Source organism: Elephas maximus, chromosome 18 (genome assembly GCF_024166365.1).
Source record: "Elephas maximus indicus isolate mEleMax1 chromosome 18, mEleMax1 primary haplotype, whole genome shotgun sequence".
In the NCBI taxonomy this organism is placed as follows: domain Eukaryota; kingdom Metazoa; phylum Chordata; class Mammalia; order Proboscidea; family Elephantidae; genus Elephas; species Elephas maximus.
In genome coordinates this window covers 20685465-20973822 of record NC_064836.1, presented here as the reverse complement: position 1 = coordinate 20973822, position 288358 = coordinate 20685465, and the positions used below count along the sequence as shown (strand labels likewise).

Here is a 288358-nt window from a genome sequence, read left to right as displayed (position 1 = left end):
ATACCCGTGGCATAGCTTCCAGCATCACAGCAACAAGCAAGCCCCCATAGTATGACAAACTGACAGACATGTGAGGGAACGATTGCTGTAGTGTTAATAATATAATGAAAGAAACATATAAGTAAATACATAACTATTGCTGCAGTTTTATGTATTTACTTGTATGTTTCTTTCCTTTTAGTATAAACAACTTCAGGTCTAGTGTTTAGTTGTGAATATTGTTAAGATTCCTCAACAGCATGTTCATCATCTGACACATTTTAAGGTCTTGATAAATGTGGTATTATCTAATAGAGTAACAAAGGCACAAACAGCAAAAGACAAAATAAATAAATAGGACCTCATAAGAATTAAAAGATTTCATTCACCAAAAGACTACCAAAAAAGTGAAAAGACAAGCTATTGACTGGGAGAATATCTTCAGAAATCATATATCCAACAAGAATCTAATAACCAGGAGGAGGCAGGGCCAAGATGGCAGAATAGACAGACGCTTCTGGCGAGCCCTCTTACAGCAAAGACCCGAAAAAACAAGAGAAACGAGTATATTTATGACAAGCTAGGAGCCCTGAACATCAAAGGCAAGGTTAGAAAATGAACCGAGGGGCAGCAGAAGGAAGAGACAGTTCAGAAGCGGAGAGGAGTTACCGGACCTGAACCGCCAGGAGCTCTCAGGTACCATTCCTGGGAGTGGCTGTGGCAGGCTGGTACTAGCTCCAAACAGGGAAACAGCAATGTTATTATGTAAAAGAAGACAACATTAAAACAATATAGAGGGACTAAGAAATGTAGTCATAGATCTTCAATATGGAGAGGAAGACAAAGTGATACAAAGAAATAAAAGGTTTAAATTTAGAAAAATTAGGGTAAATAATAAGGTAACCACAAAGGAGACAAACTATTCGATACATCGAAACAAAATACAAGAAAAAATAGAGACTCAGCAGAAACAAATCAACAACAACAAATATGAGGAAAGGACAATATACAAAAATAATCTACTCAGCACATAAAATTAAGTGGGAAAAAGAAAGTGTCAACAACACACAAAAAAAGATATCAAAATGATAGCACTAAATTCAAACCTATTCATAATTACACTGAATATAAATGGACTAAATGCACCAATAAAGAGATAGAGTGGCAGAACGGATTAAAAAACGTGATCCGTCTATATGCTGCCTACAAGAGACACACCTTAGACTTTAGAGACAAGAACAAACTCAAACTCAAAGCATAAAAAAATATATATCAAGCAAACAACAATAAAAAAGAGCAGGATGGGCAATACAAATTTCTGACAAAAAGACTTTAAAGTTAAATCCATCATAAAGGATAAGGCAGGACACTATGTAATGATTAAAGTGACAATATACCAAGAAGATATAACCATACGACAGGGCTACAAGATACATAAAACAAACTCTGTCAGCATTCAAAAATGAGACAGACAGCTCAACAATAATAGTAGGAGACTTCAACACGCCACTTTCCTTGAAGGACAGAACATCCAGAAAGAAGTGCAATAAAGATGCGGAAGATCTCAATGCCACAATCAACCAAACTGACCTCATAGACATATACAGAACACTCCACCCAACAGCAACGGAGTATACTTTCTTTTCTAGTGAATGTGGAACAGTCTCTAGGATACACCACATATTAGGTCATAAAGCAAGCCTTAGCAGAATCCAAAACAGTGAAATATTACACAGCATCTTCTCTGACCATAAGGCCATAAAAGTGGAAATCAATAACAGAAAAACCAAGGAAAAGAAATCAAACACTTGGAAACTGAAAAATACACTACTCAAAAAAGACTGGATTATAGAAGACATTAAGGATGGAATAAAGAAATTCATAGAATCCAATGAGAATGAAAACACTTCCTATCAGAACCTTTGGAACACAGTGAAAGCACTACTTTGAGGTCAATTTATATCAATAAACGCACACATACAAAAAGAACAAAGGGCCAAAATGAAAGAATTATCCCTACAACTTGAACAAATAGAGAGCAACAAAAGAAACCCTCAAGCACCAGAAGTAAATAAATAAAAAAAATTAGAGCAGAACTAAATGAAATAGAAAACAGAAAAGCAACTGAAAGAATTAGCAAGACCAAAAGTTCGTTCTCTGAAAAAATCAACAAAATTGATAAAGCCAAAATGACAAAAGAAAAACAGAAAAGGAAGCAAATAACAATGAGATGGGCAATATTACAACAGACCCAACTGAAATTAAAAGAATCATATCATATTACTATGAAAAATTGTACCCTAACAAATTTGAAAACCTAGAAGAAATGGATGAATTCCTAGAAACACACTACCTACCTAAATTAACACAAACAGAGGCAGAACAACTAAATAGACCCGTAACGAAAGAAGAGATTGAAAAGGCAATCAAAAACTCCCAACAAAAAAAAAAAGCCCTGGCCCAGATGTCTACACTGCAGAGTTCTACCAAACTTTCAGAGAAGAGGTAACACCCACTACTCCTAAAGGTATTTCAGAGCATAGAAAAGGACAGAATACTCCCAAACTCGTTCTATCAACCAGTAAGTATATCCCTGATACCAAAATCAGGTAAAGACGCCCCCAAAAAAGAAAATTACAGACCTATATTCCACATGAACAGAGATGCAAAAATGCTCAACAAAATTCTAGCCAATAGAATTCAACAACATATCAAAAAAATAATTCACCATGACCAAGTCGGATTCATACCAGGTATGCAGGGATGCTTCAATATTAGAAAAACAATTAATATAATCCATCATAGAAATAAAACAAAGGACAAGAATCATATGATTTTATCAATTGATGCAGAAAAGGCATTTGACAAAGTTCAACACCCATTCATGATAAAAACTCTCAGCAAAATAGGAAGAGAAGGAAAATTCCTCAACACAAAGCCAATAGCTAACATCATCCTAAACAGAGAGAGCCTGAAACCATTCTCCTTGAGACTGGATGCCCTTTATCACCACTCTTATTCAACATTGTGCTGGAGGTCCTAACCAGAGGAATTAGGCTAGATAAAGAAATGAAGTGCATCCATATTGGCAAGGAAGAAGTAAAATTATTTCTATTTGCAGATGACATGATCTTGTACACAGAAAACCCTAAGGAATCCTCAAGAAAACTACTGAAACTAATAGAAGAGTACAGCAGAGTACCGGAATACAAGATAAATATACAAAAGTCAGTTGGATTCCTCTACACCAATATAAAGAACATTGAAGAGGAAATCAACCAATCAACGCCACTTACAGTAGTCCCCATGAAGATTAAAAAAAAAAAAATACCTAGGAATAAATCTTACCAGAGACGTAAAAGACCTACACAAGGAAAACTACAAGACACTACAGCAAGAAATCAAAAGAGACCTACATAACTGGAAAAACATTCCTCGCTCCTGGATAGGAGGACTTACCATTATAAAAATGTCTATTCTATCAAAAGTGATCTATAGATACAACACAATTCCAATCCAAATTCCAACAACATTTTTTATTGAGATGGAGAAACAAATCACCAACTTCATATGGAAGGGAAAGAGGCCCCAGAAAAGTAAAGCATTACTAAAAAAGAAAAACAAAGCGGGAGGCCTTACTCTACCTGTTACTAGAACCTATTGTACTGCCACAGTAGTCAAAACAGCCTGGTACTGGTACAACAACAGATACATACACCAACAGAACAGAATTGAGAATCCTGACATAAATTCATCCACATATGAGCAGTTGATATTTGACAAAGGCTCCAAATCAGTTAAATGGGGAAAATGACAGTGTTTTTAACAAACGGTACTGGTATAACTGGATATCCATTTGCAAAAAAATGAAAGAAGACCCATGCCTCACACCATGCATAAAAATGAACTCAAAGTGGATCAAAGACCTAAATATAAAATCTAAAACGATAAAGATCATAAAAGAAAAAATAGGGACAACTTTAGGAGCCCTAATACATGGCATAAACAGTATACAAAACATTATTAACAATGCAGAAGAAAAACTAGATAACTGGGAGCTCCTTAAAATCAAACATCTATGCTCATCCAAAGACTTCACCAAAGGAGTAAAAAGATTACCTACAGACTGGGAAAAAGTTTTTAGCTATGACATTTCCAATCAGCACCTGATCTCTAAAATCTACATGATACTGCAAAAACTCAACTACAAAAAGACAAATAACCCAATTAAAAAATGGGCAAAAGATATGAATAGACACTTCATTGAAGAAGACATTCAGGTAGCTAACAGATACATGAGGAAATGCTCATGATCATTAGCCATTAGAGAAATGCAAATCAAAACTACAATGAGATTTTATCTCACTCCAACAAGGCTGGCATTAATCCACAAAAACACAAAATAATAAATGTTGGAGAGGCTATGGAGAGATTGGAACACTTATACACTGCTGGTGGGACTGTCAAATGGTACAACCACTTTGGAAATCGATTTGGTGCTTCCTTAAAAAGCTAGAAATAGAACTACCAGACAATCCAGCAATCACACTCCTATATATCCTAGAGAAATAAGAGCCTTTACACAAACAGATATATGCACATCCACGTTCACTGCAGCACTGTTTACAATAGCAAAAAGATGGAAGCAACCAAGGTGCCCATCAACAGATGAATGGATAAATAAATTATGGTACATTGACACAATGGAATACTATGCATCGATAAAGAACAGTGATGAATCTGTGAGACATTTCATAACATGGAGGAACCTGGAAGGCATTATGCTGAGTGAAAAAAAAAAAAACCCACTGCAAAAGGACAAATAGTGTATAAGACCACTATTTAAGAATTCAAAAAATAGTTTAAACAGAGAAGAAAATATTCTTTGATGGTTATGAGGAGGGGAGGGAGGGAGGGTGGGAGGGGGTATTCACTAATTACATAGTAGATAAAAACCACTTTAGGTGAAGGGAAAGACAATACACAATACAGGGGAGGTCAGCACAACTGGACTAAACCAAAAGCAAAGAAGTTTCCTGAATAAACTGAATGATTCAAAGGCCAGCATAGGAGGGGCATGGTTTGGGGACCATGGTTTCAGGGGATATCTAAGTCAATTTGCATAATAATATCTATTAAAAAAACATTCCACATCCCACTTTGGAGAGTGGCGTCTGGGGTCTTAAATGCTAGCAGGCAGCCATCTAAGATGCATCAATTGGTCTCAACCCTCCTGGACCTAAGGAGAATGAAGAACACCAAGGACACAATGTAATTACGAGCCCAAGGGACAGAAAGGGCCACATATACCAGAGACTACATCAGCCTGAGACGAGAAGAATTAGATGGTGCCCGGCTACAACCGATGACTGCCCTGACAGGGAACACAAAAGAGAAACCCTGAGGAGAGCAGTGGGATGCAGACCCCAAATTCTCATAAAAACACCAGACTTAATGGTCTGACTGAGACTAGAAGGACCCTGGTGGTCATGGCCCCCAGACATTCTGTTGGCCCAGGACAGGAACAATTCCCAAAGCCAATTCTTCAGACAGGGATTGGACTGGACAATGGGATGGAGAGGGATGCTGGTGAGGAGTGAGCTTCTTGGGTCAGGTGGACACTTGAGACTATGTTGGCATCTCCTTTCTGGAGGGGTGATGAACGGGTAGAGCGGGTTAGAAGCTGGCGGAATGGACACGAAAAGAGAATGGAGGGAGGGAGCGGGCTAGAGCAATTGGGAGTATGTAGCAAGGTGTATATAAGTTTTTGTGTGAGAGATTGACTTGATTTGTAAACTTTCCCTTAAAGCAGAATATAAAATTAAAAAAAAAATCTCATAACCAGAAGAATCTAATAACCAATGTATACACAAAACTTTGACAACATAACAACAAAAAGACAAATAATCCAGTCATAAAATGGGTAAAGGACTTGAGTAGACATTTCACCAAAGAGGACATTCAAATGGCCACAAATACATGGAAAGATGCTCAGTGTCATTAGACATGAGAAAGATACAAATTAAAATCACAATGAGATACCATGTCACTCCCACTAAAATGGCTAAGATAAAAAACAAAAACAAAAAATCCAGAAAATAACAAATATCGAGAAAGATGTAGGGAAATTTGTATGCTTACCCACTGCTGGCGGGAATGCAAATGGCATAGCCAATGTGGAAAACAGTGTAGTGGTTCCTCAAAAAACTAAAAATGAAAGTACCGTTAAAAAAAAAAAAAAAAAAACATTGCCATCATTTCAATTTCAACTCATAGCAACCCTAAAAAAAACCAAACCAAACCCAGTGCCGACGAGTCCATTCCAACTCATAGCAACCCTATAGGACAGGGTAGAACTACCCCATAGAGTTTCCAAGGAGCGCCTGGTGGATCTGAACTGCTGACCCTTTGGTTAGCAGCCTTAGTACTTAACCACTATGCCACCAGGGTTTCCAATAGCAACCTTATGACCCAGCAATTCCACCCCTAAGTATGTACCCAAGACTTGAAAGCAGAGACTCAAAGAGATCCTTGTACACCAATGTTCACTCCAGCACTATTCACAATAGCCAAAAGGTGGAAACAATCTAAATGTCCATTGACAGATGAATTGATAAACAAAATGTGGTGTATACATACAATGAAATACTACTCAGCCAGGAGGAGAAATAGTCTTGATATATGCTACAGTATGGGTGGAGCTGGAAGACATTATGCTGAGTGACATAAGTCAATCATAAAAGGACAAATATTGTCTGATCTCACTTATATAAAAAGACAAGAGAAGGTGGAGCCAACATGGCCCCATAGTCAGATGTACCATGCCGACCCTCTGCAGCAAACACACAAAAAAATTAGTAAAACAGACACAAACATCATTTCTGGAACTCTAAGCCCTGTTTTTTTTTAAGCCTCAAAGGAAGGGATAAAGAACTAGATCAAACACCAGATGGAAGAAGACAGTGATGGAAAACAGAGAATGAAGAGAGATATGAAGTGGAGGTCCCCTGCCAACTAACACGACATAGCATCACCATCTTGGAACACAGCCAGCAACGATACCAGACAGGGAGTACAGGAAGGCAACTTCATGGAGTTCCCAATAGAAGACAGACCACCCAGTAACCAGAGAAACATGCTTTCCCACCCCCGACCCTTCTGACCCAGTTGCCAACTCCACCCCTTCCTGGCTGGCCACGGGACACCACTCAGAGAGGCACCAGCCCACTATAGCCGCAGGTCTGCCCCACCCTCGCCCACTGGCTGATGCCATGTTTCTTTTCCTTTTTCTTCCTCTACTTTCTCCCTCTCAACTAGCCCTGTGTGCCACCTCTCCCTCTTGTTGCTGGGCCATGCTGCACCACCATGGCTAGAGAGTCACCAGCCCACAGCTGCCCCGGTCCAATCCACCCAGATCTTATGTGCCAGAACCCATGGTGCTGCCATTTGTTTTTTTGTTTTGTTTTGTTTTCTTTTCTTTCTCCCTCCCTCCTAGCCTTGTACGTTACCTGCCCTCTCTTCCAACTGGCCCTCTGGTCTGCCGTGCCCCCACTAGCCAGCCCCCAATGCACTGCCAGTTTATTATTCTTTTGTCTTTCTTCCTTTTTTTACTCTCTACCACCTAGCCCTGTACACCACTACCCCTCTGCTACTGGACCCCACTGCACCACTGTAGCTAGAGAACCACTGGCCCACCCCAGATCTGCCCTACCCCAGCCTGCTAGCCCCACCCTCCTGCCATATTTTTACTCTTTATTTTCTTTCTTTTCTTTTCCACTCCCACCTACCCCATAAGCCACCTGCACTCCTTTCCCACTGGCCCTCGGGACACCCAGCTCACACTCGCCAGTTCCCACCACGCAGCCGATATTTTTAAATTTATTTTTTTTAATTTTTAATTCTTTATTTTTTCCTTCTCTTTATTCGTTTTCTTTCTCTCTCCGCCTAGCTCTATACACCACCTCCCCCCCTTTCCACAGAACCCCACTGCGCCACCGCAGATAGAGAACAACTGGCACACTGGCCCGCCACTGCCCTGGGTCCACCATGCCCCTACCTGCAGCCCAAACCAAACTGCCAATTTTTTTTCTTACTTTTTTTTTGTTCCTCTCACTTACCTCAGTATGTGACCTCCCCTCCCTTTCCACCAGCTCTTGAGTCCACCCTGCCCCCACTGGTTGGCTCCCAACACCACCATTTTATTTATATTTTTCTTTTTTCTTTCTTCCTTTTCCTTCTCCCTCCCACCTTGACTTGTATGTCAACCCCCCTTCCCAATGGCCCCAACTATGATGCCACATCTAGAGAGCCACTGGCCCAATGCTTGCCCGCACCTGCTCCACCCCCACCTACTGGCTCCCACCCTGCCACCATCTTTTTTTCTTCTCTTTCTATTCTTTCCCTTCCTACCTAGCCCTGTAAGCCACCTCCCCTCCTATCTTACTTATCTAGTGCTGCTATAACAGAAATACCACAAGTGGATGACTTTAACAAACAGAAATTTATTCTCTCACTATTTAGGAGGCTAGAAGTCCAAATTCAGGTTACCAGCTCAAGGCTCTGGCTTTCTCTGTCAACTCTGGGAGAAGGTCCTTGTAATCAATCTTCCCCTGGTATAGGAGCTTTTCAGAGCAAGGATTCAGGTTCCAAAGAACAAACTCCACTCTGTTCGTATGCTTCTTTCTTGGTGGTATGAGGTCCCTACCTCTCTGCTTGCTTCTTTCTCCTTTTACCTCTTGTAAGATAAAAGGTGGTACAGCCCACACCCCAGGGAGACTCCTCTTACGTCAGATCAGGGCGTGACCTGAGCAAGGGTGTTGTATCCCACCCTAATTCTCTTTAACATAAACTAATCTTGCCTCATTACCCGTAGGCAGAGATTAGGATTTACAACACATAGGAAAATTACATCAGATCACAGAATGGAGGACAACCATACAATAATGGGAATAATGGCCTAGCAAAGTTGACACATATTTTGAGGAGACGCTATTCAATCCACGACACCTCCCTTCCCACCAGGCCCCAGGTCCACCCTACCCCCACTCGCTGGTCCCTGCTGAACTGCCATTTTTTCCTTTTTTTCTTTCTCACCCCCACCTAGCCCCATATGCCACCCCCCACAATGCTGCTATGGCTATAACAGGCCCACTGGCACACTGGGCCCACACCACCCTGTCCATCCTGCCACTTGACCAGCTGCTGAGTGGTGTGAAGCAAGCCTGTACCACACCCATTCAACACCCCTGCCTATCAGGCGAGGAGCTGTGAATGCTTCCATGCCGCTAGACCAACATCATTAGGCAGACAGCACTTGCCCAGTCTGTACTCAGCCACCACACAAAACCAGTGTACGGCAAAGCAGGACCGCCCTGCCTGCTGCTACCCAGCACCTGGAGAAGGTGGTGAGAATTATTATGCCAACAGATGAGCAAGCAGCAAAGCACACCTGGCCTGCCCACCCTGGCATCAAAACAAAATAAAAAAGCAGGATAAAAGAAGAAAAACATACAATCAGTAAATAGAGAAAACAATATTTTAATGTCTCAGAGATAGCATAAAATATCAAAACATAAAAAAGAAAGAAGGGATGGCTCCAGCAAATGATCAAAATAGAGAATCAGATGACCTTCTGGTATAAGAAAAGGCAGTGAAACTGCCTGCTATGGATTCCAAAAGACTAATATTTAGGGTTCTCCAAGAGATTAGAAAACAGATCAAGGAAAACACAAAAAAAAACAAGGAAAAAACAGACAAAATCATGGAAAATACAAAGCCAAAAATAGAAGAATTCAGGAAAATAATATAAGAACAAAACATCAAAATAAATGAACGATAAGAAATCATACAAAAACAGCTACTAGAAATTCAAAAGATAAATAACAAAGGTTCAGAGAGGGACAACTCAATAAAAAGTCTTGGGAACAAATTTGAAACAATGGAAGACAATCAGTGAGATGGAAGATAAATCCATGTATGCCACCTGGTTTGTGGAAAAATCAAAGAAAACCTAAGAATTATATGGGACACAATCAGGAGCAAAAATTCGTGCATGACTGGAGTTCCAGAACATCCATGACTCACTCATCCATGTTGTGAGATGCTCTGCATATTCATCACTGTTCTTTATCATTGCGTAATACTGTATCGTGTGTATGTACCACAGTTTGTTTATCCATTCATCTGTTGATGGGCAACTAGGTTGTTTCCATCTTTTTGTCATTGTGAACAATGCTGCAATGAAAATGCGTGTGCACAGATCTATTCATGTGAGGGCTCTTATTTCTCCAGGAAATGGGATTGCTGGATCATATGGTATTACGACTTCTAGCTTTTTAAGAAAGCACCATATTGTTTTCCAAAATGGTTGTATCATTTTACATTCCCACCAGCAGTGCGTAAGAGTTCCAATCTCCCCACAGCCTTTCCAACATTTGTTATTTTATGTTTTTTTTTTCTTTTAATTAGTGCCAGTAATGTTGGGGTGAGATGGTATCTCACTTTGGTTTTGATTTGCATTTCTCTTTAATGGCTAGTGATGGTGAGCACTTCCTTGTGTTGTCTGTTAGCTGCTTGAATGTCTTTTTTGGTGAAGTGTCTGTTCATATCCTTTGCCCATTTTTTTTAATTGCATTATTTGTCTTTTTGTTGTAGAGGTGTTGGATTTTCCTGTAGATTTTAGACATTAGACCTTTGTTGAATTTGTCTGTAGGTTCTGCTTTTATTCTTTTGCTGAAGTCTTTTGATGAGCATAAGTGTTTAATTTTTAGAAGATCCCAGTTATCTAGCTTATTTTCTGGTGTTTATGTATTGTTAGTTATGGTGTGTATCCTGTTAATGCCGTGTATTAGGGCCTCTAGAGTTGACCCTATTTTTTATGATCTTACAGTTTTTGGTTTTATATTTAGGTTTTTGATCCATTTTGAATTAGTTTTTTGTGTATGGCTTGAGGTATGGGTCCTGTTTCATTTTTTTGCAGATGGACATCCAGTTTTGTGAGCACCATTTGTTAAAAAGACTGGCTTTTCTCCATTTGATGGACTCTGGGCCTTCGTCAAAGATCAGGTGACCATAGGTGGATGGATTTACAACTGGGTTCTTGATTCTGTTCCACTGGTCAACATGTCTGTTGTACCAGTACCAGGCTGTTTTGACTACCGTAGCTGCATAGTAGGTTCTGAGGTCAGGTAGCGAGTCCTCCTACTTTATTCTTCTTCTTCAATCGTGCTTTACTTATCTGGAGCCTTTTCCCTTTCTATATAAAGTTAATGATTAGTTTTTCCATCTCCTTAAAGAATGCTTTTGGTATTTGGATCAGGATTGCACTGTATTTGTAGATTGCTTTGGGTGGAATTGATATTTTCACAATGGTGAGTCTACCTATTCATGAGCATGGTATGTATTTCCATTTACCCATTACTGAACATTTTGATGAAAGATTCTATAGAAGAATTCTGATCAAAAGGGGAAAAACACAGAATAGAATTTCAAATTCTCATGGAATCCAGACTTCCTGGAGCCATGATGGTTGGATGAACCCCTGAAACAACTGCCCTGCGATAATCTTTAAACCTTAAATCAAAAATATCTCCTGTAAGTCTTCTTAAAACCAAACATTAGTTTAGCTTAAGTTGTAAAATAATGTCTGCCTTGAGCATTATGTTCTTTTAAGAACTATCTATATGGGATTAAATTGACAACATCAATTTGAAAGATTAGATAGGAACATTAGCGGGCAGTGAGTTTATGTTAACGGAGGAAGAACAACTCAGAAAAGGTGAGAATGGCTGCAAAACTCTATGTCACCAAAGAATGTAATCTATGTAATCTATGTCACCAAATTGTACATGTAGAAACTGTTGAGTTGGTGTATGTTTTGCTCTGTATATTCTCAACAACAACAAAATAAATAAAATTTTTAAAAATGTGGTTGAAATTCAATTTATCACTGGAGGAGAGAGAAGAAAAGATGTTATTTAAAATAAATAAACAATTGATGTTATTATATTCGGGATCTTACATTTAAATACTGTGTGGCTATGTGTGTGTGTGTTATCTAAGAAATTCACTTCTAACTAAAGGAATTGTTGAAACTTATATGAAATTTAGAGATAATTTTGACCTGGGCTTGGTAAACCATGGCTGGTGGGTCAAATGCAGTCATCTGCCTAATTCTGTAAAGTTTTTTTGAAATGCAGCCACATATTGTCTATGGTTGCTTTTATCCTGCAACTGCAGAGCTGAATAGTTGTGGAAGAGACCACATGACCCACAAAGTCTAAAATATTTACTATCTGGCCCTTCACAAAAAAAGTTTGTCAAACCTTAATCTCGACGACCACTCTCATTTTATACACAAGGAAAGCTAGGCTACGCAGAGAAAATGACTCGCCCAGGCTCATTAATTGTACAGGTGAGACTATATGCTAGGTTTTCACTGTCATGTTTCTCATTTTGACTACCCCACCCTTTCTTCCCAGTAATAACAAAGGCTCCTTTGACGATATTACTCAGAGGAAGTTAGGAAACATTCCCCTGTGTTCTTCTGCTTTGTTAAGGAAATATTTGTGAGCTTCCTATTAGAACTCACAGCTATTCCTGTTTTCCCATTGTGTGGAAAAAATCCAAATCTCAATTCTCTGACATCAAACTGTAAGGATCAAATGTAATCCAAATCTATTATCAATTGTTTCCCTCTGTTCTGACACCAGCTGCATATGCAGCATTTCTTCCTCTGACCCTAACCACCTGGATCTCACAAGTTAAAGAACACAGTCCTCCAGACTGCCATGTCTGCCCAAGACCTCAGACTCCAGCTGCAAGCCTGGGAGTCCCCATGACACCCTCACTTCTGACCCACTGGCTACAAATTCAGAGTTTTCCCACTACCCTGTCAGGATGCCACCCATAACTCAGGGGTCTTCAGCCCTCATCACCTCTAGTTCATGTTAAGGAGGAAAGGATAAAAAAAACAAAAAACACAATAACAAAACTAGTTGCCATTGAGTGGACTCTGACTCATGGCAACCCCATTTATATCAAAGCAGAACTGTGCTCTTGCAGTGCAACAGGTTCCTCTTTATATATGGCCTTTCTGGCCCTGGGGTTGTAGTCCTGCCAAGATGCTCTACTAGGCCACAATCTTGTAAAGGGGTTGGACAGTTAACTGTGCAAATAAGGTGACTGTGGCCTACTAAGGATTGGTCAGTTTATGGTCTTGGTGGGAGGTGCAGGCTTATAGAAGAGCAAATCACACAGAGGTTCAGGGGGACCTTACCATTATCAAGAACACCCAGGAGCCAAGCGCATACATTGGACCTAGGGTCCCTGTGCTGAGAACCTCAGACCCAGGAGAGAGAAAGACCTGCAACACTGAAGATAGCAAGAGATGGCAAGAGATAGTGAGAAATGGTGGGAATCAGGAGGCTACTGCAAGACGGCCACGGTGGGGTTTGCTGACCCACAGAGCGAAAGAGTGCAGTGCCTTTGGAAAGTAGGCCTGCTGGTGGAATGGGGTGCCCCTGGACAAGTGTTGGCAAAGCTAAAGAGCTTTAACACTTGCTTGAGCAGGGCAGAGGCCTGGCCAAGTGCGGCACAGTGGCAGAGGCCCAGGTGCAGTCAGCCTGAGAGCAGGGGAGAGAAGGAAATGAGAGCTGTCTTGGTTGGATGCTGTCCTGACGGACGAACTGTATCCTGTATCCTGTTATTTTCAAGTCAATCCCGATCCTGAGTTGTAGCCTGTTGTTTCCCTAATAAACCATATAATTGTGAGTTTGGTCTGTGAGTTCTGTGTGGCCATTGCAATGAATTATTGAACACAGCGGAGAAGTAGACAGTGCCATAGAGGGATGGCTGGTGTCAGCATTGGTAAAAAGGTTGGAGAGTGGAGGTATGTCTGACCTCTGCCTCAAAGGAATCAGCTTTGGGCTGAGCTTGATTCTCCTCCCCTCTCCTGAAGTTAGAGAACTTCAGACACTACTACATTTCAACTCCATAAGGTCTTTTTTTTTTTTTTTAATGTGGTGAAAATATACGAAACATACACCATCTCAAAAATTTCTACATGTAAATTCAGTAACATTGATTACATTCTTCAAGTAGTGCAACCATTCTCTATCCTTTTCCAAATAATTCCACCACCATTAACATAACCTCAATGTTCCCTAAGCAAAAATGGCTCATTTCCCCCTTCCTCCCACCCCTGGTAACCTAATAATCTTTAATTTCTATTAAAAAAAAAAATTTTTTTTTTTTTACATTTGTTCATTTCATATAAGTGAGGTCATATAATATTTGACCTTTCACAACCGATTTATTTTACTCAGCATGATGTTTTCAAAGTTCATCCATGTTGTGGCATCTATCAGGACTTCATTTCTCTTTATGGCTGAGGAGTATTCCATTGTATGTATATACCATATTTGGTTTATCCACTCCTCTGTTTCCACCTTTTGAGTACTGCGAAAAGTGAGGCAATGAAAACTGGTGTACAAGCTTCTGTTCACATTTTTGCATCACTTCTTCTGAGTATACACCTAGTGGACTGCTGGGTCATATGGTAGTTCTATGTTCAACTCTTTGAGGAACTGTCAAACTGTTTTCCACAGTGGGTGAACCATTTTACATTCCCACCAGCAGTGGCTAAGGGTTGTACTTTCTCCACAACCTCACCAACACCTGTTGTTTTCCTTTTTTTTAAATCCTTGCCGTTCTAATAGGGGTGAGGTGGTATCTCACTGTGGTTTTAATTTGCATTTCCCTAATGGTTAATGGTGGTGCAGTGGTTAAAAGTTCAGGCTGCTAACCAAAAGGTTGGCAGTTCAAGCCCACCAGCTGCTCCTTGGAAACCCTGTGAGGCATTCTACTCCATCCTATAGGGTCACTGTGAGTCAGAATCGACTTGGTGGCGATAGGTAATGGTTAATGGAGCCATGGTTGCATAGTGGTTAAAGCAATCGACTGCTAAACCGAAAGGTCAGCAATTCAAAAACACCAGTGGCTCCACGAGAGAAAGATGTAGCAGTCTGGTTCGGTGGAAACACTATGGGGTCGCTAGGACTCAAAGGCAGTGGACTTGGTTTCGGTTTAATGGTTAATGATGCTGAGTATCTTTTCCTGTGCTTGTTGGCCATTTGAATATCCTTTTTGGTGAAATGTCTGTTCAAATCCTCTGCCCATTTTTTGATTGGGTTGTTAGTCTTTTCATCATTAAGTTGAAGAAGTTTTATATGTATATTTTGGATATTAGACCCTTAGTGTATATGCATCTATAGGGTTTTCAATGGCTGATTTTTTGGAAGTAGATCACCAGGACTTTCTTTCGAGGCACCTTTGGGTGGACTGGAAATCTCCAACACTATGGCTCAAAGCCAAGCACCTTAATCAACTGCACCACCCAGGGATTCAGAGCAAAGGATAGAGCTGCAAAAATCTAGGTCTCTGTGAGAGGATCAGAGAAAATCACATGGATCTCCATCTAACTGCTAAGGATACCTGCCTGAGTACTAGGGAGAAAGGGCTGCAATAAGGAAAGAATTAAAACTGAAGGAGTTGTTCCACTAGAATGGTGGGCATGGAGAGTATAAGACTGCAAAAGGGATCTGTGGCCCTCATACTGGTAGCTTTGGCACCAATGAGCGGTGGTGTCTATGGTTGTTTCCTGGTAGTTTCAATGGCATAAGTGATCTCCGTCATAGAACTCAGCACAGTAAGCTGGGGCAGGAGTGGAGATAAAGGATGGATGCTAGTGATAACCCAGAGAAGTAGTCTATGTACGCACATGAAATGCTCCTTGGGGTCCCCTAGAGCCATCTGGGGAAGAACATGAGAGGCTGGAGAGTTTGTAGAAGCAAATGGGGCTGAACCAGAGAAATACTGTTTTGTTACGTAACTGCAATCTCATGATTATTATGTACAATGCCAGGCTGGTTCAGCAGGCAGAAATAACATTTGTAGTGTTAATCCTCTCACTGCCTCTGCCAGTTTTAGTGTCATAGGGGCGAGTCAGAGCCTCTCTCCTCTGCCGTGGACAGTAATGCCTCCACAGCTCTATTGCTGAGTTTATTAACCCTGGTGCAATGGGGCAGGGATGTATATTCCAAGTCATTCAAAAAGCAGTTCCCTGCACTGTCAGATACCACTTGCTTATATAGTCAATGTAGATGATGGTACAGGCTCAGCCAACCTGAATTGGAGTAGGATCTGGAGAAACTGCTTTTGGCTTGTGAGAGAAAAAGCAAAAGAAAACAAACACTTGCTTAACAACTGTGATTCCCATCCAAAACAGAAAATGCTCTACAGGAGGTGACTTGGTTGACTTACTAATTACTAATGATTAAGACCCAGGCTTGGTAAGGTTAGATGTTAACTGGAGAAGATTGAGAGGTAACAAATGACTCTCGTTCAGCAGAAATGCAAAGGAATTTTGTCAAACAGAAAATATAACCCAAAGGGGTGTGATATTACTGCCATGTAAGACATTGATAAGTTTTGTCTAACTTTGCAAACTTATTTCCACATTTTTCATTCAATACTGATATAAACTATACATAAAGTTTCACATATAAAAAAAAATGTGCATTATATAAAGTCTCTTGTAGTCTCCTTTGATTTGACTTTGTCATCCCCCTGACTCCTGCATTAATAAGTAAATCTTTGACTACACATTTGTATGAAAGTTGTCCCTTCCTCCAAAAATCACTGTTTATAATTATCCATCTTTTTCTCTATGCAACATACAGAATTGGACTTATCTGGCTTTCATTTCTCTCCTGACAGATTAGACAAAGTTTCTCTGTTTTAAAAAATTAAAGTTACTTTCATTTCTATTTCAAAGCCAAGTCACTTCAGCAAGTTGCCTGGTGACCTTTTGGGGCCAGCATTGTGCTGGTTACCCTATGAATTACAGAGGAAAGGCCACAGCCCATCCTTAATCATCTTACAAACCACTGTGGGGAAATAAACCACATGCGTATTTTATAACAGTCACCTGCTTTGAGACATTGCTGTGCTATGTTCAGACTAGTTAACTACCTTGAGCTTAGAGGTTAATTTGATTTTATTCTAGGATCTACAAAAAAAATCTAGCAAGAAAGATGACTGTTGCTGTAATAAGTTTTGGCCTCTTTTGGCTCTCACCCAAACTAATCGGCCTGGGAAATTGATTTCCCCTTCAGCCAGCATCTTGTTCAGCATTTCTGCTCATCACGCTTTTGGCACTGCTTCCTCAGAGGACCGCCCATCGTTTTTAAAACATCTCTTGCCCTTCTGACAGAGCAGCAGACAAATGCTGAGGACGCAGAATGGAAAGTCAGAAAATATACCTGATTCACAGACTCATTCCTTCCTTCTTGTTCCCTTGGCTTCTCACATCAGAATCATCAGGCAGTCTGGCAGTGAATTAGGAGGAGTGAGCGTGTGTGTGTGTGTGTGTGTGTGTGTATTTTGGAGCCGAGAAGACACTTAGAGTAAAAGGGAGAAGATTCTTGGGAGGATTTTGACGGGAGAAAGGTTCTAAGCAGGGAGTCCTCTAACCTCTCTGAATTCTTACATGTCAACCTTTGAGGGATATTTTGGAGAATGACGCTGATTTTACTGTCTCTTCAAGGTCAGAAGCAAAGACCAGAGTGTTCAGTGTCAATACAAAGGGGAAGTTGAAAAGCAGAGGCTTTATTCCTCATGTGTTTACCTGGGTAAGAGGCTAAGTGTTGGGGGTGGCGTGGGGAGGACAGGGAGACAAGATCTCAGTGCACAAGTTCTGTTAAACTATAAATGTAACCTAGCTGGGGTATCCTAGGACCCTCAGATCAAGGTAAGATTGGTCTGAACTATCTGGGTTATGGAAGAGCTACAGCCCTCTCCTAAATTTCTGTGAATTATTAGGGGAACTGTATTATCTTACTCAGCTCTGACTTTCCGCCCCTGCTGAGCTCTTGTTCTCTGCCCTGTATCTTGTGGCTGTTCCTTTATTTTCACCATGGCTTTAACCCAAACATGAAAGAACTTGGTCCCCTTTCCTTGCTTTTTCACAAAATAACCATTCACACGTGGAGATGAAAGAGATTAATGTGCAGCAACACTGTGGTGGTTAAATTTGTGTGTCCACTTGGTTGGGCCATAATTCTCAGTGGTTTTGCAGTAATGTAATGATGCACTTTGGCAGTTATGTAATGATGTTATCTGGCAGTTGTGTAATGACGTAGTCATCCTCCATGATGTGATGAGTCAATCAATTGTAAGGGGTTTCCTCAGGGGTATGGCCTGCATCCGATATATATATGAACATTCTGGCAAAGCTCACTGGCTTGCTCCGGATCCTGCATCTGGCTTGTCATCACTTGAACTACAGTTCTTGGGACTTGAACTAGCAGCCTGCCATCTTACATGCTGATCTTGGGTTCATCAGCTCCTGTAGTTATATGAGCCGGGAGAAGCCTCCAGCCTGACACCTGACCTAGGGACTTGGGTCTTGCCAGCCCCTCAACCGTGTTAGCCATTTCCTTGAGAAATCTCTCTCTCTCGCTGTATATATATATATGTACATAGTTCACTGGTCTTGCTTCTCTTAAGAGTGAGCTATAGTAGGAGAGAGCCATCCAACAGGGGCTGTGGCCTCCTTACAGAAAGTAGCCACTGCCTTACCCCAGGCATCCTTCCCCACTGACAGAACCTAAGTGATAGTCTGAGAAGCCCATTGACATAGTCCACATAAATTAGAATCCTGGGGCACAGGGCAAGGTGAAGAGGAGGCAGAGTGCACAAACCCAACACTATTATTCTGCAGACCAGTTTAGCCTTCCCTGTTTTGTTCCCTCCTAACAGCCCTGGGCCTGGGCCTATCTTCTAGCACCAGGCTTTCAAATGGATCCTGGCTGAAAGCAGAGAGTACCAGAAAGATGTTTATCTGTGTTTTATTGACTATGCAAAGGCATTCGACTGTGAATTATAACAAATTATGGATAACATTGCAAAGAATGGGAAATCCAGAACACTTAATTGTGTTCATGCAGAACCTGTACACAGACCAAGAAGCAGTTGTTCAGATAGAACAAGAGTATAGCGTGTGTTTAACATTAAAAAAGTGCACCCGGGTCATTTCCTGTCTTAGGCTGGGTTCTCTAGAAAAGTGAAACCAGTGAAGCATCTGTGTGTGTGTGTGTGTGTGTGTGTATGTGTGTGTATAAAATACATAAACAAACCCACTGCCATTGGGTCGATTCCAACTCATAGCAACCCTGTAGGACAGGAAGAGCTGCCACATAGGGCTTCTAAGGAGCGACTGGTGGATTCGAACTGCCGACCTTTTGGTTAGCAGCCAAACTCTTAACCACTATGCCACCAGGGTTTCCTATATATATATATATACAGAGAGCCACAGAGAGAGAAAGACAGAGACAGAGGAGAGAGAGATTTATATCAAAGAAATAGCTCACACAGTTGTAGAGGCTGGGAAGTCCCAAGCCTGTAGGTCAGGCATCAGGCTGGAGGCTTCTCCTGACTCACACAGCTGCAGGGGCTGATGAACCCAAGATTAGCAGGTCAAACAGCAGGCTGCTGGCTCATGTTCTGCGGAGGCTGATGAATCCAAGATTGGTAGGTAAGATGGCAGGCCCAGGAAGTGGAGTTCAGATGATGATGAGCCAAATGCAGGATCCAGAACAGAACAAAAGCCAGCGAGCTTTGCCAGAAAGTCTATATATATTCTGGGTGCAGGGTATACCCCCAAGGAAACTCCCTCTCAACTGACTGGCTACTCATAGTGGATCTTATCATGGAGGAGATTATATCAGGTCTCATCATACAGGTGATTACATCATTACATAACTGTCAGGCTACATCATAACTGCCAAACCACTGAGAATCATGGCCCAGCGAAGTTGACACACAACCTTAACCATCACATATCTATCTGTTCAATGTACTTATTCAATCTGTATGCTGAGCAAAAAATACAAGGAGCTGGACTATATGAAGTGTCACGATTGCAGGAAGGCTCATTAACAACCTGAGATAGGCAGATGACACAATCTTGTTTGTTGAAAGTGAAGAGGACTTGAAGCACTTACTGACGAAGATCAGGCTATAGCCTTCAGTATGAATTACACCTCAACATAAAGAAAACAAAAATCCTCGCAACTAGACCAATAAGCACCATCATGATAAACAGAGAAAAGATTGAGGTTGTCAAGAATTTCATTTTACTTGGATCCACAATCATCACCCATGGAAACAGCAGTCAAGAAACCAAATGATGTACTGCATTGGGCAAATCTGCTGCAAAAGACCTCTTTCAAATGTTAAAAAGCAGAGATGTCACTCTGAGGACCAAGATGCACCTGACCAAGCCATGGTGTTTTCAATCACCTCATATACATGTGAAAGCTAACAAAGAATAAGGAAGACTGAAAAAGAATTGATGCCTTCGAATTATGGTGCTGGCAAATAATATTGAATTAGTGAACAAATCTGTTGTGGAAGTACAGCCAGAATGCGCCACAGAAGCAAGGATGGTGAGACCTCATCTCACGTACTTTGGACATGTTATCAGGAGATACCAGTCCCTGGAGAAGGATAACATGCTTGGTGAGGGAGAGGGTCAGAGAAAAAGAGGCACTGACACAGTGTCTGCAACAATGGGCTCAAACATAGGAATGATTGTGAGGAGGTACAGGACCAGGCAACATTTTGTTTTGTTATACATAGGGTCGCTCTGAGTGGGAAACGACTTGACAATACCTAACAACAACAAGAGCCCTGACCTAGGGCCTACCTTCTAGGGCCAGGTTTTTCACACTCAACGGTCTAATAAGGTAGTTTCTTAAAGACTTACTAAGTTTCTTAAAAACCTACTAAGAGGTTTCGGTAGTAATTTTTTTTTTAACTTGCTACACTTTCTTTGCAGTAAAATATTTGTATCTCTTTGCCCAGATGCTCCATAGACCTTCTCCTGGAGTAGTTGGAGAAGGAAAAGGAAAACATCAAGATGCTTTTCCAGGTTGTTCACAGGAGGGTGAGGGGCAAACAGGACTGTGGGGTGACACCCTTGCCTTGCAGCCCAGTTATAGGAAGAAAGTGTATGTTGGTATTAGATTCTCAACTTCCCCTTCTATTAACCACACCTACTGTAGTTGCTGTATCTGCTCCTCCCTGATGTGGTTTCCCACCAGCTGCTCTGCAGGAGAAAGGTGTGACAGTCTGCTTCCATAAAGATTATAGCCTTGGAAACCCCATGGGCAGTTCTACTCTGTCCTATAGGGTAGCTATGAGTTGGAATATGCTCTAGTACAAAGAGGATGTTTCCTCATTGTGTCGTGCCTCCTTCTCAGGAGGTGTGGCCACCTTTCTCAGGAGGTGTGGTCTACTTTCTCAGTAGGCATAGCCTTTTTCCAACAGATTGGTGAATCCATATTTGGACTGAGGTCTGGGCAGAATGGGTGTATGACTGCCCATTCTGGAATGTCTGTTACCTTTCCCCTCAAACACATGCCTAATGCTTCCTTGTTCTTATCAGAAGGTTGAGATAAGGCTACTTAGGTCCCACTGGGGTTTTGCTTCCCAACTCTGTCCCATAGTTGAGTCATGGGAAGACTAATATTTTGATTCATGTGTACATATTTCTCCATAATACAGGGTATAAGTAATAACACATTTCATTTTATTTTTTAAAACAGATTTATTTCTTTCTATGGCTGAGAAATATTCATTTTGTTTATCCATTCATTCATCTGTTGTTGGACATTTGGGTTGTTTCCACCTTATATGAAATACCTAAACAAATGTACAGAGAATAAAGTTTAACAGTGGTTACCGGAAACAGGAGGGAGGGGGAAAAGGGATGCTCATTTTTAGGAAGCAGTGAGTTTCTGTTTATAGTGATAGAGTATTTTGCAACAGATATTGGTGATGGTTGTACAACATGACTGATGTAATTGGTGTCTCTGAATTGTACACACGAAAGATGTTGGATTGGCAAATGTTGTATTATCTATATTTTAACAAAAAATAAAAACAAACAGATTTAATCAGCTCTGAGCCTCAGCTCTCCTAGTTGACTGAAAACTCAATCTCAGTCACAGTTCGGGCTCTCCCTTCCAAAGACATGCGAAGTCCTGACTTTAGAACAGAGTCTAGAGTGTTTAGGGAAGGTTTTCTGATCTGGTCTTCAGTTACTCTGGGCTCTGTTGACCTGCTCATCTTCCAAACCTGTGTTTGGAAAGGGGAGCAGTTCCTTTGCTTTTGTAGCATGCAATACTTTTCCTGGTCTAGATAAGCCCTCAAACCTCTTCCCCTTTGGTTGCTTCTGTCTCCTCTCCTCCGACCTTGGCCTCAGTGTCTTTCACATAAAGGACTAGCTAACAGAGTTCTCTTAGCCTCCCTGGAAAATGCTGCCTGTCCACTCTATAACCCCAGGGCTCCCAAGGCAGGAAAACATAAATGCCTTGCTAATGAACTTCCTGGTGGAAATGAAGGAACATCTATAGCAATAAAAACAAACTATAAATTAGTGTCTTGGAAAGTAACCCTGCTTCGTTTGATGGAAAAAAGGAAACCACCACAGCCTCTTCACTCTCAAAGCCAGATTCTGTCATGGTAGAGCTGGAATTCTTTTACGGAAGACGCAAGAAGTGATAAATAACAGGTTTGTTTTAAGGGCTGGTACAAGATGATGTACGTAAAGCTCCCAGGAGAGTTCCTGGCTCATAGCAAGCATTTCATAAATATTATTTCACTTACCTCTCCCCTGGCCCCCTGATGTCTTTTAGCCTGGGAAGGACTGTTCCTGAGAAGAGGACCAGAGAGGCAGGAGGTCTGGGGACACCAACGGGCACAGCAGGGGATGTTCTCAGTGAGGAAGTTAGCCACAAGCAAGGCCTGGGAGGCTAGGAAAGTGCCCAGTTTCCTCTGTGAGGAAAACTGTGTCTAGAATGAAGGTTTAGACAAGCAACCAAAATTCTAAGTGAATGTGGCCAAGCTCTTCTCTGCAGAAAAGATGTTGTCAGAACTTGGTGACAGAACGCCAGCAGGCCATTTGGCTTGGGCTTCATATATACAATTTTGGTTAAATATTCAAACAAGTTTATTAATAAAGTTATTATAACTTTGGATTTAAAAGTATTAATCAAAAATATTATCTGCAGGTATAAATATGTCATAGAGCCTCTTGGAGATTTTCCATTTGTTAGAACATAAATGTATACTACTCTACAAAAATTGTTTCCTAAAATAAACATGCTATTTATGGAATCATTTTTTTAAGATGTTAACTTTTAAACAATTAAACCATACCACAATTTTTCTAACTGTCTTTGAATTTCTTCATTTCTTATATGTTGGAGCTCTTGGGGTGGGGGGGAGGGGGGAGAAGAAGGAGCCTGGGTCTCTGTCCAGCTCTGGGTGCTACAAAGCACAGGACCAGCAGGAGCCCAGAGGTAGGAGCCTGAGGGGAGGTAAAGAGCCTCATCCCTTTACTTGTTTACATTATAGCTCGACTGTTGTTTATAACTCATAAAAATTTCAAACTTTCTCTTTCCTAAGAGCTGGATTTTGCCTAGTGAAATTCCCACAGCTATTTTCTGAAGTGTTGTCTCTCAGTTTCTTTCACTTGCCGAGTATGAGCCTTATCAGCAACAATAATCCAAAATAACAGCAGAGATAGGTATTATTATTAAGATCCCCATTTTACAGATGTGGCAACTAAGGTACAGAGATGTTAAGGAATTTTTTTTTTATATACAGCTAGAAAGTGGCAAAGCAAAGATTTAAGCCCAGGGAGCTTGGCTTCCGTGCTCACGATTTTGACCACTGTTATGCTCCTTCTTTGCATATGTGTATGTTTCAAGAAAACATATCTTCTTGACTTTTATTTGGACTGATATTGAGTTTGCTTTCTATGGACAAAGCTTACTGCACCTAGGATAAGCAGGAAAGCCAAGGAGTAAAAATATGCCTTAAATAATCCTATAATATACAAGATACATGAAGCTTTTCAAAAGCATAGATTCCCCCTTTAGAGTGCCATACAACCCACAAGGATGGCATACAAAACAACTCAATTACTGTTTGTTTACAACAACTCCCACCCCACAGAAAGAAAATATTATGAGCTTCCTTAGTCCTTCTTTTAAAAGTTCAACAGTCAGGAGATATCTGCTTTAATATAACAACAACAAAGTCATAATTCGTTTGCTGCTGTTGAGTCAACTAGACTCATAGCAACCCTATGCATAACAGAATATTGTTGCCTGGTCCTACTCCATCCTTACAATAGTAGGTATCTTTGAGCCCACGGTTGTATCCACTGTGTCAATCCATTTCATTGTTGACCCTCTACTTTACCAAGGATGACATCCTTCTTCAGGGATTGGTCCCTCCTGATGACGTGTCCAAAGTAAGTGATACTACCTGGGTACAAATTCTGGCTGTGCTAGAGACTAAGTTACTTCATATCTCTAAGCCTCAGATTCCTTCTTTGTAGAATGGGAAAAATGATGGTGCTGACCTCAAATGGACATGTGAGAATTAAATGATTTAATACATGTGGAGTGCTTAGAAGAGTTTCTGGCATGTAATAAAAAAAAAAGCATGTAATAAGTGTTCCCCAAAAAATGTTAGCCTGTATTATAATATGCCAGGCATGTGAAAAGCAGATTAGTAACAAAATCACCTTCTTACCAGGCAGCGTTTCGTTCTGTTGTGCATAGGGTCGCTATGAGTCGGAACTGACTCAACGGCACCTAACAAAAACAACATGCAAAAATATATATTTGTGTATAAACTGTTGGCTATTATCATCATTCATACCGAAGGAAAAGAAATTTAGAGGAACTATACTTTTTTTTTTTTTTTTTTATACCAAGATGTTAGTAATAGTTATCACTGAATAGGTAGATTGAGATGTTTGTTTTTCACTGTTTTATGTGTCTTTGCTGAATGAGCATGGGTTGTTTTTAAATTAAAACACTAAAAAGAGCAGAATAACTTGTCAGGGAAAAAAATAAATGAAGAAACTAAGGATGATTAGCCTGGAGAAGTCTCATAGCGAACATGACACATATCTTCAAATAGCTGAAGGTTAACAAGTGGGAGAGAAAGACTTGTACTCTGTAGCTTCAGAAACAGAATGGGCGGAAATTTCACAAACTAATAATCAAAGCTGATTAGAAAAGCAACAGTATCTCGTCCTTGAAGGCATTCAAACAGTGGCTGAAAGACTCCCTCTCAGAGATGATTTACAGGTGATTCTTGAATCAAGTGGCAAATTGGGTTACAAGACCTTTAAGTTCCTACCTCTAAGTTCCTAACTCTTCAAAGTGTTAAAAAGCAAAGATGTCACTCTCTTGGAAGAAGTACAACCAGAATGTTCCTTAGAAGGGAGGATGGCGAGACTTTGACTCATGTACTTTGGACATGTTAGCAGGAGGGACCAGTCCCTGGAGAAGAACATCATGCTCAGTAAAGTAGAGGGTCAGCGAAAAAGAAGAAGACCCTCAACGAGATGGATTAACATAGGAACTATCGTGAGGATGGTACAGGACTGGGCAGTGTTTCATTCCGTTGTCACTATAAGTCGGAACAGAATCGAAAGCACCTAACATCACTTAAGAGCTGCTAATAATAAGCACTGACCTCAGTGGCTTAAACACGCTGGGATTTATTTTTCTACATAGAGGAGTGCAAGGTAGTCAGGTTGGCAGTGGTGTGGCAGCTCCACAAAGGGGTCAGAGGACTGGGCTCCTGTCTTTCTGCTCTACCACCGTCAGGGTAGAGCTTCCATTCTCAGGAGCTTCCACCATCACGTCTGTGTTCCAGGCAGGGAAAAGGGAAAAACAAGAGGCAAAGGAAGTATTACTCTCAGTTTTAAAGAGCTCTCCTACAAGTCCTGCTCAGTGATCCACGTTGGCCACACCTCAGTGCTAGGGGAGTCGAGAAGTGCAGCCTTTTGCTCGGCACTTTGTCATCCAGCAGGAGTCCCTGGGTGGTGAAATAGCTAAGTGCTGGGCTGCTAACTGAAAGGCTGGCAGTTCAAAACCCACCCAAAGGCACCTGAGAAGAAAGGCCTGGTGATCTGCTTCTGAAAAACCAGCCACCGAAAACCCTATGGAGTACAGTTCTACTCTGCAATATATTGGGTTGCCATGAATCAGGATCAACTCAACAGCAACTGGTTTGGTTTTTTGTTTTTTGTCACCCAATAAAATCCAGAGTTTTGTTACTAGGGAAGCAGTGGCCATTGGGCACACAACTAGCAGTCTCATCTACCTTCTCTCATTGTGCATCTGAGGACAAGGACAGCAAGGATTATTCCTTATTTTATAAAGCTGTGCAAACTGCAAGTGGCTGGGGGACCTGCTCAGAGCCACACAGTGTGTCAGTGGTGATACTGGTCCAGCACCTAGCTCAGGGCTCACTGAGAACACAAAAGGCAGAAAGCCATGAACATCTGTGGGCAAAGCCCAGCCATGAGCCCAGGACCATCTCTCCTCGGGGAGTCAGACAGGCAGATGAGAGGCCACAAGATGTCAGCTAGGACTGCAGCTGCAGGACACTGGGGCAGATGCCTTGGCGACGGTACTCCGAGCCGTTCCCTGGGCTGGCAAAAGGTAGATAGCTTTCACCTTGACTCAGCTGGGAGAACAGATGGGCAGCAATTCAGTGTGGCTTTCCAATCAGCCAAACAGCAGACACTGCCTGCCTTCCCGCCCAGTGTCAGCGAGGCTACAGCTCCCACCTGACCACAGCCAGCTGCAGAGGTCTAGCCAAGGGCAGCCTGGAAATGTACCATCTCGCCTCTCACTGTGAGAAGCCGTCAGGAGGACAAGCAAGTGGAAGTGTTTCTCCCAGCAGTAAGGGTGACACTTGGGTTGAGCTGTCTACCCTTAAGCCTTGCCCAGGGGTGGGTTCAGATTTCTCTGTGTAGGGCCACGCCCTGTGGCTGTCACACCTCAGTCCTGGACTCCTTTTGACTATAAGAATCTGTGGAGGTAAGCAGCTCAGTTGCTTGATCAAGGCCTGGTGCTTTGTTCTTTCCTGGGCACTCACCTCCCACAAGAATGATGGCAATGTGCCCAGAGGTTTAAGGGGAGCCCAGGATTTGCTGGGAGAGAAGTAGAAGGTCACCGTGGAGAACACTTCCGGAATACATGCAATGCAAAGAGGCAAATCCTTTCCATATCTGAAGGAAGGAAAGTCCTCACAGAAGGGAAACTAGAAACAGAATGAACTTGAGAGGACAGGACAGCTTTAGGAACAGGACGTAAAAGGCACAGAATTTTATCACAACTCCAGTTAGAGCATACGGAGCAGGAGGAAGAAACACGAGTTTTTAGGAAATGAACTTCTTCCTGTTCAGCTGCACATGGTGGGACTCCTTTGGGCAGGGGTGACTGGCCCACAGGAAAGGAGGGTGTCTCCCGACCTTCCACCTTCCAAAGACTCTATCAAATTTCGATTATCTTCTGTATCTACTCCCCATTCCCGACTTCATTATTAAAAGCTGACAGACATTTGTTTAGAATTCTATTTAGTCCAGCTTCCAGGAAAAAAAAAATGAGAAGTCTGGGGTAGAAATTTGGAACAGACTGGAAATCATTGCTATACTCCTTTAAAGGGGTGGAAGGGAGGGGGTAGGAATGGGGAGAACTTGAGTTTACTGCCATCACCCCTGCAAGGCAGTCTATGCATTTCCATCCACTCTTCTACCAGGAGGTCTCTGCCACCTCACAGCCACCTGCAGCCTCGTAGTGATTATAAACAACTTCCAACTCCTGCTCCCTTGCCCCAGGCCCTCTGTGATCTGGAAACCCTAGACTCCTCAAATCTAAAGCCTGGTGGCCTGAAGCTCTGGTCCTGTGGCCTGAGGAAGGCTGGGCAGAAGGCAGCTGGCAGGCTCTGGCACCACCTGCCTTGCCCTCTCCCCCCACAGCAGCCTGGCTCCTGGCACAACCAGGGCAAGAGCCTTCATGAGCACTTCTCCCCTCTCTGAGGTGTGAGGAGTCAGCAGGGACACACTCTCCACCCCCGCCGGGGCCATCTGCACTCAATTATAAGCCCTTTGGAAGCCAGCAGAGGGCTGTTAACTGCCGCTGGTTCTCTATGATTAGCTTGCTCTTGTTGTTTGAATATTGCATATGATGGTGCAGCCAGCTGTGGGAAGCATTCTCAATGCAAGACTTTTTCCCCTCAAAAAGAAAGACCCTAAGCTAGTTGTTGTTACTATTGGGAAGAAGAAAAGCAATTGAAAAGTCTTATTTCTGGGTAAGTTCCCTTCTCCACCTTATGATTCCACCTCTTCCCAGGACTGGGACCATTCCTTTGTTTAACTCCTGCAGTCACACAGAAGCTTGCTCGCTGAAATGGGCCTTGCTAAGAAATATCAAGAGAGTATGCCATTCCAGCTCAAGTGTGACCTTTATGCCATTCCAGTTCAAGTGTGACCTAGTCTCTCTCCCTTACTTTGTATGTGTGAGAGACTGGATGTTAACAAGGTATCCTTTTAATGAAACCATTCCAGAGACTCAATTCTGTAATTAACTCAGGAGCCAGGACCAAGCGCCCAGGCTTACCTTCTTTCCCAGATGCTGAGCCAAGAACAAAAGCAATGCTACATTGGTCACGCTTGAAATCCCCAGCATTCTCTATGCCTGGGCTGGGCTGTAGGCCAGCATTAAAATCACTAGGGCACTTACTAAAATGCAGATTCCTGGGGCTACCTCATGGAGGGGAGGACTTCAAATCCAGGCTCTTACAAGAGTGGAGATCCAGAGAAGCTGGAGATTGTGGAGTCTTGTGAATAGTGATAATCAAAGCCAGGAGATTAGCTACAATTCAAAGGGAAAAGCATATGGAATTTGAAGATGGGGGTAATCACAGCCCTTTCTTCCTCATCTCTCTGAACTAGACAAATAAACTCATTTCTTTTCTCATAATATACAGACTGTATGGTAAACAGCAGCACAAATATGGCAATACCACAGGGCAAAACTGTGGATATAAAAAGTTCTTTGCAGCATGAGTTCAGCTGGTTTATGCCAATCACCTCACTTCTCTGGGATTTAGGAACCCATCTACAAAATGAAATGAATGGTTCTATTTACCATGACAAGGAAAGAGAGAAATAAAAATATCTATTTAAATATTTAGCAGGAAGATTACCCAAAAATGATTTCAGTTTTTTTTGATAAGCAATTTTAAGTGGGTCCAAGTATTATGGGTTGTTACACTGAGGATAATGGAGCCAGCTTTGTCAGTGCCTAAGAAGCAGGTTACAAGTATGGAAAAGGAGAAAAATAGAAGTCTGTGGTGTTGGACTGGATTTGGAGGTATTGGTATGAATGCATAGTTTTCAATATAAACCAAATCCATTGCTGTCAAGTCGATTCCAACTCAAAGCGACACTATAAGACAGAGTAGGACTTCCCCATAGAGTTTCCAAGGAGCAGCTGGTGGATTTGAACTGCTGACCTTTGGTCAGCAGCCAAGTTCTTAACCACTACGCCACCAGGATATAGAATTTGGATGTTAATGTGTGTACATTTAGATGTATATGTGTGTGTATACCTGTACACACTGCACATATTCCCAAGCTCTGAAGACTGGGACCTAGGACCACAATAGTAATGAGCATACCTAGCATGCAAATCGTGGCTTTTAAAATAATTTCTCACTAAAAGAAATCAAAGCTGGGGTATGGAAAGTACAAATGAGCCTGAAATGTCTTGTGTCAGAAACTAATGCTCAACATATAATGGGGACATGTCAAAAGGACACAGGACACTGAGTTTAAGTTAAAGGTGATGGAATGATTTGGAAAAGGACAGCAAGAATCGTTGCACAACCTGAAGAATGTACTCAATGTTGCTGAACGGTACATGTAGAAATTGCTTAGTTGGTGTATGTTTTGTTATGTGTATTTTCACCATACACCAAAAAAAAAAAAAAAAAGACACAGGAGCCAGCTCGAAGGTGTTCCCACTGACCATATCCATGACCATTTAAGCATCTGAATAAATCATGATAGTCACAGGTTTTTTTTTCACTGAAACAATGCGTTTTATTATTTTTTTCTTTTATTGTGCATTAGGTGAAAATTCACTGAGAAATTAGATTCCCATTCCAAAGTTTGTCCATGGAATGTGTCATGGCCTTGGCTTCATTTCCACAATGTGTCGGCACTCTCCCCATTCTCACCCTGGGTTCCCCGTTTCCTTTCATCCTGATTTTCTACCCCTTCCTTCTCATCTGTGTTTTTGGACATATATTTCTCTTTTGATCTCGTATAACTGATTGTTCTAAGGAGCAGGTTCCTCTCTGTTCTTATTGTTTATTTTATGGGATTGCCCATTGTTTGGCTGGAAGGTGGTTTCTGGGAATGCTTTCAGTTCCAGGTGAGAGTTGTGTCTTAGGGCCATAGTCTCAGGGGTTCCTCCAGTCTCTGTCAGAACTTGGGAATCTGATATTTTGTTCTACATTTTTCTCCCATCCTGTCTGGGACCCTCTGTTGTGATCCCTGTCAGAGCAGTTGGTAGTAGTACCCAGGCACCATCTAGTTCTGGTCTCAGGGTCACGTAGGCTGTGGTTCTTGTGATCCATTAGTCCTCTGAACTCATTGCTCCCTTGAGTCTTTTTTTTCCCCCGTTTTCATTGTGCTTTAAGTGAAAGATCACAGTTCAAGCTAGTTTCTCACACCAAAATTTATACGCACATTATTACGTGACCCTAGTTGCTCTCCCTATAATGTGACAGCACACTCCTCCATTCCACCTTGGATTTCCTGCATACACTTAACTAGCTCTTGCCCCTTTCTGCCCTCTCATCTTGGCTCCGGACAGGAGCTGCCCATTTAGTCTCATGTATTTACTTGAGCTAAGAAGCACATTACTCACGAGTATCATTTTACATCTTATAGTCCAGTCTAATCTATGTCTGAAGAGTTGGCTTCCGGAATGGTTTTAGTTGTGGGCTAACAGAGCCTGGAAGCCATGACCTCTAGGGTCTCTCCAGTCTCAGTCATACCATTAAGTCTGATTTTTTAACGAGAATTTGAGTTCTTTACCCCACTTTTCTCCTGCTCCATCAGGGACTTTCTGTTGTGTTCCCTTTCAGAGCAGTCATTGGTGGTAGCTGGGCACCATCTAGTTCTTCTGGTCTCAGGCTGATGGAGTCTCTGGTTTATGTGGCCCTTTCTGTCTCTTGGACTCGTATTTTCCTCATGTCTTTGGTGTTCTTCATTCTCCTTTGATCCAGGTGTGTTGGGATGAATTGATGCATCTTAGGTGGTTCCTTGCTAGCTTTTAAGACCCTAGATGCCACTCAACCACAGTGGGATGCAGAATGCTTTCTTAATCAACTTTGTTATGCCAGTTGACCTAGATGTCCCCTGAAACTATGGTCCCCAGGCCCGGCCCTCCCCGGCGCTACTCTGTCCCTCAAAGTGTTTGGCAGGGTTCAGGAAACTCCTTAGCTTTTGTTTTAGTCCAGTTGTGCTGACTTCCCCTTATTGTGTGCTGTCCTTCCCTTCACGTAAGATAATTCTTGTCTATTATCTAGTTGGTGAATACCCTCTTCCCTCGCTTCCCACGCATAACCATCAAAGAATGTTGTCTCCTGTGTTTAAACCTTTTCTTGAGTTCTTGTAATAGTGGTATCATACAATATTTGCCCTTTCGCAACTAATTTCATTCAGCATAATGCCTTCCCGATTCATCCATGTTATGTTTCATGGATTCATCATTGGTCTTTATTGTTGCGTAGTATTCCATTGTGTGAATATACCAAAATTTCTTCATCCATTTGTCCGTTGATTAGCACCTAGGTTTCCATCTTTTTGGTCTTGTGAACAGTCCTGCAATGAACATGGGTTTGCATATATCTATTCATGTGAGGGCTCTTATTTTTCTAGGATATATTCCAAGGAGTGGGATTCCTGGGTCATATGGTAGTTCTATTTCTAGCTTTTAAAGGAAACACCAAATCAATTTCCAAGGTGGTTGTACCATTTTACATTCCCACCAGCAGTGTATAAGTGTTCCAGTCTCTCCACAACCTCTCCAACATTTATTATTTTGTGTTTTTGGATGAATGCTAGCCTTGTTGGGGTGAGATGGTATCTCATTGTAGTTTTTATTTGCGTTTCTCTAATGGCTAATGTCATGGATTGAATTGTGTCCCCCCTAAAAAATATGTGTCAACTTGGTTAGGCCATGATTCTCAGTATTGTGTGGTTGTCCTCCATTTTGTGATTGTAATTTTATGTTAATAGGATTAGGGTGGGGTTGTAACACCACCTTTACTCAGGTCACCTCCCTGATCCAGTGTAAAGGGAGTTTTCCTGGGGTGAGGCCCTGGGGTGTGGAAGAAAGCAGAGAGTTGGGGACCTCATACCACCAAGGAAGCATCAGCAGGAGCAGAGTGCATCCTTTGGGCCTGGAGTCCCTGCATCTGAGAAGCTTCTCAACCATGGGAAGATTGAGAACAAGGACCTTCTTCCAGAGCCAACAGAGAGAGAAAGCCTTCCCCTGGAGCCGAAGCCCTGATTTTGGACTTGTAACCTACTAGACTGTGAGAAAATAAATTTCTCTTTGTTAAAGCCATGCACTTGTGGTATTTCTGTTACGGCAGCACTAGATGACTAAGACAGCCAATGATCATGAGCATTTCCTGATGAATCTGTTAGCGGCCTGAATATCTTCTTTGGTGAAGTATCTCTTCATATCCTTTGCCCATTTTTTAATTGGGTTATTTGTCTTTTTGTTGTTGAGATTTTGCAGTATCTTGTAGACTTTAGAGATTAGATACTTATCTGATTTGCGGTAGCAAAAAACTTTTTCCCAGTCTGTAGGTTGTCTCTTTACTCTTTTGATGAGCGTAAGCGTTTGATTTTTAGGAGCTCCCAGTTATCTCATATCTTTCCTGGTGTTTGTGCCTTGTTAGTTATGGTTTGTATTCTGTTTCTGCCATCTATTAGGGCTCCTAGTGTTGTCCCTATTTTTTTTTCCATGATCTTTATTGTTTTAGATTTTATTTTTAGGTCTCCGATCCATTTTGAGTTAGATTTTGTGCATGGTGTGAAGTATGGGTCTTGCTTCCTTCTTTGCAGATGAATATCCAGTTATGCCAGCACCATTTGTTAGCGACTGTCTTTTCCTTAATGGACCTTGGGCCTTTGTCAAATATCAGCTGCTTCTACGTGGATGAATTTATGTCTGGGTTCTCAATTTTGTTTCACTGGTCTATGTATCTGTTGTTGTACCACTACCAAGTTATTTTGACTACCAAGATGATATAATAGGTTTTAAATCAGGTAGTATGAGGTCTCCCATTTTCTTCTTCTTCGGGAACGCTTTACTTATCCGGACCTCTTCCCTTTCCATATGAAGTTGTAATTTGTTTTTCCATCTCATTAAAAAATGCCATTGGAGTTTGGATTGGAATGGCATTGCATCTGTAGATCACTTTGGGTAGAATTAACATTTTAACAATGTTGATTCTTCCTATCCATGAGCAAGGTATCTTTTCCCACTTACATAGGTCTCTTTTGGTTTCTTGCAATAGTGTCTTATAGTTTTCTTTGTATAGTCCTTTTACGTCCCTGGTTAGATTTTTTTTTTTTTTTACTTTTAAAAATACTTATAGTGCTTTAAGTGAAAATTTACAAATCAATTCAGTCTCTCATACAAAAACTTTTATATACCTTGCTATATACCCCTAGTTGTTCTCATCCTAATGAGACAACACACTCCTTCCCTCCAATCTCTAGTTCCGTGTCCATTCAGCCAGCTTCTACCCTCTCTGCCCTCTCATCTCCCCTCCAGACAGGAGCTGCCCACATAGCCTCATGTGTCTACTTAACACAAGAAGCTCACACCTCACCAGTATCATTTTCTATCCCATAGTCCAGTCCAATCCCTGACTGAAGAGTTGGCTTTGGGAATGGTTCCTGTCTTGGGCTAACAGAAGGTCTGAGGACCATGACCTCTGGGGTCTTTCTAGTCTCAGTCACACCATTGTCTGGTCTTTTTAGGAGAATTTCAGGTCTGCATCCCACTGCTCTCCTACTCCCCCAGGGGTTCTCTGTTGTGTTCCCTCTCAGGGCAGTCCTAAGTTGTAGCTGGGCGCCATCTAGTTCTTTTGATCTCAGGCTGATGTAGTCTCTGGTTTATGTGCCCCTTTCTGTCTCTTGGGCTCATAATTACCTTGTGTCTTTGGTGTTCTTCATTCTTACTTGCTCCAGGTGGGTTGAGACCAACTGATGCATCTTAGATGGCCCCATGCTAGTGTTTAAGACCCCAGATGCAACTTCCCAAAGTGGGATGCAGGATGTTTTCTTAACAGATTTTTTTTTACCCAGTTGACCTAAATGTACCCTGAAACCATGGTCCCCAAACCCCCGTGCCTGCTACACTGGCCTTCCATGCATTCAGTTTATTCAGGACACTTCTTTACTTTTGGTTTAGGCCAGTTGTGCTGACCTCTCCTGTATTGCGTGTTGTCTTTCTCTTCAACTAAAATAGTTCTTGCCTACCATCTAATTAGTGAAAACCCCCTTCCTCCCTCCCTCCCCATTCTCGTAACCATCAAGGAATATTTTCTTCTCTGTTTAAACTATTTCTCGAGTTCTTATAATAGTGGTCTCATAAATATTTGTCATTTTGCAACTAATTTCACTCAGTATAATGCCTTCCAGATTCCTCCATGTTATGAAATGTTTCATGGATCATCATTGTTCTTTATCAATGCATAATATTCCATTGTGTGAATATACCATAATTTTTTTATCCATTCATCCGTTGATGGGCATCTTGGTTGCTTCCATCTTTTTGCTACTGTAAACAGTGCTGCAATGAACATGGGTCTGCATACATCTGTTCATGTAAAAGCTCTTATTTCTCTAGGATATATTCCAAGGAGTGGGATTGCTGGATCGTATGGTAGTTCTAGTTCTAGCTTTTTAAGGAAGCACCAAATCGATTTTCGAAGTGGTTTTACCATTTCACATTCCCACCAGCAGTGTGTAAGTGTTCAAGTTTCTCCACAACCTGTCCAACATTTACTATTTTGTGTTTTTTGGATTAATGCCAACCTTGTTGGAGATGGAATCTCATTGTAGTTTTGATTTGCATTTCTCTAACGGCTAACATCATGAGCATTTCCTCATGTATCTGATAGCTACCTAAATATCTTCTTTAGTGAAATGTCTGTTCATATCATTGGCCCATTTTTAAATTAGGTTATTTGCCTTTTTGTAGTTGGGGTTTTGCAGTACCATGTAGACTTTAGAGATCAGGCACTGATCTGAAAAGTCACAGTTAAAAACTTCTTCCCAGTCTGTAGGTAATCTTTTTACTCTTTTGGTGAAGTCTTTGGACGAGTACAGGTGTTTGATTTTTAGAAGCTCCCAGTTATCTAGTTTCTCTTCTGAATTGTTAGTAATGTTTTGTATACTGATTATGTCATGTATTAGGGCTCCTAGCGTTGTCCCTATTTTTTCTTCTGTGATCTTTATTTAGATTTCATATTTAGGTTTTGATCCATTTTGAGTCAGTTTTTGTGCATGGTGTGAGGTATCGGTCTTGTTTCATTTTTTTGGAGATGGATATCCAGTTATGCCAGCATCATTTGTTAAACAGACTGTCTTTTCCCCATTTAACTGACTTTGGGACTTTGTCAAATATCAGCTGCTTATATGTGGAGGGATTTATGTCTGGATTCTCATTTCTGTTCCACTGACCTATGTATGTGTTGTTGTACCAGTTACAGGCTGTATTTACCGTGGCGGTATAATGGGGTCTAAAATCAGGAAGAATAAGGCTTCGCACATTGTTCTTCTTTTTCATTACTGCTTTCCTGATCCAGGGCCTCTTTCCCTTCCATATGAAGTTGGTGAATTGTTTCTCCATCTCATTAAAAATGTCACTGGAATTTGGATTGGAATTGCATTGTATCTACAGATTGTTTTTGGTAAAATAAACATTTTTACAATGTTAAATCTTCCTATCCATGAGCAAGGTATGTTTTTCCATTTATGTAGGTCTCTTTTGGTTTCTTGCAGGAGTGTCTCATACTTTTGTCTCTATAGGTCTTTAACGTCTCTGGTAAGATTTATTCCTAAGGACTTTATCTTCTTGGGATCTATTGTCAATGGTACTGATTTGGAGATTTCCTTTTCGATGTTCTTTTTGTTGGTATAGAGGAATCCAACTGATTTTTATATGTTTGTTTTGTATCCTGATACTCTGCTGAACTCTTCTATTACTTTCAGTAGTTTTCTTGAAAATTCTTTAGGGTTTTCTGTGTATAAGATCATGTCATCTGCAAATAGAGATACTTTTACTTCTTCCTTGTCAATCTGGATGCCCTTTATTTCTTTATCGAGCCTAATTGGCCTGGCTAGGACCTCCGGCACAATGTTGAATAAGAGTGGTGATAAAGGGCATCCTTGTCTGGTTCCCGATCTCAAGGGGAATGCTTTCAGACTCTCTCCATTTAGGATGATGTTGGCTATTGACTTTGTATAAATGCCTTTATTATGGTGAGGAATTTTCCTTCTATTCCTATTTTGCTGAGTTATTGTCAGGAAGGGGGGTTGAACTTTGTCAAACGCCTTTTCTGCATAAATTGATAAGATCATGTTGTTCTTGTCTGTTTTATTTATATGATGGATTACATTGTTTTTCTAATTTTGAACCATCCCTGCATACCTGGTATAAATCCCACTTGATCATAGCGAATTATTTTTTTGATATGTTGTTGAACTCTATTGGCTAGAATTTTGTTGAGGATTTTTACATCTAAGTTCATGAGGGATATAGCTGTGTAATTTTGTGTGTGTGTGTGTGGTGCCTTTACCTGTTTTTGGTATCAGAGTTATGCTGGCCTCATAGAATGCATTTGGGAGTATTCTTTTCTATGCTCTGAAATACCTTTAGTAGTAGTGGTGTTAACTCTTCTCTGAAAGTTTGGTAGTCCAGTGAAGCTGTCCAGTCCAAGGCTTTTCTTGTTGGGAATTTTTTAATTACCTTGTCAATCTCTTCTTTTGTTATGGGTTTATTTAGTTGTTCTACCTCTGTTTGTGTTAGTTGAGGTAGTTAGTGTGTTTCTAGAAATTCATCCATTTCTTCTAGGTTTTCAAATTTGTTAGAGTGCAGTTTTTTGTAGTAATCAGATATGATTCTTTTAATTTCAGTTGGGTCTGTTGTGATACTGCCCATCTCATTCTTTATTTGGGTTATTTGCTTCCTCTCCTTTTTCTTCTGTCAGATGGCCAGTGGTTTATCAATTTTGTTGATTTTTTCAAAGAACCAGCTTTTGGTCTTGTAACTCTTCTGGTTGTTTTTCTCTTCTCTATTTCATTTAATTCTGCTCAATTTTTTATTACTTGCTTTCTTCTGGTGCCTGAGGGTTTCTTTTGTTGCTCTCTTTCTATTTATTCAAGATGTGGGGATAATTCTTTGATTTTAGCGCTTTCTTCTTTGAATGTGTGCATTTTTTTATATAAATTGACCTCTGAGCACTGCTTTAGCTGTGTTCCAAAGGTTCTGATAGGTAGGGTTTTCATTCTCATTGGATTCTATGAATTTCTTTACTCCATCTTTAATGTCTTTTATAACCCAGTCATTTTTGAGCAGGGTATTGTTCAGTTTCCAGGTGTTTGATTTCTTTTCCCTGCTTTTTCTGTTATTGATTTCTACTTTTACGTCCTTATGGTCAGAGAAGACGCTTTGTAATATTTCGATGTTTTGGATTCTGCTAAGGCTTGCTTTATGACCTAATATGTGGTCTATTCTAGAGAATGTTCCATGTGCACTAGAAAAGAAAGTATACTTGGTTGCTGTTGGGTGGAGTGTTCTGTAAATGTCTATGAGGTCAAGTTGGTTAATTGTGGCATTTAGATCTTCCGTGTCTTTACTGAGCTTCTTTCTGGATGTTCTGTCCTTCACTGAAAGTGGTGTGTTGAAGTCTCCTACTATTATCGTGGAGCTGTGTATCCCACTTTTCCATGCTGGTAGACTTTGTTTGATGTATCTTGCAGCCCTATCATGGGTGCATAAATTTTTAATGTTTATATCCTTCTGGTATATTGTTCCCTTAATCAAAATATAGTGTCCTTCCTTATCCTTTGTGGTGGATTTTAAAATCTATTTTTTCTGATATTATTATTGCCACTCCTGCTCTTTTTTGATTGCTGTTTGCTTGATTTTTTTCCCCATCCTTTGAGTTTTAGTTTGTGTCTCTAAGTCTAAGGCGTGTCTCTTATAGGCAGCATATAGACGGATCGTGTTTTTTTAATCCATTCTGTCACTCTCTGTCTCATTATTGGTGCATTTAGTCCATTTACATTCAGCATACTTACGGATAGGTATGAGGTTAGTGCTATCATTTTGTTGCCTTTTTTGTGTGGTGTTAACAGTTCCTTTTTCCCACTTAATTTTTTGTGTTCAGTAGTTTATATAGTCCTTTCCTCTTATCCGTTGTTGTTCTGAGTCTCTTTTTTTTCTTGTATTTCATTTTGATGAGTAGGATTGTTAGTCTCCTTTGTGGTTTCCTAAATATTCACCCCTATTTTTCTAAGTTTAAACCTAACTTTTATTTCTTTATATTGCCTTGTCTTCCTCTCCATATGAAAGATCTATGACTACATTTCTTAGTCTCTCTTTATTGTCTTAATGTTGTGTTCTTTTACATAATGACATCGCTGTTTTGAGTGTTTTGTTTTTTTTTTATCTTTAGTTTTGTGATTTCCCTTTCTGGGCTGATATCTGGTTGCTCTGTCCTGTGTTCTAGTCTTGGGTTAATATCTGACATTATTGATTTTCTAACCAGAGAACACTCTTTAGTATTTCTTGTAGTTTTGGTTTGGTTTTCACGAATTCCCTAAATGTCTGTTTATCTAGAAATATCCTAATTTCGCCTTCATATTTTAGAGACGGTTTTGCTGGATATATGATTCTTGGCTGGCAATTTTTTTTCTTCAATGCTTTATATAAGTCATCCCACTGCCTTCTATAGTGCATGGTTTCTGCTGAGTAGTCCAAGCTTATTCTTATTGACTCTCCTTTGTAGGTGACTTTTTGTTTATCCCTAAACCAAAAACAAAACAAAACCAAACCCAGTGCCGTCGAGTCGATTCCAACTCATATCATAGCAACCCAATAGGACAGAGTAGAACTGCCCCATAGAGTTTCCAAGGAGCGCCTGGCGGATCTGAACTGCCGACCCTTTGATTTGCAGCCATAGCACTTAACCACTACACCACCAGGGTTTCCCCTTGTTTATCCCTAGCCATTATTAAAATTCTTTATCTTTGGCTTTTGGCAAGTTTGATTATAATATATCCTGGTGACTTTCTTTTAAGATCTACCTTATGTGGAGTTCGATAAGCATCTTGGATAGATATCTTCTCATCTTTTACAATACCAGGGAAGATTTCTGCCAACAAATCTTCAACAATTTCTTCTGTATTATCTGTTATCCCTCCCTGTTTCTGGAACTCCAATCATTTGTAGGTTATTTCTCTTCATAGAGTCCCTGATGATTCTTAGGGTTTCTTCACTTTTTTTAATTCTTTTATCTGATTTTTCTTCAAATATATTGGTGCCAGGTGTATTATTTTCAATCTCACTAATTCTGCCTTCCAGTTCCTCAATTCTGCTCCTCTGATTTTCCATTGAGGTGTCTAATTCTGTAATTTTATTGTTAAACTTCTGAATTTGTGATTGCTGTCTCTCTATGGATTCTTGCATTTTATTAAATTTTTCATTATGTTCTTGAATAACCTTTTTAATTTCTTCAACTGCTTTATGTGTGTGTTCCTTGGCTTGTTCTGTGTATTGCCTGATCTCCTTCCTGATGTCTTGAAGTATTCTGTATATTAATCTTGTTCAAGCAATCATGGTCTGCTTCTTTATGTGATTTGATATTGACTGTTTTCTCTGAGCCATCTATAATTTATTGTATTAGTATATTTTGTTTGCTTACTGTATCCTAGCTTCTTGCTTTGTTTTGTTTCAATATGCTCAAATAGGTTGCTTGAGTGAGCTAGCCTGAAGCTCTAACATCCTGTCACCAGATGGCTAGAGCTATTATCAGGTATATCAGCCTAGGAGTCCATTCACTTTTCTTGGTTGTAAGGACTGGGAGATACTAGTTATCCTTGGACCCCTGTCATGGGTGCCTGGGTGACATGGGTGGAGCCACCAGTCCATAGGCCCCTGATGTGGATAGGTGTGACCCTGTTTAATATGCAAAGTGGTGTCAAACATTAAACACACCCCTCTCCACCACACAGCTGAAACAGTTGCAGTCTGCAAACAAGGGCCTATTCTGAAATAGGCCCACACAGGTCCATGCAGTGGGGGAAGTTATTCAATGTCCATGGACCGTTTGTGCCTGGACAGGAGCCACTTCTGTCCTGAGCTCCCCAGGTTAGTGGGGCTGGCAGATTACCTTTTCCCCCAATTGTGAATTTATTTCTTCTCCAAGGCTGGGAGAATGGCTCAGGACACTCAGCAGGCTGTATCTCAGGCTCAGGGAAATCGACAGCCACTGAAGCTGGGTTGGGAGCTGGGGGTGTGGTAAAATATACGCAAGTATTTAGCTTTTGCCGAGAGTACCGTTCTTCTTTGGTTCTGAAGGTGTGAGTAGGCTGTGCGGCTGTCTCTCTCTGAGGAAACTGCGGCTGGAATGCTACTGTCATTTATGGTTTTTGCTTAGTCAGAGCTTAGTCTTATTAACTCTCCTTTGTAGATAACTTTTCATTTATTCCTGGTTGCTCTTAAAATTCTCTATCTTTGGTTTTGGCAAGTTTGATTACGTAGTAGTTACTTTCTTTTGGGATCTGTGTGGGATTCAATGAGCATCTTGTATAGATATCTTCTCATCTTTCACGATATCAGGGAAGTTTTCTGCCAACAAATCTTCAACAATTCTGTCTGTATTTTGTGTTATCATCCCCCACCTCCATTCTGGTACTCCAAGTATGCGTAGGTTATTCCTCTTGATAGAGTCCCACATAATTCTTAGTATTTCTTCATTTTTTTAAAAAATTCATTTAACTGATTTTTCCTCAAATTAGTTGCTGTCAAGTGCTTTATCTTCAATCTCACTAATTCTAACATTTAATGCCTCAGTTTTGCTCCTCTGACTTTCTATTGCATTGTGTAATTCTGTAATTTTATTGTTAATCTTCTGGATTTCTGTTTGCTGTCTATGAATTCTTGCAGCCTGGCAAGTTTTCTACTATTCTCTTCTATAGTCTTAATTTCCTGTTGCTTTGTCTGTGTGTTCCTTGGCTTGTTCTGTATTTTGCCTGATCTCCTTTCTGATGTCTTGAAGAGTTCTGTAATCTTTTGTATTCTACCTCTGGTAATTCCAAGAAATTCTCTTGCTCTGGAAGAGTCCTTGATTCTTTGTTTTGGGAACTTGCTGAAGCCATCATAATCTGCCCCTTCATGTGGTTTGATATTGACTGTTGTCTATGAGCTAGCAATAAGTTATATTTGTTTGTCCATTGTGTCCTAATTTGGTTTTGGTATGCCCAAATAGGTTGCTCATGTGAGCTAGTTTGATTATTGTTGCCTTTGAAGCTCTCATGTCCTGTCACCAGATGGTTAGATCTGCTACTAGGTATGTGATCCCAGGTGTCCGTTTACTTTTCTTATACAGATTCAGCTCAGGTGTCCAGGAAGTCAGTCACCAAGTGTGTGATGCAGGCTCTCATCCACAGTCTTAGACCGGCAGGGGTGATTGGCATAGGCACAAGTATCTGGCTGCAGTTGGGGGTCAAGCTCTGGGCAGGGCAGGGGGCTGACAGCTGCCCCTAAGTGTCTGGGAGGAAAGCATGTCCCTGTTTCCAAGAGCGCATAGTAGGTGGGTTTCATAGCCGGACTATGGGCACCCTATGCTCTTAGCTGTAAGGATTGGGAGGACCCACTAATTCTTGGACCCCTGTCATGCATGCTAGGTTGCATGGATGGAGCCACCAGTCCCCAGATGTGGGTAGGTGAGGACCCTGCTTAATGGGCAGTGTGGTGTCAAATGTCATGAACCTGCCACTCCACCATATAGCTGATACAGTTGAAACTGGGCTTCAGATATATATCCTGTTGTACTATGCTAATGAGGGCATACGCTGTTGAAATGGGCCCACACAAGTCTATGCAGTGGTGAAAGGCATTGAAAGTCCATGGACCCCTAAAGCCTGTGCCTAAGCAAAGGAGCTGTGCCTGCCCTGAGTTCCCAGCTTAGGGGAGCTGGCAGATTATTTTTCCTGTTTGTTAACTTTTTCCCTCCCCGAGGCTGGGAGAATGGCTCAGGGTGCATGTCAGGTCTTACTCCTGGCCCAGGGGACACAGCAATCTCTGAAGCCAGCCCAGTACCCGGTGCAGAGTGGGTAGGAGGCAGGTAAATGGGAGAAAGGTTTTACCCAAACTGGTGTTTTTTTGATCCGCACGGTAGGTTAGATGCATGTACTTATCTTTTGATGACTAAGGACTGCTTTTCACTGGTTCTGGAGGTTTGAGTCAGCTTTCCACCACTTCGTCTCTCCCGATGTGGAGAATGCATCCTGAGTGCCATTGCGTGCCTCACCGCACACAGCCAACCTGGCCTGCAGGGTGCCAGTTCCTGCTGTGTCAGGTCTGGCAACTCCTTGCTGCTTCTGAACCATCTCTCCCTCCCCTGCTGCTCAGTCCAATTCCTCAACTTTGCCTTTGATGTTCAGGGCTCCCAGATTGTCATAATCAATTCACTCGTTTTTTTTCTGGGTCTTTGTTGTAAGAGGGACCACAGGAAGCATCTGACTACTCTGCCACCTTGGCCCCACCCCTCAAGTCTTTTTTTTTTTTTTCTCTCCTTTGCTCCAGACTGGATGAGACCAATAGTTGTATCTTAGATGGCTGCTCATAAGCTTTTAAGACCCCAGACATTACTCACCAAAGCAGGACGTACAACGTCTTTATGAACTATGTTGTGCTAAATGATATACATGCCCCTCGAGTCTATGGTCCTTTGCCTTCAAGCCTGGGCACTTCATTCCATTAAGATGTTTAGTTATCTCTAAGAAGTTTCCCTGACTGTGACTCTGTGTCCTCCATTGTCTACATTAATATATAAGGAGTACTTACAGTCATATATTTAGAGATTCCCACCACCACTGCTGTATCTGCCAGTGGGTGTGCTCCCTTACACCTTCCCACGTCTCTTGGCGTATCTATGTATTCATTCATAAATTATTTGTTGGTACTATTGTTGGATTGTCTACGCTACAGTAGTTACCATAGCTGTCCTTTATTTCTATGTTCCTCAGTGTCCTCTCTTAACTTGGTCATGTTGTGCTGACTTCTCCCATATTGTGTATTACCTTTCCCTTCACCAATATTAACATGTATCTACTATTTGGTAGTTTTCCCTCCCTCCCTCCCCCTCCCATTCCTGGAAACCATCAAAGAATTTTTTCCTTCTGTGTGTAAACCTCTTGTTACTTGATAATGGGGTCTCATACAGTATTAGTCCTTCTGTGGCTGACTTATTTCATTCAGCATAATGTCCTCCAAATTCAACCATGTTGTGAGATGTTTAGTGGATTCGTCATTATTCTTTATCGTTGTGTAGTATTCCATCGTGCGTATGTCCAAACCGAAACCAAACCCAGTGCCGTCGGGTCAATTCCAACTCATAGTGACCCTAAAAGATAGAGTAGAACCACACCATAGAGTTCCCAAGGAGCACCTGGCAGATTCAAACTGCTGATCCTTTGGTTAGCAGCTGTAGCACTTAACCACTACACCACCAGGGTTTCCCTGTGCATGTATACCACATGGTTTAATTCATTCATCTGTTGATGGTCACTCAGATCGTTTTCACCTTTTTGCTATTGTGAATAATGCTGCCATGAACATGGGTGTGCAAATGTCTATTAGTGTCACGACTCATTTCTTTAGGGTATATACCTAGGAGTGGAATCATTGGATCATATGGTATTTCTACTTCTAGCTTTTTGAGGAAGCACTACATCATTTTCCATAGTGGTTGTACCATTTCACATTCCCACTAGAAGTGTGTAAGAGTTCCAATCTCCCCACAACCTCACTATAATTTGTTATTCTGTTTTTTTATTTGTGCCAGTAATTTCAGTGTAAGATGGTACCTCACTGTACTTTTGATTTGCATCTCTCTAACTGCTAATGGGAAACCCTGGTGCCATAGTGGTTAAGAGGTATGGCTGCTAACCAAAAGGTCAGCGGCTGGGATCCAACAGGCACTCCTTGGAAACCCTATGGGGCAGTTGTACTCTGTCCTGTAGGGTCTCTATGAGTCAAAATCGACTCAATAGCTATGGATCAATGGGTTTGACTGGTAATGGTTACAAGCATTTCTTCATATGTTTGTTAGCAGCCTAAATATCTTCTTTGGTATTCATTTCCTTTGCCCACTTTTCAACTGCATTGTCTTTTTTCTGTTGTTGTTTAAGTGTTGACGTTTTCTATAAATTTTAGAGATTAGGCCCTTCTCAGATAGGTTGTAGCCAAAATTTTTTTCCTAATCTGTAGGTTCTCTGATAGTCATGGATTATAACCCATTAAATTAAAAAGGAGACTATGAATTCATACTGACATAAATTAATAAATGAAAGCACAGAGAATAACTTTATAGTGGAGAAGCCTGGCATATACCTTAAGCAACTGCTCAAAACTACCATCAGTAATGGGACAAATTGAAAGCCTGTGCCACCTGATGAGATGCACCGAGAAGGACACAGGATCACTTCTGTGACGTTCCTGCCCAAGATGCATAATCTGAATCTAATCACAAGGAAACATCATCTTACAAAATAACTGGCCTTTAATCTTCACAGTGACCTGGTCTTAAAAGCAAATGAAAACTGAAGTGCTGTTCCACAATACAAGAGACTAAGAGACATGACAACAGGAGCAATACATAATTCTGAACCACTTCCTTTTGTTACATGGACGTTTGGCAGAATTGGGTTGGAGTCCAAAGATCACATGGTAATAAGCTGGCGATGGCAATTTCCTGACTTTGATGGTTTATTGTGGTTATGTAGGAGAATATCCCTGTTTATAGAAAATACACGCTAAAGGACTTGAGGGTGATAGGCCCATCAGGTCAGCAGTTCTCAAATGGTTCAGGAAGAAGAAAGGTCTTTGTTCCTGTATTTGTAATTTTTTCCATATGTGTGAGAATGTTTCAAAATAAAAATGTTTTTAAAGTGCTACATTTAAAACAACTTCCTCTTCACTGTTATCTGTTATATGATTCAAAAAATGGCTGTAGTAATGTTGGAAACTGTTGAAGATGGACGTACAGTGTCTGAACAAAATTATTTCTTCAAATGTTAGGGCAGAAACTAAAATGTGATTATAAGTGTGTTTTAAACTAAATTAAAACATTTTCTACTACTATCACATTGCTATCATAATTATTATCACTAATCAGTGAGTGAATGTATTTTTAAAGGTTGTATTAAAATATTCAAGGTTTTTTTAAAAAAAAGCTTGGCTGCTGAAAAAACAATTTTGCAAAACCTGCTGTGATCCAAAATTAAGATGATATTCAGCAGCAAGAAGTATTCCAGTTTCTCATAACCAGTCTCATAACCAATGATGTGTACGCCCTATTTTAAGAAAGTGTCAGAGATGTCAAATCATAATTAAAAATTTATGGCTCACAAAAAGATTCACAAATAGAAGTTTCTTCTGTTAACTTCTTAGGGTTCTTCTAGCCCCTTCTTGACCTTGAAAAATGTGATTGACCAAAATGTGGTTTACATTGAACTTTTCAGGAACACATGACCTGAGAAGAAAGAAGTATCAGGTAACACTGAGGTTGCCAGATGCCCTTTTCTTGTGTCAATCCCTGTCTTATATTAGTAATCAGAACCGGGTCCAAATGGCACAGAATCAAGCATTATGTATCATGCCAAATGCTGTTTCCAATCCAATAACATCTCATTTTTCTCCAGTAATAAAGAGGTGGATGCTCTTCTTGGACTGCAGCATCTGTGCGGCCCGCTCCACACCGACAACGGCAGCTAGTCTCTGGGCATCGTACTTGGAGTAGAGAACAGTGCAGGTCCACGTGGCTTCCTCTCCTCTATTGGTGGCTTTCAGCATGTTACAGATTTCACTATAGAAGTGGGGATATGTTGGCAGTTCATAGAAAATCAGGTTCCTAATGCCTTTTATTGTATACCTGTTGGATTGGGAGAGAGGAAGAGATATATCCACTTGAGAAATGATTCTGTGGAAAAGCTACCTAAGAGTTCTATGGGGGCTGAGTTCACGCTGGCTGCTTCATGCTAATGGAAGAAAATGATAGCACAAATAACAGATAAGCCAAAGGATATTCTAAGAAGCCCTGGTGGTGCAACAGTTTAGTGCTCAGCTGAAAGGTTGGTGGTTCAAGCACTCCCAGCAGCTCCATAGGAAAAAGACCTGACGATTTTCTTCCTTAAGGATTACAGCCAAGAAAACCCTATGGGGCAGTTCTACTCTGTCCCACGGGGTTGCTTTGAGTCAAAAATCAACAGAACAGCACCCAACAGCAACATTCTACCTTCAGCCTGAAGGGCTGATTTTTGTGTCAACTTATTTGTTTTCCTAAATGTTCGGCTTAAGATGATGAGATACATTTGCATTTCTTGAGCTTACCCCGGGTAGGCTGAGGTGTGATATGGAAGAACAGTAGACGTAAACTGTAAATGCATTCCTACTAGTCTTTTCTTGTCACTATGGACATGTTAACTCCACAACAGATGTCCCAAGTTCATCCATTTACAAAATCCTGCCTGCGGACCCATTCAGCACTACAGGAAAGCAATTAGTTTCAACGGCTTCTGCATTTCCACCTCTTTCTAGCTACACAGTGCTGCCGATGGTGGGAAAGGGGTGCAGACCCTAGGGCCTCGCCATACGGGTGGGGTTGAGGTCAAGTGTACCCTATGGTACTCCGTAACAAGATTTCTACATCCACGAGGCTCTGACTTTTCCTGTTAGACTATCTCATACACTGCCAATGTTAGATCCCTTGGGGATTCTATTCTGTTCACAGAGGACAAGCTTGTCTTATCTTTCTATCTCACAGCTCATCTGGATTTCTCTACAGACCCTCTTCTCCTAAACTATAATAACTGCAATCCATTACTTGGTTCATCTTTCAACATCACCTCTCCATAAGCAGGAATTCTAATTAACTTGAATAAACTATTTGACTTCATAATTTATCAAAACAAACTAAAAAAATAACCCCATTAGGAGATCTGCTTCTGCTTAGTATGTAGAAAATTCAAGAGATTATCATTCCCATGCTAACAACAAGAAAAAACAGATAACTACAAAAGCACTCCTTTTCTTGAGCCCAAAGAACTGATGTCATGAGCAAACCAGTAAACTGAACTCAGTGCTGATGTGTGTTTAAAAACTTGTTCTCGGGAGCCAAGATGGCGGACTAGGCAGACGCTACCTCGGATCCCTCTTACAACAAAGACATGGAAAAACAAGTGAATCGATCACATACATAACAATCTACGAACCCTGAACAACAAACACAGATTTAGAGACGGAGAACGAACTAATACGGGGAAGCAGCGATTGTTTCCAGAGCCTGGAGCCAGCGTACCAGTCAGGTACGGCACAAGCACAGAGACCTGCTCCACCCTCCTGAACTAACCCCGGGAGGGGGACCAGCCGGTTCCACGGGCGGCGTGGGACGCAGCCGGTAGGAGAAGTCCCCGGGAGGCAGTGACTGGTCTTGGAGCAGAAAGAGCAGCATCCGAGCTGGGGAACCGTCCCGCAGGGATTTGGACTGGACGCAGGTACGCCATAAACACGGAGAGTTGCTCCACCCCCCTGAACTAACCCCGGGAAGGGGACCAGCCGGGTCCCGCAGGCGGCGTGGGACGCAGCCGGTAGGAGAAGTCCCCGGGAGGCAGCAACTGGTATTGGAGCGGGGAGAACAGCGTCCCAGCCGGGACACTCGGTCACGGCACAAGCACAGGGACCTGCTCCACCCATCTGAACTAACCCCGGGAGGAGGCTCAACTGGTTCTCGGGGCGGCACGGCCACGCAGCTGGAGGGACGAGAAGTCCCCGGGAGGCAGCGACTGATTTTGGAGACGAGAGTGTACCGTCCCAGTAGGGGAGCCTTGACGCTGGGCGTGGGGCTGGAAGCGGAGGATCTGACCGTGACTCCAGCGGGCCAGATCCCCCGGGGGCAATCTCCACACAGCCAGCACACATAGGCGACGCGCCCGCGGGAATCTCAGATATAATAGTCATTCCAAGCAAGACAAGCAACTCTGGCTATATTCTGAGGTGCTACACTCCTATCTCTCTGTTCCCTCCCCCACCCTCCCCAGGTGGCTTCATTAACATCTGAATAGCCTGAGCCAGAGGGAGAACTCTGATAGGGATCTGACTGCATTTTTTTTTAGCGGATTTTTCTGGAAAAACTAGTTTCCCAGTGATGGCTCGGAGACAACAATCCATATCAAACCACTTAAAGAAGCGGACCGTGACAGCTTCTCCAACCCCCCAAACAAAAGAATCAAAACCTTTCCCAAATGAAGATACAATCTTGGAATTATCAGATACAGAATATAAAAAACTAATTTACAGAATGCTTAATGATATCACAAATGAAATTAGGATAACTGCAGAAAAAGCCAAGGAACACACTGATAAAACTGTTGAAGAACTCAAAAAGATTATTCAAGAACATACTGGAAAAATTAATAAGTTGCAAGAATCCATAGAGAGACAACATGTAGAAATCCAAAAGATTAACAATAAAATAACAGAATTAGACAACGCACTAGGAAGTCAGAGGAGCAGACTCGAGCAATTAGAATGCAGGCTGGGACATCTGGAGGACCAGGGAATCAACACCAACATAGCTGAAAAAAAATCGGATAAAAGAATTAAAAAAAATGAAGAAACCCTAAGAATCAAATGGGACTCTATCAAGAAGGATAACCTGCGGGTGATTGGAGTCCCAGAACAGGGAGGGGGGACAGAAAACACAGAGAAAATAGTTGAAGAACTCCTGACACAAAACTTCCCTGACATCATGAAAGACGAAAGGATAGCTATCCAAGATGCTCATCGAACCCCATTTAAGATTGATACAAAAAGAAAAACACCAAGACATATTATCATCAAACTCACCAAAACCAAAGATAAACAGAAAATTTTAAAAGCAGCCAGGGAGAAAAGAAAGGTTTCCTTCAAGGGAGAATCAATAAGAATATGTTCTGACTACTCAGCAGAAACCATGCAGGCAAGAAGGGAATGGGACGACATATACAGAGCACTGAAGGAGAAAAACTGCCAGCCAAGGATCATATATCCAGCAAAACTCTCTCTGAAATACGAAGGCGAAATTAAGATATTTACAGACAAACACAAGTTTAGAGAATATGCAAAAACCAAACCAAAGCTACAAGAAATACTAAAGGATATTGTTTGGTCAGAGAACCAATAATATCAGATATCAGCACAACACAAGGTCACAAAACAGAACGTCCTGATATCAACTCAAATAGGGAAATCACAAAAACAAACAAATTAAGATTAATTAAAAAAAATAAATAAAAATACACATAACAGGGAATCATGGAAGTCAATAGGTAAAAGATCACAATAATCAAAAAGAGGGACTAAATACAGGAGGCATTGAACTGCCATATGGAGAGTGATACAAGGCGATATAGAACAATACAAGTTAGGTTTTTACTTAGAAAAATAGGGGTAAATAATAAGGTAACCACAAAAAGGTATAACAACTCTATAACTCAAGATAAAAACCAAGAAAAACGTAACGACTCAACTAACATAAAGTCAAGCACTATGAAAATGAGGATCTCACAATTTACTAAGAAAAAGTCTCAGCACAAAAAAGTATGTGGAAAAATGAAATTGTCAACAACACACATAAAAAGGCATCAAAATGACAGCACTAAAAACTTATTTATCTATAATTACCCTGAATGTAAATGGACTAAATGCAACAATAAAGAGACAGAGAGTCTCGGACTGGATAAAGATACACGATCCATCTATATGCTGCCTACAAGAGACACACCTTAGACTTAGAGACACAAACAAACTAAAACTCAAAGGATGGAAAAAAGTATATCAAGCAAACAATAAGCAAAAAAGAAGAGGAGTAGCAATATTAATTTCTGACAAAATAGACTTTAGACTTAAATCCACCACAAAGGATAAAGAAGGACACTATATAATGATAAAAGGGACAATTGATCAGGAAGACATAACCATATTAAATATTTACGCACCCAATGACAGGGCTGCAAGATACATAAATCAAATTTTAACAGAATTGAAAAGCAAGATAGATACCTCCACAATTATAGTAGGAGACTTCAACACACCACTTTCGGAGAAGGATAGGACATCCAGTAAGAAGCTCAACAGAGACACGGAAGATCTAATTACAACAATCAACCAACTTGACCTCATTGACTTATACAGAACTCTCCACCCAACTGCTGCAAAATATACTTTTTTTTCTAGCGCACATGGAACATTCTCTAGAATAGACCACATATTAGGTCATAAAACAAACCTTTGCAGAGTCCAAAACATCGAAATATTACAAAGCATCTTCTCAGACCACAAGGCAATAAAACTAGAGATCAATAACAGAAAAACTAGGGAAAAGAAATCAAATACTTGGAAAATGAACAATACCCTCCTGAAAAAAGACTGGGTTATAGAAGACATCAAGGAGGGAATAAGGAAATTCATAGAATGCAACGAGAATGAAAATACTTCCTATCAAAACCTCTGGGACACAGCAAAAGCAGTGCTCAGAGGCCAATTTATATCAATAAATGCACACATACAAAAAGAAGAAAGAGCCAAAATCAGAGAACTGTCCCGACAACTTGAACAAATAGAAACTGAGCAAGAAAAGAATCCATCAGGCACCAGAAGAAAACAAATAATAAAAATTAGAGCTGAACTAAATGAATTAGAGAACAGAAAAACAATTGAAAGAATTAACAAAGCCAAAAGCTGGTTCTTTGAAAAAATTAACAAAATTGATAAACCATTGGCTAGACTGACTAAAGAAATACAGGAAAGGAAACAAATAACCCGAATAAGAAATGAGAAGGACCACATCACAACAGAACCAAATGAAATTAAAAGAATCATTTCAGATTATTATGAAAAATTGTACTCTAACAAATTTGAAAACCTAGAAGAAATGGATGAATTCCTGGAAAAACACTACCTACCTAAACTAACACATTCAGAAGTAGAACAACTAAATAGACCCATAACAAAAAAAGAGATTGAAACGGTAATCAAAAAACTCCCAACAAAAAAAAAGCCCTGGCCCGGACGGCTTCACTGCAGAGTTCTACCAAACTTTCAGAGAAGAGTTAACACCACTACTACTAAAGGTATTCCAAAGCATAGAAAATGACGGAATACTACCCAACTCATTCTATGAAGCCACCATCTCCCTGATACCAAAACCAGGTAAAGACATTACAAAAAAAGAAAATTATAGACCTATATCCCTCATGAACATTGATGCAAAAATCCTCAACAAAATTCTAGCCAATAGAATCCAACAACACATCAAAAAAATAATTCACCCTGATCAAGTGGGATTTATACCAGGTATGCAAGGCTGGTTTAATATCAGAAAAACCATTAATGTAATCCATCACATAAATAAAACAAAAGACAAAAACCACATGATCTTATCAATTGATGCAGAAAAGGCATTTGACAAAGTCCAACACCCATTCATGATAAAAACTCTTACCAAAATAGGAATTGAAGGAAAATTCCTCAACATAATAAAGGGCATCTATGCAAAGCCAACAGCCAATATCACTCTAAATGGAGAGAACCTGAAAGCATTTCCCTTGAGAACGGGAACCAGACAAGGATGCCCTTTATCACTGCTCTTATTCAACATCGTGTTGGGAGTCTTAGCCAGGGCAATTAGGCTAGACAAAGAAATAAAAGGTATCCGGATTGGCAAGGAAGAAGTAAAGTTATCACTATTTGCAGATGACATGATCTTATACACAGAAAACCCTAAGGAATCCTCCAGAAAACTACTGAAACTAATAGAAGAGTTTGGCAGAGTCTCAGGTTATAAAATAAACATACAAAAATCACTTGGATTCCTCTACATCAACAAAAAGAACACCGAAGAGGAAATAACCAAATCAATACCATTCACAGTAGCCCCCAAGAAGATAAGATACTTAGGAATAAATCTTACCAAAGATGTAAAAGACCTATACAAAGAAAACTACAAAGCTCTACTACAAGAAATTCAAAAGGACATACTTAAGTGGAAAAACATACCTTGCTCATGGATAGGAAGACTTAACATAGTAAAAATGTCTATTCTACCAAAAGCCATCTATACATTTAACTCACTTCCGATCCAAATTCCAATGTCATATTTTAAGGGGATAGAGAAACAAATCACCAATTTCATATGGAAGGGAAAGAAGCCCTGGATAAGCAAAGCACTACTGAAAAAGAAGAAAGTGGGAGGCCTCACCTTACCTGACTTCAGAACCTATTATACAGCCACAGTAGTCAAAACAGCCTGGTACTGGTACAACAGGCACATAGACCAATGGAACAGAATTGAGAACCCAGACATAGATCCATCCACGTATGAGTAGCTGATATTTGACAAAGGACCAGTGTCAATTAACTGGGGAAAAGATAACCTTTTTAACAAATGGTGCTGGCATAACTGGATATCCATTTGCAAAAAAATGAAACAGGACCCATATCTCACACCATGCACAAAAACTAACTCCAAGTGGATCAAAGACCTAAACATAAAGACTAAAATGATAAAGATCATGGAAGAAAAAATTGGGACAACCCTAGGAGCCCTAATACAAGTTATAAACAGAATACAAAACAATACCAAAAATGATGAAGAGAAACCCGATAACTGGGAGCTCCTAAAAATCAAACACCTATGCTCATCTAAAGACTTCACCAAAAGAGTAAAAAGACCACCTACAGATTGGGAAAGAATTTTCAGCTATGACATCTCCGACCAGCGCCTGATCTCTAAAATCTACATGATTCTGTCAAAACTCAACCACAAAAAGACAAACAACCCAATCAAGAAGTGGGCAAAGGATATGAACACACATTTAACTAAAGAAGATATTCAGGCAGCCAACAGATACATGAGAAAATGCTCTCGATCATTAGCCATTAGAGAAATGCAAATTAAAACTACGATGAGATTCCATCTCACACCAGCAAGGCTGGCATTAATCCAAAAAACACAAAATAATAAATGTTGGAGAGGCTGCGGAGAGACTGGAACTCTCATACACTGCTGGTGGGAATGTAAAATGGTACAATCACTTTGGAAATCTATCTGGCGTTATCTTAAACAGTTAGAAATAGAACTACCATACAACCCAGAAATCCCACTCCTAGGAATATACCCTAGAGATACAAGAGCCTTCATACAAACAGATATAAGCACACCCATATTTATTGCAGCTCTGTTTACAATAGCAAAAAGTTGGAAGCAACCAAGATGTCCATCAACGGATGAATGGGTAAATAAATTGTGGTATATTCACACAATGGAATACTACGCATCGATAAAGAACAGTGACGAATCTCTGAAACATTTCATAACATGGAGGAACCTGGAAGGCATTATGCTGAGCGAAATGAGTCCGAGGCAAAAGGACAAATATTGTATAAGACCACTATTATAAGATCTTGAGAAATAGTAAACCTGAGAAGAACACATACTTTTGTGGTTACGAGGGGGGGAGGGAGGGAGGGTGGGAGAGGGTTTTTTATAGATTAATCAGTAGATAAGAACTGCTTTAGGTGAAGGGAAAGACAACACTCAATACATGGAAGGTCAGCTCAATTGGACTGGACCAAAAGCAAAGAAGTTTCCGGGATAAAATGAATGCTTCAAAGGTCAGCGGAGCAAGCGCGGGGGTCTGGGGAACATGGTTTGCGGGGACTTCTAAGTCAATTGGCAAAATAATTCTTTTATGAAATCATTCTGCATCCCACTTTGAAATGTGGTGTCTGGAGTCTTAAATGCTAACAAGCGGCCATCTAAGATGCAGCAATTGGTCTCAACCCACCTGGAGCAAAGGAAAATGAAGAACACCAAGGCCACACGACAACTAAGAGCCCAAGAGACAGAAAGGGCCACATGAACCAGAGACCTACATCATCCGGAGACCAGAAGAACTAGGTGGTGCCCGGCCACAATGGATGACTGCCCTGACAGGGAGCACAGCAGAGGACCCCTGAGGGAGCAGGAGATCAGTGGGATGCAGACCCCAAATTCTCATAAAAAGACCAAACTTAATGGTCTGATTGAGACTAGAGGAATCCCGGCGGCCATGCTCCCCAGACCTTCTGTTGACACAGGACAGGAACCATCCCCGAAGACAACTCATCAGACATGAAAGGGACTGGTCAGCGGGTGGGAGAGAGATGCTGATGAAGAGTGAGCTAATTATATCAGGTGGACACTTGAGATTGTGTTGGCAACTCTTGTCTGGAGGGGGGATGGGAGGATAGAGAGAGAGGGAAGCAGGCAAAATTGTCAAGAAAGGAGAGACTGAAAGGGCTGACTCAAGAGGGGGAGAGTAAGTGGGAGTAGGGAGTGAGATGTATGTAAACTTATATGTGACAGACTGATTGGATTTGTAAACGTTCACTTGAAGTTTAATAAAAGTTATTAAAAAAAAAACAAAAAAAAAACTTGTTCTCGGCAGGAAAGAAGGGCTGCGGATTTGAAGCATTTGCCAATTTCTGTGGTGTAAATACTCCTACCATGGCCAGTGTCAAGCTACCAATGTGGTCCTGCTGAGCAACAGGGTTGGGAAGAGACACACAACCCATTTTGTATGCCAATGTGAGCCAGCTTCAGCCTACAGCTGGCTGAATTCCAGAGGGTTGCAAGCCTCTGCTACATCACATTTAGCAGAGCATGGAAGGAAGTAGGTAGGTACCCAAAAAGTGGGCAGGAAGCAGAGAGCTACACGTTTAACAAATTCTTAAAGGGCAAGTGTGGGCTAGCATGACAGCTGAGAATCCCTGGGAGCCCTGGACAGTCTGCAGTTCACATTTACTCACAAGCTCTTTTCCAGGGGCCTCCACCGGCAGCTGTGGAGAAGATGGAGGAAAGACAGAAGTCCCGAGCGAGCCCTCCTCGGTAGTACAGAGGCATGAATCCCCCCTACTTCCCTAACCATCTCTTAGATAAAGCGAAACCTGAGGCCACAGACAGAGCGGCAGAAATGCCCATCCCCCTGATTCCTGGCAAAGGTAAACTGCTAGTGGGAGGGGGTGAGCAGAAGCAAAAGCCACCTACCCCTAAGGGAGAACAGTAAACCCCTCACCCCTCACGCCATGAGACTTGTACCCAGTCAAAAACAAGAGCCGTCCGCCCCTGGGAAAGGGGCAGTAAACCCTCAGCCAAAGATCCTTCACTGATATGAGCAGAGATCTGCCAATGCTGGGCGAGGGGCAGGAGATGCTTTCACACCAAGACCCCCACAGATACAAGGTTGAGTTTGGCTGCCAGGGAGGAGGTGAGGGGGAAGAAACCCTGAAAAAGCCCCACCTCCGAAGCCCAGAATGAACAGGGCCTGCCTAAACTGGACCGAAAGGGCAGCCCCCAATCTCCACCTCAAGCCTAGTAAGGAGTAACAAGCAAGAGCAGCCTGGTGCTGGGGGAGGGACAAGAGTGTGGAGACCCTCCTATAAGGCACAGGTGTACAGGGCTTGCTGAGAGCTGAGAAGAAATCAGCACCTAGGCCACACACTAAACCCACCGTCTGCTAGGGGACTTTGGAGTCTGTGATGTACAGAAGGTAACTACAGTGACAAAATGCAAACTGAACCCAACACCTGACTCGACTGACTCACCCTCTACACTAGTGACCCGACAGAAGAGGGGGTATACCCATTTCTGGGCTTTCCCTCAGCCTCTGCATTCCTCTGCATTCCCAAAGTTATGAAAAACACAGTTGAGAAAGAAAAAGGACATTAAAACAATAAAGTATTCTTGACCACCACGTTACTGGCAAGAATGTGACCTGGGAGGTTTTGCAAAAATGGGTCCTTCTCATACAGTGCCAACGGAGCGTGAATTATTATGCGTATTTTTTGGAAAAAGATACAGGGAAGGTGAGAAGGAACAAATAAGTGGCGATATATATTGTATTTTTGGTTGTGTACAGCCTTTGAGCTAAAAAGTTTTCCTCTCAAAATTTATCCTAAGGAAATAATTAGGCAACTGTGCCATCAAAATACATGTACAAGGATGTTCTTGGCTGTTATGGATTGAATTATGTCCCCAAAAAATGTGTGTCAACTTGGCTAGGCCATGATTCCCAGTATTGTGTGGGATTCCCAGTATTTCATCATCTGCTCCGATTTTCCTATGTGTTATAAATTCTATAACGTTAATGAGGTGGGAATAACCAAAAAAAAAACAACACACCTGTTGCCATTGAGTCGATTTCGACTCATAGCAACCCTATAGGACAGAGCAGAACTGCCCCATAGGGTTTCCAAGGAGCGCCTCGTGGATTTGAACTGCTGACCTTTTGGTTAGCAGCCATAGTTCTTAACCACTACGCCACCAGGGTTTCCATTACAGGCAGTTATATTAATGAGGTAGGACTCAATCTACCAGTCAATTTCTTTTGAGATATAAAAGGGAGAAGCAGCAGAAAGATAGGGGGACCTCATACCACCAAGAAAGCAGCACTGGGAGCAGAGCACATCCTTTGTACCCAGGGTTCCTGAGCTGAGAAGCTCCTAGACCAAGGGAAGATAGATGACAAGGACCTTCCCCCAGAACCAACAGAGAAATAACGCCTTCCCCCAGAGGTTACACCCTGAATTTGGACTTCTAGCATCCCAAACTGTGAAAGAATACATTTCTCTTTGTTAAAGCCATCACTTGCGGTATTTCTATTATAGCAGCACTAGATGACTAAGACATTGGCATTACACCTACTCCATACTTACTCTCTCATTATTCGACATTTCACATTCACAACAGCAAAAAATCTACTATCCAATTACTCTGCGCATTAACAACATGCGTCTGGCAGTAATGAATGCCAAGGTGTGCAGCAAGAGTTAACACTGGCCGTGAGGGTTAAGGTTATGTGTCAACTTGGCTGGGCCATGCTTCTCAGTGGTTTGATATACACTGCCACTTATTTGTAACGATGTAATCTGGTAGTTGTGTAAAGCTTTCATTACGCATCATGTCAATTTTCGCACAACGACCTGGTGTTTGGAACCTAACCATGTCAATAAGGGAGGAGTGGGTGTGCTGTATGTAGTACCAGAAAATAAGAAAAAATCTATATTAAAAGGAAACTTGGTTAATTATATAGCCATACAATGTAATACTATGTAATTATTAAAAAGGATGATTTACACCCACAGATTAGCTCAGATTACTTCTTAAATTATGAGAAAAAATACCTTTATAGTGGAGAGATCGAGCAGAGCCACCCTGACCAGAGAACATATTTTGCAACACCAAAACTGGGACAACCCAAGAGGGAAAAAAGGCCACATAAACCAAAGACTCCATCAGCCTGAGACCAGAGAACTAGATGGCGCCTAGCTAACACTAATGACTGCCCTGACAGGGAATTTAGCAAGAGTCCCTGATGGAGCAGGAGAAAAGTGGGGTGTGAAACTTAAATTCTAGCAAAAGGACCAGACTTTATGGTCTGATTGAGCCTGGAGGGACCCCAGAAGACATGGCCCCAGACTGTCTGCTAGCCCAAAACTAAAACCATTCCCGAAGCCAACACTTCAGACAAAGGTAAGACTGGGCTATAAGACTCTATAAAGTGATACTTGTAAAGAGTGTGCTTCTTAGCTCAAGTAGGTACATGAGACTAACTGGGCAGCTCATTCTGAGGTGATATGAGAAGGCAGAGGGGGACAGGAGCTGCCTGAATGGACGTGGGAAATACGAGATGGAAAGGAGGAGTGTGCTGTCACATTACACAGAGAACTAGGGTCACATAACTATGTGTGTATAAGTTTTTCTATGAGACACTAACTGGAACTGTAAACTTTCACTTAAAGCACAATAAAAAAACAAAAAACAAAAAAACTGGGACAAACTGGCATTAGGTGCCTCTTGATAACACACAATGGGAAGTACACAATATCCTCTATGTATAATTTTTACCCCTCCAAGAAGCATAATCTAAATCAGTGGTTTCCAAACTTTGTTGCACATTGGAATGGCCCTCCTCCCTTTTTAAATATCTATGCCTGGCCCCCATCCCCAGACGTTTTAACTGGCATGAGGGTGCAACCTGAGCATCTCGATTTTTGAAAGCTCCCCAAAGTGATTCTAATGCAAAACACAATTTGGGAACCACCGATCTAAATAATAAGGGAACCATGAGACAAACCCAGACTGTAGGACATCCTCCAGGAAACTAGGCTGGACTCTTCAAAAGATGTCAAGGTCACAAAAAAAGAAAAAAGGCAAAGGGATCATTCTTGATCAGGGTTTCTCCATCTCAGCACCACTGATGTTTTGACTATTTGATATTTGATATTGACATCCGTGATAGAAGTATACATATTAAATTAAAAATACATTTTGGGCCAGGTACTTCTTTATTGTGGGGAGTTGTCCCCTCAACCCACTAGATGCCAGTAAAATCTCCTCTGCAGCTGTGACAACAAAAATGTCCAGATATTATTGCCAAATGTCCCTTGGGGAGCAAAATTGCCCCTGGTTGAATACTACTAAGACAGACTAAGGAAACAAAAGAAATACTTTAACCAAATGCAATGTATGATCCATAAATGAACCCTGGATTAAGGGGGCAAACAACTATAATGGTCATTTTGACAACTAAGTCATTGAATAATTAGGAAAATCTGAACATGAACCATTATGTTGTTGTTGTGTGCCACTGAGTCAATTCTGATGTGACAGAGTAGAACTGCCCCACAGGGTCTTCTAGGCTCTGATCTCTACCGGAGCAGATCACCAGGTGTTTCTCTCATGGAGCCGCTGAATAGGTTTGAACCACCAACCTTTCCATTAGCAGTCAAGCATTTAACCATGGTGCTACTAGGGCTCCTTATGTACATATATTAGACGATATTACTGAAGCAATGTCAAATGGTGTGGGAACGGTTCTGAAGAGCTAGGAGGTACATGCTGAAATATTTAGGGGTTAAATGTCAGGAAGTCTGCAACCAACTTTCAAATGACTCAGGAAGGAAAAAAAAGGTCTGAGGTAGAGGGAGAGAAGAAAAAGAGATAACATGAGTGTGTGCAAATGTAGCAAAATGCTATTCTAAGGGGAAGAAACTACAGATGTTCACTATTACAGTCTCACAACTTTCTTTTGGTATGAAATCTTTCTAAATAAAAATTTGGGAAGGGTGAGATAAAAGTGTACATATCAAATTAAAAATACATCTGTGTTATACAAATATGTACACGAAAATATTAACGTTTGAATTTTTTTCCAATGAGCAAATAAAATGTTTTAAGATCAAAGGAAAAAGTTTCTATATGTACAGTGTGATCCAAATTTTGGTATTCTAGAAAAATGCCTGTAAATTTGTGTGTGTGCATGTGTATGTGTGTGCCTGTATTTTTCAGGTAAGAAAACTAGAAAGAAATACACCAAAATGAGTATTTATATCAGGGCAGTGGTGTTATAGGTGATTCCTTTCTTTTTTTGACCCAAGTTTCCAAATTCTCTGATAACAGTATAATACTTCTATAGTCAGGAAAAGCAAGAGAAAACAATTCGTGTTATTTTTCAAAAAATACAAAAGTCTCTCAGCCCCAATTTTCCCACAATAGAGATGACAAATTTCCTGGAAATTGGAAAGGTGACCAAAGTCTGTCCAGATGAGGCAGTTGGTGCTGGTTCTCCACATCTCGAGCACGCCTTCCCCTGTACCCTTCTCCTGCCTTCCTCCCTTCTCCAGTATTTGCCTCCCTTCTTCAGTAACTCATTTAAATGTGGCCCAGAACCCCTAACAATATGGCCTGTAACCCCTAAAAATAAATTTAGACCCTCACAGGGCCTAAAACTAAGGACATTCCATATGTCTATTTTGCCTGGCAACTGGATAAATGAGGCAACCACAACTGAAGTGAAAGGCTGACTTCTCAGTATGGCCTATAATGACCAGGTCTACTATTTATAGAACTGGGATTCTCATATGGGGGCAGGGGGCACTCAGAAACACTGAGGCAGCCTTTCTAAACGTCATCAATTCCCCCTCCAGACACAGAATGACATATGACCCAGCAATACCCCTCCTAGGTATATACCCAAGAGACCTGGAAGCAGCAATGCAAACAGACACACGTACACCAATGGTTACTGCAGCACTATTCACAACAGCCAAAAGTGGAAACAAGCTAAGTGTCCATCAGCAGATGAATGGATAAACAAAACGTGGTACATACATACAATGGAATACCACAACATGGATGAACCTTAAAAACCTTATGCTCAGTGAAACAGGTCAATCACAAAAGGACAAGTATCATATGACCTCACTTATATAAACTAACAAGAATAGGCAAATGTATAAAGACTGGAGGTTAGTAGTGGTTACCTGGGGTGGGAGGGAGGGAAGAGGGGGAGTTTTTGTTTCATGAGTGTTTGTTTATGGTTACAGGAAATCTGGCCACGGTTATGAGTGGTGGTTGCACAGCATGGTTAATTGATGTCACTAAATTGTGCATCTGAAAAACGGTGAATAGGCAAATGTTGTGCTATATATATTTTTACAATAATTAAAAAAAAAAAAACAATACCCCTGTCCAGAGTCTCTGACTTGCTGCTGTGGAAGCTCCTGAAAGACAGGTATGTGCAGGGATAGAGCCATGAAACATCCTTTGGAGGAAAATCATGATCAAACACCCATCCAACTCTAAGATTCTACTGTTTTCATCTCCCCCAAAGAAGACAAATTTTTAGGTTGAAAATTTTTGCTAGCTCATAAATAAGTCCTAATTTTTCTAACCCTGCCTGCTGCCATAGAGAATATAAAAAACAGAATTTCAGAGCTAGGGTAGTACAGTTTAAAATACATGTTCTTTCCCCAATGTCAAATTAAAAAACAAATCATAAAGGCACTGCAGACCAAAGCACCCATCCTCACTTTGGTGATCTCTCAAGCAAAAAATTCTATAGTTCGAAACCCTGTGGTAATTAGCTGCTACACAACTCCGAAGCACGTCATTTCCACTCATCTTCAACACAGGAAACACCCGTTAACCTGGTCTAGGGCATAAAGCACACAGCACGTGCTGAGATTTGCCTCTATAGTGACTCTGGGTGCAAATAATTTTTGTAAAAATAAATGAAGAGTGTAAGATGGAGGACTGTTCTGCCTACTGAAGAGGAAGGGTCCTTTTGATGCCATGCCTTTCCCTTGAAAAGCTGCTGAGATATTTGAGAGCAGTCCTCATCCCACCTTAACGCACACCTGCTACAGACAATCACACAGGGAAGTTTCCCAATCTATCCACTTCACTTAAAAGGCTTGCTTTCATTTGTCAAATGGATAGAAAATTAAGTGCTCTTAAGGCCTGGTGAGTGTTTAACTCCCCTAAAATGCCACTTTCTAACGTGAATGAAAACAACAAGTTACTGGAACAAAGCAAATAATGATGCCAACCAGCAGGCACGCATTAACATTCTTTGGCTTAGCAGTCTTGTCTGGGTAGCCAAGAATGGAGCCTGAGGAAGTAGGAATATCGTCAATTCTCAACTCTCCATTCACAGATGAGCTAACTAGTCAGCAGAATGCCTAAAAAGGTCGTGCCACGCCAGCTCTGCTGTGCCCTCCCCATCATGGTAAGAACGTGTCTGGAGAAGGTCGTTCTGGTGTCAGCATAAACCAAAAGGCAATGCGATGCCAAGGTGTGCCATCTACAATGTGCCGACGCCTGGGACATTTCCAGCTTATCTCTCTGGGATTCTCAGAGAAAATGTTCCCCCTTGTCAGCAGTATATATGATTGGGAGTCAATAAGACAGCGAAGTCGGAATTTAAATTCACTGGACATTATTAACATGGAAAGAAGAAGTGATAGGATGCAATACTCCTCTCTCTACAGCTAAGGGCTTAAAAAAAGGCTTTTCCATTTGGCAGAAGAAAACATTTAGCAACACGATAAAATACCTGGGACCGGGGGCTACGAAAGGCTGCAACTAACCCAAACAGTAACTGAGGGCTCAAAATTACTAACACTCCAACTAAAATGAAGAAAATAAATTTAAAAAGGACGAATTTGATTTATTTTCTCAAAGTCACATGGTGGTGAAAGCTAAGCAAACACTGAAACCCTCTAAGCCCTTCACTTTTTGCCTCCTGCAAATGTCAAGGGACCCCTCAATCCTGGTCCTCCTTGTTGAGGAAACCACACATGTGCACGTTCTTAGAACACACTGCAACTTTCTCAGCATAGGCACTGTGCCCAGCTGCCATCTCCCCAGACCACACAGCCGAGGGTATTTTTGTCTGTGTGTATATGACTGGCCCCTCCCTTTTCTGCATTCATCGAGTTGTCCCACTCCAAAGATGTTCAAGTCAGTCATGTCTTTCTGTAATATGAGGCATGCAACCACAGCTACATGAAGTACTGCAAGGGCAGACCCAGATCTAGACACGGGGTATACTGTACTCACTCCCATTTCCATATCCTTTCCCAACAATGCGCATTTTGAGAGGAAACTAATCAATGAACTTACCAACCAAGAAGCGTCTGTCCAGCCCCCAAATTCTTAGGCTTCTTTGCCTGAGTGTTAGAGAAAGGACCTTATACCACCCTAAAGCCTACCATAGCTGAGAAGCAGGCCGTGATTTATATTTTCCCTCCAGAGAGGATGCTCTCAACTTGGCACCACTTTACCTTTTGTAGAAATGGAAACGTTCTGTGAGGAGTAGAAACTGCTTCTCTCCTTGAAGGAAGAACTGTCTGGCCCTGGAGATACCAGACTTCTTAGTGTACTCGCAGATGTGGGTGAAGTTCAGCTCTTCCTTCTTGAAGTAATTTCGAAGACGCACAAAGTCAAAGTAGGAGGGGACATAGATGAGTGTGTGAGACATGACCGCGTCACGATACTGAGGCAAAATCTTGTTCACAAAAAAGCTAAACCTGATATTGAAAGGAAAATGACAAAGTCAATGGTCTAGAGTTGAGTTTACAGTGTCGCGAAGAACCATATGACCCTAGAAAAGTCACAATCTCCCTCAACATCACCAAAGAGGACAATACAACTTAACTCATCTCAAAAACATAATTTAAGGATAAAGTTGATGAACATATTAAAAAAGGGATGTTACCATCATTCACTGTAAAAATAGATGTAATGCCATTATACCCCAGAAAATTATTCTAGAAGTATATAGTCACACCAGTCTGTCAGTCAGTCAACAAATAGTTACTGGACACCCACCATACACTAAGCACCATTCCGCTAACAGGGAGACTCCTAACTAAGCACAATAGAGAGAAAGGCAAAAATATATACAGAATTAGCGAAACAGTCCCGGCCTCTGAAAGGCTTATAATTAAGTTGCTGACACAGGACACTTTGTAGCATTGAACAATGTCACACAATCTAAAAATGCCACAGGCTACAGGGAAGGAGCCTTGATTTATAGTTCTGACCCTGCCGCTACCTAGCCAGGCCAAGTCACCATTTCTGTCAGATGGTGTGACTGGTTCAATTATCTCATCTAATTTGGTAAATGATCATTAATAAAATTAATATGGAATCCAATTCTAAATTTGTCTGCCAAAGTCAAATGCCTCTCCTTGGCCCTCTGATACCTAATGGGGCTGGGGAGGGATGGGTTACCTGACGTCAATCGCTGAAGCTAGGTTTTCTGCTTCCATTCTCTGGAAGACATGTGGGAGCTGCACCAGGACATGGCTGATGGAACCTGTCATGGGGACATTTCTCACAGCCACCTGCCAGGAGCCAATGAGAGCATGAGGTGAGCCATCCCTCAACAATGCTTCATGGAGAGTCCAGAGGAAATGAGGAGAGAACACACCTGGCCTTGCAAATTGATGCAGTGCTTGTTGAACAGTGAGTTGATCTGGGCATCCTGCACAGCCCCAAACAGCAATGTCTGGCGATAGTACTTGGACCAATTATTGAGGCTCCACATCCGCACTCGGGAAAAGTCCACCCCATGTGAGTCCAAGGGCAGTAGGTTCATGTGATTCATCAAGTGCTTTGAGCAGAAATAACACTACCGTTAATATATATTTAGTACTTACGGGCCAAGCGCAGCTTAACATTTTACAAGTCTATCATCTCATTTAACTCCATGGACCGTGTCCTATCATCTCCCAAATTACAAGAAAACTGGGCCCCAGACAGGTGAGGAACCCAGCAGGCAAGGAACCTCTACCCGTAGTCAGCTGACTACCTCCAACAAGAACAGCCCCAACAAATACTGGCTGCCTACTGGACCTTAAAAAAAAAAAAGGATTAAAACAGTACCTACAGGAATATTCCTTTAATAGAAACTTCTGAAGTGCCGCCATCATCTCTGTACAGGTCCCTCAGCCCCAAACTTGGACACAAAGGGAAACCATATGGAAAAGAGAGCTACTGTCCTTCAATGAGCTGGTTCTCAAAATACCAGGAGTACTCTCAGAACCATTAAACCTGCGTTTTTCTCAAATTAAGCAATAATGACTCTACTATCAACATGCTTTTTCCATTTTAGTTATATTTTCACCCTGTAAAAAAATACTAAATGGTAATGAGTTCTAGAAGTGTATTACCTACTTTATAAATAGATATTCCCCTTTATTTGCCCCAAACTAGCAAGGTTTAAGTCCTGGGTGGTAGAGGAGGTGAGTTTTCATAAACCTTTCAAAAGAAACCCTGTAGTTCTATAGTAAGGACTGTTCCAAAACACAGGTTTTCAGTCCTAATACTGTCAGCACTGCAGAGTATGTGGATAGGAAGAAAACACTACAGCTGAACTGCAACAGGGTGATAAAGACTCCTCTGTTTCTCTGGAAAACAAGGGCACACATTAAGAAATCTTAACCACTGTTTGCCCCTCTCCACTGACAACCGAAGAAAGGAGCTGGGCATAAAGTGTATGAGGAATTAAAACAGGTAAAGACATTTCTAGCCAGGGGAATTTTAAACTAAGTAACCAAACAACCAACTACACTAACATGGACTAACAGCACAAAGAGACCTTTGAGGGAAGAAATCATTTCTAGAGATCTGAAAATACTGACTAGATTTTCATCTCTCTGTATAGTTTAATTATTGACCAATCTGTGAGCAGAAGGTACCAAAGGCTTTTTTCAAACTGTTTCCAAAAAGAATTTTAATCCAGACTTAAATAAGCCCCTATAACTTAAAGCACTACGCTTCTTGTCACCCTAAATGTAAATCTTGTCCCTCTAAATGGGAATGGCCAGCATTACCAGGACATGCTCCCAGTTCTGCATCAGGTAAATGTCAGCTTGATCAATGATGAGAAGCTCAATAGAAGATAAAAAGTCAAAATCTCTCTTCTTCTCTCCTTCTGCACCAATAATAGTCCTCAAACCCAGAGGGGAGGCAATAAGAATGTCTGAGGAATAAAAGGGGGCATAGAGCCGGATGCTTCTCTGAAGTATTGCAACTCCTGCACAAAACAGCCAAGCACATAGAGGTTCATTAGTCACTACCAAACCATGACCTCCCACTCTCTCAAAGCATTCCCCTTCTCTTCTGTATCTTCCGCATCTCTCTCTTTCTCTGTAGCCTCCCCAGACTGACCCCACCCAGCTCCTTTCCCTTTCCACTCCTCCCAGATCCCCTTCCAGAATCTGACTATGTGCTACCAACTACAGATGTGCTGAGACATTTCTGTTACAAATGTGCATGTGCCTTTTTTATATGGTCTCAGAGACTCTCTCCGCCCTGTCAGCCATGGCAAACCTCTCTCCTCTGGCAGCCAAGATACTGCAAATGCACACCAGTTCTCTTTAGGAGGTTTAGTCGGTGACCTGAGAGAACTAATTACAGCTGTGTAAGCCTTACACCTGGGGTCCTGATAAGGAAGAATTACCTATCCTGAAGTGGTCATCGATGTTGCCGACAAACACAGCTTCGTAATCCTCAGGCCTCTTCAGGTTGGGGGGTCTCTCCTCAGGATCTGATCCATACTCTCCCTTAAACCTCTTTTTGTTGCTCACAATTATTTTTTTCTTGCTGTCACCCTCTAGGAGGCTGATGAAGAGCTGTACCACCCGTAAGGCAGCTTCCCGGAAAGGTACCACTACCAGCACCTGTGGAGGGAGCAACACACAGCTTTGGTGGAGGCAAGGGAAGGAGCCACCACGATGTGAACCTACTTGAGGAGGGGAGTGAAGAAGCCCTGTGTGCAACAATGGTCTATCTTTCTTGACGTGTAAGCTGCCTGTGGCCAGGGCTACATCTACGTCACAGGGACAGGGCCTGGCTCAGCACTGGAAGCTGAGCACCTCTCATGCACATACCATGTCTTGTGGGCTTCAGTTCCACGTCTCCATGAGAGGCATGTCTCAAGCAGAACTTGGGAACTACTTTTTAGGACAAGCCAGTGTTTTTAACAGATGTGTCCACTAGCAAAAACTCAAAGACATGAACACATAAGCTCCTTGAGGAATGTTACTTCTTTCTGTCTCCCACAGAACTTAACACAGTAATTTACCCATAAGACCCACTGAAGAAATATATGCTGAATAAAGAGGTGAATAAATAAATCAATTAGAACAGGTAGAGAAGAAATAAAGCTGGTAAATAAGGAAAGTGACAAATCCACCACTGCTTTTCTAATATGTTCCTAGTTTATTTTTCAGAAATGATAAAGCATTTCTGAAATAAGACCGTAATTTAATTGGAAAAACAGGACTCAGTCTTCTAAGCATTTCCAAAAATACTTAAAGTTACCACTGTAGGGAACAAAAACAGGAAATGCTTGCTAAATGGTTGATTTCTAAACACTCTTTTGTAAACAATACAATTAATGGAAACAAGTTCAGTAAAATCACGCAATTTGACAAATTATAAATATGCTTCATGGTTACTTTGCCTCCTATTCTTCTTCGCAATTCTAAATGAAAACAGATAACTTTATAATCCTGCTGTTCAATGCCCTGAGGTGGCTGCCCAGAAAAGCAACCAGCACAGCCAAAGTAAAGTAATGCTTAAGCTTGGGACACAAAAGGATGGGCCAGAATTCAAGACAGCCAAGTTACTGTCATAGCTGTGACACCTCCCTCTCACAAATTTGCAGTTAGATACATCGTCAGAACCAATCCATGGACCTGATACCACCTGGCCCATCTAATGCACCCACTCATAAGCTCATTCATTTTTCTAGTCATTCATTAAAACACCTGAGTATCTGCTACATACCAGGCACCTACAGGCAGTATCTTGCAGCCTCCTCCTTGAGGGTAAGGCTTTCCTGCTGCCACTCACCTTGGGTCTTGTAAGCCCCTGGTCCCTGAAGTCATCATCATCGCCCACCCCAAGTTTCTGGCTTCGGCGTCTGCTATTGTTGCCAAGTACCCGGGCATTGGCTTTGAGGACATGATTTATGGCATGTAGGCAATACACGTGACGGATCTCTTCACCATTCTTCAAGGCAGTCCTTTCGGAGTAGAAGAGGTCCTGGTAAGAATTCATAATTAAGAAGAGTTCCTTCTGGAGCGGAGTGAAGGGGCTACTTGATTTTTTGGGGCCAGATAAGAACTGGATGTTAGTCTTGGTCCAGGTGGATTCCAGAGGCTTCTGGAGATGAAGCGATTTTACGTCAATGTCCTTTGGTGGCTTAAATGTTTCCAACTTCTGAAACTTGGATGAGAAAACAAGCTGGCCCAGGGTGGGCCACTAGGGGAGAAAGAGATCAAGACCTAAGTTAGAAATGAATACTAATACTTTACATTCACATAATACTTTATAATTTACCAAGATTTGCATGATACACAGATCATCTTACTTAATCCTCACAATAATCCTGCAAGGTAGATACTGCAATGCTTATGCTACAGCTTAGGAAACTGAGGTTCGGAGAGGTTATACGATCCAAGGTTTACACAAGAGGGAAGAGAGATGCGGGCTAGAGCCCACGGTTTCTGACTTCAAAGATGAGCTCTTTACTTGTATCAGGTGGACACTTGAGACTGTGTTGGCATCTCCTGTCTAGAGGGGAGATGGGAGGGTAGAGAGGGTTAGAAACTGACAAAATGGTCACGAAAGGAGAGACTGGAAGGAGAGAGCGGGCTGACAGGGGGAGAGTAAATGGGAGTATGTAGTAGGATGTATATAAGTTTATATGTGAGAGACTGACTTGATTTGTAAACTTTCACTTAAAGCACAAGAAAAATTACTTAAAAAAAAAAAAAAAAGATGAGCTCTTTCCATTTTATCAGTATTTCCCAAACTTTTATGGAATGTGTTCTGGGAAGAGTCAAATTCATTCTAGGAAAAAAGGAGCTTTATGGTTAAACAACTTTGCTAGGCACCCCAAGACCTAACCTCTCTCAGGGTAATTCACAGTGTACATCAGCATACTAGGCTTTCTGACAAGTCCTATGACAGAACTGTTTCATTCTGCTTAACCTAGAGTTTTCCAAATTTATTTGGGCATGGGAACAATTTTCTTTTTTTTTTGAGACACAACTATTAGAACCCTAAGGAATACTACTTTGTGGAATACTAGTTTGGGAATTTTTGTATTGTAGCAAAGCTGCTGATCTAAAAAAAAGGATGACCTCACCAACAAAAAGGAAAGCACTACTGAAACACACAAGTTGGATGAATCTCCAGGGAATTATGCTGAGTGAAAAAAGCCAATTTCAAAAGGTTACTTACTGTATGATTCCATTCATATTACATTTTTGAAATGACAAAATTATAGAAATGGAGGCCAGATAGTGGTTGCCAGGGGTGAGGAACAGGAGGGTGGGAGGGGAGGAAGAGAAGTGGGCAGAGCTATAAAAGGGCAACAGGATGGTTATCTTAGGGTGCTGGGAGTGTTCTGTATCTTGACTGTGGTGGCAGATCCAGGACATCTATACATGTGACAGAACTGTACAGAACTGAATACACACACACAGATACATACAGTTAAAGAGAAGTAAAACTGGGGAAACCTGAGTAAGACAGACTGTACCACTGACAACTTCTAGCTGGACACTACAAAAATGTTTGGTGAGATGCTACTACTGAGGAAAACTAGATGAAGGGTACAAGGGGTGTCTCTGTTATTTCTTACAATTGCATGTGAATCTAAGTATTATCTCAAGAAAAACTGTAATTAAAAAGGAGGACGACCAGCTCTCACGAACAGTATCATTGGTAGGAAAAAACAAGGCAGCAAAAACTGTCCCATATCTGAATAATTTAATTGTGAGACTATCTCAGATATTTTAAACAAATGAACAACAGTGGTAGCTACAGTTTTCCTGAGCACTTACTACGTATCTGTCAGTAACCTAAATTATTTTGAGGTAGGTATTATTGCCCCCTTTAATAGATAAGGACAGTGAAGATCTGAGAGGTCGATTAACTTGTCCTAGGTCATGTGAAGGCCCGCTGCAGATATCAGTCTAAACCTTGGTGTGCTGTCTCCAACGCCACTTGCACCCACCCCCCTACGTTACCAGGCTCCCACACTCCAGCTTCACAGGGCCGTTTCTAGCTACACCTGTGCCCCACTAGGCCCTCCCAGCCCTCCTATGTCCCGCCCCGCTATCAAGCCACCTACCACCCATGGATGTCACATATTTGGGAGACCACTAAAATCTAAGACCACTGTTTTACTTAGAGCTCTTCTCCACTTGTGACTGGGATGACAATGCAGTACTTACTTTTAGTTGGTGGGTAGTTTTGGGATTTGTGGCAACAGCCTGAACTTCTTTTTCTCTCAGTTCTCTGTTCACATGTTGTAGAAAGGGATCTAAAGCAGAATAAAGAGTGTCAGCACAGAGAACAAATGGTAGGAGATATTTGCTCTTCCTTAGTAAATGACCTGCTCTTCTTCATGATGCTGACTCATCCTTTTTCCTATTTACTTTCGCCCTCTCTAGCCTAGTCCAGGAAGGGCCCCTGGTGGCGCAGTGGTTAAGTGCTCACTGCAAACTGAAAGGTCAGTGTTTTGAACCCACCAGCCACTCCGCAAGAGAAAGATGTGGCAGTCTGCTTCCGTAAAGATTATAGCCAAGAAAACCCTATGGGGCAACCTTTGAGTTGGAATCAACTAGATGGCAATGGGTTTGGTTTTGGGGTTTTATCCCAGAACACAGCATAAAATCTTCTCACAAGTTCATCTTCCTAAAGCATTTCTCTAATCACATTACTTCCCAACTCAAAAATCTTTGAAGAAAATCTAAACTGCTCAGCCTGAACTTCAGGGCACTACAGGATACCCTTCTAAACTGTTTTTCAGTGTAATTCCTGAACTACAACCAAAAAACAAACCCAGGTGAAGAATGGCACTGGGATCAACGAAGGCAGGGAGGACACAGAACAAGACCAATCTGGCTTGTCCACTTGGGCACAGGCTGAGAAACTGGACCTGAGGGAGCAGAGGCCTGCCAAAGCCTGCCATAAGCAGGCCTTGTCCAAGTGACTGTCTTTTGGACATAGGCACAGCCACGAGGCTGCGGGAGACAGGAAAGACAGGGTGGAGCTTTTTGGCTTTTGGGGTTCTCCCTGGTAATAAGAACCAATCAGCTTAACTACTCCTGGGTCACACAAAAAACGAAGGGAGAGAGAAAAATGGGAAGTATCCACCTAACTACTCCCTCCCTACCCCAATCACGGAGACGTGAGCCCTGGGGAGCGGGCCTGCCTCACTGCCACTCTTCAGCTGTTTGTCCTCCTAGAAACACCTCACGACAGACCTTCCAGAAGTCTCTTCCCCCGCCAGCTCTAGACAGAGCTGCTGAAATATCAGCTGTTACTGCTGCTCATTTGAATACCAGGAGATTTAACTTGTTTTAGATTTAATTGGACTAAGCACCTGGTGAATTCGGACAACACATGCTGGGCTCTGACCTTGTAACACTTTCAGAGAACAGTTGCCTCCACTTTCCTCTTTGAGAAAATTGGTTTCCAGGCTGAACAGTGATTCATGTTTTGCATCTGTGAACTCCTCAGGGGATCCTTCTTGTGACTTGACAGGTGGCCCTTCCCCATCTTTTTCTTGAGAGTCAGTATATAAGGCCATATCTGCAATTTTGAGAAACATTTGTAAAACTGTTCACTCATAAACGTAATTATATTTCTGTTGACAAAATCAAATTCCTTAGCCTACGGCAACACTGATATTCACTGGGTAGATGGAAGTTTTTGCTATTACTGTTTAATTTTTAAGAAAATTCAGGTGCAGACAAAAAGATTTCAAAATTAAGCCTGATCCTTTGACCTAGTTCCAATTCTAGCACCTTACTCTAGGATAACATCTAGACAGAGCACACCAAGATGCACACGTAATGATGTTCAGCACAGCACTGATTATGACGAGAAACAGCTGAGGAAAACAAAATGTTTACCAATGGGCTACTGTTATGGACTGAACTGTGCCCCACAAAAAAAATGTGTCAACTTGGCTAGTCCATGATTACCAGTATTGTGTTAACCGTCCACCATTTTGTCATCTGATATGATTTTCCTATGTGTTATAAACCCTACCTCTATGATGTTAACGAGGCGGGATTGGTGGCAGTTGTGTTAATGAGGCAGGACTCAATCTACAAGATTAGGTTGTGTCTTAAGTCAATTTCTTTCAAGATATAAAAGAAAGAAACGAGTAGAGAGGCATGGGTACCTCATACCATCAAGAAAGTAGTGCCAGGAAAAGAACACGTCCTTTGGACCCAGAGTCCCTATGCAGAGAAGCGCCTAATCCAGGAGAAGATTGATGACAAGGACCTTCCACCAGAGCTGACAGAAAAAGAAAGCCCTCCCCTGGAGCTGATGCCCTGAATTTCAACTTTTACCCTACTAGACTGTGAGTATAAATTTGTTTCTTGAAGCCATTCACTTGTGGTATTTCTGTTACAGCAGCACTAGATAACTAAGAATTCGGTACTGAGAGAGTGGGGTGCTGCTCTAACAGATACCTAAATGTGGAAGTGGTTTTGAAACTGTGAATGAGGCTGGAAGAGTAAAAAGCCTAGATAGCCTTGAAGAGACTGCTGGTGGAATTATGGACATCAAAGACAGTTCTGGTGAAGACTCCAAGGGAAAGGAGGAGAGCTTAGACTGGAGATGGTGCAGATGGCGAGAAGCAGCAGCAGAACCAGGGGGCCAACAAGACAGACAGCGCTGGAGCCAACCCATACAGCAAGACAGCTGAGTGCCTTCATGTAGGGGGTTTCCTAGAGGAACGGGGTGCCTCCAAGCACTCATTGGTAAAGCGAGGCTTGCTGACCCAGGACCCATGGAGCAAGAGAGCTAAGTGCCTTCCAGCTGAAGTTTACTGGCAGAGTCGGGTGCCTCCAGGCACTTATCCGTGGAGCTAAAGAGCACTGGAACACTTGCCCCAGCAGGGCAGACACAAACTGTGAGGCCTAAGAGGCCAAGAAGTCGAAGAACCAGGAAACAGATGCTGAAGAGACAAGGAACACAGGAAGCAGAGCTGCCTCAGTCTCAAAGAGTAGGGCTACGACCTCTGGGGCCTCAAAGGGTGGAGTCACCACTCAGAGGGACTAGGAGAATGGGGTCATCCAAATTTGAGGGGGCAGGGTTGCCCAGCAGGCCTAGAAGGCAGAGCTGAAGCTAGGGCTGAGGGGCCTCCACTCAGAATCTGGAGAGTGTGGACAACATCTGGAGTCTGGAGGACAGGGCAATTGTCTAAATGGTCTCAGAGAACAGAGGATTATTTTCAAGCCTTGAGAGCTAATGTAATGTGTTCTGCTGACCTTCTTGGTGCCTGTTATCCCTTCTTTTCCTCCAATTTCTCCTATTTGTAATGAAAATGTCTCTCTTGTACCTGTTCTGCCATTGTAATCTGGAAGCAAATAACTGGTATTCTAGATTTCACTGATGAAGAAGAATTTTTAGATTTTGGACTTAGAGTTGATTTAAGAGTTTTGCTATGATGTGATGGGGTGACTGTGTTTTACATGTGCCAAGGCCATGAATTTGGGGGGGGAGGGTCAAAGAATGGAATGTCATGAATTGAATTGTGCCCCCTCCCCTGCATAAGAATGTGTGTTAACTCGGCCAGTCCATGATTACCAGTATTGTGTGACTGTCCGCCATTTTGTTAGCTGATGTGATTTTCCCATGTGTTATAAATCCTACCTCTATGATGTTAATGAAGTGGAAAAGGCAGCACTTACGTTAATAAGGCAAGACTCAAATTTATAAGACTACGTTGTGTCTTAAGTCAATCTCTTTTGAGATGTAACGGAAATGAGCAGAGAGGCATGGGGACCTCATAGGATCAAGAAAGTAGTGCCAGGAGAAGAGTGCGTCATCTGGACCCTGGAACCTTGTACTGAGACGCTCCTAGTACAGAGGAAGATTGATGACAAAGACCTTCCTCCACAGCCAGCAGAGAGAAAGCCTTCCCCTGGAGCCGACACCTTGAATTTGGACTTCTAGCCTACTAGACTATAAGAGAATAAACATGTTTGTTGAAGCCATCCTCTTGTGGTGTTTCTGTTATAGCAGCACTAGCTAACTAAGACAGGTGTTAATGAAATAAATTACTACATGTCATTTACAATAGAATCCTACATACTTCAAAAGCTAATTTGAATCCACAGTAACAGGCATGGAAAAAAGATCCATGGTACATTATTAAAGAAAAAAAGCAAGTTACAGAAATGTACAGAGACTACTACACACATACACACACATGTATGTACATACTTAAACTCACAAATACATCAGGAAAAAAGTCTAAAAGATTATATAGCACGTTAAAGGTGTTCATCCCTGGGTAGTGGGGATATAGGTTAACAATAGTACCATCTTAAATTTTTACAGTAAATATACATTATTTTAATTAAAAGAAAACTATTCTTTTTTTTTATAATTCCAAAAAAGCAAAGAAAAATAGAAAACAAAGAACAACAACAAAAAACAAAATCTCTCTGAGGAATGAATTTTTATCCCAGTAAAACAGATCAGTTAAAATATTAAGAGAGGTTCAAGACACCATGAGTATAGGAAAACAAACATCAAAAACTACAAAGCTCTAAGGAAAATAAGCATTATGATAGTGAGATGTAAAAAGTCACCTACACACGTTCAGACAATGGAATACGACTCCAGCAATGAAAAGGAATGAACTACTAATACACGCGACAACACGGATGGTTCACAGAAACACGATCAGCAAGAAAAGACAGATGCAAAAGGGTACATACTATATGATTCCACTTATGTGAAATTCTGAGACAGGCAAAACTATAAAAATCTATAGCAACAGTAAGACCAGTGATCGCCTGATGCCAGAGCAGGAAACTGACTGCAAAGGGAAAAGAAGGAGCTTTTCAGAAGTCATGGAAATGTTCTATATCTTGATTTTAGTGGCATTAACATAGATGTAAGGAGCCCTGGTGGTGCCATGGTTAAGCGCTCAGCTGCTAACTGAAAGGTTGGCAGTTTAAACCTACCAGCCGTTCTGCAGGAGAAAAAACCTGGCGACCCGCTCCCATAAAGATTACAGCATAGGAAACCCTATGGGGCATTCTACTCTATCCTATAGGGTCACTATGAGTCAGAATCGACTCGACAGCACACGACAACATGGATGTATACATTTGTCAAAACTCTTAAAACGGGTTTTCTTTATATTCTTTCAGCTTTAAATCCTTGAGCCTTCCCTAATTTACCCTGGTAGCATGTGACCGCTGTATCTCTTCAATACCTCACATGTAGCTGTTACAGGCAAATCAGCTGCTTGAAAATTTTTCCATATTTTATATACAAAACAGTACCCTCATCAATAAATGGAGAATGTCACAAACACAGAACAGTGTTCCCCTTGCTCTATATCAGAGGGACTTTAGGATCATTGAAGTCACTGAAATCGTAAGCAAAAACGTTTGGCATTTTTCTAAATCAAAGTGTTTCCCACAGATTCTCAAAGACATCAATGAATCCAACAAAGTTAGGAATCTTGGCTATATATTCACGTGCTCTCACCCAACTCATACAGTACCAAGCACAGGACCCAGGGGAGCATTCTGTCTGTGGTCCCAGCAAAGACGTGAGCCCACACCAAAGACACCTACTTTCCTGCATTTCAGCGGACTCCGCTGCCATCTCTTCTTCCACACTGACATCACCATCACCATCTTCACCACTCATTTCTGGCTCTTCATCTATAATTTCATCCTCTTCCTCCTCATCCTCCTCCTCTTCCTCAGAAACATCCTTTAATGTAGTGAGTAGTTTATGGTACCCAGAAAGTTGTTCTGGTTCACTCTCTGCTTCGCTTTCAGAATCTAAAGTATCTGAACTTTCTGACTAAAAAGAAAATGGAAATTTTAAAAACAAAAACTATATTGTTCCCATTGTTACCTTATGTCTATCACCAGGCCAATTGTGTAAAGGTTCAGACTTTTTAAACTAAAAATTAGTTTTTCTGCAAATACCATGCAATCCTATCTATCCAACCAAGCCTTGCATGAAATTTATTTAAAATAGCTCATCTAGCTATGATCCTAGAAGCTCTTCGTCTTTTCTTAATGGTTAATGCCCCATGTGGGAAGAACAACAACTTTTTAAGACAGAACTTTAGATTATAATGACATTTAACCTATGTCCCAGACACAGGACAAAATTCACATTTAAAGAGGCAACAAGAGAAATTACAATACAATGAAAGAATGTAGTTTCTTTGAGCGTGCTATAATAAGACAGAACCTGTGTTCATTTTGCACTCTATCTGTGGCTCCTTTTATGTCAAGCAAACAAGAACTTGCCCTTAGTACTGGGACAGTTTCAAACCCTGGCCTCTGTATTAGTTATCACAATGGCATTTTTATTGGCACCTGCATTAAAAACTAAGCAATATTACTAAGATAACAGCTTACATCTAAAATTGAAAAGAGTGACAGCATGGTCAAGCTTTATCATCAAAAATACTCTTAAAAGTAACAACCCAGAACCCACTGTTACATAGATGGTATAAAGTATTACCAGTTGACAGATCTGTGGTTTTGCTTCCTTTCTTGAAACCCTGGAAAAAAACAAATAATGGTAAACTCTAATAACTGCCATGTGGCTATCAGGAAAAAGTCTAATGACAACTTTAAGTGAAAAAGGCAGAACATACCATTATAAATAAAATATAATTATAGTCACGTAAAAACTACATATGCACTTGGACAGGGACTGTAGGAATATGACTGATGGATAACTGACAAATGTAACGTTTAAGGGGGTCAGACACACACTAGAATCACATTAACTTGCTCTCATCTAAAAGAATGATAAAACTTAACAAATAAAGACTTTGGGTTCCCCTTTTTTCCAGTAGGAAATCCTGGTGGCGAAGTGGTTAAGCGCTACAGCTACTGTTCGAATCCACCAGGCGCTCCTTGGGAAACTCTATGGGGCAGTTCTACTCTGTCCAGTCGGAATCGACTCGACGTCAACGGGTGTTTTCCAGTCAACCTCTTAATGAGAATGTCCCACCATCAAAATGGTGGGATGCGCACATCCTAACCGCAGAGTCCGGACAATTAGAGAGGAACCCACAACTACCAAATGCACAGCCTGCACCAGATACATCCGTTTTCTTATTGTAATTGGACAGATCAAAATGATGTCGAAGATCCCAACAAATTCTTCGAATAACAAAAACAACCTTAAAAGATCTCTCACCATACAAAACTCAGTTGACACAACAGCGCCTGTCATCTAGCATGAAGTTACCAGTTCAACAATAGGTAGTGACACTCGTGAAGAGCCCCATCTCCCGGCGGGGTGCCGCCAGAATCCTCCTCAGCCGAGCACCCGCCGGGAAGCGTGAGAAGAGGCGGGAGCAGACGTCACCATCACTTGGGAAACCCGCGAACCAAAAACCGAAATACTCCAGGCCGACGCCGGCAGTTCTGGCCTCAGCCCCGCCCCTCCATACCTGTCATAGAAGGGATGCTCCTCGCCGAAATCCCGAAGATGCTTCTTCTGCTTTTTAGTTAGGGTGCTGAGCAGCTGGCTCTGGCTCCGGCTCCCGCGTTTCCCCATGCTAAAGATTCGCCCACCTCGAGAAGTTCAGCTCCTCACCAGGAAGTTGTTCCGGCAGCTGATCCATGTGGGTTCGTCGACGGTGCTTTACGGCGGAAGCAGCGTGCCGTAAAGCAGCTCCGCTTTACGTCAGGCGTTAGAACTTCCTGGTCCGGATTATGCCCCCTGCCGAGGCTTCTGGGAAGGACCTGCGCACGCGCACATTTTCTTCTGAGCGCCGGAATTTTGGCTGTCAGTGTTTCCGGCTTCCCGGGGATGCTGGCTGAGTGGCGGATGCTTCGTGCTTCTGTATTGATTGCAGGAATCGGTATGCGTAATGTGTGGTAACGGATATAATTGAGTGCGGTGACTTTCTATGATACAATAATAAAAAGTGAAAAAAAAAAAAGGTATTTAAATGTGCCTGGTACATCTCACTTCATCCTCTCAGCGGTACACAAACAGGCGCTGTTATAAGCCTTATATTGCAGGCGAGGAAACCAAAACCAAGCGCAATGCAGTCGAGTCGATTCCGACTCATAGCGACCCTACAGGACAGAATAGAACTGCCCCATAGAGTTTCCAAGAAGCGCCTGGCGGATTCAAACTGCCAGCCCTTTGGTTAACAGCTGTAGCACTTCACCACCACACCACCAGGGTTTCCAGGTGAGGAAACATGTTTACAAAAGGCTACGTGCGAGCAAGGGAGGAATTGAAAGCCCAGGTGCCACCACAGGCTTTTACCCACTAGGCTGTGCTACCCTCCGGTGCTCCCTGTGTGGCGTAAACAGTTAATCGCTGAGCTAAAATGTTGGCGGATAGAACCTACCCAGAGGCGCCTGGGAAGACAGCCCGGTCGTCTGTAGAGCACAGTTCTGCTCTGACACACAGGTTCCCCATGAGTCAGAAGTGATTCAGCGGCAACTGACAACAACACAAGGCTGAGATTTCTGACCCCATCCCACCCTTGCATTCTCCGAAAGTACTGGAAGAGATCCTGGAAACAAATCTGGCCCCACGTTCCACATTTTACAAGAGCAGAAACACATTCAGAGAAGTAAAGTGACTCCTAAAATCACTCTGAGAGTCGATGTTAGAGAAGATAGTAGAACTCCAGTGTCTCAAAACTGAACTCAGGCAAAGGAGATGAGGAAACCTTTTAGGGTGAGGGAACTATACTATATCTCAATCCTGGTGGTATTTATTACACGTTGTAACCAAAATTCATCAAAGTGTACACTTAAAATTGATGAATTTTATGTACATAAATAACCTAAATAAACAAAAACGAGTAAAAAGCAAAATTACAAAACTGCACTTGGTACCCAGGATGTGCAGACTGGTGCAGGCTTGTTGAGACCACACGATAAACATAATGAGAAACTTTTTTCCTAGTAATAACTTCTAATGTCATGTTCTATTAAAAAACAAAGTGCTAAATCATAGACCAGGAGTCCTTAGATGGTGCAAATGGTTAAGTACTGGACTCCTAGCCCAAAGGTTGGTGGTTTAAACTCACCCCAAGGCACCTAGGAAGACAGGCCTGGTGATCTGCTTCTGAAAGGTCACAGCCTTGAAAATCCTATGGAACAATTCTACTTTGCACACGTGGGGTCACCGTGAAGCGGAATGGAATTGATGGCAACTAACAACAACAAATCATAGGCCACAAAATTGATCCAAATATTTAAGGTAAAACAGTAGGCTCTGCTGTTGGGGTGCTTCTGTGGAAAAATTTCAGCTTTGCCCAATACCGTGGTACACCTGTGGGAAGCTATAATGAAATGATTAGCATCCTATGCTTGTTGGTTCTAGTGGCCGTTACTTCTAATTAGACAATAGGCAGCTAGGCTCTGGAAAAGAACACATCAAGAAAATATGCAAACAGGGCAGGTGGTGCCAGCACCTGGCCCAGCCAAAAAAAAGGCCCATAAATAAACATATCTGTCTTCTGTCTAATTTTGAAATAAAAGATAGTCACTTATGTCAACAAAAGGTTATTTGCACAATGTCATCATTTATATTAAGGCGCTAACCACAGTATAACTGACCATAACAATGAAGAGCCATGCTTTTTCCCTCTTCCCACCCTATCCCAAGGGCCTCAGGTTCCCTCCCCAGAGGCAACCAATTTCTTGATGTTCTTCCAGAGATTTTCTATAAAAAGCTATGATCTTGAGTACTCGAAGTGACTCCTTCCTCTCTCTCAGTTTCCACATCCTTTTAGTTTGTGTGCAGGTCTAGGCAAATATTCACCCTATCACCCAAGCAGTCTCCTCATGGGCCCATGGAGGTGTGGAAGAGAAAATGCTCTACTCCTGAAAATATTTCTGTTGGCTTCTCATTAAATAAAAGGGGAGCCTTTATGAAATCTTACCCCAAGAAACCAGAATTTAAACACTTTTTTCATGCCTAAAGTGAAAATTCTTTTAGTAAAACCTACACAAAGAAGATGTACGCACCAATGAGAAAAGACCCCAGTCAAACTGAAATGAAGGCGAATTTTCTTCTTCCCTTTCTTCTTCCCATCTTTAGCCCTCCTTTTCCCTCTCCAAAGTCTTCTCCTACCTCAGGCACTTGGTATTTTCAGGAGTAAAAGCAGTTCAGGAAATAATATGGTATAATGAACTCCCATGTACCCATTACTCAGCTTCAAAAGTTATCAACTCATAGCCATTTTGTTTCAAATATATGCCCACCCACTACCCTTGCCCCCACGCTGCATTATTTTGAAGCAAATCATAGACATTATTTCTATAAATGGTGTATATTTGTAAAAGATAAAGGTTCTTTTTTTAACATATCCACAATATTATTTCTCTTAAAAATATAATAATAGCTTATATCCTGTCAGTGTTCAAATTTCTGATTGTTTAATAAATGTTATTTATTTATTTTTTAACTCTTTGTTGTTTTAACGTGTTCCTCTGTTCTCTGTGTTTCCCATGAATTGGTAGTCGGGTTTACAAGTTTGGTCAGATTGGCAAGACAGTGTTATAGGTGATATTATATATTCTTCCATCAGGAGGCATATAGTGTTCTTTTTTCAATGTTGGCAGTTACTGATGCTCAATATCTGAATCCATTAATTCACTTCATTGTTATTAAGTGCTGTCAAGTCATAGTGACCCCATGTACAACAGAACAAAACACTGTGCAGCCCTCACAATTGTTACACTTGAGCCCATTGTTACAGCCACTGTGTCAATCCATCTCATTGAGGGTCTTCCTCTTTTTCACTGAGCCTCTACTTTACCAGGCATGATGTCCTTCTCCAGGGACTGGTCGCTCCAGATAATATGTCCAAAGTATGTGAGATGAAATCTTGCTATCCTTGCTTCTAAGGAGCATTCTGGCTGTACTTCTTTCAAGACAGATTTGTTCATTCTTCTGGCAGTCCATGGTATATTCAGTATTCTTCGCCGACACCATAATTCAAAGGTATCAATTCTTCTTCCGTCTTCTTTATTCATTGTCCAGCTTTCATGTGCATATGAGGCAATTGAAAATACCATGGCTTGGATCAGGTGCACCTTGGTTCTTAAAGTGACTTCCTTGCCTTTTAAGACTTTAAAGAGATCTTTTGCAGCAGATATGCCCAGTACAATGCATCGTTTGATTTCTTGATTGCTGCTTCCATGGGTATTAATCCAAGTAAAAAGAAATCCTTGACAACTTCAGTATTTTCTCCATTTATCATGATGTTGCTTATTGGTCCAGTTGTGAGGACTTTTGATTTCTTTACATTAAGGTGTAATCCATAGTGAAGGCTGTGGTCTTTGATCTTCATCAATAAGTGCTTCAAGTCCTCTTCACTTTCAGCAAGCAAGGTTGTGTCATCTGCATAATGCAGGCTCTTAATGAGTCTCCCTCTAATCCTGATGCCAGGTTCTTCATATAGTCTGGCTTCTCAGATTATTTGCTCAGCATACAGATTGAATAATTATGGTGAAAGGATTCAACCCTGGTGCACACTGTGGCTGATTTCAAACCATGCAGTATCCTTGTTCTGTTTGAACAACTGTGTCTTGATTGATATACAGGTTCCGCATGTGCACAACTAAGTGTTCTGGAATTCCCCATTCTTTGTAATGTTATCTGTAATTTGTTATGATCCACACAGTCAAATGCCTTTGCATAGTCAATAAAACACAGGTAAACATCTTTCTGATATTCTCTGCTTTCAGCCAGGATCCATCTGACATCATCAGTAATATCCCTCATTCCACGTCCTCTTCTGAATCCAGCTTGAACTTCTGGCAGTTCCTTGTCTATGTACTGCTGCGACCGCTTTTGAATGATTTTCAGCAAAATTTTACTTGTGCGTGATATTAATGATATTTTTCAATAATTTTGCATTCTGCTGGATCACTTTTCTTTGGAATGAGCACAAATATGGAACTCTTCCAGTCCGTTTGCCAGATAGCTGTCTTCCAAATTTCCTGGCTTAGATGAGTGAGCACCTCTAGCGCTGCATCCATTTGTTGAAACGTCTCAATTGGTATTCCATCAATTCTTGGAGCCTTGTTTCTCACCAATGCCTTCAGTGCAGCTTAGACTTCTTCCTCCAGTACCATTGGTTCTTGATCATATGCTACCTCCTGAAATGGTTGAATATCAACCAATTCTTTGGTACAGTGACTCTGTGTATTCCTTCCATCTTCTTTTGATGTTTAGTGTATTGTTTAATATTTTCCCAGAAGACTCCTTCAGTATTGCAACTTGAGGCTTGAATTTTCTCCTCCATTCTTTCAGCTTGAGAAATGCTGATCGTGTTCTTCCCTTTTGGTTTTCTAAGTCTTTGCAGTTTTCGTTGTAACACTTTACTTTGTCTTCTAAGCCACCCTTTGAAATCTTCTGTTCAGCTCTTCTACTTCATCATTTCTTCCTTTCACTTTAGCTACTCTACTTTCAAGAGAGTTCGGAGTCTCTTCTGACATCCATTTTGGTCTCTTCTCTCTTTTATTGACCTCTTGTTTGTTTTTTACGTATGATGCCTTGATGTCATTCCACAACTTGTCTGATCTTCAATCCCTGGTGTTTAATGCATCAAATCTATTCTTGAGATGGTCTCTAAATTCAGGTGGAATATACTCAAGGTCATACCTTGGCTCTCATGGACTTGTTCTAATTTTCTTTAGCGTCAATTTGAACTTGCATCTGAGTAATTGATGGCCTGTTACGGTCGGCACCTGTTCTTGTTCTGACTGAGGATATGGAGTTTTTCCATCATTTCTTTCCACGGTTGTAGTCAACTTGATTCCTGTGTATTCCATCTGACAAGGTCCATGTGTATAGTGACTGTTTATGTTGTTGAAAGAAGGTATTTGCAATGAAGAAGTTGTTGGTCCTGCAGAATTTGTCATGCAATCTCTGGTGTCATTTCTATCACCAAAACCATATTTTCCAACTACCAATCCTTCTTTTTTGTTTCCAATTTTCACATTTCAATCACCAGTAATTATCAATGCATCTTGATTGCATGTTTGATCAATTTCAGACTGCAGAAGTTGGTAAAAATCTTCAGTTTCCTCATCTTTGGCATTAGTGGTTGGTGCATAAATTTGAATAATAATCATATTAACTGGTACTTCAGGATAGGTCTTGAAATGTTGTGTCTGATGACAAATGCAACGCCATTACTCTTCAGTTTGTCATTCCCAGCATAGTATACCACATGATTCTCTGATTCAGAATGGCCAATAGCAGTCAATTTCAGCTCACTAATGCCTAAGATATTGATGTTTATGCATTCCATTTCATATTTTATAATTTCCAATTTTCCTAGATTCATACTTCGTACATTCCATGTTCATATTATTAATGGATGTTTGCAGGTGTTTTGTCTCATTTTGAGTTGTGCCACATCAGCAAATGAAGGTCCCAAAAGCTTGACCCCATTCACATCATTAAGGTCTACTCTACTTTGAGGAGTTGTATTTTGAGTGCCTTATAACTTGAGGGGCTCATCTTCCCGCACTGTATCAATATTCCACTGCTATTCATAAGGTTTTCACTGGATAATTTTTTCAGCAGTAGACTGCCAGGTCCTTCTTCCTAGTCTGTCTTAGTCTGGAAGCCCAGCTAAAACCTGTCCACCATGGGTATTTGAAATACCAGTGGCATAGCTTCCAGTATCACAGCAACACGCAAGCCCCAGCAGTACGACAAACTGACAGACATGTGGGGATTAATTTACTAGGTTGCAATATGGTGATATTCTAATTCTATCATTTCTTCTTCACTTACTTGCTGGACTACTACTATGAATACAAGTTTTTCCCTAAAATTTGGTTAAAAAAAAAATTTGGTTACGCCACAATAAATACTTGATTCCTTCCTATCAATTTCCAGTATTCAACATAAGACTTTGCTCCATTAGACCTTCTAATGATTACAAATCAAGTTTTTGCTTTTTTAAAGTATTGTTTATGAACTCATAGAGTTATATAAATTTGATGTATTTTAATATCTTGCAGATATTGTGGTATATCTTGTTTGAAAGGGCTTATTTGCTATATAGCTGTATATATTTGAAAAGACAAATAAACCACTTTCTAAAGCAAACTACATAAAGTAATCACGGGTTTATCCAAGATTATCAACATAGCCAGGGGAGCACAGCTTGAGGGTACCTATCATATTCTGGGGATGTTTGAGACTTGAAACTTATGTGATGACTTATCTGATTAATCGATACAGTAGCACATGAGTTCAAAAAATATTGAAAGCAAGCAATGAATAGTCCAAAGATATGAATCTCTAATGGTGAAAGCTCAGACACCTTCTGGTTTGGGAAGCTTCTGGGGAGGGTGTGTGTGTGTGTGTGTGTGTGTGTGTGTGTGTAGGGAAGTGGGGGTTGGGTTCTTCCTGGAGGCCTTTAAATCAAAGTTTTCTATGTACAAGACCAGCTCATCTGCCACATGTATGCACAGGTGTCTCTGTATATACCCAAAGCAATCCAGCCTCTCCCTGAGAGTGCTGGCAGAAATCAATACTTCACTACCTTTATGATGAAATGAGTTCATTCATTCATTAAAAATAATAATAATAATAATGGACACTTAGCATGCACCAGGAACTCTGCTAGCAGCTGAGACCAGGAGGAAGAATAAAATCCATTCCCAGTGTCCTCAAGGACTTCACAGTCTTCTCAGGGGATAGATAAGTACACAATTACAGTATACTCTGATAACTGCTGCATGCTGAGAAAGCAGCGAGGACAGGTCTATGGCAGGGAGTGTCCTGCTCTCAGGCTGAAATTGGGCATCTGTCTGTCAGTCACATTCACTGAACGTTAACGTTAAAATTGATCTAGATTCTAGATCTTAGGCTGTATGAGTTGTTACTGCTGTCCTGATGACCAGCTTGTGTGTTCAAGACAGGATATGAGGGTTATAGGACAATAGGAAATTAGAAAGAGCTGTGTAGTCATCAGATTCCACAGCATTTAATGTGTATGGAGCAGTTAGCTTTCTCCGTGGAGCAGATTGTAGAAAAGGAGATAGTGTGTGAGAAAAGAAAAGTCATGGAATGCAATATAATACCCTCTGCATAACATAGAAAAGTAAAGTCATTATATGTGGTTCTTGCCTTTTCTGTTTATCTGTACTCAGAAGAAGTACCCATTGTCAAACTCAGAGCTTGGCATATAAAAAAAAAAAAAATGACCTTTAATTAATATGTGTAGTTCCTGGGTGGTGCAGTTAGTTAAGTGCTTGACTACTAACCAAAAGGTTGACAGTTCAAAGAGGCACTTCGGAAGAAAGACCTAGTGATCTGATTCTGAAAGGTCACAGCCTTGAAAACCCTATGGAGCCCTTCTACTCTGCACGCATGGGATCTCCATGAATCAGAATCTATTCGATGGCAACTGGAACAAAAATAAGTATGTTTCCTCAGATTTATCAGGGATTGATTTACATTAGGTCTAGCCTAAACTGAGGTATTTTATCAGAGTATATTTATCTGGTTGAGAACAGCCTAAAATGCTGAGTTAGAGGGGATAAAGGTTTATTTCCCTCCCTCTAGTGGAATATTTTTATAACTACACTCGCCCCCCCCCCTTCTTTTTTGCATTTTCTGGCAATGGCTCAGCATGCATGCATTCACTCATTTGTCAAACATTTATTAAGCAGTTATTATGTTCCAGACATGATGCTAAGCATTGAGGATTAAAAAAGTTCAAATATCAGTCTTTTCCCTCAAAAATCTCATAGTCTAGTTGGGAAGACAAAGCAATAAAGAATTGTCATGGGCTGAAAGCTACATTAAAAAAACCCAGTGCTGTTGAGTCAATTCTGACTCATAGCATTAGAAGGATGTATAAAGTGTTAGAGGAGCCCAGGGGATAAAGAAATTCATTCTGCTATGGGGTGGGGAGAGGGTCATGGAGAACTGCACAGAGGATAGGGCTTCCCAGGTAGACATGTAGGAAAGACTGTTCTAGGCAGAGAGAATAGCATGAGCAAAACCATAGAGATGCATTTGGAGCTGCAAGTGATCCTTGTTGTTAAGTGGAGGGGCAGGAGAGTAGGGATTGAAGAAGCAGGCAGGTGAGGAGCCTGTCCATGAAAGGCCTTATATGCTTTGCTGTGGAGTTTACGCCCAGTCCCATAGAAGGTGAGGAGTCATTATAGGACTTGAAGCACAAAGACTGGGTGATCAGATTTGCACTTCAGAGAAATCACAATGATGTCCAGTGTGGGTGACACGGAAGACTGTTGGATCTTCCTTTCTGATGCCTTCCCTAAGCTGTTAGTTTGCTGCTTATGCTGCTTGCAAGTCTTTGGAGTCTTTTTCATTCTTTTACCAAATGCTCACTCCCATTTCTCAGCATTTCTTAAAACCAGTATCTCAAGTCTCTCCTGATATAATCATAATAAATTGAGGCTGCCCTGAATTCAATTTATCAACAAACATTGATGAAATCCATGTCGTCCATGCTAGTCACTGTGTAGGATAGGGTTATAAGGTAATGGGAACACATGGTGAAATCTAAGGGTCCTGCTCCCCAGAGCTTTTAACTTATGTTCTCCCTTTATCTCTTTAACTTCAGAGACCTTGCATCCTTCTGCCTAACAAGCATTGGAATAATTCATTTCAATTCAGTGTAACTCATATGCCCTACGTGAGCTCATCTAGTTGAACCCAAAAGAAAGTAGAGAAGTTTCGATCTAATCCTTGTCATGTGAGACAAGATTTAAAAATGACTAAGAAGTTTTGGTTTAAGCAGATCTAAGTATAGAAAATATACCTATGGGACAGGATGAAGAGCCCCAAAATAGACCCACACGTATGTGGTCACCCGATTTGTGACATATACAGTGGAGAAGGGATAGTCTTTTCAATAAATGGTACTGGGTCAGTTAAGTATCAGTATGGGAAAAAATTAACCTTGACTCCATCTCACATTTCATAAAATGGATTATAGACTGAAATATGAAACTTAAATCAGTAAGACTTCTAGAAGAAAACATAGGAGAATATCTTCATGATCTTGAGATAGGCAAAGATTTCTTAAGTAGTACATAAAAAGCACTGAGATAAAAGAAAACATTGATAAATTGGGCTCCCTTAGAATTAACCTCTGTTTCATCAAAAACTATTAAGAGAACAAAAAGCAAACCACAGAATGAGAGAAGATATTTGCAATCTTGTAACTGACAAAAGACTTACTGAGAATATGTAAAGAACTTCTACAAATCAGTAAGAACAAGACAACTCACAGAAAGGTATTTCATAAAGTTCTCCAAAGTCCAATACACCCAAACCAAACCCATAGCCGTTAGTTGATTCTGACTCACAGAGACCCTATAGGACAGGGTAGAACTGCCCCATTGGGTTTCCAAGGCTGTGAATCTTTATAGAAGCAGACTGCCATTATCTTTCTTCTGTGGAGCAGCTGGTGGGTTCAAACCGCTGACCTCTTGGTTAACCACTATACCACCAAGGGCTCCTTCGTGTCCAATAAGCATATGTAAAAGTGCTCAACAGCATTGCTCATTAGGGAAATGCAATTTAAAACCTCAACTAGATACTGGCTAACACAAGAATGGATAACTTCAAACCACTAGTGTTCCAGTTACTATGGCTATATAATAAATTACCCCCAAATCTACTAGCATTAAACAACCATTCCATTTATTATGTTCAGGATTTTGAACAGAGAAGTGGGCATGACTTGTCTTTGCTCCACAATACCTGGGGCCTTAGCTAAAAGACTCAAAGGCTGGGAGCTAGAATCACCTGAAGACTCATTCACTCAAGTCTGGCAGTTGATGCTAGCTGTCAGCTCAGACATTAGTGGGACTTCAGCTAGAACACCTACACATGGTCTCTGCATTTGGCCTGGACTTCCTCATTACATGGTGGCAAAGTTCCAGGGATGAGTGTCCCCAGATATAAAGAGCCAGGTGGAAGCTGTATTGCTTTTTGTGACCTAACCTTGCAAGACGCAGAGCATTACTTCTGCTGCATTCTCTCAGCTTAAGTGGCTACAAAGACCCACCCAAATTCAAGAATTAGGGAAATAGTACACTGATGTTCATTGCAGCACTATTCACAATAGCCAAAAAGTGAAAACAACCTCAATGCCCATCAACAGATGAATGGATAAACAAAATGTGGTACATACATATAATGGAATACTACTCAGCCAGTGGGAGAAATGATGTCTTGATACATGCTACAACATGGTTGGAGCTGGAGAATATGCTGAGTGAAATGGGTCAATTACAAAAGGATAAATATTGTATGACCTCACTTATATAAAAAGACAAGGCAAATGCATACAGAACAAAGTTTATTAGTGGTTACCACCCATGGAATGGGGGGGGAGGGGAAGGGCTAATGGTTGTCTTAGTTATCTAGTGCTGCTATACCAGAAGTACCACAAGTGGATGTTTTCAACAAACAGAAGTTTATTCTCTCACAGTCCAGTAGGCTAGAAGTCCAAATTCAGGGCATCAGCTCCAGGGGAAGGCTTTCTCTCTGCTGGCTCTGGAGGAAGGTCCTTGTCATTAATATTCCCCTGGTTTAGGAGCTTCTCATGTGCAGGGACCCTGAGTCCAAAGGACATGCTCTGCCCTGGGCACTGCTTTCTTGCTGGTATGAGGTCCCCTACTCTTTGCTGGCTTCCCTTTCCTTTTATCTCTTGTAAGATAAAAGCTGATGCAGGCCATATTCCAGGGAGCCTCCCTTTACATTGGATCAGGGATGTGACCTGAGTAAGGGTGTTACATCGTACTGTAATCCTCTTCAACATAATCTAATCTTGCCTCATTAATCACAGGCAGAGATTAGGATTTACAACACATAGAAAAATTACATCAATTACAAAATGGAGGACAACCACACAATACTGGAAATCATGGACTAACCAAATTGACACATACTTTTGGGGAACACAATTCAATCCGTGACAATGGTGATGGAAAAATTGCGTTGATTAACAGTAAGTTTGCACTGCCGAGTATTATAATTGCTGTCAATAAGTTGTACACATGTAAAAAGATGAATTGACAAAAGTTGTATGATAGGTATAATTACAACAACAACAAAAGAGTAGCTTTTTGAGGCTGCTTAGATACGACCAAAATCCTCATGGGATTTGGTTTCTTGGTTTGGAGGTTTAGGGATATGATTTCATGGGACTTCCCAGTTAAGTGGCCTACTACCTTGTTTAGTGTTTCTATTCTACCTCCTAGGTTGTTCTGTAGTGCCTGGGGTCTTAAAAGCTGACAAGTGGCCATCCAACGCACAATAATTGGTCTCTATATGCCTGGAACAACAGAGGAAGAAGGAGAGTCAAGAATAGAAGGAGGAAATAGAATGTGTGGCTACTTGCCTCCATGAGCAACTGCCTTCTTTGCCATGAGACCAGAACTGGATGGTGCCTGGCTACCATTACTGAACCTTTCAATCAAAAATTCTGTAGAAGAGTCCTGATCAAAAGTGGGAAAATGCAGAACAGAATTTCAAATTCTCATAAACTCTAGACTTTATGGAGCCATGGAGGATGGATAAACCCCTGAAACATTGCCCTGTCATAATCTTTAAACCCTAAACTAAAAATATCCCCTGAAGTCTTCTTAAAACCAAACGATAGTTTAGCTTAACTAGTAAAAAATGTCTACCCTGAGCATTAGCTTTTTAAGAACTATGTATATGAGATCAAATTGACAACAGCAACTTGAAAGATTAGATAGGAACCTTACAGGCAATGAATTTATGTTAATGGAGGAGGAACAACTCAGAAAAGGAGGGTGAGAATGTAATTAATGTCACTAAATGGTACATGGAGGAACTTTTGATGTATCCTTTGTTGTGTATATTTTCAACAATAACAACAACAAAGAAGAATAAGGGAAATAGAATCCACTTCTTGATGGGGAGTGCAAGATTCTGGAAGACCATGAGGGAATGGAAATATTGCTGTTGCTATTTTTTGAAGATACAGTTTTCTACAGCTGATAATGCCAAATGTTGGTGAGAATCAACTGGACCTCTCAAACATCATTTGTAGGAGTGTAAATTGGCACGACAACTTTGGTAAACAAATAGCTAAGCATACATACACCTATGACCGAGCAATTCTATTCCTTGGTACATACCCGAGTACATTTGTACACCAAACACACATACAAGAATGCTTTCAACAGCTTCATTCATAATAGCCCCAAACTGGAAACCAACCCTATGTCAGTTAATAGAAGAATGGATAATAAATTGTGGTATATTCATACAGTGAAACATCCATATAAAGAATAAACCACTACATGAACAACATCAATAAATCTCTCAGTCACAGTTTTAAGTGAAAGAAGTCAGGCCCCAAAAAGTATATATTGTGTGATTCTGTTTACATAATATTCAAGAACAAGGCCAATTTATGGTGATATAAGTCAAAATAGTGGTTACCTCTGGGTGGAGGTGGAGGAGTAGGAAAGAGCCTTCTGACTTGCCGGAGATGTTTTATATCTTGATCAGAGTGATGGTTATATGAGTATATGTAGGTAAAAGTTCATTGTTTTATGCACTTATGTTATGCCTCAATTAAAAAAGATTTTCAAAGACTCCTCCCAAAACATCACGGAGGACAATACATGCAAAATAGTGGGTTATTTTTTTTCCTTGGGAGCATGAAACATTTTTCAGCAGGAAAATAGCCTAATTAAGGGCTGCTTGTTGCTTGATTAAGAAGTCAACAAAATGAAGGAGATTCATGCTTAGGCTCTGCAGTGTGAGATTCTAAGAAGAGTAAGTATAAAACCTAGAATTACCAGCTCACCCTCTTCATGAAGTGGGAGCAGCAGAGTGACAGGAGCTCTGGCCTGGAAGTTCTCCCTGTGGATTCTGGTCCTGACACTGTTATGAACTGGCCATGTGGCTTCAGGCATGATGCTTTTCTTAACTGGGTCCCAGTTACTTTCTCAGTAAAAGATTGGGAACAGGATGACTCCTAAGACCCTTGTGAGTTCTAGCTTCCTGTGATTCTTTAACAGTTCCAGCCACAAAGAATGGCAGCCTCCACAAGCAGTAAAGTACAGAATAAAGAGTGGCATTTATGTACATTCTAGTTGCAAAGGTTATTAATCTTTAAAAAAATAATCTCACGTATCAAAAGGCTAGATTCAGCAGCAGCAGCAGCCTCTTCCACTATAAAGACTGGCCAGTCTCTGGCAAAGCCATTAGCCCACATCAAGGGGCATCTATTACACTCATTCTGGCTGGAGTGGTCCAACGATCTTGATGTCCCATATCAGCCTCCCCCGTGCCAGTCTCCCTTGAAAAGCGCAAATAAATAAACTCTTATAAATAATAACAAAAAAAAAAGGTGGGGGGGAGGATTTTATTTGATCAATGAAGGTGAAAGAGATGAGCAAAGTTTTATACAGATTGGAAAACCACAAATACCTTACAGGATCCCATCAGCCCTTGACATGATAATGATTGGCAGCTCTGTACAGCCAGTCACTTCGCACCCTGGGCAACTTTCTACAGAAGGCAGTTGTGCTGCAATATGAAAAAGCAGGTAATTTCACATCAGAGAATCTAGGTCTGAGTCCTGCCTCTGCCTCTTTTTTAGTTGTGTGACCATGGACATATCACTTGCCTGAATCTATGCCTTAGTATTCTCATCTATAAAATTGGGATCAAAACATCTACAGACTTGCTGGGAGAAATCACGGATATAACATTTCCCAGCCCCCTTTATTTCTTGACTTTTGTTTCTTTATTTTGTGTTAAAGGCTCCTTCTGATCTCACTCAGTTTACTATTAGCAATCACAAATCCAATAGAAAGGAAATGAGCAGACAAATAAAGAACATATGTTTGGGTATTTTGTAAACTGTAAAGTGATTTGGATATTAGTATTACTGTCATTCAGCTTAGAGAGCCCAGGGCCTGGATTTCAGGCTTACTACAGAACCAGATGTATTTACAAAAACAACAATAGCAACAAAAAAAGAGTGGCTGCTGAGCCTCCTTAGGTACAACCAAAATCCTCATGGGATTTGGTTTCTTGGTTTGGAGGTTTAGGGTCTTGGTTTCATGGGACATCCCAGTTAATTGGCCTACTAACTTGTTTAGTGCTTCTGTTCTACCTCCTAGTTTGTTGTGTAGTGCCTGGACTATAAGATATAAAATGATACTTGTGAAAAGTGTGCTTCTAGATCAAGTAGATACATGAAGCTAAATGGACAGCTCCTGTCCAGAGGAGAGATGAGAAGGCAGAAAGGGACAGGAGCAGGTTGAGTGGACACAGGAAATACAGGGTGGAAAAGAAGAGTGTGCTGTCACATTATAGGGAGAGCAACTAGGGCCACATAACAATGTATGTATAAATTTTTGTAGGAGAAACTAACTTGAACTGTAAACTTTGGCTTAAAACACACACACACACACACACACACACACAAAGACATCTAAAGAGTAAAAAGAGAACCTAGAGACTGGGAAATTTTTTTTCAGAAAGCCGTATCAGTTAAGGGTGTAATCTACAAAATTTTAGAAAACTTCAACAACTCCACAACAAAAAGACAAACAACCCAGTTATAAAACGGGCAAAAGACATGAATAGAACCTTCACCAAAGGAGACATCCAAGCAGCCAAAAAACACATGAAAAGAGGCTTACAGTCATTAGCCACTAGAGAGATGCAAATCAAAACTACAGTGAGATACTACCTCACTCCTACTAAAATGGCACTGATTGGAAAAACAGAAACAACAAATGTTGGTGAGGACGTGGGAAGATTGGAACTGTTATCTATTGCTGGTGGGACTGTAAAATGGTACAGTGATTATAGAAGTTGGTTGGGTGCTCCCTCAAAAAACTGGGAATAGAACTACTTTACAATCCAGCAATCCCACTCCTAGGAATATGCCCTAGACACCTAAAACTACAGACATTACCAGATATACGCACCCCTTTCAGAGACCTGGTGGTGCAGACCTGGTTAAAAGCTTGGCTGCCAACCAAAATGTCAGCAGTTCAAATCCACCAGCCGCTCCTTGGAAACTCTATGGTGCAGTTCTGCTGTGTCCTTTAGGGTCGCTATTAGTCGGAATCGACTCGATGGCAATAGGTTTATGTTCATTGCAGCTTTTTTTCACAATAGCCAAACAATTTGAAGTGCCCATCAATGGAGGAATGGATAAGCAAATAGGGGCACATACACACAAAGGAATACTACACAACCATGAAGAACAACGTTGAGTCTGCAAAACATAACATGAAAGGACCTGGAGGACATAACAGTAAGTGAAATAAATCAAGCATATAAGGACAAATATTGTATTACCCATCTTTCATAAGAAGACAAGAACAGGTACATATAGACAGACCAATATTCATTGGTGGTTACCAGGGGAAGGAGGGGGAAGGGATAAGTATACTTTAGAACTTAGAGACTTGTTACTTTTGGTAATTGGAAATGCGGCTCTGAGTGTAGAAGTAGTGAGCACAGCGCAACCATAGTAAAGATGAGTGTTTGAGCACAAATAAAAGGGTATACACAGTTAAAGAGAACGCTGACAAACTGTGATAAATTTAACTAATATCAATGAACAAGTTATCTGGAAATTTGTAAAAAAAATCATTGGGGGATATACAATTTTGCAACAACAGTAATAACAACTAAAAATATGTGGTTACATAGATGTATTTGTATGCATAAATATGTATAGGAAGGCATATATGAATAACTGTAGGCATACATATATACATATTTATGTGTGCTGCCTATATTTTGTAGTATAAAATACAGCACACGGGGCAAACACCTCATGGGATTGGTCTACTGGGTCTGAGGGCTTATGACCTGAGTCTCATGGGGCAACTCAGTTATTGGTATAATATGGTCCATAAAGACATCTTAGTTTGATGAATAGCATCTGGGATCTTAAAAGCTTGTGAGTGGCCATCTAAGATACAACCACTGGTTTCTCTACTCGTCTGGAGCTAAAGAGAAAGAAGGAAACTGAAGACTCAAAGAAAAAACTAGTCTATAGAACCAATAGTCTACAAGAACAATGATATCACCTACCTTGAGACCAGAAAACCTACGTGGTGTCCAGCTATCACTACCAACCATTCCGACCAGGTACCCAGTAGAGGGTCCTGGAGAGAATGGGAGAAAAATATAGGACAAACCTCAAATCCCTAACAAAAAGCCCAGACTTTCTGGACCAGTAGAGAGTAGATGAACGCCCTAGACTATCACCCTGAGAAACTCTTTAAACTTGGAACTCAAACCACTCCCAGAGTCACCATTCAGTCAAATGACAGTTTGGCCCATAAAAGAAATAATATCACCCGTGAGTACTGGGCTCCTCAGAACAATCTTCTAGGTGAAGCCAAATGGGTAACATTTACCCTAGACCAAAGATGAGAAGACTAGGGCGACAGGAAAGCTGGATTAATGGAAACAGAATAACCAAAATGGAAATAAGGAGAATGCTGATATATTGTGAAGGATGTAACCAATGTCACTGGGCAGTATGCGTAGAAATTGTTTCCTCTGTAAATTTTTGTCAAAAACACAATATTTAAAAAAAAAAAAAAATCAGCAAGGTAACCAAGAAGCAGCCAATGGGAGAAGAGGAAACCTGGTATAACGTCCCACTTACTGACCGATTCTTCTTAGGAAAGGCAGGGTTACAACGAGGGTAAGACCGAGAGTGTTGGAATTAGATAGCTCTGGATTCAAATCTCAGTCACCCATTAACTACTAAATAATTTTTACACTTCTTTTATGCCACTAGATCCAGTACGGAAACTGGAGGGGATTTGTTTACTGAGTAATTGATTGGGTACCACTGCACCGTGAGTATATACTGTCTTGAGTACCAAGGAAATGTAAATGAATAAAACAAAGTCCCTGGCTCAAAGAGGGGACCAGGCACGGGAACTGATGATTTTCCACAACATGACAAATTCTTTAAGGAACGTCTGAGCCCCCACTGGGAGAACACAGATGGGGAGTGGTCAGTCCAGCCTGGGGTGGTCTGATTGAAATGTGATGTATTGTTTTCTTACTAACCTTTTACATGCCATCTTGTCCAAGAAAATCATGGCTTTTAAATACCATCAATCAATCAGTGTGATAATTTATGAGAATTGTTTTCTTTTGGTGAAAAGAAGGGGAAAAAATTCCTCAGGGTATAGATTATAGTTCTACTTTTTTAGAAAAATGAAATTGAGAGTTACCATCTTGAATAAAATTGGGCGTATAATCACTTACTAGCTAAATCAACAGCAGCTGCTGATAGTCCTGCCACTGTTACGGAATCACTTCTCAGTGTGGCCCTGCCATCCCAGCTGTAACTACCGAGCCTGTCACATCTGTGCAGTAGGCGACAGTCATCTTCACCTTTTTCTGTGGGCAATAATTTCCTTCCATTGAAGGGGGCAGCTTTCCTTTTTCAGATAGTAAAGCCCCGACAGCATCAGCCTTTTTCACATTTACTTTAACAAGCTTACATTTCTCACTATGAACAGGATTTCCCATCATCTATTGTATCGACTCGACTGCACTTTTTTTTTTTTTTTTATTGTGCATCTTATATCTCCTGTTTTCTTCTCCATGTGTTCATTCTGGCTAGAAATGAATATTTTAGAAGTGAAATTTGTAGCTAGAAATCTCTTTTCGTGACTTTATTATAAATCCTTGCATTGAAAATTCCACAAAGGCAGAGTGCAGAGGTGTGTATCATTCAGCGTTGAGCACAGGGCCTTCTACACTCAGTCTGCAAACTTACACAGCTTCTCTAGCTCTGTCTGAAGACATGACTAGGGATTTTGGAGCCAGACGAATGCCTGGATAGCTGTGTCTTCCAATCCTAACGTAGCTCCAACTGTAGTTCCTTTGATGGTGGGGGTGGATGTTGGTGAATACATTGGGATTGACAGGCTTTAGTGTAAAGATGAGGGGAGAAAGGTGAGGGCTGAGTGTCCTCAGCTGGGATCCGAGGAGGAATTTTTTTCAATCACACAGAAATATACCCTGAAATCGGTGTTTGTGCTTTAGGGGAGAGGAAAAAAAAAAATTATGTATTTATGATTACAAAAGAGGAGAAAACACTAGCCTTGTCTCTTAGAAAAGGGAGTGAAGGTTTATTCTGTAAGTAGTAGGGTATATTCTTTGAGGAATAATGATTGTATCCACCTGTCCCTGTGCTTCAGACTTTAAAAGGGTTGCGTTTCTTTTAATATTAGAATACCAATGATGCTAAACTTCTACAGGATTGCATTAGCAGGAAGTCCAGTCTTTTCCCTGGTTTGGCTAAGTTTCTCATGGATGTTGACACAGCCCAAAGGGTCAGTCCTGGTTATTCTCATCTTGATCAGTCATTGCTGGAATCTGTGCTTTGAGGGGCAAGAGCAGACACCCTCCCCCACCTCTTCTTTTTCCCTCGCCTCCCTACCCACTGCCCCCCCCCCACACTTGTTACACTCAGCCTCAGGCATGCCATGCCAGACTAGCTCCCAATGGCACAGTTCACCACGCATAGCTAAGTTGGAACAGGGTTTCAGCATTAGCCTCATGCTCTTCCCAGAGTGAGCTCTCCCCTCTGATGGGCTCTAGGCACTGGATTAGTAGGCCAGATTCTCCCCTCTCTTATGGTGAAGCTCATCATAGTGGCCTCGCTTGCAATTGTCTGTCATTGACACTGGGGTGTCAGAGCACCTGTAGTTCATCTGGCTTGTCTGGAATTTCTGAACCTCAAAGAGACTAGGCCAATAATGCTCAATATGGGCTATTATTATTGTTGAGTACCACCCATGGCTGTTTAAGGACTAGTTCCTAAAAATTAAACTGGATGAAACAGGGAGGGTGGGGAAGAGTTGGTTCTGCTACTTCTAGTTGGAATGTGTGTGTATACGTATGTATGTATGTATGCATGTGCATATGTGCATGTATGCAAATGTGTGTATGTATGCGTGTGTGTACGTGCACGTGTTCGTGTGTGTGTCCGTATGTATGTAAGCATGTGCATACGTGCATGTGGGCGAGTGTGTGTGTGTGTGTGTGTGTGTTGTGGAGAGAGGAGAAGGTTTTGAAGATGAGCCCCTGAGAGCATATTCATTTGAAGTCCAGGACTCTTCTTTCTTGTGATTTCCTAAGAGAATCTAGGGCAGGATAAACATAAAGTTATTAAAGATAGATTCTGGGTGATAGGGAAAGGCTTATAACCTCTTGCTAATTTGCCAACATCAGAATCAGAGTCTATAGTCTAAAATTCTTGAACTTTTGGCCAGTTTGGGTCAAGGCCTTGCACTACCAGCAGTAACCACATAGAACCTTTCTGTAAGTTTTGACAATCTTGAAACAGGCCAGATACAAATCATACAATATGCATGCCAGGAAACCGGAGCTGTCATCTGTGATCCCTGAGAATCCAGAAAGAGATAGAGTTACTTCTTAGGCCCATCACAAATAGAAAAATTTGGCATAGCCCAGTTAGTTAATACTGAGCCTCTCCTCTATGCCGGACCTGTAGGGAATGAAATGCTGTAGTTCTCCCTGTAAAGGACTTTATCACTTACTTGGGGAAAGAAGAAAGATGTGCTTCTAGAAATAATTAAGACAACAGACTCTGTACAGGGCCTCTGGGCATGACCTTTATCTTCCCTGGGTCGCATTGTGTGACCAGCTGCGTTAGGAGAGAAATGCTTACATGTTCTCCAGCATGGCCACTCTGCACAGCCATAGCCTGATTCTTGGAATCAAGGAAGAGTTTGACTCCTAGTGGGCAGGGCATTCTGGTTGAGAGGTAAAACTACAGCAGGAGGCATCCCTTCTGGCTAGGTCCAGAGCTAGGATAGAAATGGTAGCTCTAGGCTTTACCATTCACCCAATGTTTTCAACCCCGGAACATAGACACAGACACGTCCCAGGAGAGAGCGGGTCCTGGAATGCTGGGTGCCTTGCCTTGGTGAAAAATCATCTGAAAAGAAAAAAAAAAACAAGTCCAAGTCAGGGTGGGTGGGACAGTGAATGGGGCTGGTGGGAAGATTACGCTATTTTTGGGTCAGAAGAGGTTGCCCATCTTCTGGGAGAGCAAAGTAGGTATTTCTTACAGGAAGTGAAGTCCCCTAGTTTCCTACAGGGCTATGAGAAAAATTGTTTTAATTATGTTAATTACAATAACAGAGCTCTTCACTCCTCAGGAGAGCTTTTCATCTTCAAAGGGGCTCCAGAATGGGGCATTAACAGTTAACATGAAAGTCTCTAGAGTTTGAGAACTGGAGGTGGAGAGGCTTAGCTGTGTGGGCTGGGGCCCCCAGCAGAGGCCTGGAAAGCCAGTGCCCAAGGATTCCTCTTCAGGTAGGCAGCAGGTCCAGATAGGGATATTGTCCAGAAACTGGCCCGCAGCTCGCTGAAGTCTGAGAGGGATGGAGCATCAGCCTCAGCCTGGTTCCCCCAGCGCTGGCTCCCTATGTTAGGCTTGCCAGATAAAATACAGGACACTCAGCTAAATTTGAATTTCACATAATCAACAAATACACTTTTAAAAAATCACCATTTATCTGAAATTCAAATTTAACTATGTGTCCTGTTTTTTTGTTTGCCAACTCTGGCACCGGTACCCCATGCACCACTCCCACACACATACACAAGGACAGCCCGAGGCACTGCTTGTACCCTGACAGACTCCCATCAGAAAGGTCAGCGAGTCAGGCGTGCTCACCCAGGGCACCATGGAACAAGTACTAACCAGACCTGCCCAGGCCCAGCCTCTTTCCCACCTTCATCTGAGCATGTGAGAAACTCCTTCCTCAATTCAGCCCTCTAGCCCCAGGAACTCAAGGGTTGGGCAGCGAAGCAGATATTCCAGCCTTCCGGGCTCCTTTGCCCTGGAGTTTTGGGATAAAGACCTCAGGAACAGCATCTAAAGCTTCCCAACCACCTTTCCGTCTCATTTTTCCTTATGTTTACTCCACCACCCTGTAGCTTAAGGAAGAAACCTGTGGCCACCCGCTTTCATCTCCCTGCACGGCAGGAGTGGAAATTCCTCTATGACAAAAACCAGAGACAAGTGGTCACTGAGCTGAGAGCAGCTTCCTGCCCAGGCAGTGGAATCTGGGCTGCCAGGACGGGTCTGGGCCTGAACTAGAGATGCCTCCAGTTTCCAGGGCTGGGTGGGGAAAGGAAGACAAGCTGGTACTTGCCACAGCACAGATTAGTAACTGGGTGGTTGTAATGCCTGCTCTGAACCAGAGTGAAACTCTTGGGGCCTCCAGATATTGCCACTTAGAGAGGTTCCCAGGCCCCTGAAGCTCCAGACTTGCCCTGGGCTCAGTCAGGGTCAAGGGCAGAGCTTGCTTTCTTCACACCCCTAGTACAGATAGATGGTCACACATATGCAAAACCTGGGACTGTTACTTCAGGCCAGTGGGCAAGACTAACATTCCAAAGTGCAATCCCTGGGTTCCCTTTGTGATCTAATGGGAAAAGCATGGAGACAGACGGGTCAGGTTTGGTCAACTTCCTACTCACCATTTACCAGCTGTGTGACTGTGGATAAAATTCTCTTAAAAATTAAGAAAAAATCCCCTGATGTACTTGGAAGTAAAGCCACTGAAGGAAAATGGTAGTGTTCAGGATGAACCTGGCTGATTGGCCAGCAATGCTGAGCTGAGGATTCCTGTACAGGTGGTCAGGGCACACGGCCTTGGCTGTTCCTTCAGAGTGCAAGAATTCAGGGTTCTGAAAGATTCTGAAAAGGCTGATATTGTAAATGACCCTTAGAATTGTATTGGAGAACGTCAACAACAACAAAATTTTCCCCTGTGAATTGTAGTAGTTGGTAAAGCATGTCAATATTCTCTTCCCTCCTTTTCCTTTCTTAATAAATGAAAAGTGTATCAATGTTTGGATGAAGCATGACCCATTCAGCTCATGGGCATCATTCAAATCATTACCTGCCAGTTAACCTGTTGAACTGGGCCCTGGCGGCGTAGCAGTTAAGCATTTGGCTACCAACAGAAAGGTTGGCAGTTCAAATTCACTAGCCGCTCCTTGGAAACCCTGTGGGGCAGCTCTACTCTGGCCTATAGGGTCACTGTGAGTTGGCATCAACTCGACAGCAATGGGTTTTAGGATTTTTTAACCTGTTGAACAATGGAGGTATTTATTAAGCCTTTACTGACTGACTGACTAACCATTTGTCAGACTAGAAGAAGCGGTGAAGAAAGAGAAGAAAAAAGGGTAGGAGGGAAGAAGAAAGGGAAGGAAGAAGGAAGGACTGATTTTATTTCAACTGAGTAGACTGTAGTAGAAATCCTGACTCTTATTTCAGAAGCTTCCAATGCTGGCATTATATGTCCTCAAATTGCCCTTCACTGGCTCCACTGATTTCCCATCTTCCTCTATTTTCATTCATGCAGCAGCTCTGCTCAGCTCTGCCGATGTTTTACAGACAGTGAACTAGAGCAAAAAGACCTTTGACACTACCTGGCTACCCCTCAAGGGATTTAACCACCTAGACACCTGGCCAGCTTAGGCCTGATGGGGTCCTTCTTCAAAAGGCCGAGGATAAACTGCTACTGCTACCAGCTCAGCGTTAGGCAGATGTCACTTTGCTGTGGAGGGACAGGTGGCGTGTGGGCTACCCATCTCTGATTTTTAGGCTTGAATAAGATAAGAGGAAAAAAAAAATGTCCCAGATAGTGGGATCAGAAATTTCCCAGGGGATTTAAAACCAGGTAGAGCCACACACAGGATGTTGGTAATGTGGGGAGAACCCTGGAATAGGGGTTGGTGTATGAGTTTGATGATGAGCTGTTTCTACTCTTATTCCATCTCTCTTGCAAGTCATTTTGTCTGTCTTGACAGTCCAGAGATTTAGATTTGAACCAGAACTTGGCTATTTCTCATGTGACCTTGGGTTATCATCTCCTATGAGCCCCAGTTTCCTGAAGTGTAAAATAGGGATATGATTAACCCATACATTTGCATTTAGCAAATATGCATTGAACACCTGCCGTGTGCTTGGACTTGTGCCAAGCACTGAGAACACAGTGGTGAATGAGACAAAGCCCCTGCCCTCCTGGGCCTTCCACTCCAGGAGTGAAGCCCCCAAATGGCAGCTGCTGTGGAGTGTTTTATATGGCTCATGTAATTAAGATGTTTTATTTGTTGCAAGCATATAAAAAACTAGTAGTCTTTACATAGAAATCTAGATTTCCCAGTGGCAGAATTAGGCCTATATTCTTGCATAGGGTTTAGTGGCTGCTCTCTTTAAATATGAAGCATGCTCTCCCAGTAGCCACCAAAAAAACCAAACCCATTGCTGTCAAGTGAATTCAAACTCATAGCAACCCTATAGAACAGAGTAGAACTGCCCATATGGTTTCCAAGAAGCGGCTGGTGGATTTGAACTATGGACCTTTCGGTTAGCAGCCAACCTTTTAACCGCTGTGCCACCAGGGCTCCCCAGTAGCCACAGTCCTCATCATTTCCAGACACTCTTATTTTGCTCCATCTTAAATAGTATTGTTTGTTTGTTTGTTTTATTACCTAAAACCTTTCAGTGCTCCCTCATTGTAAATAGGAGAAAGTCCCACTCTTTGATATGGCACTCAAGATCTTCCAGATCTGTTTCCTGTAAATCCATCCCCCACAAACACTACGCTTCAGCAAATTGCAATTTCCTGACTGTCCCATGTGGTACCTCTGAACATTGGAATGCTATCCTCTTTGTCTGGAATGCTTTTTGCTTCCATTTTCCTACCCAGAAACCTGAAACAGACCTTTAAGGATCATCTTAAACACCATCCTCTCTCCTTGTGAAGATCTCCTTGTGGAAATACCCAGAGGTACCTGGTTTGAAGACCCTCAGAGATACAAATGGCCCACTTGAGACCAAAGGGCCATCATTTGTTCTACTTCTTATGTTTGGGCCAAGGAGCCTTCCAATTGGTGACAATTTGTAAAAAGTCTCAGCCTTCCTAATCAATGGGGACAAAAACATGAACATTAAATGAAATAATGTCTGTAAATTAAATTAGATAATGCATTAAAAAATCTGGAACAGTTATTTGATGCTTAATCAACAGTAACTGGTATTCCAATTGTTACTAATATTCCAAGGGGAGGCACCTTCATCAAGGACTGTAGATTGGCAGGTGCCAAGTATACTCAGGGATGAGGAGTCTAGTGTGGTTGAAGGGTTGCAGAATAGTAAGAGATATTGTTGGAAAAGTAGACCAGGGCCAGAAAGGGGCCTTCCAACTGTTCATCCGTCTCTGTCCTTTTCTCCTGTCTGTCTATCTTAAGCACAGTGACTAGAGTGATCCTGTAAAAACAAGTCACCTCATGTCACTCCTCTGCTGTAAAGCCTCCAGTGCTCCCCATCTCTCTGAGTAAAAGCTGAAGTCTTTGCCTTGTAGACCTCACGTCCCAGTACTCTCCCCTTACTCATTCCTCACTCGTCTCCAGCCATACTGACCTCCATGCTGGTCTTTTAACATGCAAGCATGCTCCTGCCTCAGTGTCTTTTCACTTTCCACCCCCTCTTTCTGGAGTGATCTTCCTTCTCATATCCATGGCTCTCTCCATCACTTGTTTAGATCTCTAGTAAAATGTCATCTTATCCCTGGTTGGTCTATCTAAAAATTTATCTCACCCCATCCCCCTTTCCTAACCTCCTGTTACCTTATTGCTCTCCTTAGAACTTACCACCAACTAACATACTATGTATTTTACCTGTTTATCCTGTTTATTGTCTGTCTCCCCCACCGAAATGTTACCACCATGAGAGCCAGAGTTTTTGTCTGTCTTGTTCACTGCTATATCCCCAGCATCTAGAAAGAGCCTAGCACACAGTAGACACAATAAATATTTGTTCAATGAGTGAATAAAGTCTTCTTGATTCAATAGACATTGAGAAACCGCTGAATGTTTTCAAGCAAGAGAGTGACTGGATCAGAGGTCACAGAGGCCTGTAGGATAGATTGGAGTGGGCTGGAAGCTGTTTGGAGGTGGTCACAATTGTAGAAGGTAGACACAGTTGAAAGTTTAAGCAGAGAGCTTCAGTAGAAATAGAATGAGAATGAGACAATAAGAGGCAGTAAGTTTCATGAGGGCAGGAATTTTGTCTCGCGTGTAGTTGTCGTTAGCTGCCGTGGAGTCTTCCCAACTCATGGTGAGTCCACACACAATGGAAAGAAATGCTGTCTGGTCCTGCACCATCCCCGTGATTGGTTTCAGATTGGACCATTGTGATCCACAGGGCTTTCATTGGCTTAATTTTGGAAATAGATTGCCAGACCTTCCTAGTCCTTCTTAGCCTGGAAGCTCTGCTGAGCTTAGTCTTAGCTCGGCAAAGCTCAGCATCCTAGCAACACGCAAGCTTCTGCTGACAGATGAGTGGTGGCTGCGCATGAGAGCACTGGCTGAGAGTCAAACCCTGTCTCCTGCATGGAAGGTGAGAATTCTACCACTGAACCACCACTGCCCCTATTTGGAGTATAGCAGAAGATCAATAAATAGTTATTGAATGGTGAATGAATGAGTGAAGGAATGATGCTTGTGTCTCATGTAGTATGGTTCAGAGCTCTAGTCTGGATCTGCCTTAGAGAAAACTTGGAACTCTTTTGCTTGTGACTCTGGGGTTCTCCCGGCCATGCATATACACTCGGCCCTGGGGTTGACTCGCGGGCCTTCCTACTATTCTAACCAATAGAAATGAGATCCTTTATATTCTTCTTGACGCAAGAATACATATATCACTGAATTCTGCAGGATTTTATTAAGTGAATACCAGGTGGCCAGTCTTGTGCCAGATTTTTGGCTAAAGATGGGAGGGGGTGTGCAGCAGAGGAGGGAACTAACGTTTGCTGAGACTCATGCTGGCAATCTGCTTCTGGAAGGTCTCAACCTTGAAAACCCCGTGGAGCCCCTCTACTGTGCACACATGGGGTTTCCATGAGTTGGAGTTGACTTGATGGCGGTAGCAACATGCTTATTTTATTTATTCCTTTTAACCCTCTTGTCCATCCTTTGAAATAGGCATTACCCTCATTTATGAGATGAGTAAACTGAGCCTCTGATAGCTGGGACATGACAGAAGGGAAATCTGAAGCATGTTCTGACTCATTCCAAAGCACAGGTTGTTTTTTCAAGGACATCAGTGCTGCCTGTAAAATATCATCATAGATCTAGGGATTGCTAGAAGTCGAAGGCAATTGTAGAATTTGTTCAGCTCCTTCAGATGAAGAGGTCAAGCTCTTCTGTCACTGAATGCCAGGGAAAGGTCAGACACCCAGGTGTCCCGGCTCCCGAGTGCTCCTCTTTCTTAAAAAAAATAAAAGGAATGACATTATTTTTGGTAAATAGTATGCATATTTGCTTTAAAATTCAAATAGCATTGAAAGCTTTGTAACTAAAATGACAGCCCTTGTACCTTTCCCTCGTTCTCTATTTTTGTTGAAATAATACATTGTCTCCCAATATTTTTGTTGAAATTGCTCATCAATTCTTATTCCCTTTTCCATTCTTTTTGTCCTCTCTTAACTGTGTCAGTTAATTTTTATTTTTTTAATTCCTGCATTGTCATTGTATTGGAGTGGCCTAAGGAGGGAGAGGAGATACACGCATTTGGCCAATCAGTGATATTTAACAAAAGTCTAGTTTCTTACCAGAGTCCCTGTGTGGTTGGAGACTGAAGGGTTGCTGGTATGAGTCCACCCAGAGGCATCTTGGAAGAAAAGCCTACTGATCTACTTTTGAAAAATCAGCCATGGAAAAGCCTGTGGAGCACAGTTCTACTCTGACACACATGATATCATCATGAGTTGGAGTCGACTCGATGGCAGCTGGTAACTGGTAGTTTCTTATCATACTGCCCCCAAACAGTGGCATCGCTAGGGTTGGTGTCACCTAGTGTAGTAACTCCTGATGTTGCCCCCCCCATGGACCTCCTCCCATACTAGACCATACAGAATCCTTAGTAATGTTTTTATACTAATGTTACTCGTAAATAGTAATTTCCATTGTGTATCACTCCTTCTTTTCCTTTACTATTTCATTCTCAAAAAAAGTTACTGATATACATTCACAGATACTAATTATCACAATATTGTAGCTAAAACACCAGAAAATTTGACAAAATCAGCAACCGTAAAAACACCAGCAGCAACGAAAACAACAGCGCGTGCTTGTAGTATGTGTGAATAAAACCGGGTGATTAGAAGCGTCATTGTAACTGGGTGATAATGACAGCTCTGACAGGAGTGCATTAGAAGGTTCAAAAAGTAAATCAGCATAGAGTTTTAGCCTTGTATACTGACACACGTAAGCTGGGCTTATGAAGAATGTTTTTGTTGTTATAACTAACTACAGGGATATTTTGGTGTCACCTGTCGGACAGTGTCACCTGGTGCCGTCCACAGCACCCCCCCTCCCCCGCAGTCCCTAGTGATGCTACTGCCCCCAGAAGATTTTGTATCCCCAGATAACTGATTTTTCTGAAGTCGACAAATTGTCCAGAGCTCGTTTAACTTGCACAGAACCAGCACTGGGCCAGGAGCTCCTGGGTGGCAAGAATTCCTGCCTGGCCTGTGTTCTGCAGCCCTGAAAGACTTCACTGAGGCCAGGAGAGAATGATTTACAAGAGGAAACAATGAGCAGATAGCGACAGTGTTGATTTCACTCACCCACAAAGCACTTTACCAATTTCAGAGAGCTTTCAGATCCGCTGTCTCATCTCCAAGGTGTATATAACTATGAGGTCGTTTGGTGCTGATCATGAAGCTAAGCTCAGGATGCTGCTCTGTCCCAGCAGGGCAGAGTGTTTCACATCCAGACTATAAACCCTCACATTCATGGTGGTTGTAGTTTCTTGTTCGGCCCTTTTGTCTACAGAGCCAAGGGAAGCTTCTATTGCCAGAGAGAGATGGGAGCAGGGAAAGGGGAGGGAGAATGAAGGCGGGGGGCACACTTCCAAGTGACTGACTGGGCCTTGTGTTTCTTGCCTCCTCCCATGTAGATCTAAGTTTGGGTTAAAGAAATCTGCTTCTTTGAGAACACTTACCAATGCTCAGCTTGGTTCAATGATAAAGACTGAAAAACAAGTAACTTGGAGCACTTTAGTGGGGAATTCTCCTAGCATTCCTAACTAAAGTCTATTCCACGCCTATGTTGGAAAGTGAGATTCACTTACGTATTTCTTTCTGTGGCCAGCCTGCTGCAGCTTCCCATCATCTCAATGATTCCAGGATTTGGAGCAGTTCTGGGATTTCAAGGAATGTGAACTGTGGAGGATAAGAGTACGGGGAGAGGGGACATTAGGAGGGCAACAACCAATGTTTGTGAGGCTCATCTGTAACCTCAGTGCCCTGAAACACTTGGATGGAGCTAAAGATAAACCAGGGCTGAGAAAGACAGCAAGAGGGACTAAAGGTAGACCTGATGGGTCCCAGAATGCCTTCCAGAAGACTGATGTCTGAGCCCCTTTAAGAATGCACAAAATTGGATTGCTTTGCTTGATGACCCACCCCCCCTTCACCAACCCCACTGATGTCCAGTCTAGCCTTAGAGATTATTTGCTAACATTGACTCCAGTAATACTAAGCCCTCCATTATATTGAACCTTTGGGGAAGTGCCCAGTTGCCACACCTCTGCTCTGCCCAGAGGAGAATGGGATTTGGGTCACATGGCTTTACTGTCACATATTTGGTATTGTGGAGGTGGTGGTGAAAGAGATCCCGCCCCACCAAGTAAGAGCTGACTGGGAGTGACTGGGAGTAGGAGAGGAGAATTCCCCGATTCCCTCTGGCTGTGAATCAGGGCCCCTGGGCTAAACTGTACACCCCACTGCCTGAAACTCAGACTCACAGATGAGTCGCAATGCCCCACCCGAGCAGATCCAAGTCACAGCTCTCTGAGAACACAGAAGAGTTGACTCCTCCAGAGCCCTTGGAGGCTGTCATCTCCTCACAAGATGTTCTAATTCTTCAGACCAAGCAGATGACGTGTGTCTCCAACAGAGAAGACTTTAGGTTGCCAATTGCCTGGGCTCATCACTTGAAGAACCAAGAAGTCCCTCCTGATTTCTACCTTAATTACTCCTGCTTTGTCCTCTTTGATTGGGTCACCAGCGGAGTGACATGAGAGTAGGGACTTTGTTTTGTTCACAGTGCCTAGATCCAGGGTGACTTTTTTTTTTTTTTTAATATTTAGCAACTAGAACACCACCGTTCAGAATAGACTCTGGGGGAGGTGCTGAGCAGGGTCTTGGGCTAAGCGTTGACTGTCTAGTTGCTGGATGGATGGTGGGAAAGCAGGGTGTTGAGTAGGGGGGACCTGAAACACTAGCTATTCACTGTCACAAAATTTACAACATGTTAAGTGCTGGCAGAACTGTACTGGTGCACACCAGCTCACCCTCGGTCCTGCTTAGAACAGTACCCAGCCCTCAGGGATGGATGGTTGAATGGGAGCTTGCAGCTTCAGCGTGTGTTGGTGAAACTGAAGAAGCTCCTTAGTGCTCCCCAGCCCTCCATGAGTGCCCCTCAAACTAGCTCTTCTGGCTTGCCAGCAGGTTCTTGACTTGCCATCTCCTTTGCTTATTATTCACCTTCAACCAGCCCATCCAGACTTATCTGTCTTACCTCCCTTAAAGAAGAGCCTTAAGAAATAACCTCAGCCATGGGACTCTAAGCTGGTGTGAAAGTGAGAATCTGTGTGTGGACCCATACTTGTGCCATGGGGCTTTTGGCCCCACCTCAAATGACTTGTTCCCGATGGTCTTCCCCCATCCCTTGTGCCCACCTGCAGTTGTCTGTTTGTCTGGTCTAGGAGCCTAGCCACATGGCAGGGGCTGCTGGTCCAGTGAGCTCATCAGCAGTAAAAAGCTGTCTGTATTGATGAGATAGCCTTTCCCCAGCATGAAGGGAAGAAGGACCACAAGGCAGTGGTTGAATCAGAAGCTGGCTGAGTCAGGCCTCAGGGCCTTGCTGCCTGCCCAGACCTGAGCTGACTATGCCCCAAAGCTGGGCTGTGTCTAGGAATGAAGTCCACATTCTTACTAATTTAACTCCTCCATGGTCTCTCACTCATTACTCTAAACATCAAAACCTAAGGGCCCTACTTATGCTGTCTCACTGATGACAGCTCAGTGGGTGGAGGATTGTCTCATTTACTGAGTGAGACACAGTTCATGTAAGGATGTGCTCTATATGGACAATGGGGTTCACTGCAGTGAGGAAGGCTAGGGAATTCATCAAGTACCTGTTAGGGCATATACAGGCCTTGTATTTCATGTAATAACAAGAGATACTATCTTATTCTGTGGTTTATCCTTAAACCAAACAAACAAACAAACAAACCGAACCCGTTGCTGTCGAGTCAATTCTGACTCACAGCGATCCTACGGGACAGAGTAGGACTGCTCCGTTGGGTTGCCAATAAGCAGCTGGTGGATTCGAAGTGTTGACGTTTTGGTTAGCAGCTGACCTTAACCACTGCATCACCAGGACTCCATTACCCCGATAATAACTGCATGGGCTTATATATAGGACTTCTACCACCCATCTGCCTGAGTGTTGCCATGATGCTGGAAGCTGTGCCACGGGTATTTCAAATAGCATTAGGGTTAACCATGGTGGACAAGTTTCAGTGGAACTTCCAAACAAAGACAGACTAAGGCCTGGCTATCTACTTCAGAAAATTAGCCAACGAAAACCCTATGGATTACAACAGAATATTGTCCGATATAGTGCTGGAAGATGAGCCCCCTAGGTTGGAAGGCACTGCACAATGGCCACAACTGTGGACTCAAACATACCAATGATCGTGAAGATGGTGCAGGACCGGGTAATGTTTTGCTATGTTGTGCATATAGGTTGCCATGAGTTGGAGCCAACTTGACAGCTTCTAACAATCCCCACAACCACCTTATGAAGTAGGTACTATTATTAACCTACAGATAAGGAAATAAAGATCCAGAGAGCTTCAGAAACTTTCCCAATTCTATAGTAATTGAAGGAGCTGGATTTTGAATTCCAGTAGTTGGCTCCAGAGGCCATGCTTTTAATTATTACACTATATTGATTAGAAACCAACCAACCAACCCATTGCCATTGAGTCGATTCTGATCCATAGTGACCCTACAGGACAGGGTAGAACTGCCCCATAGGGTTTCCAAGGAGTGAAAAAGAAAAAAAAAAAAGGCAGGGGTTATTATTCTCACTGACTAGGTGAGAAAACTGAAACCAAGAAGTTATAGAACATATCCATAAGAGTAAGAGGCAGAATTCCTGTCATGGAAGCCATACCATTTCCTTCAGCCTGGGCCAATTGTCCTGAGCCCTTACTCATATTCCAATCCACTTACAAGTTCAGGCCCACAGGTAGTAAAAACAAACGAACAAAAAAACAACTAAACCAAACCTGTTGCCACTGAGTCATCCTGACTCACAGCGACTTTGTAGGACAGAGTAGAACTGCCCTATAGAGTTTCCAAGGAGCTGCTGGTGGATTCAACTGCTGACCTTTTGGTTAGCAGCCAAACTCTTAACCACTGAACCACTAGGGCTCCTCACAGGTAGTAAGGTCAGCCCAAAATCTCAAAACATTTATATGTGCTTGGTTAAGAGCTACCGCTCCTAACCAAAAGGTCGGCAGTTTGAACCCACCAGCCGCTCTTTGGGAACCATATGGGGCAGTTATACTCAGTCCTATAGGGTTACTACGAGTGGGAATGGACTGGACAGCAACGGGTTTTTTTTTTTCTTTTTTAGTTTTTGTCTCCATACCTCAGGGTAATTATGGGGCGTGAAGGAGGGGGAGGTCCCCTCTCCTTTTAGATCTTACCTCCCAGGCCCTTCCAGTTCCCATGATCACCAGCCCTGAGGCTTAAGGGCTAGACCCAAGTCTGGGACATTTCTTAGCTGGGGTTAGAAGTGCTGGACTGGGGTGGGTAAAGAGCCGGGCCGGGCTGTGCCGCCCAGGAAGGCAGAGTATCGTCTTCCTCGGAACCCGCCAACCCCGGCCGCCAGAGGGTGTGGCCACACCTGGGAGGCGGGGCCGGATGGCGGAGGGGCTGCGGCGTCTTAGGGCGAAGGCGCTGACGTGAGTTCGGCGCACCTGGGCCGGGCAGGTAAGGGCTGGTGCGCACCTGGGAGTGGATCCCGCAGTTCCTGCCTGCGCAGAGCCGGCGCCCCCTGCCCTAGCCGTCGAGGAACGCCGTGGCGAGGGGTGATCTTAGCTGGGATTTGATTCGGAGGGAAGTCCGCTTCTGATAGCAGGATTGAGGAAAGGTGAGGACGCCAACTTCTGCAGACTAGTTAGAGGGAGGGGGGAACACGCCCGCGGGTGGGGAGGGGTCCGCTCCAGTGTTTGTGGGGTGGGGTAGCTTGCTTGGGGACTCCTCCTGTTTGGGGACACCCGCTAGGGCTGGGTGCCTCTCGCTCCGGTATCCAGGTAGCTTTGGGCGATCGTAGCCCTGGAACGCTCGGACCCTCCCGGCCCCATACTTGTGCTCACTTCTTTCCTTCCTCGCAGACATTAAGTGTGCTGCTCTCGACCTTCAGATCCCCACCTCACTATGGTGTAGAGTAAAAGCCTCCTTCGGTCTCACCAGCTTGCTTGGCTGCTGGCTCCTGTGTCCAGAGAGGGTACTTCCCACTTCTGCTTGGTCCTGGTGGGCGTTTTGGGAAGTTGGGAGTGGGGGCTACCGGGAGCTTTGGCCAGTTTGTTTTCCTTCTCTGAGTTTGTTTAGCGCAGTCAGGCCCCTCGCCCTGGGCCTGGGAAACACCCATGGATTTCTAAGCCAAGCTAGGTGCCGGGAGGGTGGTGCCTGGGCGTGGTTCCTCTGGGGGTGAGGCCCTCTTTGCCTCAAGGGGCTGGAGGGTGGGTGTGGAGAAAGTCCCCCAGGTCTGACTGAAAAGGAGCCCTGGGGTGCCGCTCTGTACAGCGAGCCTGCTTTATGATACAGGGGTCACCCATGTCGCAACCGTGTTCTCTTGGCGGGTGTCAAGAGTGGCAGCCAGGGAAGGGAGAGGAAGAGGTGCATGAGTAGGGACTGGTGAAGGCTGCTGCTGACCCAGGAGATTAGTTTAGGGTTAGCACCCAGTACCCTGGGACTCCCTGTCACTGTTCCCCCCACCTTCCATCCAGCAGGGAGGAAGAGTGTGGGAATATGGCTAAACCGAAAAAACCCAGTGGTGTCGAGTCGATACTGAGTCATAGCGACCCTATAGGACAGAGTAGAACTGCCCCATAGAGTTTCCAAGAAGCGCCTGGTGGATTCAAACTGCCGACCCATTGGTTAGCAGCCATAGCACTTAACCACTATGCCACCAGGGTTTCCAGGAATATGGCTAGGGGCCCAGAATTTACCCTAACAAGAAGTAAATGGAAGGAAGGCTGGGGGATTTGGAGGGGTAGCATTTCAGTTCCGTTCAGGAGGAAGGGAAAAAAAAGGACTATGGCTAAGGACCGTCTGCAAGAAATGCAGGTGTGTCTTATTCCGACAAAACCATGAACTTTGGGGCAGTGGTGCCTCTGGAAACTAGTCTGGGCAGGGGCTGGAGGTGGGGGTGTTTATGGAGAACCTGCTCCTTGGAATGAGGGTGTGGGGAGAAGACAGCGAGTTCCCTGGGAACTGCTCCATGCCCAGTATGAGGAGAGCAGCTGAGTTGGCACCTTTGTCTGTTGCCTGGTTAAATATTTGTTGGAGACACAGGCCTTGAATTTTGCTGTGATGGCAGCCAGAGGTACCAGGCTGAGTTTGCTAGGCTAAGGTTTTTCTGTGAGCATTGGGATTTGGGTGGTGAGGGTGTTTTGAAAGTAGTTGTGTTTGAGGGTGGGTGTCAGGCAGTCTATCCCTAATCACTTTCTTTGCCCTCCATGCCTTTGGGATCTTTGTTGGTGTTTTGGTCCTCTTAGTGTGAGGATCCAGTAGAAGAAGGAAGGGCCTTGCAGAGCAAGGTATAGGATTCAGTACTGAGCACTTTGGTAGAGGGCACTCTGACTTGGGAGTGTTAGATCCAGGTCACAGATAAAGCATTTAACTGTTCTGTGTCCCGGTTAACCTAGCTGCAAAATGGGGCTAATAATATCACTTCCAGGATTGTGAGGATGAAATTAAATGCTTTAAGTAAAAGTCCATTTAAAAACTATAAAGCAAAAAAAAAAAAAAAAAAAAATTAAACCTATGCAGCTGTTGTTAGGTGCTGAGTGGGTTCTGACTCATAGAGACCCTAAAGGATTATTGTTACCATGTTCTGATCAGCTCAAGGCCATCATCTTGTATACCTTCCAGTGGCCAAGAAATGTCTTATCTTCCTGTGGTTTAAAAATGCTTATAGAATTAAAAAAAATATTAAGTTGGAACATGCTCAGTGTAGGGAAATGTGAATCATATTGAAAGCATATAGGAGAGTATAGAAAAAATTACTCAAAATCCTGCCACCGGGTAACCATTATGAACATCTTGTTGAGTTGGTGTATTTCTTTCCCTTTTTAAAATTTTGTATGATGTGCTATAAAATGGAGATACTGCTGTACAGCCAATGTTGTATGGGGCATTTTCCCCATTAACTTCCTTTTGTAAACACTTCCCCAAATTCAATAAAAATCCTTTAGAAACACCATTGTTAACAGTTGCTTAATGTTGCAGCCTGTGGATGTGCCATAATTAACTATTCCTCTCTGGATCATTTTGGTTGCTTCCAATTTTTCCCTTTGTGGCTGTTTTTAGAGTCTAGGTTACTGGTGGCAGGTGGGGGAAGTCCTGGCTGACTTTCAAAAGGTAGAGAGGGTTGGCAGTGAGGAAGGTGGGGCATGGAGGAGCAGGCTGGGGTGCCTTCCCTTGGGGCTGGGAGGCAGGTTACTCAGATGCAGTGCCATCTTGGGAGAACACTGAGAACCAGGGCTCTAGATCTTAATCACTGATCTCTATGGGTGGCTGCTTCTCCCTCCCCATCATTCTGTACAGCCCCTTGTCTTAGTCTGAGGTTGCCTGAATTTTTTCTTAATGGGCTGTGGGTCACACAGGATAAGCCCTTTTCTTCATTGTCTATGATCAGTCAATCCACATATGGATTTCATATGTCTGACAGGCTCAGAATCAGGGCTTGCTAATATTGCAACAGAGGAATTTTTCAAAAGCCCCTCACCAGGATGACCAGTTCACTGCCCACTTCCCTATTCTCTTGGTCCTTCCCTTACCCTGTCCCCCTGTAGTTGTATCTCCAGTAGGGCTAAGACTGGGGAGGAGGAGGGGGTAGAACTTGCCCTTGGGAGTATATGCATTTCTTCCTTTGTATAGGGTGTCAGTGCCCTCTGTGGTTTGATGGTTTGACTTGCCTCCCCACAAAACAACCTAAATCAAAGCCAGGAACATGGGGGAGGGAGGACTTGAACACTATCCGCCACCCTTCCCTGCCCACAGTGAGCTGTGCCCCCCGTGGGGAGGTTTCAGTTGCAGGACCTGGTAATTGGGTCAGAAAGCTCAGGTGAGAGCAGGTCCTTCCTTGCTCTTAAAGAGCCAGAGGCTGAGTTGGGTTTGGGTTTTTCCCATTGGAATCTGGCTAGGTGGAGAGGTGGTGTTAGGGGCCACCCTCTCAGCTAAGCTCTTCCAAGTGGGCACCTTCAGCTCACTTAGCTGGTTTGGTTTCTGAACAATGATCCAGGAGGGGACCTTTCTGAGCATGAAGGTGAATTATTTATCTTCCTCAGGCCATTGGGTGGCTTTAGCAGCTCCAGTGTGAATATCTTCGGGAAGGAGCCTCTGATGAAAACATCGAGCTTCTAGGGTTTAGTACTAAGATGGTTGGCACACAGTAGCTGATACACAAATGTTTGTTGTGTAAATGAATGTTATTTTTCCAAGCACCCCTTTCTCACATCAAATAAAAACAAAACAAAAACACCAAAAACTCCCAACATAATGGCCCAGGCAAACAATTGTTGTTGTTGTGTGCCGTCACCTCTTCCAACTCATAGCGACCCTATAGGACAGAGTAAAAATGCCACATAGGGTTTATTAGGCTGTAATCTTTAGGGAAGCAGGTTACCAGGTCTTTTCTCCCTAGGAGCAGCTAGTGGATTTGAACTGCTGACCTTTGGGTTACCAGGTGAGTTGCTTAACCATTGCACCACCAAGGCTCCTTGTAACAATTTTCTGGTGAGTTACTTAACCAGCTGAGTTACTTAACCATTGCACCACCAGGGCTCCTTGTAACAGTTTTCTGGTGACTGGTTTTTCCTTTAGGCACCCAGTATGGGCAGGCTTTGTTTTCTGCTGTGAGTGCCAGCAGCCATATGTTATCTGCTATGCTTGTCTGTTTTTATGAGACTCAGTTGCAGACTTTACCCAGGCCGGGCTCCTGCAACCAATCCGTTCGCTCCAGGCGAGGAGGTTGTCTTAGCTGCACAGGGCTTGTTTTTTGACTGTTTCTAGTACTCTGGGGTTAGGAACTTTGGTATTTGATTATCTTAGGGCTTCTGAGCTTTACAGGCTCACTTGCAGGGAAGTGGTCTTAGAGCCTTTGTCTCCAAAGTTCCCGCACCTTCTACCAACCACTGAATTGCCTCGTGGATAACCAGCTGAGATCCCTCTTTCTAGGTGCAGAATCTTTGGGTGGCCAGGAGAAAGGGAAGACGACCCGAGGCCCCGCTCTTCAGCTCCCTGCTCTTTCACTGCCTGCTTGTCCATGTAAGTGGTACTTTGGAACCCAGTACCCGCTCCTTACTTCTCTCTCATGCAATGAGTGTCATTTTTTATTAAAATATTCCCATTCACCTTTAGTTATCTTGTTTAACAGGAGAAGGTACTTCAGCTTCTTGCCCGTATACTTGCTGTTTCCATAACGTTTCCTTCCCTGTCCTGAGAGGAGCTAGAGAAAAGCAATCTCCCTTCTCTTCTGAAGCCCTTGGTGCTTCAGGAAGGTCTGTGTGCCAGCAGGGTGACATCACCTTTTTATTTTTCTGCTTCAGGATTTCAAAGAAGAAATGTGATCTGCTTCCATGATAAGTCTGATTTGGCTGGAGCATGAAGTATAAATGGCTTTGGAATAAGAATCAAAAGAATCTTTTAGCCTCTTTTCTTTCCTAACTGGCATAGTCTGTTCCCATATTTAGTTTCTTTGCTGTAATCTAATGAAACTGTAGCTCTATGGTATGGGAACAGTGCCTGGGAAAAGTTCCCAGTAGCTGGCCTAATTCTCCTGGCCTCCCCATTTTTTCCCCACCCCCAGATCATGGCCCTCCACCCCCGTAGAGTCCGGCTGAAGCCCTGGCTGGTGGCCCAGGTGGACAGTGGCCTCTACCCTGGGCTCATCTGGCTGCACAGGGATGCCAAACGCTTCCAGATTCCCTGGAAACATGCCACCCGGCATAGTCCCCAACAGGAGGAAGAAAATACCATTTTCAAGGTAAAGAACTTCTATCATCCAATCTGAATTTTTTTCCAGTTCTCTCAGACCTTTCTGTTTTTGCTTGTTTGTTTCATTTAATTTTGATTTTTCTTTTGTCACAGGGAATACACTTGACCCAAAACTGTTATGAAATGGAGAGAATGTTTATGATGGGGTGCCCAACCTTAGTGGCATACTAATTCCTCTTATCAGGAGATGTCTGTAATGTTTGAAACACTATTCTTTCCCACTGGCCGAAGGTAGCCAGCTCATGTCCCAAAGGATCTGAGGCAGGGTCGGCTAAACTCCTATAAGTGGTGATGTGGTTATTCCAAAAGCTACCAAGGGTGAGGAATCAAGGACTCCCATTCATTCACTCAGGGCCCTTGCTATAAAGAGAGGCGTTTGGTCCTGGGAACAGCTCTTGAGACCAGGGCTAAACTGTCAACTGTTAGCAGCCTTCTAACATAGCTTGTAGCGTGGGTGTAGAGGGCCCTCAGGAAGGTTTTTTGTTTTGTTTTGGATGTTAAAATATTTTACCTAGACCTAGAACCTCTGATAAAAATTAAAGATGATTTGGTGAAAAGTTTTTAGTCTGTAAATGTTTTCTTCATTAGAAAGTAGCTTTGATCTGCTAGTCACTTTATTGAACTGAAAAAAAAAATTAATCACGTGACATTTTACCAAGTTTAAGGAAAACCCAAGCTTAAGACAGAAGTAAGTGGGAAGGTGGTTGGTGGGAAAGGTGGTTCGTGTGGTCTGCAACTCTGGAGGCCACGCCTCTGCTCCAGACCAGCTTCTCTTTGCTGGTCAATTTTCCATCTTGAGTAGGTTTAGTTCCTGTGCCCCAAGACATGGAGACGTGGGTTTGTTTTTTTCTTCTGTGATTTACAAGTTGGATGTCAGAAGTGAAATTCAGTCCCTGCCTTGGGCCTCTCAAGTTTGATACCCCAGGATGTTGTTGAGGCCAATCAACAAAGGGCAGAAGGGGTGGGCTCGGGGCTCAGAGGTGAGACATCCTAGAGATGTTTCCACCCAATTCAGTCATGTCAGGCATAGAAAAGAGGAAACTGGCCTGAGGATACTTAGCAGAAAGTACAGGAGCTCTCTTAGCTTAGCTATTAAATAATGAGGTAAAAGTGGTAAGGAAAACATCTATAAACCATATTCAATTATTGGAGTTAGCATTGAGAAGGTGGTAGGCCTCCCAGTGTACCCTTACCCACTGGCCCAGCTGGCCTCCCTTTGGGGTCTTGGTCTGGAGCTGGGTTTGCTGTTAAAATCTCATGGGGGAAGAGGCTTGTTCCTGAAAGCTCCACTCATGAGAGGAAAGTCTGGCTAAGGGGAGGCTGCTTTGTCATATTTACATCTGTCTATCTGATTGCAGAAGGGTGATGGGGAGGGCCTGGGGAAGCCAGGAGAAGAGTGTGGGTACTTTAACAGATCCTGAATTCTGATGGGCCTTTGGTTGGACACGCAGTGGACACTAACATTAAATGGTCCCCTGCTATGTAACCTACATCTACTATCTCATTTAATTCTCATAATAACCTTGTATGGGAGCTATTACCTTCATGTTGTACATGCAGAAGCTGTGTCTCCAAGGGGGCTAAGTAACTTGCCAAAATCACACAGCTAGTAAGTGGTGGAGCCAAGGTTTGAATCTAGGCTTACCTGCCCTGATTATCACACTGTCCCTACTGACTAGGAATTAGAAGACTTGGCTTTAAATTCTACTACCATCAACTGCATGTGTGATCTTGAGCCAGTCATATAACCTCTCTGGGCATCAGCTTCCCTGTCATTAAAATGGGGATGAAACCAGTCTTGCCCCTCACAGGATTATTGTGAGAATTAAGTAAAATAATGTTGGGAAGGGAATTTGTAAAGTACTATAAAAATACAAGGATTATTTCCATTTTAGGTAGAGAAATAAAGGCCTGCTCAGTGACCAGGGTCTCCCAGAAGCAACGGTCAAAAGGGGTTTGGACAGAGTAATGTTTATTACTCGCAGTGAGTGTCATCTGTTACATCATAGGCCCTCTTTTCTTGACTCTAAAGTTCAACCATCAAGGGCACTACGTACCACTAGATCAACCGTAGGTCCTCAGTGCTATCTGAGTAGATTCTGGGGAATGGCAGTAGTGAGCAGGAAGGCTGGGGCTGTGGTTCTGGGTTAGTCTGGCTGCTCTCCATGGAGGGGCAGGGCATTAGGGAGCCACAGAAATCTGTAGACCTGTGCCAAAGTCTGCACGGCCTGAGTTGGCTGGGCGGGGACAGAGGACAGACAAAGGGAAAGGAAAATGCAGGGAGGCAGCAGCCAGGTACCCAGGTAACTGGATATGTGCCTCTCAGAACCTAGGGAGTGGGGAAGTTGAAATCCCCTGAGGGAGGTCAGATGGAATGGAGCAGCAATCAGGCCCCCAGTGCCTGCTAAGCCTCCTAAGACAGCCCAACTTTGTCAAATCACATCCCATACCACAAAACAAATGGAAGGGGCCAAGTCTGAGAAGTGGGTAAGAGGAAATGAATCTGAACTGACAAAGGAGGGATTTAGATTAACTATTGGAAGAGACTTCCTCATGATTGTGAAGCTCTTCCGTGAGTGACTGAGGGGGATTCAGAGGTCTTAACAAAGGGAGCAGAAAGTGTCCTCGATTTAGGCTTGGAAGGACTCTGTGGTCAGGAGCGGAGGCAAGAGCTGGGACTGGACAAGGTGATAAGCCCTGCCAGCTGGAAAAAGTTGGTATGTGTACTTTCTGTCTTGAGTTCTCTGCTAATGATATCACTCTTTTCCACATCAGAACACATGTTCCACTTGTGAAGAAAGCTTGTTGTTAGGTTGTTAGGTGCTGTCAAGTCGATTTTTGACTCATAGTGACCCCGAGTGACAGAGTAGAACTGCCCTATAAGGTTTACTAGGCTGTAGTCTTTATGGGAACAGATCACCAGGTCTTTCTTGCACGGAGCCAGTGGGTGGAGCCGCTGGGTAGGTTTGAACTGCCAATCTTTTGGTTAGCAGCTGAGTGCTTAACTATTGATCCACCAGGGCTCCTAAAGAAAGCTTAAAAAAAAAAAAAAAACCCAAACCAAACCCATTGCCATAGAGTCTATTCCAACTCATAGCAACCCTATAGGACAGAGTAGAACTGCCCCATAGGTTTCCAAGGAACGGCTGCTGGATTCAAACTGCCAGCCTTTTGGTTAGCAGCCAAACACTTAATCACTGCGCCACCAGAGCTCCAAAAGCGACGTCCTTTCCTGGCCCATATGAGGATCGAACCCACAACGTTGGTGTTATTAACACCATGCTCTAAAGAAAGCTTAGAGATCTGGAAATATGTTAGCAATGGGAGACAGAGGAGATCTTGTCAGCAGAAACATAGATGCCTGTTAGACCTGGAAGTAGGGTTCTGTTTCTACTCCCTGCATTGTTCCTGAGGACTGTGGTCTGTGGTCTGAGCAGCTCAGCCTTTTCTCCTCTTCGTTGGAGAGACTGCTTTGTTGTCTTGTCTGGGGAAAGCACTATGAGTTCCCATATTTGAAAACCAGAGAGGAGCTGGGGTGATTTTAGCCAACACCAGCAGCCACAGGTGTGGCTGGCAGCATAGTGTTTCCGATAAAGTGCAGAGTTTGAAGAAATAGGGAAAAGTAGGGGATGTGGGTTTATTAGGACTTGAGATCCTCAGCCAGTGGGCAAGCTGAACCCCAGGGTTCCTGTCCTCCTAAAGACTATTATTCCTAAAGCACCTGGTTTCTACAACCCTTTATTTATACATCATATAGAAGACTGAAGAAAGGAGACCAGCAAGACCAAACTGTTCCTATTATCTGCCACTCTCCTTTGCCCTATTTCTTACTGTAAAAGTAATTCAAGTAAAACTCAAATAAGCCCCCCCAAATTACCTGAAATTCTGCTATCCCAAGTTACCATTAGCATTTTGGTACATATCCTTCCAGAATTTTCTTTTCAACCCTTCATTACAACATTGTAGTCTGACAGGTACTGGCTAAAAGATTGTTTGCTCATGGCTTAATGTCCCTTAGGCCCTGCCTTGCCTGGTCCTAAGGGCACTGTTTCTGCATTATGGGATTGGGATGGTGGGGCAGACAGGAAAGGGGAGTGTGTGTGTGAGAATGTGAATGGGAGAGAGTGAGCACACGCTTCCCTGTGGTTCTGGGCAGCAGTAAGCACTCACTGCAGTTTCGCTTTCCTCAGGCCTGGGCAGTGGAGACGGGAAAGTACCAGGAAGGGGTGGATGATCCTGACCCAGCTAAATGGAAGGCCCAGCTTCGCTGTGCTCTCAACAAGAGCAGAGAATTCACCCTGATGTACGATGGCACCAAGGAGGTGCCTATGAACCCAGTGAAGATCTATCAAGTGTGTGACATCCCCCAGCCCCAGGGCTCAATCATTAACCCAGGTGAGGTCCCAGCTGCTGGGGAGAATGAGGGCAGTATGCCAGATCCTAGGGTGAACTCTTAAAGAGATTACAGCCTGGCTAACCCAGTCTGAGACTGGCAAAGCAGGAAAGCCTTTCTAGACGAAGGACCAGAGAACAAAAGATGTAAACTCAGCAAAATCTTGTTTCTTAGGGGAAGGGTTTATTAGCTTAAGTCATTAGAAAGTAGAGATAGCGTAGGGTTCTACTGTATAAAAAGCCTCTCTTGGGACTCAGCACTGAGTTAAGGAGGCCGGATAGTTTAGAAGGAGAGATTAAGACTTGGAAGGTTTGAGTTCTAAATCAGACTCTTATCGCTTGACTACTTATGTGGTAGATGCTGAATCAAGTCACTTGACCTCTTGAGCCTCAGTTTTTGCAACTGTAAAATGTGGGCTCTCATTTTTCCTACCAACTTCAAAGGCTATTGTAAAAATCTATTGACGTGACATATAAAAGCTATTAAGTTTTTTTGTAAATGTTGAATGTGAAATCATTTAATTTATAGGATACTTTCGCTAAGAGAATATGACCTGATTCTCCTATGTATTCAATGTCCAACAAGTACCAGCTGAGAGCCAGGTAATATAGAACTGCCTTCCAGTGAATCCAGTGAGGCCCCTGAAATGAGAACTTGTTCCTTGCACTAAGCTTACAAGGGTGAGAGGCTGGTGACTTTAAGTCCTTAAATGGGATGCTAATGTGTAGGAAGAGGGTTAGAGAGGAATGAAGAGATTTCTAGAAGGGAATAGGGTCTGCAGCTCCTGGATAGGAGAGAGGAAGAAAGCTTACATTAGGGCTCTGTAGGATGAGTTGGAACCAGCAGTTAATACACCCTTGGTTCACCCACTCTTTTTACTAGGGCATTGAGGGCGCACACGGAACTTGAGGAGCCTCTGTGCTGAGTCCCTGGCTTGTGGCGTGGGTCAGCTGCAGGGATGGCAGTGCAGCCTCAGCTGCTCACCTCTAGGCTTGTGTCTTTGTTTCTGGGGTAGGATCCACAGGGTCTGCTCCCTGGGATGAGAAGGATAATGATGTAGATGAAGAGGAGGAGGAAGATGAGCTAGATCAGTCACAGCATCATGTTCCTATCCAGGACACCTTCCCCTTCCTGAACATCAATGGTGAGTGTGGGTGGCGGGTGGCACAGAGGAGTGAGGAGGATGTAAGGAGCTTTTACCTTGAAACTCCTGACCCCTCAGGCATCACTGCACTGGGAGCAATGACCAGGCCGTGTGGCCAGAATGCTGGTCTGTTAGCAAGCAGGAGTCATAAACAAGGGAACTCCAGTGGCTCAGCTCTCCAGTAGGGTGGGTACTAGGCATAGAGAAAATCTTCTGAATCTTCTATGATAATATGAGGAAATAAATAATTTAAAATCATTCTCAATCCCAATTATAAATATATCAGCTGTTTTAAATTTTGGCTTATTTCCTTCCAGCCAAGCACAGACATTATTTTCATGAATTGTAGGTAATTTTTTTCATTATTTCCCTTGGTTTAAATTCTGGGTCCACTCTACTTAGGCTGAATCTTAGGAAACTACAGCTGCAAATTCTAGGCTCTGACAGAACTTACCTGCAGGAGACTTTTCTCTTCTTTTGAGAACTTTTTGAATTCAGCTTCCCAAGAAAAATGAGTTGAGAAGTTGGAAGACTACTATGTGACAGAACAGGGGCCGAATCTCCCATTGTACATTCTGAGGATTCTAGAACATAAGTTGACTTGTTCTTCTATAGCTCCTTCACCTCAACTGTCCATTGAAATGCTCTTAGTCAAATGACATGTATTCAGTTGAGCAGCTTTTTTTCTGCCTTTCTACTACTATCTGCCTGCTATGTGTCAAATGAGATACTTGTGCCACCTAGAAAACCTGTTATATCAAGATGATTTCTTTAGGATTTTAGAGTCCTCTATTTTAGATGATGCCCCAGCTTTAAGAATCAGGAAGTGACTCTTGCTGTCTATCCATTTGTCCTTCTTCACTTATCCTGCCATTTATGTCTTTGCAATCAAGTGGTGAGTAAAGAAAACTTTCTTGGAGGTCTTTCAGGTCAGTATTGCCACATGCTACATCCCCACTTGGTGAAATTTTAAGAGTTAGGCCTGTGGAAATCTGGAATTTTTTCCCAAATCCTTGACTGACTCATTCTTTTATTCTTACCTCCTGAAAGGATGCAATCTATGTCCAGGATCCTGATTTCCTATTTATGTTCATATATTATAAAAGTTGTTGTTCTGTGTCCTGTTATGGACTGTCTTGAATTCTTTTTGGAAAGGTATGAGACATGTATTAAAAACAAAAAAATAAAATGGGTACATAGATTTACTAGACTTATACATAAAGGGTCAAAGAAACATTAACCTCTGTGATTTCAGAGCTGTTGGGGCAGAGGAAGAAGAATTGTTGAAGATAGATATCTGAGAGGTGAGGCTAGGGGCAGGAATCTGTGGGCTTTGGAGGGAACCAACTGATAACGGCAGGGAAATAGAATGGATTTTTCATTATCTTAAAAGCGTTAATTAGATTATTTTGAATAAATAATACTTTCACATGGTTTAAAATTCATACTTGTACAAAAAGGTAATTTAGTTCAAAAGGATTCCTTTCCCCCAGCCTCTCAGTTCCTTCCCTGAAGGAGACACACCTTTCTAGGTTGTTGAGTATCCTTCTAGAAATATTTTATGCATGTAAAAATATTTATTCTTAATAGAATTTTTATACATTAACATTTACTCTAAGCTAATCATCTAATTCATTTGAATTTGTTTTATGGGAGACAGTCAGCTTCTATTTGACAGCTGGAGCCACATTTTCCAACAGGAACCCCTCGATCATGCCCATTCTAATTTAGCCCCCAGAGATAACACACTTGTCTATCTTCTCATCTTCAGTAAACACAGGTTTTTAGAGCTATGTGTTTATGGGAGAACTAATATGATTAGGAAGGAAGCAGGAGTAAAAAAAGACCAAAAACCAAAACCCAGTGCCGCCGAGTCGATTCCAACTCATATAGGACAGAATAGAAGTGCCCCACAGAGTTTCCAAGGAGCGCCTGGTGGATTCCAACTGCTGACCCTTTGGTTAGCAGCCGTAGCACTTAGCCAGGGGAAGCAGGAGTAGGGCAGCCTTATTTCTTATGATGCTAGCTGTGAGAACTGTTGATGGGCTAGGAAATAACCATTGCATCATGGACTAGTGTTTGACTTGTTTGCTGACCTTGTTAGTTCTTAGAGCCTTAAGCCAGGCGATGTGCATATGTTGTGCCGCTACTTACTCACCCACATCCTTCTGTTCTAGGCTCTCCCATGGCACCAGCCAGCGTGGGCAACTGCAGTGTAGGCAATTGCAGTGTGGGCAACTGCAGCCCTGAAGCAGTGTGGCCCAAAAGTGAACCTCTGGAAATGGAAGTACCCCAGACACCTATCCAGCCCTTCTATAGCTCTCCAGAGCTGTGGATCAGCTCTCTCCCAAGTAAGTGAGCCCTGATCTATCTTGCTGGGTCTTCAGCTCCTATCATTGTCCCTTTTCTGCTTGCCTTCTGCCTCCATTTCTTTGTCATGTATAGAATAGCTGCCTGTGCCTAGCTCCTGGTTGGCTGATGAGTTATTAGAGGAGGACTAAAGAAACATGAGCTCACACCTACTTGCCCCTGGTGATGCTCTGGTTGGTTGTAGCTCCAGGTTACTCATCTCCTAGGTGGGCAGGAGCCTGGGTTTATCAATCTGGCTAGGAGATTTGGAGATAAGACCAGTTATGGTATAGAGAAGTTAATGGTCATGGATTTGGTTAAGGAGGCTCTGGATCTGAGGAACTTTGGGACCCAGAGATAAAAGTCTCTTTCTAAATTGGGCACAAGTTTATCTCAATGAAGAATCAGTCTCATTGCCCCAGTCTCCCTTTCACAGTACACTAGGTTGGGATGTGAGTACTAGAAACTGAAATTTTGTCCAAAAGGCTAAGTAGCTTTGATAAGACCTGTAGGGTTCAACAGAGACTTGTTGAGTGAAGATTTACTTTGGTGTGAACTCTGTCCTTTTATTGTATATTGTTTGACCAGATCCACAGTGTGTGCTCCAGTGTGTATTTTCAGAAAGATGGTTTTCTATTTCTTCTTGTTCCTCTGATTTCTTTAAACAATGAGCCATAAATGAGACACAAACAAGGTATCTTACTTTTGAGTTCCTTTCAATGTTCACTAATGTGAAAACTCAGCCAGTATGAAGCAGGGAGACCAGGACCATCACTTTGCTCGGTGAAACTCCAGCCCTAGGGTGTGACAAATGAATAGAGATAATACAGATGGACCTTGAACTGTTTGCTTCAAGGCAGCCTGTTGAGTGACTATCGCAGGGATATTCTGATGTCTCCTTTTATTGCAGGAAGAATAGCTATGGCAGTGCCCTTCCTGAAAGCTGGTTGAAAGGTAGCTCGGTTTGATGGACTTGCATGAGTCTTAGGGGTGAACAGGCAGAGCAGTAGAGCAGGACTCTCATGGTCCTCTCTTATCTTGCAGTGACTGACCTGGACATCAAATTTCAGTACCGTGGGAAGGAGTACGGGCAGACCATGACTGTGAGCAACCCCCAGGGCTGCCGGCTTTTCTACGGGGACCTGGGTCCCATGCCTGACCAGGAGGAGCTCTTTGGTCCTGTCAGCCTAGAGCAGGTCAAGTTCCCAGGTCCGGAACATATCACCAATGAGAAGCAGAAGCTTTTCACCAGCAAGCTGCTGGATGTCATGGACAGAGGACTGATCCTGGAGGTCAGCGGTCATGCCATTTATGCAATCAGGCTGTGCCAGTGCAAAGTGTACTGGTCTGGGCCATGTGCCCCATCGCTTGTCGCCCCCAACTTGATTGAGAGACAAAAGAAGGTCAAGTTATTTTGCCTGGAAACATTCCTTAGTGGTGAGTCTCTTTTCATCAGGTTGATGGTGAGAATTGCTTCCTGGGAGGACGTCTTCCTCCTTCCATCCCTCCTTCCCTCCCCATCGTTCCTCTTCTTTTCTCCTCCCTTTCCTGGTTCTGCAAAGATCTTAGTTTAAAAAAAAAAAATCATTCTGAAGGAAGAGAACCTTGATTCTGAAAAATGAAGGTGACTCAGGCAATGAAGAAGAGAGTTCCACTGCAAAGCTAGGTACTTAGAAACTATTTTTAGGTTGGTTTTGGCTCCTTTTGAACCTTGGTGGCACAGTGGTTAAGAACTTGGCTGCTAACCAAAAGACCAGCAGTTCGAATCCACCAGCCACTCCTTGGAAACCCTATGGGGGTAGTTCTACTCTGTCCTATATAAGGTTGCCATGAGTCAGAATCAACTCAACAGCAACGGGTTGGGTTGGCTCCCTCAGTGGCAGAAGAGGGAGACAACCTTGTCATTACCCCTCAAATGTTACCAGCTTTTCCTAAACTTTGGAAGTTGACTCTGTTATATTCAGCAAATCATATACTCTTTTTTTTGGGGGGGGGGGAATAACTGAGTAGTGAATTCAAGCAGACAGTTTTAGAAAATGCACAAGATGTGAATTTTCCAATATGGTTTGAACTCCAAGTGGGTTTAGTTCAATACTGTCCAATGGAAGGAACCCTCTGTGACTAATGTGACTATGGAACTATTCAATTTTAGTTAATTTAAATAGCCACTTGTGGCTACCATATTGAATAGCATAAAAGATGGCATTGGAATGACCCAGTACACCAACTTGCTCTTCCACCTTCTGCAGATCTTATTGCCCATCAGAAAGGACAGATAGAGAAGCAGCCACCATTTGAGATCTACTTATGCTTTGGGGAAGAATGGCCAGATGGGAAGCCTCTGGAAAGGAAGCTCATCTTGGTTCAGGTGAGGAGATAAGGATGTGCCAACAAATCTTCTCCTTTTTGGCAATGCTTTAGCCCCTAGGTCTGGGGTTGAGCCCTGGATGGTGGTAGCAGACTTTGGCTTTGTACAGTAAGGCCAAACAGGAGAATGCAGGGTAGTCAAAATAAGGGCTATGAACCAGTTCAGTTATGGCCAACGGAAACAAGGCAAGGCTTTGAACCAGTTCTAAGTGGTCCAAGGGAAACAAGGGCAGTGGTCCACGTTGCATAGCAACCAAATCTCTTGCCATCTTTGAGCGGGGCACAGCTGCCTATTTCCTACTCAAAAGCCGATGTGCAAGAGATTTGGTTGCTACGCAACGTGGACTGTTGCCCTTATTTCCTTCAGCCATGACTGAACTGCTTTGAACTGATCTGAAGCCTTGCTTTGTTTCCATTGGTTATGACTGAACTGTTCAAAACCAGTTTGAAGCTCTGATCAAAATGGGTGACTAATTTAGTGAAGAATGTATCTTTCATCCTCTTACTGATATTTGAGTCTTCCTGAGACCTAACAGGGCATGACCCTTTCCAGCTTTTCTTGGAAAAGTCCTTCTCTCCATTTTTTTTTTTTTTAATAGAGAGAGAATATATATAACAAAATATTTGTAATTAATTACATTCGCCATGTTCTGCAACCATCACCACTAACCATTTTCAGATGTTTTTCATCCCCCTGGTGGAGTGGTTAAAACAGCTGACTGCTAACCAAAAGGTTGGCAGTTCAAACCACCAGTGGCTCTGTGGGAGAAAGTTGTGGCAGTCTGCTTCCATAGAGATTTACAGGAACTCTATGGGGTTGCTATGAGTTGGAATCAACTCGATGGCAGTAGATTTAAGCAGAAACTAGGTAGCCCTGGTGGTGCAATGGTTAAGTGCTTGCTGCTAACCAAAAGGCTGGTGGCTCAAACTCACCCAGTGGCTCACAGAAGAAAGGGCTGGTGATCTGCTCCTATAAAGATCTGTTACAGCCAAGAAACGCTATGGAGCAATTCTATTCTGTCACATGGGGTCACCATGAGTCAGAATTGACTTGACAGCACCTAACAACAACAAAATAGAAACTCAGTACCCCTTAAGTATAGCTCCCCATTTCCCCTTCCCCCCAACCCCTGTTAAGAAAAGCCTTTGGTGTGCTTTTAGGAATGTAACCTTACTCTGGGGAGTGGCAGAAAGGCCACTTGGGCTCGCCCGCCAGGATTGTGTGATGAGGCAGGCGATAGATTAAGTTTGGTTGAAAGTCAAATCTTGCTATTTAGGCAGTCATCTATTTAGGCATGTGATGTGATGGTACACCTAGGCTCTTTACCTTATTCAGACCAACTTACTAGACTGAACCTTGGCAGGGTGGTCCAGAGAGATGAAGGTGTCTCCTGTGGACATTAGAGTGGGGGGCTTCTCTAAAGCCTCATTGGTCCTTACTTTCATCTTGGGTCCGTCCTGTTGCTTAAAACTACCTTTTTCTCAGCAGATACCTGTGTGTTCTGTGTCCTGGGCAGGTTATTCCGGTGGTGGCTCGGATGATCTACGAGATGTTTTCTGGTGATTTCACACGATCCTTTGATAGTGGCAGTGTCCGCCTGCAGATCTCAACTCCAGACATCAAAGATAACATCGTCGCTCAGTTAAAGCAGCTGTACCGCATCCTGCAAACCCAGGAAAGCTGGCAGCCCATGCAGCCCACCCCTAGCATGCAACTGCCCACTGCCCTGCCAGCCCAGTAATTGTGAACACCATCTTTTTTCTTCTCTTTTTTAAAATATTGTATATATGGGTATTTTTATTATTCAGATTTAACCAGCTTTTAAATCTTTCTTCTCTCCAACACTGTTAGTAGTCTATGAGTCTTTCCAAATATGCCTAGCTTTTAAGATTGATTTAATTTATGGAAAAATCACCCTTCAGACTCTTTCTTTTTTAAACCTCCCAGTGGTAGTATAATGTAGTAGAAGGAGATCTGGCCTGGGAGTTGGACACCAGGGTTTTAGCTGCAGCTTTGCTTCCAATAGTGTGACCTTGAACAAGTCACTTAAACTTTGGGCTTCAGATTCATCACTTGTAAAGTGCAGGGGTTGGAATCATGCCTGAAATTGCACTCAGTTTTAAAACTCTGATTAGATGACTTCATTCAACTTGTACAAGGCAAAACTGCCTGGAGCAGAACCTTTCTGCACTGTTCTTGTACCACATACTTTTTTTCCTGCCTTCATTAAAGTTCCCTCAAGCACTGATTTGTCCATGATCGAGCTCTGTTTGACCTGTTCTGCTAGTATAGTAAGCTGGCTCCCCGATGGGGGGAGTGAGAGGGAGGGGAGCTGGCTGGTTGCTTAGGAACCAAGCTTGACATCTAAATAGAATTGGGTGCCAAAGTCTGAAAGTCACCCAGCTTGTGGAGTAACAGCTCATAAATCGAGCCTCTAAAGGGAAGCTGTTGACATAGAAAGCCTAGGGATTCTGTGGAAGAATGGACTGTTGACTGTTTACCTCACCACCTCTCCAATACCATTGTCTGCGGCAGATGAGAGCATGTAACACAGGTGGTGGCCTTTAGAGGAAGGAGCTCTGTTTTTCTTATTTTCTTCTCTGAGGAAGAGCTGTAGTGAGCTAGGCATCTGGGATAAGCTCCTGTGACTACAAAAGGGACAGTTCCTCCCTGTTTAGAGGCTTTTATAGAGTCTTACTGTCACTTGGATTTTTTGCAGTTGGAAAAGATGGGATGTTGGGTGTGTTAAGGCCAGGCCTAAGAAGGGCTGGGCAGTGCTCTCCTGGAAAAGGCTCACCTAGCACAAACCTGCTTTTCCCCCTTCCTAGTGGAGGTAGCCGGGTGTGAATAACTAAAGTGAAGAGTGGTATAGAACATTGCAGCTACGTCTACCACAGACCGGTCTCATCTAGTAACTTTTTCTCAGTCTCTGACCATTTTACAGAGCCTTGGTGGTACGGTGGTTAAGACCTCAGCTGCTAACCAAAAGGTCAGCGGTTCAAATCCACCAGCTGCTCCTTGGAAACCCCAGGGGCAGTTCTACTCTGGGCTATAGGGTTGCTGTGACTTGGAATCAACTCGATGGCAACAGGTTTTTTTTTTGACCACTTTGCCTCTTTTTTTTTTTTTGGAGAGGTAATTATACATAATTTAAACTCCAAGACCAAAACGGAAAACAAGATGCTAATCTCTGAGTGCAGGCCCCATTCCTCTTGAATGCCTGTGTGTGCCAGGCCTTAATAAGGAGGCCCATGTCTGGTTTGCTGCCCTTAAATCAAGCCACGGAATGGCTGAAGACTTAGACTAGCTTTCAAACATTAAATGCTCAAGCTCATCAAAGGTGGCAGTAGGACTTATTTATTTAGAATGCTTAAGCCTTGGTTTTAAGGTCTCTAAGGGACCTAGTGGGATCTACTGTTACCATGACCAAGACAAATCTGTGTAAAGGTCAGGTGCCCAGCTTGGAACAAAAGTTGGGCTTCTGGAGACCAGGGAGCAAAAAAGGCATAGGAACTTTACATTTTTTGGTCATTTGGTTTAGTAGGTGAAATGAAGGATTTGGTCTTGAAGTTAGGCTGCCTCTGTCTGTATCTGGGTAACTCAAAGTTAAAAAGAACCCGCAGTAGGTAACTTGGGAAGGCAGGTATTGGATTTATGTGGGTCTCTTTCCTTTCCTGGGACAGCCAGGCTGTTCATCTAGATGGGAGTCCACATCATGTTAGCTGATAAAGGGTGTAGAAAATAGAGTGTTCTGAAGTGCCAAGAAGGACCAAACTTTCAATATATGACTGTAGTGGAAAGTTTAAGAAAGTGTCAGAGGGTTGGGTGAATGATTTTATGTGGTTTTAACTAGATAACCCAGTTTTCTTGTTTGGGACCCGTTATGAAACTTTGGGCAATTGCATGCAAGACTCTCCATTCATCTCCCTTGGTGCTCTTTCTCAGGTCCTAATGGATAGATACCAGGTTTCCGTTCTCTCTTGGGGACTTAGTCTTTTTTCTCCTTGCCTTCCCCTTGCTTAAGATTGGGGAGTAAGATGGTGTCCTCAGCTTTTTTCCCTGTCCACCCCACCAAACTAGATTATATCCCCTGTTGTATGTTCCCATTGCCCCCTATACAGTTGTTCCCCCTTCAAAATAATCATTTCCCTTGTAATTGTTCAGTGTCTGTCACCTGCTTGACGACAAACTTGCTGAAGATAGCAATTGTTTGTCTTGTACTTTGCTGCCATCATCTTGCATAGTGCCTGGTACACAGTATGTTCTCAGGTATTTGTTGCTGGAATAAATTAATAAACTGAAATAAGTCTTTCATTTTAGGGTTCTTTTTTTTTTTTTTTGCTAACTACCATGGGAATGGAAACCCTGGTGGCGTAGTGGTTAAGTGCTACGCTGCTAACCAAAGGGTCGGCAGTTCTAATTCTCTAGGCACTCCTTGGAAACTCTATGGGGCAGTTCTACTCTGTCTTATAGGGTCGCTATGAGTTGGAATCGACTCGATGGCACTGGGTTTGGTTTCGTTTTTTGGTTACCGTGGGAATATAATAAATACAGGGAATGAAAAAAATTTCAACATTAGGGGACTACTTTCTAGTCTTAGCTACCTCTGAGCTTAGAACCAAAGTTAGCCTGGGAGCCTCTCTAGGCTGGCCCCATCTTTAGTTCAGTTACCTCTTTCTACAACCTAAAGATACCATTAAGTTAAAGCCACAGGTGCATGCTCTTTTCAACTGGGAATTTCGCAGGGGTAAAACCTCAGCATAGGTGCACGCAGTTCCTAAGCTTCTGCCCTGTCCATGTATAAATTTGGGCTATCTTCTCAGGAATTTTCTCAAGAAACTCTTTCCCTTGGTAGTGAGAGATCGCTGGTGGTTAAGACATGTAACAATGTAAGTGAAATAACACACTTGGATTTTCTTCTTAACGTCCTGATTGAAAACGTCTGCATTCCTGCTTCTCCTTTCTCCTCATGAGAAGCAGCAAACTGAGTTTCTAGAATTTAAGCTCCGTTGAGGGTGGGGCTTTCGGGTTTTACACACTGCAGTACCTTCACCACCTTGTAGGATTTGTTCAGCGTGAATGTTCGCACCCTTCCTAGAGATTACGACTTTGGCCAGGACCGCAATTGTCCGCATTTCCTCTCCTCGGAACTCAGTCTCTCAAATTTAGGATTTAGGCAGGTCAAAGTTAAAACAAGCTTCGCAGCAGTCTCACATTTGGGATTCTTGCGCAGAACTACAACCTACAACTTTCTGGGTAAAATAATACTCAGCAAACCATGCCCATTGTTTTGAGATGTTTCGTTTGGGAGGAAAAATGTATTTCCCTAGATCCAAATCAAAGGGGGCTTATTAAGCACCGGCTTCCCACTCAAGTGGGACACCAGACGTAACACATACGTAGGGCATAGCGCGAGGAGCCCTGGTGGCGCAGTGGTGAAAGCTCTCGGCGGCTAACCCAGAAGGTCGGCGGGAATCGCCAGCCACTCTGCGGAGAAAAATGTGGCAGCAGCCTTCCCTGAAGTTTACAGCCTCAGCAACCCTATGGGGCCGTACTACTCTGTCCTACAGGGTCGCTGTAAGTCGGAATCGACTGAGGCAGTGAGTTTACCCCACAGAGCAAAGCCAAGCAGGGCAACGATCGGATTCGCCAGGCACCGCCTTTCACTCCCTTTGGCCCCTCCCATTCCTCCTCAGAGGGCGGGGCCGGGTTCTGTCTGGCCGGAAAGGGCCGGGCCTAGGTGACACGCACTTCCGGCGCCCTGCGAGGGGGGGCCTCTCCAGACGTCTAGATGACGTCATTGAGGAGGCGGGGCGCAGGGCCCTGAGAGGCCGGGCATGCGCACCAGCCCATCTTCGCTGGCCGGGAGCAAAGCGGGCGGCGGGGCGGAACCGGGCTCGCTGCTTTCCCGGCGACGCGCGGCAAACCGGAAGGAGTTTCTGAGCCAGCGAACGTCCTGTGCAAGTGGAAGAAGAGCGTGAGAGAGACCTCTGCGTCCTTTACCACGTAGTCACGACACTGTGCTAATGAAGGAAGGGTGTGGGGATTGGAGTGAGCCCGTCGTCCGAGGGTCCCAGGGTTTCGGCCAGAGGGCGAAGGTGGGGCCAGTACAAGTTAAAATACAACCCTAAAACACTTACACGAGGTCAGGGTGCCATTTTATGGGTGCGAACTGAGGCCTAGAAGGAGAAAGTCTGTTTAACATGGTCCCTTGGCAAGGCTAACTTACCTGGAGGAGACGAAGGAGGTGAATTAAAACGATCTGTAGTCTGAAGTGCTACTATTAGACCTGAGAAAGGGGCAACACTTAGGAAGTATGACCCAGCAAGTAAGGTGTCAGAAAGACCTCCCTGCCCTAAAATCGTCTTTAAAGGCCTCCTGCAATTCTAACAGATAGTATTTTAATTTTATATCTTACAGTGAGGTGATTATTAGTCCACATTCTAGCCTACATTAGTATCATCAGATGGCTATTCTTACAGCTTTTCTTGGAGGGAAAAGAAGGGCAAGTTGGCACCGGAAAGAGTGCATTTGGAACTTAGAACCCTGTCCTAGAAGGGTAGTTCTTGGTCAAATGCTGAGAATTTTGCCAGAAACTGCCCTGCTTATTCTTTGCCCCACTTCCTTTCCCTTCCTGGCTCCCAAACTTTTTATGAATCAGAACATAATTTACAACAGGTAAAATTTAGAATAGAAGCCAGAGAATATAAATCCTGCCACGAGGCCAGAGAGACGTAAGAATTTGGGAAACAAAGTCACAAAAATCAGGCAGCATTGGTTGGCAGGTTGCCTGTGTGTCATTGGTCTGTGTTAATAATTCTTTGTTAATGCTGTGTTTCTAGGCCCTTCTGCAAGTGTGTGGAGCTGAGAGATGCAGCCCAGGGGAGGGAACCATGAATAGCTAAGGAGGCTGTTCTTCATCTGGCTGTCAGATCCCATGTCAACGCCGAACCCTCAGCTGCTGGTGGCGGCTGCTCAGCAGACCCTGGGCATGGGAAAGAGACGGGGCCCACCCCCAGCCACCTGCCTTCACCTAGCTGGAGAGGTGCTGGCTGTGGCTCGGGGACTAAAACCAGCTCTGCTCTATGACTGTAATGGTGCAGGGGCCTCGAAGATCCAGAGCTATCTGGAGGAGCTGCAGAGGCTGGGCTTTCTGAACCTGGGACTTCACATCCTTGAGATTGGGGAAAACAGCTTGATTATCAGTCCTGAGCATGTATGCCGGCACTTGGAGGAGGTGCTGCTTGGTACCATAGCCTTTGTGGATGTTTCCAGCTCCCAACCTCACCCTTCTGTCTGCTCCCTGGACCAGCTTCAGAACTTGAAGGGCCTCTTGGCTGAGATCATCATGCATTTGCAGGGGCTGCAGAGGAACCTGTCCATGGCAGTCTCCCGCAGCACGCTCCATTCTACGGGCTGGAATTTCTGTACTGTGTTTGGGATCCTCCTGGGCTATCCTGTCCCCTATACCTTTCACCTGAACCAGGGAGATGACAACTGCTTAGCCCTGACTCCACTACGGGTTTTCACTGCCCGAATCTCATGGCTGCCGGGTCAACCCCCAATCCTGCTCTATTCCTTTAGTGTCCCAGAGAGCTTGTGCCCAGCCCTGAGGGACATTTTGAACACCTGGGAGGAAGACCTCAGAACCCGTTGTAGGACTCAGAATGACTTTGCCAACCTCAGTATCTCCTCTGAGATAGTCACACTGCTGGCTGTGGCCCTCTAATTACAACTCTCTTCCTGTATAGAAGGTACTCAGAGAATGTTGATCTTCTGGGCAGGGATCATCTCAAATGCCAATTTCAATCCATTGGCAGTGGCTGTCTTGAGAACATTAGGGAAGGGTTTCGAGGTTGTATCTGGGTTAGGGGAAAAGAATGCTGTACTCAGTTGGCCACATCTGCCACGGGCATGGGAATAGGTAGTAGTGATGATTGTAGCATTGGTACTACATGTTAGCCATTTCTTTATTAGGGAATCCTCTTGACATGGCTGTCTGTTTATTGGGTAGGATATAAAAGGAAAGAGATGGTAGGAAAGAGGAGGGGTGGGTGGAGAACAGGTAGTATACCTTGTGTGGTAGCCTTGTAAGTGTACCTGTCCTACATGGGTAGAGTCTGCTCAGCAAATAGAAGGACTGGACTCCTGCTAATCAAAAGGTCTGCAGTTTGAATCCCGCAGTTGCCCCTTGGAAACCCTATGGGGCAGTTCTGCTCTGTCCTGGATGGTCACTGTGAGTTGGAATGGCCTCAACGGCAATGGGTTTGGTTTTTTAGTTTGGATCCACTGGAATTGGACTGGGAAGGGTAGAGCAGGATGCTTATGTGTCCTTGTTGTACTTGTGATATGATCTGTCATTGAGGAATAAACCAGGAGTTCTGAGGAAAAGAGACTGGTCAAATGACATTTATTTATTTTATTGTAGGTTCAAAAAATAATAAAAATTCAAATTGCAGCTTCAGTTGGGGGGAGAAACCCAAACTGTAAAATATCCAAACCTTCTAAATTTTCCATTGAGTTGCTTGCTTCTGATTCTCACCCAAGGCAGCTGTCACAGGCCATTTAAGATCATCAGGCTATCCTTGTTGGCCAAGAACACTGCCAGCGCTATAGCAATCACCACCATCAGCATCGGGAGCCATTGGCCACGTTGCCTCTGTGTGGAAGGAGGGAGAAACAGGAGAACTGAGACCATGAATTGGTTAGAGAGGACAGTGGCAAAAATAATCTTCCTTTTCCCATTCTAGCCCTTGGTTTGATGCAGGAAAAAAGATTTTTACTTCACTGACTCTCTCAATCTCTGTCACCTGTCTTGGACTCAGACTACTTTACTGGTGGTTACTGGCTCATAATCCAGGGTCACTGGCTCAGGAAATAGATTCAGCAGGGACCAGATACTAAAATGTTGCTGTGAGTGGACAAGGGTGGAAAATAGCTCAGCAAAATTATATTCTCTGTTCATATTTCTCAGGGCCTTGCTCACCTGTCCTTACCACCACACTCATAACGGGCTAAAAGAATACCATTCTGTACCTTAGCTATAGTTTCTTTTCCCCTGGGCTGAAGAATTCCATGGAAACTGGCCTTGGATGCATAGCCAGTATTTCTTTCCATGCTTGCCGTGGTTGATACTATGATTGTAGTATAAGCAAGCTGAATGGGACAGGCTGGTCAGATGTTGGTATAGTTCAAAAAAATTGATCTGCAAGACTTGGCTAAAGGAGGAATCATCCCATCATCATCTTGGACTGTATGGGAGGATAGACTCTCTTACTCTGGGAGGTGGCTGCTGGCTCCGGTTCAGCTCTTCTCGGCAGTGCTGCAGCTTCCGCAGGCATGAGAGGTACTCGTCACTGAGGTTGTCCAACTCTGAATGCAGTTCTCTGCACTGAGAAGGAGAACATCACCAAGGTCATCACCACTTCTGTCTGGCACAGAGCCCAGGTAGGGGAGACAGACCTGTGTAAGTTACCCCTTCACTCATTTGAAATTTTTACCACCCATTCTCCCCAGCCTTTCTCTGATATTTTCAGTTTGTCAGAAACCTGTTCGTTTAAGTGATTAATTATAATGCTGCTATACATGTAAGTGCTTTTATGTGAGAGTGCTTTGTAATGGGGACACCAGAAACTGAAGTTCTTGAAGCACAAAAGACCTATAAGTGATCATAGTACAAGTGTCCTTCCTGGGAGCTAGTTGCATGTGTGTAGGTATGTTTGTGAGTATGTAGGTGGGAAGAAGTTTATTATTTAAAAGATACCATATAAAGTTTGAAGATACCCACTTAAATGTGGGACAAAGTTGGAAGAGCTTATATATTTATTGAATGTGTTTGAGTTTAGATAGACTTTCCAAAGGGAAACTGTTTCTTTGATAAAACCTGCCTTGAATAGGGGTTGTTAACAAAATATGGAGGGGAAAAGGTTGACAAGCCGATTCCAAAGCAAAGACATTTTATACATGCAAATTAAGACCTGTGAGCGTCCAGACACAATTTAAACTTGAACTCTGAAATCCATGCTCTCTGGCTTTCTCTCAGGGAGTAGGTACTAAGCCATCACTGGATTTCCCTGCCATTTCTGGATGAGCCCTTCTACCCGAGGGCGCCGTCCTCTCACCTCCTTTTCCTTGGCCTGGAGCTGCAAAGTCTTCTTTTGCAGCTGGTCTCTGAGATCCCAGTCTCTGTCCTCCCCTGTACCCTCAGGCTCCACTTCATTATAGGAGGGCTTTGAACTCCACACAGGAAAAGCCTGATCTAAAAAAGCAGCCAGAGTCTCAGTGAAGCCTGTGCCTCTGAGGAAGGGCCCAGTCACTGAGTGAGAACTAGGAGGTGGGGGAGGGGACAGGGAGAGCCTACATGAAAGGTAAAGAGAAACTTTTAAAGAACCCTCACTGGTACCCAGCTCAGCCTGGATAACCAAAAAACCAAACCCAGTACCATCGAGTCAAGTCCAACTCATAGTGACCCTATAGGACAGAGTACAAATGCCCCATAGAGGTTCGAAGGAGCGCCTGGCGGATTAAAACTGCCAACCCTTTGGTTATCAGCCGTAGCACTTAACCACTACACTACCGGGGTTTCCAAGCCTGGATAGAGAACTGGAATTTGAGCCCCTTGAGGGCAAGGCTACCATCTTTTGTGTCCCTAGTCCTGTTCAATGCCAGGTACTTTTAGGGAATGTCTGTTAATTGCATCTTTGGTTATATTTCACATGCTGTAGTCAGGTAAGTTTGCAGGATGCCTCGTTATAATCTCTTTGCCCTTCTGCCCTCATTTCAAAGTCATGAGACTGGCAGATCACTTCCCAAAATCTATCTTCATGTGGCTAAAGATGGTGTCTCAGTCACCTTGCAGTTTTAGTACGGTGAAAAGATGCTAGGGGTCAGAAATTCTGGACTGTTGTTTTAGCTCTATTCTTAATCTGTATGACTATAGACCTGTATTTTCTTAGCCATACGATGTGGGCATGATAATTGCTGCCTTATCTATTCTATTACACCGGTGATTGTGAGGAGGAAACATGTCAGCAGAAGGCCATGTGTGGCAGAAAGGTGAGGAGCTGCTGCGCCCCGCGCGTGTGCACAGTGGTTTTTCTCAGGAAGCCAAGTCAGCAGACTCTTTAGGGCCGACAGTCAGGCGGCTGTTGGGGTTGGGGAGTTGGATGTAATTTGGAGAGTGAAGTGTAAAAATTGACATGAAATCCTGGATTCAGAAACAATTTATTGAAATATTCAACAGAGACATATGTTTTCAGAGAGCAGAAATCCTTTTTTTTTTTTTTTTACAGTTTATATACCTCCCAGGATAGAAAAACTATCTAGTTAAAGTGTTCTCAGCCCTTAAACGATTAGTTCTTAAAAAGCTCCTCTACATTTCTGACCTAATAGACTCCCAGAACTGGATGGGACTCCAAGAGGTCATGTCGTCCACCTCCCCTGCTTCTAGGCAGGCAAGGAAAGAGCACCATCTTAGAATTTGTGTTTGTAAAGTTGCTGACCTTTCTTTGTCAAAAGTTTGTCCTGTTCTTGAAGCTGTAAGGACTGATTCTGAAGCAGACCTGTTGGAAAACATAAGAAACTTGTCTGTACTAGTATATTTACCACAGAGAATGTCTTTTCATAACTTTGCTCAGAACCTTTATTATGAACGATGTTCCCATTCTTATATTTCTTCCTACCACGTCTTTACCATCGAGTCTGCTTAAATGTTACCTTGGAAGAGAGATTTTCCCAGATGACTCTTTATAGTCAGTGGCAACTATTCTTTCTTTAGTCTCCTTTAAGTTTTCTCCATAGCAATTAATGACACCCTGATGTATTTATTTGTCCATAGAAACTCTACACTCTACTGTAGAGCTTACTGAGAATAAGGGAAGGACCTGTGTTAGTTTTGTTCATTGCTGTATCCTCAGTGCTTACATCTAGAATGCCTGGCATTTTGTAGGGGCTCAGTAAATAGGTATTGAATGGATAAAGGTGTAGTTCTGAAGTGACTTCCTGTCTGTTCAGCTCCTGCTCTGTAGGAGCACCTCTTCTACAGAATGGGGCTCATTTTTCCTTTCCATTGTGGTTAGGTTGCCTTGCTCATTTAAAATTCATTGTTGTTTGCATGAAGTTTCTCTGGGGGTGTCATAGGCATTAAAGGTTCTCCTGCTTTTCAGAAATTGCTTTTCTTCTGAAAAGTTTCTTTTCTCTCTGTAATATGTAGTTTTGAAGTGAACCAAGGCAAGTGTAGTGTGAGCTTATTTTCTGAACCACTCCTGGAGACGAAGGTCTACGTGATATTGTTGCTATTGTTAGCTGCCGTTGAGTCGGCCCCTGACTCATGGCTACCCCATGCACAACGGGATAAAATGCTGCTTGGTCCTGTGCTGTCCCCGTGATCGGTTGCAGATCAGACCATTGTGATCCATAGGTTTACACTGGCTGATATTTGGAAGTACGGTGCAAAGCCTTTCCTCCTAGACTCCATCTTAGTCTGGAAGCTCCACTGAAACCTGTTCAGCATGATAGCCAAAATGCAAGCTGGTGGTGGTTGTGATGAGGTGTACTGGCCAGGAATTGAACCTGAGTCTTCTGCATGGAAGGTGAGAATTGTATCACTGAACCGCCAGTGCCTCGCGTGCTGTATGTATATGTATGTAACAAATTGGGATATTTAAAATAAGAACTGCCCTAGAGAACCCAACACTCTAGTAGGCTTGTGGTCTTTTTAAAATTTGCAATTTTGGGGAAGAACAAGTGCTTGTGGAAGGTGAAGTAGAAAAGAAAAAAAAAAAAAACAAAAACAGAGGCTATTACATAACTTTTGAAGAGCTGTGTAATGATCTCATTTTACAAGAAGAGTGTCTGAAAATCCACAGAGGTAGAGAATAGGCCAAAGATTGGGCCTCCAGTCCCTCCCTTGGGCCCTTCTGTGGGGCAGGAGCCCCAGGAACCTCAAGAAGCCACCTATGTTATTTATTTACAGAACCTGAAAAAACTCACTTTGCATCTCCTGTACTCTGGCCAGCAGGGTGAGTTTCTCCTCCTCTGACCTCTTTAGTTGATCTGAAAATGACATAATGCAAACGAAAATAGGAGAATCGAAGACTTAGTTAATTCAGCACCTGAGGTGCTGTCTTGTCTGTGACCTTTGACATGTATCAAATGAAAGCTGATTTACCTTCTGCTTGCCTCAGTTCTGAAGAGAGAAACCAGAACCCAGGTATTTTGGAGTTCATGTACATCAGCAGTGTTGGGTTGAATTAAGTGTTGTGTTTACACACTCTCTTGTCCTTGTAGCTGACACAGAGGCTGTGACTGGGAGACCTCCACCCTGTTACGCCTTGTGCTTCAACTGACCTTTCCCTTTCACGTTAGGAATGTGGCTTTGACACATGTAATCAATTTGGGAACAGCTGTGATCTGGCCCAGAGGAGCGGGCTGGAAAATAGAGCTGATTCTACAGGATTTTCTAGTGTAGTGAAATTAATTTTCAAACTGGAATGATTAAAACACTTCTGTCTTTCCTTCAAGGTAAAATGAAGTCACAGAGCCAACCGAGCAAACCAATGAAAGGCCTTTCTTTCCACCCAGATTCCTTTCTCTGAGCTCCCATGCTCCTGACGCCTCCAGGGAGGATACCTTGTAGGTCCTGGGTATTTGAGCTGCAAAGGTCTCTGTCCCCCTGCAGACGTTCAATCTTGGCCTGCAGCTCTTGGTGCTCATTCTCCAGAAGTTGCAGGGCATGGCTCATCTGTACGTCTCTGCTGTTTGCTCCCTGTAAGGAGGGGAAGCCCATACAAAAGCAGATTAGGGCTGGGGATGGAGGTTGGATGTAGGTCCCATAGAAAAGGATAAAAATCATAGAACCTTAGAGTTAGGAGAATTATTAGGGAAATGGAAAAATAATGAAGCTTTTGAGTGTCTGTATTTTCTCCTTTGCTCTGTTCTTCAATGCCTTGGGCTTTTGATATTCACAAGGGACGCATCCCCTGACACCTTGGTAAATCCCCAAATTAAGGAATATTGTATCATCATTTTTCTAGATATCTTCACTTTCTCTTCTGTTACTGGCACTATCAATTTTTTTTTTTTGGTAGGGCCATTTTTCACAAAGAATTAAAATTAAAACAGAAAACTTCATAAGAGTAGCCTTGTAGGTGATGGGAAGAAGAGACCAACAAAGTTAGGCTGAGATATAGATGCAGAGTGGCCAGCAAGGTTCACTCATTTGATAAGTCTCACTCCTCCTGTCACTTATCAAATGGGCTATCCAGATCCTGGATCTGAAGCACAACTTCTAAGGTAGATCGAAATTCCGAACTATATTAGTAAAATGTATGAAAAATAATTGCTAATATTTATCGAGTGCTTATATGTGCTGGGGCCCTGGTGATGCACTGATTAAATGTTTGGCTGCTAACCAAAAGGTTGGCAGTTCGAATCCACCAGCCGCTCCTTGGATACCTTGTGGGGCAGTCCTGCTCTATCCTGTAGGGTCACTATGTGTCAGAATTGACGGCAATGGTTTTGGTTTTTATACATGCTAGGTAATGTGCTAAATGCTTTACAAGGATTACCTCGTTTAATCCTCACAACAGCCTGATTATATAGGTGCTATTATCCTCATTTTGGTATAGTGGTTAAGTACCCTGGTTGCTAACCAAAAGGTCAGCAGTTTGAATCCACCAGGTGCTCCTTGAAAACTCCATGGGGCAGTTCTACCCTGTCCTATAGGGTTGCTATGAGTCGGAATCGACCCGATGGCAATGGGTTTGGTTTTTTGGTTAATATCCTCATTTTAGAGATGAGGAAATTGAGGCTTTGGTGGTTAGTTAACTTCTCCAAGGTAGTGCAGATTGGAAAGGTCAAACCCTTGGGAATACCAGATTCAGAATGTCAAAACCTTTGAGAATGCCAGGGGTCTAGTGTAATCACTTAGAAATCACATTGGCAGGATGTGTCAGTCAATACTGGCCTATAAATAAGTTAATGACATTTGTTCAGTGCCAGTAGTGGGTAAGCCTGAATTGGATGCTGTACTGAAGTGGCATGGGCAGAGTGGGTTGGGTATAACATTAGTAGGCTGGTGCATATTCCACCCCAGTCCTCTGCACTTGAATGATGTCATTCCAATGAACACTTAGTTCATTTGCATGAGCAGTGCAGACATCCTTGCTAAAGACAAAATTAAATCTCAGAGCCAAAGCAGTGAGTCTGGTGCAAAGTGGGCAGTGAGTGAGGAATTGAAAGCTAGATGTTCTCAGCTGCTTCTGAGGCCCCCAAGCCGTCTGCAGTTTTGCTTATCACTCCCCGGAGCCTACCTCCTTTCCCCACCCCCAGTTCTTGGTACCTGCAGTTTGGACTGAAGCACATGGAGCTGGCTCTCCAGCTCTTTATGCTGGGTCCCCAGGGTCCTCCAGTCCTCCTTCAGAGTCTCATACTGGGTCTTCCACTCTTCACACTTCTGCTCTGCCAGGGCCAGGGACCGCTGAGGGAGATCAGAGTGGAGGGGGGGTGCCTTGTGGATTCCAAGGAGTGGTGCAGCTGCCTCCATTGCTCCCCAGAGCTGTCCCCAGGGTCCTCAGCCCCAAGGACTCTGCAGAATCCCCATACCTGCGTGCTTTGCAGTTGCTGTTCTGCACTCATTTTTTCCTCCAGCACTTTCTGCAGTAACTCCTTGGCCTTCTGCTCATAGCTGTTTTTCTGGTCTTCCATCTCCAGTAGCACCTTTTTCATTCCCCAGGGGGAGTATTTCTGTAAATTTGATGCAATTCAATAAATATACATTGAGATTTTATGTGCCAGACACTGAGCTGGAGTACAGAAATGAAAAGAGTGGTCCCTGTCCCTAGGGCAGAGGTGCCAGTAATCAGGTGGACCTTTAGGTTCAGGCTAGAGCTGGGCAGGGCTCTATTTGAAAGGAGTGGGGGGAGGAAAACAGTGCCCTAGGCATGTTGGACACTGTCCCCTAGACCTTCCACAGGCACTTGAAATCCAGCATTCCAAACAGAAATCATCTACCTACACCTGCTCCTTTCACCTGGGCTTCCTATCCCAGTGACTGACAATTACCCATCCAGTCTTTCATGTTTAACCAGAGAGTCATCCTTGATTTCCTTCTCCCTTTCTCCCAGTAATCAGTTCGTCACTGGGACTTGACAAGTCAACTTCCTTAACAGCTCATAGCTGTCTCATCTCTATCCCTGCTGCTACCTCTTTAGTTCAGGTCCTAATAATACCAATTATATGGATTAATGTAATAGTCTGACCACCTCCAAGCCTTCCTTTCAACTTGACCATTCTGTAGCTAGAAAGTTCTTTCTAAAATGCAGATCTGATCATGTCACTCCCTGCTTAAATCTTTCAGTGGATTCTCAGTGTCCTAAGGATTAAGTCCAAACTCCTTGGCATGACTCTTAAAATTGCAGACTTCATTCCACACTTCTTCCATTCAAGATGAACTGATTGTGTATCTCCCAAGCACCATGCTTTTTGGCTTCCGCTTTTGCACATGCTTCTTCTGCTTACAGCATCATTACCTACCCTTTTTACCCGGTTAGCTCCTATTCATGCTCAGGATTCAGCCCAAGTGTCCATCAGTTCTGATAAATGTTGACTAACAACTGCTTACTCCTTAACTCCTTATGGATTAGGTAGCTGTTTTAGTCATCTAGTGCTGCTGTAACAGAAATACCACAAGTGGATGGCTTTAATAAAGAGAAATTCTCTCAAAGTCTGGTAGGCTAGAAATCTGAATTTAGGGTGCCAGCTCCAGGGGAAGACTTTCTCTCTGTTGGCTCTGGGGGAAGGTCCTTGTCATCAGTCTTCCCCTGGTCGACAAGCATCTCAGTGCAGGGACCCTGGGTCCAAAGGATGCACTATTCTCTGGGCTCTTGTTTCTTGGGGGTATGAGGTCCCCCATCTCTCTGCTCGCTTCTCTCTCTTACATCTCAAAAGAGACTGACTTAAGATACAACTTAATCTTGTAGATTGAGTCCTGCCTTCTTAACATAACTGCCTGTAATCCTGCCTCATTAACATCATAGAGGTAGGATTTACCATACATAGGAAAATCACATCAGATGACAAAATGGAAAAGCACACAATATTGGGAATCACGGACTAGCAAAGTTGACACACATTTTGGGGGGACACAATTCAATCCATGACAGTAGCCTTCCTCAGTGTTTGATTAGTATCCTTTTTATACTTCTATTTTTCCAACTTTGTTAACTCATCTGCCTCCCTTGTTATTGTTAGTTGCTGTTGAGTCGATTCCAACTCATGGTGACCCCATGGGTTAAGAGTACAACTGCTCTTGGTTGTGATATTAACAGAAATAGATGACCAGGCCTTTTCTTAGAGGGGTGGTGCTGAGTGGGTTCAAAGTGCCAAGCTTAAGGTTGCAGTCGAGTGTAAACTGTTTGTGCCACTTGGGGACTTTACTTTTATCTAGGACCTAGCCTCAGCTGGTGGTGGTGTTTTTAGGTGCTGTTGAGTTATTCCAACTCATAGATCCCCTATATGACAGAGTAGAACTGCCGCCGTAGGGTTTCCTAGGCTAAAATAATCTCTACAGGAGCAGATTACCAGGCCTTTTCTCCTGTGGAGCTGCTGGTGGATTCAAACCACCAACTTTTCAGTTAGCAGTCTAGCACTTAACCATTGTTCCACCAGGGCTCCTTACTGGATTGTAGAATCTTTCAGGGCAGGGAGCATCTTTTTTATCTTTGTAGATTCAGGGCTTTGAGAAATCCCTACTAACTTAATATAGTTGCATAAGAAAGACAGACACAAGAGCAGCCTTGCACTCACTCAGGGTCTTGCCTGTCCTTCTTCCCCACGCCTTTCATGTTTATGCCCTGTGATTTTGGGGAACCCAGACAGCTTTTACTGTCAATTTTGGTTTACCCACTGGGTAACCTGTAGTCCAGTTAATCCAAATTTAGGGATCAGCATGAAATAATTTCCATTTAGCTTTGGAATCATCTGAAAATATGAATTTAAAAGTAAATGAGTCTTATGTTCTCAGAAGTTTCATTAGAAACCAGATCCAGGAGTTATTGATTGGGTTCATACCTGAGGATGCCCTAGTTACTGGACTTAACCATGCTGGTCATTGCCAGCGTTATCCCCCATTGAAAATGAATAGACTGGGGTTTTGGATTGTATGTTGGCTTCTTCTAAGCCTGGATGGCATTACTTAGTTCACAAGAGCCTGACAAATCAGGTCATGCTGAAAAAAAAAATAAACGTTGTGGACTTTATATACTCTGTACACCTGTAAAATCCCAACTGTGTGGCCACGTCCACCTTATCTAACTCCAAATGGGAGCAGTCTGCCAGCTCCATCCCACTCTCTTATTTGACATCTCCCCACCTGTCAGGAATCCATCAGTTCTCAAGTGTGAAAACTGGTTTCTTCCTTCTTATCTCTTGTAATATAAGATCAGATCAATCAAGATCAATCAAGGGATAACTGAAGCTGGATAAAAATGTCACAGAAATGGTGAGAATTAACAGTCTTTTCACTTTCTCCCAGGGGTTGCTACTAGATAAAAGTTGTCACCAGAATGAAAATAATTTTGCAAGACTTCAGTATAGCATCTAACTCATCTGTTCAAAGATTGGAGCCTGTGAAATCTTTCTGGGTGGTGTGAATCCTTAGCAAGGACATCTACCTGCAGTTCCAAGTATTCTCAAGGTTCTGCCAGAGCTAACAGTGTTGGTGCTGGGAATTTTTCTCATAGTTCAAAGGGAAGGACACTGGGAGAAAGAGAGGAGGATGGAGATAGTGATATGGTGAATTGGGGACCAATGGCAGAGCCAGAACTGGGTCAGTAGGATGGGTGTGTTAATCTCTCTATCTGATGACATTTCTAGAAAAAGACTGAGATTCCGGCATTCTTCTCCTTTAATTCTAGGATCCTGGACTGGAGGTATCTCAGAGTACTTACCTGGGTACAGGTGTGCAGCTGGTTTTCTAAAGATCTCAGTTTGCCCTTCAGCTTGTCTTCATTGAGCTGCCCCTGGAGTGGATGGGATGAGTTCATGAGTTTGGGCTAAAGTACAGTCTGCAAAGAGTGTTGTTCTGTATTACCAGCCTATTGCCTAGCACATAGTAGGTGCTCAAACAGTGTTCCTAGAATGGAATTCTTCCCAGAGATAGGGAGGAGGAAAAATGACGAGGATGTTTTCCCTTCTGTGCAATAGGAAAAGGGAAAATCAGACTGGCCCCCCAAAGTACTCTTTGTACCTTGAAGTTCTCTATCAATGACTCAGGATATCATAGCAGGAGCCCACTGGAAGGAACATTTCTAAATGGTCCAGTCCCTCCCCCTCTCCCGCTCTCCCCTGTCTAGGCACTTCTGTACTCCCCACCTCCTGTCTGACGCTGTGAGATCATAGACCTTTCCCTCTAACGAAAAACCAAACCAAACCCATTGGCATCGAGTCGATTCTGACTCATGGTGACCCTATAAGTCAGAGTAGAACTGCCCCACATGGTTTCCAAGGAGCAGCTGGTGGATTCAAACTGCAAACCTTTTGGTTAGCAACCATAGCTGTTAACTACTGCACCACCAGGGCTCATTCCCTCTAAAGTGTGGGCTAATGTGGCTAAAGGGTCTCCTCTTCCACCGTGAATATGCAATCCCTGTCTTAACCCCCCTCCACCCCAATATGCACACATACTGGACTTAAGATGAGAAATGTTTTAAGAAAACAAGAAATGGAGGGAGAAATATTTGCAGGGAGAGTCAGTAAGAGAACTTCCAGAAAGCCGGGTTTATTCATAAGCCAGGTCGGTCTAATGACAATGTGGACATTCCAAGAGGGATGCTAGTCCTAAGGGTGACGGTAGAGAAAGGCAGGAAGAAAGGGCCGTTATCTATTTCTCAGATTTTCAGTATTTCAGCTAAGTAGCTAACAGCTTTCTTCCTGCTCCTTAGCTCTTCCCTTCACCTGTGGACTTGTCCCTTTTTCCAGCCCTGAGTTTTATCTAAGGGCTGTATGTGTGTGGGGAGGGAAGGGAGTATCACCAATGGCAGCTAGTTTCCCGGAGAAAGTCCATGGGCCTCTTTAGCAGTAACTGGCTTCCATACGGAAACCCAGGTGGTGTAGTGGTTAAGAGCCATGGCTCCTAACCAAAGGGTTGGCAGTTTGAATCCACCAGGCGCTCCTTGGAAATTCTATGGGGCTGTCCTACCCTGTCCTTAAAGGTCGCTATGGGTCGGAATCGACTGGACAGCAACAGGTTTGGTTTGGCTTCCATACTCTTCTCTGGCTTTTCCAAATGGGCCCTGTGGGACACTTGTGAGGTATTGACATTCTACTCCCCCTCAGGCGTGAGACTCTGTAGCCCTTCTTAGCCAAAAGGCCTGGATGTTTCCATTCATCATCATGTTTCCAGTCTATAACTGCCTGGGGGCAGAGGAGGGAAACTTCTGAGGTCCCCCTCTCTGAGTTTCAGCGTGCCTGGTGCAGGCAGGAAGTGGTATCTCATAGCTCCTGTTTTGATCTTGTTTGGCTAATTCTTCTAACCTTGGGAGCCAGGGGGTGCCCCCACCCTTTTTGCTTCCTGTGTTACTCAGCTGGGCCTTGCAAAAGCAAAAAGGCTTTGCCAAACAATTTTTTTTAAGTGTCTCCAGCTATTAATGTTTTTCCTAATGTCTCGTGAGCTCTGAGAGGGATCTGGCATCTGCAGTAACCTCAGGGCTCTGGGGCAGATAAAGATGGACAGATTTCCACTGTTCAGAGATTTGGAGTGACTGGTAAAGTGGCTGCATTCCCGCCCAGAGTGGCCTGTTAACTGTGAATCCACAGGTCCTATTAACCCCTTTTCCCTGGGTTCAGCTCCCCTTCGTGCAGCTCCATGTATTTTTCTTTTCCTGAACTCTTCCCATGCAGGATGCAATTAAACCCACCCAGTTTAAGGCTTACCTTGCTGTGTTTTGGGAAGAAAACAGACAGACTGGTCCAAGACAATATTCTTGTTTCCCCAGTCTCCTATGTACGGTTCCCTCTCTGGGAGTTTTTCTTCCCAGGTTGTAGCTCCTCTAATCCAGTATTTTCCCTCTTCCAACTGTTTTTGTATTTTTGCCCAACCCCAGATTACTTTTCCATTTATGTTGCAATAGAAGACAATTCAGGATAGCCACTTCAGTGAAGATGAAGGGCCACCCCAGTCTGGGACTTGAGGAAATCTCTTCTCCACATCTCTGCCTTCCAGATTCCCCAAGGCAAGCAGGAAAGTTGCAGCCAATCTGTTGCAAATGGGGCATGTAGTGTGAGCCCTAGTCCTCCCCACACTGAAGCCTAGTGTTAGAGCAGGTGGGAAGAAGGGCTTTTACAGGCCCGGCACTGACCTTATAGGCAATTGCACCCAGGAGCCCAGGGCTTAGAGAACACAGTAGGCTTGGGGGGGGGGGGGAGGGGGGTGCGGTGAAGCTGAGGCTATACACACCTGGTGCTGATCTGAGGGCTTCAGCTCCTGCTTCTGCTTGGTTTTCCCCTGCCTCTGATCTGTTCTCCAGAAACACTACTACCACACCGCAGAAGCACCAACCCACAGCTCATCTATCTGCCCTAGCAGAGGTTGCTGAGGGCCTGCAGCCAATCCCCCGCTGTCATCTGGAGGTGTACATTCCACTTTGCAGATCTTAGAATGCAAGCGTGCCCTGCTGCCTTTTTTGTATTGCCCAGTGTTGAGAATCTTGCTTTTTCTTCTGCCTGTGCTGTTCCTGCTCCAAAGGCTGGACCCAGCTTAGGAGTCTCAGCAGTGCCCCAGGGCCGCTTACATCCAAGAGGCCCAGAGTCAGCTTGGGGAGTGGAGGCGCTGGAGGGAGCTGTTCCTGATGCTCAGTTTCTCATAGAGAGCTTGTGGTGAGCAGCTCTGCATGTGAGGCCAGAGGTGCAGATCATGGAGGCCAGGTAGAAACAATCAAGGCTGAACTGGGCTGAATGTCAGAACCCTAGTTCTGGCCACATTCTTCAGAGTATTTTTCCCAAATACCACAGACTGGGGCTGTCTTTTTTGTTTAAGTTGAGGCTTTCAGGTAGGAAGATGAATTGTCTTGCTTTAGGGGAAGCAAGAGCTGTCAGCTGAAAAGTCTGAGACTATTTTTCTTAAAAACAGGAAACTAGGGTTGGTGGGGAGGAGGAAGAAGAGAAGGGTGAGTGAGTATTGGAAGGGGTGGGAAGAAGGGAGGGAGAAAACCACAGCCAGAGGAACTTCTGTTTGCCTATTAGGGTGTGGGGTGAAACCAGCCCCCTCAGAGCCTACCTGGGAAATATCTCTTAATACTCCCTGTTCCCACCAAGCTAGCTCTAATTCAGGTTCTCTTTCCTCGGATTATTATAAGAACTTCTACAACCTCTATACCCACCTGGAGCCAGGTGTTCATTATGGCCAGAGAACCTTACAAAACTTCTGATCATCTGCTTTCAATACAATTTCATAGACGTTGACTGAGCTCCTTCTAAAGATGGACCAGGTACTAGTAGGTGAAGGACTTCAGATCCGAATAAGCCATGGTTCCCTTGCTACCCTGCTTATTGCCTATAGCAGTGTTTTTCACACTGGGAGAAGCATCATGCTCATGGATCTGTGAGATTGTATATATATAAATATATAGTAGATATGTTTTTCCTTTACAAAGGCGGGGGGGGGGAACCCTGGTGGTGTAGTGGTTAAGTGCTATGGCTGCTAACCTAAAGTGTCGGCAGTTCTAATCCGCCAGGCGCTCCTTGGAAACTCTATGGGGCAGTTCTACTCTGTCCTATAGGGTTGCTATGAGTCAGAATCGACTCGACGGCAGTGGGTTTGGTTTTGGTTTTTTTACAAAGGTGTCCATACATTGTAGAAGTTTGAGATACTGTGTTAAACAGAAAAAGTTTAAGTTGCATAATTCTAGAGGCTGTCTGAAGCCCTTTCTGGTCTTGTCTTCACATGATCCTTTATTTCAGCCTCACTCTGCCGCGCCTGATGCTTTATCGTACTTAGACCTGTAATCGCTCTGAGTCCTTCACCTTACATGCTTTTCCTTGATGCTCTTTCTTCCCATTTCCACTCCTACTTCTCTACTGGTATACTCGTAGCCATCTTTGAGGATCCAACTAAAATGGCCTCTTTCTTTTGGAGCCTTCCCTATTCCACCCCAGGCCAAATAATTGTTCCCTCCTCTTTTTCCCTGTAGCTGTTTTATACATGGCTGTTACAGTTTTGGAAACCCTGGTGGTGTGGTGGTTAAGAGCTATGGCTGCTAACTGAAAGGTTGGCAGTTCGAATCCACCAGGCATTCCTTGGGAACCCTGTGGGGCAGTTGCACTCTGTCCTATAGGGTTCCAATGAGTCGAAATCAACTTGATGGCAGTGGGTTTGGTTTTGGTTTGGGTTATACTATTTTTATTTTATTATTTATTACATGTCTCCCCCTTCGTGGCTAGATTGTGACCTCATGAGAGCAAAGATTCTACTTTTTTTCCCTATAGCACAGGGCCAAGCAGATAGTTGAAACATTAAATGCCTGTCACGTAAATGAGTGAGACTGTCCCTACAGATTCCCTGGGGGTGCACACAGTTAACGCACTCACCTACTAACTGAAAGGTTGGAGGTTCCAGTCCACTCAGAAGTTCCTCAGAAGAAAGGTCTGGTGAAGAAAGGTCAGCCATTGAAAGCTATGGAGCACAGTTCTCCTCTGACCCCCACGTGGCCACCATGCATTGGAATCAACTCCATACTCATTGCAGTCGAGTCGATTCCGACTCATAGCGACCCTGTAGGACAGAGTAGAACTGCCCCGTAGGGTTTCCAAGGCTGTAATCTTTACAGAAGTAGACTGTTGCTTCTTTCTTGTGAGGAACCGCTGGTGGGTTTGAACCTCTGCCGTTTCGGTTCCAGCGGAATGTTAACTGTTGAGCTACGAGGGCTCCTTATCAATGACAACTGATTTTATTTATTTATTTATTTTTTTGGTTTATCTCATTTTAGTTCAGCACTGGAAACCACCTGGCATACACAGCTGTCTTCTCTGGGCTCCTACTCTACTGCTAAAATGACTTCCTTTCCCATCAAGGGGCCTGCCATAGACCTTGAGGGGCTGAGCTTAGGATACTGAAATGACTTCCTTATCAATCAAGGGCCTGCCATAGACACTAAATCCAGTTACAGTGACTGACTGCAGTGAGGAAGTGGGATGAGCTTAGGAAGTCATTTTAAAAACATCGCTGCTAACTTCTCAGCTCTCCCACTTCCTCCTGTTACATCTATCTAAGCACAGGCTATCTGTGCGGTAGGATGAGATGTTCATGGAGGCCTGTGAAGCTGTGCTTTCTCTCCTTGCAGCTGGTGCTTTATGCTTTAATGGCTTCAAGCTGCGTGTAGCTTCCTGAGCATGAAGGGCAGGGGTGCTCAAACTCCAAAATCAAGAAATCTGCAAGGTCCTGCCTTTTCCAACTACGTATCTGCGTGAGACTGGATTATCTTCATATATTCAATGAAAACAATTTATTGCAGCAAATTGAACACAGATCCAAATGAGACACTGTCTACTTTTAAGCCAGACATTAAAAAGATTTGCAAAATGTTAAACAGTGCCATTCCTCTCATCTTTTTTATTTTGGTTTTAGAAATATAGTTTGTTTTTTTTTTAAATAAAAATATGTAATTTATGTTAACATGCAGTGGGGTTTATTATTATAATTTTAAAACTAATATTTTAAAACTTAAGTCTTAATTCTTAATACGGTAAATTCTAATACGATAAATTATTTGGGGTTTTCAGTAATTTTCTTAAGCATATAAAGGGGTCTTGAGTTAAAAAAGTTGGACAACCACTGCACTAGACTATCTTATGCCCTTGGACCTTTGCCTGGGCTGTATCTCCTGTTTAGAATACTGTCCCTGCTTCCATGTCTGCTTGGCAAATGCTTATGTAACTATAAATATTTCTCTGGCTCTTTTCTTCCTCAGAGAAGAGCCTGCTTGTAATCTATGATATTTTGAAAATATAGCTTTCATTTCCCATATCTAATGTATCGTTTAGGCATCTGTCTCCCTTACAAAGCTATAAGCTCTTTAAAAGCAGGAACCCTGTCTAATTCATCTCATTATTTCTAGTGCTAACCCAGTGCTTCGCATGGAGAACATGATCAATGAGTATTTGTTGAGTGACTGGACTAAAATCGGGAGGCCTGAATTTTAGTTCCATTTCTTCCACTAACTAGCTGTGTGACTTTGGGCAAGTCACTTGACTTCTCTGAGACTCAGTTTCCTCTTCTGCAAAATAAGAGGATCGGATTAGTTGATCTCTAAGGTCTCTTCCCACTTTGACATTCATGTCTGGGCTAAGTAATTAATGGGTATGTGCTGGCTTGGAGTTAATATTGTTGTGAATCCCATATATAAATAGCTGACATTTTACCATGTTCAGTAATACTAACTGTTTGGGATCTTCCTTCTTTTCTTCTAACAAATTAAAAAATGGGAATTCTTGCTGCTTTTGCTTCCCGGTCTTCCTTGGGTGTGTGGTAGCATGGCCCTCAGGTGACGACCCTGGATTTAACCTACCTCTTTTTTTTACTCCTATATATTCCACCAGGCGCTCCTTGGAAACTCTGTGGGGCAGTTCTACTCTGTCTATAGGGTCGCTATGAATCGGAATCGACTCGACGGCAGTGGATTTGGTTTGGTTTTTCTCCTGTATATTTACGGTGACCTGCTTGAACTCTAGGTCTCAGCACCATCCCCCCACCTCCTGCCTCTCCCCAGCTCACTCTGCAGTAGTGACAAAACTTCTCTTGCTGAGATGCTGTGGAAAGACAATGAGATGGATATACACAGAAGTGCATTAGCTTTGCTCAAACAAAGATTTTATCCCCTTACCTTCCACGAGCTGTCAGAGGCCCGAATCAGGTGGGAAAGTAGGTCTTGGAGAATCACCATTTTCTGTTTTAGGACCAATTCCCGTTGTAGGGCCTCCTAGGGGGCAAAGTGCAAGAGGATGAGGTTAACTTGGAGAAGGAAAGGGGAGGTGGGTGGATGAGCTGGTGGGTAAATTCACAGGTCACTTACTTTGAGGTACTCAGAAAGCTGGATGATTTCCTGGAGAGAAAGAAAAAGGGTATTTAAAAAGACACTAGGTACCCTGGAACTCTGGAATATGGAACCAAAGCCAGAGTTGGTTGTATAGGGGAAAGATCTGCCTTGGCTGTGGCAGGATCCCTCTAAGCCCTTATGTCTATGCTCAGTACCCTTTGCCCTCCAGAAAGAAGATACTCCTCCATCCCAGCTTGTGTTTATCATGGAATTCTAGAATGTCAGAACCTGGCAGAGCTTAAATACCATCTTATTCAACCCCTTTAAGGATTTTCTTACCTTATCCAGAACTGCAACTCCGCAGCTGGGAAGAAAAGAAAAGAATGACAATGGACCAAAGAAGCAAGCCTGTTAGGATGCAGTAGGTTGATTCCTTCTCTGACCGAGTCTGAAGAGACGGTAGGTGGGGAAGGGCTTTCTCTTTCTTAATTAAGGTGGGCATGGAAACTCATGGTGTTCCCTCTCCACACTCTGAGTGGGGGTGTTCAATAACGGCTTAGAAACTGAATAAGAGAATAATGGTTAGGGTGTATAGGAGTTTGAGTCAGGAAGTGACCCATGAAAGGCACTCACTTGGTTTGCTGACTGGCATCATTCTTGATTGTTGGCTGTGCTTCTTCTGCCTTTGTCTGAGTGCCTGAGAGATGGAAGATAAGCTGATTCAGATTCCATTCCTGGAGACAGTGGGGGCAGTGGGGTTGGGGGTTGGGCTCTTAGCTGCCAGTGACTGAGACTGCCATGGCAGGAGTCTCTGCAGGTCCTGTTGAATGAGGAGGCTCTGTTCTTACCACGGTGGTGTTTGGGTGGCTTCTTAATGGAAGAGTTGTGTGATGGAAGGTCCCCAGCCTGTGAGGAGAAGTGATCAGCCAGATCCCTCTGAACACCTGAGGGAGGACGATGCTGGATTGGAATGATCTCATAGCTGGTCCCTCCTGCCTGGAAAGCAAGCAGGGGGATGCTGAAAACCACTGACCAGAGACTCTTAGAAGAAGATTTTCCAGCTGATTGCTCCAAGATGAACCAGTAATCTTACTTCAGGCTCAGAAAACCAAAGTGCCACACTCCACTTGTCAGAGCCACAGAGTTGTCCCTGCTCTTGCCCTCCTTCCAATCCTGGCCAGCAGAAATGGTCCTCTGTAGGCTAGGGAAACAGGGAGCTGGACTCGTCTCCACTTATTCTCTCTAGAATCCCTGAGCTACCTTGTTTGGTCTCAGCCACTTACACAACCAGCATGGTGAGGTGGAAAGAGAACTGGTCTGGGTGTTGAGTGAGGGGACCTGGGTTCAAATCCTCAATGATCAGCTGCGTGACCTGTTCTAGGTCTCGGTCTCCTATCTGTGTAATGAGGAGTTTGGAATTGATGATCCCTAAAGTCCCTCCAAGGAGCCATGGTGGCACAGTGGCTAAGCACTTAGCTGCTAACAGAAATGTTGGTGGTTTGAACCCACCAGCCGCTCCACGGGAGACAGATATGGCAGTCTGCTTCTGTAAAGATTTACAGCCTTGGAAACGCTATGGGGCAGTTTTACACTGTCCTATAGGGCCACTATGAGTCGGAATCGACTTGATGGCAATGGGTTCAGGTCCCTTCCATATTCTACAATGGGTGTCCTTCTTATTAGTAATAGCAGGAAATTGCTAAGGTTTTGTGTGAAGAGAAGGAAGAGCAGGGAGTTGTAGGGAGAGGTGTAGAAGTTCTTTTCACAATTTGGTCTGCTCTTTTTATATTTGGTTCTTACAAACTCAAAATTTTGATGTCTATAAGCATAACACTAAAAGTCTCCGAAATGCCTATGGTATTCCATCATGTGGACTGACTCAATCACAATAAAACTTTAAATAATTACAGGCTAGAGGTGGAGTTCCTTAGTTAATTGTATTTGCTGTTCTTTTTTTTCCTCAAACACCAAAAAGCACGTCTTTGGTTTTCTCTTAAAATTGGAACCCACAGTGCCCTAGGATCATTTCTTCTGCACAGCACTTCCTGTTGCGGCAACAGATCCACTAATTAAACCCTGACTGAAGACCTACTCTGGAAATGGCTCAATGCCAGACACCTCCAGGGACAACAGCAGGCCCATCCCTGCTGTCAACGTGCATATGACATGAGTGGGAAGACACAGACCATTTGCTGGCTGAGGGCATCTTGACATACCCAGCTTTTTGGCCAAGGCTGCTCCTTCCCAGGCCAGACTAATGGGCCTCTAAGGGTTACACACTCTTAGAAGATTTATAACCTCACAAGGGCCACAGAGAACAGAGGTGGCCTGGCTTCCTGGAGCAGAAAGGCTTTAACCAAGTAAATTTAGTAAAATTGGAATGGCCCAAGAGAAAGAATTATGGGTGGGTGCAACAACTTCACAGAGGAGTGGAGAAGGGAAATGATGTATTTGTGTGTGTGTGCTGGGAGAGAGGGGCATCAAGGGAATTGGCCTGGGTACCTGGTCTTATAATAGCATTCAATAAATACCTGTTGAATTATGGATGAATGAATGGTGTAAGATAGCTGTAAAAGGTAGAGATTTCCCAAATACCTATGGAATTGTTTTAGAAAGTATGTTTCTGTCCTAAAAGACAAATCCATAACAAAATAAACAAACACAAAACAAGTTCTAGATGAATAAATGGAGGTTTTACTGATGACCCAGGAAGAGGAACTCACCTTTTAGTGATCTTGAGCCCCATCCTTTGCAGCCCCCCGTCCCCCCACCGCCAGGACAGTGTGTCCCTTGACACAGCCCACCTACTGCCTGCGGTAAGAGCTCCTGTTGGCCCAGGATGAGGGTGTGTTGAGGTTACTTGCCTGGCCTGTCCTGGAAGTACCTTGTCCCCTATCCTGGGAACTCTGTGTCTTGCCCTTCTCCTCCACGTTCAAGTTTCTTCTCTTGAAGAACTGCTGTTGTCGAGCTCTCTTGAGCTGTTCTCTTTGCTGGGCCCTCAGCGTCTTCCCCACCTGGCGGCAAGTGGTCACGTTACGGCGGCAGCGGCGGCTCTCTCGGGTCTCCTGGTGGCGCTCACACTTGGCTTCATAGCTCTCAGTCCACCGGGCCAAGGCAGGGGAGGGCCTGGGGCCTGGGCTCATCATGGTGACCTCCTGAGCACCTGTTGTGCTTGGCTTCCAGGTCCTGGAATAGCTGCCTGAATCTGCCAAATGGTGAGAGGGAGGAGAAGGGGAGGGGTCAGAGATGGGCAGAAAAACTACTATCTCCCTGGACAAGGTGGGCAGAAATAGTACAGCGTTCCATACATGTTGGCTGAAAACTGAGGAGGGGATGGTGTCACACTGGGCGTCAGGACTCCCGGACTCAGGCTCTACGCTAATCCTGCTTTTATCTAGCCTGTGTCTCCCACTCTGTGAAGTGGGAATGATCTCTCTGGCCAGTGCTTCCTAGACTGAACATGTCATCATGTCTCCAAGTCAGGGAAACGTTAGTAATGATGAAAATCATAATGTGCTTACAGCCTTTTGGGTGGCGGCAGGTGGGGGCGTTTAATGGCCATGCATACTCTAAGGGACTTCTAGAGAACCAGTTAAATTGGCTCCTCTCTCACAGTCTAGAAGGAAAGTCAGCATCTTTAATGTTCTTGGCCTCAGTTGTTACTAAAATAGGTGAGTGACTTTGCTCAAGGCCTGGAGAGATAATCAGATTCCACCCTCAGGATGTGGCCAGTGTGTGACCAGCACCCACTGCTCTTGTCCTGACTCTTGGTGACTAGCTTGTGAGCCTAGTCCCGGGCATGTTTTGGGTCCTCCATCATGAAGTTCTGAAATCCGTGCATTCACACCCCACTCCCAGGACCTGGCTCGGACTTTCAGCTCCAGACAGGTCAGTATTGGCTGAGTATCTGCTGCATGTCCAGTGCTGCCAGGACCCATTTCAGAGCTTCTGGCTCGTTAACTCTCCCAACTGAGGCTTCTGGGTTTTTTTTTTGTAGGAGCGATTACCTCCCTGTTAGAGCTAAGGCTGGTGCCAAGACTGCTTTCCTTAGCCCACTAATCTCCCTGGACCCAAGTGTAGAGAGCCCCATCAAAACCAGTAACCACATGAATTATACCTCAACAAAGATATTATAAATAAAAGCAAAACAAAAACAACTCGAAGTAACCAAAGGTCTCCAGGGACCCAGGCTCAGTGTAGAAGACTTGAGAACCTTTTGCGGGGTCTCACCTTTTGCCGTTCACATAACACCCAAACCCTTCTCTCTCCTTCCTTCTCTTCCTACTCGCCACACGTACCTTCTGCAAATGTGCATAATTAGTAGTACATTCTGGTGGCTTTGCTGAGTTGGGGTGTACCTGGATGAGCTGTACCCTGAACACTGGCAACTCTGTCCTCCCTCTTTTGGTCCCTGGAGTCAGACCAGCTACTGATGAAGGAAGTGGATCTCCCCTCACAGCCACCGCTTCTCTTCTTCCCGAAACTTCACTACCACCACCCTGGGAACCTTAATTCCTGGGCAGGCCAGGGAAGGGAATCTCAGCTTCACCAGATACAAGGAATTTTCGAGATGGGCCCTCATGTTTATTTATAGGCCAAACAGACTGGACAGGTAGCAGCCTCTCTGCCCCTTTATTGAAACTTTGCTGCTCATCCCAGCTCAGTCCGGAATTCTCTGCAGGATTCTTGTTCTCTCTCTCTGATCATGCTCCTCATTTCACAGAGTCATGAGTGCGAAATTCTCACTGCCTGAGAGGAGTTAGGTGGCCAAGCCCTGGATGCTCTCAAATGCCTGACCCTCCAGAGTTTGAGGGGCACAATGAATTGTGAAGTTTTTTTTTTTTTTTTTTTAAATGTTTGTCCTCTGTGTATTATCCCTGAACAGCAATCCCCTTTGTTCAGACTTGTTACCCCTATTCTGTGGGAGTCTCTTGACTTTCTACCAGTCACTTCTTTCTATAAAAACTTAGTAAAATATCTGAGTGGCCCATCTGTACTAAGGTATGGAGGAGAGTCAGGAATATTTGCATGTCAGCTCTCTGTGCGAACTTATACTCGTGGTGTCCCTAAGCCATATCACCGCAACCATTCTGCCCTGGCTCTGAAGTCAGACTGTGTGGATTCATTTTCTGGCTCTGTCACCTTCTACCTACACTTTTTTGGACAAGCAGCTAAACCTCCCTCGGCCTCAACTTCCTCATTTATAAAATGGGGCTAGAATCTACCTGGTAGGGTTGTGAGGATTAAATGAGAAAATGTATATGAAGCACCTGGCACATAGTACACAGAAAATGTTAGCCTTATATGAGGTGTTTTAATTATTACCCCTGCCATTCTTTTTTTTTATTCTGATCTTGGGTGTTCTTGAAGGCTCGTTGGTGAAAGACAAAGACCCCAAGCTAACCTAGCCCTCTTCCAGGACCAAGAATGCCTCATTCTCTAATTCTCTGAACCTTCTCTTTCTCTGAAGGAAATTGAGAGGATGCCCCAGCTTGAAATCAAATGTCCTTCTCCAGTTTATCTGGCCTTTGGGTTTGGGCCACCAGGAGAAAGGGCTCCTCTGTCGTCTTGGTACAACCACAGTCTCAGGCCAGACAGGAAGAACAGGTGGGGGTGAAGAATTGGGGTCCAGCCTGCCTGAATCCCACCCATCAAATGTGAAGTTCTGGTTCCCCTCCCTGTTTGGCCCCAGGTTACTCTCAGGCTTTTTAGTGGAGGCGAATCCCCTTATTCAGAATCCTCCCACCTCCCTGTCGCAAGAGGGAAGGGCTGGTGGGGGTGGAGACAGGGGTGGGGTGGGTGGGGGAGGGCGGGGAGCTGAGATGGGTCTGTCTGGGTTCTCTACCTAGTCTGGGTACATTGGTGCACCGAACAAATGACAGAGGGGTAGATACCGGAACTCATCGTCCAAGAGGGGAGTCACAGTAGAAGTGGCTCCTTAGAGCAGACCTCCCAGGTCCCCAGACCCCTACATCCGGTGTGGCACAGACAAGTAGAACCATACCCATCTTTCCGACTTGTCTAAACCTTTCTGACTTGCTTAAAAACAAGAAGCCATGTGGGATGCCTGATTGACAAGGATGGGCTGTAGAAGAAAAAGGAACTGGTCCCTGTGGGGTTCAAAGAAAGGTCACTGGGCTGCTGCCCAGGCTTGCTGGCATCTCTGGGTGCCCCTTGGTAGCATGACAGGGCCCAATTGGAACTTGGAGGAAGAGGTGGTGCTGGGTGGGTGAGGCTCCCTCTCTGCCACAGAGAAAAAAATTCGGAGCGACTGCACCTCACTCGAGAGGGGCTTCCTGGATGTGTGTGCAGCAGACAGCAGATGGCTTCCTGCATAGGTCTGGCCTTGCTTACCCAGAGCTCTCAGTGTGAGCTGAGGAGAGAAGGGCCAACATCTAAGCTGCTTCATGTTGTGGGCATCCCCTAAGTCTTTTGATTGCTTCTAATCTAGGAGGGATGGATACTGTACCCCTGTGCTGTGGCTAATGCCTTTGAAAATCAACACAGGGCCCTTTCTTGGTTACTGAAATCGATGACTCTTTTAAACTATGCCACCCACTTCTGTGTCTCCCTCTTCCGCCCTGGGCAGCCTGGATGACAGAATATCTTCTGTCTTCTGTCCCCCCCCCCCAGAGTTGGAGGCCTCAAACCTAGATGCAAAAGCATCCTTCTTATCAGTTACCTCTGGGTACCAGGCTCCAGCCCCAACAGCTCAGGAAAGCATGCCAGCTCCTGGGCAGATCTTGGCTCTGGTCTCAGATGGGGTAAGACAGCAGCTGAGTGAAGTGCAAGCTCTCAGTCCGTGGCCCTGGGCCCCATCGGCATTTCCCTTCTTGGTAATGTCTTTCTTTTTCTACAGCAGCCTTGCTGAAACAGGAAACAGACAAAGCCACAGTACTCATAAACCCCAGTTCCTCTCTCTTGCTCTCTGGCACGATTTGAGTGGGCCCCAGAACTCTTCAGTCCTCCAGGGCTGGGCTCAGGAGCTCCTCCCATCAGTGGGCACCCCAGCCACCCTTTCTCTTGCTACTGTATTGGCTGGAGCTACTCCACTCACAAGTCAAGCTCCCATTCCAGGATGAGACAAGGATGGACTTCTGGATCAGATTCAAACCCTGTAGTTTCTTTAAGGGGAAAAAAGCCATTTGGGTGGTGGGACCTAGAAGAGGTGCTCCCAGTGTGGGCCTTCATGTGTATCAGGTAATTCTCTGTATAAGGCTTTTCTCCCTCTTTCAGTCATCTCTCCCCAACCCTGGTGTTGTAGAGTTTCCACTCTTCTAAAGTACCTGCTGTCTTCCTCAGAATTTTGAAATGAGTTCAACTGTGGGTTTGCTTCTTTTTGAAGCAATGAGGAGGGAGTGAAAAGGTGGTGAGTGGGTAACTGAAGAATGAAGGGAGGAATGGTGGGCAGAATCTTTTTCTTTTTTAGGCCACTTAAATTAATAGAAATTTATTCTCTCACAGTCCTGGAGACCAGAAGTTCAAAACCATGTTATCAGCAGGGCCATGTTCCCTCTGAAGGCTCTAGGGGAGAAAATCTTTCCTTGCCTCTTCCAGTTTCTGGTGGTTCCTGGCAATTTTTGGTGTTCCTTGGTGTCTTAGTTTTCTAGTGCTGCTGTAACAGAAACATCACAAGTGGGTGCTTTAACAAAAAAGAAGTTTATTCTCTCACAGTTTGGGAGGCTAGAAGTCCGAATTCAGGGTGCCAGCTCCAGGGGAAGGCTTTTTCTCTCTGTCAGCTCTGGGGGAAGGTCTTTGTCCTCAATCTTTCCCCATTATAGGAGCTTCTCAGTGCAGGAACTGTGGGTTCAAAGGACTCACTCCCCTCCTGGTTTTTCATTCTTGGTAGTATGAGGTCCCCCTGTCTCTCTGCTCACTTCTCTTTTTTATGTCTCAGAAGAGATTGACTCAAGCTACAACCTAATCCTGTAGTTTGAGTCCTGCCCCATTAACATAACTGCCTCTAATCCTGCCTCATATACATCAGGTAGGATTTACAACACAAAGGAAAATCACATTAGATGACAAAATGGTGGACAGTCACACAATATTGGGTGTCTTAGTTATCTAGTGCTGCCATAACAGAAATACCATAAGTGGATGGCTTTAACAAAGAGAGTTTATTCTCTCACAGCCTAGGAGACTAGAAGTCCGAATTCAGAGCATTTGTTCCAGGAGAAGGCTTTCTCTGTCAGCTCTGGAGGAAGGTCCTTATCATCAATCGTCCCCTGGTCGAGGAGCTTCTCAGGTGCAGGGACCCTGGGTCCAAAGGACACACTCTGCTCCCAGTGCTGCTTTCTACGGTGGTCCCCATGTCTCCCTGCTCGCTTCTCTCTTTCGTATCTCAAAAGAGATTGGCTTAAGACACTAACCTTGTAGATATCATCAACATAACTGCTACTAATCCATCTCATTACATCATAGTGATAGGATTTACAACACATAGGGAAATCACATCAGATGATGAAATGGACAGTCATACAATACTGGGAACCATGACCTAAGTTGACAGATATTTTGGGGGGACACAATTCAATCCGTGACACTGGGAATCATGGCCTAGCCAAGTTGACACACATTTTTTGGGAATACAATTTAATTCATAACACTTGGCTTGTAAATGCATAACTCTAGTCTCTGCTTCTATGTTCACATGACCATCTTTCCTAATGTCTGTGTCTCTTTTCCATTGTATATTTAAAAAAATTTTATTGTGATGAAAATACATGTAACAAAACATACACCAACTCAGTTTCTACATGTACAATTTAGTGACATTGATTACATTATTCAAGTCGTGCAATCATTCTCTATGTTTTCCAAAATCATTCCATCACCATTAACATAAACTCAATGCCCCTAAGCAAAAATTTCCTCCTTCTCCTTCACTCCCACCCCTGGTAAGTACTAATAATCTTTGGTCTCTATATATTTGCTTATTTCATATAAGTGAGATCATACAGTATTTGTCCTTTCGTGACAGACTTATTTCGTTCAGCATGATGTTTTCAAGGTTCACCCATGTGGTGGCATGCATCAGGACTTCATTTCTCTTTATGGCTGAGTAGTATTGCATTGTGTGTATATAGCACATTTTGTTTTTCTTTTGTCTTTTGAGGGACATTTCGGTTGTTTCCACCTTTTGGCTATTGTGAAAAGTGCTGCAGTGAACATTGGTGTACAGGCTTCTGTTTGTGTTCCTGCCTTCACTTCTTCCGTGTTTACACCTAGGATTGGGATTGCTGGATCATATGGTAGATCTATGTTCAGCTTTTTGAGGAACTGCCAAATAGTTTTCCAAAGCGGCTGCACCATTTTATATACCCACCAGCAGTGGATAAGAGTTCTACTTTCTCTGCAATCTTACCAATACCTATTGTTTCCTGTTTTTTTTCTTTTCTTTTCTTTTTTATCATTGCCATTCTAATAAGGGTGAGATGATATCACGTTGTGATTTTGATTTGCATCTCTTTAATGGTTAATGCCACCACACGTCTGTCAGTTTGTCTTACTGTGGTGGCTTGTGTGTTGCTGTGATCCTGGAAGCTTTGCCACCAGTATTTCAAATGCCAGCAGAGCCACCCTTGGTGGACAGGTTTCAGCTGAGCTTTCAGACTAAGAGTAGGAAGAAGGACCATGCGGTTTACTTTTGAAAAAACTGGCCGGTGAAAACCTTATGAATAGCAGCAGAACATTGTCTGATATAGTGCTGGAAGATGAGCCCCTCAGGTTGAAAGGCAGTAGTAGAGGGTCTGCAAAAAAGAGGAAGACCCTCAACAAGATGGGTTGACACCGTGGCTGCAACAATGGGCTCAAACATGTCAGAATAGCACAGGACCAGGCAGTGTTTGGTTCTGTTGTACATGGCATCACTATGAGTTTGGAACTGACTCAACAGCGTCTAACAACAACAATTAATGATGTTGAGCATCTTTTCTTGTGCTTGTTTGACTGTCCTCTTTGGTGAACTGTTCAAGTCCTTTGTCCAAGTTGTATTAGGTTTATTTTTCTGTTAAGCTGGCAGAATTTTGTAAAACATTCTTTCTCCCAGTCAGATGGACTGCTTGGAGAAAAACTAAAAGCAACTTATCTGCGTGCATTAAAAAGAAACCATTACAAATTTTATATTCAGGAAATTCCCAAGAAATTCAGCATAAAATATTGGAGAAGGACCTGAGCTGGGACAAGTTAGCTGAGTAGCTTTGTAACCTTGTGCAGTTCACCTTGTTTAAATGATCCATTTAGTTTGGTGGTCGGATGATTTATATGGCTCCTGTGAACCCTGGTGGCATAGTGGTTAAGAGCTATGGCTGCTAACCAAAAGGTTAGCAGTTTGAATCTACCAGGTTCTCTTTGGAAACCCTATGGGGCAGCTCTACTCTGTCCTATAGGGTTGGTATGAGTCGGAGTCCACTCAACAGCAATGGTTTTTTTGGGTTGTGAACTCTAAGGTTTGATACATGTGAGGTGTGACTTGTAAAGGAATGAGACTATTAAATAGCTGCAATAAGATAAAATCTATTAACATACATATGTGGGGTTGTCACAATCTTCTTTTCCTATTTCTTCCACCATTCTTTGAGGAGAAAAAAGACAAGGGATACAGGGAAAGCACAGGGGGTGGATTATTGAGAGAAAAGCACTAGAACAGAAGACAACATTCCCTCAGGATTATGTGTTTGGAGCATGACATATGGGGATGAGAATGAGTAAAGGACAGATGGTGGAATGAGAGAGAGAATTTTGTTGGCATAAACAAGTGAGAGAGCTCTGGGAGCCTAGGGCAGTAGAGCATAAGAGAGCATAGGAGATTGTGATAGGAGTTACTGTAGACCAACTATTTGGAATTCATTAGAAATAAAAAACAAATGTGTACAAAAATCAAAAGCTCTTTTAGGGCTATGCAACACTCAGTGGCATACTATACCATACTATACCTACTTTACCTGGGGTTTGGAGAGACTAGTAATGTACTCAAGGTCACACAGCAAGTGTTGGACCCAGGTTTGCTTGACATGAGAGCCTGTGCTCTTAACACTGTGCTCTAAGAACAATACAATTAATAAGATTGTCTTATCTATTCGTCAAGGAAGAACCAGAGAGAAAGAGGGTCAGAGAACGAACTCTGGACTTAGAGAATATATCTTATTTTCAAATATTGACCATATCGATCTAAACCAAACCTGAATACACTAACAAAAAAAAAATGTATTATAGCTGGATTCTCTGACCAAAGTGTAATAAAATTAGACATAAATAACATAAATAGGAAGAAATGAATACTTCAACAGCCTGGAAAAAAATTCTCCCTGTTTACTCTTGAAATGGTGTTGTTAGGTGCCATCGAGTTGGTTCTGACTCATAGCGACCCTATGTACAACAGAACCAAACGCTGCCGGGTCCTGCCCCATCCTAATAATCATTGTTATGCTTGAGCCTATTGTTCCAGGTACTGGGTCAGTCCATCTCATTGAGGGTCTCCCTCTTTTTCAATGACCCTCTGAATGAGAGTCATTGAAAGAATGATGTCCTTCTCCAGGGACTGGTCCCTCCTGATAACATGTCCAAAGTACATGAGACGAAGTTTCCCCATCCTTGATTCTGAGGAGCATTCTGGCTGTACTTCTTCTAAGACAGATTTGTTTTTCAGGCAGTCCACGGTATATTCAGTATTCTTCACCAGCACCGTAATTCATAGGCATGAATTCATCTTCAGTCTTCTTTATTCATTGTCCAGCTTTCATGTGCATTTGAGGCAATTGAAAACACCCTGGCTTGAGTCAGGCGCACCTTAGTTCTTATAGTGACATCTTTGCTTTTTAATACTTTGAAGAGGTCTTTTGCAGCAGATTTGCCCAATGCAATGCATTGTTTGCTTTCTTGATTGCTGCTTTCATGGCTGTAGATTGTGGGTCCAGGTAAAATGAAATCCTTGACAACTTTAGTCTTTTCTCCGCTTATCGTGATGTTGTATATCGGTCCAGTTGTGAAGATTTTTTTTTCTTTATGGTATAATCCATACTGAAGGCTGTGGTCTTTTGTGTGTGTGTGCTTTAGGTGAAGGTTTATAGAGCAAATTAGTTTCTCATTAAACAATTAATACACATGTTGTTTTGTGACATGGCTTGCCAGCCTTGTGACATGTCAACATTCTCCTCTTCTCGACCTTGGGTTCCCCATTTCCATTCGTCCAGCTTTCCTGTTCCCTCCTGCCTTCTTGTCCTTGCTCCTGGGCTGATGTGCCCATTTAGTCTCATATACATGGTTGAACTACGTGTATGTTTTTTATGATGAGCCTGTCTAATCTTTGGCTGAAGGGTGAACTTCAGGAGTGACTTCAGTACACAGTTAAAAGGGCATCTGGGGGGCCATACTCTGGGGCTTCTCCAGTCTCTGTCAGACCAGTAAGTCTGGTCTTTTTTGTGAGTTAGAATTTTGTTCTACATTTATCTCCAGCTCTGTCTGGGATCCTCTGTTGTGATCCCTGTCAGAGCAGTTGGTGGTGGTAGCCAGGCACCATCTGGTTGTGCTGGACTCAGTCTGGTGGGGGCTGTGGTAGTTGTGTTCCGTTAGTCTTTTGGACTAATCTTTCCCTTGTATCTTTGGTTTTCTTTCTTTTACCTTGCTCCAGATGGGGTGAAACTAGTGGAGTATCTTAGATAACTGCTCACAAGCTTTTAAGACCCCAAACGCTACTCACCAAAGTAGGATGTAGAGCATTTTCTTTATAAACTAAGTTATGCCAATTGAGCTAGATGTCCCGAGACCATTGTCCCAGCCCAGTAGTTCGGTTCCTCCGGGAGCTAGGACGTGTCTAGGAAGCTTCCATGACTTTGCCTTGGTAGGGTTGTGCTGACTTCCCCTTGATCTTCATCAGGAAGTGCTTCAAGTCCTCTTCACTTTCATCAAGCAAGGTTGTGTCATCTGCATATCGCAGGTTATTAATGAGTCTTCCTCCAATCCTGATGCTGTGTTCTTCTTCATATGGTTCAGCTTCTTAGGTTATTTGCTCAGCATACATATTGAATAAGTATGGTAGAAGGATACAACCCTGACGCACACCTTTCCTGATTTTAAACCACACAGTATCCCCTTGTTCTGTATAATAAAATTAGAAATAAATATCAGAAGTAGGAAGAATACATACTTCAACCTCTTGGAAGAAAAATTCTCCCTGTTTACTCTTGAAATGTAGAAGGAACAAACTCTGTAATTGTAGATGCCTTGAAAGCAATGCTAATGAGAACACTAAAGAACAAAATCTATGCGGTATGGCCAAGGCCTAAGACAAGGAAAATTCATAGCCTTAAACATGCTCGTTACTTAAATTAAAAAAAAAAAAAATTTTTTTTTAATAGGGAAGATTTAATTAACTATTTATTTATCTTCAAACACACCTAAAAAAAGTCAGAAAAAAAAAAACGCAAGAAAAAGAGGTTTAAAAAAAAAGGTAAAAGAAGAAAACATAATAAGTTAGAATTCAGAGTGGAATTGTTAAATAAACTCAAGAGTTGGTTCTTGTGTGTGGGAGGGGAGAGAGGAGTAGAAATACCAATAGAAAACAAAATCAATGAAATAAACTACCAGCTAGCCTTGTTGTTGTTGTTAGGTGCAGCTGAGTCTATTCTGACGCATAGCGACCCTGTAGGGCATAGTAGAACTGCCCCATAGGGTTTCCAAGGAGCGGCTGGTGGATTTGAACTGCTGACCTTTTGGTTAGCAGCCGAGCTCTTAACCACTGCACCACCAGGGCTCTAACCAGCTAGCCTAATCAATTAAAAAAGAGAGGAAGTATGCCTATAAAAACTTAAGAATGATGCCTGGAAAATAACCACAATATAGTGGGAATTCAAATAATTTTAGAGGGCTATTTATTTATTTTTATTTATATAGCTATGCTAATGATTTTGAAAATCTGGATAAAATGAATTTTAAAAACTGTAATATACCCAATTAGTCTCAAGTAGAAATATAAAATCATATCCTCAGCCCTTCCTCTAATATGGGTTGGTTAAGAGGAGTGTTTAGATTAGGCCTTCTTGATGGGTTCAGTTGACAGTTACTGACCAGGACTCTGAGCTTCTCCGCAAAGTTTCCAGGTCCACTGGGGACTGTGGTTCCCTTGGTTGATGATTATATTCTGGAACTTCTGGACAGTGTCCATGAGAGATACTGAGCTCTGTGTGGGCTCCCATGAGGTTTGACTATAGAGTAAGCAACACTTCGGCCTATGGTCCTGTTCCTCTATCCTCCATAGCATCACACATGCATGTGTGGGATTATCAGATTTTATTATACGGTTGCAGTAACTAAAGGGAATCACAAATGTGAAGAAAAAAAATTTCACATAGTATGCTAAATATGACTTTTCCCATACTCCAAGAGACAGCAATAAGAAGTTAAACTTTTTTTGGAGTTCCCTCATGAGTGCTAAGAGGAACCCTGGTTGAACCCTGGTTAGCACTTGGCTGCTAACTGAAAGGTTGGACGTTTGAACCCACTCAGTGGCTCCTTGGGAGGCCCAGTGATCTGCTCCCAGAAAGATTATATCCTAGGAAACCCTGTCACATGGGGTCACTATGAGTCAAAAATGGACTCGATGGCACCTGACAACAACATGGGCGCTGCTGGTTCTAATCTTGTTGTCCTTTCCCTTCTAACGGATGACTCCCTTCTCATCTTTTGTGAAGTGGCAACTTTGCCCGTAAGAGCTGTTTTTTCCTTAGAATCCTCTCCCCCAACCCCACCAACATTTTCTCAGCAATGCCTTCCCCAAGTCTGAGTCATTCATTCTAGAATCAGCTGCAGACATTCTTAACAGGTGGTCTCTTCTGGCCTTGGCAGCCCACCACTTTTATAAGAAAGCAGAAAAGGTGATGGTAAGGGAAGGTTGCAACTCCAACTCCTGCAGAACAGCTTAGGGTGGGCTTAAGTATGAGGATTTGTCTGTTCTTCTTTAAGGGGACTTGCAGCCTCTCCTCTGTGCAATCAGATGCCCACACAAGATCCCAAGGACAAGTATTCATTCTCAAATTCATCAAGAGGAAGACAAATATTTCTTTAATGCCTACATTTGCAAGGTTGCCTTGCTACGGTGGAGTTACAGCTTCATGTTTGTGGCAGAACAGAGTTCTCAGCCCTCTTCATCTCTTTGGGTCCTTTCTGCCATCATTTTTACTAGAGGAACTTTTAGCATAATAAAACCTCAAAGTTATGCTGTGAGAAACCATTAATATTAGCAAGAGATCTGAATATTATATAGATGCTAAAAATCTGAAAGCCCTAACAATAAGAGTGGATCCAGTTTTTGGGTTCCAGCATTAATCAAGGGACGAGCATCTTTTTGTCATAGGCTTGTGAGAAGTATGGTCTCACTAGCTTCGACTTTGAAGGGCCCTGGCAGGGTGCCGCCGCAGCCTGGGGTGGGGGAAGAGGTGTGTGTGTTAGAAAACATAAAAAAGGAAAGAGCAAGGGAGACCAGGCAAAGGATCAAAGGACAAACCACATGTTAATCTTCAGAGCAGTCTTAGTTTCTCTCCTTTATCCTTCATTTCAGATTGTGTCTCCTCTCTTCTGCCAGAATATGAAATAAGGCTTATCCCGGAGTCAAGTGTTCTAATGACTTGTTCTTGAACTATGCAATAGCCCTTTCTAAACTTTAAAAATTACTGCTTTTTAGGGCTCAATTAAAGCACCACCCTCCTGTTCTTGGTGTGTGTGTGTGTGAGAGAGAGAGACAGTTGTCCAATAAACAAGACTGAAAACTACTGTATTTTTTACGCAAATAACGCCTGTGCATTTTGCCAACTGCAAAACCCCCGCCCCACCCTACATCATTTTTGAAAGCCTGCTAGGCCGCACGTTCTGTGTGTGGTGCGTGTTTTACAGCTGCTAACCAAGAGGTCGGCAGTTGGAATCCGCCAGGCGCTCCTTGGAAACTCTATGGGGCAGTTCTACTCTGTCCTATAGGGTCGCTATGAGTTGGAATCGACTCGATGGCAGTGGGTTTGGTTTTGGTTTTTTATTTGTGACAAATAGGGTAGTCTATAACTAAAAAAACACATTATTAATAAATAGTATACTTAAGTAAATTACTGAGTTGCCAAAATTATCATTTAACAACTTAAAGTTTAGAAGTTTCTGTGCACGTGTGCTTCCACGCGTTCTACTTCATTTGCATATTTTCCCACGACAGCCTAGGCGGTTAGAACCATCAGTGTCCCAAATCCTGACCCTCCTGAAAGAATTCCGAGAGCCTCAGCAATAGTTCCTATACTCACTAACAATCTAATTTCAGAGATATCTTCTCTATAATAATGTTAGCTTATTTAAAAGTGATATCCTCTTTCTGAAACTGACGATTTTCTTTCCGAGGCCTTGGTTAAACTGTCATTCTTGCCACAGCCTTGGTTAAATTATCCTTTTTTTTTTTTTTCCCCCACAAATGGCCTCACATTGCAAGCTGAAATAGCCTCCAGATCCTTTTCTATATATTTTATGCATTTCTACAGATACCTTTCCAACCTATTTCTTACTCAGCACAAAATATTATCCGTAACAGGATATTTAAATATATAATGCATTAAGACTGGCAAAAACTGATCTCCCCAGAAGATGGACATACTAGATCTCTCTCAGCCTCCTCAGCAGAGAGCAGTTTAGGGGCTTACTTTGAAGACTAATAATGAATGCAGATTGACAGAAGAATGGGTTGAAAAACATTCAGATTTTTTTTTTTTATTTTATAAAAAAAGAATTAAAAATTTTTAAAATAGAAAAATGAACGCTTTAATCCTACCTGCAATTTGGAACATGTGCCTTTATGACTAATAAGGTCATATGATCATATGAAATGGACCCTCACTGTCATCTGCAGTTGTATGAAAATGGAGTAGTAGTTTTAGTGAATTTTATCTGATACAGCATATTTTTAGGCAAATAACATGTACACTATATGTATTTCAGCCAACCATCCAACCCCTTAATCCTACCACCCAAACACAAATTAATTTCACATTCTCTTCTAGTTTTTGTTTGTATGTATGTATCTTCTTAAAAAACAACATGTTTTAAGGCATAGTGAACCTACAATGATACATTTGTTTTTCCATTTAATGCTGTATTACATCCTGATACTATTTTTAATACTATTTTCCACATTGCTACACTTTTTTGCTTTCTAATGTTGTCGTGATTTTTCATAATGTTAGTGTACCACAATCTAATTAAAAAAAAAAAAAACCCATTGCTGTCAAGTAGATTGTGATTCATAGTGACCCTATAGGACAGAGTAGAACTGCCACACAGGATTTCCAAGGAGTGCCTAGTGGATTTGAACTGCCAGCCTTTTTGGTTACCAGCTATAGCTTTTAACCACTACACCACCAGGGTTTCCACAATTCGTCATTATTGAACAGAGCCCTGGTGGCGTAGCAATTAACAGCTATGGCTGCTAACCAAAAGGTCGGCAGTTTGAATATACCAGCTGCTTCTTGGAAACCCTATGGGGCGGTTCTACACTGTCCTATAAGGTTGCTATGGGTCTGAACTGACTCAGTGGCAACAGGTTTGGCTTTATTATTGAACAGTTAGCTATGCTACCTAACTTTGCTCAGGATAATTATTGTTGTTAGGTGCCGTTGAGTTGGTTCCAACTCATGGCTCCCCCATGTACAACAGAACGAAACACTACCTGGTCCTATGCCATCCTCACAATCGTTGCTATGTTTGAGCCCATTGTTGCAGCCACTGTATCTGTCCATCTTGTTATTTCATGGATAATTATTAACCATGAGTAAATATGGTTTAAGAAAAATACTTTAAAAAATGAATAAGTTATAATTATTTTCTATAAAGAAGATAATTCAGACCTATGATAACTTTTATGATAACTTTTACTTTGTAACAAGATTATCTTATATATCGTGATTTTCACTTACTCTCCAGGCTGTTGCTCACCCTATAGCTTACTGCACTAGGACAGTGGCTCAGCAGGTACACTTGAAAATTGAACTGCCTGGGTTTGAAGCCTGGTTTACCACTTACTGCCTATTTTCTTTTCTGTAAGATGGCTATAGTGATAACACCTACCTTAGAATTATTGTAAGGATTACATGATATAACACTTGTAACCACACCACCACCACTCGTTCCCAACTCATGGCAACCCCACGTGTGTCAGAACAGAACTCTGCTCCATAGGGTTTTTAATGGCTGATTTTTCAGAAGTAGATCTCCAGGGCTTTCTTCCAAGGCACCTCTGAGTGAACTCAAACCTCCAATCATTTTGTTTGCAGCCAAGTGTATTAACGGTTTACACCACTCAAGGACTAAGTCGGAATTGACTTGATGGCAACTGATTTAACACTTATAAAGTACTCACAGAATTTTAGCTGTCATTAGTATTATAGCAATACCTGCAGTTTGAAGCGTCTGTCCCTGGGACTTATTAATGGTCATATGAAATGGACCTTCACTTCAGCCTGCATTTTTATGAAAATGGAGGAATAGTTTTAGTGAGTTAGTGCATTTTATCTGCTATATCGTATTTTTATGCAGATAATGCGTGCGTTATGTGTATTTTTGCCAATCACGCAACCCCTCCCCCTGTTGTGTTATTTTTGCAAGTGCATCATGCCTCACATTGTATGTGTGGATGCATTATTTATGTGGGTACATTATTTGGAAAAAAAATGGCAATTTTTTTAAGTATCTCCATTGGAGGGAAAAAAAACAGTTTAATTAATCACATCTGTAGAATGATGGCAAAAGTTAAGACATGTAAGTTTTGAAACTCACCCAACTCAACTCAACTGACCAAGATCCTTAGTATATGCCACGTTACTCTATTTGGAAGAAAAAATATTTGAAGTCACTTTCAGTATCTCCCAAAGTGTCTTGGAGGCCATTTAACTTCTATTTTAAGTCAAACCAAAACAAATGTATCCTGGGATGAATAAGGAGAATCAGAATAGCCCTGCCTCGTAGGGTTGTTTTGAGAATTAAATGGGTTGATATTCATACAATAGAATAGTGCCTGGACACAGTAAGTACTATGGAACCTAACCTACACCAGTTGCGTTGAGTCAGCTCTGACTCATGATGACCTCATGTAGGTCAGAGTAGAACCATGTTCTATAGGGTTTTCAGTGACTGATTTTTTTGAAATAGATTGCCAGGCCTTTCTTTTGAGGTGCTTCTGGGTCGACTTGAACCTCCAATCTTTTAGTTAGCAGTTGAGTGCTTTAACCATTTGCACCAACCAGGGACTCCAAGTATTATGGCAATATTTCTTAAATAAAAATAAAACAAAATAAACAAGCAAAAAAGCAAGTCCTCCCATTTTGGTAAAACTGTTTACTTTTCGCATGATTTCATTGATAATTTTATTCATGTGGAAACTATCTGGAGGACATTAATTATTTTTATATGGGGATTTTGTCCTTTCTAATTTTTAACCTTTGCAGATAATGCTGTAAATGAGCATCTTCATGCGTGCAGTTATTTTTTTCTTCTTTTAAAATATTTACTTTAGGATAAAGTTCCAGGAGCATTTTCTTTGGGATAAAGAGCTTGATCAAAGCAAATGAGCAATTTAGTTCTGAACAAGAAGGTTTTTCAGGAGCGGGCAGGACGGAATAGAGCTAGGGTTCAAGGTATTGCTGGAGCTGGCCAGCTTGGACAGCTGTCAGGTGGTAACAGCTCTCCCAGTATCTTAAGGGCTTAGTGCTGCTAGGTGTTAGCAGGGAGGCAAAAACAGGGTGGTGTAGTGCAAAGAACAGTGGGTTGGAATCCGTGGAAATTACCTTTAGATTCATCTGTGTTTCTCCCTTGAAATGCAAAGTAGTCCCACTTGGATCTGCCTTTCCTCTAATGTCTTTTCCAGTATCAGGTCTATAAGTCTTTTATCTCTCAACCATTAAATACCTTATTTGTGCCAAGAACAATGTGAGGTACTAAGGATGTATCAGTGAGTAAAACACAGTCAGTACTTTTACATAGTAAGATACAGACACAAGACAGTTTTAATGCAGCACGGTAAATTCAAGTGATGGAGACAAATACAGAAAGTTACATGCGCATGGGAGGACATCCATCCCAGCCTGGGGGCGGGGGGGCCCTGGGGAAAGGAAGAACATTTTCCTGGAGGAGGTAATGGTTGAGCAGAGTCTTAAAGGATGAGCAGGAGGTAACCAGGCAATGAGGAGAGAGAGGAGCATTCTGGGCAGAGAAGAAGGCAAGAACCAAGGATGGTTGGAACAGCATTGTGCCTTTCCAGGAATTACCAGTGGTTGGGTGCCCCTGGAGAATCATAAACAGGACAGGTGGCCTGAGATGTTGCTGGCGAGGTCCTTTTACATCACTTTAAGGGGTATGGATTTTCCATTGACTCAAGAATAGCTTTGGGTAGGTGCCAGCCTCCACTCACAGCCAAGAATCTGCCTTGAGCAAGGTCATGGAAGCTCCAAAGACAAATCCAAACTCCCTGAGGGACCGAATTACTGGGCTGAGGGCTGTGGGGACCATGGTCTGGGGGACATCTAGCTCAATTGGCATAACATAGTTTATAAAGAAAATGTTCTACATTCTACTTTGGTGAGTAGCGTCTGGGGTCTTAAAAGCTTGTGAGCGCCCATCTAAGATACTCCACTGGTGTCACCCCGACTGGAGCAAGGGAGAATGAAGAAAACCAAAGACACAAGGGAAAGATTGGTCCAAAGAACTAATAGACCACGACTACTACAGCCTCTACCAGACTGAGTCTGGCACAACTAGATGGTGCCTGGCTACCAACACCGACTGCTCTGATATGGATCACAAAAGAGGGTTTCAGACAGAGCTAGAGAAAAATGTAGAACAAAATTCAAACTCACAAGAATAGACCAGAGTTATGGGCCTGACAGATACTGGAGAAACCATGAGAGTATGGCTCCCAAATGCTCAGTAATGAAGTTGATCCTGAGTTTTATCCTTCAGCCAAAGATTAGACAGGCCCATAAAATGAGGCTAAAGGGACACACCAGCCCAGGGCAAGGACTAGAAGTCAGGAGGGGGCAGGAAAGCTGGTAATAGGGAACCCAAGGTGAAGAAGGAAAGAGTGTTGATGTGTCTTGGGGTTGGTAACCAATGTCACAAAATAATATGTATGCTAATTGTTTAATGAGAAGCTACTTTGTTCTGTAAACCTTCATCTAAAAAAAAAAATTTTTTTTTTTAAAGTACAATGAAAAAAAAAAGAATGAAATGGAGGTTGTAGATTGGATGATAATATTAGATTTGTGTTAATTTCCTGTTATTGTTGTGTTAGAAGAGAGGCCTCATTTTTAGGCAATACATACTAAAGTGTTATGGAGTAATGGGCCTTTGTGTTATCAATTTACTGTGGAGTAATTAAGAAATATTACCAGTTGGTGAAATTGGATAAAAAATGTATACAGGAAATATTTGTACAATTTTTATAATTGTCATGAAAATATGATATCTCTTCAAAATAGAAAGTTAAAAAAGAATTAAAAAAAAAACAGAATTTGTCTTGATATCCCCAACCCTGAGGCATGTTTCTGAGAGTGACCAGTACCTGTGGCTGTTGAACAGATGGAGTCCTCCACCATTAAAAGCCAGTGGGATCCCTGGCTGCGAGGGCCAGGCAGAGATACCAGATGTCTGTGTCCACCCCCCTCCTCCTCTGCATCTGTTCATCAGCCCTAAGTGCTGAGTCACTATAGGCAAGCTGGTAAGAAGGTGTTTGTTGGAAGCCCTTGAGTAGAATCTTGGTGCCAATCAGAGGAGAGAAATTGTGGTGAAATGCCTTCAGCCACTGAGTAGCAAAAAAGAAGGCCAATGAAATGGAAGTTTGGTTTTTTTTTTTTTCCAAAAGGGCTGTTTATTACTTACCACACATATGGCACTTCCTGCTGATGATTATCATCATCGTTTTATAGATGAGGAAGCTGAGGCAGGGGAAGGACTTGCCCACAAGCACACAACAGTAAGGGTCAGAGCAGGATTTGAATACAGCAGTTTGGGTCCAAGGAACATTTGTACTACAAAGCTTTGATATATGGTTTTGACTCATATAATAACAAGTTCCTTAATATTCATTGTAATGCCACTTCACCTGTACCCAGACAACATTTCAATTAGATGATCTTAGAAAATCTACAAACTATCAAGTTGATGTTGTTCACTCATACATTCTCCTGTAAGAGAAAGGAAAGGAAACCACAGCATCTGTCTTTGGTCACCTCTGAAGGTACAAGCTCAAAGAGCAAAGTAAGATCTTGTGCTTTACGGGAAGCCTGAAGACTTTTTTTTTTTTTTTAATTAGTAATGGATCAGGCTTGGCTGGAACCTTCTGCTCATTTGGTAACCCGGTGCTGATGTGTCCAACAGAAGATGAGAAGAAAGAGAGACACAGAGGGAAGACACCACCTGAAGACTGAAGCAGAGATTGGAGTGATGCATCTACAAGCTGTGAATGCCCGGAAAAGACAAGGAAGGCTCTTGCCCCAGAGCATCCGGAGAGAGCATGGCCCTGCCGTTGTTGTTAGGTGCCATCGAGTTGGTTCTGACTCATAGTGACCCCATGTATGACAGAACCAAACACTGCCCGGTCCTGTGCCATCCTCACAATCATTGTTATGCTTGAGCCCATTGTTGTAGCCACTGTGTTAGTCCATCTCGAGGGTCTTCCTTTTTTTCGATGACCCTCTATCTTACCAAGCATGATGTATCTTCTCCAGGGACTGGTCCCTCCTGATAACATGTCCAAAGTATGTGAGACGAAGTCTTGCTGTCCTTGTTTCCAAGGAGCGCTCTGGCTGTGCTTCTTCCAAGAGAGAATTGTTCATTCTTCTGGCAGTCGGTGGTATATTCAATATTCTTTGCTAACACCATAATTCAAAAGCATCAATTCTTCGAACTTCCTTATTCATTGTCCAGCTGTCGCATGCATATGAGGGGACTGAAAATACCATGGCTTGGGTCAGGTGTACCTTAGTCATCAAAGTGACATTTTTGCTTTTCAACACTTTAAAGACCTCTTTTGCAGCAGGTTTGCCTAATGCAGTATGCCTTTGATTTCTTTCCTTGTTTTTTATTTATTTCTTATAATTTATTGTGTATTAGGTGAAAGCTTACAGCACAAATTAGTTTCTCATTCAAAAACTTATACACAAACTGTTTTGTGACATTGGTTGCAGTCCCCGCAATATGTCAGCACTCTTCATTTCCCTTTCTACCCTAGGTTCTCTGTGTCCATTTGTCCAGTTTTCCTGTCTCTTCCTGCCTTCCTTCTAGTCTTTGCTTTTGGGCAGGTGTTGCCCATTTGCTCTTGCATACTTGACTAAGCTAAGAAGCATGTTCCTCACGTGTGTTATTTTTATTTTATTTTTCTAATTTTCTAAAAATTATTGTATTTGAGAGGAAGTTATGCAGAACAAACAAGCTTCTCATTAAATAGTTAGTGTACATATTGTTTTACAACATTTGTTGACAACCCCATGACATGTCAGCACTCTCCTTTCTCGACCTTGGGTTCCCTATTACCAGCTTTCCTGTCCCCTCCTGCCTTCTAGTCCTTGCCCCTGGGCTGGTATGCCCCTTTAGTCTCATTTTGTTTTATGGGTCAGTCTAATCTTTGGATGAATGGTGAACCTCAGGAGTGAATTCATTACTGAGCTAAAATGGTGTCCGGGGGCCATACTCTTGGGGTTTCTGCAGTCTCTGTCAGGCCAGTAAGTCTGGTCTTTTTTGTGAGTTAGAATTTTGTTCTACATTTTTCTCTAGCTCTGTCCAGGACCCTCTATTGTGATCCCTATCAGAGCAGTCAGTGGTGGTAGCTGGGCACCAGCTGGTTGTACTGGACTTAGTCTGGTGGAGGCTGTGGTAGTTGTGGTCCATTATTCCTTTGGACTAATCTTTCCCTTGTGTGTTTAGCTTTCTTTATTCTCTCTTGCTTGTGAAAGGGTGAGACCAGTGGAGTATCTTAGATGACTGCTAACAAGCTTTTAAGACCCCAGATGCTACTCACCAAAGTAGAATGTAGAACATTTTCTTTACAAACTATGTTATGCCAATTGAGCTAGATGTTCCCCAAGACCATGGTCACCAGCCCTCAGCCCAGTATATTATTTGTTTTATAGGCCTGTCTAATTTTTGTTCGAAAGGTGGACTTTGGAAGTGGCTTCAGTTTTGAGTTAGCAGGATGTCTGGGGGCCATAGTCTCAGGGGTTCCTCCAGTCTCTATGAGACCAGTAAGTGTGGTCTTTTTTTGTGACTTAGATTTTTGTTCTACATTTTTCTCCTCCTCTGTCCAGAAACCTCTATTGTGATCCCTGTCAGAGCTGTCAGTGGTGGTAGTCAGGCACCATCTAGTTCTGGTCTCATGCTGGTGAGGCTGTGGTTCATATGGTCCATTAGTCCTTTGGACTAATATTTTCCTTGTGCCTTGGGATTTCTTCTTTCTCCTTTCCTCTGAATGTGATGGGACTGATAGATATATTTTAGATGCCTGCTCCCAAGCTTTTAAGACCTTAGACGCTACTCACCACAGTAGGATGTGGAATATTTTCTTTATGAACTATGTTATGCCAGTTGACCTAGATGTCCCAAGAGACCATGGTCCCCAGCCCTCAGCCCCAGTAATTCGGTCGAAGTGTTTAGATATGCCTAGGCAGCTTCTATGACTCTGCCTTCATCAAGTTGTGCTGACTTCCCCTAACTACACCAAAGTTAACACTTGTCTACTCTCTAGATTGAGATTTCTCCCCCTCCCTACCCCTCCGTTTCCTCATAAACATCTGTCTTGATTGTCTAGTCCTGCTGTAACAGAAATACCACAAGTGAATGGCTTTAACAAACAGAAGTTTATTCTCTCACAGTCGAGGATGCTATAAATCCAAATTCAATGTACTAGCTCCAGGGAAAGGTTTTCTCTTTCTGTCAGCCTTGGAAGAAGGCCCTTGTCATCAATCCTCCCCTGGTCTAGGAGTTTCTCAACGTAGGGATCCTGGGTCCAAAGGACGTACTTTGCTCCTGGCACTACTTTCCTGGTGGTATGAGGTCCCCCTGTCTCTCTGCTTGCTTCTCTCTTTTATGTCTCAAAAGAGATTGACTGAAGCTACAACCTAATCTTGTAGATTGAGTCCTGCCTCATTAACTTAACTGTTTCTAATCCTGCCTTGTTAACATCATAGAGGTAGGATTTACAACACAGAAAAATCACATCAGATGACAAAATTGTGGAAAATCACGGAATACTGGGAATCATGGACTAGCTAAGCTGACACACATTTTTGGGGGATACAACTGAATCCGTAACACCATCAAATATATGTATATACATATACATATATTTTTCTGTGTGTGAACCTTTTCTTGGTTTTTTATAATAGTAGTCTCATACAATATTTATCCTTTTGTGATTGACTTATTTTTACAGGGCTATGTGGGAGGGAGAAAGAAAAGAAAGAAAAAAAGGCAAAAAAAAAATGATGGGAGGGAGAAAGAAGAGAAAGAAAAAAAGGCAAAAAAAAATAATGATGGCACAGTGGGAGCTGGTGGGTGGGTGCATGGCAAACCTGGTGGCAGCAAGCCAGTGGTTCTCTAGCCGAGCAATGTGGCATGGCCCAAATGTAAGGGGTGGAAGTGGCATATGGGGCTAGATGGGAGGGAGAAAGAAAAGGAAGAAGGGGGTAAAAAACGAAATAAAAAATGACAGGGCTGGTGCCGACATGTGGGGTGGGGCAGATCTGGACTGGCTATGGGCCAGCAGCTCTATAGCTGTGCAGCACGGCATGGTCTGACTGGAAGGGGTAGCAATGCCATACAAGGCTAGGTGGGAGGAAGAAAGAAAAGGAAGAAAGTGAAAAAAAAAAAAGCCACAGTGGGAGCCAGTGGGTGGGGGTGGGGCAGACTCTGGGCAGTGGCGGGCCTGTGGCTCTCTAGCCAAGCAGTGCAGCGTGGCCCATCGGGAAGAGGTGGAGGTGGAGTATCGGGTGGAAGGGTGAGTGGTGGGAAAGCATGTTTCTCTGGTTACTGGGTGCTCTGTCTCCTGTTGAGAGCTCTGTGAAGTTACCTTCTCATACTCCTGGTCTAGGGTCATTGCTGTCTGTGTTCCAGTATGGTGACTGTGTCGTGTTAGTTGGTAGGACACCTCCACTCCATATTTCTCCTTGTTCTCTGTTTTCTGTCAGTTTCTTCTTCCATTTGGAGTTTGTTCTAGTTCTTTATCTCTTCATTTGATGCTAAGGGTTCTAGGACTGATGTTTGTATCAGTTTTACTTATTTTCTCAGGTCTTTGCTGCAGAGGGATGGCATGGTGAGTCTGTCTACAGTGCCATGTTGGCCCTGCCTCAAAGGAAAAATTTCGTTAGAACGCCCTTGCTCTTTGGTGGGGGATGAGATGGGGTGGGGATGAAGCAAGTAGCTTTTGTGTCCACTTTGTTCTTTGGAGTTCAGGGTGCAACAGGGTTGGTCAAGGACAGTAAGAGGGAGTCCCCTGAAGCATACCACCCCAATAGTCCCATGTCAGCTAATCACTGGGCACAGAGGGATGCACCAAATATCTCTGCTATTTTCTTGTGTCCTTTAGGCCTCAGCCATCAGGGTTGTGGCAAGTCTTTTTGGTCAGTTCCAAGCTGCCTCCTGTTGAGGTCATGAAATATACAAATGTGTCTTCCTTTTGGCACCTGTTTTCTTATCCTCCTTGCCAGAAATCTCTATTTCCAAAGCATCCTCAACTCAGCAGGTTCAGCTGACCTTTTTTTTTTTTTTCTTTCAAATCCATTTCCCCCCTCTTCTTTCTACCTGTGGTTATTGACTTTTGTTCTAGGTCTGTGTCCTCTCCCTGTGAACTGTGGATCTGTGCATACTTAATTCTGCTTCACTTGGCCTTTTTGCTTGTGGCCATTGGGGCTTTACATTCCCTTTTACCTTTTAAAAACGTCTCTTTTTCCCATCTGCCTTTTCATATTTTGCCTTGTTCCCTTATCCCACCACCATTTTATTTAAAACTAGAGAACTTGGATAGTTTGGGAATTGCTGAAACAGAGAAGATCTAGCATGTTAGGTTTTCCTTGGTGTCCTCCATGAGATGGTGACCCTCTCGGGTAGATGGAGATTGGGGATGCTGAGTGGTTGACATTGGGGCTGAGTTGCTGCAGAATTTGTGAAACATCGTGTGCATCTGTACCAGAGTGGCCAATATGTCTTCCTTTTCCCTTAATTTTGCAAGTTAGTTTTCTTTGCTTAGCTTCCTTGAGGAATCAAAGGGTGCTTTTGGGACATGATTAGTATATGTGACCCAGTGCTCTGGGCTGGGAAGAAATGAAGAAGAAGGGGGCGGGGGGCGTTCTTGGCAAATTACCTGGACAACAGAGGCAGATGGGTTCTACCTTACAGTGCCCTGAGAGGAGAATGGGAGTTTATTGTGAGACTAGGGAAGATTTGCTCCCCCCACCAAAAAAAAGACTGGTTAAAAGCATAACATATACTGACTCAGCTTTAGAACCATGGTCTCCAAAGGGGACGTGCAGAACTATCTACTGGGGTGTGGGGAGAAAATATTAGTATTTCTATCTATACTTGTCTTTTTAGAATTTCTGTTTTTATGTTAAGTTTTATGTTAGTAAATATTACATGCATGTAATATAGAAATGTTGTTGTTAGGTGCTGTTGAGTTGGTTCCGACTCATAGTGATCCTATAGGACAAAGTAGAACTTCCCCACAGGGTTTCCAAGGAGCAGCTGGTAAGTTTGAACTGCTGACCTTTTGATTAGTAGCCATAGCTCCTAACCACTGTGCCACCAGGGGTCCAATATAGAAATAGTAACTATATATTTATTGGAAGTACATGTACTTGATCCTTTTTAAGTGATGATGTGTGTGTGAGGTATGCGATCAAAAGTTTTGGTGACCACTGTTCTAGAGAAGCTTTGATCCAGTTCTTGATCAAATGCCAAAGAACTGTTTTCTGGGGGTGGCTCTGAGATGTGGACACAGAGCAGTCCAGCTAAGGTCAAAGGCCAAATGTGTATGGAGAAGAGTAGCATAGAAGCTCTGAAAAGAGCCTTGATGACAAGGTGGGATATAACTGTCCTTAAGAGGTAGCTTTCTAGGAACAGCAGATGGGATGACTATTCCCTGTGCCAGTGTGAATAATTTTGTCTGATATCCAGGGTCTGTCATTACAGTCTTTACTGAGGAGAGGGAATGACAGTTTCTCACAGGGAAATCTGAAGAGGTGGGATACTTAGGGCGTCCACCAGTATAGGTGGAGCTGTGACCAATTAGGGCCTTGCAGATGGTCAGTGGGAATGGATTCTGTCACTGTGGAGAGTCTTTACAAGAAGCAGGGTGTAGAGGAGATCTGAGTTCTTGGGTTCTTGGCTTAGGAGCCTAATATCTTAAGAATTGTGCTCTTCTCTTCTGACAGAGGGTGCCCGCTTTTGTGGTGATTTATGTTGCTGAGAAACACTAGTATTTGCCTTCACAAAACTCCAGTTTTGTTTGGGATGGCATGTGCCCAGCTAAAAACCTCATTTCTCAACCTCTCTTGAAGTAGGGGTGGAGGTCTGACCCTGGCCAATGAGATTTAAGCTGAACCCCTGGGTGGGACTTCTCAGTTTGTTTTTTATCAGGGGTCAGATTTCAGCTGGCATGAATCTTTTGCCCTTTACCCTTCTTTTCTTTTCCTGAAACAGAGTGATGCTGGAGGTGAAGCAGCTGTCTCCTGACCACAAGGCAACAAGAAGGATCTATAAAAAACCAACTGCCATTGAGTCTGTCTGAGTCATGGTGACTCCATGTGTGTCAGAGTAGAATTGTGCTCTGTTGGGTTTTCGATGGCTGATTTTTTGGAAAGTAGATTGCCAGGCCTTTCTTCTGAGTTGCCTCTGGGTGGAATCAAACTTCCGACCTTTAGTTAGCACCTGAGCAGATACTGTTTCTATCACCTAGGGAGGATGGATAGGGGAGTGGAAAGACAGAAGGAGCCTGGGTCCCTGAAGTCACTGGTCTTCCCTTCCCAGACTTTGTTACATGAGGAAAATAAATCTTTGCTTGATACAGTGCCTGTAAATTGGGGTTTCTGTTACTCCCAGATGAGGGCAGCCCTCATAAACATGAAGGTCATGACTGCATGGCTGGTGCCCTTGGCGAAGAGTGTAATTATCCTCATGTCTTTGGGAGTCTTTTCCTCCTCTCCTTCCCTGCTAATGGTAGAAGCAGGTTGTTCTGTCTCTCAGTTAGTCATCATGGCCATGCTTGTTGACAAAAAAAATAAATAAATAAATAAAAATTGCTTAACTCATTTTATCAGTGTTTGACTTCAAGTATTTTTTCTCATTAAAAAAATTTATTTATTGTGCTTTAGGTGAAAGTTCACAGCTCCAGTTAGTTTCTCATACAAAAATTTATACACATATTGTATGTGACCCTAGTTGCAATCCCTATAATGTGACAGTACACTCCGCCTTTCCACCACTGTATTCCCATGTCCATGCAACCAGCTTCTGTCTCTACCTTCTTACCCTGCCTCTGGACAGAAGCTGCCCATTTAGTCTCGTGTATCTACTTGAACTAAGAAGCATACTCTTCAAGAGTATCATTTAATGTCTTATAGTCCATTCTAATCTTTGTCTGAAGTGTTGGCTTTGGGAATGGTTTTAGTCCAGGGGTCATGTCTTCTGGGGTTCCTCTAATCTCAATCAGACCATTAAGTCTGGTGTTTTTAAGTGAGTTTGAGTTCTGCACCACACATTTCTCCTGCTCCATCAGGGACTCTCTGTTGTGTTTCCTGTCAGGGTGGTCATTGGTGGTAGGTGGGCACCATCTAGTTCTTCTGGTCTCAGACTGATGGAGTCTCTGGTTTATGTGGCTGTTTTGTCTCTTGTGCTCATAATTACCTTGTGTCTTTGCTGTTCTTCATTCTTCTTTGCTTCAGTTGGGTTGGGACCAATTGATGCATCTTAGATGGCTGCTCGCAAGCTTTTAAGACCCATGATGCCACTCGCCAAAGTAGGATGCAGAACATTTTCTTAATAAACTTTGTTATGCCACTTGACCTAAATGACCTCCGAAACCGTGGTCCCCAGACTGCAGCCCCTGCTACTCTGTCCCTCGAAGGGTTTGGCTATGTTTCAGGACTTCTTAGCTTTTGGTTTAATCCAGTTGTGCTGACTTGCCCTGTATTGTGAGTTCCTCTTCCCTTCACCTAAGGTAATTCTTGTCTGCTATCTAATTAGTGGTGCTAGTCATAAGGTTTTCACTGGCTAATGCTTTTCAGAAGTAGATTGCCGATGGTACTGAAGGAAGAAGTCCAAGCTGCTCTGAAAGGATTGGCAAAAAACAAGGCTTCAGGAATTGATGGAATATCAACTGAGATGTTTCAACAAATAGATGCAGCGCTGGAGGTGCTCACTCGTCTATGCCAAGAAATATGGAAGACAGCTTCCTGGCCAACTGACTGGAAGAGATCCATATTTATGCCTATTCCTAAGAAAGGTGATCCAACTGAATGTGGAAATTATAGAACAATATCATTAATATCACACGTAAGCAAAATTTTGCTGAAGATCATTCAAAAGTGGCTGCAGCAGGGAATCGACAGGGAACTGCCAGAAATTCAGGCCGGTTTCAGAAGAGGACGTGGAACCAGGGATATCATTGCTGATGTCAGATGGATCCTGGCTGAAAGCAGAGAATACCAGAAGGATGTTTACCTGTGTTTTATTGACTATGCAAAGGCATTCGACTGTGTGGATCATAACAAACTATGGATAACACTGCAAAGAATGGCAATTCCAGAACATTTAGTTGTGCCCTTGAGGAGCCTTTACGTAGATCAAGAGGAAGTTGTTCGGACAGAATAAGGGGATACTGATCGGTTGAAAGTCAGGAAAGGTGTGCGCCAGGGTTGTATTCTTTCACCATAACTATTTTATCTGTATGCTGAACAAATAATTCGAGAAGCTGGACTATATGAAGAAGAACAGGGCATCAAGATTGGAGGAAGACTCATTAACAGCCTGCATTATGCAGATGACACAACCTTGCTTGCTGCAAGTGAAGAGGACTTGAAGCACTTACTAATGAAGATCAAAGACCACAGCCTTCAGTATGGATTACACCTCAACATAAAACAAAAATCCTCACAACTGGGCCAATGAGCAGCATCATGATAAACAGAGAAAAGATTGAAGTTGTCAAGGATTTCATGTTACTTTGGACCCACAATCAACAGCCATGGAAGCAGCAGTCAAGAAATCAAAAGACACATTGCACTGGGCAAATCTGCTGCAAAGGACCTCTTCAAAGTGTTGAAGAGCAAAGATGTCACCCTGAAGGCTAAGGTGCGCCTGACCCAGGCCATGGTATTTTCAATCACATCATATGCATGTGAAAGCTGGACAATGAATAAAGAAGACCAAAGAAGAGTTGACGCCTTTGAATTGTGGTGTTGACGAAGAATATTGAATATACCATGGACTGCCAAAAGAATGAACAAATCTGTCTTGGAAGAAGTGCAGCCAGAACGCTCCTTAGAGGCAAGGATGGCGAGACTGCGTCTTACCTACTTTGGACATGTCATCAGGAGGGATCAGTCCCTGGAGAAGGACATCATGCTTGGCAGAGTACCGGGTCAGCGGAAAAGAGGAAGACCCTCAACGAGGTGGATTTACACAGTGGCTGCAACAATGAGCTCAAGCATAACAACGATTGTAAGGATGGCGCAGGACCGGGCAGTGTTTCGCTTTGTTGTGCATAGGGTCGCTATGAGTCGGAACCGACTTGACAACACCTAACAACAACAACAACATCTAATTAGTGAGTACCTCTCCTCCCCTCTCCCCACCCTTATAACCATCAAAGAATGTTTTTGTCTGTGTTTAAACCTCTTCTTGAGTTCCTATAGTGGTCTCATGCAATATTTGTCCTTTTGCGACTAATTTTACTCAGCGTAATGCCTTCCAGATACATCAGTGTTGTGAGGTGTTTCAAGAATTGCTCATTGTTCTTTATTGTTGTGTTGTATTCCATTGTGTGTATGTACCATAATTTGTTTATCTGTTTGTCTGTTGATGAGTACCTAGGTTGTTTCCATCTTTTTGCTATTGCAAACAGTGCTGCAGTGAACATCGGTGTGCATATATCTATTTGTGTGATGGCTGTTATTTCTCTAGGATATATTCCAAGGAATGGAGTTGCTGGATCGTATGATAATTCGATTTCTGGATTTTTAAGGAAGCACCAAATCGATTTCCAAAGAGATTGTACCATTTTACATTAGCACTACAACCTCTCCAACATTTATTACTTTGTGTGTTTTTTGGATTAATGCTAGCCTTGCTGGGACTTCAATTATTTCTGAGGAGGAGAGAGGCAGTGAGTGTGCCCTTTAAAAAGAATTAATTCTGCCAGGAATATGGCAAGTGAAAGTCACATGGTGTGCTGGAGGTGTCTGTATAGGTGCAAGGGCTCACAGTGCATATCTCTAATTCATATTCAGTGATGTCACGTTGGTAGCTTGAAATTGACTATGATGAGGGTGTTTGCATTATACCATTTGCCATCCAGTTGGTTCCAAGTCATGAAGACCCCATGTGTATCAAAGTAGAACTATGCTCTCCACAGGGTTTTTAATGGTTGATTTTTCTGAAGTAGAACAGTAGGATTTTCTTCTGAGGCTTCCCTGCGCAGACTTGAACTTCCAACCCTTTGGTTAACAACTGAGTGCTTAAACATTTTCAGCACCCAAGTAGTCCAATTACATTATATAAACAGACGAATGCTGCAAATCAGGATGTTCTCCTCCCCCTACTCTCAAAGAGCTTGTTTTTCAGCATTTACCAGCACACTGCTGGAAAAGACCAAAGATTTAGTTTAATTTTTGTTGTTAAGTGTTGTCAAGTTGATTCCGACTCATAGTGACCCTATATGCAACAGAACAAAACACTGTCTGGTCCTACACCAGCCCCACAATTGTTGCTATGCTTGAGCCCATCGTTGCAGCCACTGCGTCCATTTCATTGAGGGTCTTCCTTTCTTTTGCTGACCCTCTAATTTACCAAGCATGATGTCCTTCTCCAGGGACTGATCCCTCCTGATAATACATCCAAACTACTTGAGATGAAGCCTCACAAGTCTCTATTCTAAGGAGTATTTTGGCTGTACTTCTTCCAAGACACATTTGTTCATTCTCTGGCAGTTCATGGTGTAGTCAATATTCTTTGCCAACACCGTAATTCAAAGGTATCAATTCTTCTTCAATATTCCTTGTTCATTGTCCAGCTTTCACATGCATATGAGGTGATTGAAAATACCATGGCTTGGGTCAGGTGCACCTTAGTCCTCACAGTGACATCTTTGCTTTTCAACATTTTAAGGAGGTCTTTTGCAGCAGATTTGCCCAATGGAATACATCATTTGGTTTCTTTACTGCTGCTTCCATGGACGTTGATTGGGGATCCAAGTGAAAGGAAATCCTTGAAAATGTCATTGTTTTCTCTGTTTATCAGGATATTGCTTATTGGTCCTGTTGTGAGGGTTTTCGTTTTCTTTATGCTGAGATGTAACCCATACTGAAGGCTGTCTTCTTTGATCCTCATCAGTAAGTGCTTCAAGCCCTCTTAGCTTTCAGCAAGCCAGGTTTTGTCATCTGTTTATCGCAGGTTGTTCACTAGTCTTCCACCAATCCTGATGCCACATATTTCTTCATATAGTCCAGCTTCTTGGATTATTTGCTCAGCATACAATTGAATATGTATGGTGAAAGGATACAATTCTGATGCACGCCTTTCTTGATTTTAAAACCATGTAGTATTCCCTTGCTCTGTTTGAACTCGGTTGTACCATTTTACCTTTCCACCAGCAGTGTATAAGTGTTCCAGTCTCACTACAACTTCCCCAACATTTATTATTTTGTGTTTTTTGGGCCAATGCCAGCCTTGTCAGGATGAGATGGTATCTCATGGTAGTTTTGATTTGCATTTTTCTAATGGCTAGTGATCGTGAGCATTTCCTGATGTATCTGTTAGTGGCCAGAATATCTTCTTCGGTGAAGTGTCAGTTCATATCCTTTGCCCATTTTTTAATTGGGTTATTTATCTTTCTGTCGCTGAGATTTTACAGTATCTTATAGATTTTAGAGATTAGACCCTGACTGGATATGCTATAGCCAAAATTTTTTTCCCACTCTGTAGGTTGTCTTTTTACTTTTTTGATGAAGTCTTTGGATGAGCATAAGTGTTTGATTTTTAGGAGCTCCAAGTTACCTAGTTTCCCTTCTGGTGTTTATGCATTGTTAGTTATGGTTTGTATTCTGTTTATGCCATGTATTAGGGCTCCTAGTGTCCCTATTTTTTCTTCCATGATCTTTATCATTTTAGATTTTATATTTAGGTCTGTAAATGAACTGTTCCAGTCCTGCTTGGTGCAGCCATAGAGACACGAAACAGGTGAAAGTGAAAGAAGAAGCTTTATTTGGTCGGCCAAGCAAAGGAGCCCACTGGAATTTGCATTGCCAAGATGGCTCCCAGAATAACAGCCCAAGGGGCTTACATGGGTGAAGTAAATCCAGTCTGTGGTCTTCAGGAATGCCTTGAGATGGAGACAGCTTGCTGATTGGTCTGGCCTGAAAAGGCATTCCTGGGGCAGTCTAGCCTTTCTACACTTGCTCAGTCTAAAATGGGGGGGTGGGGGGGTGGTCTCTCAAACCGGGTCTTGGGCTTGGACCCCAGTCTTTGGCAGCTAAAGTTTGGTTTCATCTGGTGGGAGAAGAGTTTTGGGGTCATCCAGAGGATGGAGTCAATGGCTCTGCATAAGTTAGGTGGGCCAGATCTAGTTCCTGCCAGTTTTAGCTGGTCCTGTGACCTCAGTCTCTTGTTTTCCTCAACTTGACCAGAAACAGGATGCATACCTAAATAAGGAGATAGCTTAAGATAGGGAGTTAGGTCCTATATCACAGAAGATGGCAGGTACTAGACCTTTGCCTATTCAAGATGGTGGGCAGGCTGCCAGTCTCAGGTCTATGATCCATTTTGAGTTAGTTTTTGAACATGGCGTAAGGTATGGCTCTTCTTTGATTTTTTTGCAGATGGATATCCAGTTTTGCCAGTACCATTTGTTAAAGAGACTGTCTTTTCCCCATTTAACAGACTTTGAGCCTTTGTCAAATATTAGCTGCTCATAGGTGGATGAATTTATGTCTGGATTCTCAATTCTGTTCCATTGGTCTGTGTATCTGTTGTCGTACCAGTACCAGGCTGTTTTGACTACCATGTTGGTATGATAGGTTCTAAAATCAGGTAGGGTGAGGCCTCCCACTTTGTTCTTCTTCAGTAATGCTTTACTTATCCAGGGCCTCTTCCCTTTCCATATGAAGTTGGTGATTTGTTTCTCCATCTCATTAAAAAATATCATTGGAAATTAAATTGGGATTATATTGTATCCGTAGATCGATTTGGGTAGTGTCATGGTTGAATTATGTACCCCCCAAAATGTGCATATCAATTTGGCTGGGCCATGATTCCCAGTATTGTGTGATTTTCTTGTATGTTGTAAATCCTGCCTCTATGATGTTAATGAGGGGGGATGGGCTGCAGCTGTGTTAGTGAACCAGGATTCAATCTACAAGATTGGATTGTGTCTTGAGGCAATCTCTTTTGAGATATAGAAGAGAGAAGTGAGCAGAGAGACGGGGGACCTCATACACCAAGAAAGCAGCACTGGGAGCAGAGTGAGTCCTTTGGACCTGAGGTTCCTTCGCAGAGAAGCTTCTAGACCAGGGGACCATTGATGACAAGGACCTTTCTCCAGAGCCGACAGAGAAAAGCATTCCCCTGGAGCTGGCACCCAGAATTTGGACTTGTAGCCTACTAGACTGTGAGAGAATAAATTTCTCTTTGTTAAAGCCATCCACTTGTGGTATTTCTGTTTTATCAGCACTAGATGACTAAGACAGGTAGAATAGACATTTTCACAATGTTGAGTCTTCCTATCCATGAGCAAGGTATGTTTTTCCACTTATGTAGGTCTCTTTTGGTTTCTTGCAGTTGTGTCTTGTAGTTTTTTTTGTGTGTAGGTCTTTTATGTCTCTGGTTAGATTTAATCCTACATATTTTATTTTCTTGGGGATTATTTTAAATGGTATTGATTTGGTGATTTCCTTTTTTGAAGTTCTCTTTGTTAGTGTAAAGGAATATAACTGATTTTTGTAAGTTTACCTTATAATCTGGTACTTCGCTGAAATCTTCTACTAGTTTCAGTAGTTTTCTTGTGGATTCTTTGGGTTTTTCTGTGTATAATATCGTGAATAGGGGATACTTCTTCCTTACCAATTTGGATGCCCTTTCTTTCTTTTTCTTGCCTTATTGCTCTGGCTAGGACCCCCAGCACAATGTTGAATAAGAGTGGTGATAAAGGGCATCCTTGTCTGGTTCCCATTCTCAATGGGAATGCTTTCAAACTCTCTCCATTTAGGACGATGTTGGCTGTTGGCTTTGTATAAATGCCCTTTATTATGTTGAGGAATTTCTCTTCTATTCTTATTTTGCTGAGAGTTTTTAATCATGAATGGGGTTGGACTTTGTCAAATGTATTTTCTGCATCAATTGATAAGATCATGTGGTTCTTTTGTTTTATTTGTGTGATGGATTACATTGATTGTTTAAAAAAAAATTTTTTTTTTTTTTTAAACCATCCCTGAATACCTGGTGTGAATCCCACTTGGTCATGGTGAATTATTTTTTTTGATATGTTGTTGAATTCTATTGGCTAGAATTTTGTTGAGGATTTTTGCTTGTATGCTTATGAGAGATATTGGTCTATAATTTTCCTTTTATTGTGGTGTCTTTACTTGGTTTTGGTATCAGGGTTATGCTTGCTTCATAAATGAATTTGGGAGTATTCCATCCTTTTCTATGCTCTGAAATACCTTTAGTAGTACTGGTGTTAACTCTTCCCTGAAAAGTTCAGTAGAATTCTCCCATGAAGCCATCAGGGCTAGGGTTTTTTTTTTTTTGGTAGGAATTTTTCGATTATCTCCTCAATCCCTTCTTTTGCTATAGGTTTGTTTAGTTGTTCTACCTTGGTTTGTGTTAGTTTATATAGGTGGTGTGTTTCTAGAAATTTGTCCGTTTCTTCTAAGTTTTCAAATTTGTTAGAGTACAATTTTTTCATAGTGTTCTGTTATGATTCTTTTAATTTCAGTTCGGTCTGTTGTGATCTTACCCATCTCATTTCTTATTTGCGTTATTTGCTTCCTCTTCTGTTTTTCGTTTGTCTGTTTTCCAGTGGGTTATTGATTTTGTTGATCTTTTCAAAGAACCAGCTTTTGGTCCTGTTAACTCTTTCAATTGTTTTTCTATTCTCTGTTTCATTTGTTCTGCTCTAATTTTTATTATTTGCTGTCTTCTGGTGCCCAAGTGTAACCAAATGAGGGTTCTTGTCCTTTCCTATTAAAAACAAAATTTTTTTTTTTTTTTTTAATAGCGGATCGAAATAAGATAGACGCCATACCACAAGTTGCAAAGAAAACAGAAAGTGGAAATTTATTGTCTGTGCAGACAAGGAGCAACACAGGGTCTAGTAACCATAAGGCCATATGCTCCCTGTCTGAGGGGGTTGGGGAGCTTTTTATTTCCAATGGCATCTGGGGGTTGGATTTGGTGCTCAAAACTGTCAGCCATTAGCCCTCCCATGTCCACATTTGGAGGTTCAGGTGTTGAATCCTGTCAGTGATGTTCAGGTCCAAGGACAGACTGAGGACACAGCTCTTCAGGTCCTACGCATGCGCCAAAATCTTAGCTCATACATGCGCAGGATTCTGGCACCAAATTCAAACTGGTTATGGCCACAGTGTGGCTAGGTCAAACCGCAGTTAGAAGCTGCGGCTTGGCGGGCTGCGAGGATGGGCGAGGAACCGGCAGAGTCGGGGGAAGTCTTGGCAGAGGCTTCACAAGGGCTTCTTTTGCTCCTCTCTTTCTATTTGTTCAAGTTACAGGGTTAATGTTTTGATTTTGGCCCTTTCTTCTTTTTGGATATGTGCACTTATTGCTATAAATTTCCCCTGACCGCTGTTTTTGCTGTATCCCAAAGGTTCTGGTAGGATATGTTTTCATGCTCATTAGATTCTATGAATTTCTTTATTCTGTCCTTGATTTCTTCTATAATGCAGTAGTTTTTGAGCAACGTGTTGTTCAGTTTCCATGTATTTGATTTTTTTCCCTTGCTTTTTCTGTTATTGATTTCTACTTTTATGGCTTTATTTTCAGAGAAGATGCTTTGTAATATTTTGATGTTTTGGATTCTGTTAAGGCTTGCTTTGTGGCCTAAAATGTGGTCTATTCTGGAGAACGTTCCATGTGCGTTGGAAAAGAAAGTATACTTGGTCACTGTTTTGAGTGGAGTGTTCTATATATGTCTATGAGATTGAGTTGGCTGATTGTGGTATTTAGATCTTCCGTGTCTTTATTGAGCTTCTTTCTAGATGTTCTGTCATTCACCGACAGTGGTATGTTGAAGTCTCCTACTCCTATTGTGGAGATGTCTGTTTCTCTTTTCAGTGTTGTTAGAGTTTGTTTTGTGTATTTTAGAGCCCAGTCATTGGATATGTAAATATTTATTATGGTTATGTCCTCCTGGTGTATTGACCCTTTAGTCATTATATAGTGCCTTTCCTTATGCTTTGTGGTGGATTTTGCTTTAAAGTCTACTTTGTCAGAGATTAGTAGTGCCACTCCTGGCTCTTTTTTGATTGTTGTTTGTTTGAGTTTTTTTTTTCCATCCTTTGAGTTTTAGTTTGTTTATGTCTTTGAGTCTAAGTTGTGTCTCCTATAGGCAGCATATAGGCGGATCGTGTTTTTTAATCTATTCTGCCACTCTGTCTCTTTGTTGGTGCATTTAGTCCATTTACTTTCTGTGTAATTATTGATAGGTATGAGTTTAGTGCTGTCATTTTAATGTATTTGTGTGTGTGAGTGTTGTTGACAGTTTCTTTGTTCCACTTAATTTTCTGGGCTGAGTCATTTTTCTTTATGTATTTTCTTTTCATCTTTTTCATTGTTGTTGATTTTGTATTTGCTGAATCTTTATGTTTTTCTTCTTTTTTATTTTGATGTGTAGGATTATTAGTTTCCTTTGTGATTATCTTAAAGTTTACCTTTATTTTTCTAAGTTTAAACCAATCTTTTATCTTGATATCGCCTTAACTTCCTCTCCATATGAAAGTTCTATGACTACACCATTTAGTCTCTCTTTTTTGTTTTAATATTGTCATCTTTTACATATTGATGTCTCCATTTCCCTATTTTCAGTGTTTTAGCTTTGACTTATTTTTGCGACTTCCCTATCTGGGTTGATATCTGGTTATCCTGTCCTGTGTTCTAGTCTCGGGTTGTTATCTGATATTATTGATTGTCTAACTGGAGGACTCCCTTTAGTATATCTTGTAATTTTGGTTTGGTTTTTACAGATTCCCTTAATTGCTGTTTATCTGGAAATGCCCGAATTTCACCATCATATTTGAGAGACAGTTTTGTTGGATATGTAATTCTTGGCTGGCAATTTTTTTTCCTTCAAGGCTTTATGTATGTCATCCCATTGCCTTCTTGCCTGCATCATTTCTACTGAGTAGTCCAAGCTTAGTCTTATTGACTTTCCTTTGTAGGTGACTTTTCGTTTATCCCTAGCTGCTCTTAAAATTCTGTGTCTCTGGTTTTGGCAAGTTTGATTATAATATGTCTTGGTGACTTTCTTTTGGGATCTACCCTGTGTGGGGTTCAATGAGCTTCTTAAATAGATATCTTCTCATCTTTCACAATATCAGGGAAGTTTTCTGCCAATAAATCTTCAACAATGCTCTCTGTATTTTCTGTTATCCCCCTGCCCCCGCATTCTAGTGCTCCAATCACTCATAGGTTATTCCTCTTGATAGAGTCTCTCATAATTCTTAGGTTTTCTTCATTTTTTAAAATTCTTTTATCTAATTTTTCCTCAAATAAATTAATGGCAAGTGCTTTACCTTCATTCTCACTAATTCTGACTTCCATTGCCTCAATTCTGCTCCTGTGACTTTCTTTTGAGTTGTCTAATTCTGAAATTTCACTGTTAATCTTTTGGATTTCTATTTTGCTGTCTTGCTATGGATTTTTGCAGCCTGTTAAATTTGTCATTTCACTCTTGTATAACCTTGCTAAATTCTCTGTTGCTTTGTCTGTGTGTTCCTTGGCTTGGTCTGCATTTTGTCTGATCTCCTTCCTGATCTCTTGAAGAGTTCTGTATATTAATTTTTTGAATTGTACCTCAGGTGTTTCCAAGATATTCTCTTCCTCCAGGAGGTCTCCTGGATCTTTGTTTTGGTTGCTTGCTGAAGCCATCATGGTCTGCCTCTTTATGTGGTTTGATATTGACTGTTGTCTTTGAGCCATCAATGTTATTATATTTATTTGTTTGCTTACTGTGTCCTAGCTTCTTGTTTTGTTTTGATGTGTCAGAATAGGCTGGTCACGTGAGCTACTTTGATTATTGGCATCTTTGAAGCTCTCACATCCTGTCACCAGGTCATTAGAGCTGCTACTAGATATGTGAGCCCAGGAGTCCATTCACTTTTCTTGTGTGGATTCAGCTCTGGTGTTCAGGTCGTCAGTCACTGAGTATGTGGTGCAGGCTCCCATCTATAGTCCTAGATGGCCAGGGATACATAGGAGTTAGTGGAGCAGGCATCGGTATCTGGCTGCAGTAGGGGGTTATGTGCTAAGCAAGGTAGGATGCTGATGGATGCCTCTCACAGCCTGGGAGGAAGGTGTGTCCCTGTTCTGTAGATCATGTAGGCAGGTAGTTTTGCAGCCAGACTTTGGGTACCCAATGCTGTTGGCTGTAAAGACTTGGAGGCACCACTTATTCTTGGACCCCTGTCGTGAGTGGCTAGGTAGAATGGGTGGAGCCACCAGTCCTCTGGCTCCTCATGTGGGTAGGTGAGAACCCTGCTTAATGGGCAGGGGGGTGTTAAATGTCATGAGTCTTCCACGTCCCCCTTAGTTTGTTGCCGTTGAAAATAGGCTTCAGGTATATACCCTGTTGTGCTATGCTAATGAGGGCCTATGCTGTTGAAATGGGCCCACACAGGTCTAGGCAAGGGTGAAAGGCATTCGAAGTCCATGGACTCCTTATGCCTGTACCGTGGCAAAGGAGTAGTGCCTGCCTTGAGGTCCCAGTTTAGGGGAGCTGGCAGATTATTTTTTCCTATTTGTTATTTGTTCCTGCTCCAAAGCCAGGAGACTGGCTCAGGTGTGAGCCAGGGGTCCCACTTCCAGCTCAGGGGGTGTGGCAATTGCTGAAACTGGACCAGAATTGGAGCAGAGTGGGGTGGGGGGGTTGCAGGTGAAGAGGAGAAAGGCACTTCTCGGAGGAGGAAGGGTTATTTTGTTCCCGTGTGCTAGGTTAGATGCTTGCACTTAACTTTTCCTGATCCAGCATTGCTTCCCCCTAGCTCCAGAGGCCTGTGCAGACTCTCTGCTGCTTGGTTTCTCCCAATGTGTAAAACACTTCCTGAGTGCTACTTTTTGCCTCAGCCTGCCTGCTGTAGCCGATCCAGCCTGCAGCGTCCTGGCCAGGTCCGGTCTGGGAAATCCTCGCTACTTCTGAACTGTTTCTCCCTCCCTCTGCCACTCACTCAGACTCTTCAACTTTGTCTTTGATGTTCAGGGCTCCTACATTGTCATATATAATCGATTCACTTGTTTTTTTGGGTTTTTGTTGTCAGAGGGACTACAGAAAGCATCTAACTATTTCTGGCGTCTTGGCCCCATCTCTCTGTTGTTCTGTCAAATCTTTTCTTGAGATGTTCTCTAAATTCAGATGGAATATACTGAAGGTTGTATTTTGGGTCCCATGGATTTGTTTTAATTCTCTTCAGCTTCAACTTGTACTTGCATATGAGCAATTGGTGATCTGTTCCTTAGTCACTCCTGGCCTTGTTCTGACAGATGATATTGAGCTTTTCCATTGTCTATTTCTACAGATATAGTCGATTTGATTCCTGTGTATTCCATCCAATGAGGTCCATGTGTATAATTGCTGTTTATGTTGTTGAAAAACGGTATTTGCGATGAAGATGTCGTTGGTCTTACAAAATTCTAACATGTGATCTCTGGTGTCATTTCTATCACCAAGGCCATATTTTTCAACTACTAATCCTTCTTATTTGTTTCCAGCTTTCGCATTCCAATCACCAGGAATTATCAATGCATCTTGATTGCATGTTTGATCTATTTCAGACTGCAGAAGTTGGTAAAAATCTTGAAGTTCCTCATCTTTGGCCTTAGTGTTTGGTGCATAAATTTGGATAATAGTTGTATTACCTAGTCTTCCTTGCAGGTGCATAGCTATTATCCTATCACTGATAGCATTGTACTTAAGAATAGATCTCAAAAATGTTCTTTTTGATGATGAATGCTAAGCCATTCCTCTTCAATTTGTCATTGCTGGCATAGTAGACTGTATCATTGTCTGATTCATAATGGCCAATACCAGTCCATTTCAGCTTAGTAATGCCTACGATACTGACCTTTATGCATTTCGTTTTTGGAAACTTCCAATTTTCCTAGATTCATACTTCATAACATTTCACATTCCAGTTATTAATGGATGTTTGAGCTGTTTCTTCTCATTTTGAGCCATGCCACATCAACAAATGAAGGTCCCAAAAGCTTGACTCTATCCACGTCATTAAGGTCTACTCTATTTTAAGGAGGCAGCTTTTCCCCAGTTGTCTTTTGAGTGCCTTCCAACCTAAGGGGCTCCTCTTCTGGCACTGTTCCAGACATTGTTCCACTGCTATTCATAAGGTTTTCATTGGCCAATTTTTTCAGAAATAGTTTGCCAGGCCCTTCTTCTTAAAAAAAAAAGTTTTTTTTTTTTTTTTTCCTTAGTCTGTGTTAACCTGGAAGCTCAACTGAAACCAAGGGTGACCCTGCTGGTATTTGAAATATCGGTGGCATAGCTTCCAACATCACAGGAACATGCAAACTACCACAGTACAACAAACTGACAGATACATGGTGGATATATTATTGTTGTTATTTGCCGTCAGGTTGATTCTGACTCCTGGTGATCTCATGTGTGCCAGAGTAGAACAGTGGTCAATAGGGTTTTCAAGGTTGTGATCTTTCAGAAGCAAATAGCGAGGCCTGTCTTCCGAGGCACCTCTGGGTGGGTTTGAACCACCACCAATCTTTTGGCTAGTAATCAAGCCCCAACCATTTGTGTGCCCCCCAGGGATGTTATAACACACACACACATATTTTTTAACATAAATGAGATTATATTACACATATTTTTCAGCAACTTGTTTTATTCACTTAAGAGTATGTCTTAGCCATGCTTCCATGTGAGTATATATAACCCTATCTCATCCCTTGTAATTATAATATACTAATTTCATCACACTGATGTCCTATAATTTATTAACCTTTCTCCTGTGGATAAACATTAAGGTTGTTTCTTAATTTTTTGGTTCCTACAAATGTAGTATTTGCTGGAATTTTTATTTTTCTAGAAATTATTACAATAATTTCTTTGTGAGAAGAGACTATTTTTGTTAAAAAAAAATAGTGCTGGATAGTCTCAAGCTAGAGTCAGTATCAGCTTTGCATGATGACTGAGGGAGAAAAAGGAGGATGGGGGCTGAATACTCTGAGGGTCAGGGTCAGATATGAGGTGGAGCCAGGAAAGAGACACGAAAGCTTTGAAGGTGACATGGCCAAGGGGGAGCTTTTGAGTTAATGATGCACACTGAATGGACGGGGACACACTCTTCCTTCTCTCCTCCGAAATGTTGAGAAACTGCTGAATTGCTCACTAATACTTCAGTGAGGGTGGAATTACTTTTGGAATCCACAAAGAGATGCAGAAGTTTTGTGTCAAGGCCGGTGAGAAAGGAGCAGTGAACGTCTGGATTCCACATACAATGTTAAAATGGACATCCTTGTACGTTACTTTTGAGTTCACGATAGAGTGAGCTAGGAAGGCAAGATTCTTTTAAAAGGAAGTCGTCCACGGACAACAGCCATTTGTATTGCTGGCACTGCTGAAGCTGGGGCGTGGCTCTTGCTGCAAGAACCTCTGCCACTCACTACTGCCACTGTCACCTGATGGATTCAGTACAGTCTCTGTTTTTACAACACTAGCTCCTGATGAGGTCTGGCATGACTATGCAGGAGAAGTAGAATGGAAACGTAACTATCTGGCTTCTGTATAGACTTATAGTGGGAGTGGTCGCTGTGACTTTTTCTCCAATCAAGACTCATAAGATGGGGTCTACTCCTATCATAAAGAGGGAATTGGATATTGGGCAACCACACAAAACCAAACCAAACCATCAAAACCAAAATAAGACATAAAATTTGCTACAAAATTTACTCATGTTGCTACATGTATTAAGATTTATTTATTTCAAGTGTTATGTTGTATTTCATCATATGGCAGAAACATGGTTTATGTATTCTTTCCTTTACTGAGGCACAGCTAGGTTATTTCTACCTGAATGTTATAGACAGTGCCACAGTTACCATGTTTAGGTATATTCTGGTAATATCTAAGGTAGATAGTTATTGGTGAAGTTGTTGGATTGCAGGTTATGAATATCTTCCCCCCCTTTTTTTTTTATTAAGCTAAATTATTATCTGGGGCTGGCACTATTGGTTAGCCAGAAGTCCTCCTTTCATTCCTTCCTTGTCAGCAGAACTCCAATTTTGTTTGGATATCAGACAGCTATGTGTTTCTCATGGGGCTGTGTCCCTACCAAAATCAAGGGGGTAAGTCTTAAGCGTTCCAAACTAATTATGGTATTCCCAGTACCTTTGCCAACTGATTATCATGGTCATATGATGCAAATCTATACCAGATGAATGGAGTGTGAAGGGAATTCTGTTGGGGGTTTCCAGGAAAGTTATTTCCCCCCCCGATTCATTCATTCTTTCAGCAAAAATATATTTGATGTCTATTTTATGGTAAGTATTGTTCTAGGCTCTCTTGGAGTTATATTCTAATTGGTGGGGAGAGGAATACAGAGGCAATAAACAAACAAAAAAGTACAATATAACAGGTGCTAATAACTGCTGTCCCCTGTGTGTGTGTCAGTTTGTTGTACTGTGGGGGCTTGCATGTTGCTGTGATACTGGAACCTATGCCACCAGTATTCAAATACCAGCAGACTCACCCATGGCAGACAGGTTTCAGCTGAGCTTCCAGATGGAGACAGAGTAGGAAGGAGCACCCAGAAATCTACTTCTGAAAAGAATTAGCCAATGAAAACCTTATGAATTGCAGTAGAACACTGATATAGTGCCAGAAGATGAGCCCTTCAGGTCGGAAGGCACTCAAAAGACTACTGGGGAAGAGCTGCCTCCTCAAAGTAGAGTCAACCTTAATGACATGGATGGAGTAAAGCTTTCAGGACCTTCATTTGCTGATGTGTCGTGGCTCAAAATGAGAAGAAACAGCTGCAAACATCCATTAATAATTGGAACGTGGAATGTGGAATGTACGAAGTAGGAGCCTAGGAAAATTGGCAGTTGTCAAAAATGAAATGGAACACATAAACATTGATATCTTAGGCATTAGTGAGCTGAGATGGACTGGTATTGGCCATTTTGAATCAGACAATCATATGGTCTATTATGCTATGAATGATAAATTGAAGAGAAATGGAGTTGCCCCCATCATCAAAAAGAACATTTCAAGATCTATCCTGAAGTACAACACTGTCAGTAATAGGATAATATTCATTCGTCTACAAGGAAGACCAGTTAATACGACTATTATTCAAATTTATGCACCAAACACTAAGGCCAAAGATGAGGAACTTGAAGATTTTTACCAGCTTCTGCAGTATGAAATTGATTGAACATGCAATCAGGATGCATTGATAATTACTGGTGATTGGAATGCAAAAGTTGGAAACAAAAACGAAGGATTGGTAGTTGGAAAGTATAGCTTTGGTGATAGAAACGATGCTGGAGATCGCGTGATAGAATTTTGCAAGAGCAATGGCATCTTCATTGCAGATACGTTTTTCACCAACATAAGCGGCAACTATACATGCGGACCTCACTAGATGGAATACACAGGAATCAAATCGACTACATCTGTGGAAAGAGACGATGGAAAAGCTCAATATCATCTGTCAGAACAAGGCCAGGGGCTGACTGTGGACCGACCATCAATTGCTCATATGCAAATTCAAGTTGAAACTGAAGAAAATTAGAACAAATCCACAAGAGCCAAAGTAAGACCTTGATTATATCCCGTCTGAATTTAGAGACCTTCTCAAGAAGAGATTTGATGTGTTGAACACTAATGACTGAAGACCGGACACATTGTGGAAAGACATCATATGTGAAGAAAGCAAAGACAAAATGGATGTCAGACGAGACTCTTAAACTCACTCTTGAATGTAAAGTAGCTAAAGCGGAAGGAAGAAATGATGAAGTAAAAGAGTTAAACAGAAGATTTCAAAGGGCATCTCGAGAAGACCAAGTAAAGTATTTATAATGACATGTGCAAAGACTTGGAGATAGAAAACCAAAAGGCAAGAACATGCTTGGCATTTCTCAAGCTGAAAGAACTGAAGGAAAAATTCAATCCTCAACTTGCAATACTGAAGAATCTTACGGGAAAAATATTAAATGACACAGGAAGCATCAAAAGAAGATGGAAAGAATACACAGAATCACTATACCAAAATGAATCAGTCAACCTTCAGCCATTTCAGGAGGTAGCATATGAGCAGGAACCGATGGTACTGAAGGAAGAAGCCCAAGCTGCACTGAAGGTGCTGGTGAAAAACAAGGCTCCAGGAACTGACGGAATACCAATTGAGATGTTTCAACAAATGGATACAGCGCTAGAAGTAGTCACTCGTCTATGATAAGAAATTTGAAAGACAGCTACCTGGCCATCTGACTGGAAGAGATCTATATTTATGCCTATTTCCAAGACAAGGATTCCACTGAATGCGGAAATTATTGAACAATATTAATATCACACGCAAGTAAAATTTTGCTGAAGATCATTCAAAAGCAGCAGCAAGCTGGATTCAAAAGAAGACGTGGAACAAGGGATATCATTGCTGATGTCAGATGTATCCTGGCTGAAAGCAGAGAATACCAGAAAGATGTTTACCTGTGTTTTATTGACTATACAAAGGGATTCAACTCTGTGGATCATAACAAATTATGGATAACATTGTGAAGGATGGGAATTTCAGAACACTTAATCGTGCTCATGAGGAACCTCATGAGGATCAAGAGGCAGTTGTTCGAACAGAACAAGGGGATACTGTGTGGTTTAAAGTCATGAAAAGTGTGTGTCAGGGTTGTACCCTTTCACCATACCTATTCAATCTGTATGCTGTGCAAATAATCCAAGAACCTGGACTATATGAAGAAGAATGGGGCATCAGGATTGCAGGAATACTTATTAACATCTTGTGATATACAGATGACACAGCCTTACTTGCTGAAAGCAAAGAGGACTTAAATCACTTACTGATGAACATCAAAGACCACAGCCTTCAGTATGGATTACACCTCAACATAAAACAAAAATCCTCACAACTGGATCAATAAGCAACATCATGATAAACAGAGAAAAGATTGAATTTGTCAAGAATTTCATTTTGCTTGGATTCACAATTAACACCCATGGAAGCAGCAGTCAAGAAATCAAAAGATGCACTGCATTGGGCAAATCTGCTCTAAAAGACCTCTTTAAAGTGTTGAAAAGCAAAGATGTCACCTTGAAGACTAGGGTGCGCCTCACCCAAACCATGGTGTTTTCAATTGCCTCATATGCGTGTGAAAGCTGGACAATGAATAAGGAAGACCAAAGAATAATTGACGCCTTTGAATTGTGGTGTTGGAGAAGAGTATTCAATATACCATGGACTGCCAAAAGAACTAACAAATCTGTCTTGGAAGAAGTACAACCAGAATGCTCCTTAGAAGCAAGGATGGGGAGACTACATCTCACATACTTTGGACATGTTATCAGGAGGGATCAGTCCCTGGGGAAAGACATCATGGCTTGGTAAAGTAGAGGGTCAGTGAAAAAGAGGAAGACCCTCAATGAGATGGATTGACACAGTGGCACCAATGATGGGCTTAAGCATAACAACAATTATGAGGATGGTGCAGGACTGGGCAGTGTTTCCTTCTGCTGTACACAGGGTTGCTATGAGTCAGAACCAACTCGACGACACCTAACAACAACAACAACTGCTATGAAGAAAAACAAATTATAGGAAGAGGGATAAGGAGCCTAAGAGCTGAGGTTACTGTTCTACATCAGATGTTGGGGGAAGGTCTCTTTGAGAAGGTGGCATTTGAATGGATACATAAATAGGGAGTTATCTGGGGAAAGAACATTCTGGCTAGAATAGCAAGGACAAAGGCTCTGAGGTCCAAGTGTCCTTGGAATGCTAGAAACAGCAAAAGGATCAGTGTGGCTGGAATGATATAATCAGATGTACATTTTAAAAGATGACTCTGGTTGCTGTGAGAAGAATGGACTGTAGGAGCCAAGAGTGGTAGCAGGCAGACCAGTTACGGGGGCCACTATAATAATGTAAAAATAAGAACCTTTTCTGCCTAAGGATATTACAATTTATATGTAACAACTAGAACCACAGCAGCCATTTTATGACCAGACGGTGAGCTAGCCCAAGAGGAAAGATGAAAAGAACCTGGACCTTATGACATAAATTAACCAACATGGAACCACCCATATCGAGACCTCTTATTTGGAAAAAAGAAGTTTACCTTAATGCTTAAATTATTTTGAATTGGTGTATCCATTGGCATCTAAACAAACTCTCCAAAGTGATTTTACCAATGTGCACTCCACCAGCAAAGTATGACTCTTCCTTGAACGTAGCCAACACTTTTTCTTATCAGTATTTCATTCCCACTCACAGGTGTAATATTGTATTTCATTGTTTTAAGTTGCATTTTCCTGATTACTAGTGAGGTTTAACATGTGAAAGATTTTGAAATGTCCCCTTTCCCCTAGCTCCCACCCCTCAAAGAAAGAAAATGACTGGGTGTTCTGTGTGGTGGAACTTCTGGGTTTCCTCAGCTCGTCATTGTCTTTGAGCTGTTTTATAACTCTTTAAGTTAAAAAATACTTGTAGTAATGCAAATGATTGTTGTCAACAGAAATGAAAATTGTGTCGTGGAGATGCAGTTGATTACTGCTGTGCAGATATTGAACAGCTTTACATTTATTAAGCAATATTCTTGATTACCTATACACCCTCTCCTCTTGAAGACTAATAGTCATGTGATGCTGTTTGCTGAAACTTTGAGCATTTAAAATGGCTTTGTAACATTTATCTTCCTGGGCAAGAGTTCCCTGGAATAGTAAAGTCATGGTGACAAAGAGAATGGAATTGTAATGTCATGTTAGTGAAGACAGTAAGGCATGTGGGTGCAGATAGTTTGGTTTTCAGGCCTGATTTCTGAGATCTTCCCTTTCGGATTACGGAGAAAGCTCATTTAGCAAGAAGTTTAACCCCTCCCCATCCAAATTCTAATTTAATTTTAATATTGTCTCAATCCTTCAGTAAAGGAATTACTGCATCCCATCTCCTCACACAATGTCTGTGGAAAAAAAAAAAAAAAGGGAGCCTCAATTCTACAGGAAAGTTTGGGATGTTGATCTGATTGATCAGAAACTGAGACCACATTTAATATGTATATGTATGTGTTATTACGCTATCTAGTCAGAAACCAGACTTCAGATTTTTGCTCTATTTGGTCAGGTCTTTCTTGCTCCCTCGTACTGAACATTTCTTGGAAAGGACCTCTTTCTAAGAAAAGTCCAGCCATATTCATACTCTCAGATACAGCTCTGTGTCCATGTGGCTGGCTGGCTCAATGGACTCAAATCTGTTCTGCCGCCCAGGCATTCAGATTCATAGGAGGAAAAAGGAGAAGTTTCCCTTATGCTTCCAGGCCCATGTCTCGTGTCCTAGCATCAGTTACCATGGAGGCCCTACATTGGAGAGTGCCGGGTTCATGCTGAATATGCTCCATCTCTCACTCCAGAACATCCTCCATGCTTTTCATTCTGTTCTGTGCATTGGGAAGCTGATCTCTATGGTCTCTATCCGTCTCCTCCCTTGCCTCTCTGTTCCGCTAATGGGAAGCAGCACCATGAGATCTGAGGGAGGGAAGAGAATGAGGGCGAGGTATTTATTCTCCTAGCTCCCTCCTTGATGGTCCTTGGTGTGCTAGTTGAATCACTTAACTGCGTGCCACAGCTCCTGTCACGTGGCCCTCTCCAAACAGTTCTTTCCATCTCTGAGCCCTGGAAACAGTTCACTCCTTTTGTTCCAATGGGCATAGGCTTGGAAACAGCTCTACTTGCTCTGAGACTGCAGTTCCTCTTGTGATTTCCTTATACCTTGCCCACACTTTTGTAAAGAGTCCCTTTTTATTAAACTCTACTAAAATTATCCAATTTGAGCATGCCATCCATACCTGTTGGGGCCCTGATCAATGCAGGGCTTTGCTGAGTTGTTAATATAGCTGATATTTTGTTTGACATTTTGTTGTTGTCAAGTGATGCCTGTCAAGAGTTTGATAAATATTTGCAGAATGAATGAGTGACTGAATGCTTGAGTGGCAAGATTTAAACTGCAGCCCCTCTTCTCCAAACTTCCAGTGTACAGCTGAGCATTCACATATAAGTAGAAATGCTTGATGTACTCTCAGCCCAGTGACTGGCATAGGCTCTGGGGCTCCAGTATCCAGGGACCTCCACTTCCATGGCCTTGCCCTAGTGACTCATGCCCAGGGATCCTCCTTCCAAGAGGAGCAAGATCGGTGAATGCAAAGAACATCTGAAATATACAGAAAAGGTAAGGATATCGTGTCCACCAAATGAAAAGTTAAATGATTTTTTTTCAACTGAGGAACAGATTCTGTGGTTCAGACCACAAATTACAAAATGCATATTGAAAGATGTCACTTGGGTTTTAAAGAAACCATATTGAATGAATTCAAGTAATAGCTACCAGTTATGAATTTTTAAAGTTTATGTGACCTTTATTATAATTAATTTTGTATTAATCATCATAATATTATTATACATAAGAGGTAAATTTGATATAACTACCTTATAATTATACCTGTGGTTACTATCAGTTTCACAACTACAGGCTGCAGTGGTTCTTGACATTTATTATAATTAAATTTCTACTGTGCAACTGTTAGAGGAACCCCTTCAAATTATGAGATGTGAACTGTGATTTGCAAATCTCTAGGAATGCTCTATTTATCCTGCTGGAATATGGCTTCACAGATGGAGCCCAGATAAATATCTGGCAGAAAAGTTCCAGGCTCCCCCACAGTGCCTAGTTGTTTATAAATTTGTCCATATTATAACTCCTTAAGGAGAGAAATTCCATGAACTTCCTCCCTGGATTTCCCAGCAAGAAAGCAAGCCAGGGTGAATTGTTATAATATACTTCCTCTTGGCGCAGGGCTCCCGCTTTGATGATCTCCAGGGCACATTCATCCTTTGGAGCTGGGTTGCCATCAACTATTCCAGAAATTGCCTTCATGGCTGTTTCTGTAGAATGAGAAGGGAAGAGTGGGGTTATCAAAAACTAGTATGGTCTACATGATGGAAGACCAGTGGTTTAGCTGCTGGGGACTGTTTGCCAGTGCTTGTTCAGCACTACTGGGAACACATACAGCCTGGGAATGTTTAGGCCTGTGGGACAAAGAGAGGCTGTAGTATTAACACGGTCCTGCCTTCCCAGATGAAGATTTTTCAGGGTAGTTAGAAGTGGTCAGTTGGGAGATTTGAATCATGCTGTCTTTGGTGTTTTGGCTGGGAGGGAATGTAGGGGGCCAGAATGAGGGCAGAAGTCATTATGAGCCAGTAGCTAATGGGAAGAATCAGTGGGCAAAAACAGAGTGCTATATGATAATGGGAAACCCTGGTGGCATAGTGGTTAAGTGCTACGGCTGCTAACCAAAAGGCCAGCAGTTCAAATCCACCAGTCGCTCCTTGGAAACTCTATGGGGCAGTTCTACTCTGCCCTTTTGGGTCGCTATGAGTTGGAATCAACTCGACAGCAGCGGGTTTTGTTTTTGGATATACTTATAAAAGGAAGAGATGGACAAGAATCCAGGCTTTTAGTCCCTTGCCAACACTAGTCCCTTCGTTTAGAAGGTAATTCTATTGTTACCTTCTCTTTCTGTCCAAGTTTTCAGGTTCTCTCTTTGTTGCCATCTCTTTCTTGTCTCTCTCTCTCTTTTTTTTTAACTACTACTCAGTTACTGTTTAAATGAAGTTTTCTTATATTTCCTGCTGAATGTTTTAGGTGGACTTGTATTTGGACTTAAAGAAAAGTTGCAAAGATTGTACAAAATGTTCCCTTATATCCTTTACCCTGCTTCCCCTAACCTTAACATCATACATAACCCTTGTGTAATTATCAAGAACAGTTACAATAACTAAACTACAGACCTTATTTTTTCACTGATGCCCCCTGTCTGCCCCAGAATCCTACCCAAGATTGCATTTAGTTATTTCTCCTTTGTCTCCTCCAGTGTGTGACAATTTTCTTAGTCTTCCCTTGTCTCTTGTAGCATTGACACTTTTGAAGAGTACTGATCAATTGTTTTGTACCATGTCCCTCAATTTGGGGGTGTCCAGTGTTCTGTCATGATTGGAGTGAGATTATGCATTTTTTGGCAAGAACACACAAAAATGTTGCTATACCAACTCTTCAGACAGGGATTGTACTGGGCTATGGGATAGAAATGATACTGGTGAAGAGTGGGCTTCTTGGATCAAGTAGGCATGTGAGACTATGTGGGCAGCTCCTGTCTAGAGGGGAGATGAGAGGGCAGAGGGAGTCAGAAGCTGGCTGAATGGACACGAAAAGAGAGAGTGGAGAGAAGGAGTGTGCTGTCTCACTAGGGGGAGAGCAACTAGGAGTACATAAAAAAAAAAAAAAAAAACATAGTAAGGTGTATATAAATTTTTATATGAGAGAGTGACTTGTAAACTTTCACTTAAAGCACAATAAAAATTAAAAAAAATGTTGCTATGTCCTTCTTAGTGCACCATATCAAGGATTTCATAATATTGATATGTCTATTACTGGTGGTGTTATCTAAAAAACACAAACTTGTATTTGGTAAGTCTCATATAGGAAAGTAATGGCCATTGAGTGTCCATAAGGACTTTAGGTGTTCAAAGTGGGGTTAGGTGATGAGTGTGGTGTCACCTAGGATACTTGATGGTCAGAATGGAAAGGAGGTCAAAGAGTGGTCAGGAAGTTCCACTAGTGACAGAAGCCCTTCATTAAATGAGAGGACTACTGCTTTCTCTTTCTCTTGCATGTTTTCAGTGCATTACCCATGAGTCAGAGTTCAGCACTGTTTTTTCCCACAATGGTAAGACAGGCAATTCATTTGCTGGTTTATTTACTCCAATGTCTTGACCTTACCTGTGTTTATGAGGCCAAGGACACAGAGAGTGATTGACACATTGACTTTGGTCACTGAATATTCTGTCCTGATGGAGGAGAAGAACCCATCCAGAGCAAACTTGCTTGCAGAATAGGGAGCAATCAGTGGATTAGCTATTTTCCCTAAATGATAGATTAAAGAAATGGGTTAGTAAGGTGACCCACTTCAGCTTCTGACAGAGCTGATCTTTGCTCTATCTGTAGCAGGTTTTGTGACTTCTGTGGAATCTTCTTGCCCCTTTGAGTCTTAGTTTCTATTCCCTACGGTGATTCTCCTGCTGTGTTGAATTGCTGAAAGAAACATCATCAAGGTGTTGAAGAAACTCCCCTTGCAGAGACTGGGGTGGGCTGTAGTGCAAACTTCATGGAAGAAGGATTAGTTACATTTTTAGTAAGGATGTAAATAAGCTAGGCAACAAAAGAACCATGTAATTGCAGAACTGCCAGTCCTTCCACTTCTGACCCAAGTGAGCTAGGGATCTATGGATTTGACAAGAGTCTTCTGCCAACTCAGTGATCTGTCACTGATAATGGAAAGGGTATGTTTTACCTTCTGCACAAAGAGGTTGTAAACTCCTGTCTTTGTGAAATCTTTATCCTACTTTTCTACCCAAAGCACTTTTCTTACTATACTGGGTTGAATAGTATTCCCCCAAAATTCATGTGCACCTAGAACCTCAGAATGTGATTTTATTTGGAAATAGGGTCTTTTCAGATGTAATTAGTAAGTTAGAATGAGCATATATTGGATTATGGTGAGCCCTAAATGCAATGACAGGGTCCTTATAGGAAGGCCATGTGAACACATAGAGACACACAATAGGAAAAATGCCATGTGAATACGGAGTCAGATTGGAGTAATGCTGCTACAAGACAAGGAACACCAAGGGCTACCAGCAACCACCAGAATCTGGGAAGAGACAAGGGAGGATTCTTTCCTAGGCACCTTAAGAGGGAACATGGCCCTGCTGACACGTTGATTTCAGACATGTAGCCTCTGGAACTTTGAGAGAATAAATTTCTGTTGTTTAAGCCACCCAGTTTGTGGTACCTTGATATGGAAGACCTGGGAAACTAATACATGTACTTTTATCAGCCTGGTTAATTCTTACTCCTGTTTTTCAGAGAACATATAGGCATATGCCTAAGAAGATAGCCTATTCTTTATACCCTTTCCAAGAGGAAGGAGCAGAAGTGGATGGAGACCTTAGACCCTTTGCTGAGCATTGTTAAAATAGCTGCCTTAAAATCCTGGTCCTCTAATTCCAAAATCTGGGTCACTTCAGGATTGGTTTCCACTTCAAATTGATCACCTTTCCTCCTGAGTATGGGCCAAATTTCCTAGTCTTTGCATGTCAAATAACTTTAGATCGTATCTTAGATATTGCAGATGATACATCGTAGAGTCCTTGGATTCTGTCATATTCCTCCAAAGAGTGTTGATTTTGTTTTGTTTTGTTTTAGTGAGTACCATATTGCTATAAAAAAAAAAAAAAAATTTTTTTTTTTTTATATTGCTATACAAATAATGCACCCTTCTGTGTTTGTTTGCCAGCTGTGCCCTCCCCCTGTGAGGCACCCTCACAAGCAGTGCCATGCCAATCCTCTTCCACATGTTGCTGTAAAAAAATTAGCATAGTGTGCTTACAAAAATACCTCACAGAGGGAGGGTTTGGCTGGTTAATGCAGAAATTGCATGTTATTTGTGTAAAAATATAGTAATTGGCTGAAACTCTGTGTCTCTTGCAGTAGGTACCAACTGAAATCTCTGTTCAGTTACTTGAATTTCAACTGGGCTGCTTGATGTCTGCACTGCCTATGCATAATTAAGGGGTCAACTAGAGATTTGGCAGTTTATATTTAAAAATTAGTGTTCTCTCCTTTTGACACTCTCCTTTCTAGGATGTCTGCCTTTACTCCTCTGCTGCTACAGTAGCCCAGAACTCTCCATTTTGGTTCTTTAAGCCAGTAAGAGTACAGGTTTCTATCCAAGATATGGCACTTGGGCAAAAAGTTAAAAATTGAGAAACTCACCTATTATCACTTCCTCCTTCCAAGTGTCAACACCCTCCAATTTCTGTCTGCTTTTGGTTACTCTCCAGTGCTTTCAAAAGTTGTTTGGTCTATTTTATGCAAAGTTTATAGTTGTTATCTGAGGAATGTTGGTCTGTAAGATACAACTGTGTCACTACTAGGACTGGAACGTCTATAATTTTTAAAATATTATGAGGTTGAATGCCACATCAGTAAAGAGGTCATGGCTAATTCAATAAAATGCTGGGAAAATTATTGGTTTATTAATTGGAAAAAATAAGTTAGTTCATTATTTTATATCATATATATCATATATATATGTATGTTTGTAGCCCTGGTGGTGCAGTGGTTAAGCGTTAAGCACCAATCAAAAGGTTGGCAGTTCAGCTCCACCAGCCACTCCTTGAAAGCCCCGTGGGTCAGCTCTACTCCATCCTATAGGGTCACTATGAGTCAGAATCGACTAAATGGCGATGGGTTTGGTATGTGTATTTATATGTATATGAAAAATTGTGGCAGACAATATTGTCTACCCACTTTCCCTTCTTTAATAATAGAGGCTGATTTTGTTCAGGACCAAAATGTGATTAGATAAAAATACTCATCTCCCCAAGATTCCCTTGCTTCTATGGGTGGGCATGTGAACTAGTTCTTGGCAATGAGAAGTTTAACAGGTGGGGTTTCCAGGAAAGATATTATTTCCTGATAAATAGATGGGGTTAAGTAGCATGCAACTTTTCCATTTTGCCGTTTTCTTTTCTTCCTAAATGGAATTAATATGTGATGCCTATAATTGCAGCAGTTATCTTGTGAGCTTGAAGGAAAACTTACATATTAAGGGTAGAGGAACAGAAATGTGGAATAAGCTTAGATTCTTGAGGGTGTCATAAGTCCACCAAATCTGCCCTGAACTTTCTGTTACTGGAGAAAAAGAAATCCCTATGTGTGTTAAGCCACTATAAAAAAAAATAAGACCTGGAGTATATCCCACCTGAATTTAGAGACCATCTCAAGAACAGATTTGACGTATTGAACACTAGTGACTGAAGGCCAGATGAGTTGTGGAGTGACATCAAGGACATCATCCATGAAGAAAGCAAGAGGTCACTGAAAAGACAGGAAAGAAAGAAAAGACCAAGACGGATGTCAGAGGAAACTCTGAAACTTGCTCTTGAGTGTCGAGCAGCTAAAGCAAAAGGAAGAATTGATGAAATAAAAGAACTGAACAGAAGATTTCAAAGGGCCTCTTGAGAAGACAAAATAAAGTATTATAATGACATGTGCAAAGAGCTGGAGATGGAAAACCAAAAGGGAAGAACATGCTCAGCGTTTCTCAAGCTGAAAGAACTAAAGAAAAAATTCAAGCCTCGAGTTGCAATAGTGAAGGATTCCATGGGGGAAAATATTAAACGACGTAGGAAGCATCAAAAGAAGATGGAAGGAATACACAGAGTCATTATACCGAAAAGAATTAGTTGATATTCAACCATTTCAAGAGGTGGCATATGATCAGGAACTGATGGTACTGAAGGAAGAAGTCCAAGCTGCTCTGAAGGGATTGGTGAAAAACAAGGCTCCAGGGATTGATGGAATATCAATTGAGATCTTTCAGCAAACAGATGCAGCACTGGAGGTGCTCACTCGTCTATGCCAAGAAATATGGAAGACAGCTTCCTGGCCAATTGACTGGAAGAGACCCATATTTGTGCCTATTCCCAAGAAAGGTGATCCAACCGAATGCGGAAATTATAGAACAATATCATTAATATCACACGCAAACAAAATTTTGCTGAAGATCATTCAAAAGTGGCTGTAGCAGTATATCGACAGGGAACTGCCAGAAATTCAGGCCAGTTTCAGAAGAGGACATGGAACCAGGGATATCATTGCTGATATCAGATGGATCCTGGCTGAAAGCAGAGAATACCAGAAGGATGTTTACCTGTGTTTTATTGACTATGCAAAGGCATTCGACTGTGTGGATCGTAACAAACTATGGATAACATTGCGAAGAATGGGAATTCCAGAAAACTTAGTTGTGCTCTTGCAGAGCCTTTACATAGATCAAGAGGAAGTTGTTCAGACAGAACAAGGGGATACTGTGTGGTTTAAAGTCAGGAAAGGTGTACGTCAGGGTTGTATTCTTTCACCATACCTATTTAATCTGTATGCTGAACAGATAATAAGAGAAGCTGGACTATATGAAGAAGAATGGGGCATCAGGATTGGAGGAAGACTCATTAACAACCTGCATTATGCAGATGACACAACCTTGTATGCTGAAGGTGAAGAAGAGGACTTGAAGCACTTACTAATGAAGATCAAAGATCACAGTCTTCAGAATGGACTGCACCTTAACATAAAGAAAACAAAAATCCTCACAACTGGACTAATGAGCAACATTGTGATAAACGGAGAAAAGATTGAAGTTGTCAAGGATTTCATTTTACTTGGATCCACAGTCAATAGCCATGGAAGCAGCCGTCAAGAAATCAAAAGGTGCATTGCATTGGGCAAATCTGCTGCAAAGGACCTCTTCAAAGTTTGAAGAGCAAAGATGTCACCTTGAAGACTAAGGCAGACCTGACCCAGGCCATGGCATTTTCAATCACGTCATATGCATGTGAAAGCTGGACAGTGAATAAAGAAGACCGAAGAAGAGTTGATGCTTTTGAATTGTGGTGTTGGCAAAGAATATTGAATATACCATGGACTGCGAAAAGAATGAACAAATTTGTCTTGGAAGAAGTGCAGCCAGAAAGCTCCTTAGAGGCAAGAATGGCGAGACTGCGTCTTACATACTTTGGACATGTTGTCAGGAGGGATCAGTCCCTGGAGAAGGACATCATGCTTGGCAGAGTACCGGGTCAGCAGAAAAGAGGAAGACCCTCAACGAGGTGGATTGCCATAGTGGGTGCAACAGTGAGCTCAAGCATAAGAACGATTGTAAGGATGGCACAGGACAGGGCAGTGTTTCATTCTGTTGTGCATAGGGTCACTATGAGTCAGAACTGACTCGATGGTACCTAACAACAACAACAACAACGAGGAAACCATTTGCAGCATATCAGTCAGACACAATCTTACTAGCCTCAATTCTTATACAGAGTGCTTACAAATAATAATAAAAAAAATACAAACACTCTAGGGAACTTTTTTTTCTTTTACTTTTTGGTTGGCTCAGCATCTCTTTAGGGAACTACTCCAACTCCATTCTCAATCATGAGTTTTAGGTTGGGATAACTCCACAACCAAGTTTCAGGGATAAATGTGTGATACACAATGGTCATTCAGAGCATCTTATAACACTAGGAATACTGAGTAGTCTGGGGATGGGCCAATGATCCAAGCAGGGCTGCAGTACACATTCTTAGTTGCCTAAACAACATTTATTTCCTTTTCTTCCTTTGCAACAGAACCCCAGTTTAATGAATGTTTCCACCTATTGCAAAGAGTACTGGTTATCTCTCAATATATCTTCTGCCCTTCTTCCTTAGTAGTAAACCAGGTGTCACTGAGTCAACTCCAACTCATGGTGACCAAATGTGTGTCACAGTAGAACTGTTCTCCATAGGGTTTTCAGTTGCTGATTTTTTGGAGATGATTGCCAGGACTTTCTTTCTACCATAGAGAAGAACGTCTGATTTTTAGGTGGGCTAATAGTTTCCTGGAACAAAATCCATGTTTTTTTTTTTTTTTTCAGTCAGATGTTGCTAAATGATTACATTCTCTCCAATAGGAAGTTAGAAGAAGTATACCATGTGACTTCTGGGACATGTCCTTAAAGAGAGAGATCAGGCTCTCCCTTCCCTCTCTTCCCTCCTTTTTGGTGCCTGGAAGTGGGTGTGGTGGCCGTAGCTTGGGAGCTATCTTTAACCATGATGTAGAAGCCACATGTTGAATATGGGAGAACAATGAGATAGAAAGAGGAAATCTGGGTCCCTGACGAACTACTAGCTGCCATACTAGCCCTTCACTACCTACCTTCAGCCTTGGTTTACCTGAGAGAAAAATATGCTTCTAATTGTTTAAGCCACTGTAATTTGTGTTTTCTCTAAACAAAACAAAACAAAAAAAAAATTTTTTTTTTTTCTATCCCAGAGCTGACTCCAATTCTTACTGATAGTCCTTCTCATGTCTAAGCAGCCCAGGTGCCAAAGGAAAGCTGACATCACTTTTACGGGTGGGCTTGTGTAATCTATTTAATCTCATCCTACTTGTACATGATTGATACAGGAATGGGCATGTGGCCCATTTTGGACCAATGAGACCTGAGGAGAATTTTGTCATGGTGTCTTGGAAAATTCTTTGTTCTTCTGAGAGAGTTTCCAAACATAGCAACCCTCCTTCTCATCCACTGGACATTTTGTGCATGGATATGGGGACAGGATCAGCTATCTCATTGTCAACCTGAGGGTGAAGCCACATATGGAAGAGAGCAGAGCAAAGAGATTCACGGGAACATTGAACTTGAGCCAAGTCAACAGTGAAACCAGTCCTACATCTGGGCTTCCAGTTATGTCAATAATTTTCTTTATTGTTTAAGCCAAAAATAAATCCAAATTATTTAAAAGAATAGCACAGTGGTTACAAGTATGAACTCTAGAGACAGATAACCTGGGTGTGAATCCCAAGTATACCATTTCTTAGCTGTAATATATGTCTAATAATATTATTAAGTGGAAATAGTCCATGTAATATACTTAGCACAAAATCTGACATATAGAAAGTATTCAGTAAATGCTATTATTATTGCTACTAATAATTGTAGTATTAATATTAGTAATAGTATTTTAAATTAGTGAGAAAAGTATAAGCTATTCAATTAACCATGTTGGGAGAAATAGCTGACTCCTTGGAGAAAAGAAGAATACCATTCTGATAAATGAAATTAGATTAGAACAGAGACTCATGCTCACACTGCCAGCTGCTTCCCTACCCACCTGAAGAGAGGTGGTAAGTGCTCCCGTGCTGCCAAGCTGGTGACAAGTGGAGCATGCCTGTCCCACCCGCCCAGATATACCAGAACAAAATAAAACAAAAAATCAGGATGGAGCAAACAAACATACAGTCAACCAATCAATCAATAAAACAACACCTTAATGCCTCAGAGACAAGAGACAATATCAAATTATATAAAGAAGCAGGAAAAGATGGGTCAAGTAACTGACTAAAAGGGGTAGAAAACCTTCCTGAGAAAGAAATAGCAATGGAACTATCTGATAAGGAATTCTAAAGACTTACATATAGGAAGCTCAAAGAGATAAAGGAAAACACAGACGAAACCAAGGAAAATACAATACAAGAACAAAATGACAAAATAAATAGAAACCATACAAAACACCAACTAGAAATCAAGAAGATTAACAATAAAATATCAGAAATAGATAACTCAATGGAAGGACATAAAAGTAGAATAAATAAATGGAAAAAGGAATCAGCAAAATAGAGGACAAATCCCTTGATACTAATTTGTTTGAGGAACCATCAGAAAAAAGAATGAAGAAAGCCTAAAAACAAACAAAAAAATTAAAAAAAAATTTACTGGCAGAAAACTTTCCTAATATCATGCAAGATAAAGTTTCTAAGAGGGAGACTCAACAAACCCCATACAAGATACAACAAACCCCATCCCAAGAGAAATTAACCAAGACATATCATAATCAAACTTTCCAAAACCAAAGGCAAAGAAAGAATGCTGAGAGCAGCGTGGGAAAAATGAAATGTCACTTCCAAAGGGGAACCAATAAGACTAAGCTCTGATTTCTCAGCAGAAACCATGCAGGCAAGAAGGCAATGAGATGATATATGTAAAATCCTGAAAGAAAAGAATTGCCAACTAAGAATCATATATACAGCAAAACTTTCTCTCAAATATGATGATGAGACTAAGACATTGGCAGATAAAGATAAATTAATGGAATATGTGAAAAACCAGATCAACCTCACAAAAAATATTAAAGGAAGTCCTTCGGATGAAGAACCAACAATATCAGACAACAACCTAAGATTGAAACACTGACAGCATCACCCAGATACCAACCCAGATAAAGTATCTTCAAAAGTAAAGTTACAAAACTGAAAATGGAACCAGAGACGTCAATTTGTAAATGATGACAACTTTAAAACAAAAAGAAGGAATGAACGATGTAGTTATAGAACTTACATATGGAGAGGAAGTCAAGGCAGTATCAAGAAATAACAGATTGTTTTAAACTTAGGAAGATAAAGGTAGATTTCAGAGTAACCACAAAAAAATTAATACATCTACTCACCAAAATAAAAAAGAAAATCATAAAGACTCAGTGTCATGGATTGAATTATGTCCCCCCAAAAATGTGTGTATCAACTTGGTTAGGCCATGCTTCCTAGTATTGAGTGGTTGTCCTCCACTTTGTGATTGTAATTTTATGTTACTAGGATTAGGGTGGGATTGTACCACCACCCTCACTCAGGTCACCTCCCTGATCCTAGGTAAGGGGAGTTTCCCTGGGAAGTGGCTGTACCACCTTTTATCTCTCAAGGGATAAAAGGGCAGCAAGCAGAGAGTTGGGGACCTCATACAACAAAGAAAGCAGCACGAGGAGCAGAGTGCATCCTTTGAACATGGAGTCCCTGCGCCTGAGAAACTCCTCGACCAGGGGAAGATCGAGGACAAGGAACTTCCTCCAGAGCCAACAGAGAGAGGAAGACTTCCCCTAGAAGCTGACACCCTGAATTTGGACTTGTAGCCTACTTGACTGTGAGAGAATAAACTTCTCTTCGTTAAAGCCATCTACCCATGGTATTTCTGTTATAGCAGTACCAGATGACCAAGACACTCAGTAAACACAAAATCAACAACAATGAAGGAAATGAAAAGAAAATCCATAAATAAAAAGAACTCAGCACAGAAAATTAGAGGAAAAAACTGTCAATGCCACAAAAAAAAGTGTAACAAAATGACAGCAGTAAATTCATACCTTTCGATAATCACAATGAATGTAAATGGTTTAAATGCACCAATCAAGAGACAGAGAGTGGCAAAATGGATTAAAAAAAAAAAAGCATGACCCATCAATATGTTGCCTACAAGAGACACACCTTAGACACAAAGATATAAATAGGTAAAAATCAAAGGATGGAAAATATATATCAAGCAAACAGTTACCAAAAGAGAGTAGGAGTGGCAACACTAATTTCTGATAAAATAGACTTTAAGGCAAGATCCATCATAAGAGACGAGGAATGGCACTATATAATGATTAAAGGGTCAATTCACCAAGAGGACATAACCATAATAAATATTTATGCACCCAATGATAGAGCTCCAAAATATGTAAAACAAACTCTATAAGTTTTGAAAAAAGAAACAGACAGTTCCATAATAATAGTAGACAGCTTCAACACACACTTTTGATGAAGGACAGAACAACAAAAAAGAAACTGAACAAAGATATAGAAGATCTTAAATAACACAATCAACTAATTTGACCTCATAGACATGCACAGAACACTCTACACAACAGCAGCACAGTACACATTCTTCTCCAATGCACACGGATCATTCTCCAAAACAGTCAACATTTTATGCCACAAAGCAAGATCCAGTAATTTCAAGAACATCAGAATAATACAAAGCATCTTCTCTGATCACAATGCTATAAAACTAGAAATCAGTAACAGGAAGACCAAAGGGGGAAAAAAAATCAAATACAGGGAAACTGAATAACACCTTGCTTAAAAGCCAAGTGGTAAAACCACTGGATAATAGAAGATATTAAAAATGAAATAAAAAAATTCCTAGAATCAAATGAGAATGAAAACACAACATACCCAAACCTTTGGGATACAGCAACAGCAGTGCACAGAGGAGGATTTATAGCAATACATGTACACATTGTCTTAGTTATCTAGAGCTGCTATAACAGAAATACCACAAGGAGATGGCTTAAACAAACAGATGTTTATTCTCTCACATTCTAGTATTCTAGAAGCCCAAATTCAGGGTGCCAGCTCCAGGGGAAGGCTTTCTGTCTTTGTCAACTCTGGAGGAAGGTCCTTGTCATCAATCTTCCCGTGGTCAAGGAGCTTCTCTGCACAGGAACCTTGGGTCCAAAGGACACGCTCTGCTCCTAGCATTACTTTCTTGGTAGCATAAGGTTCCCATATCTCTCTGCTCGCTTCTCTCTTTTACATCTCAAAAGAGATTGGCTCAATACACTATCCAATCTTGTAGATTGAGTCCTACCCCATTAACATAACTGCTGCTGATTCCATCTCATCAACTTCATAGAGACAGGATTTACAACATATGGGAAAATCCTTTCAGATGACAAAATGGTGGACAATCACACAATACTGGGAATCATGGCTCAGCCAGATTGACATACATATTTTTGGGGGACACAATTCAACCCATGACATTTCATCCTGTGGTCCCCCAAAATTCATGTCCTTGCCACATGTAAAACACATTCACCACATCATATCATAGCAAAAGTCTTATATCAACTCCAAGTCCAAAATCCAGAAATCCTTCCTCATCTGTGAAATCTAGAATGCAAGTTATTTGCTTCCATAGTACAATGGTTAAACAGGCACAAGCTAGACATTTCCATTGCAAATGGAAGAAACTGAAGGGAAAGAAGGGATTACAGGCACCAAGCAAGTCAGCAGAACACATTACATTAGCCCTCAAGGCTTTGAAAATAATCCTCTGTTCTCTGAGACCATTTATAAAATGGCCCTGCCCTCTAGTCTCTAGGTATGGGCCACACTCTCCAGATTCTGAGCAGAGACCCCTGGGTCTTTGGCTTCAGTTCTGCCTTCCAGGCACACAGGAGGGGCAACTCCGCTCCCTTGGCTTTAGGTGCACCATTCTCCTAATCCATATGAGTGGTGATTCCACCTGTAGAAACTCCAGAGGCCATGGGTCCACCCTTTGAGACTCCAGAGGTCCTGGCCATACTCTTTGAGGGTGAGGCAGCTCTGCTTCCTGTGTTTCTTTTCATTTTCTCTTTCCTAGTTCCTTGGCCTCTTGGCCCCTTGGGACTCACTGTCTGTGTCTGCCCTGCTGGGACAACTGTTCCAAAGCTTTGTAGTTACACCAGTAGCTGCCTGGAGGCACTCCACTCTGCCAGGATCCTTCCTGCACACAGGCACTCAGCTCTCTCACTCCATGGGTTGGCTCCAGTGCTGTCTTGCGCTGGTCTCCTGGCTCTGCCACTGCCGTTTCTCTGCTGCTTCTGGTCTTCTGCCCCTGCCAGTTATGTGCTGCTTTTCACCGTCTGTGCCGTCTCCAGTGTAACAGCACTCTTCACTTCCTTCTGATTCCTCACCAGAATTATGTTTGATGTCCATAGTTCCAGCAACAGTCTCTTCAAGGCAATCTTAAAACTCTTTCAGCCTCTATCCATTTACAGTTTCAAAACCACTTCCATATTGTAGGTATCTGCTACAGCAGCATCCCACTCCTGGTACCAAATTCTGTCTTAGTTATATAGTGCTGCTATAACAGAAATACCACAAGGAGATGGCTTTAACAAACAGATATTTATTCTCTCATAGTCTAGTAGGCTAGAAGTCCAAATTCAGGGCACCGCTCCAGGGGAAGGCTTTCTCTCTTTGTTGACTCTGGAGGAAGCCCCTTGTCATCAATCTTCCTGTGGCTTAGGAGCTTCTCTGCATAGGAACATTAGGTCCAAAGGATGCACTCTGCTCCCTGCATTGCCTCCTTCATAGTATGAGGTCCCCATGTTTTTCTTCTGGCTTCTGGCTTTTATATCTCAAAAGAGATTGACTCAAGATACAATCCAATCTTGTAAATTGAGTCCTGCCTCATTAACATAACTGCTGCTAATCCCATCTCATCAACATCATAGACATACATTTACAACATGTAGGAAAATCACATCAGATGACAAAATGGTGGACAATCACACAATACTGGGAATCATACCCAGCCAAATTGACACACATATTTTTGGGAGACACAGTTCAATCCATGACACACATCAAAAAGGAAGAAAGGGCCAAAATTAATAGCTTAACCATACAACTTGAACAAATAGAAAAAGAGCAGAAGAAAGAAGCCAACAGTCACCAAAAGAAAGGAAATAATAAATATTAGAGCAAAAATAGTTGGTTCTTCGAAAGGATCAATAAAATAGACAAACCACTGTCTAAATTGACAAACAAAAAGAATGAGAAAAGCAAATCATCAAAATAAGAAATGAGATGGGTGACATTACAACAGAACAAACAGAAATAAAAAGGATCATAACAGAATATAACGAAAAATTATACTCCAACAAATTTGAAAACCTAGAAAGGAGGATAAATTTCTAGAAACACACTACCTACCTAAACTAACACAAACTGAGGTAGAAAATTTGAACAGATGCAAAACAAAAGAAGAAATTGAAGCGGTGATAACCGCCCCCCGCCCCCCATCCCCCCAAAAAAGCCGAAGCCCAGACAGCTTCACTGGAGAATTCTACCAAACATTCAGGGAAGAGCCGACCAATTCTCTCAAACTATTCCAGAGCAAAGAAAAGGAAGGTATACTATTGAATTCATTCTGTGAAGCCAGCATAACCCTGATACCAAAGCCAGGCAAAGACAGCCTGAAAAAGAAAACTACAGACCAATATCCCTCATAAATACAGATGCAAAAATTCTCAGCAAAATTCTAGCCAATGGAATTCAACAACATATCAAAAAAATAATACATGATGAGCAAGTGGGGTTCATACCCATCTGTCAGTTTGTCATACTGTGGTGGCTTGTGTGTTGCTCCAATGCTGGAAGCTATGCCACCAGTATTTAAAGTACTGGCAGGGTCACCCATGGTGAACAAGTTTCAGCAGAGCTTCCGCAATAAGATAGACTAGGAAAAAGGACCTATTGGTCTAAGTCTGAAAAAAATGGACAGTGAAAACCTTATGAATAGCAGCAGAACATTGATTTCATTTTACTTGGATCTACAATCAACATCGATGAAAGCAGCATTCAAGAAATCAAATGATGTATTAGGCAAATCTATTGCAAAAAAAAAAAAAAAAACGAGGTCTATTGCAAAAGACCTCTTTAAAGTGTTAAAAAGCAAAGATGTCACTTTGAGGGCTGAGGTGCACCTGACCCAAGCAGTGATATTTTCAATCGCGTCATATGCATGTGAAAGCTGGGCAATGAATAAGGAAGAGTGAAGAAGAATTGATGCCTTTGAATTATGATGTTGGCCAAGAATAGTAAATATTGAATGGACTACCAGAAGAATGAACAAATCTGCCACAGAAGATGTACAGCCAGAATGCTCCTTAGAAGTGAGGATGGTGAGACTTCATCTCATGTACTTTGGACATATTATCAGGAGGGACCAGTCCCTGGAGAAGGATATCATGCTTGGAAAAGAACAGTGAAAAAGAGAAGGACCCTCACACCTCACCCAACAGCAAGTATACATTCTTTTCAAGGTACATGGAACATACTCCAGAATAGACCACATTTTAGAACACAAAGCAACCCTCAATAAAATCCAAAACATCAAAATAATACAAAGCATTCTCTCATCACGCCATAGAAGTATACATCAATAACAGAAAGAGCAAGGAAAAAAATCAAACACATGAAAACTGAATAACACCTTGCTAAAAAACAACTGGATTATAGAAGAAGTCAAAGAGGGAATTAAAAAAATTCCAAGAATGAAAACGTATCATACTAAAACCTTAAAAAACAAAAAACCTGTTGCCGTTGAGTTGATTCTGATTCATAGAGATTCTAAAGGACGGAGTAGAACTTCCTCATAGGGTTTCCAAGGAGCATCTGGTGGATTTGAACTGCTGACCTTTTGGTTATCAGTCAGAGGTTTTAACCACTATACCACCAGGGTTTCTACCAAAACCTTTGGGACACAGCAAAGGCAGTGCTCAGAGGTCAAATTATATCAATAAATGCAAGCATCAAAAAAAGAATGGCCAAAATCACAACATTAGCCCTACAACTTGAACGATTAGAAAGAGAACAGCAAAAGAAGCCCGCAGGGACCAAAAGAAAGGAAATAATAAAGATTGGAGCAGAAATAAATAGAGAACAGAAAACAATAGAGTCAACAAGACCAAAAGCTAGTTCTTTGAAAGGACCAAGAAAATTGACAAACCTTTGGCCTAACTGACAAAAGAAAAACAGGAGAGGGAGCAAATAACACAAATAAGAAATGAGATGGGGGATATTACAACAGACGCAACTGAAATAAAAAGGATCATAAGAGACTACTATGAAAAATTATACTCCAACAAATTTGAGAATTTAGAGGAAATGGACAAATTTCTGGAAACACCCCATACCCATTGCCAATGAGTCAATTCCGACTCATAGTGACCCTATAGGTCAGGGTAGAACTGCCCCATATGGTTTCCAAGGAGTACCTGTTGGATCTGAACTGATGATCTTTTTGTTAGCAGCTATAGCTCTTAACCACTATGCCACCAGGGTTTCCTCTGGAAACACAGTACTTCCTAAACTAATACAAGCTGAGATAGAAAATCTGAACAGACCCATAACAGGAAAAGAGATTGAAAAGGTAATTAAAAAACTCCCAACAAAATAAAGCCCTGGCCTGGAGGGCTTCACTCAAAGAATTCTATCAAACATTCAGAGAAGCACTCACACCAATACTACTCAAACTATTTCAGAGCACAGAAAAGGAAGGAATACTCTCGAATTCATTCTATGAAGCCAGCATAACCCTGATACCAAAGCCAGGCAAAGGCACCACAAAAAAGAAAATCATAGACCAATATTTCTCATGAACATAGATGCAAAAATTCTCAATAAAATTCTAGCCAATAAAATTATTGAAGGATGGTTGAACATTAGAAAGTCATTAATGTAATCCACCACATAAATAAAACAAACAATAAAAATCACATGCCCATCTCAGTTGATACCGAAAAGGCATTTGGTAAAGTCTACTACCCATTCCCGATACAAACTCTCAATAAAATGGGAACAGAAAGAAACTTCCTCAACATAATAAAGGGAGTCTATAAAAAACCAACAGCCAACATCATTCTTAACAGAGAAAGGCTGAAAGTATTCCCCCTGAGAATGGAAACAAGACAAGGATGTCTTTTATCACCACTCCTATTTAACATTGTGCTAGAAGTCCTGTTAGAGCAATAAGTCAAGAAAAAAAAAAACAACATCCATATTGGAAAGGAAGAAATAAAACTGTCCCTATTTGAAGATGATATGATCCTATACATAGAGAACCCCAAAGATCCCCCAAGAAAACTACTGGAACTGATAAATTCAGCAGAGTAGCAGGATACAAGATCAACATAGAAAAACCAGTTGGATTCCTATACACCAAAAAAGAGAATTTCAAAAGAAAATCAGGAAAACAATACCATTAAAGTAAAATAGCAAGGAATAAATCTAACCAGAGACCTAAAAGACCTATACAAAGAAAACTAACAAACACTATTGCGAAAAACCAAAAGAGACCTACATAAATGGAAAAAACATACCATGCTCATGAATAGGAAGACTCAACGTTATGAAAATGTTAATTCTACCCAAAGCAGTATACAGATATAATGCAATACTGATCCAAATAGCAACAGCATTCTGTAACGAAATGGAAAAACTAGTCACCAGCTTTATGTGGAAAGGAAAGAGACCCTGAATAAGCAAAGCATTATTAAAGAAAAAGAACAAAGTAGGCGGCCTCACACTGCTTGATCTCAGAACCTGCTATACTGCCATGGTAGTCAAAACAGCCCCATACTGCTACAAAGACCAATGGAATAGAATAGAGAACCCAGGCGTAAATCCATCATCTATGGTCTTCTGATCTTTGACAAAAGACCAAAGTCCATTAAATGGGGGAAAAGACAGTCTTTTTAGCAAATGGTGTTGACAAAACTGGATATTCATCTGTAAAAAAAATGAAACACAACTCATACCTCACACCATTCAAAAAACTAACTCAAAATGGACCAAAGACATAATGTAAAACATAAAATGATAAAGATCATAAAAGAAAAAGTAGGGACAATCCTAGGGGCCCTAATACATGGCATAAATAGAATACGAACCATAACTAACAATGCACAAACATCAGAAGATAAACTAGATAACTGGGAGCTCCTAAAAATTAAACACCTATGCTCATCAAAAGACTTCACCAAAAGATTAAAAAGAGAACCTATGGCCTGGGAAAAAATTTTTGGTTATGACATATCCAACAATGGTCTAATCTGTAAAATCTATAGAATACTTCAACAACTCAATAACAAAAAGACAATCCAATTTAAAAAAATGGGCAAAGGATATTAGCAGACACTGCACCAAAGGAAACAATCAGGCACCTAAGAAACATATAAAAAAATGCTCGTGATCATTAGCCGTTAGAGAAATGCAAATCAAAACTACAATGAGATACTATCTCACCTCAACTTTACTGGTACTAAAAAAAACAAAAACAAAACAAACAAACAAAAACAACAGAAAATAACAAATGTTGGAGAGGTTGTGGGGAGATTTGAACCCTTATGCATTGCTGATGAGAATGTAAAATGGTACAACCACTATGGAAAATGATATGGTGCCTCCTTAAAAAGCTAGAAATAGAAATACTATACAATCGAGCAATCCCACTACTAGGAATATGTCCTAGAGAAATAGCAGCCATCACACAAATAGACATATGCACACCCATGTTCACTGCAGCATTATTCACAATAGCAAAGAGCTGGAAACAACCTAAGTGTCCATCAGCAGACGAATGGGTAAACAAATTATGGTACACACAATGGAATACTATGCAAGGATGAAGAACAACAATGAATCTGTGAAACATCTCACAACATGGATGAATCTAGAGGGAATTATGCTGAGTGAAATAATTCAATCACAAAAGGATAAATATTGTATGAGACCACTATTATAAAAACTCAAGGAAAGGTTTACACACAGAAAAACAATCTTTGATAGTTATGAGGGAGAGGAGGGATGGGGAGAGGAAATCAGTAATTAGATAGTCGACAAGTGTTAACTTTGGTGAAGGGAAAGACAACACACAGTATAGGGAAAGGCAGCACAACTTGACCAAGGCAAAGTCATAGAAGCTTCCTAGACACTTGAAAACACCTTGAGAGACTGAGTTCCTGGGGCTGAGGGCTGGGGGCCATGGTCTTGGATGACAACTAAGTCAATTGGCATAATATAGTTCATTAAGAAAATGTTCTACATCCTGCTTTGGTAAGTAGCATCTGTGGTCTTAAAAGCTTGCAAATGGTCATCGTAAGATATATCTATTGGTCCCACCACGTTCAGAGCAAAGGGGAATGAAGAAAACCAAAGACACAAGGAAAATACTAGTCCAACGGACTAGTGGACCACATTAACCACAGCCTCCACCACCCTGAGCCCAGAAGAACTAGATGGTCCCTGGCTACCACCCCCAATCACTCTGACAGGGATCACAAAATGGGAGAAAAATGTAGAACAAAATTCTAATTCACACACACACACACAAACCAGACTTACTGGTCTGACAGGGACTGGAGGAACTCTTGAGACTATAGCCCCCAGACGTCCTGCTAACTCAAACTGAAGCCACTCCAGTGGCTTTCAATCAAAGATTAGATAGGTCTATAAGACAAGAATATCATGAGTGAGGAATGTGTGCTTCTTAGCTCAGTCGAGTGTAGACCAAATGTGCAACTACTGCCCAAAAGCAAAGAGGAGAAGGGAGGAAGGGACAGGAAAAATGGAGGAAATGACGTGGAGAACCCAGAGTTGAAAGGGAAAGGAGGAGAGTGCTGACACATTGCACGGATTGGAACCAATGTCAGGACACAATTTGTATATAAATTTTTGAAAAAAGCTAATATGTGCTGTAAACTTTCACCTAAAACATTATAAAATAAAAAAGGAGGAAGACTCTCAATGAGATGAATTGACACAGTGGCTACAACAATGGGCTCAAAAATAGGAAATATTGTGAGGATGGCACAGGACCTGGCATTGATTCATCTGTTTTATATAGGCTCCCTATGAGTCTGAACCGACTAGAGGGTGCCTAACAACAACAACGTGTGTGTGTGTGTGTGTGTGTGTGTGTGTGTATAAAATATGGAGCCCTGCTGACACAGTGGTTTAGTGTTTGGCTGCTAACCAAAAGGTCAGCAGTTCGAATTTACCATCCACTTCTTGAAAACTCTGTGGAGCAGTTCTACTCTGTCCTATAGAATCACTATGAGTGGGGATCTACTCAACGACAATAGTTTTTTTGGTTTTATGTATGTATACATATATATACAGAGAGAGAGAGATTGATTTATTGCAAGGAATTGGCTTACACAAATCGGGAGGCTGCTTACCAAAAAAAAACCAACGCCGTTGCTGTGGAGTTTTTTCTAACTCATGGAGGCTGCTTAGGAAATTCTGAAATCCGTAGGACAATCAGGCAGGCTGGAAACTCTCGGGCAGGCACTGATGCTACAGCATACAGGCACTCCTCATCTTTTAGATGCATTGCCTCATCCCTGTGTCCATCTTCATATGACCTTCTCGTCTTTGTCTTCTTCTGTCTGCATCTTCTCCTCTTCTTACAGGGATATTCGCCATTGGATTTAGAAACCACCTGATAATTCAGGCTCATCTCATTTCGAGGTCCTTAACTTAATTACATTGGCAAAGATCCTTTTTCCAAATAAGTAACATATTTGGGAGGACATGTCTCTTGAGTCCCCTATTCAACCTGCTATACCCTTCTAGATGATGATAAAGGTATTGATGTGGCGTTTTGTAATGTGTCTGTTCAGGCAGCCACAGACCTTGTTTTGTGAACCTATGGCCTGAGTTTCTGGAACACTGATTTTTTTTGTACCTCTCTTAGAGCTAGGGTTGCTATGAGTTGGAATCGACTCGACGGCACTGGGTTTGGTTTTTTTGTTGTTTTAGAGCTAAGTGCATCAATTTTTTATCCTTAATTGTGACTTGAGTTACAGGCAGTTTTGCTCAAGGTAGAAAAAAGGATCCTAAATTGTTTTGCAGGAGAAAAGAAGAAGAATTGTTTTGTTCCTGAGAGGAATGTGAGAGAAGGTGGGAAGAGAAACAGGAAGAGTGGAGAAAGGGAGGGAAGGAGTCAGTGACACAGAAGAAAATAGTTCCTGAAAAATTCACAAAATAAATGCATTAAAAAGACATTAAAAATGTTTTTAAATGGTGAAGAAAAATACTGAATTATTAGACAGTGGTCAAGACTGGACAAAGACTAATGAAACATTATTAAGCATTATAATTAAAATTATGCATGAGGTACATTGTAGCATAACTACCTGTGGGAGCTGTCAGTTTCTCAGCCAAAGACTGCTGCTGCCCTGGACATTCATTATAACCATATTTTACCTCTTTAAAAATAAATGGGCAGTGTCATGTTTTGTGGCCTGCCATTAATCTGCAAACCTTTAAATCAGTAGTTCTCAAATTCATCACACATAAGGACCATGTGGGGCACCTGTTAACCTGCAGATTCAAGTCCACACCTGCCTCCATCCTCCCTAGATTCTTCTTGGCTGTGTTCTGGGGTGGAAAGATGTGTTGCAGAGTTCAGCAGGAAAGAGTGTCTTCATGTATAAATGACATTTGTGGTGGCTTTTGAAGAAGGGGGTGGTGGTAGCGTTAGCTTGTTGAACCTAATCTAGGAAAGTGCAGAAGAAAGGGCAAGAGGAGGTCTTTGGAGGGGCCTGAAATCCCATAATGGTAGGTATGTGAGCAGTCACTGAATTATGGATTTTTGTCTCTTTAAAGCCCAAACTAGTATGATGTGGGAAAACATGGGTCCTAAATCCACACTGAATATTCAGGTGAAGAAAGATCATAGAGTAGAGGAATTATTAGACTAACCAGGAAATTCCACCTAGAGGAGGTTAGTTTTGAACTCTACATTAATGAAGGAAAGTGCAGAAAGGACCAGAGGTAGGAACAAGTTAGTTAGGCAGTGAGAAGCAAGTAGAACAAGACAAATAATAAAAAATTCCTTATATTTTCTCCTTTACAGAAGTAAAGCATTATCCAAACCCTTGGGGCCATGTATGTTAAGGAACTCAGATTTTTTTTTTTTTTTTAAGAAAGGTGATACGGGGCATATACTATATATTATATTAACACTCCCAGTAGGGAGTGTTAATATAATAATATAATATAATATAATAATATAATATAATATAATATAATATAATATAATATAATATAATATAATATAATATAATATAATATAATATAATATAATATAATATAATATAATATAATATAATATAATATAATATAATATAATATAATATAATATAATATAATATAATATAATATAATATAATATAATATAATATAATATAATATAATATAATATAATATTATAAATTAACCCTGTAGGCAGACACATTTATTATTTCTGCACTAAAGCATTTAAAAGTTCACACCGAGACAAATAAAGGCTTTAACCTTGCTTCAGTTCAGATTAAGTTAATTGTAATGAGATCATTACAAAAACAAAATTCAAAACACCCTTAATTTTCAGAGCTGTATTTTTTTTTTCCTTTTTTTCCCCAGAGGTTTTTGGATTTTGGAATTGTAGATAATGGACTGTGAACCAGTCTAAACTCATTAAAGGTGAGAAACCATTTTATTTCTTCTGGAATCCAGATTCCTGGGTCCATGGAATTAGGGTGACCTACCCAGGCCATTTTTTTTTTTTTTTTTTTTTTTACCCAGGCCATTTACCTTTAGGTGTCCTTTTGAACCTTGAGCCTGTAAGGGAACTTTTTTCCTAAAGTCACCTTCAAGTCAAACAATAGCCTAGTAAGCAGCTTTGCAGAGATCATTTTGCCTTGGGCATTGGGCTCTTTTGGAGAATTATCTATGTGCAGGCAGATTTGGGAAGCAGGAACTCCAGGGTGTGACTGGAAGCTGTGTCGTAGGATATATGGCATGTCTTTACGACTCTGTCTTATTACTGACTGACCCTGGGGCCTTGCATGTGCTCTGAGAAAGGAACATGGAAGGAATTTACAGTGACCCTTAGGAGACTACTCTGCCCACCTATATAACCTACTCTCACTGTCACTTCTTCAGAGTGCCTTCCTGATACCTTCTGGTTAATGCTGGCCGGTTGAAATTGTATGTACTCACAATAAATATATTCTGCTACACTAATTTTTGATTTTTTTTCCTGCACATTTAGGTTTTTAACAAAGGAAAGCTGAAACATTGTCTTGGTCATTTAATGGTGCTATAACAGAAATAGCACGTGTAGATGGCTTTAACAAAGAGAAATTTATTCTAGTACACTAGAACTCCAAATTCAGAGCATCAGCTCCAGGGGAAGGCTTTCTCGCTCTGTAGGCTCTGGAGGAAGGCCCTTCTCATCAATCTTCCCCTGGACTAGGAGCTTCTCTGCGCAGGAACCCAAGGTCCAGAGGACACGCTCTGCTGCTGGTGCTTCTTTCTTGGTAGTATGAGGTTCCCCGCATCTGCTCACTTCCCTTTCCTTTTTGTCTCTTGAGAGATAAAACATGGTGCAGGCTACACTCCAGGGAAACTCCCTTTACATTGGATCAGGGATGTGACCTGGTAAGGGTGTTACAATCCCACTCTATTCCTCTTTAACATAAAATCACAATCACAAAATGGAGGATGGCCACAGAATACTGGGAATCATGGCCTAACCAAGTAGATGCATATTTTAGGGGGACACAACTCAATCTATGACACATATCAAAAAGTAGAAAAAAAGAGAAGAGAGAAAAATCTCCTATATTCTCACTATTCCAAAACAACCTTGGTGCATTTTGTTTAAGTCTGTTTTTTATTCACAGATACGGTTCTTAAACATCTTTCTACATAATGTTAATTAGTTTGTGAGGAAACCTCTGAATTCTGCTTTACGTAAAATATATTTAGGAGCTTCAAAAAACTGAAAAGGGTAAAGCTCCTTTAAACTCCAGAATTTAATTTTTTTAAAAGGCTCTGGGAATTAAAAGGCTTAGGCAAAATGTAATAAATAATATGTTACAGGATGTTAAAATTTGACTTTTCCTGCTCCAGTTTCAGCTGAGGTTCAAAGGCTAAGAAAAATACAATATTTGGAAATGCCTCCCCATTCTGAAGGTTGTAGATCACCTGGAGACTTATCCCAAATGTGGTAAAACAAACAAAACAAAAACAACCATGGGTTTGCAACACTTAGACCCACAGTCATCCCCTGGAAATAGAAGGCTGAAATAGAAGAGGCCACAGAGGATGGGAATTAGGACAGGAAATTAGTGGTGTTGAACTGATCTTCCAAGAAGGAGTGGGGCTTCCCCTCCCATCATTCCTCATGAGAGAAGCTTCAGGGGAGTCCCTTGGGGAGCTTGCTAACAGGAATTTGAGGGGCTTCAAAGACTGAGTCTGACCCAACCTGAATAATTTAAAAATAAGGAGTTATGGTTATGGGCAAGGCTACATAACTAGTGCAAATTGCACAGTAGACAAAGGAACTTTTTGTGGGTGAGCCTAAAATTTAGCCCATTCTCTGCTCACCACTCCAAGGGGCTTGTTCTTCCCTGGGGCCATTTCCAAGGCATCCCCAAGGGACAGCCCGAAGTGGTGGGCATATTCCCCGGTATTTGCACTGTATTCCAGAGCCCGAGGGAATAACATAAGTCAAACATAAGTCAGTACTGCCTAAATAAAAGTAAGAACTACGAATATTTCCAGCAGGGACCTCTGAGGAACCCACAAAAGCACTCAATGCAAAAGTCAGCTTTGATCATCCACTGAGCTTTGAACATCTGCTGGGGCCAGAGGAGGCCAAGGCCATATTAGCTGGGTGTCCACCAAGCAAGATCTTTCCTAGCCCTAATTTGTCTTCTTCCATTCATTCTCCCCATTTCTTTAACCCAAGAGAGGCTAGAGATAGCCCCATGAGTGAGAAGAAGGTGGGGAAAAGGAGGAAAAGACCAAACATAACCCTTTTTATGACCCCAGATTTTCTACTAGCAGCAGGTCCAATATTGACAAGGGGTGGCTTTAAAAAGTTAAATTACACATTACTGGACATTTTCAGTACTGAAATGAGACTGTTCTTGAAACCAGAAGCAATCAGAGAGTCTTCTATTATTAGGAAAAAAAAAAAATAGAGCGACTGCAAAAGCGTTGTGGTCTGCCCTTGCTTACATCTGTGTCCGGGGAAGCGCTAGCCCCGCCGACAGGGTCTGAATGGGGAGTGTGAGGAAAGAAAAAAGCTGTTTTCAGATTGCACCCCACGAGGCCCACTTGCTCAACTACTAGTTAAAAACAATATGCCCAAAATATGAGCTTCATTGAATATATAAGTGGGAGTATATGTGTTTAAATACGAATGAAGCAGTCATTAAGGGAATTAGTTGCCTGAGTGCTTTTGCCCAAGGTTAAATTTTGGCTTATGTGGGGAGACTGGAGTAGCAGTGGCAGAATAAATATGTTGCAGGTAGATTTCTCCTTGGGAAGTTTTAAGCCACAAATAAACAGAATTATGGTGACTCTTTTCTGAAGCAAAATATGGGACATGGAGCCTGACAAATATGAATGCAGATGTGGTGACCAATGGGGCAGAATGTTAGCCATTAGCTCTGTCCCAGAAACGCTGGAACTCAGCCCCTGTGGACACAGCAAGAGCTGGCAGAGAAGCCGGGCACGGAAGCTCATTAACTGAGCAGAAGAGGTCAAAAGGATGTTCATCCACATCCAATCTCTATCCCAGACTGCCTTGCTGAGATTTTGAAATGATTTCCATTTCAAAGGTGGATTTTAAACTGCTCTGAGATCTCAAATTGTGGTAGGATTGAAAAGCTTCATTCCTGCCTGCCTTGAGACTTTTAAATCGACCTCAGGCAAACCAGCCACACCCCCTATGGGCGCCCCACTTGAGGTTCCACAGCTGGCTCCAAGGCTAGGAACTCATTTTGGGCCCTGCCCTTTTTTTTTCTAGCTATTCCTAAAAAGTTTGCCTCAGCTAGACTCTAGTGGTCTAAACTCTTTTGTTGTTGAGGTTGCCCTCTCAGGTTCTTAGGATAAATCCATCTACCTAGTCCAGTCCGTGGAGGACCTGAGATGTCATGAGAAGTACTGAGACAATGTACGATCCTATGATAATCGAAAAGCAATGGGAATAATGGGATTGCCCAGGGAGAGTGTGTTGGGTGAAAAGAGAAGAGGGCTTAGGATCAAAAGAATCCTGAGGAAGCCAACAATTAAGTGTTGGGAAGACAAGCAGCTTAAAGGACACTGAGAAAGGGCAGTCAGAGGGATGGGAGGAAAACCACAGGAGTGTTTTGACAGAAGACAAAGGAGGAGTGTATCCTGTTAAAACAGAGCAGATGCTCCAGAGGTAGTAAGATAAAGCCTGTTACTAAATGTTGCAATAAGGTGACTTTGACAAGAGCATTTCTGTGCAAGTATGAGGCCTGGTGATACAGTGGTTAAGTGCTTGGCTGCTAACCAAAAGGTCAGCAGTTTGAACCCGCTAGCTGCTCCACAGGAGAAGGATATGGCAGTCTGCTTCTGTAAAGATTTCAGCCTTGGAAACCCTATGGAGCTGTTCTACTCTGTCCTGTAGGGTTGCTATGAGTTGAAATTGACTCGATGGCACCAAGTTTGGTTTGGTTTTTGGAAGTACACTACTGTTACATGGCAAACATCAGCGATTAGGAACAAAATGTCTATGTATGCAACAACTCTTCAAAATTCTCTCAGCAAAGGTGGTCTACACTAGACATTTTTCATAAATCTCAAAAAAATATTTGCACCTGAGTGCAGTTTGCTTTCTGCTGCAATTAATGGGTCATTCAAGGAATTGCTTTTAGAAGAATTGATGTGTGAGGGTTTGTCTGCTCTTGACTAATCACTGAGAGACTTGAAATGAAAGTTATGGTTGAGAAAAAGATAAGTGTTCTTTTAATAAAATAAAGACCAAATGTTAGAGGATGGGTTTGAAAAAGTAGAGGGTTGTAGGTTTGATGAAGGCTATCAGCAGATTAATCTTTACAAAATGAGATATTTGATTAAAAAAAAAAATTAAGAGCAGACAGAAAAAAACCAGGAGTAAAAATGTGTGATGCCGCCTAGGGTGGAGGCCTCTTCTATCTCCCACCCTCTCCCATCTTGCATGAAGTTCATGGCTACAATGAAGCTCACTGATGTACGTGGTCTCAGTTTGAGAACCTGTTAGTGGTTCTCAAATGGGAGCAGTACAATTTAAATGGGGGCATTTTAAGTTGCCACAGTGACTTTGGAGAGGGTGTCTAGCATTTAGTGTCAAGGCCAAGGAAGCTAAATGTCCTATAATGCATCAGATAGCCCCACACAATGAAAAACTGTCCTTATGCAAACTCCAGTAGTATCTGCGTTAAGAAGTCCTGACATAAAAGCCTAGAAACAGAAAGAAAGAAGGGAGGAAAAATAAGGCCATGTGTCTCCATCACTGTTAAAGGAAAGACATGATATCAGAAATCCAGCTACTACCAAGCCATTTTACCACATATTCATTCAAGAATTTGTTGATGATTTGTCAATTGTGTTAGCCTTAGGGAAGCAGAGGTGAATGAACCGAGTTCCTGCCTTTAAGGAGTGCACAGCCTAAGTTACTGTGGGAAAATGATGTATTTCATCAGATCTAAGATGCCATTGAGGAGCCCTAGCAGCGCAATTGTTAACTGCTTGGCTGCTAACCAAAAGTTTGGTGGTTTGAATTCACCCAGCGCCTCTGAGGGAGAAAGACCTGACAGTATTCTCCCATTAAGATTACAGCCAAGCAAGCCCTATGGGGCAGTTCTACTCTGTCACACGGAGCTGCTGTGAGTCAGAGTCGACTTGATGCCACCTAACAGCAACAACCTAATGCCATGTCTCTGGGTTGTGAAAATGGTTACCATCCTCAGCTGCTACCCAGAGCCACCTCAGAAGAAAGGAGACTGCCAATGGAAAGATAATATGATTTTTTTTTTCTTTTTCCATATGACTTTTTTTTTTTTTTAAATCGTACTTTAGGTGAAGGTTTACAGAGAAAATTAATTTCTCATTAAACAATTAATACACACGTTGTTTTGTGACATTGGTTGCCAATCCCATGACATGTCAACACTTTCCCCTTCTCGACCTTAGGTTCCCTATTTCCATCTGTCCAGCTTTCCTGTCCCCTCCTGCCTTGTTATCTTTGCCCCTGGGCTCGTGTGCCCATTTAGTCTTGTATGCATAGTTGAGCTATGCATGTTATTGTTTGTTTTATGGGCCTGTCTAATCTTTGGCTGAAGGGTGAACCTCAGGAGCGACTTCAGTGCTGAGTTAAAAAAAGAGTGTCCAGGGGCCATACTCTCAGGGTTTCTCAAGTCTCTGTGAGATCCATAAGTCTGGTCTATTTTTGTGAGTTTGAATTTTGTTCTACATTTTTCTCCAGCTCTGTCTGAAACCCTCTATTGTGATCCCTGTCAGAGCAGTTGGTGTTGGTAGCCAGGCACCATCTAGTTGTGCTAGACTCAGACTGGTGGAGGCTGTGGTAGTTGTGGTCCATTATTCCTTTGGACTAATCTTTGCCTCGTGTCTTTGGTTTTCTTCATTCTCCCCTGCTCCAGACAGGGTGGGACAAGTAGATGTACCTTAGATGGGTGCTTACAAGCTATTAAGACCCTGGACACTACTCACCAAAGTAGGATATAGAATATTTTCCATGTAAACTATGCCATGCCAATTGAGCTAGATGTACCATGGTCCCCAGCTCTTAGCCCAGTAACTCGATCCCTATGGGAGTTTGGATGAGCCTATGATAATTATTTTTTATTCCTTGGAATTTTTGTTTGATGCTTGTTGAAAAAGTTTGTTTAGACTTATACTTATATATAGTTATGTTTTTTTAAAAAAATCATGCATCACATAAAATCACTTTTCAACTAATAGTCTTTTCCCCCCTATACAGTCTCACCCTTTGTGCCATCAAGAGTGTTGGTGATGCAGCATTTCTTAAAAGAGTACTTTCTAAGCCATTGACATATATTTTGCAAGTTTTGATGGTGGTATTTTCTTGATCTTATCAAAAGATAAAATCAAGAAAGCACTAACATGAATTGATTACACCAGTACTTGGTGCTTTGAATTCTTTATACATCTATTCTAAGAAATTTCTTCTGTATTGCTGGGTATATAATTGGCCACCTATTTGCATATTCTCAGTAACAAGACATAACAGAGCTTCAACTACTTGTGAGTATTTTCCTTTCTCAGTTCTGGTAAAGCACAATATTTGCTTCATTAATATCAAATTTACACCAAGCTTCTCTGACTCGACGGCAACAGGTCTTTTTTTTTTTTCCTGAGCCTATGCATTTCTATGTATGAGGTAACTAATTGTTTCAAGGCTGAAGCATAGTGTATTTTCTGAAGACATTTTACCAGGTAGTTATATTTAACTAAAAAAAAATGCATAACTCAAAGAGATGACAATGTGAATAGCAACTGCCAAGTTTGCACGTACAGGTAATGACAACTATGCCACAACTACTGCCTGGCTGATAGCGATTGTAAGATACCATCTGTGTAAGATGCATCCTCCTTTCCATATTGTTTAAATGTGACTAGATGTGCATTGAGAATCAATGAAATACAGCACACAACTGTGCTCTGCCCTTTTTGTTGATTCCACACTCATCAAGCAACATTATGACGATTAATCGGGATTTGTTGGTTTCCTGATATAGTAGGCACCTGGATGGCCTGGAAAGGAAAAACCTGTCTGATGGTAGCAATTTTTAGGGATGATTATCCAAAGGATATACAATTGTATTAGACAAGTCTACAATTGCCTCCATCATCAGTAAATAAGTGCTTCAAGTCATCTTCATTTTTGGCAAGCAAGGCTGGGTCATCTGCATACCACAGATTATTAACGAGTGTTTCTCCAATCCTGATGCCATGTTCCTGTTCATATAATCCAGCTTCTTGGATTATTTTTTCAACATACAGATTGAATACTTGCCAAAAATGAAGATGACTTGAGGCATTTATTGATGAAGGTCAAAGACTATGTAGCCTTTAGTATGGATTACAACTGAAGGTGAAGGAAACAAAAATCCTCACAACTGAACAGATAAAAAACATCATGATAAAATAAGATGAAATTGCAGTTATCAATTATTTCATTCTACTTTGATCAACAATCAGCATCCATGGAAGGGCAGTCAAGAAATCAAATGAGGTATTATTGCATTGGGCACATCTGCTGCAAAAGACCTCTATAAAGTTTTAAAAGGTAAAGATGTCACTTTGATATCTTAAAGTGCCTCTGACCCAAACCATGGTCTTTTCAATTGCCTCATATGCATGTGAAAGCTGCATAATGTAAAAAGAAGACAAAAGAAGAATTGATGCATTAGAACTATGGTATTGGCGAAGAATAGTGACTGTTCTGTGGACTGCCAGAAGAATGAACACATCAGTCTCTGCTCCTTAGCAGTGAGGATGGCAAGACTTCGGCTCACTTACTTTGGACATGTCATCAGGAAAAACCAATTGCTAGAAAAGGACATTATGGTTGGTAAAGTTGATGGTCGGCAAAACGAGGGAAACCCTCAATGAGATGGATTGACATAATAGCGGAAACAATGTACTCAAACATGCCAATGATCATGAAGATGGTTCAGGACTGGGCAATGTTTTGTTCTGTTATATATAAGGTCACCATGAGTCAGGGCCGACTTGACGACAACTAACAACAATCATGTGTGTGTAACACAAATGCATATATATGCACATATATATGCATGTGTATATGTATATATAGATAAACTTTTATGGTCATAGAAACATTAAAAAAATTGTTGTGGGCATTGGTCTTTCCATTATTTTGTGCCTTCTGTTTTCAGTCTTTTATAGAAATTTATTTCAGAAATTATTTGCTCCCTGCTGTGTTTCTTTGTTTTGAATATAATTTTATCTATGTATTTATTCTATTATTTTTCCTTTTTTTTGTTAAGAAATTCAAGTGCCAAATTTAAAATTTAAGGACAGCATTTATATTGAGTCTAATTTTTGTACATTTATATTCTTTTTTCTTAAGACCTAATTTCCAATCTATGTTTTCAAAGAGAGTATATTTGTTCTAAGCCTTCTCAAATTCCTTGCTGAGTAAATATAAAGACATGAAGCTATATATTCACATGACAGTAGAACTCACCTATTTTCATTCAGAAGGAAATTCATAGTGTAGCAGGAGCAGCTCTCTACTTAAGCTCCACCCAGTCTTTAAAGAGGAAAATATGGAAAGAGTAGTTGTCATGGCTAGCACTAAACTGTCACTGTCTTCAGCAAGAAATCCTTGCCCCCATCAAGTCTCCACCTCCTCTGTTTTTGAGGAAGATACAACACTGAACTCCTAGATGAGTCCAGCAGGTTCTGTCTCTCTCCCTCAGGTTCTTTACTCAAACACATTCTCCTGAATTGAGGCAATAATGACATCTGGAATTTTTATGCCCAGATTGTCGATTCTTACTCCAATCCTCTTCTTGGTGCCCTTTCAGGACCTGTAGATGACACATCTACACACACACACATCTACACACACACACACACACACACACACCTCACGTCCACATTTTTCTACCCAGACCTCACACCATACACAAACAGTCCAACCCTGAAACCCTCTCCTCTGCAAATACAAATATACAAAACCAGCAGCCAACATCATTCTTAACAGAGAGAGGCTGAAAACATTCCCTCTGAGAACAGGAACAAGACGAGGATGCCCTTTATTACCACTCTTGTTTAACATTGTGCTGGAAGTCCTAGCCAGAGCAATAAGGCAAGAAAAAGAAATAAAGGGCATCCAAATTGGTAAGGAAGAAGTAAAACTATCCCTATTTGCAGATGATATGATATTATAAATAGGAAACCCAAATGACTCCACAAGAAAACTGCTGGAAGTAACAGAAAAATTCAGCAAAGTAGCAGGATACAAGATAAACATACGAAAATCAGCTGGATTCCTATACACCCATAAATAGAACTACAAAAAGGTAATCAGGAAAGCAACACCATTTATAATACCAAAAAAAAAAAACCCAAACAAACAAACAATCCCACTGCCGTCAAGTTGATTCAGACCCATAGCGACCCTATAGAACAGAGTAGAACTGCCCCGTAGAGTTCCCAAAGAGCGCCTGGTGGATTTGAACTGCCGACCTTTTGGTTAGCAGCTATAGTACTTAACCACTATGTCACCAGGGTTTCCTCCATTTGTAATAAAAAAAAAAAAATTTTTTTTTTAATAGCCCCTAAAAAAATAAAATACTTAGGAATAAATCTAACCAGGGATGTGAAAGACATACAAAGTGGCATGAATTGAGTAATGTCCCCCCAAAAATGTGTGTATCAATTTGGCTGGGCCATGATTCTGGTATTGTGTGATTTTCCTATATGCTGTAAAGCCTGCCTCTCTGATGTTAATAAGGGAGGATGGGTGGCAGTTGTGTTAGTGAGGAAGGACTCCATCTACAAGATTGGATTGCTTCTTGAGGCAATCTCTTCAGATATAAAAAAGAGAAGCGAGCAGAGAGACGGGGACCTCATATCATCAAGAAAGCAGTGCTGGGAGCAGAGCGCTTCCTTTGGACCTGGGGTCCCTGCATGGAGAAGCTCCTAGTCTGCAGGAAGATTGATGAGAAGGCTGACAGAGAGAGAAAGCCTTCCCCTGGAGCTGACACCCTGAATTTGGACTTTTAGCCTACTTTACTGTGTGGAAATAAATTTCTCTTTGTTAAAGCCATCCACTTGTGGTATTTCTGTTAAAGGAGCACTAGATGACTAAGACACAAAGAAAACTACAAAACACTGCAAGAAAACAAATGAGACCTGCATAAATGGAAAAACATACCATGCTCATGGATAGGTAAACTCAACATTTTGAAAATATCAATTCTACCCAAGGCAATCTACAAATACAGTGCAATCCAGATGCAAATACCAATAGCATTCTTTAACAAGATCAAAAAACTAATCATTAACTTTATATGGAAAGGGAAGAGGCCCCAGATAAGTAAAGCAAAAAAGAATAAAGTAGGAGAACTCTCACTACCTGACCTCAGAACCTACGTATAGCTACAGTAGTCAAAACAGCCTGGTACTGGTACAATGACAGACACATTGATCAATGAAACAGAATTGAGAACCCAGATGTAAATCCATCCACCTATGGTCACCTGATCTTTGACAAAGGTCCAAAGTCCATTAAATGGGGGAAAAGCCAGTCTTTTTAACAATAGTACTGGCAAAACTGGATGTCCATCTGCAGAAAAATGAAACAGGACCTATACTTTACACCATACACAAAAACTAATTTGAAATGGATCAAAGACTTAAATATAAAACCAAAAACTATAAAAATCATAGAAGAAAAAATAGGGTCAATACTAGAGGCCCTAATACATGGCATTAACAGGATACAAACCATAACTAACAATATACAAATACCAGAAGATAAGCTAGATAATTGAGAGTGCCTAAAAATTAAACGCCTAGCTCATGAAAAAACTTCACCAAAAGAATAAAAAGAGAACAGACTGGGAAAAAATTTTTGCTCTAACAAATCTGACAAAGGTCTAATCTCTAAAATCTGTAGGTAAATCCAATACCTCTATAACAAAAAGACAAATAATCCAATTAAAAACTGGACAAAGAATATGAACAGACATTTCACCAAAGGAGACATTCAGGCAGCTAACAGACACTAGCCATTAAATCAAAACTACAGTGAGATATCATCTCACCCCCAACATGACTGGCATGAATCAAAAAAACAAAATGACAAATGCTGGAGAAGCTGCGAGGAGCTTGGAACTCTTATGCACTGCTGTGGGAATATAAAATAGTCCAACCACTTTGGAAAATGATATGGCACTTCCTTAAAAAGCTAGGAATACCGTATGATCCAGCAATCCCACTCCTAGGAATATATCCTGGAGAAATAAAAGCCATCACACGAATAGACATATGCACACCAATGTTTGTTGTAGCATTATTCACAATAGCAAAAAGATGGAAACAACCTAGGTGCCCATCAACAGATTAATGGATAAACAAACTATAGTATATACACACAATGGAATACTATGCAACAACAAAGAACAATGATGAATCTGTGAAATATCTCACAACATGGATGAATCTGAAGGGCATTATGCTGAGTGCAATAAGTCAATCACAAAAGGACAAATGCTATATGAGAACACTATTATAAAAACTCATGAAAACGTTTACACACAGGAAAAAAAAACATTGATGGTTACTAGGGAGGGAGGGAAGGCATGGGGAGGGAACGACACTAACTGGACAATAGATAAGTGGTAACTTTGGTTACGCCTGGTAGATTCAAACTGCCAACCTTTAGATTAGCGGCCATAGCTCTTAACCATTACACCGCCAGGGTTTCCAACTTTGGTGAAGGGTAAGACAATACACAATTCCGGGGATGTCAGCACAACTTAACCAAGGCAAGGTCATGGAAGCTCCATAGACACATCCAAACTCCCTGAGGGACTGAATTAGTGGGCTGAGGGCTGGGAACAGTGGTCTTGGGGACATCTAGCTCAATAGGCATAACATAGTGTATAAAGAAAATGTTCTACATCCTCCTTTGGTGAGTACCACCTGGGGTCTTAAAAGCCTGTGAGTAGCTATCTAAGATATTCCACTGGTCTCATCCCTTCGGGAACAAGGGAGAATGAAGGAAACTAAAGACACAAGGGAAAGATTAGTCCAAAGGAATAATGGATCACAACTACCACAGCCTCTACAAGTCTGAGTCCAGTACAACTAGATGGTGCCCAGCTACCACCACTGGCTGCTCTGATAGGGATCACAATAGAGGGTCCCGGATAGAGCTGGAGAGAAATGTAGAACAAAATTCAAACTCATAAAAATAGACCAGACTTACTGGTTTGACAGAGACTGGAGAAATGTCGAGAGTATGGCCCCTAAGACACCCTAGACACCCTTTTAACTCAGTACTGAAGTCACTCCTGAGGTTCACTCTTCAGCCAAAGATTAGACAGGCCCATATAACAAAACGAGACTAAACGGGCACACCAGCCCAGGGGCCAGAACGAGAAGGCGGGGCGGGGGATAGGAAGCTGGAAATGGGGAACCCAAGGCCAAAAAGAAGAAAGCATTGATATGTTGTGTGGTTGGCAACCAATGTCACAAAACAAGATGGGTATTAATTGTTTAATGAGAAACTGATTTGCTCTGTAAACGTCTATCTAAAGTACAATTAAAAAGACAAACAAAAAAACCCCAAAACCTATATTCATATGCATAAACACTTTCATTCACTGTGGAGTTTTCATTCCCTGAAAATTATTACTGGGTAGTTAGATTTAAGGTAAAGATGCATCTCTTCTCAGAAAAATTAGAACCATTGGGATGAGGGATGAACCTCCTCTCTCCACCCTAGTTCCCAGGCCCCTTCACATATAGAATTTGACCCCCCACTGCACCCCAAATACATGCATACATTGAGACATTGATCCACCATTCAGGAAGGAGTGGATATGCCAGAGCTGAGAGCTGAGAGCAGAGGTGAGATTAACATCTGTATGTTCTTGTCTTTACGGAAACAACATTGTGAATATTCCAAATCCTGTTAGTTGATACATGTAGTTGAAAAGCCTGTTGTTTTTTTCCTCCCGTTACTGTTGAATTCTTGAAATAAATTTAGACCAATCAGGTTAAAGTCCAACAAGCGACTTTATCAGTTCATCTGAGTTTTCCTGCAGAAGCATTGTCTTACAAGGTATTTGCCCCTGAAGTCAGAATCCACTCAATGGCAAAGGGTGTTTTTAGTCAGCTCATATCAACAAAACCAAATCTGTTTCCACTGAGTTGATTGACTCGTAATGTGCCTGAAATACCGCATATTTACATAAAAAATAGTACAAAGCAATGCTGTGAATGAGTAAACCAGAAATGAGTACATTTGGATAAGACTTAAAAATATATGTGTCTTGAATGTTAATCTTTTTTAAAAAAGATTTACTTGGAGAAAAATGAGTATTTGGCAACACTTATTGAGCTTCCAAAGAGAGGTTTGGGCATTCAGAGGTTAATAACAAAGTTCCTTTATTCCTTTTGATGTGTTGTCATGTTGAATGTTTAAAGAAACCCAGTCTTTTATTATTTTTGTTGTTGTTAGGTGATGTTGAGTTGGTTCTGACCCATAGCGACCCTGTGTATAACAGAGCGAAACACTGGCCGGTACGGCGCCATTGTTGTGATTGTGGCTATGCTTGAGCCCATTGTTTCGGACACTGGGTCGGTCCATCCCTTTTAGGGTCTTCCTCTTTTTCTCAGACCCTTTACTTTACCAAGCATGATGTCCTTCTCCAGGGACTGATTCCTCCTGATAACATGTCCAAAGTATGTGCTCTGTGGAGCATTCTGGCTGTACTTCTTCCAAGACAGGTTTGTTCTTTTGGCAGTCCATTGTATATTCGATATTCTTCACCGACACTGTAATTTGAAGGTGTCTACTCTTCTTCGGTCTTCCTTATTCATTGTCCAGCTTTTGCATGCATATGAGATGGTTTTTAGTTCTACTTAAAAATATGGCCTTTATTTTCCTTGGTCCAGAAGAATTACTATGCCTACACTTATGTTTGTCCAGTGTGTTTAGCATTTGTATCATTATTATTAGTATTTCGATCACCAGTGAATCCAAAAAAGAGGAAGAGAAAGGAAGTTAGATTTCTGAAAGTAACTTACTGAATTGTAGAGAGGAAGAGGAAATGTTTAAGTGGTTCTGTGGAATACTGAAGACGTCATATGCAGTGCGATTAAATGGATTTGGGAAAAAGAAAGGAACAGAGGGGTGATAGGGTTTGTCCATGATTCCCCTGAGAAGGAATAAAGGAGAGGAGGAGAAACAGCATTAAGAGCTCTGTTTTAGCCATCATGTGTGTAACATGGTTGTGGGGTTCACAAAGCCAAGGGGCCCAGACATGGAATAAACTTTACTTTTCTGTAACTGAACCTAAATCAAGAAGACTCATTTTAACTAACAGCAGATAAATCTTTTCCAGATGTTTCCAAGTATTCTCTGCCCGATCCAGTGATTTTTTTCAATTAAATTCAAGCATTATAATCTCTGTCTCTGTTTCATAAATACCATTTAGGCATTCTCTTTTACTTCTTTTTCATCTCCCACTGTCCCCTGTATAGAAGAGTTTTTTTTTTTTTTTTTGTGATGGACTTTGGATATGAATGAGAGTGGGTCTCGGGTGTGTGTGTTCATGATGTGGGGTATACATGTGAGGTAGACTGGAGGGTAAGATTCCTTCTAGTCTTGTGTACTTTTTGGCCATGGGTGATATGAGAGAGACTGTTACTTGTTTATCAACAAGTGTCTTTTATAGAAATGGAATTTCTGATTTTTAGATGGATACATGGCCACTTTGAATAAAGACCATAATTGCAGCCAGGAATGGTCACTGGAGGAGCCCTGGTATCACAGTGGTTAAAGTGCTTGGCTGCTAACTGAAAGGTCGGCAGTTCCAGCTCACGAGCTGCTTGCTCTGTGGGAGAAAGATTCGGCAGTTTGCTTCCATGAAGATTACAGTCTTGGAAACCCTATGGGGGAGTTCTACTGTGTCCTGTAGGGTCACTGTGAGTTGGAATCAACTTGATGGCAAGGGGCTGGGTGGCCACTGGTATGTGAGCTAACGGGAAATATTCAACTTTCAAGCTATATCCTTCTTTCTCCATTCTCTCTGCTAAAATTCAGACATAATGATGAGCCATCTTGGACATATAGATGAGGGTAACAGCCTAGGGATGGCATTGCTAAGATAGAAAGAGTCTGGGTTCCTGGACATCCTCATGTCGCAGGAAGAACTACCATATTAGCCTTGGACTGCCTACCCTAGGCTGTTTTATGAAAGAAAAATAAATTTTCAGTTTTTTTAAGCCTTTGTAAATTTGGGTCTTTGTTATAGCAGCTGAACTTATATCCAAACTAATACATGATAGAAAGAGGGGAGCCTAGACAATGTAACTGGATGTTACATATACTTAGAGGCTTAATCAGAGGTGCCAAAAAAAGGTGTTGACTGGTAGAGGGATGTGTACTATAAGGAATTTTCCAGACGAACAATACTGTCTATGTTGATGCTAAAGAAGTAGCTGAGCCTTTGCAGAACGTATTGAAAGATAGGATATCTCTCAGGAATCCTAACAGACAGGAGCGTACATTTCCTTGGCAATGTAGCGCAATACCTGAAAATGTGTTGGGGACGACAACAACTGTTCGTTACTGTAATTCAATATACAGCTTAGGGTGTTCCCTGGAAGGAATGATTAAAACTCTAACCCATACTCTTTGGCGGACCTTAGGATCAATTTGAGGTTTAGCATCACATGTTTGTAGAATCCAGAATTTAAAGTGGAAGGATTAATGAGCATTATTGCACACTATTTAAAAGAACACACCATAGAATTTCCAGAGAAAGCAGTGTGTCTGTATTTTGCAAGTTCACAGACACACATCAGAGCAAACAGGCTGACCCTTCTCACTTATATAAACACTAGACATGAGGAGTAGTAGTCCAACTAAATGTCCACCTCCCAGAGTACACAAAATACAAGGCGACGTTTGGTGGGTAGACAAGACGTGGGAAGAGATGTTATCAGAACTTTATCATGTCCTTAGGCTTCTACAGTAAATATGTTCCTTCTGAGCATAGTTAGATGGTGTGTTATTGAAATTAAAATTCCGCAACCAAAGGTGATGCACATCCTAGAGTGAATGTTATTTAAACAGGCGGAATTAGTGAAGCCACCTCCACCATGGCTTATTTGGATGGGCTGGGGATGTGCCCAGCACCCTCACACTCAGTATGCATCCGGAAGCTCTCCATTCCTTTCAGCCCAGAGAGAGGCTGCCTTTGGGAGGGGTGGGGAGTCTGTGTTTTCTGGGAAGCACAGGAATGCATATCAATCACTCTGTTTGGTGGGTCACACAAGACGAGCTCCCATTTTATCCCATCACTATTCAGACCTTTCCTGGGCCGGAAAATAGAGCTTTTTACAACATAGATGGTATTACTGGTTACCATAATAACAAACGTTTGTAAAGTACCTAACAATCGACAGAGTCCTAGGTTATTTGTTTTTACATTGCCAGGAACCACATTGAGAAGGCTGATTTGGATCCTGGTGTGTTAACCTTCCAGCCACTTTCTTTTAACCAACTGATTTACAAAGAGATATCAAACTGCTCTCCTGGACTCATGCTGACATGGGCCTAGGAATCCCCCAAGCTGAAACTCTCTGTTTTTTTTTGTTGGCATCAGGGGCCTTTCTTGATTCCACATAGCTCTCTTGAACATTTCTCCTCTGTATGCACAGCCTCTCTATTCAGTACAAAAACAAACAAAAAACCCTTTGCCATCGAGTTGATTCCGACTCATAGTGACCCTATAGGATAGAGTAGAACTGCTCCATAGTTTTCCCAAGGAGCGACTGGTGAATTCGAGCTGCCAGCCTTTTGGTTAGCAGCCGAGCTCTTAACCACTACGCCACCAGGGCCCTCTATTCAGTTGGTTCTTTAAATTGGATTTTTAATGCAGCAAGTTCAAATTTTGGAGAATATGGCAATATATATATATATATATATAAAAATATATATATAGGCAGGTCTATTACTAGTATGTTTTCATTTCACTTTGCCTTAGCTTAACCCACTTACCAGGCAACTGCACATTGTTAAAGTATTTCACTTTTCTGTTTTACCTTTGCATCAACTAACCTTATTGACCTAGAACTCTAGGTAACAGAGGAAGCAAAATCTTTTTTTCACCCATATATGCCCATGTGTATATATGTGACCAGGTGTCTCTCGTAGGATCAGGACAGGCTGTACCTCCAGCAGCCTTTCAATGTCCACCTGGTCTTCCATTTGCTGATCATAAGCCACCAGGCTTCTGGTGGGCACCCTGAACTGCTCCTCTCTGTTGTTTATTTTCAGGGATTTTGTAGCCCACCAACCTTGATCAACCCTTCTTTTTTTACAGTCCAACTTATTCTCAACAGCTCCCCTTTCACTCAGCATGCATATCCCTCACTGAGTTTATATACTCAAATCTCTAGTTAATGTATCTTACTGCCCAGGCATATGAGCAGACTGTTAATCAGCTTTGGCTTAATATCACTGTGAGCATTTCAACTTCAAGTTTATATTGTGTTACTTGTCTGTATGGTAACAGGTAAACTCATGGCACTTCTCCTAGCCCTACCTTCCACACGGTTCCCTGTTCCACTTACCTGCTGTTGAGGAGACCACAACAATGCTTCCATTGCTTTGCTTCAGCATGGGCAAGGCAGCTACACTCAGGACCACATAACTGAGGAAGTTGACCTCCATACTTTTGCGCACGTAGTCGATCTCATTGTTAAATAAATTCATAGATGTGTTGGTGATGTGGTTGAGAATGAGCATGTCTAGCCCCCCTGCAAGAGATGGCTGTGTTGAGAGAAACCGTTTGGGATTGGTTCTTTCCCTCCCCAAAGCTCGCTGGTGACTGACTCCTAGTGTAAAGTCAGGGAGGAGGGAGGAGAAGCAGCCTTACCCATGAGCTTTCCTGCTTTGGCAATGAATTGCTCTGCGAAGGTCATGTCCTCCATGGTGCCAGCAATGTAGTGTGCTGAGGCTGCTCCCAGCTCCAGGCAGTGGGATACCACCTGTAGGGACATGGCAGCTGTGGCATCAGTCTTGGCTGCAGACCCCGGGGGACAGTCTCAGAAGTAATGGGAATTTAAGTGAGAGGTTGCTCACAGCCCTGTTTTGATAAGATACAGTAGCAGTGTGTGTGTGTGGCTAAATAAATCCGATCCGATCATTGTCCTTTGTGTGAATACTTTCTGGAACAAGGTGGAGTGTAAATGGATAAATTTTCACTGTGCTGGGGGTTAAGTCCATGATTTATGCTCATAGGTTTCTGTAAATGTATGCTTATGAACATATTAAGGGTATGGGTACTGCTTTCTATGTGGGTGACGTTAAGTCTGTGGGTGTTCATATATCCTTGTGTTTGTGAGTCTGACAATATGAGAAGGCAAGCAGGTGAGAGTTGCTGTGGGTAGGAGAATATGTATTCATGAGTATATACTAGAATTTTGGTATCTGAATACATATCTGTATATTTATGAGTCCCTGTATAAAAGTGCGTGAAATAGCCACGTCTGTGACCACAGATAGCCCGAGAACTTGCATCTGAGTATGCAGTATACATGTGTGTATGGGAGCAAATGCCTAAATGCATATACTTATATCCCTGTGGGGTTTGAGCCTGCATATGAGAATATAAATATATGTATGTTTGTGTGTATATGTGTATATGTACCCAAAAAATATGGAAGTGCTAGCTTCTGTGTGTCTGTGTGTATACATGTGAGTATATTTAAGAATACACGTGGGCAATGAGAGTACATAAGTCTGTGGGCACAGAACCCTCACCTTCTGTAGAGTTTCCTTTGATCGTGCGGTTACCATCACATGGGCTCCCATCTTCGCCAGCTGATAGGCCATCTCCTCTCCAATCCCTTTGCTGGCCCCTGTGACAATCACTTTCTTTCCTTTGAGCATCTCTGGGAAACCCCAAAAGGACGTGAGGACTATACCCAACTTGGCAGCAATGTCCCTTCCTCCTTCCTTTCTGTATGTGGCAGCCTTATCTCAATGTTTAACTTTCCAAGTCTACGGTCTCAGATAATTTGGCTTCAGCCTGTGCACTGAAGGGGCACTGCACGTCTTCAGTGAATACGCTCTGAAATGGGGGTTTGGCTAGGTTGCCCAAGACCAGGCCTCCCTGTGGCTCCTTCTGAAAATGCCCATAGGCAGAGGTCACAGGACAAGATCAGGAAGGCTATGCTTCAGGTAAAATGCAGAGCTCATAGGACAAGGCCAGGAAGGTCATGGGTCAGGTAAAATACAGAGTTCATAGGACAAGGCCAGGAAGGCCATGGGTCAGGTAAAATACAGAGTTCATAGGACAAGACCAGGAAGGCCATGGGCCAGGTAAAATGCAGAGTTCATAGGACAAGGCCAGGAAGGCCATGGGTCAGGTAAAATACAGAGTTCATAGGACAAGACCAGGAAGGCCATAGGTCAGGTAAAATACAGAGTTCATAGGACAAGGCCAGGAAGCCAATGGGTCAGGTAAAATACAGAGTTCATGGGATAAGACCAGGAAGGCCATGGGTCAGGTAAAATGCAGAGTTCATAGGACAAGGCCAGGAAGGCCATGGTTCAGGTAAAATGCAGAGTTCGTAGGAAAAGACCAGGGAGGCCATGGGTCAGATACAATACTAGAGTTCCAGACATTTTTGGACTTACCCAGTTCTTCTCAATTCAAAGAAAATTTTAAAAAGCAATTAAAACACATATGTTCATAGATTCCAGGGATCTTCCCGTGCTTCTATTTAGTTCAGTTCCAGAGTTCTTTCTGCTTCCTACTTATCAGTCTCTCCACTGAGCCTAATTATCTGGCTGAGTTGTGTGTTTTGGAATTCACCTTCATTTTTGTAGAGGACTTGAAATTGTGTTCCATTAAGGACGCCAAATAAAGCATGGCCTATTTGGCATTCTTTTGGCTACAGGATTGCCCCTCCCCACATCCCTCCTGCCCACAGCCTATGCTGGAGGACACAGAAATACAGTCCCACCTCAGGATACCCTCTTTTTCAGCATTTTTGGGGATCAGGAACTCATCTTGATCCTCAGGAATACTCCAGTACCCTGTGTTTTTAACCTGTTCCTCCAAAATGAGACACATTGGTACTTACCTGGTCTGAATTCCTCGTTTGCAGAATAGAAGTAGTAGGCCAAGAAGAGCACCCAAAGGGGGAGGAGATATTTTTTCACAAAAGCCATCAGGCAGGGACCTGGCCCGCAGAGCCCTGTAGGACACACAGAGAGAACCTACAGAGCTTTCTACAACCTCCTAGGCGGGTAGCAGCCTCTGAATTGTGACATCAGGGACGAGGGAGGTTGGAGTAGTCTCAGGCAGTGCTTGCCAATTTCTCTGTCAGAGTAGTGATTGGCCTTGGGTGGGATCCCATTTGTCCTGGCAGCCTTCGCGGTGGATTTCATAATGGACAATGTTTACTCCATTTCATTGAGCAAGAGGAGACTTCCAGATGGCCAAGCTCATGCCTGCACAAGACTGGGTTCCTGAGCATCCCTACTTGAAGCCCACCTTCCCCTTAACACCACTTACGCTAGGGATCAACTACCTTTCAAAAGTGGTATGTCAGAGACAGAGAGTGTGTGTGGGCTTCTGGGGAAGTGTGAGTAATAGCAAGGAGAGCCAAATCCGAGTCAGTCTCACTCAGTCCCACCCCCAGTCAGAAGCAATTAAAAATAACAGCGAAATAAGCTTATGAAAAAATGTGCACATCTTGGAAAAAAAAATAAAAGCAAACAAGCCCTATAAGCCCCACACTCAAATTGAATGAAAAATTATTACAACATCAAAGGAGAATTGCAAACCAGCCAGAACCCAGATGACGGGAAACCCAAGACCGGTTCAAGACTCTCAGGCAAGTGCAACGGAACGTACACTTATTACTTTAACAGAGAATAAAGAGGAGATAAGGAGTGCCAAAAAAAAAAAAAAAAAAAAAGACACTAAGCTATTAAACTGGGTCTTGTAAATGCTATAAAGGAACAAGAAACATGGAGAGGATGCTAGAAAGATTCAAGACCACACCAGGCGCAGAAGAAAAAAGAACCAGTACTACTGAAGAGAAGCTTGCCTGGGAAGCACACATCCCAGCTCAGAATAGATCTGGTAACAAGTAAGAGAGGAGGGACCCCTAGCAGCTTTGGACTTATCAATTCAAAGAAAATTTAAAAGTGGGGCCATGGCCTGAACTCAGCAAGGAACAGCCCTCAAAGAAAGAATTTAAGGTGTGTCACTGAAGGCTTTCAACTTAAAACCAACCAACCAAACCGTGGAAATCACTCCACCACAAAAAAACCCAGGATTCCACAAGTTATCAATAAAAAAAAAAAAAGAAAACAATTTAAACGTGACAATAAAAATGGCAACAGTGCTTTGGAGGAGGGATCACACTTAGCGGAAATTCACAAAAGATTAAGAAAAATCAAATTATGACCCTAAGTACAGTATCTGGAAATACTGAATTTTCACTTCAGAGTAGGGGAAACTAAGACCCAGAGGAGATGAAACAGTTTGTCAACAAAGGCCCACAGCTGTGAAGTTCACTTCCAGAAAACAGTGGAGATCTGACAACAGTTAAGCGTAGATCTCAAGGTTCACAGAGGACAAAATAAAAAATAAGTAAGAAAATTCAAGTAGAAAATTAGATTACATACTCTCAGGAAAAAATGCAAGATTATATATATATATAATTCTATAAAAAATTTTATACACTCCCAAGGTATGTTACAGACTAAACTCCGGTTTCATTCCTAGAGGGAAGGACGTTTGTTTTACTTAAAAACTGGAACCAGTTGCTGACGGGTTGACTCTGACTCATGGAGACCTCATGTGTGTCCGAGTAGACACAAGGTTTTCAGTGGCTGAGTTTTTGAAGTTACCCGTTTATACCACGCAGGGACTCCTGTTGTACTTAATATTATACTATTTATAGTAAAATCACAGTAAACAATGAAAAGCTGCTTTAAATTATGAAGATGCTGAAAGAATAGAAAGATGGGTGGACCTGGGAAGTTTATTGTCTGACAAAAAGAAATAAAGAATTTTAAAGTCCACTACGTTATATTAATTTTTTAAAAGGAAAACTGACAGTGAGTGAGATAAACTTGCAGGGTGATAGAACATAAAAGAAATGTATCATCTATTGCTGACTGCTGGCTGAATTAAAAAATAAAATTCAACATTGTGCTGCCTCAAAACACACATTTAAACCCAGAGGCTCAAACAGATTAATAATGAGATGGCCTATTAGTATCATGCTAGAAAATAAGGATATAGAAAAGGTATATGACGAAGTCATTTTCATATTATTAGAAGACATCATTTTCTATAGAACGCATTGTTGAGAAACAAGGACAATGTGTAATGGTAGGTGATACATTAAGTCAGCAATTCTCAAACTTTTTGGTCTCAGAACCCCTTTACACTTTTAAAAATTACCAAGGACCTCAAAGAACTTTTGTATACGTAGGTAAAATATCATTGTATTTATAATGCTTTAATATTAATGTATTAATACATTGATAATGATATTAATGTATTAGAAATTAAGACAGAGATTTTTAAATGCAAGAATACATAAGCATACATCTCGTTGCAATCAAACTGATGATGGCATACATGCCCTGTAGCCTCTAGAAAACTGGGTAAGAGAACCAGTGGTAAAAAGGCAAATAATGTCTTTATATAATTATAAAGATAGTTTTGACTTTTCACACTTCCAAGAGGGGACCCATGGAGACCAGGCTTTGACCACATTATGTAATGGAAACAAAAACTGCTGTGTGCCCACGTTTACATGCCTGGTTCTCTCATTAACTCGTAGCTTCTGGAGGACATGGACTATGGTTTTCATCTTAGCTTCTCTCCATTCCCCCCAGCCTTGCTTCAGAATAGGCTTTCTTCAGACTTTTGTGTTCTAATGTTTCTGAGATGCTGCAGCAATGAGGAAATTGCCATCTTCTTGGGTATGAGTTGCCATCAAGATGATTCCAACTCATGGTGACCCTCTGTGTGTCAGAGTAGAATTGTGCTCCATAGGGTTCCAATGGCTGATTTTTTGGAGGTAGATTGGCAGGCCTTTCTTCCGAGGCACCTCTGGGTATACTCAAACCTCCAACCTTTTGGTTAGCAGCTGAGCACGTTAACCATTTGTACCATCCAGGGTCTTGTCTTCCTGGAACTTTATTTAATCCAGAGAAATCACTGTGATTCAGCATCCCAGTCAGAACAGATCAACTCCTATCTCTTAATCCATTTCCAGTGGTTCTCACTAAATTAAAAAATATGTATATTAAAGACAAAAAAGAAATAGGATTGTTTCACCTAGCATTTACTTCAACTCAGATTTTTACCAAATAAATTTCTTTTTGCTGCTATAGCAATGAAGCTAGCTGTTCACTTAGCTTTGTGGTGCCCCTCCTTTGTAATGAATCTTCATTTTAGAGCCTGCTTTCAGCTAGTATGCTAAACACAACCTGGCAGCTTTCAAATACCACAGAGTGGGTTCCTCCCAGCTGGAGGTGTGAAGTCAGAGCCTAGCCAGGAGTTCTCTCAGATTTGATCATGTCAACTTGAATAAATGGAGTCAGGGAAAAGCAACAAGGTAAATCATAGGGATTGAATGGAGAAAGGGATCATGGGTAGGAGCCAGCTCTGAGAAGGTTAATAAACCAAAAACCAAGCCCACTGCCCACAGGTTCATTCTGACTCATAGAGACTCCACAGGACAGAGAAGAACTGCCCCACAGAGTTTCCAAGGAGCAGCTGGTGGATTCGAACTGCCGACCTGTTGGTTAGCAGCCGAGTTCTTAACCACTATAACACCAGAAGCCCTGGTGGCACAGTGGTTAAGAGTTTGGCTACTAACCAAAAGGTATCAACAATTCAAATCTGCCTCCTGCTCTTTGGAAACTCTATAGGGCAATTCTGCTCTGCCCCATAGGATTGCTATGAGTCGAAATTGACTCGACAGCAACAGGTCCAGTAGTTTTGTTAAGAAAGTGGCCTCTTACTTTTTTTTTAAGGGTCCTCTTACTTTTGGAAACTAGTCATGTCAGGGGGAAATAGGGGCAGACCTCAAAGTAAAAGGTGAGGTGGACACCCTCCGTTCAGAGGTTCTGCTTTCCTTGCCGCTTTTCTGGGTAAGTAACATCAAAATGTTAGAACAGGAAAAGGTTTTAGCATTATAGTAACATGCATTAAACTCTCTTTCTCCCCACCCTCCCAGCCTAGTTTCTCAGGTGTAACTGGAGGAACTCACCAGTCTGTACCAAGCCTGCCAAAGTCCGTGGCCAGCTACAGAAAAAACTACCATTTAATATCAGTTCATCCAGTAACACGGGCTCCCTCTCTCCTTCCTCCTCTTCCCCTCTCTCCTATACCGGAGGGAGAGTTCTCGTTTGTCGTCCTTCCAGCATGACCCTTCTCCCAAAGGACAGCTTCACCCATATTTTCCACCTCATGGAGCCTCGGGTCCAAGAAAATGGCCTACAATGGGATCAACTGTCCTGCTCCCACCTGGCCTATGTAGTCTGTGGCAGGGGGACTGACCGGGCGACTACCTGCCTGGGAGAGCCAACAGCCTCTTGGAAAAGTACTCTTACAAGGCCCACATATGTGGTCTCATCCCTGCCCCTCAGTGGGCTGGGGGCAGAGACACTCCTAAACATGCTGTAGTTGTAGCTTTTCAGTTTTTTCCTGAAAAGTCCCATGGACTTGCATCTTAGAACCCAGGAGAGAGGGGCCATGCACAAATAATTGAAGAAGTTACTCCCCAGGAAGTTGGGTGAAACTCTGGTAGTGTAGGGAGCAGTAGGAGAACCCCACACAAGGATGGGCCATGGAGTGGGGATGCAGCCTGCCTCCTGTGTGTCCATCATGCCGCTCCTCCCACCTAGTGTTTCCTCCTGGAGGTTCAGCCCAGCTTTCAGGACGCACATCAAGGCGCAGCATACCACATCAGGGGTCTCGGGGTGTCGATGACTTCAGCATTGGTAGGGAGTGGCTTCCCTCTGGTGGAAAGTTGGTTGTCAGTTTAAGCATGTAAAAATTCAAGGCAACCAATTAAATTTGAATTTCAGATTAACAATGGTCACTTTTTACTGTATATATGTCTCAACTATTGTGTGGGACATACTTATACTAAAAAAAAATTCCTTGTTTATCTGGAATTCAGATTTAACTGGGCATCCAGTGTTTTATGGAACCCCTAGAAGTAGCGCAGGAGCTTTGGGACCCTGGGGAACTATGCCTTAGATGTGGACAAAGCATCTTTACCCATAGCTGCTTACAGTGGAGGTAAGACCATCTCCCTGACCTTTGCCATGATGGAGCTCATCCCCCAAGGGTCCCAGGAGGAAAGGATGGAAAGAGTAAATACCACATGGTGGCTAAGTGAAGGTTTCATCTACTAACATTTACAGTAGTCTCTTCTTACTGTGGGTTTTTGTTAGGTGCTGTTGAGTTGATTTTGACTCATAATGACCTCATGTGACAGGGTAAAACTGCTCCATAGAGTTTTCTAGGCTGTAATCCTCACGGCAGCAGATGGCCAGGTCATTTTTATCCAATAACATAGACTCCCTCTCCTCTTTTCCAGGTGGAGCCACTGGATGGGTTTGAACCGCCAATCTTTCAGTTAGCAGCCAAGTGGTTAACCATTACACCACCAGGGCTACTTTACTAGGGTCAGGTAAGCCAAAAACTATGCCTATTGTCATCAAATTGATTCCCACTCATGGTGACCCCGTGTGCTGCAGCAGGCTTTTTTTTTTTTTTTGGCTGTAACATTTACAGAAGCAGATTGCCAGGCCTTTCTTCTTTGGTGACACTGGGTAGGTTTGAACAACCAACCTTTAGCCTAGTAGTTGAACGTGCACCATTTGCACCAACCAAGGACTTATATGGGTCAGGTACTATGAATTGAAAACAACAACAACAACAAATGAAATGCCTTCCAAGCCCTAGAAGAAGCTAAGCGTGGGAATAAGTGAAATGTGTGAAGCGTTGCCAGTGTTATGATAGAAGTCTATTGTGGGAACATAAAGAAGGAAATAGCCTGTTCTACAAGAGGGATGTCAGCACTCATCTGTCAGTTTGTCATACAGTGGTAGCTTGAGTGTTGCCATGATGATGAAAGCTACACCACTGGTATTTCACAGACCAGCAGAGTCATTCATGGTAGACAGGTTTCAGCTGAGCTTCCAGACTAACACAGGCTAGGAAGAAAGGCCTGGTGATCTACTTCTAAAAATAAGCCAATGAAAACCCTATGGATCACAACCGAGTATTGTCTGATATAGTGCTGGAAGGTGAATCCCCTAGTTTGGAAAACCGAAAAAGAAATCCATTGCTGTCAAGTCAATTCCAACTCATAGCAACCCTGTAGGACAGAGTAGAACTGCCCCATAGGGTTTCCAAAGACGTAAATCTTTATGGAAGCAGACTGCCACACCTTTCTCCTGCAGAGCAGCTGGTGGGTTCAAACCACCAACCTTTCAGCTAACAGCTGAGCACTTAACCACTGTGCCACATAGCTCCCTCCTAGTTTAAAAGGCACTTAAAATACACAGTGGCTTTAACAATGGACTTAAGCATGTCAGTGATTATGAAGATGGTGTAGGACTGTGCAGTGTTTGGGTATTTTGTACATAGGGTCACCATGAGTTGAAGGTGACTCCATGTCGACTAATGACAACACATGGAGGATGGGCAAGTAGGAAAGGCTTCAGAGAAGAGGTTAACCTTGATCCGTATTGAAATATCAGCAGGGATGCTCTAGGCAAACATGGAAGGGCAGGAGTGAGTGCTGAGTTGGGTTTCAGGAGTGTGGGGAGACTAGAGGGTTGGTTTGTAGGAATATTCCATACAGAGGAGTCTGTATGAGAAAGTAGAAGGAGGTATGAAAGAGAATGGCTTGTTTGGGAAACTGCAAACAGTTCCATATGGCTGGATCTTAAGGGGTGATATTACACGGTGAGAAATAAACCTAGAGAAGTAAGCCAGGACCACATCTTTTGAGTCTGCACTGCTGACCATTTGCTTCCAGGGATGAAGCCCTGCACCCTGTGGCCTCTCTATCCCTGTCCCAGACCTCTACCTCTCCACTGGTCCTTTGTGTACCTTAATTGCCAAATGCAGAATATTTGGGATTCCCTGAATTGTTCAGGCTCATCAGTTCTTCCTCTATCAATGTTGCACTCTACCAGCCATGCCACCATGGATATGACCTTGTTCCCTGGAGGTCTGCAACCTCCCAGAGCTATGTACAGAAACATCATCCAAGTGGGTTTTTCTACCACACTTTCCTCTCTTTGGATCTTTCTGTACTTACCTGACTTCTCAGTAGCCCTCGCCCAAAACATCCTCTTCCCTTGGCTTCTGTCAACTCTTATCCACTGGGTTTTTCCTGCTTCTCTGTTGCTTCTTCTCAGCTTTCTTTGTAGGCTTTTTTTTCTTTGGCATTCCATGAATGTTGGAGTTAGCCTTGATTCTGTTCTTGCTCTTTTCTTGTCTCTATGCATTCTCTCTGGGTAACTTCCCTCGTTTTCATGGATTCAATTACTATCTTAAGTTGATGAGTCTTGAAAATCTGTATTTCCTGTGCAGCATTTCTCCTAAGCCTCCTAAGCACCTAGAACTCACCTTGCTGAAATGGACATTTTAAAAATGGCTTTATCAAAGGACAATTTATTTGCCAGAAAATTATCATGTTTTAAGTGATTTTTAGTAAATTTACGGAGTTGGGCAACCATAACCACCATCTAGTTTTAAAACATTTCTATCATTCCAGAGATCCCTCATGACTGTTTGCAGTCACTCCTTGTTCTCCAGGTAACCAATAATCTTCTTTATGTCTTATAAAAAAAAAAAATAGATTTGCCTTTTTTGGACATTTCATATACGTGGAATCACACAGTATATGATTTTTGTGTCTGACTTCTTTCACTTAGCATAATGTTTTTGTGGTTTATCCATATTATAGCATGCGTTAATCAGTACTTTACTCCTTTTTATTGCCAAATAGTATTATATTGTCTGGATACAAATATTTTTAGTTCACCTGCCAGATTATAGACATTTGATGATTTCCACTTTTTGGCTATTATGAATAATGCTGCTGTGAACACTGGCATGCAAGTCTTTGTGTGAATATATGTTTTAATTTCTCTTGGGTTTATACCCAAAAATGGCATTGCTAGGTTGTATAGTAAATTTATGCTTAACTTTTTAAGAAACAGCCAAAATGTTCTCCAGTGACCTTGTTATTTTTTAGACACAACCTCCTAGTGATCTCTATTTTAATCAGTGGCTTCACCATCCATCCAATTAATAATCCAGAACTCTGGGAGTCCTCTGTGAGTTCTCCCTCTCTGTATCCCCACATCCCATTAATTTCTGAGTCTAGTCAATTTCACCTCTTAAGTATCTCTACAACCATCTCCACATCTTCACTTTCACTGTGAATGTCCTAACTCAGGCCACCACTATTTTCTGCTGTAGTAACTGCCTCACTCTTTTCTCTGTGCATCTCACTTTCTCTAATCCATTTATTAAAAAAAAAAAAAGATTGTGAAATATTTGCTATGCACAAAAGAATATATGAAAACAAATAATTTATGAAGCCTAATAATAATATGGAAGCCTTGCGAGCCCACCATCCCACATAAGACATGGAACGTTGTTATCACTGTGGAAGTTCCCTGTGGGCTTTACCCCCAATTCTCCTTCACGCTACAGCAGATCAATGCATTTCATCAAAGCTGACATACCTATGGCCAATAACTACATGAAAAGATGCTGAGGATGCGGAGAAATTGGAAACCTCAGGTATTGCTGGTGGGAATGTAAAACAGTGCAGCTGTAGAAAACAGTTTGGCTGTTCCTCAAAAAGTTAAACATAGAATTACCTTATGACCCAGAAATTGCACTCCTAGGCATATAGTCAAAAGACTTGACAGCAGCAATTCAAATAGACATTTTCGTACCAGTGTTCATTGCAGCACTATTCACAATAGCCCAAAGCTGGAAACAACCCAAATGTCCATCAACAGAGGAATGAATAAACAAAATGTGGTATCTACATACAATGGAGTATTATTCAGCCATGAAGAGAAATGACATTGTGATGCATGTTACGACATGGATGAACCTTGAAAACATTATGCTGAGTGAAATAAGTCAGACACAAAAGGACAAATATTTTTTATATATTATTTTTTTTTTATGATTCCACTTATATATGAAATAAGTAAATACACAGAGACCAAAGTTTACTAGTGATTACTAGGGCGAGTGGGAGGGGGAGGGAGACTTACTGCCTAAGCTGCACTGAGTTCCCATTAAGGCTGATGGGAAAATGTGGAAATGGGTAGTGCTGATGGCTGCACAACATGGTGAATGTAGTTAAGGCCACTGAGTGTGCACGTGAAAACAGAAGAAATGTCAAATGATGTATGTATATCATATATATCACAATAAGAAAACAGGGAGGGGGAATGCATTGAGCCTTGTGTGTCAGACTTGTTGGAGCTCTATATCAGTGTTCTGAAAGAGTGACGGTACCTGAGAAAATGAAATGTTTAGCATGAGCATAGGGGATACTTTTTCTTTTTAGATTCTTAATTTTTCCCCATATACTGTCATTACAAAAAAATACAAAAGAAAAAAAGAAACTACTACAAAAACATTCAAGGGCTTGTCAATGCGAGAAAATCTAAAGACTGCATCCCGGGGCCTGGCTGAACCAGTCTTTCTCCCGTCTCCTTCACAGCTATGGGGATGGAGTGAGATTACACAGGCATAAAAGGAATCCCCTGCACGATCTCCAAGATGGGTAAGAAATACCTAGCTTTACCTATCACAAAAGTAGGATTTGGAAGTTTGAGGGTGGCTCGGCCCTGTGTCCTGAGGTGTGGGGAGAAACCTGTGACATAGGAGGTACTTTCGAGAAGCATGCAGATCTGAAGGAGGTTTTAATTTTGAGGACAGGAATGAGTTAAGGTTTCGCCTAAATGTTTTTGAGGATTTCTTCTGTGCCAGGCACTTTACTAGTCTGAGCATGTTTTCAGCTAGTGGTCCAATAGGGAGTGCAAAGACAGAAGTGCTGGAGGGGATGGATTATGTAGTGCTGTTCTAGATGACATGGCACATTACTCTGGAATAGGGGACCACTTCTTTTGAGACTACCAAAAAACCAAACCCGTTGCCGCCCAGTCAATTCTGACTCATAGGGACCCTTTAGGACAGAGTAGAGCTGCCCCATAGGGTTTCCAAGGAGCAGCTAGGGGATTTGGACTGCCAGCCTTTTGATTAGCAGCAGAGCTCCTAACCACTGAGCCACCGGGCTCATCTTTGGAGACTAGAGGAAATAAAGTAAGGGTGCATATTGAACCCATGACTTCTTCCAAATTCAGTGACCTTTTTAGCCTAACCTGTTTCCTCCACTTTTGGAAGGCAGATGACTGTGGCTTCTCCACCCATCCATGTCTCTTAGGGGAGGGTGAGGAAGGAGGTGGGAATTGAAACCTTCACTGTCTCCTCTTCCTCGGTCTTGACTGCAATATACCTCTCATTCTCATTTCTGCCTCATCTGGCTCCCTCCTGATCGTTATATATCTTACCTTTAAGGCAAGAAAATCTCTCCCAAGTTTAATTTTCCATTTTATGTATAATGGGAGGGCTCATGAAGTTCACGGGCTTGGAAATGGCCCCAGAAAGTGACCTAAACAGGAACCTATGGAGAATTTCCAGGCTTAAGACACTAAGGATTTTAACAGACTTTTGCCAGCAGAGGGAGCCCCAGGGTTGGGAGAAAAGGCTCAGACTGAGGGGGGCATAAGGCTGCAAAAATAGGGCTTCCTTTCTGACGATGTTTTCAGTAATCCAGAGGAATTTATGGGTTAAGATAAACCAAAAACGAAACTGATTGCTGATGAGCCAATTTCGACTCATACTGACCCTATAGGACTGAGTAGAAGTGCCCCTTACGGTTTCCAAGGAGCTGGTGGTGGATTCGAACTGAGAACCTTTTCGTTAGCAGCCAAGGTCTTAACCACTGTACCACTATCAGGGCTTCTAAATTAAGATAAAAGAGGGAGGGAGTGAGGAAGAGAGCCTCATAGTCTACTATCATACATGGAACGGTTATATATGTATAAACATGTAACAGCCCCTCCCTTGCCCATAACCCCACACACTACAGTTTGTGCTCAACAGAATCATTTGGGGAACTAAAAGGGCAGATTCCTGGGCCACACCAAGGGTTGCTGAATCAGAATCATCCAGGGGGACCCAAGAACCTGTATTTTTCTAAAGCTCCCCAGGTGATTATGAAGCAACCTGCTGATAGGCATACTGCTGCTCTAGGTGAGTAGGTAAATACTTTAACCTGTTTGAGACTTGATTTAATGGCTCCAGGCATGAACATGTTGACTGGTGGCTAAAATGTAATCTCTGGGAGATGGTTGTTATGATGAAGCTGTTCCTCTTTTTTTTTTTTAGTCTTATTTTTATGAATATAATACAGGAATTCAAATGATACAAAAATGAGTATAGTGAATAAACAGCAATCCTTGTTCTTCCCTTCCTCACCCTACTCTGGCTCAGAGGCAATCACCTCCAAATCTAATTTTTCCCCCTGGGAATCAACTCCCCATTTTTAAACAATATGCTTGTCATGGATTGAATTATCCTCCCCCCCCTCCCCCCCGCGCCCACCAAATGTGTGTATCCAACTGGACTAAACCAAAAGCTAAGAAGTTTCCTGAATACAGCCAAACACTTTCAAGGCCGGAGTAGTAGGGACAGGGGTCTGGGGACCATGGTTTCCGGGGACATCTAGGTCAACTGGCATAACAAAATGTATTAAGAAAACATTCTGCATCCCATTTCGGTGAGTGGCTTCTGGGGTCTTAAACACTAGCAAATGGCCGTCTAAGATGCATCGATTGGCCTCAACCCACCTGGAGCAAAGAAGAATGACGAACACCAAGGACACAAGGTAAATATGAGCACAGGAGACAGAAAGGGCCACATAAACCAGAGACTACATCAGCCTGAGACCAGAAGAACTGAATGGTGCCCAGCTACCACTGATGACTTCCCTGACAGAGAACACAACAGAGAACCCCTGAGGGAGCAGAAGAGCAGTGGGATGCAGACCCCAAATTCTTGTAAAAAGACCAGACTTAATGGTCTGATTGAGACTAGAGGGACCCCTGAGGTCCCAGACCCTCTGTTAGCCCAAGACAGGAATCATTCCCAAAGCTAACTCTTCAAACAGGGATTGGACTGGGCTATAAGACAGAAAATGACGCTGGTGAGGAGTGAGCTTCTTGGCTCAAGTAGACACATGAGACTATGTGGGCAGCTCCTGTCTGGAGGTGAGATGAGAAGGCAGAGGGGGACAGGAACTGGTTGAATGGTCATAGGGAATACAGGGTGGAGAGGTGGAGTGTGCGTCTCATTAGGGGGAGAGCAGCTAGGAGGACATAGCAAGATGTGTACAAGTTTTTGTATGAGAGACTGATTTGATTTGAAAACTTTCACTTAAAGCACTATTAAAAAAAAGAAGTGTGTGTATCAGTTGGGCTGGGCCATGATTCCAGGTATTGTGTGGTTTTCCTATATGCTGTAAATCCTGCCTGTGTGATGTTAATGAGGGAGGATGGATGGCAGTTGTGTTAGTGAGGCAGGACTCAGTCTACAAGATTGGATTGTGTCTTGAGGCAATCTCTTGAGATATAAAAGAGAGAAGTGAGCAGAGAGACAGGGGGACCTCATACTACCAAGAAAGCAGTGCTGGGAGCAGATCATGTCCTTTGGGCCTAGGGTCCCTGCACAGAGAAGCTCCTAGCCTGGGGGAAGTCTGAGGAGAAGGCCAACAGAGAGACAGAAAGCCTTCCCTGGAGCTGATCCCCTGAATTTGGACTTTTAGCCAACTTTACTGTGAGGAAATAAATTTCTTTGTTAAAGACATCTACTTGTGGTATTTCGGTTATAGCGGCACTAGATGACTAAGACACACTGCTATTTCTTGATTTCATGATTTTAGAAATTATTTATTGATTTTCCTACTGTGGAATATTAGGATTTTATCTTCTTACAACACACAAAAACACTCATTCTCTTCCTTCTCAATTCCTAACGCTGTTGCATCACGATTTCTCATTAAATCAGTAATCAGTGTTCACATTATAATGACTGGTTGTTGACAGCTGATCAATATGGTGACTGCATTTTTTCCTATACCTCCCCCCCTCCACCCCAGGCTTAATACTTATCTCAGTTTTGTCTGTTTGCTTACTTAGTTGTCCGTGTTCTTCAAACCATGACAAGACCTATAAAACTCAAATAAATAGGCAAAATTAATTGGATAACCTCTCAGTTTTTTATTTTCTTGTGGACACCTGTCTGGGGCCCTCAGCCTTCTCTTCCATTCTGGACCAGGAATGCGAAGGCCTATTATCTGGGGATGCCCCTTTGCCATCCACCAGTGACCTATTTTTCTGTCTTGGTTTACTTCCTCTTGAGGAAGCTTTCTGAGACTTTGTGTGCAGGGGTGATATTAACATTTTGAACAGCTTTACATGGGCAGCAACCAGTCAGACCCTGGCCATGTAAAACCAGTGTGGCAGCTCTGGGGAGCCCTGCCTGCTGGTCCTTATTTACCCTGCCATGGCTGCTGGTTTGGCTGGGTGCAGATTTCTAGATTGGAGATTATTTTCCCTCAGAGTTGGATGACATTGCTGTTTTGCCTTACAGTTTCTAGCTTCCAGGGTTCCTACTGAGAAGCCCAGTTGCTGTTTGGATTCCCAATTCCTGATTCGAGAACTGCTTTTTTCTCTCTAGAACTTTTGGGATCCTTTTATTCCTAGGGTGCTAGCATTTTCAGTGAAGTACTTTGGTGAGAGCCTTTTTAGTTCATTGTGTCAGGCACTCACTGGGTTCTTTCTATATGGGAATTCGGATCTTTCATTATGGAACATTTTTGAGGAATTATTATTATTTGGCTAATAATAAATGCCCTCCATTTTCTCTGTGCTGTCTTTTTGAAATTCTCATTGGAAGGTGTCGTAGTTCCTGGATGGATCCTTTAAGTTTCTTACCTTTTTTGTCTATTTTTTACCTCTTTTCCTTTTTGTCCTACATTCTGGGAGATTCTCTCAATTTTTCCTTCCAGTGCTTCAATTTAAATTTTAAATTTCCAGCCGTACTTTTGTTGGTTGTATCTTTCTTGTTCTTTAATATATAGATATTCAAGTTGGCATCCTGATCTTAATTCATGGGTATACTATCTCCCCTAATCCCTGGGGGTGGGGTGGGGCGGGGGGACTGATATTGCTCTGGTTGCTCTTGCTGATGATTTTCTGCTCTCTGGAGTACATCTGTTTCAGTGTCAGAGACTTTCATCCCATGTCTGGGGATCCTTGGCAACCACTCCTTGGCTGTTGGAAGGTTTGTGTGTGAGGAAAGGGCTTGCCAGTTAGTTATTGGACTCTCCTGGAGGATAATCTACAGGGTTCTGGCAGTTTCACTGGGGGACCCCAAACGCAGTGACGGTAGTCTTCTCTTTGATGGGGTACTTTCTATAGGGACCCACCAAACCCAGTGCCATCGAGTCGATTCCGACTCATAGTGACCCTACAGGACAGAGTAGAACTGCCCCATAGAGTTTCCAAGGAGCGCCTGGCAGATTCGAACTGCTGACCTCTTGGGTAGCAGCCGTAGCACTTAACCACTATGCCACCAGGGGAGGAAACCTTAAATCTTCTGCTCGGTGCCAAGTGTGGGATAGGGTGGGTAGAGGGGGTATAAGTTGTTATTTTGTGTTCTGGGAGATGAGCCGGAAAAAGGGACTGGGGAATCTCTTTTTTCGGTATGGAATCTTTCTCTAATTCCTCTGTTTCAAGCTCTGTGCCTAAGCCCAGCCTCTGCTGTGCTGGGTGTCCCTGAGCCTGGTGCCTCTTTAATCAGCTTCTCCAAAAAAAGAAACTTTCCTTCCCTAGTTGGAGTAGCTGTGGAGAGCAAGGGAGGAATCTGGAGTGTCTCCTCCTATTGTCAGCCCCATTCCTCCCCGTTTTCTGAGTTTCGGATGTCCTAATCCCTGCGACTCTCCTGGGCCCTGTGGCTTCTTGTTGGAGTCCCATCGTGGGCCCTTGGGCTTATGACTCTACCATTTACTTTCCATCTTTGAAAAGGGTGTTGACATCTCTCATCTGCTGCTGGCTCCTATCCTGTTCTCTTTGTCCTTGTGGTTTAGAACATGAAAATTTTTCTACTGTGATCAGTATGTTTTGTGAGGAAGCAGACATAACTATGTTTGTTCAAACTGCATGTCTAACTGTAGATATTGCTTTTGAGTGGCCTGTCAGGCTTGAAAGGAGGGGAAGCTTATAACAGTGACGTATTCTATATCTCCCCAAGTTACCCAAGGGCCAAGAGCTTGGAAATGAGACTTTTCATTAAATCATTTTGATGCAAGGAAACGAAAGGCAATATTTCATTTGTTCATTCATTTTTTTCAAAAGTTTATTGAGCACCAGTAGTATAGGCCCAGAATTGTGCTAAGCACCAGAAATAGAAACACTGAGTTATGTTTGGAATCTGCCTTCCAAGAGATTGTAATAAAAGGAAATATAAGGAAGGCAGGCAAGTAAATTATAACTGACAATAATGTGACAGATGCTGTAATACGGGTAAGCACAGGGTGCCCTGGAAGCCCAGAGTGGGCCATCGAAATCAGCCCAGGATAGCAGGAAAGCCTTCTTGGAGGAGGTGGCCCCTGAGCTAAGTTTTGAAGGATATGGAGATGATGGAGTTGGGGGGAAGGGCATTCTAAGCAGAGGGAACTGCGTGTGTTCAGTTAAGGAGTCCAGAAATAGCAGAACATGGCAGAGGAACCTCAAGTAGATTAGAATAGCTGGAGCAAGAGTCCATGTCAAAGAGGGTGCTGAGTGAGGGAGCAGTGTCTGAGCTATAAATACCCACATTAGCCCAGGAGGTGATCCTGGCCTTCTAGCAAGAGATCCAGAAATCACATCCAGAAATAATAATATCTGTGTGAATTTGAGCACACTTTAAAAAATCTCAGTTGTAAAATGAGAATAACGAGCAGACTATAATGAGATGAGTTACATAAAATGCTGATCAGTGGGTAGGAATGTAAAATATTTTAGTTCTATCCTGATGAACCTGTCTTGAATTCTTCCCCTACTCCTTAAAAACAAACAAACAAACAAAAAATCAAACCCTATGCTGACTCATAATGACCCTATAGTGACCCCATCGGACAGAGTAGAACTGCCCCATAGGGTTTCCAAGGTGCCGCTGGTAGATTCGAATTGCCAACCTTTTGGTTGGCAGCCGAGCTCTTAACTACTGCACCACCACTACTGCACCACCAGGGCTGCCCAATAGTTAAGCTTTTCCAGAATCTGTTATATAATTATTAGATGACTACTCCTTAGTCATCTAATAATTATATAACAGATTCTGGAAAAGCTTAACTATTGGGAAAATCTTTTTCTTCTTTCCATTTCTGCCATGCAAGGATTACTTGAGCATCTTTTTAACTGAATATTTTAGTTAATCAGCAGATTATGAGCTCTTGGGGGCCTGAAGTACCTTCCTGTCAAGCTTGGCTGGTTTCATGAAAGGCCTGAGTTGGGCCGGGAGAGCTTAGTTTCAGCCTCTCCTCTACTGCTGACATACATGGGGCCATGGACAAGGCCCTTCACTTGTCTTGGCTTCCATTGCTTCACCAGGCAAACAAGAGAAATTAAATTAGATCGTCTTTAAGATTTGTTCCAGCTTGGAAATTTCATGCAGGGAGCTTTTAAACAAACCAACAAACCCATTGCCATTGAGTTAATTCCGACTCATGGCGACAATATAGGACAGAGAAGAACTACCCGTTAGGGTTTCCCAGGAGCAGCTGGTGTATTCAAACTGCCGACCTCTTGGTTAGCAGCCATAGCAAGCCTTTAGCTGTACTAAATTAGCATAAAGAAAGAGCTAGGACTTTTGGATTTTATTTTTATACCATACCTAAGAGGGAAAGGCAATTCCTTTCACATGTTGTCAATCAAGCACAAAGTGAGATTCTTCCATCTCTCCTTACCTCTCCCACCCTCATTTCCGCTCCCAACCCTGATTTGCTCACACAATCCCCTTTGGGGGTTGTATATTTCATATATATATATATATACACACATATTTCACATACATATATCAAGTATGTCCTTCCGATATTGTTAAGCACTGTTGGAAAAGTTGGAACAACAGGACTCTGAAAAGCCAGCTGTTGTGAAAACACATCATCATTTTCTATAGACGCTTTTGGAAGCAGAGTCTAACTATTTAAATCCCTCTGAGTGACTTGATCAGTAAACTGGAACCCTCTGGATGGTACTGTCTATTGAGAAGGTTTGGGTAAATGGTGGGGGTGGGCAATGGTATTTCCTGCTCCTTTTAGGGTTTCTCTAACTCCCTAATTTGAAAGAAGTGCCTTTAAATTCTGTCTGAGCAGGCCCTTTAAGGCTTGGAAGGTCAGTATCCTGGGCAGCCAGGCTGGACCGGGATTAATGGATAGGTGAACAGCATATGAAGAATTTGATTGACAGCTTTAGGCTCACCTTGGTCCATTGAACAAGACTTCTTGAGATAAAATGAATCTTTCTCAAAGCTCCAGATCTCAATATTAATAGTATTAAACTACCTGATGATTGGATGCAAAATGCAAATATTACCACTCTTAGCAATTCACAAGATACAGCAGTTTGTGTTTTGTCATCAGTTTAAAGCTGATTGTAGAAAAATGCTTACAATGTGCAGTCTTTGTACGATTTCAAAAGAACACAAAGACATTACTACAATCTTTGCAACTTTCTTGTTCCAACTCAACACTCTGTCCCAAAATGATCAGAATGCTCTCCGTGTCAGTAACAGACGCCCAACTCCATCTGCGTCTTATCATCTCTTTCCTCTTACACATCTGAAAGCTGTTGGGGCGTTTCTTTTTGTGTTTTGACCAGCATTTGACATTGAATTCCCTCCTTAGCCCAACCCTTCAGTTCATTCCAATAGATTCATTATTTCAACAGCAAATTTTGAGGACCTACTCTGTCCTAGGCCCTGATAAAAATAGTGATGCTATTTTATATGTGATTTAAAAAATTCTTACCTTGAGGTTTCAACCAAGTTTTACTTCTTTTTATTTATCTCCTTTTCCTTTTGCTCCTTTTTTCTCTCTCTCCCTCCTCTTCTCCCTTCCTGCTGTTTCACCTCTCTCTTCCCCTGCGGTTTTCTACTCTTTAGGGAGCGGCAGGATTTCCTGCTCAGAAGTTGGTTGGTTTCTGGGAGGAGTCAGAAGACCTGATTTGGGACTGAAACCAGCTGGTCTGCCACCTGATACAAGACGGTGAAACGCTAAGAAGAAGGTCCTTATGCTAGGACAGAATTTGTAGCCAGCAACCAGAGGCAGCTGCTGGGGGAACCCCTAAGAAAAGAGAATGGGCCAATCCTGGAGCCAGGCATCAAGGTTCCCCAAAGCACAGAGGAACCTGTAAGGCAGGCCAGGACAGGAATGCTTCAAAGTGGTCCTGGTTGCCCTGGAGACTTATCTGTTACTATCTTGCCCTCAACTTGGGAGAGGCACACCTGGTGGGGAGAGCCCCTTTCCCACCCTTAGCAATTGTTCATTCTTGGATTCTGGCTTTTTCTCAAAGGAACGTACTGAAACAAGAATTGAGTTTGGGCAGGTTTTCCCTCCCCACCAGGAGTGACTCTAGTGATCCAGTGTATTCTGTGAGGCCTGCATCTCCACGAAGTTTCTCCAATTATAAACTGCTTAGGAAATTGCCTATGTGACTTACAAACCACCATGGAGATGGCATTAGCAGTCAGGTGGAGTGGAGGGAGAGGGAAGGAAGGAGTCTGCCAAGGAATCCATATGGGGCGGGTGTTCCATAAATAGGGACAATAATTCCACCCTGATTCACACTGGCTAATGATAGGGGGCCACATCCCAAATCAGAGGTGTGCAGTCTTCTCCTTCACCTTGGTAAGGCATGGACAACATTGTACCAAGAAAAAATTCAGTTTAGTCGTCATATTTAATGAGCACCTACTTTGTGGAGGCACTGGGCTAGGAGCTGTGGTAAACCAAGCTAGGTATAGCCCGTGCCCTGATGGAGAGCATGATTTATGTGGTTGCACATTGCTACCTTTGAGAGTTGAGGTCACAAGTTTAGAGGAGGGACAGGGAATTGTTAAGTTCGAATTCTTCCTTGGAGAAGCATAATTGGGCAGATTTTAGGTAATTATCCTTCCATTTCGCAGCCAATATGGGGTGTTGATTCTTTCAATGACCCTTCTGCTTGCAATATGTATAAATATCACCATCTATAGGCTCCCAGGTCTTACAGGCTGTAAGACTTTCTGATCTTGTTTTTATTTCAGGAGCCACTTGTTTAACCTGTAGGACCATAAGTTGTATTGATTTTGAGCTTATTTACTTTCTAAGGCTCTCTGAACATGTCTTGCCACATCCTGGATATTTTCTAAACTATCAGCTTCACATTTCAATTATTTTTTTTCTCATTAAAGCCTCTAATTAGGATTTAAGCCCATTAAAAAAAAAAGAACACAAGACTTACTTTAGCTATTGGGTCTACCCTAGAATATTGCTTGAAAGTTTCCTGAAGTCTATTTTTATTTAGTTTATAATTTTGGATCCTTGTCCAATCAACCTTCAAAGGAAAGGCTCCTGCTTTTTGTACTGTGTTTCCTATTTTTTATTGCCTTATTTGGGCTTTTTTTTTTTTTTTTTTCCAGTTTGCACAGCTGAGTTATTTAAATTTTACCTTCCTTACCCTGCTGCTTTTAAATATTTTTTTTTCTAACTGAGGTGCTAACAATTAACTGAAGTACTTGGTACTACCGATTAGCTGATGTGTTTGGTACAGATCTGTAGTCCAGAACAATGAATGGCTAATAAAATCCTAAATGCTCTAGCAAATTTCCACCTGGCTTCCTGAGGTTTAGAAAAATATTTAATTATAACTCTCAACTTGGCTCCAGACCAGGGTTTTAATTAAACTTCTTTAGGGCTGCTTTCTGGTCTAGCAATTTTCAACATCATTGCTCTTTTCCTGAGAAAACTCTGAAGAAAGTGTGGCTCGTGTCGAAGGTCAGATAATACTGAGTGGAAAGAGAGAGAAATGAAAGGAGGGTGAGTTTCAGAAAGTATCAGTGTCTTTGAGAGAGAACATCCTGGAATTAGAATTTTGTCTTGAGGCCTCAGCATACCAATTAAAGAAGGTAGCTGTTAACTCTGGGGGTTTGTCTCCTAATTTTCCTGGGGCTTCTCTTAAGTGTATTAACTTACTGATTTTTGACATGTCAAAAGTCCTCTATGATGGCCATTGTTATTCTAACTTAAAATTTTCACCCTTTGTCAGAGTAGGTGCAAGAGTTACGATTACGGTACAAAAGTTCTTCCAGAAGAGGTTGCAGTTTGATATAGAACTCATGAAAGACAAGAGGGGCCGCTTAGTTAAGACTATGTGCCTATGAATGGTATTTCAGATTTCCTTCCTAAGCAAAAGTTAGAAAAGAGCCAAGAATCAATGACCTGACAATCATTGGCCCCAGAATTTGAACTAAAAGTGACCTTCTTTCACAAATCAACAAGGCAGACAGTGCTCTCATGAAAGTTTTGTGGGGGCCCAAATCTAAGTTTGACCAATGGCCTTTTCATGCATTGGTAGCCAGTTCAATCAGCCTCTAACTGCTCTCTCTTAGGACTGGCTTGGGCTGAACTAGAGGCTTACTTCGTCTATATCACTATCCCTTCCCTACGGAACACTCCCTTATACATATATTAGAAACAAGACAATCCAGAATACCACAAAACATGTAAAATGAGACTTTATAACAGATAAAAGCAAAAGTGAACAACAGGGGAATAAGCAGTTTAATGGCAAAAATATTTATCAAATGGTATACCTCCAAAACAAAAAGTCTATAATACTTAAACAAAGACCAATGTCTAATTACCTAATGGTATACCTTCCAAACAGAATGCCTGCTGACCTTGTAGAAGAGTCTAGTATTCCTTAGAAGTACGGATGGCAAGACATTGACTCTCTTACTTTGGACATATTGGGAAAGACCAGTCACTAGAAAAGGACATCATGTTTGGTAAATTGGAGGGTTAGCAATGAGATGAACTGAAGAAATAGCTGTAATAGTGGACTCAAACATACTAAGAATCACAAACATGGCACAGGACCAAGCAATGTTTCTTTCTGTTATACATAAGGTTGCTATGAGTTAAAGTGAACTTGACAGCAAATAACAACATATCTAATTATTTCCCTGAATATGTACCTGTAAACCAAATATTCTAATTACTCTATGCAATGACCAAGGTCTAATGGTCTTTTACAAATGCCTACTTGTTTACAAATTATAGGAGTGATGAGAACTCAGTGAAACTAGTCAGAACTCAGACCATTGTGAGACTGACTCACCTGGCAGCAGATTGGAAAGACAAATGGGGTTTGGCTGCAAGAGGCCCAGTGAGTACCTATTGGTCTAAGGGTTTCCTGGAATTGTTATTGTTGTTAGGTGCTGTCCAGTCAGTTGCGACTCATAGGGACTGTACATACAACAGAATGAAATGCTGCCCAATCCTGTGCCATCCTCACAGTCATTGCTATGTTTGAGCCCGTTGTTGCAACCACTGTGTCAGTACATCTCCTTGAGGGTCTTCCTCTTTTTCACTGACCCTTTATGTTACCAAGCATGATGTCTTTCTCCAGGGACTGGCCTCTCCTGATAACACATCCAAAATACATGAGATGAAGTCTCCCCATCCTCGCTTCTAAGGAACCTTCTGGCTGTGCTTCTTCCAAGACAGATTTTTAGTCCTTTGGGTTAGTATTTTCCTTATGTCTTTGGCTTTCTTCATTCTCCTGTGCTCCAAGTGGGATGGGGCAATTGATGTATCTTAGATGGTCACTCGCAAGCTTTTAAGACCCCAGAGACTATTCACCTAAGTGGGATATAGAACATTTTCTTTATAAACTATGTTATACCAGTTGAACTAGATATCCCCCGAAACTATGGTCCCCAGGCCCCAGCCCCAGTTACTCTATCCTTCAAAGTGTTTGGATGGGTCTAGGAAACTTCCTTGCTTTTGCTTTGGTCCAGTTGTGCTGACTTCCCCTGTATTTTGGGTTGTCCTTTCCTTCACCGAAGTTGACCTTGTCTATTAGTTAGTGATTTCCCCTTCTCCTCCTTGTAACCATCAAAGAATCCTTTTTTTCTGTGTTTAAACCTTTTCTTGAATTCTTATTATTGTAAGTGCTCTCATGCAATATCTGTCCTTTTGTGACTGACTTATTGCACTCAGCATTATGCCCTCCAGATTCATCCATGTTGTGAGATATTTTGAAGATTCATCATTGTTCTTTATCATTGCATAGTATTCTGTTGTGTGTACCTACCACAATTTGTTTATCCATTCATCTATTGGAAAGTTGATGGGCATTTAGATTGTTTCCATCTTTTTGCTGTTATGTATAGTGCTGCAAAGAACATGGGTGTGCATGTCTATTCAGGTGACAGCTCATATTTCTCTCCGATATAGTCCTAGGAGTAGAATTGCTGGAGCATATATTTCTATTTCTAGCTTTTTAAGAAAGCACGATATTGTTTTCCAAATGGCTTGTACCATTTTACATTCCCACCAGCAGTACATAAGAGTTCCAATCTCCCTGCAAGCCTTTCCAACATTTGTTATTTTGTGGCTTTTGGATTAGTGTCAGCCTTGTTGGGGTGAGATGGTATCTTATTGTAGTTTTGATTTGCATTTCTGTAGTGGGTCGTGATCATAAGCGTTTCCTCATGTGTCTGTTAGCTACCTGAATGTCTTTTTTTGGTGAAGCTTCTGTTCATATCCTTTACCCATTTTTTTTTTTTAATTGTGCTTTAAGTGAAAGTTTACAGTTCAAGTTAGTTTGTCATACAAAAATTTATACACACATTGCTATGTAACTCTAGCTTCTCTCCGTATAATGTGACAGCACACTTCTTTTCACCTCGGATTTCCTGTGTCCATTCAACCAGCTCCTGTCCCTTTCTGCTTTCTCATCTCACCTCCAGGCAGGAGCTGCCCATTTAGTCTCATGTATCTACTTGAGCTAAGAAGCACACTCTTCATGCGTATCATTTTATGTCTTAGTCGACTCCATGACAGCGAGGTTTAGTCCAGTCTAATCTTTGTCTGAAGAGTTGACTTCAGGAATAGTTTTAGTTTTGTCCTTTGCCAATTTTTTAATTGGATTATTTGTCTTTTTGTTTTGGAGGTGCTGCAATATGTCATAGATTTTAGAGATTAGACCCTTATCAGATATGTTGTAGCCAATTTTTTCCCCCTATCGGTAGGTTCTCTTTTTACTCTTTTGGTAAATCCTTTTGATGAGCATAAGTGTTTGATTTTTAGGAGCTCCTGGTTATTTAGTTTCTCTTCTGGTGTTTGTGCGTTGTTAGGTATGGTTTCTATACTATTTATGCCAGGTACTAGGGCCCCTAGTATTGACCCTATATTTTCTTCCATGATCTTTATAGTTTTAGATTTTATATTTACGTCTTCGATCCATTTTGAGTTAGTATTTGTATATGGTGTGAGGTATGGGTCCTGTTTCATTTTTTAACAGCTAGATATCCAGTTATGCCAGCACTTTTTATTAAAGAGACTGCCTTTTCCCCATTTAATGGACTTCAGGCCTTTGTCAAATATCAGCTGCTCATAGGTGAATGGATTTACATTTGGGTCCTCAATTTTGTTCCATTGGTCTTTGTATCTGTTGTAGTACCAGTACCAGGCTGTTTTGACTACTGTGGCAGTATAATAGGTTCTAAAATCAGGTAGTGTGAGGCCTCCCACTTGGTTCTTCTTCAGTAATGCTTTACTTATCTGGGGCCTCTTCCCTTTCCATATAAAGTTGGTGCTTTCTTTCTCCATCTCGTTTAAAAAAAAGTCATTGAAATTTGGATCAGGATTGCATTGTATCTGTAGATGACATTGGGTAGAATTGACATTTTCATGACGTTGAATCTTCCTATCCATGAGCATGGTACATTTTTCCATGTGTGTAGGTCTCTTTTGGTTTCTTCCAGTAGTGTTCTGTAGTTTTCTCTGTATAAAAATTTTACATCTCTGTTGTTGTTATGTGCCATCAAGTCGGTTCTGTCTTATAGTGACCCTATGTACAACAGAATAAAACACTGCCCAGCCCTGTGCCATCCTCACAATAGCTTTTATGCTTGAGCCCACTGTTGTAGCCACAGTGTCAATTCATCTCGTTGAGGGTCTTCCTCTTTTTGGCTGACCCTCTATTTTACTGAGCATGATGTCCTTTTTCAGGGACTGATCCCTGCTGATAACATGTCCAAAGTACCTTGTCTGCTTCTGGTTCTCAGGGGAATGCTTTCAGTTTCTCTCCATTTAGAAGGATGTTACCCGTTGGCTTTGTATAAATGCCTTTTATTATATCAAGGAATTTCCCTTCTATTCATATTTTACTGAGAGTTTTTATCAGGTATGGGTGTTGGACTTTGTCAAATGCCTTTTCTACACCGATTGATAAGATCGTGTGATTCTTTTATTTATGTGATGGATTACGTTGACTGATTTTTGAATGTTGAACCATCCCTGCATACCTGGTGTGAATCCCGCTTGGTCATGATGTGTTATTTTTTTGATGTGCTGTTGAATTTTGTCAGCTAGAAATTTGTAGAGGATTTTTTGCATCTATGTTCATGAGGGATATTGGTTTGTAATTTTCTTTTTTTGTAGTGTCTTTGCCTGGCTTTGGTATCAGAGTTTTGCTGGCTTCATAGTATGAGTTTGGGAGTATTCCTTCCTTTTCTATGCTCTGAAATACCTTTAAGAGTACTGGTGTTAACTCTTCTCTGAAAGTTTGGTGGAATTCTCCAGTGAAGCTGTTCAGGTCAGGGCTGTTTTTTGGGGGAGTTTCTTTATTACCTCTTCAATCTCTTCTTTTGTTATGGGTTTATTTAGTTTTTCCACCTTGGTTTGTGTTACATTAGGTAGGTAGTGAGTTTCTAGAAATTTGCCCATTTCTTCCAGGGTTTCAAATTAGTTGAAGTTCAGTTTTTCATGGTATTCTGTTATGATCCTTTTTATTTCAGCTGGGTCTGTTGTGATATCACCCATCCTGTTTCTTATTCAGGTTGCTTGCTTTCTCTCTTCTTTTTTTTTTTTTTGTCCATTTGGCCAATCGTTTGTCGATTTTGTTAATCTTTTCAAAGAACCAGGTTTTGGTCTTGTTGACTCTATTAGTTGTTTTTCCATTCTCTATTTCATTTATTTCTGCTCTAATCTTTGTTATTTCCTTTCTTCTTGTGCACTAGGGCTTCTTTTGCTGCTCTCTTTCTATTTGTTTGAGTTGTAGGGTTTATGTTTTGATTTTGGCCCTTTCTTCTTTTTGGCTCTCTATTTGTTTGAGTTGAGGGTTTATGTTTTGATTATGGCCCTTTCTTCTTTTTGGATGTGTGCTTTTATTGCTATAAATTGACCTCTAAGCACTGCTTTTGTTATTTCCCAAAGGTTTTGTAAGATATGTTTTCATTTGATTCTATGAATTTCTTTATTCCATCTTTGATTTCTTCTATAACCCAGTAGTTTTTAAGCAAGATGTTGTTCAGTTTCCATGTATTTGATTTTTTTCCTTGCTGTTTGTTACTGATTTCTACTTTTAAGACATTATGATCAGAAAAGATGCTTTGCATTATTTCAGTGTTTTGGATTCTCTTAAGGCTTGCTTTGGAGAAGGTTCCATGTGCGTTGGAAAAGAATGTATACTTTGCTGCTGTTGGGCGGCATGTTCTATATATGTCTATGAGGTCAAGGTCATTGATTGTGGCATTTAGATTTCCATATCTTTATTGATTTTCTTTCTAGATGTTCTGTCCTTCACTGAAAGTGGCGTGTTGAAATCTCCTACTATTATTGTGGAGCTGTCTGTTTCTCTGTTCAATACTGTTAGAGTTTGTTGTATGTATTTTGGAGCCCTGTTATTGGGTGTATATGTATTTATTATGGTTATATACTCCTGGTGTATTGACCCTTTAGTCATTACATAGTGTCCTTCCTTATCCTTTGGGGTAGATTTTACTTTAAAGTCTACTTTGTCAGAGATCAATATTGCCACCTCCTGCTCTTTTTGATTGTTGTTTGCTTGATGTATTTTTTCCATCCTTTGACTTTTAGTTTATGTGTTTGAGTCTAAGGTGTGTCTCTTGTAGACACCATATAGATAGGTTGTGTTTTTTAATTCATTCTGCCACTCTGTCTCTTTATTGGTGCATTTAGGCCATTTACATTCAGTGTAGTTCTTTATAGGTACGAGTTTACAGCTGTCTTTTTTTTTTTTCGTGGTGTTGACAGTTTCTTTGCTCCACTTAATTTTCTGTGCTGAATTCTTTTTCTATATGTATTTTCTTTTCATTACTGTTGATTTTGTGTTTTTTGAGTTTGTATGTCTTTCTTTTTATTTTGATGAGTAGGTTTTTTAGCTTCCTTTGCGGTTACCTTGAAATTTACCCTTATCTTCCTAAGCTTAAACCAATCTTTTTTCTTGATACCGCCTTCACTTCTTCTCTGTATGAAAGTTCTATTAATACCCTATTTATTTCTTCTTTATTTTTGACATTGTCATCATTTACATATTGATGTTTCTGGTTCCATATTTTTCAGTCTTTTAGCTTTGATTTGTTTTTGTGAATTCTCTATCTAGGTTGGTAACTGGTTGATCTGTCCTGTGTCCTAGTCTTGGACTGTTGTCTGATATTGTTGGTTCTCTACCTGGAGGACTCTAATATTTCTTATAATTTTCATTTGGTTTTTACAAATTCCCTTAATTTCTATTTATCTGGAAATGGCCTAATTTCACCATCTATTGTAGAGACAGTTTTGCTGGATATATAATTCTTGGCTGGCAATTTTTTTTCCTTCAAGACTTTATGTATGTCACCTCATTGCCTTCTTGCCTGCATGGTTTGTACTGAGTAGTCAGAGCTTAGTCTTATTGGTTCTCATTTGTAGGTGACGTTTTGTTTCTCCCTAGCTACTCTCAAGATTCTGTCTTTGGTTTTGGCAAGTTTGAGTGTGATATGACTTGTTAACTTTCTTTTGGGATCTTCCCTATATGGGGTTTGTGGAGCTTCTTGGGTAGATATCTTCTCATCTTTTGAGATATCAGGGAAGTTTTCTGCCAGCAAATCTTCAACAATTCTTTCTGTGTTTTCTGTTATGTCCCCCTCCACCCTTACCCCTCCCCTCGTTCTGGTACTCCAATCCCTTTTAGGTTTTTTCTCTTGATTGTGTTCCACATAATTGTTAGGCTTTCTTCATTTTTTAAAAAATTCTTTATTTTCTGATTTTGCCTCAGATAAATTAGTGTTAAGGGGTTTATCACCAATCTCACTAATTCTGACTTCCAATATCTTGATTCTGCTCCTGTGACCTTCTATTGAGTCGTCTAACTTTGAAATTTTATTTTTAACTTCTTGGATTTCTAGTTGCTGTCTATGTATGGTTTCTGGCAGCCTGTTAATTTTGTTGTTTCGTTCTTGTATTGTTTTCCTGAATTCCTCTATTGCTTTCCCTATGTGTTCCTTGGCATGGTCAGAGTTTTGCCTGACCCCTTTCCTGATCTCTTGGTAAGCTCTGTGTATTAGTATTTTGAATTCTTTTTCAGGTATTTCATTGCTTTCTCTTCCTCCAGAAGGTTTCCTGGTTCTTTATTTTGGTCGCTTACTGGAGCCATCTTTTCCTGCTTCTTTATATGATTTGATATTGACCATTGTCTCTGAGGCCTCAGTAAGTTATTGTGTTTACTTATTTATTGCATGCTTGTTTACTGTCCTGACTTTTTGTTTTGTTTTGATATGCCCAAGTAAGCTGACCGTGAGCCACATTGGTTGTTGGAGTCTTTGAAGCTCTCGCATCCTGTCTCCAGGTGTTCAGAGCTAGGTATGTGAGCCCAGAAGTCCATTCACATTTCTTGTGGGAGCGTGGCACAGGTGTCCAGGTTGTCAGTCACTGAATATGTAGTGCAGACTCTCACCTACAGTCCTAGGCAGGCAGGGCTGCATGGGGGTGTTTGGCACAGGCACAGATGTGGGGGGCTATGTGTGGAGTAAGACAGATGGCTGATGGCTGCCCCCAGGTGCCTGGGTGAAAGACGTGTCCCTGTCTCCTAGAGCACATAGTTAGGGGGAGTACTGCAGCCAGTCTTTGGGTAGCCAGTACTGTTGGCTGGGGGACTGGTGGCACCACTAATTCTCAGGCCCCTGTTGTGGGTGGCTAGATGAAGTGGGTGGTGTCACCAGCTCTCAAGCACCTGGTGTGGGTGGGCGAGGCCCCTGCTTAGGGGGCAGGGCGGTGTCAAATTACACAGATTTGCAACTCCCCCTTGGCTGCTGTAGTTGAAAATGGCTTCAGATATATGCCCTGCTGCTTTAGGCTAATGAGGGTGTGCAGTGTTGAACTGGCCCACACAGGTCTGGACAGGGGCGAAAGGTGCTGAAAGTCCATGGACCCCTTATGTCAGTGACTGGGTTAAGGGGCAGGGCTTCCTGTCCAGCCCCGAGTGCCTGGCTTAGGGGGTGTGGTATTTTTTAACACTGTGGGACTGGTGTTGGAGTAGGGCAGGGAGGTCGGTGGGTGAGGGGAAGGAAACACTTCTCCACTGTGAAACTTTGGGAAGGCGAGGGGTTATTTTTCCCCCATGTGGTAGGGTAGTAACTTGCACTTAACTTTCATAGGTCTGCTGTTGCTCCTTCTTGGTTCTGGAGATGAGTGCAGATTTGCTGCTGCTTGGCTGCACCTGATGTGGTGAGACGTTGAATGACGTTGCTTGCCTCAGCCCATGTGCACTGCACAGACTCAGCTAGCAGAGCGCTAACAATCTTGAGATCTGAACTTTTCTACTGCTTTTGAATTGTCTCTCTTTCCATCTGCCACTCAGTCTGATTCTTCAGCTTTGTCTTTGATAATTAGGGTTCCTAGATTGTCATACATAATTGACTCACTTGTTTTTTCAGGTCTTCATTGTAAGAGGGAAAACAGGAAGTGTCTGACTATTCTGCCATCTTGGCCCTGCCTCCCAGGAAATGGTTTATTTTTGGAATTGGATTTATTACCTTTAGGAGTCATCGAGAAAAAAATTTGTCAGCATGATGAGAAATAGAACAAAGAGGCATTGGAAATATAGAGAAGGGGGTTCTAGAGAAGCAGGCTGGGGTAGGAGAAATGTCTCTTGTTTGATGGTTGTCTTAGACAGAGTTCTAGCTTCTTATAGTTGCATGAGACCTCAGATTAACCTCCCTCCAAATTCAGAAATCTCGACTCCAGTTTGTACCATCTTGGGCAGATGGCTTCTGAGGTCCTGCTCCAGCAATTGATTACTTTTGATGATGTGTCCCACCAAGTGAGTTGGACAGTGCTCAGTTGTGGTCCATAGGTTTTCACTGGCTAGTTTTTAAAAGTCAATCACCAGGCCTTTCTTCCTAGTCCTTCCTAGTCTGGAAGCTCTGCTAAAATCTGTCCACCATGGGTGACCCTGCTGGTATTTGAAATACATATGGGTGATGGATAATATATGATATGATATTAATAATAACTGATTGACTGAAAGCTTACTATATGCCAGGCACCGCTCTAAGCACTTTACATATATTATCTCATTTAGCCTGCAGTTATCCCATGAGGAAGGTGTCACTTTATAGATGAAGGAACTGAGACAGAGAGTTTAATAGAGCTAGCAAATGGGGGAGATTGGATGCAAATCCAGGCAGTCTGACAACGTCCATGTTTTCCTACCTGATGAATTACAGAATACAGTGAAATCACCTCCTCCTTCTGGACATTCTACTTCTACAATGAGGTGCTGGTTGTTTGTTTTAGCAGCCTGTCACAAACCCCTGTCACTTATATTGTAATTGGTGAAAATCTTTAGGTTTTTTGTACATGGCCTGCTGCTAGAGTAGACTTCTGTAATTCTGTGGTCATGCAATTGATTTTTTGGACCTAACTTCTATACTACATCTTCCTTATTCAGTTTCATTCAGTTAGCTTCAGTACGTGGTTTAAGCCAGTTGAGTTGTTTTGAATTCTCTTTCTGCTGTCTCAGCTCCATGTGTCATCAACAGAATGGCTATCTTCTGCCACTTTTCCTGGGTTGCTGATAAAATTAAACATTTCCAAACAGGATAGGGCCAAGGTGAATTCTCGTCTGTATGTTGGAAGAGGGGCTTATGCTTGATTACAATCAGACATGTTTTTCTTGGGTGATCACCACAAAGACTTAATTATGAAGCTACTATGTAAATTCTTTCCTCTAACCCAGGGTATCTCTTCCTCAGCTTTATTGACATTTTGGGCTGGATAACTCATTTTTTGGCGGCGGGGGGGGGGGGCACTGTCCTGTGCATTACAGGATGTTTAGCCTCATCCCTGGTTTCCACCCACTAGATGCAGTAGTGCTGCCCACCCTCCCCCCAGATTGTGACAACCAGAGGTGTCTCCAGACATTGCCAAACGTCCCCTGGAGGGGAAAAATTGCCCCCATACACTGCTGAGAACCACAACTCCAACTTCATAAATGGATTAATTAAGCAATCAAATATTTATTATGCCCCTATTTTTTTTTTTTATTCATTCCAGGACTTAACGATTTCTATGAACACTGAAGAGGAAGACACTATCCTTGACCTCAAGAAGATTAAAGTATGAGAGACATGAGCAGCCCCTGTGAATGAACTGGAAAAACAATTCATTAAAGTCCTTTGTCTAGTGACACAGTGTGAGACCCAGATTGGATGGCCTTTAGGAATTCATAAAAATGAGAAGATCAGTGAGGACCGAAATTTTATGAGCTAGGACTTGATAGTTATGTAGTTTGAACATGTATAAGCATGGGATAAGGTCCATAACTTCTGAACCAAAAATAAGAGCACATGATTTGATAACCTGAAAATAGGTGGAATCTTTGAAATCATATCTCTTTTGTGAACTTGAGGTATATAGTTTCAGAAGATGTAGAGCTTATGGGTGGGAGGACATTCCAGGTGGGAAGAGTAGGTGAACAAAGGTGCAAAAGACCACAAGGGCAGGAGGAACAGGAGGGCACCAGGGCTGTGCCGGGCAGCATGAGAAGTCAGGTGAGAGGGCTGAGAATGGAGCCGGTCATGGAAGCACTGAATACCTGGTGCAGGAGTTTAGTCTCTGATGTTCTTTGAGTGGAGGAGCAGCAGGATGAAAGGTATTGATGAAACAATGATCTGGCAATGGATTGGTTCGTAGTGAATGTGCTGGAGAGTGGGGGAGGTGGTTTGGGCTGTTGAGAGCTGGACAAGGGTGGTGGAGGAATAATAATGTAATAGCAGAGACATTCTGGAAGACCAACTGGAAGAATCAGATTGGGTGAATTTCTAGAAAAATGTTCGGGTGTTTGAGGTGAGACTATTTCTTAGTTTAGAGCCAAGTTCCCCATTTTGGAACCTGGGAGAACAGTGGTGCCCATTGTCATTTTTCTCTTCCTTCAAAAATCCAAATATGTGAAGGCAGAGCCAACATGGCGCTATAGACAGAAGCATCACACTATCCTTCCACGGCAAAGATCTGAAAAACTAAGTAAAACAGAGACAAACATCAATCCCGGAGCCCTAAGCATCAAATGAAGGGATACAGAATTCAACCAAGCACCAAATGGAATCAGAAACTAACAGAGAACAGAAAGTGAACAGAGCTATGGAATGAAGGTCTCCTTTCAGCTAACGTGGCACGGATTCACCATCTTGGACCCCTCAGCCACCTTGAATAGTGGACAGGGAGTATGGGAAGGCAGCTTCACAGAGCTCCCAGCAGAAGACAGAGCAGGTAACCAGTGATAAACACTTTCCCAGCCGACACCCTTCTTTCCTCTGCTCAGCCTCGCCTGCTTTGTGGTGGACTGAGGTTGCACAGCCAGGGAGATGCCTGCTCCTTTTCACTTGGATTCACCCTGCCTACACTGGAATTTTTTTTGTTGCTTTTTTTGGCTTCTTTTGGTTTCTTCTCTCTCTCTCACCTCCTTTCTCTTGAACACCTGGCTCCATGTGCCATCTCTGCTCCTTCTCGATGGGCTGTGCAGCATCGCTTAGCTGGGGAGCCGCTTTCCCAGTCTGCACCATCATGTCAGTGGGCTCCCTGGGGACTTTTTTTTAATTCTTTTTCTTTGTTTCGCAGTTCCTTGTCTCTCTCTACTTTCCTTCTTTTCCTTTCTCCTGAGTACCTGACACCCTGTGCCATCTCTTTTCCTTCTTGACAGGCTATGTGGTGCTGCTTGACTGGGGAGCCACTTCGCTGGTCCAAGTCACCATGCCAGTGGACTACCTTGGGGCATTTTTAAACTTCTGATTTCCTTTTTTTCCCTCTTCCTTTCTTTTCTCGGTTTCTTGTCTCTCTCTACCTCCCTTCCCTTCCTTTCTCCTGGACACCTGGTGCTGTGTGCCAGCTTAGTTCCTTTTTGATGGTCTGTGCAGTGCTGCTCGGCTAGGGAGTGCCTTCCCTGATCTGAGCCACCATGCCAGTGGTTTTCCTTGGGGCATTTTTTACATTTTTTTTTCTGTCTTGTTTTCTTGGTCTCTTGTCTTTCTCTACCTTCCTTCCTTACCCTTCTCCTGAACACCTGGCAATGTGTGCCATATCCGCTCCTTCTTGACAGGCTGTGCAGCGTCCCTTGGCTGGGGACCTCCTTCCAGTGGGCTCCCTTGGAGCATTTTTTTTTTCTTCTTTTTTGCTCAGTTTCTTGCCTCTTTCTACCTTCCTTTCTTTCCTTTCTCCCAACCACCTCGCATCTTTTTTTTTCTCTTGGTTTCTTATCTCTCTCTCTACCTTCCTTCCATTCCTTTCTCCCAACCACCTGGCTGTGTGTGCCTTTCTCTCTCTCTTTTTAAAAAGTCTAGTTTCTTATCTGTGTGTCCCTTTCTTCCTTTCCTTTCTCCCACCCACTTAGCTGTGTATGCCATTTCTGTCCCTTCTTGATAGGCTGCACCACACCGCACGGCTAAAAACCCACTGGCACATAGCTTCCCCAGGTCTGCGCCACTCCAATGGCAGGCCCCTCATCACTTTTTTTTGGCTTCTGTTTCTCTCCTTTTCTTCTTTCCCACACCCACTTAGCTCCACACATCACACCCTCCCACTCCCTCCTGCCTATCTGCACTGAGTGGTGAGCATCACACCTCTGAGTGGCACAGGCAAGGGCTACCGGAACCTCCCCTGCACTGCCCCGGCCCTGCCCTATTGGACCCAGTATGTGCCACAAATGACCCATCTGAGGCGCTCCCCCTCCACTGGACATGCTCTGCTGCACCATAGCTAAGGGACTGGCCCTGCCCATTGGACAAGGTGGTAAGAAGTATCATGCCCACAGACAAGCAAACATTAAAGAATGTCCAGCCCTAAAAAGCAGGATGAAACAAACAAATCTACAATCAGTAAATGAAGAAAATAATTACTGAATGTCCCGAAGACAGCAGATAATTTCAAAACATATTAAAAAAAAAAAAAAGGACAGGATGGTTCCAGTAGATGTTCAAAATAAAGCACAAGATTACCTCCCAGTAGAAGAAAAGGCACTGGAACTCCCTAATAAGGAATTCAAATCTCTAATATGCAGGACCAGTCAAGAGACGAAGGAAAAAGCAGATAGCAATGAGGAAAAATAGACAAAACTGTGGAAAAGACAGACAAAACAATGAAAAATTCAGGAGAATAATACAGGAACAAAATGTCAAACTCACAACCAGAAATCATTTGAAACAGCAATTAGAAATCCAAAAGATAAACAAGATTTCAGAAATGGACAGTGCCATAGAAGTTTGAGGAGCAGGTTTGAACCGATGGAAGACAGGATCAACAAAATTGAAGTCAAACACTTGGATACCACTTTCTTTGAGGAAAAATGAGAGAAAAGAATGAAGAAACCCTGGGAACGATGTGGGAAACAATCAAAAGCAAAAATTTACAAGTGATCAGAGTTCCAGAAGAGGAGGAGAAAATTGAAAACACAGAGAGGACCATTGAAGAATTGCTGACGGAAAACTTCTCTAATATCATGAAAGATGAAAAGCTGACCATTCAGAAGCTCTACAAGCCCCATATAGTATAGAAAAAAAAAATAGTATAGACCTCCCCCCAAATCACCAAATCACCAAAGTGTATCATAATTACACTCACTATAGCCAAAGATGAAGAAAAAATTCTGAGAGCAGCTCAACAAAAATGAAAAATCACATACAGAGGGGCACCAATAAGACTAAGCTCTGATTACTCAGCGGAAACCATGCAGGCAAGAAAGCAATGGGATGACATATATAAAACCTTGAAAAAAAAATTGCCAACCAAGAATAATATATCCTGCAAAATTCCCGGTCATATATGATGGTGAAGTTAGGACATTTTCAGATTAACAGAAATTAAGGGAATATGTAAAAACCAAACCAAACTTACAAGAATTATGAAAGGGAGTCCTTCAATCTGAGAACAAACATCAGACCACAGCCTGAATCTAGGATGCAAGATTGTACTAGCCAGATACCAACCTAGGAAATGAACTCTCAAAGACTATTGAAAACCAGAAGAATTGCAACAGGGAGCCAGAGAGGTTAATCTGTAAATGACAACAACATCAGAACAATAAAAGAGGGAATAAACAGTGTAGGTACCGAAATTTCAAATGGAGAGGAAGTCAAGGCAATGCCAGGTAATAAAACGCTGGTTCAAACTTAGGAAGATTTGGTAAATTTCAAGGTAATCACAAAGAATATTAACAAACCTACTCATCAAAATAAAGAAGAAAAACATAAAGTCTCAGTGAACACAAAATCTACAAAAACAAAAGAAATGAAAAAAATCCACAAACATAAGGAATTCAGCACAGGAGTGTAAGCAGAACAAAGAAAATGTCAGCACTACAAAAAAGAAAAAAATTACAAAATGACAGCAATAAACTCACACCTATCAATAATTACATTGAACATAAATGGCCTAAATGTACCCATAAAGAGACAGAGAGTGACAGAATGGATAAAAAAACAGGACCCATCAATATGCTGTCTACAAGAGATACACCTTAGAGACAAAGACATAAATTTATTAAAAATCAAAGGATGGAAAAAGATATATCAAGCAACTAGCTACCAAAATAAAAGAGCAGCAGTGGCAATATTAATCTCAGATAAAATATACTTTAAAACAAAATCTATCATAAAAAACAAAGAAGGGCATTATATAATGATTAAAGGGACAATCCATCATGAATACATAGCCATAAGAAATATCTAAGCACCTGATGACAGGACTCCAAAATACATAAAACAAACTCTAACAGCACTGTAAAGAGAAATTGACAGTTCCACAATTATAGTTGGAGACTTCAACACATCACTTTCAGTAAAAGACAGAACATCTAGAAACTCAACAAAGATACAGAAGATCTAAAGGCCACAATCAGCCAACTTGAACTTATTGGCATATATAGAACACTCCAACCAAGAGCTGAAAAGTACACATTCTTTTCCAACACACATGGAACGTTCTCCAGAATAAACCACATCTTAGGCCACAAAGCAACCCTCAACAAAATCCAAAACATTGACATAATACAAAGTATATTCTCTGATCAAAATGATAACAAAGTAGAAATTGATAACAGGAAAAGCAAGGAAAAAAAATCAAATACATGGAAACCAAATAACACCTTAAACACCACTGGGTAATAGAAGAAATCAATGATGGACTCAGAAAATTCCTAGAAGCAAACAAGAATGAAAACACATCATACCTTTGGGACACAGCAAAGGGAGTGCTCAGAGGTCAATTTATAGCAATATATGCAAACATCAAAAAAGAAGAAAAGGATAAAACCAAAACAATAGCTACACAACTGGAACAAATAAAGAGAACAGAAAAAGGAGTCCACAGCCACCAGAAGAAAGGAATTATAAAGATCAGAGCAGAAATAAATGAAATAGAGAATAGAAAAACAATAGAAAGAATCGACAAAACCAAAAGTTTGTTCTTTGAAAGGATCAACAAAATCAATAAACCGTTGGTCAAATTGACAAAAGAAAAGCAGGAGAGGATGCCAGTAACCCAAATAAGAATTGAAATGGGGGAAATTACAAAAGGATCATAACAGAACACTATGAAAAACTATACTTCAACAAATTTGAAACCTAGAAGAAATGGACAAATTCCTAGAAACACACTACATACACAAACTAACACAAAATGAAGTTGAAAATCTGAACAGACCCATAACAAGAGATTGAAAAGGTAATAAAAAAAAAAAACTCCCAACCACAAAAAAAGGCCTGACCCAGATGGCATCACTGGAGAATTCTGCTAAACATTCAGAGAAGAGCTTACACCAGTACGACTCAAACTATGTTTCGAAACATAGAAAAGGAAGGGATACTTCAAAATTCATTCTATGAAAGCAAACATAACCCTGACACCACAAAAAAATAAAATTACAGACCAATATCTCTCATGAATATATATGCAAAAATTCTTGACAAGATTCTAGCCAATAGAGTTCAGCATTGTATCAAAAAAATAATACACCACGACCAAGTGGGATTCATACCAGAAAAACAAGGATGGTTCAACATTAGAAAATCAATCAATGTAATCCACCATATAAATAAAAGAATCGCATGATTGTCTCAATCGATGAAGAAAAGGCATTTGACAAAGTCCAACACCCATTCCTGATAAAAACTCTCAATAAAATAGATATAGAAGGGAAATTTCTCAACATAATAAAGGATATCTATACAAAACCAATGGAAACGCTGGTGGCATAGTGGTTAAGAGCTACCACTGCTAACCAAAAGGTCAGCAGTTCAGATCTGCCAGGTGCTCCTTGGAAACCCTATGGGGCAGTTCTACTCTGTCCTATAGGGTTGCTATGAGTCAGAATCAGCTTGACGACAATGGGTGGGTGAGTTTATACAAAACCAACAGCCACCATGATTCTTAATAAAGAGAGGCTGAAAACATCCCCCTTGGGAACAGGAATAAAACAAGGATGCCCTTTGTCACCATTCCTGTTTGACATTGTGCTGCAGGTCCTAGCTAGAGCAATAAGGCAAGAAAAAGAAATAAAGGGCATCCAAATTAGTAATGAAGAAGTAAAACTGTCCGTATTTGTGGTGATATGATACTATACATAGAAAACTGAAAAGACTTCACAAGAAAAATACTGAAATTAATAGAAAGATTCAGCAGAGTAGCAGGAGATAAGATAAACATACAAAAACCAATTAGATTCCTATACAACAATAAAGAGAAAGATGAAAAGGAGATCAGGAAAACAATATCATTTATCATAGCCTCTACGAACATTAAATACTTAGGAATAAACTAACCAGGGATGTAAAAGACCTATGCAAAGAGAACTACAAAGCACTACTGTAAGAAACCAAAAGAGAACTACATAAATGGAGAAACATACCATGCTCACAGATGGGTAGACTCAACATTATGAAAATGTAAATTCTACCCAAAGCAACCTAGAAATACAATGCAATTCTGATCCAAATACGAAGAGCATTCTTTAAAGAGATGGAACAACTAATCATTAACTTTGTATGGAAAGGGAAGAGGCCCTGGATAAGTAAAGCACTGTTGAGGAAGAATAAAGTAGGAGGACTCACACTACCTGACCTCAGAACCTACTAAACAGCTATGGTAGTCAAAAAAGCCTGGTATAGCCTGGTACAGTACAACGACAGATACATTGACTAACGGAGCAGAATTGAGAACCCAGATGTAAATCCATCCACCTATGATCACCTGATCTTCTAACAAGGGCCCAAATGCCATCAAATGGAGAAAAGACAGTCTTTTTAACAAATGGTGCTGGCAAAACTGAATATCCTTCTCCAAAAAAAACAAAAACAAAAACAAAAACACAGGACCCATACCTCACACCATACACAAAAATTAATTCAAAATGGATCAAAGACCTAAATATAAAATAAAAACTGTAAAGATAATAGAAGAAAAGTAGGATCAACGCTGGAGTCCCTAATACATGGCATTAACAGGTTACAAACCATAACTAATGACACACACACTCCAGAAGATAAGCTAGATAACTGGAATCTTCTAAAAATTAAACACTTTTGCTCATCAAAAGACTTCACCAAAAGAGTAAGAAGAGAACCTACAGACTGGGAAAAAAATTTTGGCCATGACAAACCCAGCAAAGGTCTAACCTCTAAAATCTGCAGGAGAACCCAACACCTCTCCAACATAAAGATAAATAATTCAATTAAAAAACGACCAAAGGATATGAACAGACACTTCACCAAAGAAGACATTTCTCCTGAGTCACCTAGCTGCAGGGGCTGGCGAACCCAAGATAGGCAGGTCGGGGAGCAGGACTCTTGCTTGCAGGCTGTGAAGATTGGTGAATCCCAAGATGGACAGGTAAGCTGTTAGCTCAAGTCCCAAGAACCAGAGGTCAGACATGAGACAGCTGTTGGATGCAGAGCAAGCCAATAACATTTGCAAGGCAAGCAGAAAAGGAAGTGGGTGGCGGAAGGTGGAGAGATGAAGCCTGAGGGGGCGGTGAGCCACCACAACCCTCACTCCCACCGGTACCACTCAGCAGATTCCATCATGGGGGTAAATCTGCTGCAAAGGACCTCTTCAAAGTGTTGAAGAGCAAAGATGTCACCCTGAAGACTAAGGTGCGCCTGACCTAAGCCATGGTATTTTCAATCGCATCATATGCATGTGAAAGCTGGACAATGAATAAGGAAGACCGAAGAAGAATTGACGTCTTTGAATTGTAGTGCTGGCGAAGAATATTGAATATACCATGGACTGCCAAAAGAATGAGCAAATCTGTCTTAGATGTACAGCCAGAATGCTCCTTAGAGGCAAGGACGACGAGACTGCGTCTTACATACTTTGGACATGTTGTCAGGAGGGGTCAGGCCCTGGAGAAGGACATCATGCTTGGCAAGGTACAGGGTCAGTGGAAAACAGGCAGACCCTTAACGAGGTGGATTGACACAGTGGCTGCAACAATGAGCTCAAGCATAACAACGATTGTAAGGATGGCTCAGGACCAGGCAGTGTTTCGTTCTATTGTGCATAGGGTCGCTATGAGTTGGAGCCGACTTGACGGCACCTAACAATAACAAGTGTTAACTTTGGTGAAGGATAAGACAGTACACAATACTGAGGAAGCCAGTACAACTTGTTCATGGAAGCTCCGTAGAAACATCCAAGCTCCCTGAGGGACCAAACTGCTGGCCTGAGGACCATGTTCTCAGGGACATCTAGCTCAATTGGCATAACATAGTTTATAAAGAAAATGTTCTATATTCTACTTTGGTAAGTAGTGTCTGGGGTCTTAAAAGCCTGTGAGCAGCCATCTAGGGTACTCCACTGGTCTCACCCCATCTGGAGCAAGCGAGAATGAAGAAAATCAAAGACATAAGGGAAAGATTAGTCCAAAGGCTACCACCACCAACTGCTCTGACAAGGATCACAATAGAGGGTCCTGGACAGAGCAGGAGAAAAATGTGGAACAAATTCTAACACACATATACACACAAAAGACCAGACTTATTGATCTGACTGGAAAAACCCTGAGAGTATGGCTCCTTGACTTCCTTTTAGCTCAGTACTGGAGTTACTCCTGATGTTCACCCTTCACCCAAAGATTAGACAGGCCCATAAAACAAAATGAGACTAAAAGGGCACACCAGCCCAGGGCAAGGAAGAGAAGGTAGGAGGGGACAGGAAAGCTGGTAATAGGGAATCCAAGGTTGAGAAGGGGAGCGTGTTGACATGTTGTTGGGTTGGCAACCAATGTCACAAAACAATATGTGTACTAATTGTTTAATAAAAAGCTAGTTTATTCTGTAAACCTTCATCTAAAGTACAAAAAAAAAAAAAAAAACCCAGGAGGTAACGACTGTAGAAATTATTTTAGGACCATAGCAGTTTCATTTTCCTCCAAAGACATTGACAAAATAGTGATTCAAATAAAATTTAATGCACACATTAAAAAAAAAAATCCAAATGTGCCACTTTCCTTGATGAATCTCGCTCCTTTCTAATTGTGCTTTTGTCTGGGGTGATAAGGACAGATTTTAAGGAGGGTCAGGAACACTGGGTAGGATTTATGCTGGCAGAAATGAGATGGGTGTGTATGTGGGGGGGTGTGTTTGGGGGAGGGTCTCATCAAAGGCAGTGGCATGTGGAAAACATCTGATAGGACTGTCAGAGGCCCCAGAGAGGAGCAAGTGTCTGACTTTCAGGAAGCTGCTCCCTCCACAGTGCCCAGGTAAAACCTCAGTCATCAGCATGCCCCCCACCCTCCCTCCTGCCCACCTCAGGAATCAGATACTGAGATACAGTATAAAACGTTTTTATTTAAAAATGCAAAATGGTGGTCATTGCAATAACAATAACAATAATATAAAAAGCATTTCCTCGCCTTCTTCCCTAGCGCAAAATGATAAATGCACTTAAATATCCGCCCCCCCCTAAAAAAACAAACCCAAACTCATTGCAGTCCAGTCGATTCCGACTCATAGCGGCCCTGTAGGACAGAGGAGAGCTGCCCCATAGAGGAGCACCTGGATTTGAACTGCTGACCTTTTGGTTAACAGCTATAGCACTTGACCACTACGCCACCAGGGTTTCCAGATGCACTTAGGTACCTCGAAAATAGTTTTGGACGTGCCATCCCTCTGCACTGCTGCACAGCAGCAAAACTCAATCCGGAACTCTTCTGGTGGAACCGCGTGGTTGGTCAGTTCTAGATGTCAGTGTTTTCTCTGAAGTCAGTCCGGATAGGATTCGGCTGGCTCCCGGTCCCTCTCGCTCTCCTGTGCTGGCCTTTCCCGGTCCCTAGGAGGCGTGCTGCCTGTGGGAGAAGCCCCGGCTGCAGCGTACGGACTCCGGCTGCTTGTCTTTTTCCAGCAGCGCCTGCCTCCGCAGGGCCTGTCGCTCCCGGGCGGCCTGCAGAGAGGCCACGGCGGCTTCCTCGTCCCGCAGGCGGCTGGCGGCCGTGAAGGGGCTGCACACGGTCTCCACTATGCCGAGCACCACTCCGAAGAAGGCCAGCAAGCTGCCCAGCACGTACAGCTTCACCAGCTTCCCCTTGGGCTTCTGGGCCATCAACTCCTTGGCCAGAGGAATCAACTCCTGGACCGTCTCCATCGCGGCTCTGGGCTCTCGGGGCGGGAGTGACCTGCAGGAGAAGCAGAGCGGGACAGGCGGCTTTTAGCCACCGAAGGCCCCAGCCACCCTGAGCACCCGTCCGTCAGCTCTCTTGGGAAGGGGGGCCGAGCCGGGACAGGCGCCGCAGCCCCTGCCCAGAACCAGCGGGGCTCACCCTGTAGCACAGCGCGAGCGGGAGGCGACCGTGGTCACCGCGCTGTGGGTCAGGCCGGCTTCTGCGTTCTCTTCCTCTTCCTCGGCAGCCGCAGCTCTTCCAGATGAAGACTCCGCAGCTGGCACGGTGTCAGCGTCCCGGGGCCGCTTATATCTTTTCTCCGAGACCCGCCTCCTTGGTTCCCTGGCCGATGCCCGCGCGTGCAAGCCAGAAAAGGGAGGAGGGCGAGGGGAGGCGGGGCCGCGACCAGAGAGACGGCCACGAGCCGCGCACGCCGGGGGCTGTGGGCTGAGGGTCCTGGGAGCGGGAGACTGCGGCGGGGGTGGGTGGCAGGGAGGTCCTGCTCCGGGCGTGGGCGCGCTGAGGACCCAGGGCCCAGGGAGGTGTGTGCAGGCATTCGGATATGACTATTCTTTCTTGGTGGTTTCAGTCGGTGCCCTTGTCCCGGGAAGCCTGAGAAAAGCAAAAACCAAATAAAACGGACGCCTAATAAGGGAATCTGGGGGCTCAACCTAACTGAAAAATCTTTAGTTTTTATCCAGAAGGGTTATCACCTTCCTACATGCGTGGGGATGCGGAGGGATGGAAGCAAGGGGGAGGGAGGGGGAGGAACCCTGGGTAAGGAACTGAATAGAACAGGTCTCCCTTGAGTTGCATGATGCAATGTACGCTTGTGTTTGTTCCTTTCCTGCCGGGCTGATTTTATTCAGAGATGCTTTCATTACTAGGGTCCTTTCCCCTTGCATGTTCAGGTGTGTGTGTATGTGTGGTCAGTCTGTATTCCTGCAGGTGTTTGTATATGTAAAATATGTATGCATTTGACAACAGCCATTATACCCAAGTTGTCCTCACTACCACCCCAGGGTGCTTGAGAAGTTGGAAGGCTGGAGAAAGCCACGGATATAAAGGACATGTTGGTAAACTTCTGTCTGCTGGTTTAGAAAGCAAATATTTCATGCTTTCCCCAGCAATTATTTGCCACTTCTCTAGATCTGGGGTTGCAATTCCACCATGCCAGCTCTGCTCTAT

General features: G+C 42.1%; 6 protein-coding genes and 2 long non-coding RNA genes across 12 annotated transcripts; 2 read left to right on the top strand and 6 right to left on the bottom strand.

Annotated features, from left to right (window-relative positions):
- Positions 1-44966: 44966 nt before the first annotated feature.
- Positions 44967-78135, bottom strand: UTP25 (UTP25 small subunit processome component). The gene is made up of 13 exons (XM_049858072.1): positions 78083-78135; positions 77168-77627; positions 76225-76264; positions 75315-75549; positions 71119-71292; positions 69930-70018; positions 67537-67947; positions 66140-66359; positions 65511-65713; positions 64106-64288; positions 63907-64019; positions 62955-63200; positions 44967-46182 (listed from the first exon to the last, which is right to left on the bottom strand). The coding sequence occupies exons 2-13, from the start codon at positions 77272-77274 to the stop codon at positions 45939-45941; spliced, it is 2265 nt and encodes a 754-aa protein (XP_049714029.1). The 5' UTR covers positions 77275-77627; positions 78083-78135; the 3' UTR covers positions 44967-45938.
- A 25374-nt stretch (positions 78136-103509) lies between these two features.
- On the bottom strand, positions 103510-109820 carry LOC126061798 (uncharacterized). The gene is made up of 3 exons (XR_007513882.1): positions 109583-109820; positions 105929-106019; positions 103510-104061 (listed from the first exon to the last, which is right to left on the bottom strand). It is a non-coding gene; the product is annotated as an uncharacterized LOC126061798 (long non-coding RNA).
- Positions 109820-129708, top strand: IRF6 (interferon regulatory factor 6). Its single transcript, XM_049858578.1, has 9 exons — positions 109820-110028; positions 114342-114431; positions 114973-115149; positions 119351-119555; positions 120569-120697; positions 122875-123048; positions 124091-124483; positions 125296-125414; positions 126931-129708. The coding sequence occupies exons 3-9, from the start codon at positions 114976-114978 to the stop codon at positions 127153-127155; spliced, it is 1419 nt and encodes a 472-aa protein (XP_049714535.1). The 5' UTR covers positions 109820-110028; positions 114342-114431; positions 114973-114975; the 3' UTR covers positions 127156-129708.
- A 1565-nt stretch (positions 129709-131273) lies between these two features.
- On the top strand, positions 131274-276859 carry C18H1orf74 (chromosome 18 C1orf74 homolog). 4 transcript variants are annotated; one of them, XM_049858582.1, is made up of 3 exons: positions 131274-131512; positions 132257-133168; positions 276580-276859. In XM_049858582.1, the coding sequence occupies exon 2, from the start codon at positions 132352-132354 to the stop codon at positions 133141-133143; it is 792 nt and encodes a 263-aa protein (XP_049714539.1). In that variant the 5' UTR covers positions 131274-131512; positions 132257-132351; the 3' UTR covers positions 133144-133168; positions 276580-276859. The 4 variants fall into 4 exon arrangements, with proteins under 4 accessions (XP_049714539.1, XP_049714538.1, XP_049714540.1 ...); XM_049858581.1 differs by lacking the exon at positions 276580-276859 and adding an exon at positions 251416-251504; XM_049858583.1 differs by lacking the exon at positions 276580-276859 and adding an exon at positions 173769-176736.
- TRAF3IP3 (TRAF3 interacting protein 3) lies at positions 133803-158362 on the bottom strand. Of its 2 annotated transcripts, XM_049858576.1 has the most exons (16): positions 158124-158362; positions 154302-154646; positions 152290-152433; positions 152075-152138; positions 151781-151805; positions 151478-151507; positions 151289-151384; positions 144362-144433; positions 141018-141158; positions 140755-140892; positions 139044-139179; positions 138405-138467; positions 136916-136975; positions 135536-135672; positions 134692-134805; positions 133803-134073 (listed from the first exon to the last, which is right to left on the bottom strand). In XM_049858576.1, exons 2-16 carry the CDS (start codon positions 154585-154587, stop codon positions 133969-133971), a joined length of 1611 nt encoding a protein of 536 aa, XP_049714533.1. In that variant the 5' UTR covers positions 154588-154646; positions 158124-158362; the 3' UTR covers positions 133803-133968. The 2 variants fall into 2 exon arrangements, with proteins under 2 accessions (XP_049714533.1, XP_049714534.1); XM_049858577.1 differs by lacking the exon at positions 138405-138467.
- On the bottom strand, positions 202527-246196 carry HSD11B1 (hydroxysteroid 11-beta dehydrogenase 1). The gene is made up of 6 exons (XM_049858579.1): positions 245917-246196; positions 244589-244719; positions 243702-243813; positions 243397-243582; positions 204970-205113; positions 202527-203075 (listed from the first exon to the last, which is right to left on the bottom strand). The coding sequence occupies exons 1-6, from the start codon at positions 246002-246004 to the stop codon at positions 202858-202860; spliced, it is 879 nt and encodes a 292-aa protein (XP_049714536.1). The 5' UTR covers positions 246005-246196; the 3' UTR covers positions 202527-202857.
- Positions 251505-264139, bottom strand: LOC126061799 (uncharacterized). The gene is made up of 3 exons (XR_007513883.1): positions 264001-264139; positions 259123-259156; positions 251505-253464 (listed from the first exon to the last, which is right to left on the bottom strand). It is a non-coding gene; the product is annotated as an uncharacterized LOC126061799 (long non-coding RNA).
- A 9492-nt stretch (positions 276860-286351) lies between the features above and the next one.
- G0S2 (G0/G1 switch 2) lies at positions 286352-287480 on the bottom strand. Its single transcript, XM_049858295.1, has 2 exons — positions 287330-287480; positions 286352-287185 (listed from the first exon to the last, which is right to left on the bottom strand). Exon 2 carries the CDS (start codon positions 287152-287154, stop codon positions 286843-286845), a length of 312 nt encoding a protein of 103 aa, XP_049714252.1. The 5' UTR covers positions 287155-287185; positions 287330-287480; the 3' UTR covers positions 286352-286842.
- Positions 287481-288358: the final 878 nt, after the last annotated feature.

Bases quoted from the DNA above. Each gene is read 5' to 3' on its own strand.
- HSD11B1 (XM_049858579.1), bottom strand. From the start codon at position 246,004: ATGGCTTTTGTGAAAAAATATCTCCTCCCCCTTTGGGTGCTCTTCTTG. The intron at 244,720-245,916 runs GTAAGTACCAAT...GGGGTTTCCCAG, and splicing joins AAACGAGGAATTCAGACCAG to AGATGCTCAAAGGAAAGAAA. The intron at 243,583-243,701 runs GTAAGGCTGCTT...CATCTCTTGCAG, and splicing joins CAAAGCAGGAAAGCTCATGG to GGGGGCTAGACATGCTCATT.
- C18H1orf74 (XM_049858582.1), top strand. From the start codon at position 132,352: ATGTCAACGCCGAACCCTCAGCTGCTGGTGGCGGCTGCTCAGCAGACC.
- G0S2 (XM_049858295.1), bottom strand. From the start codon at position 287,154: ATGGAGACGGTCCAGGAGTTGATTCCTCTGGCCAAGGAGTTGATGGCC.
- IRF6 (XM_049858578.1), top strand. From the start codon at position 114,976: ATGGCCCTCCACCCCCGTAGAGTCCGGCTGAAGCCCTGGCTGGTGGCC. The intron at 119,556-120,568 runs GTGAGGTCCCAG...TTTCTGGGGTAG, and splicing joins GGGCTCAATCATTAACCCAG to GATCCACAGGGTCTGCTCCC. The intron at 120,698-122,874 runs GTGAGTGTGGGT...CTTCTGTTCTAG, and splicing joins CCCCTTCCTGAACATCAATG to GCTCTCCCATGGCACCAGCC.
- UTP25 (XM_049858072.1), bottom strand. From the start codon at position 77,274: ATGGGGAAACGCGGGAGCCGGAGCCAGAGCCAGCTGCTCAGCACCCTA. The intron at 64,020-64,105 runs GTGTGTTCTCTC...GGCTCCTGGCAG, and splicing joins GCATCAATTTGCAAGGCCAG to GTGGCTGTGAGAAATGTCCC. The intron at 63,201-63,906 runs GTAACCCATCCC...TTTCAATATCAG, and splicing joins GCTTCAGCGATTGACGTCAG to GTTTAGCTTTTTTGTGAACA.
- TRAF3IP3 (XM_049858576.1), bottom strand. From the start codon at position 154,587: ATGATGAGCCCAGGCCCCAGGCCCTCCCCTGCCTTGGCCCGGTGGACT. The intron at 151,508-151,780 runs GTAAGAAAATCC...CTTTCTCTCCAG, and splicing joins GAGTTGCAGTTCTGGATAAG to GAAATCATCCAGCTTTCTGA. The intron at 136,976-138,404 runs GTGAGTTTTTTC...GTTTTCCAACAG, and splicing joins CAGAGTACAGGAGATGCAAA to GTCTGCTTCAGAATCAGTCC.